This window comes from Equus asinus, chromosome 1 (genome assembly GCF_041296235.1).
Source record: "Equus asinus isolate D_3611 breed Donkey chromosome 1, EquAss-T2T_v2, whole genome shotgun sequence".
Lineage (NCBI taxonomy): Eukaryota > Metazoa > Chordata > Mammalia > Perissodactyla > Equidae > Equus > Equus asinus.
In genome coordinates, this window is record NC_091790.1 from 164,030,962 (window position 1) to 164,313,848 (window position 282,887).

General features: G+C 40.9%; 1 protein-coding gene and 1 non-coding gene across 2 annotated transcripts; both read left to right on the top strand.

Moving 5' to 3' along the window:
• The first annotated feature begins 79,912 nt into the window (after window positions 1-79,912).
• NPSR1 (neuropeptide S receptor 1) lies at window positions 79,913-230,128 on the top strand. Its single transcript, XM_014838764.3, has 9 exons — window positions 79,913-80,438; window positions 107,510-107,642; window positions 178,980-179,083; window positions 194,433-194,526; window positions 199,509-199,710; window positions 209,020-209,096; window positions 221,346-221,432; window positions 226,399-226,579; window positions 227,428-230,128. Exons 1-9 carry the CDS (start codon window positions 80,292-80,294, stop codon window positions 227,516-227,518), a joined length of 1,116 nt encoding a protein of 371 aa, XP_014694250.2. The 5' UTR covers window positions 79,913-80,291; the 3' UTR covers window positions 227,519-230,128.
• On the top strand, window positions 206,184-206,290 carry LOC123288347 (U6 spliceosomal RNA). The gene has a single exon (XR_006532015.1). It is a non-coding gene; the product is annotated as a U6 spliceosomal RNA (small nuclear RNA).
• Window positions 230,129-282,887: the final 52,759 nt, after the last annotated feature.

Genomic DNA, 282,887 nt, shown 5'->3' on the forward strand with positions numbered 1-282,887 from the left:
TCCACTGAGAACCAAGAACAATCAATTCTAACACCAGCCAAAGTATCGTTCAAATAAATAAAGCCTCTTTCAGATATTAAATGTCTCAGAAACGTGTTTCTTCCCCAGTCATTACTGGGGAGTTGATTGAAAATACGCTGTAGCAAAATAAGAAAATAATTAAGAAAGAAAAAGACATGGCATTTTAAAAAACAGTGAATCCAAAATGGGAAAGTAATAAAAGAAAGCTCCCAAATTACATTTTACAGATGTGTAGAGAGCAATTTGTACACACTGGAGGATGAGGAGAGAGAATTCCAAGAGTGAGCTCTCAGGGAAAGAGGTGCATTCTTGAGACGTATAATTTAGATCAACTTAAGGAGGTGATAAATGTTAATTGCGGATGAAAAAAGGAAGACTACCGGGGCCAGCTTGGTAGCATAGTGGTTAAGTTCACGCACTCTGCTTCAGCAGCCCAGGGTTCATGGGTTCCGATCCCAGGCGCGGGCATACACACCGCACATCAAGTCGTGCTGCGGCAGCATCCCACATACAAAATAGAGGAAGACTGGCACAGATGTTAGCTCAGGGCCAACCTTCCTCATTGAAAAAAAAAAAGGAAGAAGAAAAAGGAGAAAAATAAATTAAGACTGCCAATCTTATAAGACTTTAAGGAATACAGCACCTATACACCTAGATAAAGAAATTCAGACTGGAGACATTCCGGTAGGAAGTTTGGGTTCTTTTAAATATGGATTGAACACTAAACAACTATGGTCATTCTTAATGTCATTTTAAATATTTCCCCCTTAATTCTAGAAGGATGCTCTAGAATCTAATATTTCTTTTGTTATAAAAAACAACTGAAACTCAGCAAATACTTCAGTTTCAAATCAACTTATTTTCCTCCTGTTTAGCTTATGTAAAAATAAATTTCATGTCTTTTTACCCAAAGTATTATATTATGTAAAGTACCATGCCTTTGCTATGAAATTATTTCTCAGACTATTTACCCAACCTTACATCCTTCCTCATGTTTATATGCATAGAGAGCAGCCTGGAATCATGCCCATCTAATGTTCATTATACTTCTCAGTAGTGGAGTTTGGGTGACTTGTTTTTTGACTCTCCTCCTTATACATTTTTATAATGATGAAATTTTTGCAGTGAGAATGTATCATTTCTATAAAGACATTAAAAAAGAAAGCTTTAAGAAAGGAATCTTCACCAAAACGTGAAAAATGTATTATAGCCCTAGGCTACTAGAGGGCTGTCATTTTCTCAGGGTAAATTCAGAAGCCAGTCTGTACAAGGTGGACGTATGGGAGCTGGCTGCCCGCTCATCCTTCTTTACTGCTGTATCGCAAGAGCTTGGCGATCGCCCTTGTAGCCATGGCATCTTCTGCCCATTATTCCCAACACCCTCCATTGGAGGAAATTGTCACAACCACAAAACACTACAGCCAATGTGCTTGGTGCAACAGAAACAACTGCTTAGTTGTTGTGCTGTCAATTCCAATAGAATTCAGAGAGATATATGCATAAACTATTTCGAGGAGCAGAAGCACCAGGGCCTCCATCAGTTATTATCCTAACAAGGATTAGATAAGAATAAGAATAAAGTTTCGGATAATCACTTGAGAAAGTTAAGTCCAGAAAAGGATGAAAGGGGTGCAAACAAGGAGAAATGATATCACAATTATATGCTCATTCATTCAATGCATTCCATCCTGATTTATCAACTGTTAGTTTTGGAGAACCTGAAAGTGTGCCTGGTGTTGGGTGTGTAGAGGAAATAAGGTAGACTCATTTCTTGCCCATTTGTCACTTCAATTTAGAGGAAAAGAGAGAAAACAATCAACTAAGTAATTGACAACTGTTACAGCACATTAAGGAAACAAATAGCCGTTGTGATAAAAACTAATAACAGAGTGGTCAGAGATTTGTCCGGGAAGAGGTAATCATTAGTGATGAGAACTGTAGAGTGAGAAAGAGTAAGCCATGTGAAAAGGGTGCAGCTGAGGGATGTCGTCGCAGAAAGTACAAAGATTCCAAGGTGGGAAGGGGTTTGGTGAATTCAAGGACCTGACATAGGGTCAGTGTGGCTGGATGGCTGTGAGGAAGGGGGCCAGTGACAACCCAGACCAGCAGTAGCACTCAGAGTCAACTTGCGAGCTGCGCTGTCCTGAGACGCATGCCTCGGGTTCTATGTTCAATGCCACCTTACGGGACATTTCTTCAAAGGCTGCTATAGTGTGTTGAATGATGACCCTCCAAAAGATGTATCCATCAGAACCTGTGAATGTGACCTTATGTGGGAAAAAAAGAGACGAGGATGTTTGCTGACAAAATCAACTCAAGGATCTCAAGATAAAGTCATCCTGGGTTAGCGGAGACCCGAAACCCAACAACAAGCATCCTCAGAAGAGAATAAAAGAAAACACAGAAAAGACCATGCAAAGATGGAAGATATTATGAGAGCTATGCTACTACAAGCCAAGGTTGGCCTGGAGCCCCCAAAAGCTGGAAGAAGGGAAGGATTCTCCCTCACAGCTTTCAGAGGGAGCTTGACTCCGCTGATACCTTGACTTTGGATTTCTGGCATCAAAAACCATGAGGAAACTGCTGTTTTAAGCCACCCAGTTTTGGTAATTTGTTATGGCAGCCCTAAGAAACTCATACAGTTGCCAATGTTTCCATCTGTTTTCCTTTCTCAGAATGATCTGGAAACAGCAGGTGATAAGATGGAAAGGGAGGGACAATAAGACTCCTCAGAAAGAGGTTTGGCTTAACCCACCCATCCGTCATGGGAACACTAGCATTGTCCCAAGGGCACAGCCCAAGACCACCTAGCCCTGGTTTATCAAACCCTGTGCCTGGTGTATTTCAAAGTGATACAGTGATCTCTGGCTCTTGTAGATGCTTGTCTCTTCAGAGATCTTCTTTGAACACTCTGGAATCCTGGTATTCCCTTTTGGCCATCATTTAAACAATCCATATTAAAGCCCTCAGGAAAATGGGTTTTGTTTTTGTGTTGTTATATACATCCTCATCCCCTTCAGGATGCTGCCCTTCTCTGACTTCAGACATATCCAGGCCAGACTCACCTCAGGAAGAAGGATTTCAGCTTCAGGATCTTAGAGCAGAGTTTTCAACTTCAATTCTCTGAAGTAGCATCTGCTTCCCCAAAGGAACAGAAATCCCTTTTAATGCAGCCATGGACCATTCTACGTGAAATCTTCTTGTTCTTGCTGGCTGACTTGTGAGAGCTCTGTGCAATTCTGGGAACCCATCAACAAGTGCTTGCCTCAACAGAGACATGAAAGAAGACATCTCCTCAGCTCCCAAGGGAGATCGGGAGTCACTGACTTCTCTGGAACACAGTGAAGCTCAGCTGGGTAGAAAGTGCTCTCCTCTGAGTGGTGGGAGTGGGTTTAGTCTTCCTAGTAGGACTCTGTATACCTGGCTGGAAGGAGGGGTTTCTCACTGAGAATGGGGCTGCACACAGAGCAATAAACCAGGTAAAGAAGGGTCGGAACATCAGAGGATGTGGCCTGGGCTGTGAAGCCAGGACTCCAAAAAAGAGGGAGTGAGAGCAAGAGAAATGAGGTGCACGTAGAACTCCACAGACAGAATAGAGAGAAAGGCTGCTGTCCACAGCCCAGCCCTCTGTGCCAACCTCTGTGTCATGACGGTAAGTCAAATACCAGAGCAGAAGCCCAGAGAAGCCTAAGGTCTTCATGTCCTTGTCACCTGCGCTATTGGCATGTAAGTCCAATGACAGGGGCTTGCTCATCTAACTTCTCTGCATGTTAAACCTTAACCAGGGGAGTCCCTACAATCAGGTAGGCTGGTTGTAGGAGGCATGCAATCTGCCTTTCTTTGACCTCTCCAAATCTTAGTTTTCTCCAGTGCCAAATGACACTTTCTAACCTTGGAAAATCTCTCTCTCTCTCTTTTTTTTTTTTTTTGGCCTTCTGGCCCCATCGCCCTCACTTGTTGCCTGTCCTTTGCCCTGTTCTCTGACTTTTCTCTCCTTCCCTTGTGGTGCCTGAAGTCAGTCTCCTCTCCATCTGGATCTCCATGGTCCTTTCTTGTAAATCTCAGCTCTGCCATAGAAGGGAAGGGAGGAGAGGGTAGAGAAGAGTAAAAAAGCAAGGAAAGGAGGGAGGGAGGGAAAGAGAGGACAGAGGGGAGGAATCAACCTTTAGTGGGCATCTATTCTGGGCAAAGTGCTTTCCTGTAGGGTATCTTGTTTAATCCTCACGACAAGCTTGTGAAAGTGCTATTACCAGCACCACTTTATACATGTGCAAATGAAAGTAAGTAACTTGTCCAACAGCACACAAGAATTGCTTTTTCTGTGTAGATAACTGCTAAAATGCTTTGCCCCAGGTAGACACAATTTCAGTGACCAGCCATGATTTTGTGGTAAGAGGTAGGTTTGTACTTTCTTGTTACCAGCAGTAATTATCAAATGCTAACACTGCATCATCTTAGAATGCAAGATTGCAAAAGAAATATTTTCAGGGCCAGTTACTTGTTGACAAACATATCCAAGGAAAATTTTGAAGGATTTTCTCTACTCAGAAGCAATTACTGTAAAGGAGAGAAAATCCCCAGCAGAGTTTTGACTCATTTCCTGGTTTGAGAGCTTCGCTCTGGCAGGAGTGAGAGTTCCAATGACATTCTTCAGAGAGCGGAGTATACAAGGCTCCTACAATCTCAATCAACTATATTTAATGGACTCTTTTAGAGAATGACGTGTTTAAAGAAAAATTCATTCTTCTAATTGCCTAATAAAAAATAAGGGCAGGAGGATCAGCCAAAATAATGTATGATGTTGAATATGGAAGGGCCAGATAGGCCAAATATCTTCTCTCCTGAGAGAATGAAAATGATAAAGAATAAGTTCACACATCTTGTCCCTCACCGTCATTGCACCCACCACGCCCACCCTCTGTGTTCCATAGTATCCCTCCCAAACCTCCAAGGGTGAGCATCACATCCAATCACAAGCACTGGTTTACCTGCCTGTCTGACACACCAAGTTCTCAATAATTCTTTTCAATCTTTTTTCTTTTATATCAATAATGGAACTACATTTCCTAACCCATTTCATCCAGGTATGACTGTGAATGGTTATTGTGAAGAGAAGGAAAGTGGAAATTATGTTCTTCAATTTCTGGTGCCTTCCTCGTGCTCTCTTTACCTTTCTGTCAGCTGGATACATATAATGAGGAGCCACTAGAGGGTCCCTGAATCCCAAATAGGGAGAACTGCCTTTCATACAGAAAGACTCGCCTCAGACAGAATATAAAGAAGAAACATACGTTTTTTGTATTTGATGTCTGTTTGTTAAGGTAACCCAGCTACTCAAACTTATAACAGTAGAAACATGGGTTATAGGTTAAATCTGTAACAAATAGTCTTCTTTCATACACCAAGGGGTCATCTCTACGTGGCCCTGCCACTCTGCTGTAGTTCTAACCCATCACTCTGTGAGTCAACATTAATTTGTCCCAGCTCAAAATTTAAACCATGAGAAGTAGTTTGAATTTCACCTAAGTTCACAAATAAACCATTAAAGTGTCTTAAGTAGGGAAGTGACATGATTAGATTTGGATTTAGGAATGACCAATAATGCAAGACCAAAAGCAGAGAGACTAGGTTGAATGCTGTTGCTAGAATCTAGGTTCCTGGCAGTGTAGACAGAAAATGACAGATGTATTCAAAACACATCTAGAAGGGAGAAGGAGAAAGGGCACTAAAGAATGAGTAGTGTGAACACTCAAGAGATGGGTAGAGACAAAAGAGCCTTTGAAGGAGACTCACAGGGCACATCTGAAGAAACAGGAAGAAAACACAAGGATGTTTTGCACAAGGAAGGGAGCCAAGGAGAAAGACTTCCCAGGAGTAGGTTGTACACAGAGCCAGATAATACTGAAGTGCAAATGAACTAAGTATGAAGGATGCCCATCTGACTGGATATAAATGAGAACCAAGCCAGGGGGCAGAGTGAGGAGAGCTAACCCACATTACTGCTTGGAGCTTGAGAAATGGATATAGCCTGAGGATATGGAGACAGAAAATTCATTCAGAAGAGCTGGTTGTGACACGAGAAGTAGGGAAGTAAGCAGTCAGAGAAAAACTTGGGTTGAAGGAGGTTTTTTGTTTTAAATGTGAGAGGATTATTCAAATGACATTGGGAAGGAACATGCAGGGAGGAGAGAGAATAATCGATGGAGCAAATCGCTGATGAGAGAGCTGTAGGGAGTATGGGATACAGAGTAGGCAGAAAAATTAGCTGTTGGTAGGATGAGGAACCTTTTTTATTATAAAAGTGAAAAAGAAGAAGTACAAATGGGAGTAATTTATGTTTGGCAGATTAAGTGTATATGGATAAGGAAAGCAAGGAAATTTACACTGCCTGCAGAAAAGGAAAGAGAAAACATCTGTTAAGCCTATTAGAGTTTCCATTGGTTGAAGGGAAAGCAAAATGGCCCTAGTAAGAGTGATTTGGAGGAGAAATACACATGAAAATGATCTAGGCAAGATCTAGAGTAAAATTTCAAGAAACTGCATGACCATACAATCTAGTGATTAAAAACATGGGCTCTGGAATCAGAGAAACAAGGTTTTACATTTCAGTTTCATCATTTAATAACTGTAGGGTCTTGAACAGTTTGCGTGACCTTCTTAAGACTCCAATTCCTGTTACCTGCAATGAGATTATATACACAAAGTAATGAGGTAGCACATTATTAGTTATCAAATACCTTTGGCATCATCCTTATTATCTGTCAAAAGTGTTCAAGAAAATATAATCATGAAACAAGCACAGAAATTCAGGGATTATGGGTAATAATGGAGAAACAAATGGGATAGCTTCCCGAATACTCTGGAAATGAACAGAGATTTAGATAACAAGAAAGTTGATGAATATGGAGGACTGATGTGAGTAACTGATGTTCCAGAATAAAAGATCAGACAAAGAGTAACGGAAGCTATAAGCAAAGATACACATCCTTTCTTTCACTATCTTTATGAGTTTTCACACAGTACACCCACATATTTATAAACTACCCACTTTCGCTCTACAAAGCAGGAGGTTTTTCACTTCTACAGTGCTGAAGCTCATTGTAGTCAGCTCAGAGGTACATGACATAAAATTTTGCTCATGTATTTTTCAATTTTTAGGGTTAAAATAGAGTTTTATCTTTAAAAATACTTTAATATTTTACAAAATTGTGCCCCATATACATTTCAACCATCACTTGTTATTTGCACAGACGAAAAATACTTAACAAAAAAAAAAAAGCTGGCAAAATGACAAACACTGCTGTTACTATTATTACCAAATCCCTACTACTTTAGGAGTTTTTAAATTTAATTGCATAATGATAGAAATTATAATTATCTGCAGTATGTAATTACCAACACTCATTATTGGTATTAACAGCTTAAAGCTTGAACTTTCTTTTCCATTAATAGAAGCAGAGCAGTTTTCACACTAATGTTAAGGATAAGCTGTATGTGTGGTTTTGCCCACTAGCTGAAACTTTGGAGCTGATGACACTCGTATGGCAGGAGCTAATTGTATCACAATACTCTGATGACCTGGAGATACCTAATTGAAACGGCTCTTTGCAATGCAAACAAAATCAATGACAAAGGATCCACGCTAGAATCCATTCTGGCAATTTTTCTAATTACGAAGATAAAGGAAAATCCTCAAGTGTTGAGAGGTTTGAAGGGATAATAATAAATCAAACCTCTTGCCTAATCCCCACTTGAGAAATCAGACAATGTGGTCAGATAGATGGAGAATGCAAAAGCCCTGTCACTGATACAGCTGACTGGGGAATGTAGCTGACAGCTGGTACCCAAAGGACATCCTGAACCATCTATCCCTCTCAGTGCCACTCTGAAAACAGAAATTAAACTTGCCAACCTGGTCACTGGCAGAACTGGATGACCTCATGGTTCCCCAACAGAGGCGGATGCCTTTCACACGGCAGAGGAAGAGATATGGAATGTTCTAGTGGAAGAAAGTTACACGTTGGGCAGCTCAGTGCTCCTGCACATGACCTCTCTTTCCAGAAGACTAGCTTGAATTTCTTACATGCAGCTCAGAGCTTCAACAGGGGGCAAGAAGAAACTGCCAGTCCTCCTAAAGGCTAGCCCCAAAGCTGGCACAACATCACTTCTACCGTATTTTATTGGTCAAAGCATTCAGGCCAGCCTAGAATCAAGCGAGCAGAGGAATAGATTCCTCCATTGCATGAAGGACTGGCATGAATACACAGAGAGGGAAGGAATGGACGGCAGTCAAGCCGTCACACGCTCTGAAGGATCTGAGGGTGCCCCACAGTTGCCTCTGTGGACCAGCTTCAAGCCCATCTACACGGTCTCCCTGTTTCCATGGAACGATGTTGTTCTGGACTCTGAGTGTGGAATGAAGAGAGCCCTGGATGCACAGGATTAATAAAATTCTCCCCTACTATGGATTCTTACCGCTCTTCGACTTAGAGAATGACAGACGAAGCTCGTTATCCTCTGCCTATTCAAGGAAAAATGAATCTCATGAAAGAGGAATCAGTAGAGCCTGAGATTTTATTTGTAATAAGAGTTTCACATTCTTAATGCTTAAAATAATCTCGAGTTTGAAAAGCTGCAGGGAAACTACCTTAATATATGCTATAATTTCTTCATTCTACATTTTTAAAAAGTGTTTTCTATATGTTTAAAACTCACGTTAGTCCTCTGAGATAAGCATAGATACAAAAAGCGTTGGGCCTGGAATAGCAACTTAGACATTCGCTTTAAAATAAAATGTTTTGTTTGTTTGTAAAAAACAATAGATGTTCTTGTAAAAACTCTGGACATACAACAATCTTTAAGAATTAAAAAAAAAAACAAATTCCCCATAAAAGCACATCTCAGAGATAAGCATTATTACTCTTGTAATTTAACTTCTAATATACTCTTATCTGTGTCCCTTTAGTTACCAGCAATAAAAAGCTCTTAAAACCTTCAAAGTCACATATGCAGTTTTTCCGTTGCAATCAGATTTAAAACAACAACTAGGTATAGCTGTATTCCCCCTCATCATTAAACACTTTTCAAAACACAATTTGTAAATAATATGTTTTTAAATCTGACTATACAAACTAATACATTGTAGAATATCTGGAAGTTACAGAGAAATAATAAATAATTCTAAAATTCTCTATATGATCACTATCCACAGATAACAATTACTATCTTTTTGCTGTTTTTCCTTCCAAAAATATTTTAATACAGGTAAAGGTATTGAAAGTGGCATATCTATCTATAGGTCTCTCTCTATATATATGTGTGCATGTGTGTACATATGTATACTCGACATACATATATATGCATCTTCTATTTATAGAATTATAATCACAGTGCAGACTGTTTTATAACTTTCACTTCACTTTTGCTGAACAACATGTGGTCAATATTTTCCCATGTTTTGTCTTCTACAATACCATTGCATCCAATAGTATTATGAAAATTTTCAAAAGTTCAGAAAAGTATAATGAATCATACTTTGTACACCCATATACCCACCACCTAGATTCAACAACTGATGACACCAGTTCTCATTACTCTCTGGTTGAGAGACGTTCCTGGGACTCCCTCTGGTACTTCCAGCCTGCCGTGCAGTGGAAAGGGGTGGGGACAGGCACACTCCAGCAGACAGCAAATACCTTCAGGCAGCACAGGACCTCTGTTTGAGTGACATTGGGGTAGGCAAGGGTCTATGGGTGGGGCACTGATGGGGCTGGATACAGAAAGATATTACTATGGTTAAATGGCCCACAGTCAATGCTCTATTCATCACAGTTCTTTGAAGCCTCTCTCTGAAGCATGTGGCCCTCTCTGACTTTTTCAAGGCAGTTTCAGGGAAGAGGTTTTCTAGTTCCAACACCAGTTGGTGGGAGCGGTCATTCCTCCATCTGCCAGCATTCCCTGTGCTACAAAGAAACTTTATTTTTGTTCTTGAAAATTGTTGAGATTGTTCTTTTAGCCTTTAAGCACGTAGTATAGAACCCCCAAATACCCTTGCTATTTGAGAATGTATGATACACAGACATTTATACCAAAAATATATATTGACCATAAAAAAATCAATAGTTTGGGGAAAAAACACTGTACTCAAATTCTATATGAAATTGACTAAGTGGTACCCAAGAATCTGCAAAGAGATGGAAATAGAAAGCTAGGCTCGCTCCCCTGGAGTTCACTTTCCACCTAGCGGAACTAGGGGACTTCAGAAAGACTCCACTGTTCATGAGGCAGTGAGATTCCACCCTCTCACTGAGCAGTAAAATGACCTTAATCTTGACCTCTTCATCTCAACTCCTCTTTCCAAGGGTGAGGTGAAGCAGAGAAGAGCCTTGAGTTTCTCCTCGAGAAAAACAAATAATAATTGTGAACATTTTAGAATCAGTTTCAACAGGGATGTCCCTGTCATTGTTTCATTTGTGTCTCATCACCACTGAGTGAGGTAATGGAAAATGTAATGACTCACTCCCCCTGTTGGAGAGCAGGATTCAGAGGCTCAGACAAGCATTCAAACCTAGGTCTCTGGAAGCTAACTTACTGCTCCTGCCACTCCACCACCTGCACCTCTCCTCACAAGCAAAGAGAAAATGGGTCTAGATAAAATGCTGAACAAAGTACAAAATAGCAGGCAAAGTATCTTTGCTAGGAAACCACTTACTTGACAGCTTTCCTCATTCCACAATATGCTGTCTATAAAATGTGCATTGCCTTCAAGGAATTTAAGTTCAATCTTCCTCGTTTTCCTTGTGCAGCTCCCTGCAAACTGAGAGCTATTCTGACGAAGTGAGTGAAGGCAGTAGGCACTTGCATCAAGGTCCCTTAACTCCCATTCTGCTAAAATGAAATTATGAGGTAATTGTTCACTTGAGAAACTTTTGACAAAGTAATGGAACAGAGCCGGTTAATCAGGAGGGCATTTGTTTACCCCAGTCTGGGTCTGGTTCTCTGAGGACCACCTCTTCCACCTTTGGGCCACAGAAGAACCTCAATAATTTGCAGTCATAAAAATGAAAAATCACTGCATGGAAGTGAAGTAAATGAGTTTTGTGCAACCAATATGAAGTGATTTTTTTTTCCTCCCACAAAGCACTTATCTCAAAGGAAAGAACTAAATCACAGAATTTCCAGAGCTGTCTCTTCTCTTACACATATTGGTTAGCTTGAGTTCTTGACTTGCACTCAGAGGAAACTGTCATTTGGCCAGTATCTTCCCCTCACGTGAGGTCTATGGAATTCTATGGAAATGTTTTTCTGGAAGAAGCAGGGATGTTGCTATATTTGGCCAGATACATTTTGAATCATTTTCCTTTAACTATTAATGTACGTATTAACTCCATAGTGTCGCACCATCTTGTTTGGGATATTATTTGGCTTTTGAAAGATTAAAGCTCACACCTGAACCTCTGGCTCTCAGCAATTATTCCTCCAAGTGAATGAAAAAATACAGAGGCAAACAAGTAGAAATTCTGAAATTCTCCCTCCGAATGAAGCAAATACAGAAATTCAGATCTCAGCAGATTTTTTGAAATCCTACCCTAACACATTTAAATTCCACTATTTATTTCCCCTGATCTTAATTAAACAAGCCCTTCGGACTCTCAGGCCTGTCTAATCATCCAAGGACAAAATGCCTGGAATTCAGGAGTCTCGCCCATAGAAAGTCTGCAGCAAATCAAGGTAAGCAATTATGATTTCTTTCAGAGACCAAACATAAACACCTACCAAACTTCCTACTTTATTGAGTTCTAGAATCCTATTCTGAAACTACAGCATCAAGCTCTTGATCTGTTTGAATTCCTAGTCAATCCAAGCAGATTGAATTTCCTGAGAGACAAGAAAATTGAGACAAAATCTAGTAATATTTTATGGGTGATTTGACCACCCTGGCCACACTCTTCGTTTTCACCACACTTAATTTGGCCCCACATGTGGTCACACAGCCTTGTTTTCCCATCTGTAGAATGGGCCCGTTGTGTTACTGTACTGTAATTCATATATTGTGCTTCCCTTTCCCTCTCTCCCTTCCTGACTTCCACCACTTCTTGTCTCATGTTGCCGTCTACATCTTTATTTTAATAACAGCTTGTGCTACTGACATTAAGTGATTTTCAACTTGTCCCAGTGAATCGCGCAGAGTGGGAGAAAAAAATTGGAGATAACCTAGTCAAACTCTTCCTTTTTATAAATCAAAAACTAAGCCTCAGAAAGTTAAGTCAGTCTCCCAAGGTGTCACCACTATTTGATAGAAGCTCTATCCTGATCTTCTGACTCAACACTGCACTCTTCACTCACACACCACTCGTTCAAAATGTTTTTAGCCACTGGACTGTTCCTGCAGATAAAATATTATGAGGAAGACAATATAAAAAGAGGATAAATTCAAAGCAGTAGAGCCTAGAGACCCACCTGCTGGACCTTTCCTTTCTCCACTGGCCTGAGGCACAGCCATGAGACCTCTGGGGAAGAATATTTCACCACAAGTAGGGCATGGGCAAAGAGCAGTTAAAAGAGATGCGTCTGTCACCACTGTTGGGCCAAGCAAATGCATACTGATGGATCACGATGCTGGCTTCAGGAGTCCACTTAGCACAGTTTGGAAACCACAGCAGCTACCAGGTTAGCAAAGCTGCAGGTGGAAAAACATAGCCATCTAACATTTCACCGTCCAGAAAGTTCTAGAAATTGGAATATACAACATTGCCTGAGAAAGCACTCATGTCTAGTCACTGATTAATCACAGTGACAATTTTCTTTGAAAGAAACTACATAAAGATTACAGTTAAAATTAGTGCAGATTACTTCAGCTCAGCAGAATAAACTCAATGTGGAGAAAAACAACCTTGCCAAAATTCCACACAGTGGGAAAGAAGAAACTGTCACTAATCCATAGGAAATGGCAGGTATTTGAAAAAAATTAAAGTTTGAAATATATATATGTGTGTGTCTGTGTGCGTGTGTTTGTGTGTGTGTGTAGGTGTACGTGGTTCTAAAAGGTAATGTGACAACTGAAAAATATTTGTTATGAGTCATGCTTTAAAAAGCAGTTAAAACACACACAAAATCCCAAGACACCACTCCATCACTTGGCAGATGGAAAGAAGCAAGAAGCTGAATCAATGTTATTTTCACTCACATCAAACGGTACTTTCTCTGAGTTGGAAAGGTAAATATAGGAAGAAACAGTTCAGAACTTCTGAAAAATGACAAGTAAACAGGTTTGAAAGTCTAAAGCTTTCCACTTATGCATTTCCTGTTTCCTGTCCTGGGGTCTCCATTCCATCGCCTCTACCTGAAGGCAATGTCTACCTTTTCTCTTCCACCTCAGTTTATGATGCAGAGGATAAATCATGAGACCAAGAGGCAGAAGGTCAGAGATCCATACCCAGTTGGATCACATTACTTTCCTGGCTCTAGGAAATCATTAATCTCTAGGAGCCTCAGTTTCCCCATCTGTTAAACGTCATGAGGGATTTTATTGACTTTGTTGCTAAATGTAACAGCTGAGGATTGTAAGTTTACTGCTATTATTCATATCTAATTTTTTAAATATGTTTTCTTTAACAAACACTTATACAGCCCTTACTATATGTAAGGACTATACTTTTTGTTTTTTTGAGGAAAATTAGCCCTGAGCTAACATCTGCTGTCAATCCTCCTCTTTTTGCTGAGGACCATTGGCCCCGAGCTAACAGCGTGCCCATCTTCCTCTACTTTGTATGTGAGACGCATGCTACAGTATGGCTTGATGCATAGGTCCATGCCCAGGATCCAAACCAGCAAACCCCGGGCCAAGCAGAGTCCATGAACTTAACCACTGCGCCACTGGGCCAGCCCAATATAAGGACTATTTTTAAAAGATATATCAAAATTAACTTATTTAATGCTAAACCCTATGAGGCAAAATATCCCCTTTTACAGACGAGAAAATAGAGACACATAGAGATTAAGTAATTTTCTCAAGATCACACAGTTGGTCAGTAACAGGATCGAAATTCAAACATAGGTAACTGGCTCCAAAGTTCCTGTTCTTACCTATTATATTATGCTGCATTATTGTAAGCTAAATATTATCTGTAAAAAGTTTCTTGACATTGCATAAATCAAAAAGTAAATCGCCAGCCTCAGACAAAGTACTGGAGGTAGTTGGAGCCAAAAATCAAAAAGTAGAACAATTTCCCTAATCTCCTCTTGACTGCTATAATTGTGTAAATGTTTAATCCTCTTCATGCTGAGTATTAATCTTCAGCAAGTGGTTGCCTCCTAAAAATTCTGGGGGATAAACTAAACTGGGCTTTACAGGCAAAGCTGTATTTTAATTGCGTTCTCTGGATTAGCAGAATGGTGAATGAATAGGCTCAGAGCTACGGTAGAGTCCCCTTCCGGTAGGCGTCCTCCAGCTTTAGAGGCTGTTGGAGCAGAAGCTACACTCGATGCTATAAACATAAGGTTTCATAGGAGCGATCCCTTTCATAAGGCTAAAGAGGGCACTTACCTTAAGTAACTGAGTCCAAGCTCTGGAACCTGCAACATCTGTTTTTCTTTGCTAACGTTAAAGAGAACTGCCCCCTCCCTACCACACTTGTCTGAGAGCCCCAAATTGTAAGAGTAAAACACAATGAAGCATCAAGACAACAAATGTCTGAACGGAAGCATATAAAGGACATCTCTTTGATGATGCGGGCCTCCATCTTTGATGACTCAGCTAACATGGGCCTTTGTAACAAGGATGGGTCCAGGAAGGATGATATTGCATCTTCAGCAGAAGATCAAGGTAGAGTCAGTGTCTTTGCTAATATGTGAATTTGAGCACCTTAAGTGGGCCAACTCTAGTTTCTCTTTGGAAGAAGATACATAATCATAGTAACTGGGTGTTTTCCTTTAGGTGATTCAGGAGAAAATAAGCTATAGCCCCACTGATGCAGAAAGCTGACATGCAGTTCAAGCCGACCCCTCCTCTTCCCTTGTGCTCCTGTAACAAACAAGTCATCCTATCCTCCTCAGAACAAAAGGAAAGCCACATAGAGAAAAAACTTCATTAACTTAGAGCTGCAGACTGGGACCAGAGATTGTCAGGCATGGGGAGAGAGACAAGGGAGAGTGAAGGGGGCTACTGTTATCATATAGGAAGAAGAGGAATATCCTGAGAAAAAGAGGTGAGAATGGAGAGATGAAGTACAGAGGACTGCATAGATGAAGAGAGTTGATTGAAAAAGGGAATGTCCCACGTAGGACACTCTCCAAAGGCCTAAGGAGCAGATCTTGTCTCTGACTTCTCCTGCAGCCCTGCACTCTCCTTCAGCATTCAAGGGTATGGACTAACTAGATAAAGTCACAACTCCCAGTCCTCAGATGCCATACCAGTTTGGGATACTTGCTTGAACCCCTTAATAAGAAAAGTGGTATGGAGATTTTGAGATAAAGAAAGTGGGTTCTGGTAAGATAGATCTCAAAAAAATTTTTTAAAGCAGTGATTTGTAGCATTTGCCACTCTCCTTGGTGTAAATATGACCATCATTGCTGATTTCAAGCTACCAAGTTGATGTCACTGAGTGCAGAGTTTGTAAGCAATTCCCCCAGTCCCTCTGTCCTGAGTCAGTACAGTCTGGGTCCAGCATACCACTCCACTGGTATCATCAGCCCATGTCTTGTGGATATCTTATTAAAAGCTTGTAAACCAGCAGATGATCATACACTGTTATGTTATGTTGAGAGACTGTTAGACTAGTTTTCTTGACTTTTCCCTTCCCCCAGAGAGTTTGAAAGGGATGAGTCCAGTTCAGGTAATGTCCATGAAAATATATGGTGATTGTAAGTCTCTGTTCAGTGGAACAGCACCATGACCCACTGTGTTCACATAGGCCAAGTAAGTAGTCTTCCACAACACTCAAGTGCTGAGATCCACACAACCTGAAAAATAACTCAAAGAGTCAGCAGGATATCTTAGTACTGGAAATGACTACTAAAGGCAGGGCTGGAGAACAGAGTTTAAATCTGTGGTCAAGTCAGCTTCCAAATAGGGAATTCACTGGAAGTAAGGAGTTTGGAGAAGTAGACACCTTAAAACAGGAAGCTTGGAGGAGAGCAACAGAATTCATGTTCTCTGCAGGAAGACTGTCTCCCAAGGGAGTTTAGAGGAAGGAAGTGATGGGAGATTATGACTCACACTAAACACGTATCTCTCCTGACACAAGCAATACTGGACCAGAGCAGGGCTCCTGAAACTTCCTATGGATTCCTGGTCTTGCTAAGGGGTGAGAATCACAATGTGAAGGAGCAGAGGGCAGAATTGCTCCTGAGAGAAGCTTCTCCCAAAAGGGAGGGTCGAGGGAGAGACTCGGCATGTTTCCCCTGCATAACTCACCAATCAGATAAATTACTCTAGAGGCCAGGAGTATCATGCTAATTGATGTCCCCCACATGAAGGGAGAGAAAGGTACCAGCCACAGCCCCTGACATTGCCTCCGTTATTTTTGTCTTTGTCCATTGAGCTTAAGCTTTTTGTCTACTAGGGGTGTAGATCCTTCCTCCAGGAAGAAGGTAACCACAGAGCTATAGGGAAGACCTGCTCCCCATTAAGCCCCTCGCCAAGCACTGACATCTGCTTCTTTGTGTGTGTGCATGAGGTTGCAGACGGGCAATATGTAATTTGTCTCCATAAGGCTCAGAAATTGGTCAGAACAGTTCATTAATTAGGACCACCCCAAGGCCATTCAGTTCCTAAGGCTGAAAATTTGCTCTATATTTTATTTCGCATGCCAAATTATGTCCAGCCAGCATATCAGAGGTTCTGCAATAAAAACAGATGAATAAAATGCTAATAAGATAGACACACTATGAATTTGATTACTAAAACTCCCTTAATCAAATTCCAGAGAGAAATTAAAGTTCAAAGATTAACAACACCTTTGCTTGTTAAAGTCCAAAATTTATTCTGTCTACTTTCATGTTTTGCTCAGCTCAGCTAAAGAAGTTATTCTGGAGCCTTTAACTTCACTTGCAATGGCTTCCTGTAGAACTCTCCAGAACAAGGTAGTGGGAGAAGCCACTCACATAGCTGACTCACCTCCCTGAAGTCTCACAGACCCCACAGGGCAGTGCTAAGGCCCGGGGTTCCTCGGCTGGTATTCCCACCACAAAATGTCCATATGCTTTCTCATTTTTGTGTCTCCCTGCCCCTTCCCAACTCCCAGGTCCCTCCTTTATTATCCCAGACCAAAGAGTTAGGATTGAAATGCACAGACGTGAAAATGTCTCACCTCCTGCTCCTATGTAGTCATAGACTTCAACGGATACACTCACTTGTTCAGAAAGAACTGGCAAGCTGGACATTTGATGCACTCCTATTTTTGTTATTAACTAAGAACAAAATCCAGACGTTTCTCCCTCACTTTTGGAGAAGCACAGATCTCTGCAGTCCATCCCTCTGCCAAGATTTGCTGATGTCTCCCAGCAAGAATCTACTCCTCCTGCCTTCCTGGAATTTCTGAGCATTAAATATGTTAGGACAAAAAAAATGACCATTTTTGTTCCATGCTTCATTAAGAGAAGCTTGGTAACACTGTCCTCAAGGACCACGCCACAGAACGAGACTCATTTGGTTTTGGAGCATTGCTTCATAAATAAGGAAAGTAATTTTACTTACTTAAAACTATAATATCAATTTTTCTATTTCTCTAATCTTTGCAACCAATTTTGATAAATAACTTCTGACATTTAAACTGCAGCTCAGTAATCTTCCTTCTCATTAAAAGGGGAAAAAAAGAAGTTTTGGAAATAGCCATCCCTCCTGGCCCTATTACTGGATGGTTCACTTTTTAAATAAATGCTTTCACTATAAAAGTAGAACATGCATTTTAAAGTACATTTGTAAAACCCAGAAAAGTAGAAAGAAGGAAAAAACACACTTAGCCTCATTACTCCAGAAAAACCATTGTTAGCATTTCAGTGTTTTCATCTCTGACTTCTTCTTAATTTTTATGGTTATAAAGTATTTCCTTGGATTGAAAATAGGTCAATTACCCATAAATTAAGCTATTCATTTAATGTAACTCTAAATTGTGACTCTTTATGAGAATGCAATTCTAATAAAATCCAGATTGGCTTCTTTTAGAAGAATACTCTAAATTCAACCTAAAGTATAAATGGAAGAGACTATGTAAGAAAAGTTTTTGAAATGGCAAAGAAATAAGGCAATATATATTAAAATTGAAAATGCGTATTCTCTCTGACTTAACCCAATTTAAGGAAACTTTCTTTAAAAAGTATAATCCTAGCATGCAAAGACACACGTCAAAAGTATTTTGGAGCACTTTGCTTGCTTTGTTTTGGAACTGCAGGTACAGAGCGCTGAATTCATCACACTTCTCAATTCATGGAACATTAATTGACACCATCCATACACGAAAGGATCATCTCTCGGTTTTGTTTTTCTTATTAGTTGTTTCCTTTAGATCTCCAGTCCTCATTCCCTTGTCCTCCTTCCCCAGGAATCACACACCACACCACATTATGATAATCCATTCTTTTAGGAATGGCACCTAAATTGCTTCCAGGACATTTTTATCACCAGCAATGCAGAAATGAACATCCCCATGTACTTTACTTTATGGATCCATTTTAGCTGGGACACAGGAGACGTATATATATACACATATATATATATACACTTACTTACTTTTGCAAAGTACTTTTGAATTGCTTTCCATGTTGCTTATATCTTTTTTGCTCTCACCAGCTGTCCATGAGGTTAATTCAACTCTCATTCTTACCAATACTTGTTATCCACTTTTTTCAATGTAATGGGTATAATATAGTGGTTTACAATTGTTTTATTTCACATGTACCCCATTAACTAGTAACCTTGACTATCACTATTATTTTTTTTATGAATATTAACCTTGAGCTAATATCTGCTGCCAATCTTCCTCTTTCTGCTGAGGAAGACTGGCCGTGAGCTAACATCCATGCCCATCTTCCTCTATTTTATATGTGGGACACCTGCCACAGCATGGCTTGTCAAGCAGTGCATAGGTCCACACCCGGGATCTGAACCAGTGAACCCCAGGCCGCCAAAGCAGAGTGTGAGAGCTTAACCGCTGCGCCACTGGGCCAGCCTCTTGACTATCACTTTATATATTTAACAGCCATTTGATTTTTCACTTCTAAGATTTGAGTGTACACGTTCTTTTTCCACTTCTTCTGTTTGGTGTCCTGAATTTTCCTAATGATTTAGAAGGAATTCCTTAAATATTCTATATTTTAATCTCTTCTCAATCTTATATTTGGCAAATATCTTCCTCTAGTCCATTGCCTATCTATTAATATTGTCTATGGTGGTTTTCATTTAACAGAAATATCAGCTTTGATGTAATCCAATCGTAATATTTCATATTGTGGGTAATATTTTTTAAGGTCTTCTTTAGGAATATCCTTCTGACCTGAAGTCAGAAAGATAAGCTTCTATGTTTTTTTTTTCCTATTATCTTTATATTTGACCTTTAACACTTACAATCCACTTGAATCCATCCTTGTATTTGCTTGATGTACAGTTCTTCACACAGTGAGCTGGTTTCCCAGCCCCTTCTGTTAATAATTGATCTTCTCCTCCGTTAATGTGGTACTATCTTCTATTAAATTCCCCCAAATACAAGGCTCTGCATCTGACTTTCCGTTGAGTTCCATTCATCTGCTTGTAGCTGAACCAGCAGCTCCTCTTTTTTATCCTGTAGGTTCAGTCTTCTCTGTTTGCTTTACTTTTAAAAAAAGATGTGAGGAATTTGAAAATAGGTAAAGCAAAAACTGATGGAAATAAAAGAGAAAATATTTAAATCTATAATCTTAGTGTGAGACTCTTATATACCTCTGTAAGAAGAAAATAAAATAAGAAAATAAAACATTATTAAGAATGTGCAACATCTGAGAAACAAAATTTTTAAAAATTGACCTAACTGGTGTGTGTAGAACCTTGCACCCAACAATCACAGACTTCTCATTCTTTTCAAGTTCACGTAGTACATTGAACAAAAATGACCATATGCTGGGCATAAATAAAATGTCAATACACTTTAAAAGGTTGATATCACTCATCATTTGTCCTCTGATTATAATGGAACCAAGCTAAAAATTTTAAACATAAAAATATAAAAAGAATTAAACAGTACACTTCTAAGAAGTCTATAGGTTAAAGAAGAAGTCATAGTGGAAATTAGGAAATACAAAACTGAATGATAATACAGAAATGATGTAGCAAAATGTGGGGGATACAGATAAAAGAGAGGTTAAAGGGAAATTCATAGCTACATATATATACATAGAAGAAAGGCTGGAACACGTAAACTTCCATCTCAACAAGCTAAAACAAACAAATCAGAAAAAAAAGCAGCAAATCAACCCCAATGAGAATAGAAGAAATAACAAAGAGCAGAAATCAGTGAAATACAAGAAAGTACATTATGGAAAATCAGCAAAGTCAAATGCTAGCTATTTAAAATGGACAATAAAATTTGAAAACTCTTAGAAAGACTAATAAGGAAAAAATAAAGAAGACACAAATCACGATTATTAGGAATGAAAAAGAGGACGTTTCTACAGATTCTATAGACCATGAAGCAGAAAACAACTCTGTACCAATAAATATGACATTTCATATAAAATGAACAGTTCTTTGAAAATAGACACAAGTAGAAAATCTAAATAGCTTCCTGTACCTTTTAGAGAAATTGAATCTGTTATTAAACATATTTTCACAAAAAACCACATGGTTTTACATGGTAAATGCTTCCAAATATTTTGAAGAGAGATAACATAAATTTACAGATTCTTCCAGAGAGCAGAGAGACAGAACAATTGTAAATGCCTTTTATTAGACCTCTTATAATCCTGATTTCAAAACTTTTTCAAAATATATTATTAGAAAAGAAAATTATGGAACAATCTTTCTAATGACTATACATGCAAAAATTCTAAACAAAATTGGGGGCTGGCCCCGTGGCCGAGTGGTTAAGTCTGTGCGCTCTGCTGCTGGCGGCCCAGTGTTTTGTTGGTTCGAATCCTGGGCACGGACACGGCACTGCTCATCAAACCACGCTGAGGCAGTGTCCCACATGCTACAACTAGAAGGACCCACAACGAAGAATATACAACTATGTACTGGGGGGCTTTGGGGAGAAAAAGGAAAAAATAAAATCTTTAAAAAAAATTCTAAACAAAATAATAACATTGGATCCAGTTGCATTTACACAGGATAATACATTATGACAAAATGGGGTTTATTCCAGAAGTGGCATGTTGGTTTAACATTTGAAAATCAGTGTAATTCAACACATTAATAGCAAAATGAAAAAATTATATGATCATTTCAATAAATGTAGAAAAAGCATTTGATGGCGCTTAACAACAAATTATAATAAAATCTCTTAGAAAACTGCGTATAGAAGAGAACTTTCCTTGGTTACCAGAGGTGAAGGGGGCTGGGGGTTGGGCAAAAGGCACAAAGGGGTGCATACGTATGGTGACGGATAAAAATTAAACTACTGGGAGTGAGCACGATGAAGTGTATTCAGGAATTGATAAACAATAGTGTACACCCAAAATTACACAATGTTGTAAACCATTATAACTCCAATAAAATTACCTAAAAAATTCACCGTAGCTATTTTTTCATAAGTAAACAAAGGTTTGAAGCATCACCTTCCGTTAGGCTTGTTACAAATTAGGGGAAACTGAATGTGCTTAATTGATAATTTTATAATTAATAAGGCTAAAACCATGCCTTTGTACCACAATTTGAATTTTTATAAAGACCTTTCAGATCTATTATCTTGAATTCTGAACTGTAAAAAGAATCCTCTTAATTTAAGTAAACACACAGAGTCAAAAAAAGAAAGAGAACTTTCTTAATTTGATAAGAAACATCTACACAAAAACTCACAGAAAATATTACACTTACTCACAAAATGTTTATAGATTTTGCCCTAAAATTTGGAGAGAGACAAGGATATCATTCTTAAAAAAAAAAAAAAAAAAGAGCCTGATGCCTAGTGGTTAAGTTAGGCATGCTCTGCTTAGGTGGCCCAGGTTTGGTTCCCGGGTGTGGACCTACACCATTCGTCTGTCAGTGGCCATGCTCTGGTGGCAGCTCACATACAAAAAGAGGAAGATTGGCAGTAGTTGTTAGCCCAGGTTGAATCTTCCTCAAAAAAACAGGACTTTTTTTTTAGAGCAGTTTTAGGTTCACAGCAAAACTGAGAGGAAGACACTTGGATTTTCCATATACCCTCTGCCCCACACATACATACCCGCCCCCATTATCAACTTAGTCACCAGAGTGGTACAGTTACCTTGATGAGCCTAAATTGACACATCATAATCACCCAAAATCCGTAGTTTACATTACTGTTTACTCTTGGTGTTGTACATTTGATGGATTTGGACAAAGGTATAATGACACGTGTATCCACCATTATAGCATCAGAGTATTTCACTGCCCTAAAAAGTCTCTGTGCTCTGCCTATTCACCTCTCCCTCAACCCCAACTCCTGGAAACCACTGATCTTTTTATTGTCTCTGTAGATTTCTCTTTTCCAGAATGTCATATGGTTAGAATTATACAGTATGAAGCCTTTTCAGATTGGCTTCTTTCACTTGGCATATGCGTTTAAGATTCTTCCATGTCTTTTCATGGCTTGAGAGAGGGTTTCTTTTTTGCCCTGAATAATATCTCATTGTTTTGGGGTACCCCAGCTTATTGATCCATTTACCTACTGATGGACATCTCGATTGCTTCCAAGTTTTAGCAATTATGAATAAAGCTACTATAAAAATGTGTGTGCAGGTTTTTGTGTGGATGTAAGTTTCCAACTCCTCTGGGCAAATACCAAGGAGAATGATTGCTGCATTGTGTGGTAGGAGTATGTTTTTTCTGGTAAGAAATTTCCAAACTGTCTTCTGAAGTGGCTGTATCATTTTGCATTACCACCAGCAATTAATGAGTTCCTATTGTTGCACATTCTCACCAGCATTTGGTGTTATCGGTCTTCTAGATTTTGGCAATTCTAATAGGGGTGTAGTGATATCTCATTGTAGTTTTAATTTACATTTCCTTAGTAACACATGATGTGGAGCATCTTTTCATATGCTTGTTTGCCATCTGTGTATTGTCTTTGGTGAGGTGTCTAGTAAGGTCTTAGACCCATTTTTTAAGGGAGTCGTTTGTTTTCTAATTGTTGAGTTTTAAGCATTTTTTTTTGTAAATTTTGGATGAGTCTTTTATCAGATTTCTTTTTGCAAATATATTCTCCAAGTCTGTGGCTTATGTTGTAATCATCTTAACATTGTCTTTCACGGAGTGGAAGTTTTTAATTTTAATGAAATCAAGTTTATCAATTCTTTCTCTTATGGATCATGTCAATGGTGGTGTATTTAAAAAGACATCACCATACCCAAGGTCATCTAAATTTTCTCCTATGTTATCCGCTAGGGGTTTTATAATTTTACCTTCTACATTTAGGTCTATGATCCATTTTGAGTTAACTTTTGTGAAGGGAGATATCATTCTTGTATTCAACCTTGTACAGGAGTTCCTACTCAGGAAATAAGACAAGAGAAAACGAAGAAATATATGTAAGGATTGGAATTTAAAAACATAAGACTTTCATTATTTACAGGTGCTAAGACTGTGTACACAGAAAATCCAAAAGAATCTGAAAACATTGTTTTTAGATTTGATATGCGAATTTATCAAAGTTGCTGAAACCAAAGTCAATATGCAAACAATGATTATATTTGTATATGCCAGCAACAAACAATATAAAATGAAATTTAAAAAAGATTCCATTTAGAATAGCATCACAAAACATCAAATAGTCAAGAGAAAGTCTAACAGAGGTATGGAAGACCTCTAGATTCAAAGCTACAAAACATTATTGAGTGAAATCAAAAAAGACTAAAATAAAGGGAAGCATATATCATATTATTCATCTGCTAGGGCTACCATAACAAAACACTCTATACAGCAGAAATTATTTTCTCACAATTCTGGAGGAAGGAAAGTCCAAGATTAAGGTTCCAGTTAATTTGGTTTCTGGTGAGAGCTCTCTTCCTGGCTTGCAGATTCTATGTTCTCTCGTGGGAGAAAGAGGGAGAAAGAGAGCAAGCTCTCTGGTTTCTCTTCTTATAAAGGTACTATCCTATCAGATCTCACCCCACCCTTGTGACCTCATTTAACCTACTTACATCCTTAGATGCCCCATCTCCAAATGCAGTCACATTTAGGACTTAGGGCTTCAACAAATGAATGTGGGGGTCAGGGGAGGGTAAACACTCAGTCCATTAACAGCGTTCATGAGTAAAATCTTCTATTACCTAAGTATAGGGAAAGGCAGTCTAAGACTCAAAATGAAAGAAACATTCATAAGTTCTTTAAAAGTTTTAATCAATTTTTAGTCTCTGCATGACATAGATATATATATAAAGCAAAGTCAAAAGACAAATTGCAAACTTGTAGAAAATAGTTGCAACATATATTATCAGTAAAGATTTAATATCCATAAGATACAAAGATCTCTTTAAAAATGAAAGAAAAATACTAACATCTTGATAGAAAAATGGATGAAACATATGAACAAAAAATTCATAAATAAAAGATATAAAACTGGCTCTTAAACATAGGAAAAGATATTCAGTTTTACTTATACATAATAAGAGAAATGCACACAGAGATGTCCTCTCTCACCCATCAATTTGGCAAACATTAAAAAGCTTGACAACAAATTCTCTTGGCAAGACTATGGGAAAGCAAGCACTCTCCTACTTTGACAGTGAGAATGTAAACTGGTACAATCCTGAGGGAAGGGAATTTGGCAATTTCTAAGAAAATTACACATGCATCTGTATTGTGACCCAGTCTTCCCACTTCTAGGAGTTGACCATGAAATTACACCTCCCACAGTATGAAAATACATATGCACAAAGTTACTCCTTGCAGCTTTGCTTGTAATTGCAAAAATATTGTAAAAATTTAATTCCCCACAAATGTAAAAGTATCCAAATAAACTATAGTACAGCCATGCAATGACTATTATGCACCTATAAAAAATAATGAGGAAGATTTTAAAAAACTGATACCCTGTTCCAACTTAGAGAAGGATTAGGAAGAGTGGCCTATCTGGCTACTTTTGGGCCAAATTGTGCACCCATCTCAGAGACTGCAGAGCTACAAACTTACCAGTGGGGCAGATTCCTTGCCCTTCTTCATTGATAGATCTCAGTTCTCTCGTAACTCCAGGCAGGACAGTTCAGCACACACTATAGAGAGCCTAGCACTTCATCTGTGAGAGGGTCACCTCCTGGGCACTGAGTCCAGGGTGTTCCCGAGCCTTCTTGCCCTGAGAGTGATGCTACCAAACCAAGGTAGGTGAGCACCATCCTCAGAGGTGGAAATGACAACAGGGTTACCTTCCTACTGGAAACCAGCGGATGACTGTGCCTTGCATGGTGGGGTTTTCATCAGACACTTCTTCCCATTTTCCCAAGGTTTATACCCTTTGGAAGACTTAGTGGGAGGAGTGGGGACGTTTTCCAAGATTGGTGATAGAGAAAAGGGGCAGGATTTTGTGACCTGGAAAGTTGACTACATATAGTAACTGGCTTTAACCTTTCTGAAACCTCTTGACCAGGAAGGAGGATTTGGGTAGTCCTTTCCTAGAAAAGTTCTGGAGAAAGGTAAATGGAGACCTCTAGCATTCCCTGCAGTGGGAAGGAGAAGGACGGAAAGAAGCCCCTTCAGTAGAGAAGCTCTCCCCCTGGAAAATAAGCCTTCAGGATACTCAAGAAGCCCTGGGATGGACGGAACTGATCCAATCTGGAGAACAGAGCAGAGGACGATGAGCTACCAAACTGGCAGGTGTTCTCCTTGCTTTCTCCTGTTTACCCTTCTTCTTTCAACTTCAGGTTAAAAACATGTAAAGAAGCCTGATGTACTTGAGACAGAGATGCAGAAGGATTCCTAAGCAATTGAACATCATTTCTTTTGAAATAGTTCTTGAGTCAGCTAGAGCCCGAGATCTCACTGGATTTAGAAATGTGCACCAGACTACACTGTTCCCTTTCCTTCAGGTACTTGAATCATCTAGGAAATCAGCTCTTCACCCACAGTGAAAAAATAAATATTTCACTACCTAAGTTTATGGGAAATTTTAGTTTGGTAAAACAATTCTATTCACATACTTCCTTAAGAGAGGAAAGAAACACGTTTTCGATGAAACTTTAAAAAATCCTTCTCTACTTTTATTAGGAAACAAAATGCAAAGCTCCATTAACAATTTATATTTCCTCTTTGTATAAAAGTTTACTTTAGAAAATGCTGTAATAAGAAAGCTCCGAATGAAAGACAGCTGGAGATTATCCCAATAAATATTCAGTAAGCAAAATACCCCAATTACCGTATCCCTATCTCCTTTATTTTCCTGCAATAAAAACTTAAACAGTACCTGAATGAAAGTGTAGATCAAAATGAATTGTTTTGAAAGATTGCACAGACACTATCTATCATAAAGGTCAAAATTCATAAGAATGACATGTTCAAAATAAGCTTTCTGTACTCCAACAATTTGTCTTATGTCCTTATCTTTGAGAATAGAGTTTTAAAGAAAACAAGGTCTTTAATGGTTTGCTCTGTCCTCATCTTTGTTCTGGTCAATATTTTTGTTAATGACTGAGACATGGACAGCAATGGTATGCTGACCTAATAACCTTGACCAGAGACTATGTGAAGGAATCAGCCTGGATCCCCCAGCATGAGAAGCAGATGTTGTTAATAAATCAGAGGGTAGAGCCAGGATCCACTACAGACCACCATATTGCCTAGAAGTCATTTTCTATCAGCCAGTCATGTGCTTATTTGGTTGCAGATTCAATGGATATCAACAACTCTTTGTGGCTTCCAAAACAGTTGATAGAAATCTTAGGCTCTCATGAAATCTGGAAAAAAACAGATTATAGCCCCAATGTGTGCTGAGCCCATCATAGAGTTTAGCTCCATGACAGGGTCCGTTCTGGACCCTACTCATGAACTGGCTACTTAGACGAACTGGAGCCAGCTCAGAAGAAGACAACCAAGATGGTGAAGGCATAAAAGTATTGTCACGTGGGGAGCTGTTGAACAAGCAAACAGAAGAGAAGATTTATGGAAGACGTGATATGTGCCCTCAAATGCTTGAAGGGCTGTCATGCAGTAAAAGGACAAGATGGGCTGCTATTGCAGAGAGGCTGGCTCACGCCTGTGTAAGACAGAGCTGTGAAAGAATGAGTAGGCTGCCTAAGTAGGAAGCAAGTGCCCCGCCACTGAGGAGTTCAAACAGACAAGGATTTGTTAGGGATGTCTGGAGAACTATTGGGTTGGAAACAGTGGTGGCTGGAGGTGGCTGAAGATTGGAAGATTGGCCTAGGTGGCCTCTGTAATGCACTCCACACCCAAATTATATGAGGCTTTATATGTAAACCAGGTTTCCTTTGGTGTCTTCTTCCTTCCTCTCATTATTGCATGAAAGTCCCTTTTTCTTTGTGCTGCCTTCCTCAGTGACCCCAGACAAAACGTTCTTTTGCCTCTTGTTTTCAAGACCCATAATAATACTCACCACATTCTGCCCGCACTACACTGTCTCATCTACATGCCTTTCTTCCCCATCTAACTGTGAGCTCTGACACATCAGGAGCAGACTCTCACTCGTTGTCAAGTGTACGTCCTGTGCCTGAAAGCTTCTTCTCAGAAGTGAGTACGTGCATCTTTGTAAATACTATATGAGCAATTTGGAGAAAATAGAAGAATCTGCTTTAAGAAAAGAGGGGTTGGTGAGAAACCTCAAATACTTGTTATGTAGAATGCAAAAATTAAGAGAATAAGCCAAACCTTAAATGCTCCATTATATAATCAAATGGCATTGTACTTACGCAAAAAGTTTCTTCTGAACTGGAAAATATCCTTTACACGTTGAAGAAACCAGTGACCAGTGTTTTCTGAGGTCAACCACACCCCTGCACAGGGATGAAAAGAATAGGAATCAGGAATTCAGAAACACAGAGAAGGGCGTCATTAGAGCGTTTCTGAACCCGGCATTCTCATTCCATTGAGTCTGACATGCTGGACAACCAAGCCCACAGCGAACAATTGTCACTTTTCCAGAATCATCGTGTGTAAAAATTCTATCTAGCCATTTCCTGGATATGCAGCCTCTTCATGGGGTTTGACTTAGGTGTACCTGAGGCCCGGAGTTAACTTGCAAATTTGTGGACTTCACTCTGCAGAGCAAAGTAATGGGATGGTTCTTTCAGACTCTTCGGGCACGGCAGTTAAGGGTGCAGCCCTGGGGAGCTGTCACCCGCGCCCCCCACAGTTACAATGGCTGGGAGCAAAGCAAAAGTGCACATTTTAAGTAAGAAAGATATATTTGAGACCAATATATTTGGGACTGTCAGAAGTAAAGTTGTTAGAAATGTTTCTTGTAATGGCAGAGTTAGAATGTGCTTTGATGTCATTGTTTAGAATTAACTTTACTTTTTAAATAATTTGTGTGAACATCTGTCCATGTATTTACTACTCATCAACATCACATTCACAGTGTGAGGGTTCAGAACAGGCAGAATAAGGAGGCCCTGGCTTCAGGGAGATTACGGCCCTTTTGGGGCATAGGTCTGGGGTTTAACACAGGCTGATGTCAAGAAATAAGGGACAGAGGCGAAGCCAAGAGAATTGGAACAGTGAGCTCTCCTCTATCGAAGCACCTGTGCTGGGAAGACCAGGAGCTACAGAAGCAGGCTGCTGTAAGGTGCCTGGGCACGACTGGGCTGTGGGGTTAGGCAAGCACTAGAGAAAAGGTGTCAACTACGAATAAGGGTGTCGCAGCGGAAGAATCCAGGCTCTCGGATCCAGCACACCTGAGTTGTCCCACACTTCTCGCTGATCTGACTGTTCATGGCAAGAGCCAGCCAGGATCAAGGGATACCTAAACAGAAACTCTGCCTGGAAGGAGAATGGTAAGAGCTGGCCACCACCAGGCAGGACCCAGGGAGGCCAACGGAGCACCAAAGACATCATTATGTAGGTTCTTGTGTAGCAGTTCTCAACATTTCTCTACTGGACCACATGTGATGGATGGTGCTCACTTGTGCAACACAAACCTGCCTTTGCCTGAGAATTATTTGGCATGGCATTTTTAAGCATTTCATAATCATAAAAACAACAAAATCGGGCACTTACCTCAAAAAGTTGCCATTTGAAAGAAAAGAATAATAAATGTAACTAGCGTCATTTTTTTCAAACTTTGAATTTAAAATATAAGTAGTGTTGGCTGCCTGCAGGCTCAGCCGAGACAGGATAGATGGAGGATTGTTGCGATCCAACTGAATTAGCTTTCAGACCCCTCTTTCTCTCATTCAGAGTTCAAGTACTAATGATAGACTGATCTTTCATCTGTGTTATAAACTCTAATTGCTGATGAAGTTAAAGTATTTGCACACTTTAGTACAGGAGTACCAGCAACCCCCCTCACAGCACATCACAGCACACCACTGTGTCCACACCGGGTGTGGGAAAAATGGGGTTCTGGAACCTGATATGGACTTCTGAAAAATCCCTCAAGGAAAGTTTTCTGTAGTTGTGGAAACATCCTCGCATCCAGGGCTCCTTCCCCTCACTAATGTCCGATGGTCCCTGGACATTCAAAGAAAGGACAAGACCTTAATCCAGGAATAAGTAAGAGCTGGACAGGGACCCAGTGGAGACACACATGCACAGAGAAGGAAAGCTGAGGATCTTTTGTCTTTCCTTTCTTCCTTTCTCCCTTTCTTCCTTTCTTCCTTCCTTCCTTGCTTCCTTTTTCTCTTTCTCCTTCTCTCTCTCTTTCTTTCTTACCACTCTGTCACTTCAGGGAGGAGAGAAAGGCCTTAGTAACTGCCTGAGATTATTACATATAAATCCAATTAATGTGTGACAAAATACAATTTTCTTTTCTTCCCCACAAGATTTGCTGGAAACCAAAGGACCAGGCCATTCTTTACACACAATGTCTAGCCCAAGATAGAACCCAGAAAACTGAGTAATTGCCCCTCTCAATTGGTCCCTTGGTTATTTGTCAAGTAGAGGCAAGAATCGTGCAGTGGTTAAATGCAAAACCTTTGGCACAGGACCGATTCCGCGCACATCATGGCCATGCTGTTCACAAGCTGTGTAATCTTGAGCCTCAGTTTTCTTATCAGTTAAATAGGGGTAATAACATTACTTCATTGGACTTTTAACAAGAGATATTGTACAGAAAGTGATTAGCACAGTTCCTGACATGGAGTAAGCACTTACCTTCGGCCAGTTGATGTATAACTATTAACAAAAGTGGGGATAACGGTGGCAAATTGTGTAGACCCTGAAGTCAAACCGTCTGAGTTCAAATCCTGGCTTTAGCTCATTGTGACATTGAGCAGGTTACTTGGCTTTCTATGCCTCAGTTTCCACATCTATAAAATGGAAAGACAGTACTTACTTTACAGGGTTGCTATGAAAAGTAAATGATATAATCACAAAATGCTGATAACACAGACCTCATAAATATTAGCTGTTATTTGTTACTATTCAGTTGAAGGGAGAATCATTCCTACCATTATTCAGTTGAAGGGAGAATCATTCCTACTCTCCTTCTCCCAGTTATATAAGGGATCAACACCAGTGTTTCCCACTCAGACTGACGTATAGTCGGATGGGAAACCAAAGATGGCAGCTTGCTTGGGCTGATTCTAGGAGGCTGTTTGGGCCTCTCTTGCCAATGGGTAACTCATTGGGCTCTCCACTGGCGAAAACAACCACCCTAAGCCCCAGTAACTGTCAATATCCCAGCACCTCTTAAAAACAATTGAGAAAATTCATGCTTCTGGGACATTGCAAATAAGACTCCGACAAGACATGCTTTCCTGCATTCTTCTCATCCACCTGGAAAATGCTTACCTGAGACCCAGCTTGGAAGGTTGCCTCCTTGATGACTCCCTCAGTTAGAGGTAGACACTCCCTCCTCTAGGGCGCACAGCTCTTGTTCACAACTGGTACAGGATTTATCAAGTGGCATTTTGACTACTTGTTTCTCATGTGTCATCTTTCCAGCTAGACTCTGAGCTTCAAGGTAGTGATTTTTCCATTCATCCCTGTTTCACCAAAGCTGTCCCAAGCCTGGCACAAAGTATGCATTTAACAAATCTGTTAATCTAGAGGCCAGCTCCGTGGCGCAGTGGTTAAGTGCGCACGTTCCACCTTGGCGGCTCAGGGTTCCCCAGTTCGGATCCCGGGTGCGGACATGGCTGTGCTTGGCAAGCCATGCTGTGATAGGTGTCCCACGTATAAAGTAGGGGAAGATGGGCATGGATGTTAGCTCAGGGCCAGTCTTCCTCAGCAAAAAGAGGAGGATTGGCAGCCATTAGCTCGGGACTAATCTTCCTCAAAAGAAAAAAAAGAAAGAAATCTGTTAATCTAAACTAAAGAAAGTAAACTCATTCAAGGTTTCAGTGTATCATATTCTCAGCTTCTTTCAAGTGCCCCCCACTAGCCTGAAAGGTCCTTCAGAGCAAGGATAGTGGTGGTTTTTTTTTTAATCTCTACAGCCCCAGAATAGCCAAGTAAAAAGCAGGTGCTTAATAATCATCTATGGAATAAAAGAAGGATGAATTTCAAACTAGTTTCTTTTGAACATAAGTTTTTTATTAACATATAGAGTAAATCAATAATTCTTGGGTCAGATAAACAGCTCAAGTAATCAAGAGTAAAAGGAAATTAAAGAGAAATAATATAATTTAATCAAAATTAAGGTAGCGTCTTGTAAGTAGAGTGTTTAGCTGATACAACAAGTCAACAGTTGTCTAGAGATTCTAATTCTTGCTCCCCTGGCAAACTATGGCAGTGAATCATTCACTGAGTTTTCAAATCCACGTTCTGAGGTTCCACCCCAATTTATTGAATAAAAAGTCCCTAAAAATGAGCTTCGATAGATGTTTTGTTTTTCCAAATATCTCCAAGATTAACGTGAAACCAAGATTGAGAACCATCCTGGCCTTCTAATTTGCGAGCCCTGTGATACTGAGCAAATTTTTAATTTCTCTAAACCCCAATGCCCTCATTCGTAAAATGAAGATAATTATCATGCCTCCCTTCTAAGGTTGAGTAATGTTTAAATAAAACAATCCGATAAGAAGTGTTGAACACAGTACCTAAAATGCTGAAAGCATGGAATAAACATTACTATCATTTAATTAGCGATATAATTTTTATTATTGTAGTATGTGCCACACTGCCACCCATGAGCCATCACTGGCACATCCTGGCCAAATATCCTAACTGCAGATTCCTGTCCTTTTTATTTACATGATTAAGACTGGGCCAATCTGCCAGTTCTAACTCAAGTTGTTAAGTAAGAGAGAGGCTAGCTTATAAGCCTTCCAATCATCCTCCCTCTTATCAATCTCTGCTATCAAGGCCAAAAATTTCCCTAGTTATTTCTAAAAATTAAATTATGCAAGTCTCATTCAAGTTTGAGCTTACTTCCAGGGGCAGAAGAAAAGGCAACAGAGAAAATACCCTGGGATGAAACTTCCTAAATATTATTTACCCCAAAGTGTGAAAAGAAGGCTGGAAGAAACCTGCTATGTGGGAAATTGTTTTGAAGGTAATTTGTATTTATTCATAAACTTCCTTTCTGTCAAATCTCTAATGTCCTTATAACTCTAGCACGTCTCTGCTGTTCGTTTCCATTGCATTAAAAAGGAGACTGATGACTCCATTCCATGCAAATCGTAGCACATGCAAACTCTTTAAGATTAATTCAGAAACCAATTTATATATTCATATTAGAAAAAACAAGGTTAATATTTATAAGGAAGATAAATGCTTTAAGGTAGAAAAAAGTATCCTTGAAGAAAACAGCCCAGAAATTCCTATATTCTACTAAGAGGCTGGAGGTGACAGGCATGTAGAAACAAAGTGCCAGAGTTGAGAAAACATCAATAGAATGTCCACAGTTAGAGACGAAGTCCACACAGTGTCTCTACATACCACATCTTCACGTTGATTGTCAAAGGTAGTCTTCCCAGTGACGATGAAAGGGAATGCTGTTTTCCCGGTATTCCAGATGAGGAAACGGGCGCAAATCTCCGAGGGAAGCGTTTGCCGTGTGGGATGCGATGGGATGATGCGATGCTACCCTGGACCACACGAAGAGATGAGCACTCGTGTCAGAATGATTTTTATACATTTGGGAGATGTGAATAAAACAGTTTAGATCTTTGGAGCAGAAGGAAATTGATCAGGGGGTAGGGGACAATATTTTCTCCCTCAGTTCTTCCTGTTTTAATTTGTATAAGTTTTTCTTTTTTAATTTATTTTACTTATTGTGAAAAGGAAAAGTGGCCCTCAGGACTGCACTGTGACATTGTTTTCTATTTCGTCAGATAAGGATGCCTCTGTTTTTTTTTTTTATTCTCTCTTTCTTTATATCAACAGAAAAAGAAAGCTTTTTGATCAAAGTATTTGACATTTTCCCATTAATTCATCAGAATCTTACTGTGTTGACAGGAAATATCTCCCCCTAAAGCTCCATTCTTCTCCCTTACAAAGGCTTCAGCGAGGAGGGGGACAAAGAGATGATATACTCAGGGAGATCGCTACCTATGGGAGTAGGTTTAGAGCAATTAACCACAGGCTTACTGCAATGTCCTCTGAATTAGCTCGGGGCTTTGGTTTCTTAAAACTGACTTCTGTCTCACAAAGTTCTTATGGCAAAAAGAAAGAAAAAAAAGAGCATGATGGATAAATGAACCCCTCAGATTCTGTCTCCATGAGCTATGTGGCCTTGGGCATGTTTCTTAACCCCTCTGCTCCTCAATGTCTTCATCTCCAAAATGGGGGAATAGCGTTAGAGACAGTAAATCACAGGTCATGAGGATTCAATGAGTTAATACATTTAAATGCAGACCTTAGATCTGCAATTCCTATTCAGTGTGCTGAGGTGCCCCAGGCATCTGCTGTGAACTCACAGAGGGTTGTTGGGACATTCAAAATTTTCAAGGGAAGTGTGGTGAGACCAGACATCTGTCAGAATTGCGTGAACTACTAGCTCAAATCAGTTCACAGTTTCAACACTAGATCACACTGCATTCATTTTGACGATGGTTTATCTTTGCAAAGCTGGGTTTCCAGTTAATGTTGTAAAAAAGAAAAAGAAGCAAGTACTGCCTAAAAATCACTGTGGAGCAGGACATGAAGATGGCAGTAGCCAATCTAATTCCTAGACTTCAGAAGTTGGGCAGCACCCACAAGGTTCACACAGCCCATTAGTAAGTAATTGTGTTATTTAAGAATGAAATGAAAGTATTATCTTTTCTTTCAATTTATGTATGTCATTTTTTTTCAAATCACTTACTTATCAAGACATAAATCTCTTTTAAGTCATCAAGACCTAACTACTTAGTAAGTGGACGTGATCAGTATTTCTTTTGGCCCAGATGTGCCATGAAAAACATTATGAAGTCACTATGAATGCCATGAAATGAGAACGTTTGGGACTTCTGGCTCGAACAATTCCTGGCACGTAGTCACGCTGTACACGTCAGCTGCGATGATGAACCCCCACGCTGTTCTGAGTCTTATATCAAGCTCTCCCGGTTCCATATGATTAATATAGCTGACATCTGTGTCTGCAAACTGCCTAAACAGGTTGGGAGAAAAAGGACTGATTTCTACAGATAAAGATATGAGGCTAAGGCTGGCCTATGGCTTGTCCTGGATCACTCAGCTCAGCTCACCCACATGGCGCTGGAACTTCCACAGAGAGCACTTGTTTCTCTGAACTAGGCTAGTTCCTCAGAAAAAAATGACACAGAACAAAAAAAAATGTGTTAGGACAGTCAAGATTCTTCTTTTTGGCCCCTCTTCGCCCCAGGGGGTTGAGTCTCTTCCTTCCTTCAATTGTCATTTCATTGGAAAAGATGTTATTTAACCATTTTAATGGCAGAGTTGTTTGCTGACTAGGAAGACACGCAGCCAGAATTAATTTTCCTCTCTAATTGGGAAGGCTTAAAGTAAGACTCTGACACGGAATTCTAGGATTCAAATTCTCACCTGCTACCTTTATCTCTGGGAGATTCATGTCTCTTCGACATGGAAGCCTTCTGCTGCCTTTTGGGAACCGTGGCTGGCTTCCTCTGAGACCCAGTCTGAGGTACCAGAAAAGAGGCAGCAGCTAGTGTGTTTTAGTCAAAAGACCCAGTTCTGTTATTTCTAAGAAGCAAAGGAAAATATCCTGGAGGAAAGATTCCACTTGACTCAGATAATCGTGCTACTGGAGATAGACCCTTTCCCTGATTGTTTCAAGAAACTACCTTGAAGTGTTTGTGTTTTCATGTTTATGTTATTTTTTATGTTTCCCCTTATGTATTTATGGGGTTGGTTTATCTTTAATGTTTTCAGAGCATCCCCCAGGGTCATCCCAAGGGAATGCTTCATAGCAGCTGCAAGCTGCATATCATCTATTCCAAGCAATAGGTAAGGGATTCCACAGAAGGTGCACTGAGAAGACAAGGCTCTCAGCAACTTTCAAAGGTCCAGCTTTGAAGCCTTAAGCCTCTGTACCCATCCACCCTGCCTCTTACTACGCATCTGTAAAGGGCACACTCTGACCCACAGTTTCTGCCCAGAGACTCAGTGCTGAAGTGTTTTCACCTATTACTCAAACCCTCCTTTCTTGCCCTCAACTCGCCTCCTTTTGATCTCGTTGCCCAGTCCCTTCATTCTGGCTTTGTTGCACTGACTGATGCTGCTGCCGTCCTAGCTATGAATGGGTTTCCTCTCATTAGTCAAAGATAGTACTGGACTTTTCATCACAGCAACACTCTGACAAACCATTTTAGATCAAGCCACTCTTAGAGTTTGAGCCAACCCCAAAAACTTTCCTTGCATGGCACCCACAATATTATCTATTATCATCATTATTATTATTATCATTATGAACATAACCTATTTGTTTATTAGTCCCATCATTGGAGCCCTATGTTCTGGTTTGTGATCAGGGGATAAGTATACCTAACTTGCAGAATTGTTGTAGGAATTAAATGACACGCTGAATATGCAGTGCTTCGCTCAGCCTTGAGCAGGCTCACAACAAATGTAGCCTTTATTATTATGAGAAGTGCCACCACCTCTTCACCCAATGAGGACAAGGGGAAACTTAGAGCATATGGTGGTCAGAAAGGCCCCCCAAAATATCTATACTCTCATCTCTGGACTTGGAAATATGTTACATTAGATGGCAAAAGGGATTTTGCAAGTGTAATTAAGGTTACAGACCTTCAAACGGGGAGATTAACCTGGATTATTCAGGTGGGCCCAATCTAGTCACACAAACCCTTAAAAGCAGAGAGAATTCTCCAGCTAGAGTCAGAAAGAGGTGGCAGAAGGGGAAGTTGGAGATATTTGAAGTGTGAGAAGGACTTAAGATGCCATTACTGTAGGAGCCACATGGCAAATATGAGAAGGACCCCAAGTAGCCTCTAGGAGCAACGATTTGCCCCCCCAGCTAACAGACAGAAAGGAAATGGCGACTGTAGTCCTACAACCTCAAGGAAGCAGATTCTTCCAGCAGCCTGAATGAGCTCAGATGCAGATTCATCCCAGAGTCTCCAGACAGGAGGGCAGTTCTTCCACACCCTGATTCCAGCCTTGAGACACAAAGCTGAGGGCCCGGCTGAGCCCCTCTGTGCCAGAACTACTGACTTCACAACTATGAGATAATACATTGTGTTGTTTTAAGCCACTAAATTTGTAGTCATTTGTTACAGCAGCAATAGAAAACTCATACAGAACCTGCATGATCAGGCTGGGGTCAGAAAATGGCTTCCGAGGTAGTACAGAATCCAAGTCACCACTCAGGATTGCCACTCAGAGGCTGTGGCAGGTGAGGCAGCACTCAGCAGCAGCTGCCACAGGAAAGCATCAGTCACCATGAGACAAGACTCAAGGGGCTGAGGGACTCAGACAGTGATCCTGCTTTAACAGTGTGGATGGCTACAGCCAGGAAAATTGTGAGACCTCTGGCACTGGGGATGAAAAATAAAGAAACTGGGGGAGGTGGCGTGCCAGCTGGTAGGACTCAGCCAAAGGTCAGTACTTTGTGCAGTAGTTGCCAGGGAAGTGCACGTTGCTGCTAAGAATAACAAGGTTGATTTAGCAAGGATTGATATGGCGAGCCCATGGTGTCACTAACAAACAGTTTTAGTTGGTTTTCTGTATTTCTTGCTCCTGCACTGATTTGGTGAACCTCTCGTTTAGCACTTTGCTGGGCTGACCCTCCAGTCTTTGATACTTACTTAAAGGGATAAAACACACATGTCCCGAAGCTCAGAGAAGTTAACCTTAGAGCTAGCTGGGACCTCAGCACATTCAGGTCTCGTTTCAATATCACGTGTCTCCCATAAAGTTCACTATTTGCCTTCACCCTGATATGTAATTTATGGCAAAGTTGTCTCCTGCTCTCTCTATACCTACCCCTGAATGAGCTCTTATTATTGGCAAATGGGAATCTTGAACTGCAGTATTTGTTCTTTAGAAAATAAGAGAGATGTCGGGGACTGGCTGAGTGGTTAAGTTCGTGTACTCCGCTTCAGTGGCCCAGAGTTTAGCCGGTTCAGATCCCAGGCGCAGACATGGCACCACTCATCAAGCCATGCTGAGGTGGCATCCCACATAGCAGAGCCAGATGGACCTACAACTAGAAGATACGACTATGTACTAGGGGACTTTGGGGAGAAGAAGAAGGAAAAAAAAAAAAAGAAGATTGGAAACAGATGTTAGCTCAGGCGCCTATCTTCAAAAAAAAAAAGAAAGAAAAGAAGGGAGCTGTGATTTTTTTTACACTCTGGGTGAAGTAGAGCAATTCATCTCTGTTAGATATACAGGAAAAGCTCATGCTGCGCTCAGAAAGTAAGAGTAGAACTTAATGCAGATTAGGTGTAAGCAAGGGTCTCCTTGAGCAGTGACAAGTACATGGAGATATGAGGGATGAGGAGGAGGCAGCCACATAAGTGAGGGAAGAAATGCACTCCAGATGGAGAGAACAGCATATACAAGTGCCTTGAGATGGAAAAGAGGTTTATATGCTCCATAGGCTGCAAGAAACCCAATGAACATAAGGAAGAGGGAAAGCAGTTCAAGACGAACTGGAGTGTTGGAAAGGACTCAAATCATATATGTATATGGGATGTGTTAAAGGTTTGGGACTTTATTCAAAGTGCATGGGGGAAGATGTGAGCATTTGGAGGATCAAATTGGTGTGATCTGATTTAAGTGGAAGATGTTCACTGTAGCTACTGTGAATGAGCGAGGTTTGGGAATGAGCAAAAGCAAGGAGACTGATAGTCTAGGCATGATCAGAACAAGGACAATGGAAAAGGAAATGTAATGGACCTAGTGTCTGTGTGTTCCTCCACCCCAATTCATGTGTTGAAACCCTAACCCCTAATGGGATGGTGTAAGGAGGTAGAACGTTTGAATGGTAATTAGGTTATGAGAGTGGAGCCCTCGTGGATGGGATTCATGACCCTTTAAGAAGCGACATGAGAGAGCTTATCCCTCTCTCTCTACTTTCCAGTAGGTGAAGATACAATAAGAGGGCCATCTGCAAACTGGGAAGAGAGCTCTCACCAGACATTGGATCTGCCCGCACCTTGATCTTGGACTTTCCAGCCTTCAGAACTGTGAGCAACAAATGTCATTTAAGCTACCCAGTCTATGGTAATTTGATAGCAGCCTGAACTGACTAAGACAGGAAAATTTTGAGATCTTTTTTGAAGGTGTAATCAGCAGGAGTTGGTGATGTATTGCACGTGGGGGTTGGGAAAGAGAAAGTGCCAAGAATAACACCCAGATTTGTGGCTTAAACCACTTTACCACTTGAAAATGGAGAATCCAAGAAGAGGAGCAGGTATAGGGCAGATAAAGAGTTTCTTGTCTTGTTTTTGCGCTTCCGTGGTATCCTGTGCATGCTAACAATGGTTTATTTGTCTCAAAAACATCTATGGGCTTCTTGACTTCATAGCTTTTCATCTTTGACTTTGTATCTTCAGCAACTCCACAGCATGGTATCTATCATATAGTTGACACATATCTGTTTAAACATTAATTATATTCCATAGTGTTCTTGCTTTGTGAGATGAAAATCTAAATCCTCATGTGGCATACAACATCTTTCTTGATCTGGCCCCCAGCTACTTGTCCAGCCTCATTTCTTGCCACATCTCACACACATCTGATGCTTTAGCCTCATTAATCTTCTCTCCCACCCCTCAATACACCAGATTCCATCACAATGTCCTGACTTATAAATTCTCTTCATCTGTTTGCCCTTTCTCTCTTCCTACATGAACCATCACAAAGATTACTCCTCTTCAAAGACTTCTATGACAACCCCAGGCTGGATCCTCCACAGATTCAACTATACTTTATGCTTCGATCAACACATCACTCATTATGCTTTCATATCAGTTTTCAGCTTACTCTCTGCATTCAACTGTGAAATTAGAGACTGACTTGTTCATATCTCAAATATTTATACTTTGCATTAAACTCAATATATGTTTACTGAATGAATGGATGAAGGATATAACTGGAAGGAAAAATTATTCCTGGTGAACAATAAAAAAAGTCAGAGAGTCAGGAGAAGAAAACTAGAAACAGCAGTGTCCCGGTAGCCAAATGGAGAGTGTCAATAAGTCAATGTTGGCTGTGAAAAAGAATTTGGAAACATTTAACAGATCTACCTATACATTTACCTTTTGATTCAGCAATCCCACATCTAGGAATCTACCCTGAAAATAAACCTCCAAAAATGTGAAAAAGTACATGATTTGGCTATTAATTGTAGCATGGTCTAAATAACAAAAGTCCATCCATGAAGGACTATACCGTCCATCAGCGAAAGATTATAGAGTCCATCCATGAAGGACCATAAAGACCATCAATGAAGGACAATAGAGTCTATCAATGAAGGACCATAAAGCCACCATATACGGTGGGGATAGAAGTCGGCGTGGAAGGAGTTTGGAAAGGGGCGAGGTAGACTGAGAAGCTCACACACTCCAGAGAGTAGGAAGCAGAAAATAAAAGGAGTTGAGGAGCTAAATCAAGAACCAGATTGTTGATTTTTAATAGAAAAGACAATATCACAGTAACATTAAAGGACCTTTGAGTGAGATTATGATAACAAATCACCAATCATTCCCCCTCTCGTGTTTATTAATATGGCCATACTTACTATTTTATAGTCAAGTTTAACTATATATTATGTGAAATATTATCCATAATAGTAAAAACATACTCAAAATAACTTCATGTTTCCTTCTGCTTACGTACCCTGATTCATCACACTATCACTCTATTAAACATTTAAGTCCCTCCTCGCCTCCTTTTATTTTTGCTAAAATTAATGGTACTACTATTGGGGCCGGCCCAGTGGTGCAGCAGTTAATTTCACACATTCCACTTCAGTGGCCCAAGGTTCACCAGTTTGGATCCTGGGTGCAGACCTACGCACTGCTTGTCAAGCCATGCTGTGGTAGGCGTCCCACATATAAAATAGAGGAAGATGGGCATGGATGTTAGCTCAGGGCCAGTCTTCCTCAGCAAAAAGAGGAGGCTTGGCAGCAGATGTTAGCTCAGGACGTATCTTCCCCCCAAAATAATAAAATTTAAAAAATAAAATAAAATAATGGCAGTATGATATATATATTTGTGTATATTCTTAATCCGGGAGATCATTTCTTTGGTACTAATTCACAGGAATAAAATAACAGGAAGAGAATGTGTGAGGGGTTTTATGCCTCACAATGCTGCCTCCCAAAGAGTTGTGCCTATATACAATGCCACCAACAATGAACAAGTGTATCCGTTTCACTGCCACCTCATCTGACATCACTACATATTAGCTGTCAGTTTGAGTCTCTGTTTTCTCCTTGACATCCTTGTAAAAGGAGGGCACAGAGATACCGGATCTAGTAAGATACTGGCCTAGTAATATCCACCATGTAGGGAATTATGAAAAGTAGAGACGATATCCCAATGCCCCATTGAAATTACCAGAGAAAACTGTATATGAATGAGGGAGAAACAGAGAAGGACCATATTCTCAGGGCTGAACCGTCCATGAACTTTAGAGTAGACCGGAGTGCATTGAGATAAAGCCCAACCAACTCATAGAATAAGCATAGAAGAGAGTAAAGTATGCCCCACAAGCAAGGGGAGTGTATCCTCAGCAAAACCCATCAAACTGTCTCTAACTCAAAGAAATAGAGGCTGAAGGCCAGATTAAACTATAGCAGTTGGGAGAATAAGAGGGAAGTTTTAACCTCATTAGTAACTTTGGGAAATGCACTGGCTGCCATGGAGCACTGCGCTCTGGGACCTGGGTCACTCCCAGGCTGCATTTGCCCAGGCAGTGTGCTAACTAAACAGCACAGAGGCACAACCACACAGGGTGCTGATCAAGGGCAGTGTCTCATTTAGAGAAGACAGGCAGGGCCACAGCGAATACATACAGGTGGACACCTCAGAGATTATACTGGCAAGGTAGTTCTTCCACCTCTGGTGAGACTGGTGACAGAAAATTACCTGAGAATTCTCTTTTTAATATTTTTTTTTTTTTTTTTGAGGAAGATTAGCCCTGGAGCTAACTGCTGCCAATACTCCTTTTTTTGTTGAGGAAGACTAGCCCTGAGCTAACATCCATGCCCATCTTCCTCTACTTTATACATAGGACACCTACCACAGCATGGCATGCCAAGCTGTGCCATGTCTGCACCCAGGATCCAAACCAGCAAAGCCCGGGCAGCCGAGAAGCCGAACGTGTGAACTTAACCACTGCGCCACTGGACCAGCCCCTACCCAACAATTCTTAAAGGTGGCCAGCCTGCGAGGGTAGAAGAGGATACTCTGGAGACCCTTAGGGGATTTTCCCCCAGAACTGGGGGAACACAAGGGGAACCCCCTGGAAACGTTTGAGATGGTTTCACTCAGGGAGTTGAGGAGTAATCCCACTGTCAGCTTAATGTGAGTCTATTTGCACCTTTTGTGTAAGTTTAGAATGTAGCTTGAATGTAGAACAATAATGACAGAAAGGGGGGCATTAGTTCTACATCCAATAGAGGAAGGACATCACAAGAAGTCCTGTTCCAGTCAGAGTTCCCAGTCTTGCACAGGGACCTGGGAGGAGGCTGAGTGAGGAAACCGAAGGAGCTTAGCTCTGAGCATCCAGTACAAGGCCCACTTGGTCCGTCTTGACTCTTAAGGGATGTGAAAGTCCCCCCTTCACTCAGGTCTCTGCACATGGAGCATATCACAGGGTAGGACCACTCTGTAACATGTACCACATAGCAGTAAAAAGTAGAGGTGGACTTTCCCTTGGGTTTGGAAACCAAACTGATCCCTTAGTAGACCTCAAAATACCTAGGTGTTCTCAGACAGTATGAAAGAAACCTCCCAAAAGAGATATTGAATTTTGTGGTATAAGGCAATGGAGGCTTGCATATTAATTGGAAAGAAATGTGAACCCGAATAGTGAAACTCACTGGAATCAGATAGCAGCTCCTCCCTGACACACCATAGACTCTGGTACCAACAGAGTTGTAGAAGCTAAAGGTGAGCCAGGCCTCCAGGGAGCAAGAATTAGGGAGAAGTCAATGCACGAGTGACCTTAGCACATAGACTGGTGGGCCTGAATGCTGACTCCAGCGTGCTCCCAACGCCACTTAGAGCAGCGGAAAACAGCCCCAGATAACTGCCATCTGCACCTCCACAGGAGGGAAAGAAGCCCAGCAAGGATGTGCTTTGTAGCCTGAAAACGCCTCCTACTGAAATACCTTCCTGCACCTCACAGCAACCCGACCTCTTTCCTCACAGAACGAAACAAACATCAGGAATATTGCCTTTTCCCTTTGTCTGGAACAACATATTTGAATAGTTATCTAAAAATCTCTGACTGAATCCTTCTCAGCCCCTAACATAGAAACAAAATAGATATGCATCTCTCCATAAGAATGAGTAAATAGAGAAAAACCTGCAAACCTATGAAAACACTCAATCATTCCAAACAAAGAGACGATTCTGAGAAATCAGAATAAATGCTTTCTATTAAAAAGAAAGTCAAAGAAAAATATATGTTGACAATTTTGGTTTATATTTTCAAAAAGATTCAAGAGAAATTTCTATCTATGAGAAGTTACAAATCTGGGATAAGGAATAATTGTCTTCAGATGATCAACATAATTACACTGAAAATATAATGGAGGCTATAACTGATAAAATATGTATTTTTTTAAAACCTGAAATTAGTTAATTGGATGGAAGTCTTAAGAAATTTTCTAAGAACTAGGAAAAAAAGAATCATGATGAATGTGGTGAATATATTCAAAATAGACACTGTTGAAAGAGATTTTATTTACCTGTAATAGGAATTGAAGAAGGGACATATAATGGAGACAGAAGTAGAGCCATAATCAAAAAAATTATAGAAGAAAGTTGCCTGAGATGTGGAGAAGTTTTCATCTTCAGGTGAAAAAGTCTTACTGAGCACTTGGCAAAATGAATGAAAGACCCAGGAGCCAAATTTAACTGAAATCTGTTTGCAAGGGAGCCTGAGAAATGCAGTTTGCAAGGTCACCTCCAGAGTTAACAAGTAGAGTAAGGTAAGGGCAGGGTGTAGATTTTAGAACGAACGGGCCAACTGGCACAATGATTGTGGAAGATTTATTCCATAAACAAAAATATAATTTAATATTAGGAACTCTCTGAAGGCAATTCATCATATAAATAATCAAAGAAAGAAAACCATGAAAAGATACTGAAATGGCACTTGAAAAATAGCAATAAAAGAATAAGACATCAATACTCGAGTTAAATACTAAAGACAGTGCCACTAAAGTCAAGAATAATAAAAGACTTTGCTATAATTGAATTATTCAATATTGTTCTGGATATTTTGGTCAATGTAATAAGATCTTTATCCCTACCAAAAAGCAAAAGAAGAAAGGAAAGAAAACATTGAGAGCTATAAACAATAGAAAAGAGGAGAGAAAATTACCATTATTTTTATATGCTGTCATTTCATACTTATAAAACTTACAAAACTCAATTAAGTTACTATTAGAACTGATAAATGAATTCAGTAAGTTGGTAATTAAAAAGCAGTATAGAAAATCAACATACTAGCAATAAATAAACAAAACCCAACTTACATTAGTGCCTAAATATATTAAATACCAGTGAATAAATTTAACAGAAACATAATGTAAACAATACTAGAAAGACCTTCCTGAAATAGCTAACAAAAAGACATGCAAATATGGCAGAAATAAGATGTTCTTAGAAGTCTCCTTGTCTCATGGATTGAATGTTTGTGTCCCCCCAAAATTCATGTCTTAAAGCCCTAACCCCCAGTGTGGCAGTATGTGGACTAAGGAAGTAACTGAGGTTAAATAAGGCCATAAGAACAGAGCCCTGACCCCAAAGGAATAGTGTCCTTAGAAAAGAGACACCACAGAGCTTGCTCTCTCTCTGTCTCTCTGTGGGCACACACCGACAAAAAGCTGTGTGAAGACACAGCAAGAAGGCAGCCATCTACAAGCTAGGAAGAGGGCCCTCATCAAAAACCCTGTTTGTCTTCACCTTGAAAATGGACATCCAGCCTCCAGAACTATGAGAAAATAAATGTCTGTTGGTTAAGCCACCCAGCCTGCAGAATTCTGTTACAGCGGCCTACGCAGAAGAACACATCATGTCATAAAGGTGTCAGTTCTCACATTGAATCATTTCAATCAAAATATTGATGAATTATTTTTGAAAACTTAACCTGGGTGTCCCCTACAAGCCCCTTAAAATTTAATTTAAAAAACAAATTTTCCTCAAATAAATCAGAAAGAAAAAAAAATATGCTACACTAACATGCACTAACACATGCAAATCCCACCGCTATATTGGAAGAAAGCTGGCACAGAGTACATACTCATAAAATGTTAGCTATTACTGTCATCTTCCCCTTCGTTATTATTACTCACTTTTGGTAAGTATTTTAAATGTTTTAACCTGTACTGAGGGAAACTGAGCAAAAAAAAGTGCCATGTATATGCTCTGTGGCAGGGAAATTTCATCTTTAGGAAAAACCATAAAGATATGGTTAGACTAATGGGCAAAGATATTTACTGCAGCTTTTTTTATGGTGGCATGAAATTGAAACATTCTAAGTGTTGAATAATGAGGCAGTGGTAAATAAATTATGGCATATCCATAAAATGGAGAAGATTTCATCAGTAGAGTCATGGTCAGTCACAGCCCAGTCAGGGAATTGTTTTTATAGGTGACAGAAGAATTGAGAAGGCAAATAGGGGATGATGAGGCAATGCAGAGTTTAGCAACAACAGGAAGCTGCTCACACCCCTGCACCTGGACTGATGATGGGGAGGAAGTGGTATTACTGGGACTGGAAGTTGAGACCTTCCTGTGGGAGCTGGGGTCCCAGTGGGAACTGGAGCAAGGTTGCAGGGAAATCTGAGACCGTAGAGGAAAGGGCTATTCTGCTCTTGCTGGAGTCAAAGAAGGGACTAGTTCCTGGCAGAAGTAACACTAAACACAAAGAGGAAGGCGGAGAAACATCCTAGCTTTTCCTTTCTAATCTTCCACCAGTTCCTCCCATTGGAGAATCTACCTGTAAATTAAAGACACTGGAGTCTGAGATACACAATTCCTTGCAATTCAGAGCAGAGTAGTAAAAGACGGGGAACAAATCCGAGAGGAAACAGGCAGTGAGCCATTATTTGATACTTACTGATGAGGAAAGCATATTCATGATATATTTTAAGAAAGAAAGATTACAAACATTTATACTGCCCAAATAGGCATATAAATATGTACATAAATACAAAAGCACACAGAAACACATCTAGAGAACACATACCAGGATGTTAATGTTAGCATTACCTGGATGATACTATTTTTGGCTTAACTATATCTTCCAGTGATTTTAGAGTAAATATATGACACTAGTGACTTAAAATAATAAGAGGATAATTGTGTTTCCAGGTTTAAGAAAAGAGCAATTCGATTGTTGGCTCCTTGAATATTGGATATAAAGATGAGCTATATTTATCATGTTTAGAGCCTTTATTTTAGACAAAAAGCAAGCTTGGATTTGTCTCCCAACATGAAATACACAGCTGCATCTGTTGATGTTGGCCATCAGACAAAATGCTCAATATATTTTCACTTCTGCTTGCCCTTTTCTACTCCCACAGATAATTGAAGTAATAAGGTATATCGCATCTAATTCCTTTCTATCTCTTTCAATAATACACTATGAATCATCTCCTTTATGAATTCCTTTCACATTTGTTTCTTTTATTACCATGTTAACCTCTATAATTCAGACAGTTCTATTCTATGGTTCTTATAGTTTAATATCATTTATTTTGTAACATGTATTCTCTATCCTTTAGATTTTAATTTTGTTTCTTTTCCTCCTCAGAACACTATCTATATTATTTGAATGGTATTAGAATGTAGATCTTGTTTGGGAAGGTAATTCTGATGCCAACCTGAAATGGTAAAATGCCAATGCCTTACTTCTCCATCAAAAACCACTTATCCTTCCTCTACGTTTGCCTCAGTCAGTATCCGGTCAGGAGGTAGTGATCACACCTATTGCTTTTAAAAGAAGAATTTAATACCAAGTATAGTTAAGTAGGTATTGGAGAACTAAAAATGCAAATAAGGGACACTGAAGTATTGTAGAGGTTGTAACTACAAGAACTGGCAACTCTCCCCAGGGTTGGGAAGACAAAGAGAAGGGACTGATTACTAAAATTTAGATGCTTAGAGGAGGGGCCCTGAGGAACTGGGATGGAGACCTCTGAGGAGAGGTCACTGCCTGAGTGGTACCAGAGCGACACCTCAGGGGCTTGTAGGAGGCATCTTCTGGTACTGGAACTCAAACCTCTGAGCAGCGGGCCCTGGCTGGCCAGTGGTACTATCCTGAAGGAGCACCATGAGGCTGGTTCTAACAATAAACTGGGTAACTCCTTGAACTTCCTGCCCCTGTGAGGGTGAAAAACTATTTCCATGATGTTGCTGAGATGAACAGGAAACAGACAGGAAGGAGCATGCCCCTTCTCCCTCTTCCAGTGGGCCATCCTCCCTCTGGACCCCCATTGGCAGAGGTAACAAGGAGCCAGCTGACAAAGCAAAGAAAGTTTGCAGGGTCCCACCTAAAAGGCTGAGGATAGAAGGGTGGTTTGAAGCTGAGAGATATTACCAAAATTCTCCTGCCACACAGCTCTTGTCGAGGTGCCTGCAAATAATAGGACTCTGTGCCTATTTATGAGAGTGCAAAGGAGGATTGGGGACCAAAGAAGAGTAGAATAGGCCTGGAATAAAAATTGTGGGAGTTGTTTACCCAAAAGAGTAAAATAGCAAGACAGAAACACCTTCCTCTGACTCAGCTGGTGCTCAAGAGGAGCAAGCTTTGGGTTTCCTGATGGTGAGAGGCCCTCATACCTCGCTACTATATTCATTTGGCTCTCTGACTGTGCAGCTCCTGGTGTTTTTTAATCTCGTTTCCTGTTAGTGGTGCCCACTGAACCAGATGATGAGTTCACATTTCTGAATTTTGACCCTGAGAGCCCTCCGTCAGGTACAAAGCATATTCACCCTCTGGCTTTCTAAGCGGTCTCCCTCCAACAATATAGTGGCTCATAGTATCCCACCCTTGGGTCATGCATTCCTACAGACCTGTGGTGGCCTTAGAGAAGGCCTATCCGTCCATCTATTCATTCATTCACTAACTCATTCAACAAATGTTTATTTAGAACCTTCTGTGTTGGACATTGTTCTAGGCACTGGAGATACAGCAGTGAGCAAAGCAGACCAAAGTCTCTGATGGAACTTATATTCTAGTGGGACGTGGGAGGGAAAGGCAGGAATGAGGCAGATAATGCACAAATACATCATAGAAGGTCATGGATAATAAGCCCTGTGAAGAATAATACAGCAGTATGAGAAGATAGAGAGTGGGAGGGATGGAGAGAATGATCAGGAAGGACTCTGCAAAAGTAACAGTTGGACAGATATCAGAACAATAGGAGTCTTGGGAACATCTATGTAAAAAGCAATTCTGGGTCAAGGGAAGAAAAAGATCAAAGGTGCTGAAGCAAAAGCATATCTGGCATTTTGGCAGAGAAAAGTAGCAAGGCCAGTGATGCCAGAAAGAAGCTGGCTTGGACTCTGGTGGGGGATGAGGTCAAAGAGGGAGGAGATCACACAGGCTGCATAAGCTGCGGTAAGGACTTTGCAATGCACTCTACATGAAATGAGAAGCTACTTAGAGGAGGTGAACAAGACAGAGAAAACCACTGATTCAAATTTTTAAAAAAAAAATCATCCTGGAGGCCAGCCCAGGGGCATAGTGGTTAAGTCCGTGCACTCTGCTTTGGTGGTCCAGGGATCTCAGGTTCAGACCCCAGGTGTGGCCCTATGCACCGCTCACCAAGCCATGCTGTGGCAGCATCCCACATACAAAGCAGAGGAGATGGGCACAAATGTTAGCTCAGGGACACTCTTTCTCAAGAAAAAGAGGAAGATTGGCAATGGATGTTAGCCCATGGCCAATATTCCTAACCAAAAAAAAAAAAAATCACGCTGGCAACTGTGTGAATAATGTCATTGACTACAAGAACCAATCAATTAGAAGAGACACCATTGTTGTATGTAACACTAAGAAATAAAAAAAAAAAATGCATAAAGTTCTCCTATGTCTCAGAAAATTTTTACAGTTGTTAAAAAGCTGTTTTAAATCTATTCAGATGTAGATTTTTATCATATATCACTATTCTGCATATATTAAAGGAAAACAGATATGAAACTAATTAAAGAACTCCTGTCTTCTTCACATTCAGAGTTAAACCTTTCTGAAATACTTGTCAAGTCAAAATCATTAAGGGAGCTCAGATATTCATTCATTCATTCATTCAACAAATACAACCAAGCACCTGCTCTGTGCTGAGCACTGTTCTCGGTGCTGGCATGCGGTTGAAACGATGACAGATGTAATCCTGGCCTCACCAAGCTTACAGTCTAGCAGATCGCAAAAAGCAAGGAAAGTGAAGGACAAGAAACAGAGAGAAAAAGGCAACATTTCTTCCAATGCTCCATCATCATACCACATTGTTCACAACAGGAACTTTAGTGTTGGACACAGCTGGGTTTGAAACCTGACTCTCCACTTACTATTTATGCATCCTTGAACAAATTATTTAATCTCGCTGGTCATCAGTTTCCTTCCAATATCTACCTCATAGAGTTGTTATTCGGGTAAAATAAAATAGCATATGTAAAGTCCTTAGAGTATGGGCTCTAATTACGGAGCATATATATTTTTATATTTAAATATGTTTTAAATGGTTCTCAGCTTAATTCAATGCCCATGATACCCCAGATTCTTCTTACGTTCAGCCATATTGCCTAATTCCTTCTTTCTGTAAACTTTTAAGGATCTTTTAAATAAACTATACATACAAAATTGTAAAATCATGACTATTTCTTCTTCTTATAATTGTACATTGAGTTAACATCTTGTTTCTCCTTCTCCTAACTCATAAAATCCAAGAAAAAAACATATCTTGCTTCCAATTGTATAAAGGATATTGTTAATATTTGTTATTCCCTTTGTTCGTGGAGGTAAATATTAGAAGACTAAAAGGAAAGTGATGGGAGCAGAGACTCAAAGACACTGAAGGACGGTGCCAGAATTACTGTAAACATCTAAGCAGGTGGAAGGAAGTTAAAGGAAGTACTGAGTTAGCTCCATCTAGGAGCCCCCGTTGTTTACTCATCTCTCATGTGAGTCACTATAATAAACAGTTCTCCATCAATCCATAGGGTTCCATGTGAAAGACCTCTTAGACCTGAAACAAAATGGCTGATGATGTCATAATAACAAACTTCTTGATGCTGTTACTGCAATCATTTTTCTAACAGAACTTGAAGTATCTGTGGTCTGGGCATTTGCCTGGTGATATATTTAAAGTTTTGATTCCATTTCAAAAAGCCTTATGTAGACAAAGAAAACACAAATATAACTCCTCCTTCCCTTTAAATCTTAAATGACGTAAATCGTTTCTTTTTTGAAATTTTTCTTGGCTTCTTAGAAGCAAAGTGGATAACCTATCTCCAAAATATAGTTCCATCCTCTTTCTCTTTTAAATTCTAGACCTGAGTAGAGACCTCATTCGCCATCTGGCTCAGTTGTGAGAATCCCAAAACACTGGAGATATGAACTGGAAAAAAATATCTTTTCATTTGCATCCTCTATTAATATGTTAGCATAGTGAATGTATGATCAGTAATATTTCCATGTGAGTGAAATATCCACTCAGCTCCCTGCCAACCCTCTCTGTTCCAGAGTAGGAAGGATCCTAGAGATCAGACAGCACAGCTTCAAAATTAAGAGGACCCCATGGTTCCAATACAATTATGAGAGCATAAGGTGCCCTTTCAATTCCTAAATATTTTTAAATAGATGCTAAATATATATTTACTATTTGACTTACTCTCTTCCAAAAGATATTTTAATTGTAATGAGCAACTTGAGGCAATATGGATCTAGAGAATGATCACAAATGGTTAATGATTAAAGTCTCATTTCAAGCAAATAACTGAAACACAATGAGGAGATTAATGACTTCTTATCCAGGTAACATATGGTCTTTAACTACAACAGATATTTGAATATGTTCTATGTTTATAAATTTGCATTTTTGCAGAATGCTCCAAGCAGCTCAAATTAATTTTCGGCATGTGTTACTTCTTAAAACACATTCCATCTTTTGATTCACAAAACAAAATTAATTTTTTCACTTGAAGTTTTAACTGATGTGGATAATCAGTTGTCAACTGTGTGGAGAAATTAATTTCATCCAAATTATGGATAGATGGCATTCTAAGGCAATGATGTTTATTTCTTTAGAAACTCTTGCCTGTCTTACTTTTCACACAATTCCTTTTGTGTCCTGATCTATGTTATACATTAATTCTTCCTTCTTTTAACTTCCCAAAAGCATACTGTGGCATCGAGGTGGGAAACTCCCATACAAGGCTCACACGTGGATCCCACTTTCCCCTGAAATTGCTCAATTTACTCCCTATATTTATCATGATGAGGATGATGGTGATATCCTCTGTTTCATTCATTCAAATGCCGTTCAAATGTCTTGCACTAGAATACTTTTACAGCACTTTCACGTTTATACCTTATTTAATTCTCACATCAGCTGTGGAACAGGCAGGCTGGTAATATTATATCCATTTTTATAAACAGTAAAAGAGAGATTCAATAATTTCACAAAATTACAGTTATTAAGAACTGACGCATGGAATAGTACCCAGACTTCATAGCACCCAGAACATAATGTTGTCTATGATGTCCTAAGTGGAAATAATTTGAGTATTGATATTGAACATACCTCAGTTGGAACATTATCTTTCAACTAGCTAGGTGAATGTAACTTTAGATAAACTTAAAACTCTCCTAAAGCTTCAGTTTCCTCATCAGCAAAGTGGAGATAATAAGTAACACATATAAACCAGCTGGCACAGTTCCCAGTACATCCTAAGTTTTCAATAAGTAGCTGTAGTAAGGATGCTACTTAGTGCATAGCAGATGCTCCATAAATGCAGGTTGTTTTCTTTCTAGCCAGATCACATCAAGGTTTATTGCAAGTGAGATTGTCACTAAATGAGGACTGAAGGAGAAAAAATATACAAATTAAGTTGAACAATTACTACTAATAATTAACATGTATTGAGCACCTACTGTGACACACGCTGTTCTAAAATGCTTTATATGTAAAGGTAGGTACTACTATGATGATCTTTTTACATATTGAGAAACTGAATCAGGGGCCAGCCCCATGGGCGAGTGGTTAAGTTCGCATACTTGGCTTTGGTGGTCCAGGGTTTCACCAGTTTGGATCCTGGGCATGGACCTGGCACCGCTCATCAAACCATGCTGAAGCGGCATCCCATGTAACACAACCAGAAGGACCTACAACTAGAATATACGACTATGTACTGGCGGGCTTTGGGGAGAAGAAGAACAAAAAAACAGATATTGGCAACAGATGTGAGCACAGGTGCCAATCTTAATAAAAAATAAAAAAATAAAAGTCAGGTTTATTTATGTAAAATAAAAAAGAAACTGAGTCACAAATCAGTTAAGTAAATTCTCAAGATCACATGACATAGAATGACAATGCTGTGATTTGAACGAGTTAACCTGGTTCCAGAGTCCTCCCAGTATAGGTCAATTCCAACATCAATACGATATCCAAATTATTTCACACAAAAAAAATATAGCAACCCTACATAGGAGGAAGCCCTGATTTGTTTTATATTCTCTCAATAATTAGTTTCCATCCTTGCATCATTCAACTATCTAAACAGAATAAACCAACATTACCAATATCTTGACAAGGCAAGAAGTTGCTCCTGAGAGCAAGCCAATCAACATCTATTTTTTAACCAACTGTCAATTGAAATCCTGTCTTTAAACATTACGTAAAAGAAAGAAAAGTTTCCCTCAGGTAAATCAAGATGGTATCATACCTTTTCCTTGCTCAAAAATCGCCAGTGCCTCTCTTTTTCCTGCAGAATCCAGCTCAGATTCCTCAGCCTGTCACTGAGGACCCTCCAAAATCCACCACCATTTAGTTTTTAAGTCTTCTCATCTCCCCCTGCTCATAGCTTGAAGTCTCCACTCTTCTCCCGATATTTCTTTCAAATTCTTATTGCCACAACTCTTGCTAGTTATCCTTAAATCCAGAATGCCATCTTGCCTGTCTCTATCGTCCCTTCCCGTTCTCCACGGTGCATTCATAATTGGCAGCATTTCTATGAGTCATCCTTCACTTCCACTGTCTTTGAGAGCTTGTTTCCTATCAACTCTAGGAGCACACTGACTTCTCAAATCATTTGATTTTAGTCCTCTCTTTGATTGAGTCCCTATGATGTTCCAGGTGTTCTAAATGCACATTTGTAACGATATTCTGGGGCACAGCAGGACTAAGTGCCATGACCCATGAGAGGTGCCCTCAGTGGGAGTGCGAAAGGTAGCAGGCATGGAGAGTGTGCCTAGGTCTGACATAAGCAAGGAGAACATGTTGATGCAGTGTTAAGAGGTTTCTTCTCCCTGGGTTTCATTGTAGTCATTGCCCAACTCAGCCACTCTACAGTCATTTCCAGCACTCTTTTTCCTTGCTGCCTCCCATTATCAAGTCTTTTAAAACCAGGCACTCATTTTCCAGACTCCCTTATAGCTAGGGATTACTGTATGCTCTTGTTCTTGCCAACAAGATATAAAGAGGTAAATGCCAGTACCTTCATGAACACCATGAAAATATTTTCCTCTCAGAAGAGAGGCAGATAAGAAGAACACCCTTCTCCACCACCAACCTCCCCCTTTTTTTTTCCAATACCATCCTTGCATTTTGCTTTGGACACTGACATGTGAAGATATGATGATTAGGCATGGCAGCCACGTTGTGATCATGAAAAAAGACATTGACAACGTGATAAAAATAGCAAAGAGGAGCCTGGGTCCCCTATGGCTTTGTTGAGCTACCACATCCACTCTGATACTGCCCACCTCCAGCCTCTGTGGTATAAACAGTACATCTTCATGGTTTAATCTACTGCAAGTTGAGTCCTCTGCTCTTTGTGGTCCATAGCATCCTAAAACTGATACATCATCAAATGGGCGGCAGCAATAACTTTCTACATGCCCTTCCATCTTTGGTAACATAGATACAGCCTAGAACAAAGAAGTCGTCAAATTTCTGAGCGATATTTTTATAAAGCTAAAGAAGCAAAACACCCACAAATCTTGGATGCCTTAGCTTTTCATCGTAGATTCAAATTCTTGAGAAAATTCCTGATGGATTCAGAGCCTACAGTTTATACAGTGAGGCAGGAGGAGGAGCATTCTACCCAACAGTTGTTTCCTCACTGCACACAGAGAAGACAAGAACATTTTCTACGGAGAACTGGGAACAGAGAGCAAGACAATAGATACTAATGTTGGGGTCTGACTCCTGGCTGCCCTTTCCTGCAGGTTTGACCCATTGATGGCAGTTGCATCAAGTAGGCTTGGGGATCTGAATGCAGAAAGAGCTTGCACCACACTTCCAGTCTAGGACTCAGAGGAGATAGCCATGCAGACTGCCTCTCACCAACATTGGTAGACTGCTGTGGATTAGTATTAGGGGTGTGGCATAGCGAGACCAACCCATCTCAGGTCTTGGAAGAGATTCGAAAAGTTCCCAAGCCTCCCCAACAAGGGGCCAAGAGGATGGCTGAGAATTAAGAGCTGGTGTACAGTCAGGGATTCACAACCCCATAGCAGAGACTCAGAAAATGATATCATCAGAGAAACAGAAGGAAAAAGAAGAAGAAAGAGAATAATTCAGAGAGACTGAGTTTAAAACAAATTACCCTGAAATGGAAAGACTGGAAAAACAAAAGTGATTTGTGTTTTTTTCTACTGCAGAACAGAAATGGCGTTTCACGAACTAAGTTGATTTCTATAGTAAAGAAAGTTTCATTTTCCCATCTGAGTTGGTATTATACAATTTAAAGTTGTACTAGACAATCTGGCATCTCTGGAATGCAATATGTTAGGATTCATCCATCTGAACTAACAGTAATTTCTCACAAGAGTCACCAGCGGCAGGCTGCCCTGTTACCTTCACATCTGACTCTGATTTGTGTGAGCCAAAGGAGTGTTGACTTGTACTTTCATCTGGCCCAAGGGAAAAGACCCAAGTTGATAATCCCCAGGTGCATAAACCCCACAGGCTAAGAAGTTTTCAGCATGGATTATATTTCTCAACCACAAAGAGGAGACACAAGCTCATCAGAGGAAGATGGCTTGGCCAGCCATGCCGGTTCTCACCACATAGCACTTCCATGCTCAAGAATGGACCTTGTTCACAAGAAGCCACATCACTCACACTGGATTTTCCTTTGATACCAGGTTCCTTGGGGTACCTACCTGTCATAAGTAGTGCTTCATTGTTGGCAGATAGGCTTCTTGGCTCACTGTGAATGATTTTTTATGCCATTTAAAGTTCTGAAGCACGCAGAAGGAGAATGCTCAAATTAGGAACCAAGTCAGATATAATGAAAGAGACTTTAGAGCAGCCAACTAGGCCACTGCAGAATATAGACTGATGTGGACATGGAATCAGACCACCTGGGTCAAATCTCAGTTCCATACCCTACCGGGTATACTACTTTTTCCTCAATTTCCTCATATGTGAAATGCGAAGGCTAACATCTACCTCAGCTTATTTTTCTGAAGATTAAAAGAGAAAACACATATAAAACATTCAATTCTGCTGGTCCATAGAAGAAATCAACAAATATCAGTTTCTTTTTCTCCCTTCTTTTGTTACTTTATGCTATAAATTTTACCATATTCTGACTTTAAGAACAATGTGTTTATGCAAAGGTTTAACAACCATGGTGACTTCATTCTTTATTCAATCTCATTAATTTCAGCATGAGCTGGGCCCAATAATAACAAGACCACTAACCATTAAACTCTCAGGTACCCACCTGTAATCCACTTAAACAGTTAGAGACGGCTCCTTTGATGTTCATTCAACAGATGTTTATTCTGTATCAAAAGTGTGCCAATCTCATCCTCAAGCCCAGAAAACAGAAAAGCAGTTAATAGAGCCTCTGTGATACAATGGCTGGGTGACATGGGGCAAAGATGAAGGCTATCAAACTCAAACCCAAGAATGAGAAGCAAGGAATATATATCAGACTGTTGCAATAATTCAGGCGGGAGATGATGGTGGCCTGAAGTAGGATTGTCATGGTGGACATGGGGAGAAATAGACAGTTTCAAAAGGCATTAAAAAGGAGCACTGGCAGATCTCTATAATTGAACAGGTGTACATGGCAGATGGGGTAGAGGAGGCAAACGTGACAATATGACATAGTCCATTAATACTAATTGAGGCCTGGGTCAGAGAGACACTTATCAAGATGACATGGAAGATACAGAGAAGCGAAGCCACATTCTTGACTTCCAGAAAATTTATAATACATCAAAGGAAATAAAACATAACTTTTTCCCCCATCTCCCCTAGTTTATTTTTTTTAAGGACCCTATTCAGTTCTCAGCAAAGTGGATATCTGGGAAGAGGTTTTGGGAAAACGCAGAAAAATCGCCTTGAAACTTCCACGTAATTATTTTAGTCTTATAGAGAGAGTGGATGGAAAGAATAGGCTGTGCCATTTGCTTTAGAACCAGGTACCCCAAAGCCTAGATGCCCCTTCTAAGAATTAGTTTTATTTCTATGAAGAAAAAGGACATCGTAGTAACTGAAAGCACTTTTTTGAAGGTTACTCTTTGAGAATTGTGCTGAGTCAAATATTTTCATTTAACGCCCATATTGCTTAAAATTATATATCTTCATTTGATATTTATGTACATATGCGTGTATGTCTGTTGTTGGGTGTCAGTATGAACTCTCAATTTCTGCCCCAGGTAAAATAAAAAATGTGAAGATGCTTCCCTCCAACCCCAGTCACATCCTACAGTCTCCTTGTCATATCTGTACGTGCCCTACCTCACTTGTGGGCAACCTCTTCCTTTATTCCTCCTCATCACCAGGTATGCTTTTTCTATACCATCTCTGGGGTCCTGAGTCTGTCCAGATGGCTGAAGGCCACCTCTTGCAGGCGAAGAGGCCAGATCCATGTTAGAACATATTGGGCACTATATTTAAGAGAGTAAAGGAAAAAGACAACTAGAAAGCCCCAGTCCTCTTGCCCCAGCTTCTGTTTCACTGTGAATTCATCACCAATCATGGTCTTACTCAGAGAGGTTGCTCCAGAGAGCATTCCAAGAAGGAGGGTATAGGCAGAGTCCCCAAACCTAGGCAGATTCCCAAAACCTATCTGAAATATCCAAAGCCAAGACAGACATAGAATAAGATCAGGAAACGAATAGGCAGTTGGAGGAACCAGGCCAAGCAGGAGTAAGAATGAGAGCATAGGTTACAGGTCTGAGGTTTAAGGCTGTAGATTTGAGACCAAGTTAGAAAAGACCACTGAAGAGGCACAGCAGGTAAGCTAAGAAGCAGTAAGGAATCCTTAGGACTATTTCAGATGCTTTTCCACCATTCCCATCCCAATCAAATACACATGGGCATTTGTATCTTGCCTTCTGAATTACTGGAATGGTATGCCCGTTCATGTCATTTGCCTTGGGGAGAGGGTCTTTGAAACTAGGACAATAGCTCTGGTTTCCAGCCAAACAGACACCACAAGAGGTGTCCAAGAACATAAAGAACAGGAATCTGTTGTTATTCTAGACTCCCTATTCCTTGGGCAAGATATAATTTTAACTCAGTATTACCATCCTTTTCTGATTTTATACTAACCAGGGTCACAACAGCCATCCAAGACTTCCTCGGACACCCCACATCCAGCCAATAGCTGACTTCATCACCATGCTTGCTGAGCAGTGGGGCAGCAGTTGGAGCCCCTTCTCATATGATCTAGTGATGACATATTTGTGCAGAAAATCTAAAACTAGTTGGAGTTGGCAAGGTCAGGGACTGTAGACCCCCTTGTCACTCTACCTTCAGAGTGCTAACCTCTTTTCTCCCTCTCAGATTCATTCCATAGATCAAATGGCAGATGCATTCTCTGCAATAGTGAAAAAGAAGACATTCTCAGGGAAGCCTAGGTGCCTTCCTGAATCAGACAGAACCTCTTATTCAGCTGACATATGCAGGATATCCGATATATTCAGCACACATTACGTTTAGAGTAATGAATCTTCTCCTACTTAAGTGACAAGAGATTGGGCTTATTAATTTTTTTTCAGCAAATGCATCTTAACATTGGTATTTCTAAGATTCTTTATAACATTAAAACAGAGTTTAGTGTAGCTATATGCAGTATGATGTTTTGATTCTGATACAAATTTGTCATATATGAGAGAAGGGAGAAGAAAAGCTGGCAGTTCAGATAAGAGTAAATAATTGACTGAGAAGCTCTTTTATTTGAGAAAGATGTAAAAGTAGAAATTGAAATCATTGACATGAACTAGAGACTTTGAAAAACCTTTATTCTGGAACTGAAATTACCCAGATAATTCCTGGCATTATTCCATCCAAGGTCAGGGGTAGTGATATAGACATACAGCCCTTATAGTCCGCATTCAATCTTTATATTTTCTCTTTAAAGGGAATTTCAGCTTCCCTGGGGAGTAGGGATGCTATATCTTGGGATGGGAAAGTAAAACGGGCCTGGGACAATTCGTGGTTGGAGAGTGATGGTCTATCTAGACCCACTGGAGATAGTTTAGACGCAAGTAAGTAAGTGGACTTGAGAAGAGAGCTTACACAACAAAGCATTCAAACAGCAGAAAGGTGACCAAAGAATAATAATTATGGTCCATCAGAATAAGATTAACCTATAAGCCTTGAGTCCATGACAACACTTAAAAAGAAAAATTAACTGAAGAATGCTAATAGTATTATATAAGTTGGAATATAATTACACTTGTGAGGTGTTAGTGTTGTTTATAGTAAGAGGGTTATTTGTCAAACAATTAAGAGAGTCCGGCACTGAAGTTTAGCCAATCCAGGTTACCCATGACAAGCTGCTTCTGCTCTTGTGGAGGTTTTAAAGCACAAAGCAGTCCATACAGAGATGGGGGCCTATGTTCATCTCTGAATCTAACTGGGTTCATGATTGCTTTAACCAGTAGACGATGGTACGGTAGAGGTGATGCTATGTTATTTCAAAGGTTAGGTCATAAAAGGCCGTCCAGTTGTGCCTTATTTACAGGAATACTCACTTTTGAATCTCTGAGCCACCATACAATGTTCAATTACCCTGGGGTTGCCATGCTGTGAGGAAGACCGAACCACATAGACAGACTAGGTGTAGACATTCTGGTCAACAGTCCCAACTGAGCTAAGCATTAGAGTCATCCCAGCTCCAGTGCCAAGCATGTCAGTGTAAAGCCCTCTGAAATATTCCAGCCTGATGTCATTTAAGTTACCCAAAGTTTTCAAATCTCCCCATGATGTCTAGCCTTCCCTAGACAACATGGAGTAGTGACAAACCATTCCTGCTATGCCCTGTCCAAATTCCTGATTTGCGGAATCTATCAGCACAATAAAATGGTTGCTGATTTGTGCCACTAAGTTTTGCAGTAGTTTATTACAGAACCATACCTAATAAGAACATCTCTAGACTTTTAGGTAAGAACAAATTATGTGATTAAATTCTCAGGTATTTATGAAATGTTGTTCCATATTATTATGCTTTCGATTGTGCTTAGAGATTCAGATGTATAATACATTCCAAAGACAAAAAATCAAGTAAAGTAGAAAGATAACAGATCAAGAAATTTCTACTAATATAGTAGATTTTGAACTACAGCAAAATGTGCATCAAAACAGCATACAGATCTCCTCCCTAAGACTCTTATTAATTGAAGTTCCCAAGAAACTATCTTAGTACAGTGATTCTTAAATTTTAATACATATCAATATCACCAGAAATACTTGGTAAAAAAACAGAGGCCCAGGCCTTTACCTACTTAATGTGCCTGAGCCTCTCTTCTTTATTAACTCTCTAGATGATTCTCAAAGTACATTAATGTTTGACAACCACTGATACAGTGTTATGGAAAGTAAGTAGAGAAAAGGGTGGAATGTAGATAAGATGGCAGTACTTCCTGCCTCTCTACCCACTGCATGCAGGAAAACTTTGAGGAGAGGTTCAGTGAAGGCAAAGCACGTGTCCTTTTCCAGCATTTCTCAGACAGTTTCAGAGCAGACGGTTTTTAATTGCAGAGCCTTTTCCCCTGACTCGAGTGAACACATCTTGCTCCCACACACATTACCAATCTGAGGTTATGTGGCGATACGCTCACACTACAGAGAGGAAAGGACCAACTCACTTGCCAGCTAAGTGTGTAGGGGTGGATGTGATCTAGCTTCATCATACAGAAAAACCGCAGGTACAATTGCTTTGTTTAACTCAATGGTTCTCAAACTTGACTGCACATTGGAATCCCCAGAGAACTTTCAAAATTCCCCATTGCCCAAGCTGTACCACAGACTATTTACAACAAAATCTGGAAGTGGACCACAGGCAATGGTTATGCATAAGGCTCCCCAGGTGATTTGAAGTCTATCTAAGGTTGAAAATCACTGTCTCTAACTCAAATTCTCACAAATGAAGCTGATTCATCCTGGATTAAGAGAGAAATCTGGAACTTTAAGGGTACTCTTTCTATTAGGATCTTCTCATAATTTGGTATCAGCTAAAGTAGTTTAAGATATGAGAAAATGTGGGCCAGCCCCAGTGGTTTAGTGGTTAAGGTCAGAGTGCTCCGCTTTGGCAGCCCAGGTTTGGTTCCTGGGCACAGACCTACATCACTTGTCTGTCATTGGCCATGCTGTGGCGGCAGCTCACATACAAAAAGAGGAAGACTGGCAACAGATGTTAGCTCAGGGTGAATCTTCCTCAGCAAAATAATAATAATAATAGTAATAAAATAAAATACGAGAAAATGTGCAGAAAGAGAAGTTCCAGAGACCTAACCGTCCATATTCCTGCCCCCTCCTTACACTCTTCAGTCTAAATGACACAATCCTAAGATAAATTTTCTGTTGTCTGGAAGAAAGCATCTACCATGTCAGTATATGCAAATAGCAAGCTGTGTAGACCTCATCCCTTTCTAAGACGATAAAGCAAAAAATGACAGCAATACATATGGAATCCAGAATATAAAAGAAGTCTTAGAACTCAATAAGAAGATAAATAACCCAATTTTTCATATAGGCAAAAGATTTGAATAGACATTGAACCACAGAAGATATACAAATGACTAATAAGAACACAAAAAGATGCTCAACACCATTAGGCACTAGAGAAATACAAATCACCCGCAACTAGGATATACAACTATGTACCGGGAGGGGGGTGGGGGTGGGAAATAAAGCAGAAAAAAAAAAAAAACAGATTGGCAACAGTTGCAGCACAGGTGCCAATCCTTAAAAAAAAAGGAAGATTGGCGACAGTTTTTAGCCCAGGTGCCAATCTTTAAAAAAAAAAATTTAAAAAAAAAAGAAATACAAATCAAAACCACATAAGATACCAGTTTATACCCATTAGAATGGCTGTAATGAGTAAGACAGACAATAACAAGCGATGGTGAGGATATGGAGAAACTGGAACCCTCATACATTGTTGATGGGAATATGAAATGGTGCAGCCACCTTGGAAAATAGTTTGGCAGTTTCTTAAAAATTAAACACAGCACAACCAAGTAGAATTTATCACAGGTACATGAGGCTGGTTTAACATTCAAAAGTCAATTAATGTAATTCATCACATCAACACACGACAAAAAATCATATCAATAGATACACAAAAGACGTTTGACAAAATCCAACTCTCAGTGTAAAACTCTCAGTAAATTAAGATAGAGAGGAATTTTCTCAACTTGATAGAGAAAATCCACAAAAAACTTACTTCTAACATCATGCTAAATGGCAAGAAATTCAAAACTTTCTGGCTAAAATCAGGAAAAAAGCAAAGATATCTCTGTTCACCATTCTTTGCAACATCATTCTGGAAGTCCTAGCTAGTACAACAAAAAAAGAAAATAAAAGCTAATAAATTTGGAAGGAAGAAATAAAATTATCTTTGTTCATAGATGACATATTGTCTATGTATATAGAAAATCCAAAAGAATTAGCAAAAAAATCTCCTGGAACTAATAAGCAATTATAGCAAGATTAAAAGATAGGTTAATATACAAAAGTCAATTGCTTTCCTATATACCAGTAATGAAAAGTAGAATTTGAAAATTTAAAACATAATATCATTTATATTAGCCTCCCCAAATTAAATACTCAGGTATAAATCTAAGAAAATAGGTACAAGATATATATGAAGAAAACTACAAAACTCTGATGAATTAAGTCAAAGGAGAACTAAATAAAGGGAGAGATATTCCATGTTCATGGATAGAAACTCAATATGGTCAAGATGTCAGTTCTTCTCAACTTAATCTATAGATTCAGTGCAATTTCAATCAAAATCCAGGAAGTTATTTTGTGGATATCGACAAAATGACTGTAAAGTTTATATAGAGAGGCAAATGACCCAGAATAGCCAAAACAATACTGAAGGAGAAGAACAAGTTGGAGGATTGACACTGTCTGACTTCAAGACTTACTATAAAGCTATAGTAATCAAGATAGTGTGGTACTGGCAAAAGAATAGACAGACAAATGAATAGAATAGAATAGAGAACTCAGAAACATAACCACACAAATGTAGTCAACTGATCTTTGACAAAGGAAAAAAGGCAATACAATGGAGCAAAGATAGTTGTCTCAATAAATGGTGCTGGGAAAACTGGACATCCACATGCCAAATAAATAAATAAATAATAAATCTAGACACAGAACTTACACCCTTCACTAAACTTAACTCAAAATGGATCATAGATCTAAGTAAAATAGAAAATTATAAAACTCCTAGAAGATAACATAGGAGAAAACCCAGAAGACCTTGGGTATGGTGACAACTTTTTAGATAAAACATCAAAGGCACAATCCAGGAAAAAATTATGTATAAGCTAGACTAAAATTACAACTCTGCTTTGCAAAATACACTATCAAGAGAATGAAAACACAATCCACAGACCAGGAAAAAATTAAATAAATAAAATTAAAATTAAAATTTTGCTTTGCAAAATACACCATCAAGAGAATGAAACCACACGCCACAGACTGGGAAAAAATATTTGCAAATGACGCATCTGATAAAGGACCAGTATCCGATATTTATAAAGAACTCTTAAAACTCAACAATAAGAAAACGTATAACCCACTTAAAAAATAGGCCTGAGACCTTAACAGACACATCAACTAAAGATACACAAATGGCAAATAAGCAAATGAAAAGATGCTCCACATCACATGTCATCAGGGAAATGCAAATTAAAACAACATTTTAATACCACTATACACCTATTAGAATGGCTAAAATCTGGAACACTGAGAACACCATATGCTGGTGAGAATGTGGAGCAATAGGACTCTCACTCACTCCTAGTGGGAATGCAAAATGGTACAGCCACTTTGGAAGACAGTTTGGAGGTGTCTTACGAAACTAAGCATTACATACAAACTCTTCCCATATGCTCCAGCAATCACATTCCTTGGTATTTACCCAAAGGAGTTGAAAACCTGTCCACACAAAAACCTGCACACAGATGTTTATAGCAGCTTTATTCACAATTGCCAAAACTTGGAAGCAATCAAGATGTCCTTCAGTAGGTGAATGGATAAACTGTGGTATATTCAGATAATGGAATATTATTCAGTGCTAAAAAGAAATGAGTTACCAAGCTATGAAAAGACATGGAGGAATCTTAAATGCACCTTACTAAGTGAAAGAACCCAATCTGGAAAGGCTACATGTATGCTTTCAATTATATGCCATTCTGGAAAAGACAAAACTATTCTAAAACGATTTTGTTCCAAAACTAAAACTGGAGACAGTAAAAAGATCAGCAATTGACAGGGTTAGGGGACAGAAAGATGAATAGGCAGAGCACAGAGGATTTTTAAGGCAGTGAAAATACTCTGTACGATATTATAATGGTGGATCCATGTCACTATGTATATGTCCAAAACCACAGAACGTACAACAGCAAGAGTGAACTATAAAGTATGGACTTGGGGTGACTATGATGTGTCAACAACATAGTAAGTTCATCAGTGGTAACAAATGTACCACTCTGGTCAGTGATATTGCTAACGCAAGAGGCTATGCATGTGTCGGGGAAGGGGGTATTTGGGAAATCTCTGTACCTTCCTCTTAATTTTGCTGTGAACCTAAAATGATTCTCAAAGAGTAAGTCTTAAAAAAAAGAATAAAGGGAAAGAATAAATTGACATATTAATGCCTTTTGTTTTCACTTTTAAAATTTATTTTAACTGGTTTAAAAATTAAACTAAATAAAAAGTAAAAAGAAAGATTCAAACATAAATTTATCATACAACTCAGATATTCCACTACTAGGAATCTATTCAAGAGAGATGAAAATATTTGTCCTCAAAGATTTGTACATGAATGTTTATAGCAACATTATTCACAATCGCCAAAAGTGGAAATGACCCCAAAAGTCAATCAACTGGTAAATGGATATGTAAAATGTGTCATATGCATACAATGGAACACTTTCAAAGTTAAAAAGAAAAGAAGTACTGATCCATGCTACAATATGGATGAACCTCAAAGACATGAAATATGAAAGAAGCCAACCCAAAAGTCAACATATTTTATGATTCTATTTACATAAAATGTTCAGAAAAGGCAAATCAATAGAGATAGAAAGTTAATTAATGGTTTTCCAAGGCTGGGGTGCATATCAGGAAGGACTGAAAATCAATGTAAGAGGTCTTTTTTGGATAACAGAACTGTTCTAAAATTTGATTATGGTCATGATGGTTCCAGAACTCTGTAAATTTACTTAGTCAATTGAATTATATACATCAAATTGGCAAATTTTATGGTATTTAAATTATATCACAATAAAACTGATTTTAGAAAGACACAATATGGAATTGGCTTTAAAGTTCTGAAAAAATAGGGGAAAAATAAAAATAAACATACAAAAATAAAGAAGATTAATTTGAAAAAAATCACTTTAAGGAATAGAAGAAAAATTTAAGCTGCAGGAAGTTTTTGAAAAAGTCATGAACTCTATAATTAGCTAAATATATTGAGTATTTACTATATATCAGGTACTATTCTAAGTGTTTTATAGGATTTTATCATATAAAAAATCCTATAAGGTTGATATTGCATCCCCTTTTATGGACGTAGAAACTGAGCCTAACTGGAGATAAAAGATGAGATGATAGAATTCAAAGACAGACTTAGATTAAAAGGAAGATGATAGTGCTAATTCAGGGAATTAATAATGCCATCCAACAATTGTAAGTGGTATTAGAGAGAATAAAGACCCAAAACTAGTTTAGTGATGATCAGAATGGGACTGAAGACATCACAGACAATGCAGAGGAAACGGAGAGAGATTAGCGTGATCAGAGAATACATGATAGATAGATATGGATGACATAAAATGAGGACCAAAGAAAGAATAATAGTGTTCTGGGGGATACAAGAAAGAACCAACATAAAACAAATATTAAAGATATTATTTAAAGTTTACTCTTAGCTGAGGAGAATTCTAAATATAAATGACACTACGATTAACAAGAATAAATACCAGATAACAGTGTACCAAAAACTGCACTGAGCACTTCACGCACAGCAACTCGTTTGACCATAACAACAACCCCAGGAAGCACACACTATAATTATTCCCATTTTACAGATGATCCTTAGAGTGAGATGATTGTATACCTCCAGTTTGTCTAGGACGATGCTAGTTTACTCCTGTTGTAATATAATCAATGAAATAGGAGCAGAAGTTACTGGAAGAGGTTTCTGGAAAAGCTCCTTTAAAAAGAGCTGAGGAACCATTTGCTTTTCCTCCTTCCACCTTCCATTGGCTGGAATGCAAACATGATGGGACTGGAGTGTCCATCTTACAACCATATGCTGACCGTGAGGATGGAAATCATTCACCAAGGATGTCAGAGCAGGAAGATACAAGGTGACTAGGACACTGATGACATCATGGAACCACTTCACCATCCCTGGCCTGCCACTGCTTCTTGTCTCTTTGTTACTTGAGAGGAAGGAAAAAAACTCTCCTGCTTAAACCACACTTTTTCAGGTCTCTATTTCTGGCACCCAAAAGCGATTCTTAACTAACGCAGGATCATAAAATTAACATAGAACAAACCAAAATCCAATGTGAAAACAATAATGTGTGACAGAGAGTCACTTTGTCAATTGATATCATCCAACATGAGTATGCATCATAAATTTTTCTTTGACAAGAAATACAATAATACAACATCATTTGACAATAATACAACATAAAAATACATGGAGGAAAGCCTGTGGCAAATATAAAGAGAAACTTACAGGATTTCAATTATATTGGGAAACATAAGCAAACTTCTCCAGGTCTTGGAAAAATCAAGTAGACAAACTCTAATAGGGAAGAAAATAGAGGTCTGAAGAATACAGTAGAATTAATGAATGCCTTGATACATATTCATATGTAAGTGTGTGTGAATTTAATTGTCTTGTAAATAGAATTCCATAGAGTTTTTCAAAAATCAATTATGTGAAAATTTAAAAATATTTCAAAATATGGATCTTGTCTCCAAAACATAATTCAAGAAATAAATAAAAATATAAAATTACATTGGATTGAATAAAAATATTTGAACAAAAAAACAAAAAACATTTGAAGTCACTCACAAGTAATTCTTAGGTCCAAGAAAAAATCAAAACACATATTATATGTATTGTATGAAATAATGAAATTAAGAATAACACATGTCAGAATCTATATGACATAGCTAAAAGCATATTCACAGGAAAATTCATTGCCTTAAATATGAAAGAATGAAAATAAATGTTAAGCATTTAATCCAAGAGTTCAGATAAAGTACAGCAAAATTAAGACAAAAGAAGAAGGAATAGATAAAGAAGAAGCAATTATTAATCAAGAAAATATTTTGAGGAAATTATCAGACAGGTGCTCAAAGGTGATTGTTCAGTGCACAGTGCCTGAAAAATCAGAAACAACTTAAATCTCAGTTAATATAGGGATGATTGAATAAATAATTGGAATGTCATATATTAGCATTACAGAGAGATACTAAAAATAAACACTATATTCATTGATATAAAAGCCTATAATACGTGAAATTAAAAAGCAGAATGCAAACAGGGTGTGAAACTGAATAAAGGAAACCACATTTGGAATGGAGAGGACGGAAGGTGGGCCTCTCTGGCACTACCACTTTGTGTCACTTATGCACCCCAACAGGAGGAAGCCTCAATTATAGACCCCAACAGAAAGAAACATGCCTTGCATTCCCAGCAGGATGATGACTCTACTTTACTACCCCAGCAGGAGGAAGGAGGATTTCTCCTTGCCCAGCAGCAAGCCCTGCCAATGAAACTGTTGTAACTCAGCCAATGAGAAGCCATCACCATCCAGAACTCTCATTTTCCTCAATGGACTTTTGTTCAAAGCACCCCCTCTCAACTTCCTCCTTTTTCTCTATGAAGTGACTTTCCTCTCCTTTGTTTGCCTGTACAGTTATATAACATCTACATAATATCTTTTATGTCAACAAGGGACCACATTTACAACAGTGGTCCAATAAGATTAGTGCCATATTGCCTTGGTGCGTAGTAGGCTATCCCATCTAGGTTTGTGTAAGTCACTCTATGATGTTCACACAACAAAAAAAATCACCTAACAATACATTTCTCAGAACGTATCCCCATTGTTCAGTGACATATGGCTATAGTTTTTGCTATAGCATGCTTGTCCCAAATTGTGTTTCTTTGCAATTCCCAAGTAAATTCATTTTTCTGGTAAAATAGCTGGCTGTTTTGTTTTTAAGGTCAACAAGAGTGTATGGTACGATCTCACTTGGGGACTGAGGAATACATAAGCAGTTAATATAACTATAGTCTCTGCATGTCCAGGTATTTATTTAGAGTAGGGAAGTTTTACTGCTATAATTAGAAAAATACAACCCTAAAAGCATGGACTGCTAATTCATATTTCTTCCCATGTCCTCTTTAAAGTAGAACGTTGTGTTCTAGTTCTTTAGGGAATATATCTCTTAATCACTGTAACATGTGTAACCTCTCATACCTATTAAAGCCAGCAATTACCAGATGTATTACTGCACTTATCTTTGCTCCGGGAGCCCAAGGGTTTTTCTCTCTGCTTTCAAAGCAATTTTCTCTCAGAGGATACTATTATTTCACACTAACAATTTAGAGCCCTCACCACCACATGAGAATGCAAGGCAAAGAGAACGGGACTATGGCGAGTTAACCTGCGTGAAGAGTCAATGATTGCCTGCAATTCCGTTTTTCTACTTGAAAAGCTCTCCTTTCCCCAGAGCTCTCTGCCCCTTTAAAATGGGGAAACTTGCACCCACTTTAAAGCAATATTCTGGGAATGAAATGCTGAGAAACACCGCAAGCACCCAGCACTGGGGTTAGGAGGAACTCCCCCTTTCCCTGCCCCATATTCTTTCCTACTCCTGCCTCTGTAATTAAAACTCCTCCAACCAATCCATATTTACATAGATTCTACAAGAGGCATTTACAAAGTCAAGGCCTAGGTGCAGCAGCTGTGATATATCTTACTAAAAAATGTGCGGCATCATGATTATGGTGAGCTTCGACTGTCGGCTCATTCCTTTGAGAGAAAAGTCATGGGGAGTAGAAGGTCTATTCGCACCTTAACCCTGAGAAATTCAGTCTCTGCAGGCGGTGCGCATTCTGGGATGAGAGGATCAAAATCCTGCCAGAGGATGTTAATTTCCATTGTCCTAAATACACACTTACCATTCTGCACGCTGGTGGAAAAACAAAAGTTGCCTGCTTCATTCAAAGTAATTACAAACACCAAACCCAAATGTAAACCTCAAAACTATGATGTTTGTTTCCTCTGAACTCAGAATATGAATTCCCTTTACTACTCACTTGGAGATTAGTCACACTCTGCCCGTGTCACCTACTGCTTTTGTGTTATTTTACTCTCCTCTCTGTGATTTAACCTGGAGCGTTTTATGTCTGTTCTCCCCCATGAAACCACGAACCTCCCCACAGCACCTGACACAATGTCCTCCTCAATTAGCAATTGCTTCAGAGATTCTTTTGTGACCAACATTTTCGATTCAACACGACACACATTTTCGAACAGTTTGGAGGTGTCAAAAAACAACTTGGCACATTGGTAAGAAGAAACTTTATTTGAAAGGATTGTTGCAAGAGGGAGAAAGGCGTCATTGCAATGACAGGAGAAGGGGGACCGTTGCAATAGGGCTAATGTTCCCACCAGGAGATCTGAAAGAGCCTTAAGGGTTCAGCAAAGGAGGTTCATGAGGCTGAAAGAGGCAGGTGTGGAGAAGAGGAATGGATGGAGCGGCATGATCTCACGTTAGAGGGGAGAACGTTTGCCCAAGCAGTCAGACTATTCATGTGAAGGGCTGCTAAGGAGGGGTTGTAAGCCGGCTCAGGCTGAGGGCAGAGTTCAGCTTAGGGGAAGGACAGAATCTTAACCAAAGTTTGTTTAACCAGCATTTTGTTCTGATTGATCAGTGGGTATAAACCAGTTTAGCTAACTGTTTATGAGGCAAAGAAAGGGAACTGGAAGGTCTGTGTCCGGCCTTGTTATAGGTGTCAATGACCCACAGGGGGCATCCATGAGTATGATCTACATGAGAAGAGGAATGATGGTTACTTGCAGAAGCGTTTCTGGAACATAAAGAAATGATTAATGTCTCTGTTTCCCAGGATCACCGGGCTCAGGTAAAGTTTAGATTGTTAGAGGATACAAAAAGATGATGGGGCAGCTTCAGGAATTTGGAGACTAAATAAAGAGACAACAAAAATTTACACACATAAAAAAATCAGTCATAATTAAGAAGAAGGCAAGAAGGAAGACGTTAGCACTAATGGACAAGCATTATCTCACCTAATTCTCCGACACCATCATAGGGCAGGCGCTATCGTCAGCCCATTAGCAGACGAGGAAGAGAGGTCTGGGGCTGTCCACGGACTCACCGAAAGAGAGGCAACAGAGCCAACTTTGGATCCAAATAACATTGACAGTCCAGGTCACAGTTAATACACGAAAATGTCAAAATTTCAAAACCCCCTATCTGCAGTTTCACTTTCTGAGGTTTTGGTTATCCATGGTCAGCTGCGGTCCAAAAACATTAAATGGAAATTTCCATAAATAAACAATTCATAGGTTTTAAATTGAGTACGGTTCTGAGTGGCATGATGAAATCTCACACTGTCCAGCTTAGTCCTGCCTGGGACGTGAATCATCCCTTTGTCCAGTGTATCCGTGCTGGATATGCAACCCACACGTTCGTCATTTAGCAGCCCGTCATTTAGCAGCCCTCTCGGTTATCAGATCAACTGTTGAGGTATCGCAGTGCTTGTGTTCAAGCAACCTTTACTTTACTTAATAATGGCCCCAAAGTGCGAGAGTAGTGATGCTGGCAATCCGGATATGCCAGAGAAGCCATAAAGTGTTTCCTTTAAGTGAAAAGGTGAAAGTTCCCAACTTAATAAGCAAAGAAAAAAAATCATATGCTGAGGTTGCTAACATCTACGGTAAGAACAAAGCTTCTATCTGTGAAATTATGAAGAAAGAAAAAGAAATTCACACTAGATTTGCTATCGCACCTCAAACTGCAAAAATTATGGCCACAGTGCACGATAATTGCTTAGTTAAGATGGAAAAGGCATTAAATTTGCACAGTAAGATATTTTGAGAGAGAGAGACCACATTCACATAACTTTTATTACGGTATATTGTTACAATTGTTCTATTGTATTATTAGTGGTTGTTAATCTATTATTGTGCCTAATTTATAAATTAGACTTTATCATAGGTGTGTGTATATATAAGAGAAAACATAGTATATATAGGATTTGATACTATCCACTGTTTCAAGCATCCATTAGGGGTCTTAGAATTTATCCCTCTCAGATAAGGGGTGAACTACCATAACGAATGAGTTCTGGGAAGGTCAGGAAATATCCGGGGGCTCCAGAACTCTCTGTCTCATTTACATAGGACTACCGAGAACCCTGTGGCCTTTCAGACTGCAATTAGGCGGAATGGCAATCCCTATTGATATGGACCCCAAAAACCATTAAAAATACATATATAAGAAACAAGTTGAAATATTTTGCCTATAATTTTTATTATAGCCAAAGTTTATGAACTCTTTCCTTTTAGCTTTATAGGAAAACAATATATTGGTTCCAGAACATAAATATTGTAGCCAAAGCTCTTATAATAAAACTATGACGCAGGACGCTGTGAGGAATTTGTGGAACCTTGAGCATCTCTCTCCCAAACCTCTCCATCATTCTGTTTGCTGAAGCTGAAAGTCCTGTCCCAAGGGCAAAGCTTTTCATACTAGGAAGGTTAAGACTTACAAAATAAATGCCCCTGACAGACAACTCCAAGGGGTAGGTGGCTGATATGAGACTGATTTTGAGCAAAGGTTTTCATAGTAGAGATGAAGAAGGGAGCCAGAAACCTGGGAAGGTGACCTTTGTCTAGAAAGGGAAGAGGTAGAAAGTGGAGGGCAAAGATACAAAAAGATCTAAAAACCAATCCAAGAAAATCCTCCTTCTTCGTAATGATCAAAATATGTGGAGATAATATTTAAAACTAAATTTGTTTATTCCTTTACCTCCTATTTATAAAATCCCATTACTTGTAGCTCAAGGGCATGCCCTGTGAGGCTAAGGAGCTGGGCACTCAACAGGCATATGAAAAGAAGTTCAACATTATTAACTATCAGGGAAATGCAAATCAAAACTACAAGGAGATATCACCTCACTCCCATCAGAATGGCTATAATTAACAAGACAGGAAACAATAAGCGTTGGAGAGGATGTGGAGAGAAGAAAACCCTCATACACTGCTGTTTGGAGTGCAAACTGGTGCAGCTACTCCGGAAAGCAGTCAAAAAATTAAGAATAGATCTACCACATGATCTAGCTATTCCACTGCTGGGTATTTATCCAAAGAACATGAAAACACAAATACATAAAGACACATGCACCCCTACGTTGATTGGAGCATTATTCGCAATAGCCAAGACTTGGAAGCAACCTAGGTGCCCATCAGGGGACGAATAGGAAAAGATGAAATCCGTCCATTTGTGATAACATGGGTGGACCTTGAGGGTATTATGCTAAGTGAAATAAGTCAGAGGGAGAAAGTCAAATACCATATGATCTCACTCATAAGGAGAAGATAAAAACAACGACAAACAAACACATAGAAACAGAGATCGGATTGGTGGTTACCAGAGAGGAAGAGGGGAGGGAGCAGGGCGAAAGGGGTGATTAGGCTCATGTGTGTGGTGATGGATTGTAACTAGTCTTTGGGTGGTGAACCTGGTGTAATCTACACAGAAATCGAAATATAAAATGATGTACACCTGAAATTTATATAATGTTATAAACCAATGTTATTTCAATTAAAAAAAAAGAGCTGGGCATTCGTCACTGCTTTGGAGGAAAAGAGTAACTGTAGGCTGGGTCATTTGTGAGCCAATGGCAGAGGGTCTTGTGGAAGCCAAGTCAGCTCCCAGCTGTCCTTTCATTGACATCAGGGAATAGCCCATAGTCAGCAATGGCCAGCATGTCCCCATAGACTGCCCAATAGGTGTAATGGTTATCTATGCCCTGGGATTTGGGGAAACTCCCCACATTCTGGCAATGGAAGGCCGGCTGGGAATCAGCCAGCCTGATTCAATGTGGTCCCTGACATTGGCCACAGAGGGTGTTTGTTTCAGCTGAGGCTTTCAGGTTCTCCATCATGGCAGGAACACTGTCCATGTCTCAATAGCTACTAGAGATTGGAGAGTGACCAAGGCAGTGAGAGAGGAGGGGTGGTTTCACTCACAGTCTTGGGCAATGTGCAGTACCTTCCTCCAAACTAAACGCTTAACTGATAATCAGGAATGGGTGGGGGAGTCTGAGGAGAGGAGAACTGGACCATAGCAGGGAAACAGGTGCACCAAAAAAATAAAAGTTGAGGGGCCAGCCTGGTGGCATAGTGGTTGAGTTCACCTGCTCCACTTTGGTAGCCTGGGGTTTGTAAGTTTGGATCATGGGCACAGACATACACACCACTCGTCAAGCCATGCTGTGGCAGCATCCCACATATGAAATAGAGGAAGATTGGCACAGATGTTAGCTCAGCAACAATCTTCCTCAAGCAAAAAGAGCAAGATTGGAAGCAGATGTTAGCTCAGGGCCAATCTTCATCACCAAAAAATAAAATAAAATAAAATAAAAAATAAAAAGGTGAAACTTCCAGACACCACTTCTTTTCCAAAGCCCCACAGCCTAAATGTGCCTCAGAAGCATGAAGAATAAGTGATACCTCGTAGTGCAGTTTCATAGCAGTTCGTGTGAATTTCTGTTTTGATGTCTCCAAGCCTTGGTGATGTCTTCTTGAGATGCCCAGTCCAGGACCTATTGCCTTCTCAGGACAGAACTAAACTGCTACCTCCCTGGGATCAGAAAGGCAGAACGCATTACTGAACCACCCCAAGGGCAGAGAAAATCTAAGGCCGGAGCTGGGGTTTTATAACCCATACTCCCTTCCCTACCTGAAAATTCTTCTTTCAGGCTCTAATTGATATTTTTTAAGGAAGGCAATACTTAGTCCTAGAAAGGTGTTCCAAATTGCATGCCTCAGTGTCTCCAAAATGGAGGTTAGCTATGACTTCCTGGTGCTGAGAAAGAGAGAACAAAACCAGGTGGCCCAATGACAAAGAAATGGAAAAATTCCCTGTGTCTCTGCTCCTCTGAGACTACAGGTACCCAGTGGCTCAAACTGGGTCTTGAGAAAGTAGAGCCCAAAAATGAGGTCTGCTCACTGCGGGTCCCAGGAGCACCAGAAGCACCAGAAGCAGCCCTCGGGGCTGAAGACCTGGCAGGAGCAGACAATTAGGACAGCTGCCCCAGAATGAATGTCGCAGGCAGCCAGCAAAAACCACAGACCGGGAGCCAGGTGCTAGAGATTGCTGTCCTCCTAGGACAGTGTTTCTCTTCCTTGGAGGCACATTAGAATCACCTGGGGAGCTTTTAAAAATCCCAGTGCCCAGGTTGCACCCCAGAACAATCTAATCAGAACCTTTGGGGTGGCACCCAGCATTCGTATTTTTTAAAGCACCCCATCTTATTCCAGGGTGCAGCCAAGACTGAGAACCCTGCCCTGGTGTGCAGTGAACGTGAAAATACAGGGCTTGGAGAGGACGCCCAGCTTTTACAGGGACTGTAGAGATTTGAGGCTCACTTGATTGCAATCTGTTGGGAAGCCATTTACCAATGCTTGGGTTAGGGGGGGTGGCAAGGTGAGGGAATGGTGGGCTGCCTCTACTGATATACTTAGCAGAGACCAGAGCTCTCAAAACAAGATAGGGCCACTGTGAACATCACCAGCAGGCCCTGCCTGGAGCTAGGCCCCCAGCACCATTGGACACTCAGGGCAGAGATTGCCACTGCACCTTGACAACATGCTGGGTTTGCGATTGTTGGTGTTATTGGTTAACAGCTAACTGATACAAAGCATTGAATTTTCAAATAATTTATGGGTTTTTTGTTAAATCAGAAAAGTTTCAAGGTCACCCTTATAACAACATTACACTCATGCACTCACGTTCTGATGGTTTCCTTCATTCAACAAATATCTATTTAATACCTACTATACTCATGCCAATCACTGTGCTAGACACTGAAGATACAGTGGGCAACATAACAGCTGTGGTTCCTGCTACTGAGGAGCTTATCATCGATCAAAGGGCAGAGATACTTAAACAAAGTATTAAATTGAGATAAGCATAATGATGGGTTAAGTAAAGGCTACCAGGAGGACACAAAGCAACAGCCTCTTGGTAAAGGTTCAAGGAAGCTCTTTCCTGCCATGACGCCTGACTGGTAAGTAAGTGTTAAAGAGCAGAGGATGATGTTACAACTAACAAGGAGGAATTGCCCCAAACTAGGAGCCCTTTCCCAAAGTTATGCAGAGCCACCATCCATGAAGGAAATTAATAGTTGTGGCAATTATTAACTATCATAATACTGTAATATAGTTTAGTTCCCTACAGGTTTGGGGGAATTTATCAGAATCTCAGTAATGTGGGAGGGAATGTTCCAGGTATGTGAACAGCATTTTTCATATGCATCATATTAAAGGACCACAGAGTTAATGCAGGAAACATGTCTAAAGGTAATCACACTCATCTTATGCCTAAATGTCAATGGATTGATGCATTTCAGTCCCTCCTTAACTCCACTTATGCCCCCCTACTCAACATCACTCAGTTCATCCTTCTGACGACCCCATGAGCTTTGGTGTGCTTCTCTGGCATGGTGCTTCTCAAACACTAGCAGTCCTCAGAATCAACTAGAGGGTTTGTTAAAACATGAATTCCCTAGCCCCACCTCTAGAGATTTTGATTCAGTAGGTCTGGGGTGGGGCCTCATAATCTCCATTTCTAGCAAGCTCCCAGGCGATGATGTCGATGCTTCTAGGCCGAGGGCCACATCTTGAGTATCTCTAGTCCTTGAGAGAAAATTCCAACTAAATTTGCAGCCAGCTGAGACTCTGCTCCATTCTTTATCTCTGACTACAATATCCAGAGAAGCTTACAAAGCAGGAAGCAGGCTTGGAAACTGCTATCCAATTTTTGCTTTGTACCCATGGAAATGAACTTCCATAGCCCCTTGACTTCAGCCTGATATGGATGGGCAAGAAGAAACACCCAGAGGCCATGCTGCAGTAGATCTCTGCACGTGTTGAGATCTTCTCCTTTCGCCCCAGACCAGACTCTAGAATTGCTGCTGCCATTCTTCTGTTCTGTTGCAGCCATAGGCCAAGCAATGATGCACCTGGGCAAAGTATGCAGAAAAAAGGGCACAACTAGAAAGCTCCGTCTCAGCCTATCTCCTGTCCATGGCACCCGGCACTTCCCTGCTCTAGGTTGCCATTTCCCCTCCCACCTCCCACCTTTTTCATGCTGTGATCTGACCAGCCTCTGACCCACATCTAGAATGTTCTCAAAGAAAAGTGCAGAAACTGTAAATGTATGTAGCTTGTACACATTTCACAAGTGGAACACCCTCATGTAACTATCACTCTGATCAAGAAACAGAGTATTACCAGCATCTCAGAAGCCTCTTCCTAGCCCATTCCAGCCACTACGCACTCAAGGGTTTCTTAGCTTTTATTTTATATAAGTGAAATTAAACAGCATGCATTCATTTGTGTCTAACTTCTCTATAACTTAAAATTATGATGTGAGACTTATGCGTGTTATTCCCAGTAGTGATAGATCATTCATTCTCATTGTCTTATGCTTTGCATGGTATGAATATCCTACAATTTATTTGTCCACTTTGCTGTTGATGATCACTTAGGTAGTTTCCAATGAGGGGTAATTACAAACAGAGCTGCTCTATTCATCTTTACATTTTTTTGGTTAACATAAGTGCCCATTTGTGTTGGGAAACTACTGGGTCATAGAATATGCATAGTTCAGCTTTAGATAATACTGCCAGGAAGTTTTCCAAAGGGCTTACACCAGTCACATCGCTACAGTAGTGTATGATCGTTCTTCATCCTGCTCATCCTTACCGACACATGGTGTTTCCCAGCTTTATCATTTAAGCCTTTCTAGCAGATAGCTGATAGCTTTACTCTTAGTCCTGTGATCCATCAATGCCCCTCTCATTTTATGCAATCTCTAGGGACGGATTCAGGTGAGGAACAAGAAGCCATGTGTATTAGTTGCAGTTCTCGAGAGAAACAGAACCAAAAGGATATATATTTATATAGATATTGTGGAGGCCTGGAATTGGCCACCCCAAGATATGTCTCTTTGGTATGAGGATTGTTTGGGGCTGGTTACTTTTAAACTGCAGACAGGAAAGCAACTCTGAAAAGCAGAGTTTACTTACCCTTTGTTAAGAAACATTTACATTCTAAAGGAAATCTGCATCTGTAAAAGTGTCTCCCTCTCTGTACCAGGAAGAGGGGGGGATGACCTTATCTCTAGAAACTCTTTATCAATGCAGAAGACAAGGACTTAAATCTGCATCTTGTTTACTGTACTTGTGTGGTAATCTCCCATGATCAACTCCCCTTCCACCTCCCCTCCGCCCCCCCCCCACATCCTCCTTTGTCTTTAGCTGAAGATGATATTTAAGGTGGTGCCTTCAGCCATTTTGGCGAGTTGGTCAGGTTGCCTGACCCTCTCCCATGTATACATGTTATAAAGCTGTGTTTAATTTTCTACTGCTATTCTGTCTCATGTGAATTTAATTCGTTCTCCAGCCAGAAGAACCCAGAGAGTGTAGAGGAAATGTCTTCCTCCCCTATGATATATTTATTTATATTATATTTCTATGTATTTATATTTTATATTTAAATATGTATTTATATTTATATTTAATAAATATTTATATTTAAATGTATGTCTATCCAATAGGATATACATAGAGAGAGAGGGAAAGAGAGAGAGAGATTATAAAGAATTGGCTCCTGTGAGTATAGAGGCTGAGAAGTCCCAAGATCTGTAATTAGCAAGCCAGAGAACCAGGATGCTGGTGTGTGGTCTAGTCTAAAAACTGTCAAGCTTGAGACCCAGGAAGAGCTGATGTTTCAGTTCAAGTCCAAAGGCCTGAAAAGACCAATGTCCCAGCTCAAAGCAGTCAGGCAGGGGGAGCTCCCTCGTATTTGCAGGAGGATCAGCCTTTTTGTTCTATTCAATTGATTGGATGAAAGCCACCCACATCAGGGAGGGCCATCTGCTTTACTCAGTCTCCTGTTTCAAAAATTAATCTCATCCAGAAACATCCTCAGACACATCAAGAATAATGTTTGACCAAATATCTAGGCACCTGGCTCCTTAGTGAAGTTGACACATGAAATTAACCATCACACCATGTTAGTTTTCCATCTGCAAACATTCCTTTAAACTGCTGTACTGTGTTCCATGTGCATACACATACACATATACATATATCTACATCTACATCTACATATGTGTATGTATATATGCACATATATAGTAATACATTTTATAAATAAAAAATGTACTGTTTCATTTAATATTATGTTTGTGAGTTTCATCTATAATGTTATATTTCCTAAGATTATTTATTCTCATTGATGTATAGCATTTCCTTGTGTGACTACATGGAAATTTATTTATCCATCCACTGTTGATGGGCATGTGGGTAGTTTCCAGTTTGGAGCTTCTCACTGACTTTGTCATCATGAATATTTAGGTTGCTTCTGATTTGTCTCTAAACAATGTTGCAAAGGCATCTTGTCGCATGTCTCCTTGAGCATGTACATAAATGTTTCTCTTGAGTAGCCACAGGTTAAGAAACCATCCATCCGGACCATGAGTGGAGGAAAAAAAAAAACACAACCAGAAAGTTCCCTCTTAACCTATTCCCTGCTTATGGCATCTACAATTTTCTCTCTCTCCACCCTCCCCACACTATGACTTAACCAGCTTTTGCCCTTTCTCAGAATGTCTCAGAGATTTTGTTTTATGAGTTTTTATTGAAGTAAAACATACCTACCAAAAGTGCATACATTTTATGTGTGCAGTGCAATGAAGTTCCCTAAATTAAATACACATAACCCAGGTATATAAGAAACCAAGATAAAGAGATGGAAAATTTCTAGCATCAAGAAACGGAAGGATGCATTATAGGCTACATAATTTCAGCTTTGCTGGAAACTGCCAAATTGCTCTTCAAAGTAACCATGTCATCTAACTCTTTCACCAGAAGAGAAAAAGTATACCCATTTCATCTCATTGTTGTCAACACTTGGGGTTGTCACACCCTAGTTTTCATTATGCCAATAGATTAAAATTCTGTCATTGCTTCAAGTTGCTTTTCCTTAATTTTTAATGTGATTGAGCATCTTTTCATATCTGTTTGTCAGTCAGAATATTCTTTGCTCATTTTGCTATTGGGTTGTCATCCTGTTTTGACCTTTTCCCTAGGAGCCCACAGCTCATCCAGTTTTCTGGAAAGCTCACTCCTATTTGCTATCCCTTCCTATAGACAATATCTTCTCATCTCTAGTACACTGTACTCTTCCTGGGCTGGACGGATTATACTAAATCTTTCCCAGGAAATTTCCCGGGCACTCCAGTCTTTTGTGATCATCGCTAAACCTGCTACTTCTTATGCCAGGCGTTATTAGGTAGTGGCTGCACATATTTGGCTCACAGAGCGTTTCAATTTAAGTCATCAAGTATTTATGCTTGGTTGCAAAACAAGCAGCTTAGTCCTTTTGTTTTACACCTGGCCTGCTACTCTTACTCATGTTAACTTCACTCCTCGATAGGCATTTGAGGTTCCACGCACATCAGTGTATGCTACAGTGAAAGCACCCCTCTCTGGGAACTTCTGAAGAGGTCAGTCATCAACTCATTTCCATCACCAGCTGGGGGATCTTGGGCAAGTCATTTCACATCTGAGAGCTAGTCTCTTCTAGTGAAAATGAGGACATAAGGATACGTTCCCTGGCTATGGCACAGAGTGATTTTGGACATCCAATGAAAGAACATCGAAGTGCTAAGAGTATTTACCAGGCATCACTCCCAGTCACATCATGAGGGGTCGTGGCTTACTGACTAATACAGCCCCCCCAGGTTTTCTGAGAGCTGCCCTGTGAAAACCTAGAGAAGAAATGCAGGTGTGAATACCGGTGTGCTATTTGCTCACATTTACTGAAATAACGTGCAGGCTACTAAGTAAATGGCTGGGTAAGGATTTTAAGTCAAAAGCCAACCTCAACTGAAACAAATGTGTAATTATGATTTGATTTCAGAAGTGCAAACATGATCTGAATTAATTGACCTGCTGCGTAGTCCAAATTCCTGTATTATCGAAGCTGGAGCAGAAGTGGAGTGCACTCTGGAAGTTAGGAAAAGCACAACTCACCAGGGAGGCCTATCCAAGGAGCCATGTGGGTCGCTATGGGGGGGTTCCCACCTGTTCTCAGGGTGAGGCCCCCGCCCTGGGCGGGACTGCTGGTGATGAGGCTGTGCTGGCTACTGGATCGGAGCTGCCGAGGAGAGAGCAGCACGTGGATTCTCCCTGTCGTCAGGCAGAGCTCTTCATTGAGGTGGGCTCCAGGAGGGCTCTGAGCCTCTGCTCAGCCAAGCTCCAGCCAGAAGCCTTGGGAGGCACAGGAGGCGCTGAGCTGCAGCTGCTGCCCAGCTCTCAGGCGGGAGCTGGACTCTCTTCCTCTGCTGCAGGCACGGGGACAGCCAGGCTCAACTCCGCCTGAGCCATGCCAGCCAACCTCACAGAGGGCAGCCCCAATTCCAACGGGACCACGCAGACACTGGATTCCTCCCCAGTCCTTTGCACCGGCACAGTGATTTTCACTGAAGTGGTGGAAGGAGAGGAATGGGGCTCCTTCTACTACTCCTTCAGGGTAAGTTTCCTGCCTTCCACTCTGAACACTGATTTTAAATAATGAGACAAGTGAATTTAAGAGACTCAGTTAAAGAATTCTAGCCAATATATGTGGATGGGTGTAGTTTTTTCTCTTTACTGAAAAGAGTAAAAGAAAAATGATGAGCTAAAACAACGAGTTTTTCATACTATGCAAGGACGTATATTATAGTTTATTATGAATACTGCTGGAGCTTTTCTGCTGCTGCTGAAAATGTGTGAATAATGAGTAGCGTTTATGAGTGGATGATTTTTTTATTTTCCCCCTTTCCTTAGATGTAAGCACTTTTAATTAATCCTAGAGTAGTGCTTGAAATGTCTGTTTCTTGTGGGGGTTATTTCTGTGACTTTTTGCTAGGAATATCAGAGATGTGAAAAGCCCACATGCCCCAGGACAGTGCCTGGTGCAACGAGAGACACAGCACTGAATAAGGAAGGAAAGACCACGCTTTCTTTGTTGAGCCTTCCACTGAATATCAGTGAGAAATAGATTGTTTGGCTGTAGTTGGCGGTGCCACCGTTTACAACAAGTTGCCGCGTAGAACAAACGAGGAACTTGGAGTTTGGTGAGTTTCACCTTCAAAGTATCCAACGGCAACATTGAGGAAATGATCCTTATTAAGCTTATACTGTTCCATCTTCTGCAACAAGATCATAGTCAGGAACAAACCGGCATCTAGAAAACAACAGTTTCCTGCTTCTTGCATCAGCTGGGGCAACAGGTTATTTCACGCGCTGCCTGATGGTGCATTCAGTCATTGCAATAATTCCCAGGTCAGGATCAAACGGGTCTCTTATACCAATAGGGAAAATACTTCAAGAAAAATTCTAGCAGCTTTTTTTTTTTTAATCCTCTGAGTGTTCTTGAAATTATTTGATTTTTACTCGCCAAGGTAGAAATACTGTAATATCCACCTCTCGACTGGAGCTTTGCTTCTTTGTGAACACTCGGAATAAAACTTTCAGCAGGGAGCTGTCCCGGGAGGCAGCCTAGCGCTGCTCAAGGACCAAGAGACAACGTAGCAAAGCAGAGCCCGGACAAGTTACTTAGGCTGGCTGCAGGGGACTCAGTCCCTTAGAGCCACCTCCTAATGCGTGCGCACGCACAGCCCAGCTGCCCAACTCCACGATAGAAAATAGAAACTGAAATTGGAGTTCGTTGCCGTTTACCGCTGACTGAATAATCCCCCTCTATGAAGTCAGCCTGCAGACCCAGAGATTCTGTCTCAGAGAAGCAGGCTTTGTGCACCCAGGAAGCACACGGCTCCTTTCAGTGACACTGCCTCCGTAGCCTCTTTGATATTTATGGAACAGGACAGCAAACAGAATGAAGACAGACTGGCCATTGCAAAAGGGATAATAATCAGCGATAAGGCAGTTGGTCTGAGACTCAGGTAATAATCATTCTCAGCTAAAATCTCATTTGCCATTTTTTGAATACAGCTCCTGAGGGGATGTTTTGAATATTTGGACAAACAAATCCTGGCTCACTCTCTAGTAATGTCTGCTCTCCGTCCTGGCAATATCAGCTCTAGGCACTAAAGAAATCACATCATTTTTATCTCGTCCCTAGTGATATGCTTGCTGTCAAACAACTGGGACCACTGGAGGAGGAAAGGAGCAGAAAGAGAGGAATTATGTCTGGCCAGGAGCTTAGAATGTTCCATTTCTTTTTTTGAGAGATGCAATCATTGACTACAACACAGTGATTTTTAGTTACACAGCAGTCAGCGGTGGTGTTTGTGGGACCCTAGCTTAAATGTCCTAGTGTGACTTTTTTTCATGGTCCCCTTTGAGCCCAAGCCATTTTGATGCACTGTTGATACAGAAATAGTTCTGGTGCAAAACTCGTGTTCACTGTGATCCTTTTACCCCACATTCTTCTCAAGAAGAAAGTCAGAGCTTTGCTTCTTGACCATCTCACAAATGTGTCCTTTTAATCTCCAATGACTTTACCAAAAGCAGTAAAAATATCATAAAAGTTAAAATGGTAACAGCAGTAAAAGTAGCAGAAATAATAACAACACAATAGCCGTATATCTCATTTGCTGTGGGTTTTCTTGGTGCCAGGAACCTTTCTAAAGGACTTCTGTGAAGTATTTCGTTTAATTATTGCAACCTATCATGTATCTTTCCATCTGGAATTGCCTTCCATCTTCATCTAAATTTCACCCATTCTTTAAGGCTCCCTTGGGTTGCTTCCTCCATCATGCCCCTTGACTCATCCCTCCTCTGAGTCCCAGTAGTGTCATGGAGTGTACCTCTCTCCTTGCCACTTAATCCAGCTCTGTCCTCAACTGCTATGTCAATATGTGTCAGGTAAATGTGTAACAGTCATTAAGTTCCTTGAGTGAAAGGAATACCTAACGTTTGTTTCATATTCTCTCCAGAAACCAGCACCATGCTAGGCATACTCAATAAATATTTACTGCATAAATGAAGTGCAGTGTTCTGTTTTCTGTCACCTGCCTATGTTTTATGCGGCTGGGCAACAGAAAGCTTGCTTTCTCAGTGACAGAGGTGGGGGTCTTGTTCACCATGGCTCCACATGTCTGCCTCTGCCCTGCCTGGTTTCTACCAGCTGTAGAGATCCTTCTCTGCAGGCACATTCTGCTCATCCTTATCCCATTTCTAAGCCCACATGACCAAGGTAAGTTACAGATTCCAGTGAGTGGGGTATGGAATTAGTTTTGGCACCAAAGACTGGTAACAAGTACCTGGTGTAGCCCTAAGGAACCCGTTCCCACCATGTTACAACCTTACCTAGTCTCAGCTGTCTTGCTCAGTCTACATGCCTGGGCTTCTAACCTGGTTTCCTACCCAGCACTCTAGTTCTCCTTGGAACCCCAAAGCTTTCTTGGCGGGAGGCAAGACATCCCTGACTAGATCTTACTAGCCCTTTCTTTACGGGCTTAGAGCCTTTTCCTCCTTCTCACCTCTACTCCTAAATTCTTGCCCTTGCTTCCCGCTGCTCTAACCTACTCTGCATCCTAAGGATGTCCTTGGATATCACCAGGAAGGTTGGAGGTGAGTGCACCACCCCTTCCTCCATCACGGGCTTCATGTGACTAACCCTTTGTGGTCCTGGGTTCAAGATTCTCAGCTCATGCCCTGGTTTCCTACATGGTTTCCAATTTCTCAGACTTTCAAGGTCCATCCAGTTCACCTCCTCAAGTCCCGGCCCCCAGCACTATATGGGCTTCAAGAATCTACCAGAAGTTTTCAAGGAGGCTGGGACCTAGTTCATCAGCAAGCGGATAGGGGACCTGAATATAAACCTGTCCAAGTGGAAGACAAAGATGAAATTCTTCATAATAGCCCTTAATTTCGTGGGTGAATTCTCTAGCAATGTTTCCTAAATCTCTGATTCTTAATGATGAGAAAATTAATTCAAAGTAACTGGGAGGGAAATCTGTCTGAATTAGTAAATTGCCTAAATTATAAAATAATGCAAATGAACTCAGTTCTATTACTCTCAGGTGAGGGGAGAAACATGAACCAAGACTGCCAAATATTACCTAATGACGATCTTTTATTGAATCTCCTTCACTGGGTAGTTACAAATGATATGCAATTAGCCTAATTATTCTTTACAGGTAAATGGTTGCTTCTAAGTGCTTGGGGGTGATTGGACACAGTTGCTTCCCTTGGTTTGCACACACTCCTGCAAGCTGTCTTACTGTTAATTTTCTTGACACACCCATCCTCCATTAAGATAACAATAGCAAATTCCAGTTCAACTCATGTCCCAATTATCTCACATTGGGCTTTAGCAAGAGCTCAGTTTAAGAAGTTTAGGTATACCCTGCTTGTTTTCATTATATTTAGGTTGACAATTTGTTTCTAAGAACTCATCCTACTTACTAAGTACTATCATTTTCACCTCCAGTGACTGTCATTTCAACTCCTCTCTGCAAACTTGTCTGCTTCCTTGAACCCTCCTCTTGTCCTATAATACCCCTTTGGGACTTCTTGTCTCCTTTCCTGCCTTGGACCGCAGAACAAGATCAGTTATGCCCTTTCTGCAATCCAGGAGCCCTGGGTCTCTGACCTTCCAATGTATCTCCTGCAAGTCATAACAGGAGGTCCTGCATTTACATCATGCATTTTTTTGTCCTCTTCTAATTAGTTTTACTCAATGTGTTCATTTTGAGTTTCTACAGTTGAATTCTGCAGCTGTTCATAGGAAATTACTACTAGTTTTGCTCAGTGAAATCATTATTAAAGATCTGCTATTTACTGCCTGTTTCTACTACCCAGACTTAGCACTCCACTTTCCAATCTCCTACCCTGGGGAAGCTCTACCATGTCCAATTTCACTCCACATCACTGAGAAAGGCACAAATGTCACTGGTTGGCTCCACAACGGCGTCATGCCATTCCCAAGCAATGTACTCTAGTGTGTGAAAAAGGAAAACTTCAACTAAATTTCTCTTTGCATTACTAATACATCTGATGGCAGGAAACACAATCCTAGTTAGTTCAGATAAACTCAGTCATTGCAGAGTTTTCAGCCAAAGAAGGGCTTTCCTATTTTCTGACTCAGGGAAGGCATCTAAGCTCTAGGGATGGTGCTTCTAGAGTGTGTTTACGCGTGTCTGGTGGGAGTGAGGGAGGGGAGCTGACCTAGGGAGGAATATGGGCAAGTAGACATCAGAAGAGTCCTGTTTTGCCTTCAGAAGTGGTCATCCTGGTTCCAGACCCTTGTCCAGATCCCCATCTGGCCCAAGGCAGGCCCTCACTGTTTTCTGCTGTAGGATCCCTGTGTCACATTTCCTTCAAGTACACAAGTGCTCACATCTCCCTCTCTCCCTCTCTCAATCCTGGCTAAATTTCTGTGTCCTTACTGGAATGAAAAGTTTGGGTGCTTCCCTCCCAACTCTGGGCTATAGAAAACACGTGGTGTTGTCTGTGGTCCTCTCTCTTTACCCATGTGGCCATAAGAACTGTACAACTCCTCCTCATGACGGCTGGGAAAATCCCTAAGGGCTGCATTCCCTGGGTCTTATACAGTAAGTGGACCTCAGCACCCTTCTACTCCTGTGCTCCCAAACTGAGTGGGCGTTGTTTCTTCCTCTCTCTTGTTGTGCTAACCTTTGGAGGGGGCGATACAATGTTTTCTCATCTGTGTCTAAATTTCCTCCCATTCTGTACCACTGTTGTATCCTCTAACACTCCCATCTTCTTTCTCTGTCATGGGGAAACTGACTCCACTGCTTTCTTCCAAACTTATTATTCCAAGCTCTCAGCTCTGAATACTCAAAAGACACATCCTCTTGCAAGGTAGAAAATAATTTCTCGTCAAGCTATTTATGAAATCCTCCACGAAGGTATTTTGAAAGCCGGACGCTGACTTGTTTCACTGTCTGTATTGATAGAATAAAAATTGCATCCTGAGGGCAGATGGAGTAAAGCTCTCTGACTGCCTGAGCTGGGGGAGATTTTGTCAAGGAACTAGGAAGGAACGCATCCATTAATGCTTCAAAATGTCATCCTGTCATCTTTGAAATAATTTCCTGTTGATGTAGTGGGTAAGAATGTTTCGATCCATGTACTCAAGTGGACAAGAAAATGTAACTTTACTTTTCTGTAACTGAACTTAGCTTCTCTCTAGACTTCTCAGTCCACCTGATTGCAGAAGAAGTAGCCTAGTCATCCTCAGGTAAACTGAGGCTCTGAAGCCTTCCCCATCATTTTAGGGACGGACCAGCTCTAAAGCCAGACTGCTGGTGTCAGGTCCCAGCGCCACCAGTATCTAGTCGTGTGACTTTAGGCAGTTCACTTCTGCCTGTGCCTTAGTTTCTTCATCTGACAAATGAGGCTGTAAGAAAAACAAAATTCAACTAAGTTTTATAGATCCTATTGGCTTTATTCAATGACTCATGAATCGGGCAGCATCCCATCTAGCAAATAGAAAGGAGCTCTGAGAGACCTTGTAGGACAACAGGGGAGAGACAAGGAAGTTACTAGCAGAGTGGACTGTTTGTGGCGAGGTCACTTTCCTTTAGAGGATGGCAGGGATCTATCAGGCAGCATGCCTCACTAGTGTGGACCAGATAACTCCAGGTTGACTGGCTTGAGATTCCACTCCCAGGAGAGGTTGAAACTGTAATTAAGTTAGGTATTAAATCTTGGTTTGGTGATGTGAGCTTAACCCCTATTTTGGCCCTGTTGTCTCTCTTTTTCTTTAAACAATGCTAATCATTGAATGTGCTTCAGAGGGTTGCTGTAACGAGCTAAGTAACTGGACGCCTGTGAAGCCGTTAAGAATGGAGAGTGGCCTAGACTACAGTGTTCAATAAATGTTAATTATTATATCCCCAGGAATTGGTTGTTTCACTCATTTCAAAAGCTATTTACTGAGAGATGAGGAGCCCACAGTCTCTATATGGAAGAAGCTTCTAAAGATTCTGGGAGAGATCACTGTGGATGAAGCTCTTCAGGACAACTTTAACACGCGTTAGGTCCCTAAACAGTGGTGGTGAATTGAGCTGTTTCTTTCCATTAGACCATGAAAAATGTAGAACAACATATCTAGAGAAGATTCCATTTCTTAGATCATCCTGACATGATGTCTAATTTTTATCTATGCAAGCTTAATGACCCATTACAAGAAGGGCTATTGACAGAGCTGGGAAATGATGTCCCAACCAGAGAAAGGAAGGATGGGCTTCTACTGTGGCAAAGAAGATTTTCTATACAACAAGATGGCAAAACCACTCAAGGTCAAGGTCACGAAGAAGTCATTAAGGAGTAATCAGGGTGTTTTTTTTTTCCCTCAGGCAATATTGATGGCTGCCTAAAATGCCTATACTTGTTAGCGCTTTACAATTAACAACATGATTTCACAGTATTTCATTTGATCTTCCATCAGCTCTAGGAGGGTTAAAATATGTGAACATTAAGTCTGAGAGAAGTTAAAGGTAGGAACTGCCTAAAAAATGAAATAAGAAAGAAAACTAGAAAAAAAGAAAGATTTTAGTCAGGATAGGTTAGGGTCTGCAACAATAAAACTAAACCCTGAATCTCAGTGGTTTAACACAGTGAAAGTATTTTTCTCTCCTGTCCCAGTTTTAGGCAGGTCAACTTGTAACTCTGCATTCTAGAACAAGTGGTTTCCAAGGGAGATGACAAACCTTCTCTTATCTACTTTGGCTTAAAATGACACATGACTTTGACTCTGATTCCATTGGCAAGAATTAATTAGCTGATGGGCGTGAGAAATGTAGCTTAACTGAATGCCCCCAGTGTGGGGAACACAGTGTACTGCTCTAAAGCTTGGTTTGATCTTCACCGTCTGCATGATAAAACCCAAAGTCTTCAGCCTCGCTGCCTGTCACAGTCTGACCTGACCGCGCTCCCTGCTCCTCTCCTCACATCCTGGACCACGCTGGGCTGAATGTCTCACCACATTCTAAGGAAATGAGGTTCTGTTTACCTTTGGCAGAAATGCCTTTCTCACACCTTTTCCTTCTGATGTCACACCTAAGCTTGATTGCCCCCTTTTCTGTGAAGGCTTCAGATTCGTGTAATAGTCCAGCACCATCGCACTCCTTGTGCTCTCAAAGCACATCAAATCTCTGTGCAACATGACTCATCTCTTGACATGTATGTCCACCTACACACACAAACACAGACACACACACACACAGACATGAACACGGACACACAGACACACAGAGACACAAATGTACACAGACATGTGCAGTGTGCACGTGAACACAGACACATACATACACAGATACACACGTACACACACACACCCCAGATATCAGTCATTTAGGGGCACCTCTAGATTTCACTACCACTAGTATAGTGTCTGACATATAGCAGATAAATGGCCAATAAGTATTTTGTTGAATGAAACAGCACATCAAGAAACAAACTACATAACAAGTTTATTCCTAAGGTCTCAATAAATTCACGTGAACAGTTAGAGTGGAGTCTCTATTCTACAAGCCATTGGGTTTGAATTTTAAAAGTGCTATGATTTGGAGGAGTCCTGGTGCCACAGCAGGCCATATTGGTGGGGGGTGGTGTGGAGACAGAACTTTAGACTTGAAGCGAACACCACCAAGGTCTGTCTGTTGTCCTTCACAAGCTGCCAGCACTGGTTCCACACCTGGAGACCGTTGACCTCTGAGCTCGAGACAGCAGGCAGGTATTGGGAAAGGCACATGTTAACATTCGCATGCCTGTTCTCCATTTATGTGTTCTCATGCCTGATTATAGAAGCTAAGCCACAGAGCTCCTCTGCAAGGTACAGCGGGCAGAGGGCAACATCTGTAGCCAATAGGAGCTGCTCCAATAGGGTGTATGGATCCAGCCTCATCTACTAGAATCTCAGTCAGTCACACATGATTCCTGTCTGCTGCCTCTGGACACTTCAAGCAGAAAATGTATCTGTCTTGTGAACAGTGAGACTCCAGCTGCTTTCTTTGGGTAAGATCTTGTACTGGGTACAAGGGAGCCAAAGAGGATTTATCACTATCCTAAGGGGCTGGTAAACTAATGTTTTAATTCAGCAAATATTACTAAAATGACTTCAGCCTTGTAAATTCTTAACACCTATAGATAAACATAAATATGTCTCACTCAATTTAATTTAAATTTTAAAATAAATTAAATATCATGTCTAAAAATAAATCAAAGTATAATAATGTAGAATACAATCTTTTAAACTATGTTCTTTCCCTCCCCATATGTTGTATACCCCTTCACCCTACCAAGTTGAGAATTGCAGATTGGCTTGACTGAGTGGTACCTTAGGCACTGGGGGTTCAGAGATGGACAAAACAGGTACTTGCCCTCAGGCAGCTCTGCCTAATTGAGAAAACAGACATATAGTCAATAATTATGATATAAGTATAAGAGAAGAGGATGTAGGCACTTAGATAAGGGAAGAAAAGGAGGGGGCTGGGCAGGGGCGGTATAAATAAATTGAAAAGAAGGATTTCTGCATAAAAAATCAAATGGAGCTGCATAGAACACAAGTAGATTGAAGCTCTGGATTTAGGTGGATGAGTTAGAGAGGCAAAAAGACCCAATGGACCATTAGACTTAACAATATGTATTTTTTTTCCTTATAGGCAAAAAGAAATCTTTGAAATTTTATTAGCAAAAATGTTGACAGTGAAATCTGTGACTTTAGAGAGATTAATCAGGCTGCAGAGTGTTGGACGGATTGGAGGGAAGGGTCACTGGGAACAGAGAGTCCGTTATGATGACCCAGTGAGAGGTATGGGTGCTCAGTCTGACAAGGATTGTCTGGGAGCTGAAAGGAAGAAGCAATGGGACGTCATGTCGGATCACATGCAGGTCCTTGGGCAATCAGAAAAGGTTGGCAGAGGCAGAGAAGAAAGACGATATGGGGGTTAAAATTGATAAGCTGATTCTAAAATATACATGGAAAGGCAAAGGAAGTTGAATAGCCACAATAATTCTGAAAAAGAATAAAGTTGGAGAACTCACACTAGCTGGTTTACAGACCTACTGTAAAGCTACGTGTGGTTCTGAGGAAAAGATAGACATCCAGAAATGGAACAGAGTAGAGAGTGCAGAAATAGACCCACACATATATAGCCAATTAATTTTTGACAAAGGTAAAAAGGCAATCCAACGGAGAAAAGCACAAATGGTGCTGGAACAAAAGGATAACCGTATGTAAAAAGTGAACTCCTGCCAAAATCTTACACACTATAAAAATTACCCCCAAATGGATCATACCCCTAAGTATAAAACCTCAAACAAAGCATCTAAAAGAAAATATAGGAGAAAAGCTCTGTGACCTTGGATTAGGCAAAGATTTCTCACATACAACATTAAAGGCATATCCATAAAGGAAAAATTTGATAAATTGGACTTCATTAAATTGAGTTTCTATAACTTGAAAGATGCTAGTAAGAGATTAAAAAGGCTAATTACATAGTAGAAGAAAATATCTATATTTTACATATTTAATAAGTAATTTTTATTTAGAACGTATCAAAAATTTTCAAAGCTCAATAAGCAGGAAAAAAAATCCCAATTAAAAAAATAACAAAACTTTTGAACTGACATCTCTTATCAACAGAGTGATTAAGAATTGCCTTTCAGGAAATCTGCAAAGTTGTGAAGCCAGAGCATGCATGAAAGAAGAAATCAGGACCTGAAAGGACCTCAGGACCAATGATCCTCCTCACAGAACCCAAGGATGGGGACATGCTAGAACTTGAAAGTTGGACTCTTATCAGAAGCATAGGATCCCTCATTCAGGAAAATCCGGTGTTAAAATTCATTTCCCACCTCATCACAAGTGTTTGGAACCCCATCATAAATGTCTAGAACGCCATTGTAAATGTTTAAAACCTTAACATAAATGCTTGAAGCCCACCAATCAAGAACTGTCTCGCTAGCGTTTCTGGGTGCCAGCCTGTTCTCCTTAACCTCTTAAATTTCCCCCAAATCCTGAATTGGGGAGACAGATCTGAGGGCACACGCCCCCCCCCCCCCCCCCCGTCTCCCTGCAGGTGGATCTCGAAGAATAAAGCACATTTCTCCCCCAAAGGCTGATGCCATAATTAATTGGCTTGTTTACGAGCATTGGGCAGAGAACCCCTATTTTGTTCAGTGAAAGGACCACAGACAGTCAAATAGGCATTCCATTTATTCCACATTTTGGGCAGTTCAGGGCTAGCTCTGCTCATATTTCTCTTCCTATTATTATCTAGATTAGAAACAGATTGAATAGACTTTTATGAACGTTGATTCAGACTGGACTGTATTTTTCTGAGTAACCAACAAGTATCTCACTCTTCCCAAAGAAAAAGGCCTTAAATTTTTCAGAATGTTTCTTTACTTTCCAGATAATGACAACGCTATTCATGTGTAATTTTATGGAAAAATACTAAAAGCACTTTAAAAACATTAGCTCAAAAACTACCCAAAACATCAGCTCATTTTTTTGAGACTGCTCAATAGGAGGACTTTTTATTCTCCCCTCATAGCGTATAGAATCACATCCTTTTCTGATGTGGACTCTGGACCCTGAAGCCAGTTCTATATCGTGCCACCCTGACCACATTACAGGGCTCTCTGGCCCCAGGCAGCTCTGCTGAGGGAGCAGAACTGAGATGGCTTCTCTGCAGGATGGTGAAGTCGGGGAGGATACAACTGTTACCTTTTGGGGAGAGAAGGAGGCAGGTAGTGGTGGAGGAGTTATACTCGCTAATTACCTGTGAGAACCACCCCCCACACCCAGCCCCAGAGGAGTGGACAGTGAAGGAGGACTGATGCCCTTGCCCTTAAAGACCAGCCTCTTAGACTCTCCACCCACCCAGACACTTCATCCTCCCACACTCTCCAGCCACCCAGAACATTCCCCTATTGCCAAAGTTAAATAAAGCAGAAACTTCCTGGGACTCCCCCTTTTTGAGTTCCATTTTTGGAAGGAAAGAGACTTCTGCAGATAACAGTAGGTAATTGGAGAGGAATAAGAAGCAAGCAGAACCTTGACAGGATTCACAAGAACCCAGATTAAGCTTTCCTGGCCTCTCACAAGCCACTCCTTTCCCTTCCCAGCCTCCTCTGTCTGCTCTCCTCCCTATCAGGGCATTCAACATGGACTTTGCACGCTCTGCTTTAAAAAATTTTTTTTCTCCCACCTCTTTTCCCTAGTTCTCCTTTCATCTCAAAATTTTTTTCCTCAAGGAGCAGTGTTGCAAGTCTTAACATAAAAGCAGTTCTGAGTAAATGAATTCCTTCCCTCAGGTGTCTCTCCCCGCAGCTCCCTTAACCATCTATGGCTATTTGCATTTTAAAGAGGACTTTGCTTAATGTAAATAAACCCCTACTCTCCTGAGCTCCTGGGGCCTGAGACTGCAAGGAAGGTCATCCTGGGTCTAGAGGATTGTTGGAGTATCTTGAAGAAGCAACAGCAACAGGGAAGAAGGTGCCCTTTCCTTCTTCTTCCCTCTCCTCAAGTCTCTTTGTGTTGCTCCTCTGCCGGGCTGGAGCCATGACTCACCCAGGCCTGCTGTATTCCAGGCTCTGCATGGGACCAGAGAGCTCTCACAGCACTCAGAATTCCACTCGCATATTGAACAGAAGTCAAGGACCATTATTCACAACTCATAATTTAATAAAAAAAGGAAAGGGAATATTGTTAGTGCCCAAATGCAAGTTTCCTTTCTTTCATCTAGTATTGTGGACTATTGCCCTTGGCATCACATAGCAATCTATGCAAATAGAAAATATTCTTTTGATTAAGAATAAATTTGATTCCCTTTCCAATCCATTTAGTTCCTTTTGAGGGTCTTTTTTTTTTTTTTTTTTTGCCTAGGTTGGGATAAATTCAAAAGGTATGCAAGAATACAGAAACTATTAGCCAAAAATAAAACTTAGAATAATTTATTGAATGCTATTTCTGCCAAGCACTTAGTCTTTTCCATTGATTGTTTTATTTATTCCTTCATTATGCAGGTTAAGCTAGATTATGCTGTGGCAACAAAAAAGCAGATATCATCAGAGAGTTAAAACCATGATGTTTATATCCTGCTGTTGCCACATGCTCATTATTGGTTAACAAGGGGCCTCTGTTTATTGTAGTCACTCAGGGACCCAGGCTGATGGAAACTCTATCTCAACACAGGCTTCCATAATATAAGACTCAGAAGACAGACAGACAAACAGAATAGTGAACCCCGCACTGACTTTTATAGCTGCTGCCCAGAAATGACACATATCACTTCTGCTCACAATTCACTGGCCAAAGTAGGCTCGTGGTCAGATCTGGTCTCAATGGAACAGAGAAATATAATCTTCCCTCTGAGAAAGGCAGGGGATATTGGCAATCCTAACAGTAACTCCTCTAACTCTAAAACAGGCATTATTATGCTGATTTACAGAGCAGCAAAGTGAGGCTCAGAGAAGATAAATTCACACAGTAGTTAATAGTCCAAAGATTAGAACCCAGATCTGGTACCAAAGCACATGATGTTTCCATCCTATCAGAACTTCCCAAAGGATATTCCACAGAACTCTAATTAAGAGAGTTGCTGAGCAGATAAAAGGGGACTATGGCCAAAAAGGTTTGGGAAACAGCACACATTATATATCGTCATATGCTTAGAGGATGTATTAGCCTATTTAAGTCTCTGAGAAGTCTTACAGAAAAGAAACCTGTTTAGTTCTGCCTAACCTGCGTTTCCCAAATTTGTTTGACTGCAGACATTACTTCGGTACCTCTAATGATGCTCCATGGAGAATGGTCCCTGAAAGCTCAGAAAACGCTCTGCCATGTCATGTTCTCTCCCTGAGGAACCTGCAGAATAACCTAACAGAACCACATCTTTAGGCAGATGAAGCCCAGAGAGATAGTGATCTTCCTAAGGTCGCACAGCCAGTAAATAGCAGAGTCAGGACAAGAACAGTGGTCTCTAGGTTTCTGAGTCAGATCTCCTGGGCAGCTTGTTGGGAGGATCATGAAAATATGAGGGTACTTTAGAAACTAGAAAACACTAGTCAAAGTAAGATAGCATTAATTCTCAATGCTAAGCATGAGTGAAATATATAAAATATTTGAATAAATGAAAAAACATGTGGTGCTCCAGGACAGGAAGATTTAATTTTGTGAAGATATTGATGAGGATTATTTTGGACTGGTTACTTTTGAAAGCTGCAGGCAGGAAGGAAACTCTGAAGGGTGGAATTTGCTTGCCCTTTGATGAGAGACATTTGCATTTGTGAAGGAAGTTTCCATCTGTAGGGGTGTCTTCCTCTCTGTACCAGGAGGAAGGGGGGATGACCTTATCTCTAGAAACTCTTAATGGGGAAGGCAAGGACTTAAGTCTGCATAATAATCTTGCTCGTGTTTACTGTGCTTGTCTGGTAACCTCATGTAACTGACTCCTCCCCCCACCCCACCCCCCCCCACCACCAACATCCTCCTTTGTCTTTAGCTGAAGATGGTATTTAAGGTGGTGGCTTCAGCCATTTACTTAATCCAATGTGATTCTTATCTAAAGTTGTAGGACTACCCAATAACCAGACCCCACCTGCAGTGATACCATTTTAATGACATTTTTTTTTACATATTCTTTCCTTTGTCTTGTAAAGAGATAACTCACATACCTATGCCTTAAATTTAGCCCTACCCTCAACCCATGTTTGCAGCTCTCACTCCCCATGGGTCCTGTCCCCATGCTTGCAGCTCTTATTCCCCATGGGTCCTGTCCCCATGCCTGCAGCTCTTACTGCCCATGGGTCCTGTCCCCATGCCTGCAGCTCTTACTGCCCATGGGTTCTGTCCCCATGCTATTTCATACTATTCTCTGAATAAAAGAGCATTAATGCCAGACCTTGAGAGTCCAAGAAATCTTTCTTTCAACTCCTTGGCTCACCAAGCCTGCATCAGATATCAATTCTTCCCAAGTTATCTTATAATGTTTAAAACAATTTTAGTCAAAATTTCAATGTGACTGTATTAATTTGACAAAATCATTCAAAAAGTCATTGAAAAAAAAACCAGGCGAGAAAAGCTAAGAGATTTAAATATAAAGGCTAATGAGGAAGAGGGATTTTTTTTCCCTATTGGTTATTAATAAAGATAAATCTGCATTAAGCAAAACATTTTATAATTAGTACAATAATTAACAGACCAATAATAACAAATAGTTAGCCCTGAAAATAAAATCCTAGTACATATATGAACTTAATACTACAAAGAAGCTATAAAAATTTGTAAGAAAGGATGATTGTTTTGGCAATGATGGGGTGCAGGGCAGGCCTCCCCAAGATGCGCCACTAGGGTATGCAGATTATTTCAAGCTGAAGACAATAAAGGCTCAGACTCAGCAAGAACATTCGACCTTTCCCCCCAACTGCCTAAAACAAATTTAAAATAAAGGCCTGTCTCCAGGACAGGCCATCACCATAGATAACTTTGGGTTCAGTAAACTGGGAGGATCCTTGCTAAGCCCACTCTTATCAAAGTTCTATTTACCAAACACTTGCTTTTCCATTTCCATGTGGGTTGCCTTCTTTCCCTTTGAAGCCCCAAATCACTACCCCAAATGTCCTCCTTCTCTGTAGCTGAAGATACGTTAAACAGGTAGCCTCAACCAGTTGGCTGAGTTGCTCAGTCTGCCTGAGCCTCTTCCATGTATACTTGTTATAAAGCTTTGTTTCATTTTCTCCTGTTATTCTGTCTCATGTCAATTTAATTCATTCTCCGGCCAGAACAACCCAGAGCAGGTAGAGGAAATGTCTTCCTCCCCTGTGGCAACAAAAAGGGTGGATGTATGATGATTCTTATCCCATGTAAAGATATGAGACCAATTTCAGTTGGATTTGGAACTCAGTTTTTTAAAAATAACTAGAAAAAAAGTATAATTATCAGACTGATTTTGGGATGAGCAAGGACTTTCTGAGCCTAAAAATAAAAATTTAAAGGGAAACAACTGAGAAAATTATTTGCAATAAAAATAAATATGTATAATATTATAGTCAATAATATATATAATAATTATGTGACAAGTATAACGTGATTAAAGTCCTTAATACATAAAGACCAGAGCCTTTAGAAGAAAAGAAGATATTTCTAATAGGGAAGATGAGCAAAGAAAATAAAAAGAATTTTAGATACAGTGTAGAGTTAAAAGAACATATAAAAATATTTTCTAGTGGTCTGAACAATACAAACAACAATAAAATATAATATGAGATATCAGATTGGGTAATATTAAAGAAAAATGTTACATAAAGCATGTGACAGTTCTATAAAACTGTTGGTGGGGAAGTAAATCGGGACAACAAACCCAACTTTTCCTGAGAGAATTTTGGTAATATACAGCAAGCCTAAACAATGTATTTGCACTTTGACTTAGTAATTCTGCTTGCAGGATTGAACCATAAGAATTCTAAAGAAAGGGTCAAAGAAACTTTAGACACAATCTTAGATTTAAGCTGTTTTATTCAGTACGTATCCGAGAATAGAAGAGTAAAATTGTTACATAACCATAGGATGGAGTATTAAGGAATATTATCAACCTAAAACAACCACTGCTCTGTGTTCAATATCAAAGGTTCTTCTAAAGCACAATAAAATGTAAATATAGTATGTAATGTAAATATAGTCCAAGTTTTATAAGCTAAATAGATATTCAAGCAGAAAATATGGAAAAGAATATAACAAAATGGGAAAGTGAGAAATTCTCTTTGGATGGTAAGTTTTTATCTTTGTACTTTTTTTTTATCTTACTAAATTTTTGATGGTGAGCACATATTACTTTTATTATCAGAAACATGTAATGATAATCATGTAAAATGCACCATGCAGCCTCTCAAATAGATTTTGCACATTGTATTTCCATGAGAACAAATGAAAGGATCAATTTCCTCTGCAGTGAAACCTTAAAGGAGGCTCTGAAAGTGTGCCAATGGAGGGAGAGCAGGGTCCAGACAAGTACTGGCCCCTGAGGATCACATGCGGAAGGGTCTGGGAGCTGCCAATGTCTCTGTAGTAATGAACTATGTGGGTGGGAGAGGGATGTGATCTTTACATAATTAAGGTTACACATTTCCAGAGCCACAGCAGAATTCAGGAATTTGCTGGGGGCAATGCGATGATTCTCCCATTTCATTTCTTTTCCCCCTCTCTTGTATAGCTCCCCATATAACTGTTTTCCCACTCCAACCCCCAGTTGAGATTGATAGTGATTTCTGGTTAGGCATGCAACCTGTGAAAATCCATTTTTCCAATCTTGCATCATTTTTCTGTTTTCATTGGGATGGGCTGAACCACAAAGTGTGCTTGGACATCATGTCAAACAGAGAACAGTAGGAAGGTGGATTAGACAGAGGTAAGCTTCAGGCTAGAGGACCAACCTGGCCTGGTGATCTGGCCCCTGCTAGGGAACCAGGGCTTCTGAGCATAGATCCAAAGTGCTGTGGCCAACTCCATCAAAGTCCAAGAAGCTCAGGTGGGAGTGATGCTTGGAGGCAGGCAGGTGGCTGCATCTGTAGACCTCAGATAGGCTCCCATGGAGTGACTGATGAGAAGTGGAGGGACTCGCACCTGACCCTGAACAGGGGTGGCTTGCAAGACTCAGATAGCATATAAGGGACCAGAACATGCAGGCAAGGAAATGAAGGGACAAATGGAAACCAAGGCAGATGACCAGCTGTATGAATTGGGTGCACACTAACTCATTAGCATTTTAAACTCTGCTGACCAACCACCCAACTTAGATGCACAGAAAATGAAGCCCCCAAGAGAAGCAATTTAGGACATCTCCCTGGAATCCTTGTACTGAGCCCCTCTCATGTTCTTATCTACCAGATGATCAGCTCCATACCCTGGCCTCCCATCTGCTTCTGCTCTTCCATTTGCTAGCTCTCCCAGGTTTCTTTTAGCTCTTGATTCTGAGCGTCCTAGACAGACTGGAAACTACAGACTGAAGGATCAGTGTCTGAGTTGAGATGGGCTCTCAGGGGCAATGTTCCTCAGACGCTTTCCCATTTATTAGTGCCTCCAAAACAGAAAAAAAATTCCCAGAGGCTTATATTTTTTAATTATGTGGATCATCAGGAAGAATAGCTCCTTGATATTTTTATTACATAGTGATTACTTTGGTTTCTACTACACTGTAGAGATTTGGACCTAATTTATCCAAATGTTAGTTTTCTATATTTCAGTGGTCCAAAGCTCAAATAGCAATTTTAGTGTTAATCTCCATTCTTGGTACATAGTAGATGCCTCTTTTGCTTGTTCAACAAATATTAATTACTACCTGCACTTGGAGCCCGGTGGGTTTTCAGATGATTTCTAACATCTGTGTTCTGGCATGTTATGGGAATTCAGATGGAATCCCAAAATTTAATCGCCTCAAATCTTCCAATACACCCTATTTGTGATTAATCTGGAGATCCTCATGTGACCCAAGAATGGGTCACAAGAAGGGACTCACGTTAAAATGAATGTGGGACTCCGACATTTCTGTTTCTGGTGAAATCTGAGAATTTACTAGTAACCAGAAAGCTAAATCAGACAGTCATGCAAATACAGTCCCATGCACCAAACTTTGATTGGAATGAGAAAAACTAGGCAGTGGGAAATTAACATTGTTAATTAGATACTAAACATGACCTGCAGCAATAATGATAAAATACTCCAGACCAATAGCTAACCCTTTCTGGTCAGAGTAGAAAGAGCCAATGCAGTTGTTCAATATGTCCTGGAGGCTAAGAAATAATCATTAGGCAGTGAATCACTTTCCTGTTCAGCTCCAGTTTGAAGGAACTAAATTTATATTCTGTCCCCTATGATAACGGTGTTGAGGGGTAAGGCAAAGGCAGTTCAGGCCATGGAGACAATTAGAGATGATTCCAGATGGAGAAGAGTCTTCTCTTTTGATACCAGGTTCTTCTAACTCAAGACAAAGACCCAGGGTGGTCCTTGCCCCATTTTTTAAATAGTTGCTTTTCAGGACAAAGGATCACTTTCTCATTAGAAGCCCTTCTCTGCTCTGTGACAACACCTAATGTTCGCGGATGGCCCCTCTCTGTCCTCTTTAACCTGAAAGTTTTCGCCCCTCACTTAGACTGTTGCCAGGCATGCTACTTCTTTGCTTGGCTACTTCTACTCATTTTTTCAGACTCAACTCACATATTAATTTCTCCAAGTTCCATGTTTTGACAGGCATGACCAGCCCCTCCTCAAGTTCTACAACACGTCCCTTACTTGGGATTCTACAACATCTCTATTATGGTAGCTCACATTGAAAATTACTGTTTGTATATGTGCCTCCACCATCAGACTCTGAGCTCCTTGACTTAGCCTGCCTTCTCTCCCCAAAGCATATTGAACTTTGCTACTAGATTCTCAATAAATATTTGTTGAACTTGATTATACAGAATGCAACCCAGCATAATCATGTTCACAGCAACATGATTTGAAGGACAGTTTCCCACTTCAGGACTGAGTATCATTTCTACACCAATATACCTGTTCCAAGGCTCTCCCCTTGGGGTAAATGCCTTCCCCTCTGATATACTACACGGGAATTCACAGAATAACTCTTAGCCCACAACTATTTGGGACCATCTTGGGCCACAGCCCTGCTGTCAATCTCAGCAGACCAGGCTGCTACACCACCTCCTAATCCTTTCACATCTCTGTTCTTCATGCGGGAGGCCCACCAGCCCTTAGTCGGAGGGTGCAATCTACATCCATGCTCTGGACCCCTGTTAAAGCGAAGTGAAAAGCCTTACAAAAATATGAAACTGGAATTAACATCCACACTTAGATATAGCTTTATGGAATTTTCCTATTTTTTAATAAGAGTAATTAATTTGAAAATCTACTTACATATTTTTCATAATTGAGTATTAGAAACGAAGGCTACCCTCAGTAATCAAAGATAGAGTTCCCATAGTTCCAAGTAAAACAGTTAGAAAAGGCGAGTGCAGATAGAGAGTTGTGATGACAATAATTCACTTGCATTTGCGAGGGTGTCTCCCAGCTGAGTTCCTGGGAGGGTGGTGAAAGTGCAGATTTTCCAAAGGGGCATCATCGGGAGGTGATGGCTATGGGGAAGAAGCCCAGGTGGGCACTCCTGAGCAAGCCCAGTCCTACCTGCACGCCTCCTGGTTGGCCGTCACTGGTTGTCAACCCCCTGGCAGTGCTTCTGAAGCAGCAGGGAGGACAAGACACAGGGAGAAGTTGGGACAAACTCCTGAATGAGAGGTTCCCAACTTTTCAGAAATGGCTCCTGTCCAGGGGTTTCCAGAGCCTCCTAATGTATCTCATTCCCGCAGTCTAATTAAGCAGCTCCAGCAATCCAAAGCTTTGCAGTCTGTTCCTCCCGGTCTCACTTGAAATTGTGCACTCCCTGGTTACAGAGTGACTCATCCTCGATGGAATTAGACATTTTCAGATATCAGCTTTTGATATTGCCAACCCACCTAAGCAAACTAATGAGGCCTGGAGCAGCCTCAGAGCCCAGGTGCCGTGAATGATGGGTGGCATACGGGTCTCAGTGACAGGACAGCACAGCTTCTTTTCCTGCTCGCTGAGAACTGAGGCTGAATCATAACCTTTCTGAGACTTCATTTCCTCTCTTGGCATGTAAGATATTTTTGCTCCTTCCGGTGTTTGTGATATTCATCTGCAACATCGCAGAAATAACAATAACCATAAAATGAACAATGAAAATGTAAGGAGTACAGAAAGTTCTGTGATGCAGCCGTATCTTGTGTGATGTTCTTGACTACTGTTGTGTGGAAGCCACACATGGCTCCAGTGTCCACCTATTCAAACACATATTGAGCATTGACCTTACTCTCAGTCCTGGACAACACAGTTTGACACCAACCCAGCTCCGGACACCCAGGTTCAGACAAGTTTTGGGTCAGAAGGAAAATGAAGATGTTTCCTACTTGAAAATCGAACGTAAATGAGGCAAGTTCACCACCAACTGGTCCCAGATTGGAGCAGAAAACTGCTACAGTAAGCAAGGCATGGACTTTTCAGTCAAGCAAAATGGTGTTCGAATCTCAGCTGCATCACTTATGAGCCAGGTAGCCCAGGTTAGAAGTTCTCTGAGTCCCATTTCCCTACCTGTAAGATTGAAGACGGTGACAGCTCATCAGTCAGGTTGTGATGATTAAGTGAGCAGTATGTAAAGCTTCTCAAATGGTGAGTGGCACGTGAAGATCAACCAATAACAAACATTTATTAACACCTACTATACATTACAAACTCAGTCAGTCAGGTGCTAGGCAACACATTCAAACAATATTAATTCCCATTCACCCTATGATTGTTAAAGGTACTTCAGACTGTTTTTTTTTCCAGATTCCAGTACTCCACTGGAAAAGAAGATTATTATTCCTTGAATTTGGATAAATCGTGTCTTCCTCTCCAGACAAATCTGACATGTCTAATTTCAGCTAGAGTACCCAAGTAAATGTCATGCATTTCCTGATGTAATTCCCATTTCAGGTAACCTTTTCTGTGATACTTATAAGTACCCTTGCACTTGTCATCCGACAACTATTTCTTAAGCACTTTCTGTGGGGATGACAGAATGCCAGCCTGGAATGGAGACCCAGACCTAATGCCTGCCTTCATGGGCATCCATTTGTCTCTAGAGGCATATCCCATGGTGCTCTTGGGATATTATGGGATATCCCAAGATATCCCACAGATATCAGCCCTGTGACATCACCAGCATCTTCAAGGGAATCCAGCAATTCATCCCTCGAAATCCCAGGTTGTAATTTTCTGATCTGCAGAGGGCTGATGTCACCGCTTGGTCTCATAAACTTGAGGTTGAAAACCAATTAGTTGTGAGCCCACAACCATGTAACTGAGTTGAAAGCACTGTAGTCTTTAGCCATTTAAAAATTCCAAATTCGCCTATTACTTCTACTCAGTGCAAACTTCTGTCTGGAATTTTTCCTCAGACGACCACTAGGGGGCATTTAATCCCCAACTATACTCGGCAATAATTCTGAGAATGGTGTTGGGACACCATCAGTCCCTTGGCGGGTACCAGGGTGCAGAGGTGGAGTGCCTGTTAGGCTCAGGTGAAATTCCGATAGACTGGAACTGAAAATATGACAAAAAGCATGAATTCAAGCATCATGTTGAAATGGTAGTGAGTTATTTATAAATCACTCCTCAAATCTATATGTAGTCAATGAAACTAAGGAAAGAGAGAAACCAATTTTTATTGTGTGTATACTATGCATCAAGCACTGAGCTAGAAATCTCCATTTTCATTATCATATCTATTCATCACAAGTATCCTGGGGCAGATTCTATTTTTATCTTCATTTTATCAATGAGAAAACAGGCTCAGAGAGGTTATCACTTATTGATGTATCACACATCTAGAAAGTAGCAAAGAATCTGACTCCACATCAGCTTGATTTTAAAGCCCACCCACTTTTCTACCAAATCGCTCACCTGATTGTGATGCTCAAATGCCTTTGAACTTGTTTCCTCAATTCCCATTGTCATAATTTTCCAAATCCTCATATTACCTTGGGATTTGTGTGTATGTGCATGTGAATGCATGGGTAAGAATGCTATGAATAAATGATCTTACAACTAAGTGTTTTCATACTTAATGATCCTTGTACTACTTGGTGAAACAGGATTTAAATTTGGCTGAGTATAATTTATACACTACATTTTTTTCTTTTTTTTTTTTAACTTGAGGAAGATTTGCCCTGAACTAACATCTGTGCCAATCTTACTCTATTTTGTATGTGGGTTGCCACCACAGCGTGGCCACTGATGGTGGTGTAGGTTGGCCCCCAGGAACCAGGCCTAGGCAGCCAAAGCAGAGCACAATGAACTTAACCACTAGGCCATGGGGCCGGCCCCTACACTCTACATGTTTTATCTTCCCTTGTGATGCCAAGACGTTACACTGTAGACAATTAATTGATGCTGAATGAATTAACAAACAAATAAACAAACATGGCTCTTAGGAAGACTCCAGAATGCAACAGTGGGGGATTTCCTCCATCTGGAAATTTCCTGAAGCTTGTGAGATAAGGTTAGATTGTCTTCAAATAGAAAACCCCCAAGCAGGATGAGGGGGCCTGAAGTCATGGGATTTGCTCAGCCTACCTCATAGCCATCATCTAATCCCAAAGAGAATAGACCCTGACCTATTTACAGAGCGCCTTGTGTCTATCAGCCCAAGGCACAGTTTGGGCAAGCTCCTAACATAAAGGTTCAGCCAAGCCAGCACCAGCTATGCCAGCCCTCCTGAGGCCTGACTTTGAACTCACTGATACATCTAGCCAGGATGTTTGATTTGCAGTGTTTGTCACTCTGTGCTCCCAGCAGAGCAGATCTGAGCCCCAAGCTTACTTGGAAGAGATTGGACGCCTGGGTCAGGATTGTGCAGTACAAAGACAAAGAAAACAGCCCATCCATGCCCACTGGGAGGCCAGAGATCTCCTCCCCTGGAGAGAAACGTGATTTCTGGAAATCTGACCTTTGATGCCAGCAGCATAATCACCAGCTCGCCATGAAAAAAGCAGACCATTTACCCACTTCCAGGTTGTTTTTCTGGAAACATGACCTAATCATACTAACCACAGGCAGTTGGTTAAGTGAAGAAAGGGGAGCATGCAGAGAGAGATATTCTGGAAAAAACGTGGACCCACGTTAGTTCAAAATTACCCAGAATTCACTTGATTAATTTTTGTCCTCTTTCTAATTCTCATCCAAAAGGCCTTCAGAGTGTAATTTTAGTTGGAAAAAATCTTGTGTCAGAAGTAGAAAATAGGGAAGGTTGATGGAAAATTGGAGGAATCTCTATCAGGTTTAGACGTTCTGAGGGCAGGGCAGACTGACTCATTTACTCTCTCACATGAAGTAAGAGTCTCCCCAGAGAATCAGTGCAGGGGAGGCTGGCCCCGGGGGAATTACACTACAGGAAGTGATCAAAAGCTCAGACTGTGGCACATTTCTGTGGGAAGTTCACTGAATGTTGCTGACCTGATGGCCGAGATGGGCGACGAACTGCTTTCTCCCAGTAGAAGGGATGTGGGCAACTGGGCAGGGCCTTAGATGGTGCTGGTAAGGACAGACTCTCAGGAAGGAGGCTGTATCCACTAGCCCTGTATCCACTACCTTCCTGACACCCTACCATCACTGGCAGAGTAGCATGCTTCCATTATCTGCTTCCAGAATTTTCTCTCTCCCCACTCCCCACGGAGATCTGTATTTCTGGTCTGGCAAAGAAATATTAGAAGCATTCTTTTTCCTTCTTTCTTCATCTGAGGCTGAAAGAGTTCAACAGAGGTCAACTTGGTACAGTACAGGTGTGGAAATGAACCACCCCTACCATCACCCAGGCTGAGAAAATTTGCTGGACACAATACAGTGTTCTGTAATTCGAAGAAAAGAAATTACTTAAAAGCATCGAAATGCTTCTTCCTATGAAACAGATTTCCTGAAAGAAACAGGAGAAAATCTTAGAAAATCTCTCATTTGCATTCTCAGCAGGGCTTGAAAGGACTTTGCACGCACACACCTGTCACACCACCTGCTCTAGGCTCTCCTTCATCTTTTCCTGAACCATAAACACCTTCCAGGACACCATCATCTTCTCTGAGGGCAGACTATATTAGGACTATGTTGGGGACATGGATGGCTCATCCCGCACCCCAGTCCTCAACTGCATGATCTATCAGCATCATAGTGTCAGCAAGACCTCCTGCTGACAGAGAATTCCAAGCCATCTAGTTTCTAACATCGGTCCCCAAATTGCTCTACAAGTTTAAAAGGTAGGCCCTGCAAGTTCAAACCACTCATTTATGTCCAACCACCTACACACCAGCTGCTGAATGAGAAACCACAATCTAGTCCATCAAAGGCCTCCCCTGCTGGATCTGCTCCTGATGGCGTAACTGTCCATCAATCTCAAAGGAGAGAATTCTCTTACAAAAACTCATTCCCTCAGTCCACCCACAATAGCTCTTTTTATAATAATTAGTTTCCATTCCTGATGCTTTCTCAATGCCACCCATATCTAGACCTCTAGAGAAATGAATCATCCAGAAGAATACGCTCCTCCTGCTCAGAAAAGCACTTGAGAAAAAGTACATGGCCTGGTCTTGGGCAAAGACCCCACTCTCCAAAGGGGAGATAACATAAGCATGCTGGAGTTGAGGTATCTGCCACCTGTGCCCTTCAAAGTAGCAGAGATTGTCAACTCTGTGGTCCTCCCACTCCACTTGTGTACCCACCCTCCCCCCAGCACCGCCACAATGCCCATCCTTCTCAACTTCCACCACTAGGCAGTTCCAAGGCCCTGACCTCCACCCAGGGCCTCAGGAACCCATCTGTAAATCTGAGAGGGAGAACCTAAATATCAGCTTGATAAAGTGCAGGACTCATGGAGATGCTAGCTCCAGCTGGACTTCTGGAAGGATACGGGCTGGAGGAGCAACTGTGAGACACTGCCCCTAGCTCTGGAACCCAAGAGAGCAGGTTCAGGCTTCCACCTGGCAATGCAAGGGAGTCCCAGTCATGTTATGCTCAGGGAGAATTAGATGCTAAGAAAATCTGGGCTGACTCAGTACGCTTATCAGCTCCCTCTTCTCCGTCAGTCCATATGCTTCCCTACGTCTTCAACATATTTCCAGTACGTTTAATCCATTTCTTTTAATTGAAATATTGTATTCCATTGAAAGTATGAAAGTACCATCTTTTATTTAGTCATTCCTCCAACTGACTTAAAAAGCAAGTTCCACAATGTGTAGAGTATAGTAAATATCAAACTAATATCCACACAAAAACTACTATATCTTTGCTATGGATATGTATGTGTGTGTGTGTATGTCAGTGTGTGTGTGTGGGGGGGTGTTTATAAAGTATTTTTCAAAGGATTGGAAGGATATACAATGTACTCAAAATGATGTTTACCTTCTGGGAGAGGGGAGTTGATCAAGATGGAGAGTGATGAAGGGAATTGAGATTTATCTGAATTGTTAGACTTTCTAAAGAAGAATTATTCATCTGTTATCGTATAATATAAAATTAATTTACTTTAAGAAAAAATGCTGCCCCGATGCCTCAGACACTCAGGGAGTGTATTAGTCAGGGTTCTGCACAGAAAACAGAACCAACAGGTGTATATAGGAACGCAGAGAGAGAAGGACTTATTTTGAGGAAATTGCTTACATGCTTGTGGCGGCTGGCAAGTCTGACATCCATAAAGGGGGCAGCAGACTGGAAATTCAGCCACGATTCTTATGTTACTCAAGGAATTCTTGAGGAAGAATTCCTTCTTCTCTAGGAAATCTCAGTTTTTGCTCTGAAGGCTCACAACTCGTTGGATGAGACCCACCCATATTATGGAGGGTAATCTGCTTTACTCAAAGTCAAGTGATTGTAGATGTTGCTCACATCCACAGAATATTTTCACAGCAATGTCTTGCACTAGCATTGGTCAAACAGCTGCGCTCTCTAGCCTGGCCAAGCTGAGACATACAATTTTACCACCACAGGGGTTTCTTCAGGCTCTTCTGATCTTCTCCTCGAAACAGAAGCAGCTCTCAGATTTCTGTCTTAGACTTCTGCATTCTGACCAGAATTCTTCCCAGACCTTTTGGGTTGATGCCTCTTGGCTTTTGATTTCAGGCTCACTTCTGGATCGCCTTGGCCCCACACTCTTCACTCAGGGCCCAGCCCTACCCCGCTCCTCTGTCCAGTCTATCCCAGAGCCCTGGCCCTCTGCTTATTCTGGGCGATGGACTTTAAACAGATGAAAAGCTCTGTTTGAAGGAATCACGAAAAAATTTTTAGGAAGGACTTGGAATATTAAATGAGTAGCATTCCTGATTTTTTTGTTTGTTTGTTTTTACTAACTATACATTATTCAGTGGAACTTTAATATTGCTATATTATAAAATTCTGCCAAAGGAAAAAGAGTAAGATAACCCATAATCACATTACCCTAAAATAACCACTCTTAACATTTCAGTCTACTGCAGTCTTTTACCTACGTGTATAATTTTGCAGAGTTGTAATCATACCCAATATGCAATTTTATCATGTTTCTCCACCTACCATTATAAGCATTTTTAATGTTACTACATAATCTTCACGGCTGTCATCGTTAATAGCTACACAATAGTTCACTGAATTGAAGTGCCTTATTTACTTAACTATCCTGTTATCTTTAAACAATTTCCAATTTCTTCTTACAATAAATATGCACATCTTTCTGATTGTAGTGTTCTTTATTCATACATTGAATTCTTTCACATGGACTTAAAATTGCTTGGTCAAGGCATATATACATATATATTTTTGTCTCGACATATATTCCAAATAGATTGTTTTTTAAGTTAGCGTCAATTTATACTGCTATCTGTGCAAATAAGGACCACTGTGTCTTTGTTCTCTTGAGAGAGAGCTTTCACGGATGGGGATAGGAGAACAGGAGGAAGACATTCCAGCAACAACCCCGAGCCTTGCATTCTATAAAGCACCCTGGCCCTCACTGGGGCACCGGTTTTGTGTTGCTTTGTTTCTTACAGACTGAGCAGCTGATAACTCTGTGGGTCCTCTTTGTTTTCACCATTGTTGGAAACTCCATCGTGCTGTTCTCCATATGGAGGAGGAAGAGGAAGTCGAGAATGACCTTCTTTGTGACCCAGCTGGCCATCACAGGTAAGTAACTACGCAGGTGGGAGAGGAGGAGGTTGTGTGTAAAATTTCTATGGCTCCTCACTTCCAATTATTTTACCACTAGAAATGGTATCTTATCAGTCCAAAGGCATCAGCAAATGTGGGAGTAAATTCTATAGGGATATAAATCCCATGTTTGAATTTTTCTTCCAGGAAATTTAACACATTTAAATATCCATAAGATTCCATTATTAAAATAACTCAGCATACACAGACTTGAAAGTACCATCATCAGTGCCACGAAAGGGTTCTATAAGGTTTCACGCTTTCTATACACAGAAGCCTCCCTAGTTCACTAAGGTAGTATTAGTATATCATACTATGTTATGAGCTTAAGGAATATATCCCAGAAAATGGACCAGAATTATCTTTATTCAATACTAAATGTCAAGTCTCAAGTGTTTTGCAGATTTGAGTCTGTGGGCATTGCTTTTTAAATGTAAGTGATGTGTGACACCACTACTGGGCATAGTAGAAGGACATGAGATAATATCTAGGATCAAGATGCCAAAATGTGGATTTTGGGAATGGCCAGTACAGTCAAAGTGTGAATGCATCACACCTAGAGGGGGAATGGTGATACATTCTTAAGCTAAAAAAATGGTCTGTGAACAAAAGAAACCCACAGAGATGGGTAGAGTCCAAATAGATAGGGCCCACATTCAAAAGGATAACATAACCAGGGAAAGTCATGTTGCACAGGCCAGAGAAGAGAGTGGGCATATGGGATTCCCAGAGAGTCCAGCCTGAGACAGGCTTGGTGTCCTGAGTTCTGGGAACAAGATGGCAATCATATGAGTTCAATTTGGGTCAGACTGTAAGGCAAATGCAAAAAATTGTTTTAAAGTGTTAAGTGCTAACAAGAATCAATGGTAGATGACTGTCAGAAAGGGTTGTTTGGTACATTCCAACCTATGCTGTACTCTCAGTTGCGGTAATGGCAGTGGAGAGTTCTTGGGAATTTAGTCTTGGGTCACAATATGACACTGTAACTTACAAGAGAACATTAGCCATACATTGTTGATAGCCTGAAATTCCCCTACTTCTTTCTCAAACGAAGTGTAGAAATCCCATCTGCCTGAGTTACAGTGACCAGGATGAAAAATAAAGGCACCCTTGAGAAACATAGAGATGGTAAGAGGAACCTGAGCTAAAAAGTGCAACTTATGATGGGTAAAACTCTAGGCTATCCTGTAAGCAGGAGCCCCATTTCTCACTGCTATGATTGTAGGAGTAAAGAGTAATTAGGATTATCCAGCTAACGCTAAGATGCGAAATCCCTCGATGAGGGTGTAATAACTTACTTTCGTTATACTTCCTCAATTGCAGCCCACATTTTATGGAACTATGTGTTCCATTAGAGTGTAAGAATTTAGAGATGGCAAGGAGATCAGCATGAAATTTAAAGTATTGTCAAAAATAATCATTAAATGAATAACTGAAATTTTACCATCTATTATCAAAGAGAAAAGTTGTGTGTTCTATTCAAATCCATAGTCTGCCATATTGACCTGGGCTTAACTTCTGATGATTGTTGTACCTAGTCTGTTTTTTATTTGTTAATTTCCTCTGGAAAAACTCAAGAGGTCAGACCAGGAGCATTTCAAGATAAGAATTCTTGGAGAGGAAAGTTTTGCCGAGAAAGCTAAGTTATTATTTAAGATATGAAAATTTCCTCCATATACCTTTCACGATGGTCTCAGATCCTTTGGTAAGAAAGCTGAGAATATTTGTCTGAGTCTTCAGTATGTATATTAAGGTTATTCAGCTATCAACTGAAGGATCCTATTCTTTGAGATTTATATAAATTTGATTCGAGACCCCTATGCCATGTTAATGAGCTCCCCAAGATTTGTTCCGATTTTCTGGACTTTATATTCTTACTCATCACTTCTGCTTCTTACTCCCTAACTCTACTCAACTACTCTCTTTCACGGGCATCTCACTTTCCCTAGTTAGTCTTTGTTTTTTTTTTTAAATCCATACTGACCCTAAGAAGGCATTCAGCTCCCTTTTATTTTCTTTAAAATGATCCACAGAAACATGACTTTCTATGTTTAAAAGACTTTACTAAATGTTTCAGGCAACAGAGGGAGATTGCATTACAGCAAAGCAAATATATTAAAATGAAATATTATATAGTTTCAGAACTTTCAGCTGCCATCAGAAATTTCTTGATTTACCTTGCTTTAGGTTTGTGTCTTATTTTCATTTTTCTACTTTCTCTCTCCTAGAAATACCTATTTATTATATGCCAAGGAGTTTTTTCTCCTATTCTTTTCAAACCACGACCTCGGGGATATTACATCTTCCAAAAGAACAAAAAAATCAGGCATTTTTTTAACAAAGGAAGTTCCTCCCTAAAAAAGAACCCTGGAGCCAGCTCCAAAGTAGAGAAACAAACATACACATTCATGTTTATACTTACATATGTACTTACATATGTCATGGATAAAAATAAACTAGTCTGAATTGTATATAACTGTAAGATACATAATGATAGCTCAAGAATATATTATGTGATCTTCAGCTTTCAAAAATTTTGAACTTGTTCGTTTAAGAATAATACTCCTACCTACAACAATTAGAAAATCTGGACAAGTGTAAACATTTATTAGAATGTATCACAGAGCTACCAAGACAGCAAAGACTTTAGAAGCCAAGATGCCATAGAGCAGGGAACCCTGAGATGTAAGTCCAATATTTGGCACCACTATTCCTCTTAAGACGTTAGCTGATTTAAAAGCAGAGGGTGGGAGCTTAAGAGCTGACTAGAACTTTTGTCAGCCTTACTGGACTGATTGGGCAAAACTTGCTCTGCCAAAGTGTAGGGGCTTTCATAAATACCCCATGGTTTCTATTAGGACTGCTGAAAAGCTACAACTTAAAAGTAAGAGTAAACTGAAAATAGGGCTGGCCCCGTGGCCGAGTGGTTAAGTTCGCGCGCTCTGCTGCAGGCGGCCCAGTGTTTCGTTGGTTTGAATCCTGGGTGCAGACATGGCACTGCTCATCAGACCACGCTGAGGCAGCATCCCACATGCCACAACTAGAAGGACCCACAATGAAGAATATACAACTATATACTGGGGGGCTTTGGGGAGAAAAAGGAAAAAAATAAAATCTTTAAAAAAAAAAAGAGTGAACTGAAAATAGATCAGCCCTCACAAAGACTGAAATACAGCTCAAACCCTGAACTGGAGTAACATGACCTACCTCTGCACTTACTGAAACTTCTGCCAAGAACAAAAGTAAATCCTCTATGGATGAAGATAACATCATCAATAACATCAAATTAGCCATAATATTTCATGCATAATGTTCATCACTTTTAATAAATAACTGAGGATGCAAAAAGACTATAATTGACTAAAAACAAGGAGAAAATAGACAATAAAAAGAGTTGCTCAAGAGGTTCAGCTATTGGAGTTATCAGACACGTAGTTTACTACTATTACTAATCTGTTTAAGAAGTTGAGAGATAGGATGAAGGATTAAATGTCATAGAAAATAAGCAAACAGAAAATTTAAGAATAAAATACGTAAAATAACCAAAGCTATTAATATAAAATACAATAGATGGGTTTAGTAACAAATTAAACATAGCTAAAGAGAAATTATTAAACTGGAAGATAGGTCATAAAGAAATAATCAAATTGAAGCATGGAGAATGTAAATACAGAAAGAAAATAAGAAACATATGGGCACAGTGAAAAGGATTCCCTTTGAAAAGGATTTCCCAGTGAAAAGAACAAGATAAGATAGAGTGGGAAGAAACAATATTTGAAAATATTGTGACCATCAATTTTCCCAAACTTCTTGAAAGACATCAAACCATAGAGTCACAAAGTACCATAAAGGTAAGCAGGACTAAAAAGCAAACAATCAAACAAATACAAAGTGAATTAAAACACATGAAAATTATGAGACTAAGTAAACTCTACGTAATCTTGAATTTGAATTGGAAGTTATGTTAACTCATGGTGTATTTTATGTTTAAAAAGAATCCTTATCTTTTAGGGATACATACAACATGTTTACAGGTAAAGTAAAAACATGTCTTGGATTTGCTTCCAAATAATTTGAGTGCAGAGTTGGGTATACATAGATACCCAAAAAAATTGATAACTAGTGGAGTTTCTTTATTCTTCTTATACTATTCTCTCTACTCTTACATATATTTGCAATTTTTCATAATATAAAATTTAAAACAGAAAGAAAAAATATACGTGATAGCAATGGAACAAAAAAAGGGACTTGGGGAGTTAAAGAGTTTGAAGTCCTTGGATTGTCTTGGATATAGTAAAAGCACTAATTTATATTAGATACTAATAAGTCAAGGACCCAACAAAATCTATAAAATTCAGGTGCCATCTAGTAAGTAACCAAAGAGAAAATCTATCTGATTTCAATATATTTGATTATTTAAAACTTCTCCATATGATTAAAAGAACATTTTATAATTTTCACAGATTTCTTGTTTTCTTCCCAATAGTTCTAAAAAGCTATTATTGAAGTAATGAGTCAACATAAGAGTAGTTTACTCCTATCCTTTCCTCTTTCTCCAAACCACACCAAACAGTCTCTATTGATTAGCTTTTTTGTTCTACTCTCAGTCCCTTTCACTTCAGATAACAGACCCTATTTCATGATTTTTATTTAAGTGCTCTGAATGCATTCACTTGCGTTTTCCCCTATACTAAATGATTTGGGGTATACGTGCATTTCTAAAGTACGTATTGCAATAACACTTCAGGACCTAAAAAAAAAAGTCAGGGAAGTATGTTGAAATCTTTAGGATAACCCTTCAAATTATAAAAAAGTATATTACCAGCACTCTAAGGGAGATGTAAAATGAAATATTTAAAATACACAAACATATATAAATTTATGTATAGTATACATGGGTTATGTATAATCTAAAAGAAGTTAAGAAAGGAGAGAGAAAAATACTACAATTATTAGAACAGGTAACACAAATAAGCTTGTACATTTATCTTCAAATATATCAGTAATTGCAATAATTGTAAAGGGACTAAATACTGCAAATAAAATAACAAGATTGTCAGACTAGATTTAAAAATGTCTACTTTAATCTCTTACAAAAGATATATACCTTAAATATAAGGATAAAGAAACATTAAAATAAAAGGAAAGTAAAAGGATAGTAAAGTAAAAGGATGAAAAAATAATAAACTGAGAAACACAAACTAAAAGAAAGCTGATGCAGTTGTATACATATATCAAAAATTTAAATTTTCACTGTGCTTCTTGGAATCACTGTAGCCATGTGTGTCAGCATTTGCTTTGGTGGGAGCACAAATGAAGACAGGAGGACTTCTAGCCCTAGTAATGTTCTATTTATTCACCTTGATCATAGTTACATGGATATGTTCCCTTTGTGATAATTCATCAAATTATATACTTATTATTTGTGCACTTTATACAGTTTATTTCAATAAAAAGTTATTTATAAAGCACATCATTTCAATATAGAGCAGGGGTCGCAATCTCAATTGCCTTCAGGAGTCGAGCAGTTAATGTAAATGTATGAAAGAGCCTGGGGAAGAGACGAGCAGAGATGGAGACTGAAGTGAACCGGAGAATGAATGCTGCACCTAAGCGCATTCAAACTCAATTCTTGTCAAACACTGTGCTGATGAAAAAAACCACACCTACAGGCCAAATCTGGCCTAAGGGCCACTGGTTTACAACTGCTGATATATAAAATGTTTAAATCAGAATTTGAAAAGCTTGTGCCCTCATAAAATTCTAGCCCACCCCTAAAAGTATGAATCCAACCTTCAGTTTGTGAGTAGAACATTAAGCTTTTTGGGTGGGGTTGGGGAGAGTGAGAGCAACGTGAGGAGCTCGACATTTATAATGGTTTAGACAAATCACATGTTTGACAAAGTTTTAAAATTCATTCATTTGTCTCAAAGTTTTAAAATCCATCTCAAAGAAGATGCTATGTTGGGGCCAGTCCTTTGGCTGAGTGGTTAAGTCCATGTGCTCTGCTTCGGCAGCCCAGGGTTTCGCTGGTCTGGATCCTGGATGTGGACATGGCACCACTCATCAAGCCGTGCTGAGGCAGCGTCCCACATAACACAGCCAGAGGAACCTGCAACTAGAATATACAACTATGTACTGTGGGACTTTGGGGAAAAGAGGAAAAAAAGGGAAGAAGAAGAAGATTGGCAACAGATGTTAGCTCAGGTGCCAGTCTTTAAAGAAAAAGACAAAAAAGAAGATGCTATGTTAGGGCTTTCTTCTCCAGTTTCTTTTGTTATAATGTTTTTTAAAAAATTGAACCATTATGTGCTGCAGGAACACTAACAATGTGAGTGAAAACATAAAAGAAATTTCCTAATGATATCAAGTGCAACCTATATAACCTGAGGTCTTCATGATTATCAGATGACCACTTAGATTAAGAAGAAAAGTCAAGATCAACACATACTCATACCTGCTTATCACTAAAACTCTTCTATCAGAGAACCATGTATTGGTTCTCTATATGAGGAAAAAACGGTGACGAAACACTGGCCCTATAAAACACTGATGTTATAACAGAGGCTGATGGCTTAAACTCAGCATGAATGAGTTGCTCTCACATAAAGATGCTGCTATGATTAGTGTGTCCCTGCAATGCCAATACATTTGCATAAATATAGCTATAATAGTATAGGTTTTCCTCTTGGCATTAAGAAGAGGATGTCTTAGTCTGCACAAACTGTCATAACAAATACTGTAGACAAAGTGGCTTAAACACCAGAAATTTATTCTCCCACAGTTCTGGAGGCTGGAAGTCTGAGATCAGAGGAGTGCCAGCCTGGTTGGGTTCTGGTGAGAGCTCTCTTCCTGGCTTTCAGAGGGCTGCCTTCTCGCTATGTCCTCACATGGCCTATCCTCGTGCCTGCACATGGAGAGAGAAGCTCTATGCTGTCTCTTCTGACATGCGCACTAATCCTACCAGATCAAAACCCTACCCTTATGACCTCATAACATTAATTGCTTTGGTAAAGGCCCTATATTCAAATACAGTCACTGGGGATTAGGGCTTCAACATATGAATTTTGGTGGGACACAACTATTCAGTCCATAACAGAGGGAAAAAGCTAGGTGCAACAGAGAATTACAAATGGCTCAGAATGGGTGGAACACAGCATGGGGGGATGGAGACCCTGGATGAAGAAAGATAGTAGTAAGAAATAAGAGGAAGTGGTAAATGGGAGCTTCATAGGCCTTGCAAAGATGTTCAGGCTTTACTTGAGCACATCCTCTGTCCTGCTAGCTTTGTTCAGTCCACCACCACCTTTTATGTGGATTACTGCAAAAGCATTAAGGTATAAGAAGTGACAAAACAAATACTTAAATTAATCCATGGCCAGGTTTTGCCTGTAAGAGAGGAACACAAGAAAGCAAGGAAGTTAAACTTGTTGTCAAGAGGATGATAGAAGTGTTGGACCAAAAAGACTATGTCTGTAGAAAGAAATGAAAGTAGGGCAGGTCAGAAAGATATAAACACAGTGGAGGGTTAAGGATGAGAGGTCTCAACAAAGTCTTAAGGTGACTTTAGTCAGAGCACCTGAGCAAAGAGGTGGAAGGAAGTGAAGATGCACTCAAGAAGCAAGATATTCTCAGGTGAGTATTGCAGAGATGGTATAGTTTGTTGTATCCATTGTACTGAGGAGCTAAAGTGAAGTGGCAGGAAAGTCATTAGCAAATGGGGCCACAATAATGGAAGCTAAATTTTGTTAAATGCTTATTATGTATCAACCTCCATGTTAAACGCTTTATGTAGATTATCTCATTTAATCCTCTCCATAGTTCTATGACCTAGCCCTGCCATAATCCCCTTTTTACAGACTTGGAAATTAAGACTCAAAGAGATTCAGACCTTGCAGTGCATGGTGGACCAGAAATTAAAACCCAGGCAGTCTTTCTCCCAGTCTTGAGATTTTAATCATGATTGGGTGCACCTTCCCAAGGGGCCAATGTGTAGGGTGGGTGATCCATGGGTACACTGAACCACCTCAGGATAATGGAAACCTGGTTAGAGGAAGCAAAATTGAGAGTTTGGCGCCAACATATTTAATAAATGAGTGGTACTGACCAAGCTAGAGCATAAGAGTAACTAGGATACGAGGATGTGAGAGCTGAATATAAACCTCAAAGGATGTTTGAAAGTGCTATGATTCAGTATAAAAATATCTGTAGCTGACCAGTTGGCTGAATTTGTAGCCTGCACAGTGGGTGCCGGGATTGCCTTACTAATGGACAACTCCACATGCAGGACAGGACAACAGGAAGTCCTTCTGCCCCATCCCAATGCCTCTCAAACCTGTTGACATTAGCTGAAATGTCTGTCACTGGAGAACCACTTCTTTGAAGGCTGTTAAAGTGAAAGTACTCCAAAAACAGACCTCGTGCTTCGCTTTGTTCGTTGCTTCCCACTGAATGAAATTCTGAGAGCTCTTAGAAAGGGAGGGTCCCAGAGGGAACGGACAGCAAGGGGTCGGGAGGCGGCAACGCCATTGAAGACAAATTGCGCCCATTTCAGACTTTTCCACTTCAAATCCTTTGGGGAGGCATTGGGAGTTACATAAAGGCAAACAAAATTTAATAGTTCCAAATTTGGGAAAGAGCCAGATCTGGCAACATTTTTAGTTTTCTAATTTAGTCAACACTCTGAATGAAGACAGAATATTTTCAAAGTATCTATTCTTCTATCAACTAGTGTACAAAATCACTCTTTAAAATACACAAAAATTTCCACAAACATCACTTTGAATGAATATTTTGCTTCGCCAGTGTTTTAGGTTATTCAAACTTGGGTTTGAATCTCACAATTCTACTCCCTAGGTCTGTGGCTTTGGAAAAGTGAGTTAATTTCTCTGAATATCAGTTTCCTAATCCAAAAAGTGGGATACCTCCCAGAGATGTGGAGAGGATTAAATGAGATCCTATCTATGAAGTGCCCAATACAGTGTGAGGCACAGAGTAATTGTTCAATAAACGCTAGTTGTTAATGTTACCACTGTAGTTGTTTCATTCATCGAATTGAAATGAATGAAATGACTAATTTAAAATCCTTCAGTCACTTGCTGAAGTAAGTTCTCCAAAAGGCCTGAAGTTCATTGCTGCTCTCAGCTCATTTGCTCTTTTATTCAGGACAATGTACTTTGCTCAGGTGTGTCTTTGTCTCTCAAGTGTTGCTTTGAGGGATGACTAAACCTTTTTCATATAAACATATTCTTAAATCATCGGATTTAACTGACATCATCAGTGACACAAATATTTGGAACACTACAGAGACATTATAACTGACTCTTCTGAGGGAGAAAAATAAGCACTAACAGTTGTTATTGGGTAAAGCAACACTAATGCCCTTCATTAAACAATATTTCCCGTCAAGTTCCACCTCTTGAGAACAGCCTCCTACTTTTAGACCAGGAGACATGAGTGATTCACCGAGGAACATTTTGACTTCTATTTGGTCTTTTATTTATTTACTTGGTGAAATCAGTTGGAATTCTATTCAGCCACACATCCGTGAGATCTAGATAATGGTGGCTTACGTTTATAAGGATTTATTTTGAACTAATGTAAAGAATTTTACAGATAGGCAGTCCAGGGCTCATATCCTGCTTCCTTATTGTTGGGGACCCAGGCTGCTCTGTATTGCTGCTCTATTAAAGGACTTTCATCCCCAAGGTCAGCTCCTGGTACAGATGGCCCTTTGTTCCAGATGGCTGCAAGAACTCCTGCCATCATTCACAAATTCTAGTGAACAGGAAGGAAGAGGAAAGGATAGACAAGAGGGGCCCGTGCCAGCTATCTGTCCTCTTTTTAAGTGGAATTCCCAGAACTCCCACCCATTAACTTTTGCTTGCGTTTCATCTGCCATCTCTTACTGAAGAAAAAGCTATTTGTTTGCTTGTTTGTTTTTAACATGGGCCCATTGGCCAGAAAATGTCAGATTTCTTTTCCTAAGGAAGAATGAGAGAATAGAGGTAGGTAGCAGTCTCTGGCATAGCTTGTCTTCCATACTCTAATCTCCATTCAGAACTGAGAAGTTTAGACAATGAATCTCTGTTTGACCACCCATTCCCCTGCTTTGAGAATGCTTCCTCCAGAGTGCCATGCTCTCTTCTGACCTCTTATCTTAGCAGCCAGCACTTGGCATGCCCTCCATACACTGCAGTGACCCACTGAGTGATTGCCCTTTAAGTGGATAATCTCCCATTGTTGACTATTTACATTTCCCACACCTCCCCCAATTTTGGCTATTATCAGCAATTCTGCCTTGAGTATTCTCACAGTTAAATCTCGTAAGAATTTATTATTTATCTAGGAAAGTTTATAGAAGCTGACTTACTGCATTAAAGAAAGACACTTTGGTGACTTTCAAATTGACCGATATCTTTGGGGTCACTCAGTGGTAAAAGACGATGGAAAATGTCATAAGACAATTCTCTAGAAGCCATCAACATAGATCCACAAGGAGTCTTGTTTAAAAAAGTCCCTGGAAACAAAAACCTTATTGGTTTGCAATAGTTCTAGAATCATCCCCAGTTCCTTGAGGGCAGAGATTCTGTCTTCATCTGCTAATGATACTTACACACCTACTCAAGTATAATTGGCTTATTTTTTTTTTATTTTTTTATTTTCTTTTTAAAGATTTTATTTTTTCCTTTTTCTCCCCAAAGCCCCTCGGTACATAGTTGTATATTCTTCGTTGTGGGTCCTTCTAGTTGTGTTATGTGGGATGCTGCCTCAGCGTGGTTTGACGAGCAGCGCCATGTCCGCGCCCAGGATTCGAACGAACGAAACACTGGGCTGCCTGCAGCGGAGCGCGCGAACTTAACCACTCGGCCACGGGGCCAGCCCCGTTATAATTGGCTTATTTTAAAAAGAAGCATTTTCTTCCACCCTAGCCAGTGTGTCAGAGAAGAATCCACACCTGATTTGTCTTTTTTTTTTTCCCACAGTAACTATAGCAGCATTCATGTATTTGTGAAAACAAAGAACACATCACTTACCAGAATATTTGAATGGAGAAGTGTTTTAATTTTGCATCTGTATGTTTTAACTCACTTTCCCCTTCTCCACATTTCTGATTCCTTCAAAACAATCTTAACTAATTCTTCTTTATATATTCCATTAGGAATTTTGGCTGTAGGATTAGTCTTGAGAATGGAAGGCAACCAGAAAATCTTGAAGCTGCACATTCTGCAATTTTTAGCACTTCCATTCTAACAATTTTCTGTATGAATTTAATGACTGTTTATATTCTATGAGCTAAAGTGCCAATTAAAATTTATTAGTCATTTGTCATCTTCAAGACTGATTTGTCTGTTTTATTCAAATGCAATAAAGAACGGGAGCTAATGAGAGCAACTCCTGTTGTGTGTTCCACAAAGGAAAGATAGAAAACATATTTTTTGGCACACATTCAAATAACTTCCTTCTTCTGATAGGCCCAAATCTTCTCATTTTGCTAAAGGAAATTAGCTTTGCCTCAAAGCACTTTCTGGAGAACAATTTGCTAATGAACTCAGGAATTCTCCACCCTCAAAACCCTCCTGCTAATTATCTGACAGAAGAGAAAATTGAGAGGTTCAGCAAGGAGGTGAGACCAGGAGTGCTGAGGTGTCCAAAGCCACATGTGGAGTTCACTACCACTTTCCTACGCTGATTTCATTCATTTTTTTTCCTTAATTCTTGAGTCTCATACTCAATTCATTTACTTATTTTAATTCTGCTCACTCATTTTTTTTCAGCTTTGTTGAGATAAAATTGACAGATAACATGTGTAAGTTCAAGGTGTACAAAGGAATAATTTGATACATGTATATTTTGTGAAATGATTACCGTAATAAGTTTAGTTGGCACGCATCATCTCTCATTGTTAAAATTTGTGTGTTAAGAACGTTTAAAAATCTACTCTCTTAGCAACTTTCAAACATACAATACAGTATTGTTGACTATCAATATAGTCTATCAATATAGTTGACTATCAATATAGTTGATTATTGTCACCGTGTCATACGTTACATCCCCGGAATGCGTCCATCTTATACCTGGAAGTTTGTACCCCTTGACCACCTTCACTCATTCCCCCCATCCCCCAACCCCCACCTCTGGCAACCACCAACCTGTTCTCTGTATCTACGAGTTTGGTTTTTTTAGATTCCACATGCAAGTGAGATCATACAGTATTTGTCTTTCTCTGTTTGACTAATCTCACTTAGTGTAATGCCCTCAAGATTCATCTACGTTGTCACAAATGGCGGGATCTCCTTCTTTGTTATGGCTGAATAATATTCCATTGTGTGTGTGTGTGTGTGTGTATACATTCTTTATCCATTCATCCACTGATGGACACTTAGGTTGTTTCCACGTCTTGGCTATTGTATATAATGCTGCACTGAACATGGGTGCAGGTATCTCTTAAAGATTGAGATTTCAATTCCTTCAGCTATATACCCAGGAGTGGAATTACTGGATGATACGGTAGTTCTATTTTTAATTTTTTTAATTGAAGTAAAATTGGTATAAAACATCATATAAATTTCAGGTATTTTTAGTTTTTTGAGGAAACTCTATACTGTTTTCTATAGCAGCTCTACCAATTTGTACTTTTACCAACAATGTACAAGAATAAGGATTCCCTTTTCTCCATACCTTACTAACACTTGCTGTTTCTTGTCTTTTTGATGATAGCCATTCTAGCATGTGTGAGGTTGTATCTTATTTTGATTTTGATTTGCATTTCTCTGATGATTAGTGATGCTGACCACCTTTCCTGTACCTGTTGGCCATTTGAATATTTTCTTTGGAAAACGTCTATTCGGGTCCTATGCCCATAATTTAAATGGATTATTTCTTTTTCGGCTATTGAGTTGTATGAGTTCCTTATATATTTTGGATATTAACCCTTACCAGATAGACGGTTTACAAATATTTTCTCCCATTCCGGAGGTTGCCTTTTCATTTTGTTGATCATTTCTTTTGTTGTTCAGAAGGTTTTTGGTTTGATGTAGTCCCACTGCTTTATTTTTGCTTTTGCAGCTTTGTGCTTTGGGTGTCGTATCCATGAAATTATTGCCAAGACCAGTATCAAGGAGCTTTTTCCCTGTATATTCTTTAGGAGTTTTAGGATTTCAAGCTTTACATTTGTCTTTAATCCATTTCAAGTTTTTTGTGAGAGGTGTAAGATATCAGTTTCATCTTTCTGCATGTGATTATCCAGTTTTCCCAGCACGATTTATTGAAAAGACTATCTTGTCTCCATTGAATATTCTTAGCTCCCTTGTCAAATATTAGTTGACTATATATGCATGGGTTTATTTCTGGGATCTTGATTCTGTTCCATTCATCCATGTGTTTGTATTTAAGCCAGTATCATGCTGTTTTGATTACTATAGCTTTTTATTATATTTCAAATCGGAAAGTTTGAAAAAGAAAAGATGCCTCCAGCTTTGTTCTTTCTCAGGATTGCTTTGGCTATTTGAGGTCTTTTGTGTTTCCGCGTGAATTTTAGGAATTTTTCTATTTCTGTGAAAAATGCTATTGGAATCTTGATAGGGATTGCATTGAATCTGTTGATTGTTTTGGGTACTGTGGACATTTTAACAATATTAGTTCTTCCTATCCATGAACAAGGGGTATCTTTCCATCTATTTGTGTCTTCAGTTTCTTTCATCAATGTCTTATCGTTTTCCATGTACAGAGCTTTCATTTCCTTGGTTAAATTTATTCCCAAGTATTCTACTGCTTTTGATGCTATTATAAATGAGATTGCTTTCTTTATTTATCTTTTAGATATGTTAGTGTATAGAAATGCAACTTATCTTTGTGTGTTGATTTTGTATCCTGCAACTCAAATCAGGTAGAAAGGCCCACTGAGCTCCATAGCCAGATGGTACCCCACACTGGGCTCTTCAGATGGGTAGAGCCACTGGTTTGGATCTCTGCTCAGGTACAGCTGTGAGGAGGAATGCTCATATCTGACAAGATATGAGCACTGGTTACTAAAAGTCCCACCCTTCATATCCATTTGTATCTCCTCCTCAGCCGTCAAGCCTCGCAGATTTTTCTGGTGGTCCTTGCGAGGTGAGACCCTAGCAGGCCTCCTAGGGTGCATCCTGCAACACTGGGGAGCTGGATGTCCACCTTGCAATCTTTGTTTCCCACTGGAGAAAGTGTAGGCCCAGGTGGCCCCTCTTGGTGTGGCATTGCTCCTGCCTGGGGAAAGGCAACGTAGTCAGAGTGTAGCCACTCCTCTCCCCCTTCTAATGTGGTCCTTCCTGGTCTCTGTGGTCCATGAGGGTGCTTCAGCCTCACTCCTGGAGTCTGGGATTTTCACAAGCATGTCTTGTCTATGGACAGTTGCCAGTTGGTCTTCTTGTGAAGGGGACTGAAGTCAGGAATGACCTGTTGCCATCTAGATGACATTACTTGTAATTCTTCTCATTCATGATGAAAACCTTTAAGACTATGAATTTTTTCTGCTTCATAAATTTTTATATGAGATAATGTTATTGTTTGTATTTTCTAAATATTTCATTTATGAAGTTTTTATTTCTTCTTTCATACAATAACCACCTAGTAGTTTTTGGTTATTGTTACTTTTATTTTTAATTTCTAAGGGACTTTATTTTCCTTTAACATTTCATAATTCACATTTACTTTTATTGGCTTGCAGTCAAAGAATATTTTTGGAAGAATTCCTGCTCTTTGGAATTTACTAAAAGTAACTTTGAGGTGTAACATGTAATCATTTATTTTGAAACATATTTAATGTATACTAAAAAATAGGATAATTAATGTTGTGAGAATAATTAAATACCACTCAGATGAGAACAAGAAATGGTTGTTTATTCAGAGTTTGCTAGAGCAAGGGAGTCAGCCACCCTCATTTGTGTTGGCAGAGACTCAAAGCTGGGCAGAAGAGTAGGAAAACTTTATAACAGAAAAAAAGGGAAGGCATAGGGTATGCCCTGATTGGAGGCTGTCAGCCCCAATTGGAAGCTGTAGCCAGGGTAACTAGAAGCACGGCATCCTACATGATTGGTTAGCAGTGCATATTTGGCTTTCTCTGGTTGGTCCTAAGTTGGAAGCAGGTCAAAAATTAGGGAAGCTGTCAGTCATTAATCAAGTCCTGGCAATTTGGGGTGGATTACTACAACGCTCATCATTTGGCTTTCTGGATAGGTTGATACAGAGGCTAGGTTGGCTTCTTTGACTGGTTCTTGCAGGTTGTGGGTCAAAGTTCTATTTTTATATACAGTCTGGGCATTTAACAATGCATATTTAGTCCCTCAATATATTCTTTGTACTTACCTTTTTGAATTTGCCCTTATTAATTATATTCTTCAAATTTTCTCTATTTTCATATATTTCTGACCTATCTGATATGTCATGGATGACTAACAGTGCTGTTAAGAACTTTCACACTTTCTTTCATTTTCTCCTAATAGTTTTTATCAATATTTATTTCATAAATTTTAACATTTTATTTGGTTCCTAAAGGCTCCTGACTAGTTTATCTTTAATATAGATTTGTGTGCTTTATACTACACACACACAATCCTTTCAGTTTCGTTTATTAACTTTGCTTTGAATTTTATGTGATATTAATATTAAGTGCATCTATTTCCTTTTTATTGCATTTATTTGCCAAACACTGGACTAAACATTTTAATAACCTCTCATTTAAAAAATATATTTATGGCATTTGTCTTCTGCTTTGTGGCTATGCTTGCAATAATTATCAACAGATCTTTCTATGTCTGAATGTTTCAATGTTCCCCAACAGTTGGCTTCCCCATTCTTTGTTCCTCTATTTTGATACAGCTCTCAATTTTCTGGAGTACTTGAGTGATCATTTTTTTCCCCTTTCAGGGTGGGTACCTGGATAGCAGTCTCAAGCACCCAGCATTTATGTAAAAGTCTTTCTCTTGCCTCCACAACGATGACAATATACATGGGTATAGAAATCTTGACTTCACAACTCAGATCTCCATAGATGTTGCTCCATTAACTCCTGGCCTTTTGTGTTACAAGGGAGAAGTTTAAAGTTAGCCTGGGATTTCTTCCTTTGTAAGTTATCAAATTTTGTCTTTTGTTTCTAGGTTTTTTTCTTTGAGGATTCACGCTTTTACCTGGTTATTTCTATTTATTGGTCAGTTAGATCAGTTCTGCTCCTTGCCAAGTGAGCTCTCTTGATCTGCAGATTAAAGTGATTTCTTAGCTCATTTTATTTTTGTCTGAATATTGAATACTGAATTCTGAATAGTAATTCAATATTCAGACAAAAATAAATATTAGTAAATTTGTCTGAATAGTGAATACTGAATATTGTCTGAATTATCTTCCGTTCGTTCTGATCTGATGTTTAGGAGAACTATCCACACATCAGTAACTATGGTCTTTCTCTCTCATCAACTAAATATCTTGGTCGTATTCCTCTATGTTTGGAAGAATTATTTAAACTTTTCCTATCATTGATATGATTTTGATTCCATTATTAGCTGTATTAACTCTACTTTTTATTGTTTCTGAAGTATCTTAAAAGTTGCCTTTCCTATGATCAGTTTCAAACATTGGTTATATTATCTAGTGTCTTTTTATTTCTGTCAACGTCTCAGTATTTCCTTTTTCACAACTATCTAATGTCTTATTATCTCATCTTTCACCTTTTATTCCATAATGTCAAAGTGTTCCTAAAATGTAAAAAGAACACAAAACACACTGCTTAAAATTTCGGTATGTTTCCTGAACTAGAGTTTTTTTGAATGTATATTCTTTTCCTGACATTTGTGTGTTCTTTTCTACTTCCTTAATGCCACAAAATCTCTCTACCTTATGACTCACTCATTCCTCCAAAAGTTGTTTAATTGGCCTCATCTGAATAAATGCGTGTGCCTTTCCTTTAGATTATCCCAACAGTGGCTGCGCAATACCTTCATTGTTTCCTACTCTGAGAAGAGCTGGTCTGTGTTTATAAAGAAAATCAGTTCCACTTGAGCAGGAAAAGAAGGTATTATCCCATCACTATGGGAATAATTTAACTAAAAGGAGCGAACTCTTCTCCCAGGAAAGCCTTTTCTTCTGCAGAGAAATTGGGTTTCTTTTTGTTCCCTGCCTTTGCTCCACCGCTAGCACACAGCGTGACCCAGGAAGGCACTTACCCTCACTAAGCCTTCATTTTCTCATCTCTAAGATGACGAGGTTATCTGGATGTCTTAAGAGGCCAAAGTGAACTGGTTTTTGTAGTCTTGTGCTTCTAATTAGAAATTTCCAGTTATAAAAGTTAAGGAGAATTTTTACATCTTCAGATAACTGCTAATTAAACAACTTTTGCTATAATGAGTGCTGGTCACCTTTATGAACTAGCTCTGTCACTTAATGGGAGTATCTGGCTCTGGCCCACACAGGAGAAATGTGGCCAACGGAATGTAGTCATGAGGTTGACTCACTCCCCTGTTTCTTGCTACCTCACTGGGCTTCCCAAGTCAACATGCTACAATGCCACACTTGGCTTATTTATTCACTCCCGCCTTTAGTCATTCAGCAAATAGTATTAAGCATTTACTATGATGAGGCACTGTTCTAGGTACTAAGGGCAAGCTGGTGTACTTGGTTATAAGGGACAGTTCAAACAATACAGCAATAAAGGGGACAATTTTGCTTTTGTCACGCAAAGCTCAGCGGCAGACTAAGCCTTGGGTTTGATTTGCTCTAGCAATTCAGCAATGCCCTTAAGGACTCTGTCTCTGACATGGTATAAGGCTTTACCGGAAGCCGAAGCCGTGTTCCCCATCCCTGTTATAGGATGCTATATTACTTTCCTAGGGCTGCCATAATAAAGACCACAGACTGTGGGGCTTAAACAACAGAAACTTATTTTCTCACAGTTCTGGAAGCTAGAAGTCCAAGATGAAGATGTTTGGCAAGTTTGGTTTCCTCTGAGGCCTCTCGCCTTGCCTTGAAGATGGTCATCTTCTGCCTTTGTCTTCATTTGGTCTTTACTCTGCATGTGTGAATGTCTGTGTCCCAATCTCTTTCTTCCTATAAGGACACTAATCGTATAGATTAGGGCCCACCCCTATGACCATATGCTTACCAATAACTCCTAAGGAATTCTTATCCACATGATGGAGAAAGACTGACTTCTAGAAGCTTTCTTAGAAGTGTAGGAAGGCATCCTTCCCAGCAGTGCTTGGCAAGCCTCTATGTGCCCCTCACTGACCTAACCTGAGTTTTAGGCTCATATTTGAACTAATTGGTATGAACAAGTTATGCAGTTACACTGATGAGGACAGGCTGAAGTCAGTGCCCCACTCCTAGAGGTTCGGCTTTCTCCAAAATACATGGGCTGAGCAGGTGGGGTGGCTACTTGAATTGAAAGCCATGCTGCTTAGCAAAAGAAGGAGAAGTAGTTGTTGGAGAGGTAACCTTAATGACTACTACGAATGGTAAGGGGAAAAAAGACAGGGTCCCTCATGAGCTTCTAGGTAGGAGCAGGAAAATGAGATTTTTCTCAGGGCTTCAGGACAAGGGTCGCTGGGCAGTTAGTGCCTGGATTCCAGAGCAAGGCAAAATATGCCTTTGCATAAGAGTTAGAGATTAAAAACATTATAACGCTGCCTGAAAAAAGTAATATTTATGAAATTATAAATTTAACTTATTCCATTCAACTCAGGGGAACTTACACAGATCAGATAAACTGCAATTGTGTTTCTCTTCCTGATATTCCTATAGAAAGGTGAGTGGTGAGCACTAACCTTGAGGATGTCTACAGATCTCATCCCTTTCAAGCTTATAGTAAGCTTGTGAGATAAATAGCCCCATTTTCAGATGAGGATCGTGAGGTTCAGAGGGGATAAGAGGCCTGCCAAAAGTCTTCGAGTGCCTTTTGCACTTCACCATTGTGCCTCTTCAGTGTGAGGGGCGCAGGAATGAGAACCTGGAGTTGCAGGTGGTCATTTTTCCCTAAAGGGGCTTGAGAGCCACTAAGCACCTGTTTAAGACACCTTTGAGAATTCGGCAGCCTCCTACCCTTTCCAGGAGTCCTTGGGGTCACACGCTGAGGATTCCCAGGAGTAGAGAGACTTTATTAGTAGCCCCCCTTATCCACGGGGAATACGTTCCAAGATCTAAAACCACGGATAGTGCCAAACCCTGTATATACCATGTTTTTTCCTATATATACATATCTATGGTAAAGTTTAATTTATAAATTAGACACAGTAAAAGATTAACAACAATAACTAATAGTAAAATAGAACAATTATAACAACATACTATAATAAAAGTTACCATAGATCTTGATAACCTCAGCATACGATTTTTTTCTTCCCTTATTAAGTAGAGAACTTTCACCTTTTGACTTAAAGGAAGCACTTTATGGCTTCTCTTTGGCATGTCCGGGTTGCCAGCGTCACTGCTCTTGCGCTTTGAGGCCATTATTAAGAAAAATAAGGGTGACTCGAAAACGAGCACTGTGATAGCTGACAGTGGGTCTGATAACAGAGCCGGCTACTAAGTGAGTAATGGGCGGGTAGCGTGTACAGCTGCAGATATGCAGAAAAAGGGGCGATTCACGTCCTGGGCAGGAGGGAGTGGGAGGGCACAAGATTTCATCACAATTGTGTGCAATTAAAAATCTATGAATTGTTTATTTCTTGAATTTCTCACTGAATATTTTTGGACCACAATTGACCACTGGTAACCGAAACCATGGGAAGTGAAACCTCGGCTAAGGGGGCACTGCTATATACAGGCAGGTATGCAGCTCTGTCCTGTGCAACTGTGCCCTTGGCTTAGCTATGACTGCCTCTGTTCTGGATGAACTCTGCCAAAAACTCCATGTCAAGAATTGCTGCCTGTCCCTAGTTTTAATAATTAAAGGAAGTTTTACAACTTCCAGTGACTCTTAACTCAGTTTTCTTTGGCTTACTATTTCTTGGGCATTAACAATGCTGTTATTGTTACACAGACAAAGGCTGGACATGATCTATGATCAATTTCTTCCTCCATAATAATCTCATTGCATCCGCCTGAATTCCCAAGGTTTTTTGTACCATTTGGTCATTGTCTCAAAATTCAAGGAATCAACACTCATGTTAAAATATGTTCTTGTAGCATGATTTTTAGGCCAGTCCACTTTACAATGCTGCAGATTTATATATCCCACTGCTTTCTCAACGTGTCTAAAAATGCCCTTCTTCCTGCACAGCTTTCCCATTCTCCACCGATGCCAACACATCTTTGCAGTTGCTTAGAACAAGCATGAAGTCATCCTAGATTCCTCTTTTTCTGTCACACCACACATCTGATCATCAGGAAATTATCTGACTTAAAAAAAAGTACATCTGAAATACAACCACTTCTTGCCATTTCTGTTGCTTCCAGTCTGTTTGAGCTATCATCGTCTCTTGCACAGATTACTTCAGTAACTTCCTAATAAGTTTTCCTGCTTCTATATGTGCTTCTTATAGTCTACGCCAAGAGTGGCAAACAATGGTCCACAAGCCAAATCCGGTCAGCTACCTGTTTTTGTAAATGAAGTTTTATTCTAACACACCCAGGCCCATTTGTTTACATGTTGTCTATGGCTACTTTCGTGTTAAAACAACAGAGTTGAATAGATGAGACAGAGATTGTATGGCCTACAAAGCCCAAAATATTTACTATCTATCACTTTAAAGAAAAAACTTCTGGCCTCTGGAATATTCTTAACTTGGCAGTCTGAAAGATCCTTTTGAAACAAAAATCAGATCAGGTCATGCCTCTGCTCACATCCCTTCTATGACTCCCCATTCTACTAGGTGTAAAATCCAAAAGGATTTACAAAGGCCTACAATGTTACATGATCTGGCTTTTCCATTACCTCTCTGACTTCCTTCCTACTGCTCTCCCCCTCATTCACTCTAATCCAGCCCAAAGGCTCTTTACTGTTCTTCCAAAATGCCAGGCACAATACCACCTCAGGGCCTTTGCTCATGCTGTATTCTGCCTGGAGAACTCTTTCTCCAGATGTCTACATGGTTCACTTTCTCATATTCTTCAAATCTTTGCTCCAATATCATTTTTTATGGGGCTTTCCCTGAACAACCTAATGAATACAGCCCACCAGTCCCAGATCCCAGAATTCCTGAGACTTCATTCACTCTATTCTACTTTTCCTTTTATTTCACAGCAGTTGTTACATTCTACTATGCTATAATTTACGTATGTTTTGAGTTTATTGTTGATTGCTTGCCTACCCTCCCTAAAATATAGTGTGGGGATCTTTGTTCCATAGAAAAGGACCTGACACAGAGTAGTCATTCAATAAATATTTATTGATGGTGTGAATGAATGGGAAACAAATATAAAATATTTATAGGCCGTAACACTCTACTAAGCATAATGGGAGAACAAACACACACACACACACAAATGTGACATATTTCTTTACATCAAGAATTTACTACCACATACACAGTTGAAGAAATTCAGGGAAAGTACAATGGAATGTAATTAGCACTGAAATGACTAGTATAGCCAAATGAACAAAGTAGGTTGAAGTCAAAGAGCAAAGAAGGACAGGGTTGTTTGGGAAGGATTTGTGGAATGCCATGAACCACTCCCAGAATAATGGAGAGAAGTAAATGGATTGCATTAAACAGTGGGCGGCAGGAGGATTCCGTAGTATTCCATATGAAGGGCCCAGAACAAACAAAGCCAGGTAAGCAAGAAGATGAATCTTTACCATGCCTGCTGCTCAGTAATTATCAGTCAGCCCTAACTTAATCCAATGCTGAAGTTTTGATCTTCCTCCATCAATCAGTCAGTCAATGAATCAATCAATGAGACATTGAGGAGCTTGGTTTAATCCTTCTGGAGGGTCTGTGCAGAGAAGGCAAGCTATGGAAGGGAACGTGGTGCCTCCTGGAGGACACCTGGCAAGGTAGTGCGGGAAGAGTGCAGGTGAGGGGCAAGGCTTTAGTCGAGCGTCTTTGCATCTGCATGTAGGAAGTCCTGGTGGGCATTCACGGAGCCCCTTCCCAGGACATGGAAGTGAGGGGAAGAAGTTCTCTTTTAATGATTAAATTTACTAAACCAATCCATGATGTGAAAAGGCAGAATCTTCTAGACCCACTGAAATAATTTTACTATAGTTTAATCAGTGATATTAAATTCTCTATATAAGTAATATAATTTATAATGATACATGTATAGATATATAGTATATATAGATATCTATCTATATATTAGATATATACATTACATATCTATATGTAACTATATATAATATATGCAGACATTATATTATATATAATATACAGGATATATATTTTATAATGTATACAGATATAATATATAGATACATATTGTATCTGTATTTCTATACATATGATGTAGATATATAGATATAGGTATATAGATTCAAAGGAACTAACAATCTGAAATTTTTTAATAAAAAGAAAGATACTTTGGAATTAGGTATGTACTACTGGCCACAAAAGAGATGCACAAAATCAGGTCAGTAGAGTGGTGTTCTGTCCTTTGAATCAAGGACATGTCGTCAGGCCTCACCATGATTATATATCTATTCAATCAGCCAAAACCCATTAGGCATCTGCTACGTTCCCGGCTTATGCGAAGTGTCAGGAATTGAGTGGAGAGAAAAACAGACAGTGTGCCTGGCCCTGTGGAGCGGAAGTCTAGCACAGATGCAGATACTAAACATATGCTAGTAGAGAAGGGTGGGAGGGGTCTCCAAGACCAGCCACCAATTCTTGCTCTGATTCATGATCGTGAAACCCCTTTCAGATGACTACCTCGGTTTCTCAAGCAGACTGTCATCAGAAAACTGTGAGTTTTTGGGGGGTGGCTATAGATCGGAAGCCCACTTTCTGGCCCTGCTGTGCTGAGGACTAATGCACAGACCCTGGCCAATTCCCCCATAGGAATGCCCTTTGTAAGCACACTGCCCTCCTCAGAGAGACCTTCCCACTCGCTACAAAGTGCCCTATCAGGAGAAATGTTTTCTTGGGCTTCCTTTACTTTTCCATTTATATTTTTCTCATCTATTCCCCTTTTTTGGCCCCTCTCTGTCTTCCCCAAAATAAGCTTGTCTTGATTTACCTTGAGTTCATTTTGCCAGATTGCCTGTTGTTAATTCAACGTCATCATTGCCCCTCTCGGGATTTTCCTTTGCATCACGGCAGAGAAATCAGCATGTCCCAGAATGGTTTTTCCCATTTGCTTCCAAGTCAGATTCTGCCTCGGAGAATCTACGCCTTGAGGGGTACAGACGTGAGACTGGGAAGACAGAAGAGAAGGAGAGAGCATTATTCTCTAGCGGCAGGTCTGACAGAGCATGAGCAGATGCTAAACATGAGATTACCATCAGCACCTTCTAAGCAAGTGCTTGGAAATTACCTGATTTCCAGGTGCTTCCAAAGATTCTTAAGGTTTGCGGAGACTCCAGGTGAGCTCCCACAAACCACCTGTTTTGATGCTGCAGGCGGCTAAGGCCATCTGCAGTAGCTCTCTAGCCATTCAGGTGCTTTTCAATTTCATGAACTGAAGCCAAAACTTCCCTTCCCTCTTAGGTCTCCAATTCCCCATATCCAAAAACTCTCCTCCTTGGAATACCTGGAAAGGCCGCTTTCTAACCAAACCCGACAAGTTCGAGTTTGGCAGGTTTGTGGGGGAAGGAGTAATCCTAGTTCTTTTGGCTCTCCCCTCCAGATCCTTAGATTAAATATGCAATGGTCTCCCCTCAGAGAGAAGAGAGAAGCAGAGGACAGGAGGGAAGAAATCCACTGTCTGTGAGTCTAGATTCCACTATTAGTGACTAAGCTGTCCTTTGTGCTTCCTACATTGAAGTCACAAAAGCCATGAATAATTAGAAGCTTGAAAAGAAGTTCTTCAGCCAATAAGAGATAGACCTTTCGGGGCCGGCCCCATGGCCGAGTGGTTAAGTTCCCGCGCTCTGCTTCAGCGGCCCAGGGTTTCACCAGTTCGGATCCTGGGCGTGGACATGGCACCGCTCATCAAGCCATTCTGAGGCAGCATCCCACATGCCACAACTAGAAGGACCCACAACTAAAAATATACAACTATGTACCAGGGGGCTTTGGTGAGAAAAAGGGGGAAAAATCTTAAAAAAAAAAAAAGAGATAGACCTTTCTATTTAGCCTGATATTTGATAACTGAGAAGCTCTCCTGGGTCTGTGGCCTGATTCGATGGGGAAATACTGGTTTGGGATCTACTATACGCAAAGCCTTCTGCGAGGCCCTCTGGAGAAGAGTGACGTTAGTAAGAAAAGTCTTTCATTGGGGGACTGCCATAGAGCAGGGAGAAATCAAAGTTGTTAATTGAAATGATGAAAGACAAAGGAAAATGTCATGAAAAAAATCCATAAAAGCAAGAGCTAAGAGAGTTTCAAAGAAGGTGAAATTATATTTTCATGAGAGAAATCAGGAAGGCCTTTCTGGAAGACGTAGATCTTAAATGCTGGATAGATTTCCCAAAGAGATAGACAGGGAGCTGTCCTGGCCTAGAAAATAAGATGCCAAAAGGTATGTGGTATTCTCAGAATATGGCCAACAGGCTTGCTTCGCTAGAGAATGGGGACTCCATAAAATTAAAAGCACTGGAAGCAGCTCATAGAGCCCACAGGGCTAGTGGTTCCCAGTCATCCTGCAGATAAGAATCAACTGCAATAGCCGTTAAAAAAGATAATACACTAATGTCCAGGCCCCACACTGAAGATTCTGATTTAATTGGTCTGGAGCCAAGCCAAGACATTAGTATTTTTTCACAGTTCCCCAGATGATTTTAATATGCGGCTAGCATTGAGAAACACTAAGACGATGCCCATGAAATGCCTAGCACACATCTTGCTCTAGAAATGTTAACTTTTGTTCTCGGCTGTCATTTTTGGGAGATCTGAGAGTTGGGTGCAAGCTTCTTGGAGGAGCATCCTTTCCATGGCCCCACAGCTGCCTGGAAGCTCTGGATAAAACCAGACAGCACACTTCTCAGCACTGGCTGCACATTCCCATCAACCGGGAGTTTGCAAAAGTACCAGTGCCCAGTCCTGCCCTGACCAATTAAATCAGCATCTCTGTGGTGGAACCCAGATATCAATTTTTCCCTGTTAATTATTCCACAATCTTCAGCCATATGAACTGTTCTCTATTTCCCTGTTATAATGGACTAACAGCTCTCTATGCCATTTCACTTTTCACAATATGCCTAGTGTTGTAGCTGCTTGTTTATATTCTCTCTCCCACTGTACTGTCATCCACTGAGATTAAGGATTATGTTTTGTTTCATTTTGTTTTTAGACAATCTCTTTCCCCTTGCACTCAGCCCCCAGTAGAGTCCTAACATACGACATATTTTCAAGTAATATTAATGTAATTAATTGCATAAGGCCACAGATACCCATCTGGAACTCTCCAACTTCTCCAATCTTCTTCTCCATTTACAATACTTTCCATGTTTTCTTTTTGTTGTTTTGTTTTAATGTTCTTCACACTGTAGCCAAAGTGATCTTTCAAAATTCAAATCCATTATTGATGCTGAGCGGTGGGTGTAATAGTATATACATAATGACATAATTAACATGCATGTTAGTTATAACGTTCAATTGATTTCTGTGTGTGCAAGAAGGCATCCACAATTTATAAAGGTCCCAGTGATTCAAAAGTGCACCCAAAGTTAAGAACCAGCTCTAGGGGTAGGCTGAGGCCAGATTGTGGAAGTCTTCAGGGACCAGGAGTTGGAGTGCAATAAATTAGGGCATGGGGTCATCACTGAAGTCTTTGAGCAGAGACACAGCTTAAACAGAGACGTGTTTAAGCATGTAAAACAAAACACAGCAAGTGAATATAAGAAGGAGACTTGATTACTTCTGTAGAGTCCTTTATTCATTTCTCAGAGGAATTATGTAATCATCTCCGTTCTGTTTCCAGTTCCCTTCCTTCCTTAATTATTTCTTTCTCTGTTCACTTGCCCTGATAGCCTTATATTCATTTGAGTATCTGTCAAAGGGTCACATTTCAGTATATTAATTCTCTTGCTGAAGGTTACAGCTTGAATTCCCATCTGCTAGTTTTATTAAAATCTAAATGGAAAAAAAAACCCTCTCCATTATCTGAGAGATCCGTGTGAGCAGCCTAGCCCCATTAGCTGTTGTCTGCAGTGGAGATGGATTATGAGCAGGCATGATCTTAAGGACTCGGCTCTCCGGTGGTTGTTAAGAAGAAGCACAGCCTGGGCAGGGAGGCTGCCTGCCTGAGCGGTAGCTACCATCGCTGGTCCCCAAAGCAAACCGAATTTCAATTGTCAGATCCATCTTGCTGGAACAAAAGAACACAACTGTGAATTTAATAATCTAGAACATCATTTCATGTTTCTGAATGAATTTGCATCTTTTAAAAGAGCTAGCACATTCAGGGTTTTGCTAGCACAGTCTTTGTGGTTTGCGCAGTCTTTGCTAGCACAGTAGGGAACAAATGCTCAAAAATATTCTAGAAAGAAGGAAAGGAAATCAGCTTAAAATGTTAGATGGAGCAGCCTCTGGAATTCCTCCTTTGTAGCCCACCTTCACTCCCCGCTCCAAATTAGAACTTCTTGAAGAAACATATATTACAATTTAATAATTTAGTTCAAAGGCAGAAAGTAAAATCTCCAGATTTCAGAAATGAAAAGGAAATCCTTAGGCAGGAAGGCTATGGGAGCAGAAGCCCTGGAGAACGTAGCAGAGATAAAGATGCGATACTTAGCTGCTGTGTTTTCACGTCTCTGCAGGGAGGTCAAGCCTCCAGGACTAGAGCATAGAACGGGGCTCACTGAATAAAGCCTGGAGCTGGGGAGACCCTGCATTGTCTGTGATTAGGAAATGGAAACTCTCCCCACTGGCTGGGAAGCCAGCCATCTGTCTCAGGCCTTGTCCCAGGTCCCTCCAGATGTAGGAACTTCAAGAAACAGGATCTCGAACCAACTGTGCACCGTACACCAGGCACCATGTCTACTGGACACCTCCAGAGAACATCGTTCACATAAACAAGGGTCCCCTGTGCTGATCAGGAAATCAAGCAGGGCACAATGAGGCAGCTCGTGCTTTATCAGATGCCTAAAAATCCCCGCTGCCAGTAACATTGTACCACCCACTCACTTTCTAATGTCCAAAATTCTGTGAGACAGGACACATTCATTTTGCTAAAATATAAAAGTTCCAGGGAGAAGATGCATAGCAAGACTTACGGGTCACATAGACCTCAGTGTAAATTAATTTCCCAGATTCCTTTTCTGAAAGCAGCTTAGGTGGAAAATATACTTGAGATGAAAAGTGTGCTCTAAATTCTGTTAATGAAGAGTCTTGCTGCTTGAACCCTGAGATGATTATAACAAAAGCACAGCCATCCAGCCATAGGAGGAAACGAGCAGATGAATGACATTTGCAAACATATAAAATGATGACAAACATCACAACTTTCTAGGCACTTTACCTGGTACCTTAGAAAATTTGAGCAGGAGAGAATATGTATAGGTAGCGGCTTCCAGAAACAGGGTTTCTGGTTCAAATCCTGGCTCTCCTGCTTTCTACTGGAAATCTTCTTCTTTTTCTTTTTTTTTTTTTTTTGGTGAGGAAGATTGGCCCTGAACTAACATCTGTTGCCAATCTTCTTTTTTTTCTTTTTTCTCACCAAAGCCCTCCAGTACATAGTTGTATATCCTAGTTGTAGGTTCTTCTAGTTCTTGTGTATGGGACGCCACCTCAGCATGGCTTGATGAGCAGTGCTAGGTCTGCACCCAGGATCTGAACTGGTGAACCCTGGGCCACTGAAGCAGAGCGTGGGAACTTAACCGCTTGGCCATGGGGCTGACCCCTCTATTGGAAATCTTGCAATGTAATTACTTGACTTCTTTTGCTCCAATTTTGTCATCTGTCCAATGGAGATGAAAGTAGTTTCTTTTTCATGAGGTTAATACAATAATTACATGGGATCATGAAGAAAAGTGCTTACTACCATGTCTGACACGAGTCCTAAATAAATGTTAGGTATCAGGATTTCACCAAGATCCTTTAAAGTACTAGACAGGCATCTCTACTGCCTCTTTACTCTCTTTCCCATCTAAATGCCTAAGACAGGCCACTTCTCACCTTTCCACAGGTGCCGTGCAATTCCTAGAACACAGAACTGCGCTGTGGGGTCTCACTCCAGGATGAGGGCATCACAGCTTAAGGGTCCTAATTCCTTTCTCTGGCTCTGTGTATCCCAAGTCTCTAACTTGCCTCTGTCCTTGTCTGCTTCACACAACACTGAGCAGATTACATGGAGCCCTCTAGCTGCTCTTCTGCGGATGAGAGCTTCTCTTAGAGGAAGAGAGGCCAGACAATTCCCTCCTTGGTGTGCTTTATCGGGTGCCTAAAAATCCCCACTGCCAATAACATTGTACCACCCACTCACTTTCTAATGTCCAAAGTTCTGTGAGACAGGACACATTCATTTTGCTAAAATATAAAAGTTCCAGGGAGAAGATGCATAGCAAGACTTACGGGTCACATAGACCTCAGTGTAAATTAATTTCCCAGATTCCTTTTCTGAAAGCAGCTTAGGTGATGGGGAGATGTATGAGAGAATGAAAAGCCTGAGGATGTGAGATGCCGCTGAGAAGGGAAAGGACCCAAATTAGAACCCCAGAGACAGTCACTGTGCAGGTGCTGTTAGATGCGGAGCTGTTTCCACTCCTGCTCCGAAATGTCCGTGCCCCAAAATGAGACCAACGCCCCAAAGGCCCAGTAGGGCTCTCAAGGTCTCCCCCTCAGAAGAGACTACTTTCAGATCCTGGGATTGTGGAGCATGTAATGGTAACCCGAGGAGCTATCCATCAGAGAACAGGAAGTAATCAGTGTGCACATCCCGCAGGCGTGGGCCCTGGAACCAAAGGCATTTTCATTAGGACGCATCCTACAGGGGAACTTGTGAGTGCCACCAAACATGTCAAGTGGCTTCCCTCCCTTCCACTTAAACGATTTGGGATCCCCAGGCCCTATCAAAGTGCCACTGTGGCCCTTTGGGGGAGGATAAGCACAGGAATAAACATAACAGATGGTCAAACGCAGCCAGGAGTTGCCCTGGCATCCTACTTTAGAGCAGCAGTTTAAAACATTGTAGTTTACCCGTTTAAAACTAACCTTGAGGTCCCCAAAGAACTTTTGTTTGTGTGGGTTAACTTATCTTTACAGATGTTCACCATTTTAGAAATTAAAATTGAGAAATTTTTTAAATAATTATTGTCATTTTAAGTAACAATAATAAAAAGTTAACACAAACAACATACATTATGAAAAGTAACTGTATTTCTGAAACAAAACCCAAAAATGGTTGCATTGTTTCTTCATCAGTCAGCTGTGATATTATGCGTTCTAGGGAATTATCAAGCAGGAGGTGGGGAGGGTTATGGGAACTCCCAAATTTGTAGTCAGTTGGGCAGGAGGGTGTGTCACCTGGGCACCCCATTTGAGGCTGGCATCTGAAGTGGAGGCAGTATTCTGGGACTGAGCCCTTAACCTATGGTGTCTATGCTAACTCTGAGAGTTAGTGTCAGAATTGTGTTGAATTGTTGGACACCCAATTGGTGTCAGAGAATTAGAGACATGTCACGTAGCCTCCGGAAAAGTCCACTGTGCGCACATGAAAGAATGAGAGTGAAAAAAGCCAATAACATCTTAGCATTGTTGTAAAAATAGTCTTGACTTTGCAGACCTCCCTAAAAGGCTCTATGGACCCCCAGGAGCCCTTAAACCTCACTTGAAGACTGCTGTTTTATAGAACTGTCTTCTGTGATTGGGCTGTTCTGAAACTATCTGTTCCTTGGCTCCTGAATACCTCAGGCATATCTCAAAGGTCCAAGGAAAGGTTAGAAACAGCTTTTTCATGGTTAAGAGCACGTCTAGATACAAGTTCAACAGCACAAGGAGTCCTGGAGTTTGCAAAATACTTATGGATTAGGATAGAATAGAATGTTTGCAGGTTTCCTTGCTGACCCTCTATGTTGGTGAGTCTGGAGGCCAGAGAGAAAGCAGCCCTGGCCTAAAGAATGCAGACTGAAAGGACCTGAGTCTGCCATGTCATCACTGCACAGGCTGGGGGAAAGTCAGCACAGCCTTCCGAGATTTCCTCATTTGCAAAGTAAAGATAATAGGCCAGGACTCTGCAGATATGACCTTATTTCACTCACATGCACATTTTGCATGCAGAGACATGCAAATTCCGGGAGATACTGTTACCCCTTTTTACAGGGGAGACATCACATGCTCAATCAAGTTCCCAGTAGACACAAGGTGACCCTGTCCTCTTGGAACCCAGGTTCATTTGGCCTCAAAGCCCATGCGTTTCCTAGTCCTGCTGGCTGGGTGAGAAGGCGTCCAGAGTGGCAGGAAGCAGAGAGAGGTGAAGAACAAACTTTGTTCTGTAAGTTTATCCAGAGCCTGTGGCACATGGTAACCGTGCCAGGAGTGTGTGAGCACTCAGTATCTAATAGCTGCCCGGGGAGGATTATACAATGAGTGGAAATAGCATAGTACCTGATTGCTTGTCAGAAGGCCGGAGTGAGGGTAAAGGCCCTCAGAGCATGCAAATCCCTTTCCCCCAACCCTGACCTCTAGGGGAGAGATGAAAGGGAAGCTTTTTCCTGTCCTTCCATTTAGATGCTGTTGCCAGGCATAATTTGCTGCAAGTGTTTCCTGTCTCACGACTTAGTTAGAAGAATGGAGTCAGATGGTTAGCATGTTAGATTGTTCAGAGCTATACTGAAGCAGCAGGCGACCTAGAAAAGATCTACTCTAAGAAAAAATTGGTAACACGCTGTCCCTCAATACTGATGACATTCTGTCTCCATATGCCCTGTTAAGAAGTTTCAGAAATATTATTGGAAACAAGAAAAGGATTTTTCATACAACTGGCACTTTACTAAATAAATGTATATTTCATACCTGATTCTTTAATGAGGATTTAAAATGTATTCTCATACTGCTGCCAGAGTACGTTCTTAAATCACAGACAGATTGTTTTCATTCTCTTATGCAAAAAATCTAGATGGACTTCCAGTTCAAGATTGTGCCTGGCTCCCAGCCCTCAATGCAATCTATCCCATTTTCTCACTTTAAAAATATAAGAAAAAACGAAAACTCCCATTACATTGAAAACCACCCTTTACAGACTATCTAATGTGAGAACCAGAGAGGAACTGACACTACTTACTTACAAGGCAGATGGCATTGCATTGAGAAACTCCAAGTCAAGGAGCTGTCTATGCCACATCTAGACTAATTTCACAGAATACAGACTGTGAACAAAGGCAAGACAGAGGCACTCTCCGCAGCCTGCTCTGACCCACTGCATAAGGAGAAGCCCATCCCTAAATGCTGCTGAGCCACAAGGCAAGCAGAGGGTAAACTCTTTACCCCTTAACTACTTTCTGGAAAAGAATAAAAGTCCCAGGCAAAACAAAAGGCATGGCATGGGAGCAGACTCAGGATATAACGCCACATGCAGTCCCACAAGTAAAGAGCTGAGTGCAAGAATTGAGGGCAGTCCTCTAGTAACAGACCCAGGTTAGGAGTTACGTGTGGTTTGTTTGAGGGGTGTGTGCATGTGTGTGTGGTGTGTGCAGGTAGTGCATATGTGTGCGTGTGGTGTGTGTGGTATACATACATGCATACATACGCATGCAATATGTGTGGGGGGTGTGCATATGTGTGTGTGTATATCTAACTATAATAATTAAGAGTCCTAAAGAGTCAAGCAATTGAAGGAGAGGGAAGACTTCCTTTGGCTAAATACCCATCAAAAACTTGGAATTGGCCCTAAACAGTGCACATTGACCTGGCCTCTTGATGCATCTCGGGAAAAGGTATACTTGGTTCACCATACGCTAAACAAAGAGCAGGAACGAGAGTAATTCATTTGTCATATCTGTTTCTAGTCATCAAATCTGAAAAGAAATCTGCTTATTTTTTGAAGAAAATAAGGAAGCCATCAAATAATTTGAAACTATAGAAGCATACTTTATACCAAGGAAAAGGAAACAACATCTGGAAGGCTCAGAAGAAAAGCATATCTCTGAAAAAAAGGTACCTCAATGACTAGAAAAAGACATTTCCGGGAAATGTTTTAGTGTCATACAAAGATGTAAGAAGGCATCAATAGGAACAGTATCATAAGCAGAAAGGCAGGATGAAGAAAGAAATGAGAGAATATGAAAGGAGCCGTTGTGGGGAAAAGAGCAATCAAAACAGCACATGAAGCAACAACCGAAAAAGGCCCAATCCATGGTGTGGAAAACCCCAACCATTACTGGAAGGACAAATTTGAGAAGCCTTTCCAGAATGCCAAGAGAAAGGCTAAGGAAGAAATACGAATGGAAGACAGCGAAGAGGGTTCCTGGATGAGAAACACGAAGAAAAGGAAGAAAAGCAGAATCGAACCTGTACCAGAAGAAATTCTGCCTGACCTTAAAAACAAGTGGGGGAAGGGGAGCTGGTATAAGCAGATTCCAAGGGCTCACTATGTTTAGGTACAGTAATTAAAAATACACCCCCGCCCCACTTGTACCACCATCTAGTCACACCTGAGCAAAGTATTTTTATTCATTCACTCAACAAATACTTACTTTATTCCAGCTAAGTGCCAGACACTGCAATTACAAGAGTTAAAGAAAAAGTCCCCAAAGTTTTAGGTAGAAGAAAATTGTTTACTTACAATACACACAATGACTTTAGATTTCTTTGCCAAACCAAACATCAGAACATTGTGGAAAGGTAGCTATAGTTTTAAGGGGATAGTTTGTGGCTCAGAGATTTCATATGCTGCCAAGTTGCCATTTGTGTGTGAAGGTAACAAAATGACGTGCCAATGCACAGTGGTTTAAAACCATGGCATTAATGTTGAACGTTAAAAAATATACTTAAAGTTGTTCCACAACCAGTAGAGAGTTGGAGCACAATTAAAAGCCTAAGATTGAGGAAGTCATAATACAGAAGTCCTGAAATTATTAAAATACAGAGAAGCATAAATAATTGGTACATGAGGCTATAAACTGAAAATACATATCAAATGTTATACTAACTAAAGAAGATATATAAATGTACATACTCTTAACTCAACAATTTCATTAGTTAAAAAAATTTCCCAAGGAAATATTTAAGGATGGGTATAATGCTTTCTAAACAAAGATATAATTTACAATGTTACTTATAAAGTGAAAAAAATTAGAATAAGATAAAACAATGGTGGCATATGTTATATAAACAATAATTTATATGTATAATGAAATACAATAGAACAATGTAGAGAAAATCCATTGATAGGATAATGAGCTGTGATATGTTGTCATGTAAAAAAAAACAAGTAAAACCCCAATATTTACAGTGTAATTCTACTTTGAAAAAATATTTATGCATGTAAGTAGAAAATTAGGTTTAGGAATCTCTGCAGTTAAATGTTAATAGTTGTTATGTCTGGGTGGTAAGATTTTGTATGCTTGTTATTTTTTGTTTCATGTTGGTTTGGTTTTGGCTCATCTGGATTTTCTAGTTTTTCTGCCAATTACATGTGCAAGACTTAAACAAGGCTGTGGCACAATATGATTTTCAAGGGTAGAGACAGGATAGCAGGACCAGTATGAGAGACACTGTGATTGAAGCAAACCAAGTGAGCGATGATGGCAGCCTGAAGTCAGACAGGGGCAGTAGGAATGGGTGGGCAGACTTGGGTGATTCCAGAGACAAGGAACTGACAAGGCTGGAGATTGGTTGGATATGGGAGTGAGGCTCCAGATAATTACAGTGTGGTAAGAAATCATGCCTCCTCTGAGTGTTAAAGGATAAGGAAGAGTCGGCTAGATGGAGAGAGGGGAAGGCCGTTTCAAACAGAAGTGTGTGTCCCACTATTTGACCTGTCTCACAGCCACCTTTCCCAACCAAATTACAAACACACTCACCAAATTTGAATTAACATTTTCAAAGGGAGCAGAAAGCACGGTCCCTCTGGAACCTCTGAGCATGTTAAGTCAGAGCAAATCCATCCATCCTGGCTGTAACAGTCCCCAGACACTGCAGCCCAAGGCTGCTTTGCAGAAAGAGGTTATTCTCCGCTGAGCACCTCATTTACTCCTGACTTGAGAACTCCTGGGAATCCTGGATCAGCCAAGCACAGTGCACCTAGTATTTCTACGAAATCTTCATTTGACCCCAATGACTGGCAATAGCTGAACGATGTCCCATTGTCTAGTAATAATCACTGTGACCTTCATGGAGACTGAAGTGTCCTTTCCCCAGGGACTTGCTCCAAAATACCGCCCAGCAGATCTGAGCTCCTGTCAGAACATGAAGATTCATCATGCTGACAGCCTCTCCCGGAGGACTCCAAGTGCCTGAGAATTTGAACAAAGCATCCTTTTATATGCAGGAGGAAGGGGACACAAATTTCCAAATGGCACAAAATAAGGTGGACTGTAATTATCTAGCCTCTGTAGACATTTGAAGTAGGAATAGGTCATTGAGATTTCCATTTCAAATCTTCATCGAAATTCTTTATCAAAAGACTTCTTCTTCACTTGATCTATTCAACATTTCTTACCAGGTATAGTTTACAACAATAATAATCATCATCATAATAAAATAATATGAACTTTAGTTCGCCTTACCCTTTTAAAGATAAAAGATAAAGAGTTTAACTTTAAAACAATCACAGGACGAAGGTAACCCAATTTCTACAGATGTCAGAAAGAAAACTTCTACATTTGGCTGAACCAAAACCCATCTACCTCCCACATTAAGGAGTTGGACTTTGGTTTTAAATAAAATGCTATTATCAAGACAGATAATCACTCATTATACTTTCACTTCGACCTTTGCCCTCAAGCTCGCCCAAACCTGAATTACCAGCTGGTTTCTCCAACAGCATAATTAATGTTGACTTTCTTTTCATCACCTCCTATACTAGGACTGGAAAAATGGTATAGTATGAAGGAAGATCTCTAAACAGTATACCATATTGCCACAGAAACAGATGCAGAAAAAAACCCTTAGGACTCTAGAGAAAGAAAGCATATTATATAAGTTTTCCCCTAGAGTTTGGCAGCCTTTGTTTATAGTTGGATATAAACTCATTCAGTTCTACAAATAAGCCCACACAGATTTACTTCCTGACATCTGTTCTCTCCTCCCAGGATCTGGAAGGTTTGTTTCTTCTGATAAAGTATAAAATGTTTGTGGAGATAAGGTGTATCCAGAAAGAGAGAGAAAGCAGACATCCTGGCACCCAGGAAGCGGGATTTTTTTAACCACTCCCTCAAAGTTATCTTACTCAGGTGGTTTTGGAACAATGTTTTGAAACTCTCTGGAGTGGGTTATTTGCTGGTATGCACATAGGGGTTAGGAGGATGACGTCACAGAGTCTAGAGTCAAATCCCAGCTCTATGTCTCACCAACTGGATGAACATGGCACGTCAATTAACTATCTAAGTCAGAATTTTCCCATTTATTAAGTGGAGATGATAATATATGAAAATTAATGAGATTATATATGCAAAGTGCTTAGCACAGTGTCTAGATTACAGCAGGAAATCAATAAACAGGAGGAATTATTATTATATTATATGAAAAGCACAAAACAGATAGTACTACATTATGCACGATGCCCTCTTTTTATTGGACAGAAATAATTCAACACAAATCCCAAAATATCTGCTGCCTGTGAGGTTAAATCAGAGAAATGTCTAATGGTAATAGACAACAAATTTTACCAAGCTACCAAAATAGATGATCCATTTAAATTCCACTTTAAAAAGCAACAAAAAAGGAAGGGGACCTCTAAAACCCTTCTCAGCACAAAGAACAGACTCTCAGAACAGTAGACTGCCAACTGCAAGGTGACTGCAGATACAACTTGCATTACCACTCCTGAAATCACTCATATTCCAAGAAGAGAAAATACTTGCAAGACTGGAATTTAATACAGCAAAGCCAAAAAAAGACATCACAATGAATAACATTCATAGTAACACTTATGGAGAATTTACTATGTCCTATCAACTAGACCAAACCCTCTACTCAGATTAGCTCTTTCTAGCCCAACAGCCACCCTAGGGTAAGTGTTAGTTTCATCTCCAGCTGCAATTCAGGGTACTGAGGACAGAGGGATTAAGTAATTTAGCCAGGCTGCACACGTCATAGACAGTGGAGCATCAGATCATGCGTCCTCCTAATCTATACTGGGTAAAGGAGGCGTACTGGAGGTGGGCTGGGCTAGGCTGGGCTGGGGGGTGTGGGAGTGGGGTGCATGCCACCAGAGCCAGTTTTTATCTGGGATGGTGATGTGAAATAGAGAGATGAGCCAGTGCCTCAGCCCTGACAAAGTTCAAAATCTCCAGGTGGAGCTAATGCTCATGCCTTAGTCTTTAAAATAATTAGACTTTGATCTGGCAAAATGAAAGTGGAGAAATTCTCCCTCAACTCTTGTCTGCTCACCTAAGGTTTTTCAGGAAACATCCAAGCATTTGAACAACAGTGACATGGTCTCCAAAGAAATCATCTCAGCTCCAAAGTCTGGTCTTATGAAAGGTCCTCAGAAAAAACTCCTCTTCTGGGCTTGAGACCTCTGACAACCACATGCAATGGTTTTCTTCTCACAGGAAGCCAACAGTCATTGTACTGGAGTAGAATTTGCTACCCCAAAATGTGTCTCTTTGGCTTGATTATTTTTAACAACAAAAGACTCAGGAAGAAACTTTGACCTTCCCTCTAACTGCCTAAAAGAATTTAAGATAGAAGGCCTTTTCCAGGAAGGAGCTATCACCGTAGATAACCATAGTATAACATGAGTTAAGTGTGGTAGGCATGAAGGAACCCAGCAAGGCTCATTTGATCAAAATCCTCTCCATGTCCCACTGTATCTGCATGACATGGTGCACATTTGTTTACCAAACATTTGCTTTTCCATCTGCATGTGAATTGCTTCCCTCCCCTTTGAAGTCCCAAACCACTACTCCCAGCATCCTCTTTTGTCTTTAGCTGAAGATGGTATTTAAGGTGGTGACTTTGGTCATTTTGGTGAGTTACTCAGTTTCCTGAGTTTCTCCCATGTATACATGTTACTAAACTTGTTTGACTTTCTCTTATTATTCTGTCTCATGTCAATTTAATTCCTAGACCAGACAGAAGAACCTAAAAGGGTAGAGGAAAATTTCTCCCTTCTTTGTAGCATGAAGACTGCGGCAATTGACCATGGTTTCTGTGGGCCTCTTCTTAGATAAGCTGCAAATAGGAGCAAAGAGAGAGTATAAAATGTCTGTAAATTCTTCATTATAGTCCCTTTTTGCTGAGAAAGCATTTTTGCTTGCTTTTTATATTTCTATTGAAGAAAAGAGAGAAATTTTTTTTCCTGTGTCCTAAGAGAAAAATGAAAGATTCAATTTCACAGTGTGCCCACAATTTCTGACCTAAGGAAAGTAATTAAGGGATCCAAACTCTTTCCACCTACCCTTTGCAAGAACCATCACCCATTTTCCCCCTCAGAGGTTCAGCTCTGAGTCAAACCATTCTGAGCACATCATCCTCTCCCAGAGAGCCTTGTCAGCCCCAGGGTCCAGGCTATGCAGAATCCCCCACTGGCTGGGGGCTGTGGCAGTGCTGGCAATCACTGGAGACTGCTTAACCTTACACTTGAGAGAGAATACAGGAGGAGTAAAACGCCTTGACTGATTCCTGTTTGCCTCTGACTCCTGAAATTTCCATCTCCTTGGGAATAAAGGAATCAAAGTATGCTCAATCCCAGAGAAGAGTGGCATCCGTGAGCTTTGCAAGCTTTAAACATCTTGAAAAAATAGACCAACTTCTGATAGAAAAATCAATGAACACACACAGAGTTTCTGAAGTTCAAAAGGAAATTCCCTAAGGAATTTAACTAATGCAATTTAGTAAGAAGACAACATAATAAAAGATGTAAGTAAAGAAATGAGTGAAATTATCAGTTTGCAAATGATATGACTATCTAAGAAGAAAGCACAAGATTGTTTTGAAAACCCATTGGGCCTAAGAAGAGATTTAATTAAAGTAGCTGATTACATAACCAACAAATATAAAAAGCAATTTGCTTTTCTATATACTAGCAATAACCTATTAGAAAATATAATAAAAAACTGAAGATTGAATTTTCCATAGCAACCAATATACAAAATGCATATGAACACACTTTAAAATAAATGGAGTGACTTAGGCAAAGAAAATTACAGGTGTTTACTGAGCAACATTTTAAAAATTTAATAATTGAAAATCCATTCAATGTTTCTGGTCAGAAGACACCATATTGTGAAGATTCAATTCTCCTCAGATCAAAATTTTAGTTTCATGCAATTCAGATGAAAGCTCCAACCAGATTTTTAATTTTAAAACCAGCAGATATTATTTTAAGCACATCTGGAGACAGATGCTCTTGATATTTTCCAAGAAATGTGAGAAAAGGAAAAGTGTGTGTAAAATGTAGTCACTCATCTGAAGACAAAGCTGTGTTGGCTTAAGATTGGAAAGTGAAGGAACAGATGAAAAGCCAGAAACAAATCAAATATACATAAGTCTTTAGGAGATAAGAAAAGTGCTTTTGAAATGAAAAGGGGAAAAAAAGGTAGTTGAACAAACAGCGACGGGACGCGTGCTCCGGCAGATTGATGCCCCTGCCTGCCCGAACACGCTCAACTCTGCCGCCGGCTGCCCTCCCTACCTGCCCTTCCCTCTGACTTGCACAGTCCTCCCCCAAAGCTATTCCTGCTAGATACTCAATGTTCCCTCCTCAGTGAGGCCTTCCTTGACCTCCCTAACTAAAATAGCACCCTGCAGAGGGTTTGAGGAATTTCGGGGCTGATCAATAAAAAAGATATGACCATGAGGTGGCAGTAACGCACACAAGCTTTGTTTAGGCACCTTGACAAGTTTGCGTGTGAGGGAGTCCCTCACAGCAACCTATGGCCCAGAGGCTAAGGCGCAGGGGTCACTGCTCAGAAGGGGAGGAGGACAAGGGGAGGAGGGACGAGATCGATCCGAGAGGGGTTTCCGCGTCTAGGTGATGTCACTCAGCTGCACAGTAGGCAGTCTAGGGGCAGGGAGCTCCAAAGTTGACAGCATTTGCTTGGCGTCTTTATAGCGCAGGAGTTTATCTTATTAGGGCTAGCAGATGTTGGGCACAGGGTATACAAAGCAGAGTAGGCTCTGGATGGCTAAAAATCTGTTTTGGGGCGCCCGGCCTGGTGGCCCAGGGGTTAAGTTTGCACTTTCTGTGTCGGCCTGGTTAGAGTTGGATCCCAGTTGCGGACCCTATGCACCACTTGTCTACCCACTGTGGCAGGCATTCCACATAAAATAGAGGAAGATGGGCACGGATGTTAGCTCAGAGCCAGTCTTCCTCAGCAAAAAGAGGAGGATTGGCAGCAGATGCTGGCTCAGGGCTAATCTTCCTCAAAAAATAAACATAAAAATAAATAATTTTAAAAAATCTGTTTTGGGGGGGCTATATTTAAAACAATGGGATGTAAAAGTTTGAGTTTGGTGCCAGCCTGCTGAGAAGTAAGCAAGCAAGGAGCCAATATACAGAAGCTGACTTTAGCTTATTCATCTAACACACCACCACCCCATTCTGTGGCTCCTTACCCTACTTCATACTTTGTTATGGCACTTACCACTCTGTGATATTATAATCTATATTTATTTGGGCTTTATGTTTATTATCTGTTTTTCTCATTACAATGTTAACTCTGTGAACACAGAAACTGTGTCATCCTTGTTTGCTGTTTCTCCAGTGCCAAAAAATCAAGTGACTGAACAGAATGGGAGCTCAAAGAACATTTGTCATAGGAAGGAAGAGAGGAAAGAAGGGAGGAGGGAGCTATACTAAAATAAGCATCAAAATCGGTGAAGGATTCCAATAGAAGCATAAAATTGTTTTTAGGAAAAAATTTCAATAATTAGGGTGGAGAGACTTTTTCCAAGTGGGACATCAAAGTAAAAATTGTTGAGAAAGACTAACAAATTTGACTAAAAAATGCCACACATAAAACTTAAATCATAAAATTAATTTTTAAAAAATGAAATTATAAACTAATTAAAGTATAAGTATTATTTACATAGCCGATGAAGAGTTAATTTACTCACCAAATATGGACTTCTGAAAAGTCAATAAGAAGATAAATAAGTAATAAAAAAATAAACACAAATATGTGAACAGGAAGATAAAAGGAAATGCAATTCACCATGAGCCAATTTTAAATGTGTAATGTTGTCATCAATTAAATAAATGCAAATTAAAAACAGTGAGCTGCCCTATTTGCCTGTTAAGAAAAGGAAGTAGGTTTCAAGAAATTGGTAGTGCATCAGGCCATTTTTATCAGATCAAATCTGAAGTGGTGTAAACAAAACATTAGAAAGTGTTTATCCCTGGGTCATATTTTGCTTGTTGGTACTTTCTCATTTTCAACCAATATGTACCACTTATGTAGTAAAAAGCAATTATACATAAAAAATAAATAGTTGTAATAAACCTCTGGCTCCCAGGATGGACCAATTCTGAAAATAATTTTCCGGTACCAAGACCTGCCTGGGTCTGTTGCACCTTTCAGCATCAGAGAGAAGAGGGTGATTTTTCTCTGCTTTGGACGAGGGCCAGAGGATGAGGGTTAATACCACACAGATGGATCTTGAAGGCCCAGTAGAGGTTTTCCAGGTGGTCAATGGAGGAAGGAATTATAGGCAGAAGAATAGAATGTGCAAAGGGGCAGGGGCGCAAAACAACATGGGGCACAGTAGCGTCTTAATAAAAACAGGTGGCAATCTGAATCCTCAGTTTCCAGAATTCACAACTGGTGCTAAAAGTCTATCGTGTAACAGGCCTCAGTTTGAAGTTCATCTTGCTGGTAATGGGTAAAAGACAGAGTTTTTGATGGAACTTGCAAAGTAAAGGTCAGCAAGAAGAGTGCCTGCCTCTAATCTCTCCGAGGGGAGTGCTGGGACAGGTCATGAGTGTAGTTCCTGGGGAGGGACCAGCTGCTCAGCTTTCTTATTCATCAAGGGATTGGGCAGGTTTATCAATGAGGAGAAGGGAGTGGTGGGGGCAGGAAAAGGGCTGCTTGGGCACTAGGCAGTGTGGTTTAGATGTCAGTTGTTTAGGAAAGCCAGCTGCCAGCTTGAGCCCCAAGGGAAGTTGAGTTCAGATGCAGCCCCGTCACCTTCCATGGGAAAAATCCATTGTCCCGACTGGCTCATCATCCAGGCAACCCAACAAGAGTTATCAGGGTTGCTTTTGGACTATTCCATTTATCCATATCAGAATCTCAAGGTCGCTTTTGTACAATTCTGGTGTCGATACCAGAGGTCCATGACACTTTATTAATTCTACTGAGGCTGGATTTGACTTACCCATGCTTTAAGGGTAGTGTGCAGAACACATCACTAAACCAGCGAGTGGGGCTAGCTGACCATCCAGGGTCACATCTCTACTAGGCTTATTTTTCTGTATTTATCAGCACATACACATGAACACTTTTACGATGAGGCTGTTATTTTGTGAAAAGTAGGCACAGCAAGGGTGCTAAATGCCAATGCTAGTGGTGGCCATAAAGAGCAAGAAACAGATAGTTTTAAACAGAAAAGAGACGTTCTGGATAAATGCCAAAGAAGAGATATGTATCTATTTGTTAAAGCTTGAATGTTAAGTCCACTGTTTAGAAATCAGTAAAAGTGATTCATGAATCTGTTTTAATGACTGCCTGAACCAATTCAAAAATTGCTCTTCCACTTAGAGATAAAATAAATGAATGATGAAATGGTGGTTAACTTGGAGCGTTAGCAGGTGTTTGACTTTACAGGAACCCAAGCACAGCGAAAGTACCATTAAGGCTTTGATAGCATATGCTGAAAAATAAAAGTTGGTTGTAAATTTTAGGGAATATTTTTTTCTTTTCAGAATTTAGATAATAGGCCTTTGTGAGGAGGAGGCTTCTTAATCATACCTCTGTACAAATGTGGACTCTATAGAAATGATTAACATCATTCATGGTTCTTGGTCCATGCTACTGTAGACATGTAATGCAATATTGTGTGGAGGTTATTTTCACGAAAAATTTACTGTAATTGCTATTTAAATTACCTTAGTTCTGCATTTATAGAGTCATGGAATTCACAATTTTTTTAGTTATAATATACTGCATTATACGGAAAGAAATTATGACATTCAAAAATACGGAGTTTACAACTGTCTTGAGATATTTCCCTTACGAATACCAAAGACTACTTTGGCACTGCTATGGGGCAAACTGGGAAGGAAAAGGCTTGGGGGTGATATTGAGGAGATGGGAGGGTGGAAGCCCCCCGTGAGGTTGTATCTCAAGGCATGCATAGGCATCAGGGTCAGGGAAGGGTCACAATCATAGGAGTGACAGAATCAGATAGGTTTCCCTGGAAATCAGTTCCCCTGAAAGATTCCCCTGGAAGGGCTGTGGAGGACAGATTGGTAAGGAGCCAGATGGGAGGAGAGTTGGCAATCTAGAAGACTATTTTAGTAGTCCTAAAAAGATGATGAGGATCTCCGGTGAGCCTCAAATCCAGTGGTGCTCAACCCTGGCTGGATACTAGAGTCACTTGGGGAGATTTTGAAACGACAGATTCCTAAACACCATTCCAGATCAATTACATTAGAATCTCTGGGGGTGACGCCTGGCATCAGTATCTTTTAAAGTTCCTCAGATGATTCTGATGCAAGATGAGAGTTGAGAACGCTGCACTAAACCAAGCAATGGCAATAGATGTGGGTATATTCAAAAAACATTTAGGAGATGGAACTTGGTGACGACTGACTGATAGAAACGGAGAAACAAGAAGAATCTAACTTCAAGATGTAGGTCTTTGACAGCTTGGAGGATAAAGTGACACTTATTAAGGTGGACAACATGGAGGACCTTCTCAAACTGAACACATTTCAAGCTTTGAATACACCGGAACGTGAAGTCTCTTCAAATCCTAACCTGCCCTCCAAACCTACAACCTTGGAGTGGCAATCAGCAAGGAAAGCCTCTGTTATTAGAAAAATAATTCTTTGCTAATGTTGGGGAAATTATATCCTCTCAAAAGTCACAAGAAAAAATGGCTTGACTATGGATGCCTGTTCTCAAGGGCAATCGATATCAAAACAGCAACATCTCATTTTGAGGATCTTGCTCCTATCTGAGATTAAATTTATCATTTCTTTTCTTTAAGATTGAGGTGGATCATCTGCTTAGAGGACGGTGTTTCTCAGCAAATTGATCTAAATGGCCATGAAGTTCCATAGAAATTATTAGATTTTAGTCTTCTCGAAAACCCATGGCCACTTGCAAGTGTACTCTCAGTAATCTCCTGCTGGCCTTACCTATTCTTCTCTTGCTTGCTCTCTCTTCATTTAATGGTTGTACTTTTCTCTGAGACAGTGTTTCTCTCAGGCAGGATCTCTTCACAAGGGACCCCAGCAGCAGAAGGCTTATATTATCCTTAGAGCTAGTAACCAATAACCATGGCCATGGGATGGACTACTCCGATTGGCCAAGCCTGAGTCATGAATCCACTCTAGGTGGAAGAAAGGGAGTCAACACCACCTAAATCATGTGGATTAGGACCTAGTCGAGGGAAAGATAAATGAGATACTCTCGTCAGGAGAAGAAATATGCACATGGTAAGCAAAAACAACAGGTAATCATTAAAACTTCAGTAAGTCTCCAATTTTCCATTCCCGAGCCTCACTAGGGTGGTGTGAATCCCAGGCATGATCCAGGGATTACTGTGTTCCCTTACCCATCTCCATGCATAGCCACATGCGGAGGCCGAGAAGGCCACGCTTCATGGGGAGGCCCTGGAGGTTTTAGAGAAAAGATCACCCTGGAGACAGAAGCTAAAATGAAGGCCAACTTGTTGCACTGTTCATAGCAGGGCCATCCCTCTTGTTTCCTGTCCCAGAGCCCTGTGCCTCTCCTCTGTTTTGCTGACTTTGATAAATGAATAAACAAATAAATGAATAAACGAACATATATTTGGGTCCTACAAAAACATTCCCCATAAGGCCCATGCCAGCCTTCCTTCTTTCCTCCAAAAAATAAATTGAGTGATTATTGGAATATAAGAGCTGAAAAAGTGAGAGCTCTCAAATCAGGATTCAGAGAAAACAAAATGGGACTTGTAAAGGTAACACTTAATGAGTTAACTTCCAAAAGCCTGAAACAGAGCTTTAAAAATGTTCATTTCTTTAAAATAGTAGTTAAGGTTTTGATCATTTCCCTTGAGGAAGTCATCTAAAACTGCTGAGAAAGCTTTTTGCAAGAGATTTTCATCACAGGGCTATTTATAACAGCAGAAAATTATCAACAACTTAAATGTCCAACATTGAAAGCACAGTTAAATAACATATTCTATATCTCCTCAAAAGATATAATATGCTATTTAAAATGGTGTTAATAACAAATTTGTAATAATATAGGAAACATCTCATAAAGTAAATGAAAAGCAACAGGGAAAATTATATATGCATAATGAACTCCAGCTATACAAAAAACTAAAGCTTATGTAGAAAAAAGAATGTAAATAACTGCTGTTTTGGTGATGATAAAACATATGATCCTCCTTCTCTCTCAACTTTCTACTTTTCTCTAGTTTCCGTATTTTTGGTAAGCATAGCCAGTGTTCGGTTTTAGTCATTTGATTAGCCTGTCAGCAGAATTTGACACAGCTGATCAGTCTAGAAACTTTCTAGACTTGCCTTCCAGAAAACCATACTCTCCAGGTTTTGCTCTCGCCCCACTGGTTCCCCCTTCCCTGTCTCTTTTCCTTGTTCCTTGTTTTCTCCCTGATCTCTTAGTGTTGGGTCCCAGAACTTGGTCCACCCACCTTTACTCTTCTCTAGCCACAACCACCTTCTTAGTGATCTCATACAGCAGCATGACTTTGCATATTATCTACATGCTAATAACTCTCCTGTTTATATCTCCAGACTAGACCTCACTCCTGAACTCTAGATTTGAATATACAACCCAGTACTAGACATCGCCTCAAACAATTCACATCCAAAGGTTAATTCTTGATCTTTTTCCCCCAAACCTACTCTACTTGGACCCTTTCCCATCTGTATTAGTCCAGATTTGGTCAAGAAATCAGTATCATTCTAATTATTATAGCAATAAATGGATATAGTAGATAAATTGGTGTTTTCCCAAGTGTGAGCAAAGCTGGAAGAGTAACGATCAAGAAGATTGAAGCCAGAAAGTCAAGGAAAGACCCCCAAAAGCTGGTGGTTCTCAAATGTCCTCTGGGCAACTACAGCAATTCTCAAGGTCTATAGCAAAGCTCCCACGAATTGTCTCAACTGCAGAAGTAAAGCAGGCTCTTCCAGAAGCCTGAGAAGCCACTGTGAACCTCACAGCCACCCACACATCTGCTACTGACAGTAATGGCCACTCCTCACTTTTACTTTTCAAATCTGTCATTGGAAAACTCTAGGGCCGTCCTGTGGCCGAGTGGTTAAGTTCGTGCGCTCCGCTTCCACGGCCCAGGGTTTCTCTGGTTTGGACCCTGGGCACGGACATGGCATGGCTCGTCAGGCCACATTGAGGCAGCGTCCCACATGCCACAACTAGGAGGACCCACAACTAAAAATACACAACTATGTGCTGGGGGGATTTGGGGAGGAAAAAAAAGAAGATTGGCAACAGCTGTTAGCTCAGGTGCCAATCTTTAAAAAAAAAGAAAGAAAGAAAAACTCTAACCTGGAACCATATAGAGAAGGAAAATGTAGAAAATGCAGTTCCTAGATTCTCCTCTGCCATGTGGACGAGTCCCCTAGAAGTAGATGGAAAGATATAAGGTAGGTAACGGACAATCCAGCACAGCATTCCAATTGACAGCAATGCCATTCTTCTGTTTCTCAGGACAAAATCCTTGGAGTTTGACTCTTCTTTCTCACTCCAATGTGCCAGGAAATCCAGCTGTTCCAACCTTCAAATATATCCAATACTGACTACTTCTACTGATATTACCTTGGTCCCAGCCATGTCTGTCTGAATTCTTGCAGTGGCCTCTTAACTGATATCCCTGCTTCTACCCTTGCCATCCCCACCCCTAGACACTTGTCGCAGCAGCCAAAGGGATTCTTCTGAAACATGTCAGATAATGTCATGCTCCTGCTCAAAACCCTCCAGTGGCTCCCCATTTCATTCAGTGAAAATCCTATAATGTCCTATGAGACTTTACATGATCTCCCCTCCCACCATGCCCCTCTGATCTCATCATCTACTATCTCCCTTTTTGCACGTTATCCATTCCACAATAGAGCTATGTAATAAACTAACCTGAAACTCAGTTGCCTAAAATGACAATCATTTATCTTTGTCATGATTTGCAGGTCAGCTGAAGGTAGGCTGGTCTAATCTGGGCTTGGCTCCAGCCTTTAGGTTGTGATTCCAGTGTGCTCCGTATGTCTCGCATTTCACTTGCAGGGGGAAAACTGGGGCTATATCCTTCACATGGTAAGAGAAGAGGCACAAGAGAACAATTTGACCAAAAAGTATGCTTTGTCTTTAAAGAACCTTGTTTTTCAAATATCTCCTTTCTTTAGAACCTTCAAATCCTCTCTCTATACAGGTGTGTTCCCATCAACCCAGAAAAGGTGGAAGCATTCACCTTCTGAAGAAACAAAATGTTACCTTTATCACGAGTCCCCCTCAAGCTTCCAAGTCTCTGTCTTCCCATCTAAACTTCTCAAAAGAATCCAACCCTCTCTGTCTTCAATGCCCTCGCTGCCCATCGTGGTTCTGGTTTTGCTCTCATGTGAGTTATGAACGATCTTTTTCTAGTTGCATAATGCAGTCCTTATCTGCTGGACTGTTGTGCCACACCTGTCACTGATCATCACTCCCTCCTCTGTGAAACTCTCTTGAACTTGGTTTCTGTAACTAGACCCTTGTTATTCCCCCTCATTCTTCTCTGACTTCTGTCTTCATCTCCTTTTTTCCACTTGCCTCTAAATTGTCAGCGTTTTCAGGTGGCCCTTAGAGCCTCTCATCTTCTCCCTCTACTCTCCCTGGGTGATTCTCTACGTTTTGCCTATATCCTACATCATAATGAAATTGTCCTCTGCATCTCTGCTCCTCTGCCTAGCTTATCCTCTATCACCTACCTCCCTTCTCCTTCTCTCCCTAAACTCCAGTGTAACCCATCTAATATATAATTGGAACGTACCATTTCCTACTCAGAAATCTCCAAAGCTCTGGACTGCTTGTAAGCCTCTCTCTATGCTGTTTCCCCTGCCTGGAATTTCCTGTCCTGATCCTTCCTAAACAAACCCTACTCATTCTTTATGCTACAAGCCAGTGTCATCTTCTCCAAGAAACTTCTCTCTTTGGTTAACATAATACTAGATAATAAAAGTGTCTGTTTGTGTGTTTGTTTTACACACAAAGCTGAATTCCTTGACTGCGGGTACGGTGTTGTACTCCTTCATTTTTTGTCCTTTTCCCCCGCTTCTTACCCAGATTAAATGCTTAGTCATTTTTAATTAATCTTTCTTACATACTCAATTCCCTCTGCTCTGCCTCTTTTCATCATGTTGCTTGGCAAAACCACAACCCTGGTAAAATCTCATTTTCCATCTCTTTGCACTTAGGTAAAACAGGCTGATAAAATGACAGCACACTATGCTGCTGACTACCCTTACTTTAATAACTTGGACTCAAATAAGTCATTAATTCTGCCCAGCAACCATATGCCTATTCCCCTACGGTTAGTTGAATTCTCTGAATAAATACGTCATATATTTACCAAAGACTGTAGATGTTTTTAAATGTTTGCACTTTTTCATATGACCTTGTGATGAGAACGCAGTATTTCGTACTACATCTCTCACTTTCCTAAACTATTTCTTACCTTCTCTCTCCTCCAACTTCCAACATCTTCTCTTTCATTCTCCTTCCCTCCAGATGACTTTGCTTCTATTCCACTAAGAAAACCAAAGTAGCAGAAGGGAACTTCCTCATTGTCCTGCAATCCTATACCTTTCTGCCAACATCAACATCCATATTCCCTGCCTTCCCATCTGGTGACGGGGTAAATTCTCCGTGCTCCCAAGGCCAATCAATTTTCTCATGCTTTAGATATCAGTACCTGTTACCTACTCTGGTTCATTGCTCCAGGAATTTCCTCCCACGCCAATTAAGTTTTCCCCTTTCTGCTAGATACTAACTATCAACATTTAGCGTGCTGTTGTTTCTCAACCACTTGAAAAACAAAAAATCAAAAAAGAGTTTATTCATCCAACTTATCCCTCCAGCTACCACTCTATTTCTTTACCACCCTTTAGAGGAATACTTCCTGAAGGAGTTGTCTATATTCGTTGCAACCAATTCCTCTCCACCCATTCCCATTCAAATCAATCAGTCAGGCTTTTGTCCTACCATATCAGTAAAGCTGCTTTGGTTTAAATGTCCTCAATTACCTTCATACTCTAAACCTACGAGCCAATTATCAAGCTTCAATTTATTTGAATTTACAGCAGTATTTTACATAACTGATCATTCTCTTTTCCTGAAAACACTTTTCTACTTGGCTTCAAGGCACCAAAATCTCCTGGTTCTGCGTCTATTCTGCAGACTGCTCCTCCTCAGTCTCTTTTATTTGTTCTTTCTCTTATTTCTGATCTCATATCAATAGAACGTTTTCAATTCTGAGATCAATGATTTGATCTGCACTTGATGGCATTATCCTGTCTCATGACTTTCAAAACATTTATATGCTGATGATCCCCAAAGTTGTATCTCCATCCTGGAGTTCTCTCTTGAACTCAAGTTTCCTAAGTCCAACACATGCGATGTTTGTTGTCTACAGCCCCCCACCAGAGTGTAAGCTCCATCAGAGAAAGATTTTTATCTGTTTTATTCACTATGCCTTGAACAGTGCCTGGCACACTGTGGGCATTTAATAACTATTTGTTGAATGAGTGAATTGGTAATGCCATACCAGCTCTCTTTTGCTTACTGTTTGCATGGAGTATCTTTTTCATTCTGTTTGTGCCTTTGAGTCTAAAGTGAATCTCTTTTAAACAGCGTATAGTTGGATAATGATTTTTATCCTTTATGCCAATCTCTGCCTTTTAGTTGGAGAGTTTAGACCATTGACATTTAAAGTAATTACTGACAAGAAAAGACTTACTTCTGCCATTGTGCTATTTGTTTTCAGCTTATAGATTTTTGTTCCTGAATTCCTTTATTACCGCCACCTTTTGTGAATGATTGTTTTCTTGTAGTGTTTAGTTCTTCTCATTTTTTCTGTATTTTTTTAGTTAAGATTTTTTTTCTTAGTGTTACCCTGGGGATTAAAATTAACATCTTAACTTTATAACTGCTATAATCTGTATAATCGTTTGAATTAATACCAACTTAGTTTTACCAGGATACAAAAACCCTCCTCCTTTACAGCTCCACCCCCTTTTCTGTTGTAATTGTCACAAATTACATCTTTATACATTATGTGTCCATTAACGTATATTTATAATTATTCCTTTATGCATTTGTCTTTTAAGTCATATAGAACAAAAAAGAAAAGTTACAAACCAAAAATGCAATAGCACTGGCTTTTATGTTTACCTATGTAGCTAACTTTACTGTTGTTCTTTAATTTTTCCCGATGGATTCTAGTTGCTCTCTAGAGGCCTTTCATTTCAGCTTGAAGGATTCCCTTTAGTATTTCTTCTAGGGCATGTCTACTTGTCAGGTACTCCATTTTTCATCTAGGAATATCTTAATTTCTCTTTTATTTTTAAAAGACAATTTTGCTGGATAGAGAATTTTTGATTGAAAGTTTTTTCTTTCAGTACTTCAAATATGTCATCCCACTGCCTTCTGGCCTCCACGGTTTCTGAAGAGAAACCTACTGTTAATCTCATGGAGAATCCCTTGTGGCAAGTCACTTCTCTTTTACTGCTTTCAGGGTTCTCCCTGTCTTTGGCTTTCAACAGTTTAGCTGTAAAGTGTCTTTAGTGTAGATCTCTATGTTTATCCTGCTTGGAGTTCATTGGGCTTTTTACATCTATAGAGTCATGTCTTCAAATTTGGGAAGGTTTTGGCTATTATTTCTTCAAATATTCTTTCTATCCCTTTCTCTTTCTGTCTCCTCTCCCAATGAGACTCCCTGAAGTGAAAGCTTAGGATCTTCTAAGGACTTTCCTGAGAATTCGTCCAGCCCTGAGTACATACATGAACTTCTTGATTCACCTGTATACATAGGTACTTTTAAAAGCCCTTATTCCACCACATATCTTCTTTCCCAACCTCATCCTTATCAAGACTTTCTGATCTGTCTCTTGTTTGTCCCTACCATTTTCCCTTGCTCCGTGCTACTGTGTTCAACACCTTTGCCTTTAAATGGTTTCAGCAAGTGCCACATGGGAGACTCTTCGGTGCTGGGAATGCACTGAATCAGGTGAAATAAAGGCACGCTTTGTACCAGTCCTTGAGGTGGCTGCCAGACAGGTCAAAACAAACCACCACAGCTCTTTGAAAATAAGGGTTGTATTGTTCACTGTGGCACAAGCAACCTGCATCAGGGGTGCAGTGTTTTCACGACCACTGCTGATCTGGAGAGTAGGGGGTGGCAAGCAGGCAATTTAAAAGGCCATAGCACTCTTACCACAATGCAGCAACTTCTTTCTGTGTTATCTTTCCCCTAGTTGTCGTAAGTATTTTACTATATTCCAGACTTCTGTCAAAGTCGATCCTGGCAGTTTTTGCTGGCTTATTAGTTGCTGGAGGCTGGAACCCTGGAGTACCCTCCTCTGACATTTTTGGTAACATCACCTCACCTTTTTCTTAAGGTAGACGCTTGGATAATTTATTTTCACACTTTCTTCTTTTCTAATATAAACATTTAGAAAGCATTAGTATTTCTCAAAGACACTTTAATTACATCTCGCAAGTTCAGGTAAGTATTATTTTCATTAGCATCTCATTATGATTAATTAATCTATAATTTCTGCTATGATTTCTTTTTTGACAGATTGTTATGTGTGTTTTTTAATTTTCAAAAGTACCAGGCTTGTCTAGTTATAGCTTTCTCATTGTTTTCTAGCTTAATTTCTTGTATGTTTTAGATATTTTAAAATTGGCTAAAACTTGACAGAAGGCCTAAAACATAATAATTTTATAACATGCCATGTGCCTTTGAAAATATGAGTTCTCTAGATTTAAGAAGTATTAGTTATATATTTACATCAGGTCAAGGTTGCTCACTGTGTCATTCAAATCTCCTCTATCCTTAGTGAATTTTTTATCTACTTGATCTATAAATAACTAAAAGAGATTGCTAAACTCTGCAGTCATGGTGGTGGATTTGTCTATTTCTCCCTGTAGTTCTATCAATTTTTTACTTAATTTATTCTAACAGGTTTAAAATTGCTGCAGTTTCCTGGTGAATTAGACTTTTAATCAATATTCAGTAACTTTCTTTACCTCTAGCAGTGCTTTTAGCTTTAAAGAAGGTTTTATCTTATATTGATGTAGCTATAGCATCTTTCTTTTAGTTAATATTTGCCTGATATGTCCTTTTTTTATTCTAACATTTTCTGTTTCTATGTTTTAGGTGCTTCCTTTTTTTCTTTCTTAGAGCCAGTATTTGTGTGTCTAGCCCCGCGTCCGGTTTGACCACCTGCTACAAGGAGGGCAGTAGACCTCAGGATAAGAGGAACAGGGAGAGCAGAGGACTTGGAAAGAAGCCCTGATCCTGGCACCTGACAGGGGTCCAACAAATGTTTGTTGAACTGTCAAAGCGAATTAGATGGCCAGGTCTTCTTCCTAGCATTGGCCTTGAACTCAGATAAAGTCTCCCCATGACATCTTTGTGTTGGAACTCTAGGTGTCACATTAAGAAGCCCTGATCCCCAAGACCTTCTGTTCATGATGAACACTCCATTTGGTTTGTGATTCAAAACAGCCATTATCTCCGTGAAGCTATTTCCTCATCCTAAAGCTGTGGCATTGTCTGAAACTAGTATGGGATATTTAAAACCAGGGCTTTGTCAGGTTTCCTGTATCTGAGGACTGGCATCCTTCATTGATTATAGGAAATTCCTAGCCACTATGTCTTTGAGTAATGCCTCTTTTCCATGCTTTTTATCTTCTCCTTCGGGAACTCCAATGAGATTTTTGTTGGACTTTCTCATTCGATTCTCTTTGTCTCTTAACTTCTCTTTGATCTCCTTCTTTGTCTCTCTCTATTGCCTTCAATGTAATTTCTTCAGACCCATCTCCAAGCTTCCTAATTCTCTTTTCTTCTGGCTCCAGTCTACTGTTTAACATGTTTATTGAGATACTAATTTTAATTCTCACATAATTTTCCTTCATTTCTAAAAGCTCTATTTTGTTCTTGTTTTAATGTATCTGGTCAATTAGAGAGGAATTTTCTAATCCTATCAAACTTATAATGCCCTGCTTTATTTCTTTCAATATATTTTTAGATGTTATATAATATTGTTTAGCTGATAATTCCAATACGTAAAATCTTTGCATATCTGATTCCTGTGTATACATAGATGTTTCTGTTTGCACAGAGGAGTTTTCCAAAGGCCATAGTACACTCATGAGAGAATGGAAGTAAAAAAGGCAAATAAAATCTTAGTATTATTATGAAAGTAATTTTGACCTGGTAGAATGAAGGTCTCAGGGACTCTTAGGGGTCCTCAGACCCCACTTTGAGAATCACTTCCCTAAAGCATCCATTGATTTAATGAATTATTTATCTCCTACGCATCCAGAATTACCCTTGGAAATTGCCCTTGGGACCTTTGGGAAAGTGCCAACCTTGGGAACATTGAGAAAATTAAAACACCAATTATTTTCCATAGGGCTTAATTTTCTCTGAAACTCTGGTTGAGAAAGACTGCAAGCAATAAAAACAGCATGTCTAATGTAACGAAATAAGGTTTTTGCTTCTTAAACAATGTGTTTTTCTCCCTCCCCTCTTTAGAATTTCTGTCACTACATAATCCGCTATTTGGAAGACTGTATCATGAGGTTTTTACCGCCACAATGAAGGTTTATTGAAAGAACATGAAAACAAAATAGTCTACTTCTTAGCTTTTCAGTTCAAGTGCTTTGGAAGAAAAGATGAAAAACCAGGGCCCAGTCCCCTGGCTAAGTGGTTCAAGTTCCACGGGTTCTGCTTTGGCAGCCCAGGTTCGCAGGTTCAGATCCCAGGCACGGACCTACTCCACTCACTAACCACACTGTGGAGATGTCCCACATACTAAAAAAAAAATATGGGAATATTGGCACAGATGTTAGCTCAGGGCTAATCTTCCTCAAGCATACAAAAGAAAAAGAAAAAGAAAGAGAGAGAGAGAGATGAAAAGCCAGGCTACCTGGATTCAGGAACGGCCAAGGGTGAGGAAAGCACGCAACAGGAGACAGCTCAGCTGTCAGGGCTTTGCTGAGAAGGAGATCTTGAGCCTGAGCTGCTCCAGGGCAAACATTGAGGGGGATATGGGAGGGAAGATACAAGTTAGAGAAATTCGAGAGCAGGGGATCTGTGACCCAGTTTCTCAAGAGATAGTCCACAGAGTGGAAGGCACTGGGTTCCCCCTCCACCCAGTACTGAAAGTGAGATGAAATGTCTACATGGGTGTCTAGGCAGAGAACTGAAACAGCCACATACAGTCTGTGCACCCTGCGTCCTGGTGCAGGAGCAGAGAATGTATTCTGAGCAACTAAGAACAAGAGCTGGTGGCCTTAATGGGGACCTGCAATTAGAACAAGGGCGGCACCACTTTGATCCGCTGACAACCAAAGGCAAGACAGGGTGCAGGACATCTCAGTAGATGCCAATGAGGATAAGAGATGACACCAAGGACCAGAAACCCCACACACACGCACGCACACATACACACACAAGTACACGCACGTGCACATGCACCCACATAGACAACTTGATACTATGTAAACTTTCTAGAACTTTAAGAGGAATACAGAGACGGGGAAGAGTAAACACTTAATTGACTGCAATTAAGCTTTTGACATCCAGCAGAGTAGGAGTTCATACTAGCAATTAATTTCTGTTTAGAAGATGAAGAATGTTATTTTTCTTCTACAACTACAAACAAAAATGTAATGAATGCTCACATTCTAGGGTCCCTCAGCTGCGGTGACAGGTGGGAGGAGGTGAAGAGGGGATGGAGGGAAGGGATCTGGGCACGGCTGCCTTGCTGCTTTCTTACTATGGGGACCCCATCACAAATGAGGCTCGTCGTGGCTCTAGGCATGTTTACTGCCTGGTTCTGCTCAGCAAGGCTCTCAGCCAGAGAACATAATTGATGTGCACCCAGCCGGGGCTCTTGCCAGCTCATGGAGCAAGGGCCTCTAATTCAGAGAAAAAGGAATTGGGCCTCTGTCAGTCATGTACCTTTTATACTTTCATATGAGCATCAGTCAGACCCTGATTTCAGTCTGACAAACAGGGAAAAATAAAACTGTCAGAATCCGGCATGCTCTCTACTGGTACTTTTAGCTTGGTAATGGAAGGGAATGTTATTGCTCTAGGTATTTGCATAATATCTATTGATCAAGGCTCCTTGATGCCACTATTCTTCATGCTAGGTGCTGGCAGCGAGGGAGGACTGTTTAGATCTCACATCACAGCCTCTTCATACTCAGACGGGGTCACGGTTCTGACACTGCTCAAGAATGGGGCGAGAAGTCCCCATTGTGATGGAACAAGAGGCAGCCTCAGGCTGGGGCAACAGGGTGAGATGTGGAATGGGGCAGTTGGGTTTTATTCACAGCTTTGCCACAGCTTTGCTGTGTGACCTTGGGCAAGCTGCCAGCCCATTCTGTTTCTCTCTGCATTCCACACTGCCTGGAACCCCTCCATTAGAGAGTCCCTTCTGGGCCAAGGTTTAATGCCCCCATTAAAATGAAAATGCTGTTGAGAGAATAAGTGGCTTTAGCCATCAGCCCTGGAGAATTAGTCTGTCAATTGTTTACAACTGAGAGCTCTTTGGTTTTGGTGGCTGAAGTGGGGCGAGAACACATAGGAGGAAGTGAACTGGAGTATTGGGAATCTCCTGCTGGGGAGGGGGTGGGTGACACAAGGAAGGATCCCAGTGAGTCACTATAGAATCCTAGACACAGGTCTGGGAGACACGGCTTGGGTTATTGCATCCATCTCCCCACAGTGCCTGAATCCCTGACAAACGGACTGAGGATCTTCCCATAATCTCCTCCAGTAAAGGAGATAATCAACTCCCCCTAGCACTTAGTTCGAACTTCCCTGCTGACAAGTAGGCAGAAATGAACAATAATAGCAACTATTTGCTGAATGCTCACTGAGCCAACTCTTTGCAAAATGAACAACAAAAATATCTTTACATATATTTCTCATTTAATCCTCCAAATTACCTGAACTAGAGGTACTCTCATTACTCCCATTTTAGACCTGTGGAAGCCGAGACTGAGAGAGGTTCATAACCGGCCCAAAGTCATACAGTTAGCAAGTGGAGAACTACAATACAAACACAGGGCCCTGATTCTAAAGCTCTTGCTTCAACCTCCAACTGCAGAGCCTCCATGAGGCAGGGCTGGGCCTTCAGGGAGCCCGTCAGCGTGCGGAGGAGGAGCTGGAACTACAGCACCTCGGACTGCCAGCTCAGCGCAACCCAACAGCGTGAATTGTTCTTTTCCCCCTTCATGTCCTAATTAATCAAATCCTTTTGAACATGAAACAGAGCGAGATTGGATTTTTGCAAAGATGAAAGAGAGGAATCTGTTCCCATCTGGTATCTTCAAAACTCTCCTGTGTAAGCCAGCAGGGAGCCCTTGAATGCAACCTGCGTGGCAATTTAATAATTCTCCAAGAATGCCAGAAGATTTGGCAAAGTCACAAGCAATCTGGATCCACCAGCACTTGGGCATAATGGGAAGATCAGGGTTTAAGGTCTAGAGGTAGGATCAGACAGATTTTTCTGTAAAGAGCCAGATAGCAAACATTTTAAGCTTTTTGGGCCCTATGATCTCTGTCGCAGCCACACAACTCTGCCGTTGTAGCAAGAAAGCAGCTGTGGGCAATATGGGAGTGAAGGGGCATGGCTGTGTTCCCGTAAGACTTGATTCTTGGATACTGAAATTTGAATTTCACATAATTTTCATGAGCCACAAAATATTTTTCTTTTGATTTTTTTCAACCATTAAAACATTTAAAAAGCCATTCTTAATTTGAAAACTACAAAAACAGGTGATGGAGTATGGAGATCTGGATTTAAATCTTGGCTTATCATTGATGATTTCTGAGCCTTTCAACGCATTACTTAAATTCTCCTAGCTTCATGTCTCCCTTGAGGAAATGAGCAGAGCAGGTCCCATGCATCCAGGGTCTCCTTTGTGGCTGGCACTGAGGCACATGCTTTATATGCTGTACTTAATTTAATCCTCATAATGACCACAAGATGCAGAAATTATATTATCGCCTTTCTTGGGACAGTCATGGTGATAGAAAGAGATTCTGTATGTAATTATACCTGACCTGGACTTCCTTGTTTGCTGCGGTTGACCCTTCTTCTCATATGCAGAAGTCTCTATGGTGGTTCAATAACAGTGTTCCTGCTTCTTCTAAGCTTCTGTGATTTTTCTGAGTATCTGTAGGTGTACTGTACCTTAGAGTGAGTCGTTTCATCTAATTAGAATTACTCTATTCAATTAGAATTACATAAAAGTCCAATTTACACTCCAAATTTCACTGAACCAAAAGTCGAGTGCATGCTCTGAATGGTCACTAATTCCATTTATGTGCACAGTAGAGAGTTCAGCTCAGATACACTCATACAGAACACTACATTAAATAAGATAATGTATGTTAAATGCCTAGCACAATGCCTGGGACAAATGTAGTCAGTCAATATTTGTCCTCACCCTGCTTAGTGACAAGGATCAGACTCAGAGAGCTATTTCTTGGGAAATGTGACTGTTGCCTGGAAAGATGGAGCCAGACCTTATAAGACACACCGAAACAAGCAAACCTTTCCGAGGAAATAAATGCAGTGTCGTGTAAGTGCGTACTAGCTCTGAAGCCCGGCCAACTTTCTTGTTCCCAGGCTGATCCTTCAGTTTCTGCCTTAATCAGTCACCCACTTGGTTGGGCATTGCTTCCTCTCGCTCTGCTCTTCTAGCGAACTGACCTTGACCAAAACCCTCCAGCTTTCTTCTGACCCTGCCATTTGGTTCTGCTTCTCTCTTTTGCCTGTTTGTTCCTACCTTCTGACATCTCCTCTGAGCTTTTGCTCCCTTCCCCACTCAACACAGACAACTCACTTCTGTCCCAATGCATTATACTGCAGCTCAGACTCTTCTAGATAACTCTGAACTTGGACACCTCAGCTTGCTTTACAAGAACATTTGGAAAGAATCATTTCATTGCTCAGAGGCCCTCAAGAGGCAGAATGGTAGGGTGGTGAAGAGAGAGCCTAGACTCTGGAACTACCCTGCCTGGTTTTGAATTCTGGCTCCTCTACACACTAACAGTTGAGTGAGTTACTGACCCTGTCTGTGCCTCAGTTTCGTCACCTATAAAATGAGGGTTATAATAGTAACCACTTCATAGGATTGTGGTGAGGATTAAGTTAGTTCTTATATACAAAGTGCTTAAAGCGATGCCCAACACATGGTAAGCACTGTATCTGTTAGCTCGTGTGATTGCTTGTTTGTTTTTTAATAACATCTATATGTCTGGGCCCTAGACCACCCTACCACCAAAGAGGGTACAGATGTAGAGTCTCGCAGGCCCTAAGGGACAGATAGCCTGCCTACAAGTCTTTCTCTGTGCAAATAAGGAACACACACATTGCACAAGATCTTGCCAGGAGGGCCTATACTGGTCTGAATGAGAAGAAACTTACCAAACAATTATAAAACTCACTTCCTAATATAACAGCACCCTTTGCCCAGCATGTTGCCCACATCCTCAGTGCTGTGCAAGTTCACAGATGCTGCAACCTGTAGGCTGTGCCCCTATGGGCTGAGCAACTATATCACGTATCCTTCCAACCAGCACATTTTGCATTTCTAGCTTCTTATTTTGATGTAATTTCAGGATTATAGAAAATCTTCAAAAATAGTACAAAATATTTCCATGTACCCTGTATTCATAGTCCTCAAATGTTAACATTTTTCCGCATTTGCTTTATCAATTCCTTCTGTCTATCTATCTGTCCAGCTATGTCTCTCTGTCTATCCATCTGTCCATCCATCTAAATATGTACTACTATGTAATCTACAAACTTGACTTCAATTTCACCAATTGTCCTAAGAACATCCTTTATGGCAAAAGAAAATCCTGGGTCTTGTATCCCAGTCAGTTGTCATGTATCTTTAGTCTTCTTTAATCTGGAATAGTTCCTGAGTCTTTGTGATTTATGCCGTCAACACAAATAGTACAGGTTAGTTAAATAGTACAGGTTAGGTATTTTGTGAATGTCCCTCAATTTGGATTTGAGTGGTGTTTCCTCCTGATTAGATTTAGGTTATACACTTTTGAGAGGTATGCCACAGGAACGACGCTGTGTTCCTCTTAGTATATAATATCAGAAGGCACAGAATATCAGTTTGTCTCATAAGCGGTGATGTTGTTGTATTATTTCTCCAATGTAAAGATACTACTTTTCCCTTGGCAATTAACAAGTACCTTAAGACTGTATAACTATCCTGTTATTCCTCAAACTTTCACTTAGCATCCAGGGCAGATTTTTGCCTGAATCATCTGTGAAGTTTTCTACATGATGATTTTCTATTTCAATCATCGCTTCTGCGTTCATTAGTTGGCTTTCTGCTATAAGGAGGAGCTTTCCCTTCTCCCCCTGACTTATTGACTTATATCAGTATGGACTCATGAATTCGCATTTTTATTCAATGAGTTATAATTTGATGATTCTCATCGTTTATTTTGATGCTTAGATTGCCAATTGGCCAGGGACAGCCCTACAACTTGGCTCTTGTTGCTTTTGAAGTGTTTCTCAACAATTGTTCTCTCAAGTATTGGCTTGGTTCTATTTACCTTGTCAGTCAATCCGTTAATTTAATCACCACTGTCTTCTTAGTGGATGTCCAATGTATTAAATTAATTACCATGCCTTAGAGCAAATAAAATTACCAGTCTTTATGGTAGATCTATTTTAAAAAAATCCTCAACCTCTTATTTATCCATTTTTTTTGGAAAGCTATCTTCCAGCAAACTGGCTGGGAGCTCAAGATTTATGGCGAAACACTCCCTCTCATTCCTAATCCATGCAGCTCTCTGTAGAGTCGTTCAATTCTATTCATTGCCTCTTCACCAATAAGATGCACCGAGGTTTTATTTGCCAAGCATTTTACTAAGCACTTTACATGCATTATCTCATTTAACCTTCACAATAGTCTTATAAGTCAGTTACTCTTATTATAAGATTTTTAGAAGAACCTGATTTTCAGGGTGCTTAGTGACATGCCCCAGATTGCACAGCTATCATATGGCAGAGCCAGCACTCAAAACCCTGCAGTGAGGCTCCAAGACTCATGCTGCATTCACTGCTTATACATGTAAGAGCATAAATGAAAAATACACAGTAAAATATGAGGATCATGGAACATGTCAAATCGTAACTACAGAGACAAAGAAAAATTAGGTTTTGAGGTACTACACAGTTACTGCAGCTGAGCATATTCCATTGTGTGCTTGCTGGGGGCCAAAACTAAGGGCGAAACTCATCAGATATGATTCTTTTGAGCCTTGAGGGAAACGTACGGCAAGATGTTTCCTGATCAGGAACAGTGATTCTGTGGAGCTTTATATACAGGACTTTGATAATACATCAGGAAAATGTCCTCAACAACGTCCTTATGACGAGTGAATAAGAGATTCTCACAGACCTTCAATAGGAGCCAAAAGCATGATGCCTAAGCTCAGGCGTGTAGACCGCACGGCAGATGGCTCTGAGCATAGCAGTCATCAGCGATAGTAGTTTCTAGATCCAGATGGCTTTTTCAGTGGCTTTAGTTTTGAACAAGCTGAATTTTTGCTACGATCTTAGATTATGTGAAGAGGTGGCCTTTAAGACCATCCCTAGACAGTGCATGATCTTGCGTCCCTTCCTGCCTTATCTCTTGTTGCACATGGGGTTCTCTGGGAAACAGATGCTGAAACAGAATAAGGCATGCAAAGGTTTTGGGGGAAGTAACACGTATGAAAAGAAAGAGGAAGAAGTAGGACAGGAGGACCCATCAGAAGATGGTGGCGACCTTACAGTCTCTGCCAGCTCATTAAAGGATTCCCATGTTGAATAAAAGTGACTGGACACTTCTACCTGCACCTCTCTCAGTCACTGGCAGAGCTTGTACAAATAATAGCATAATCTCAACCAGAAAGCTGAGGCAAACCCTAGCCTAACAACTGGAGGATGCCAGTGAACCACACACCTCATCTGGACAATGAATTCTTTCTTGAAGAGGGGTCTGAGCAGCGTATTTCCATGTCTACCTCACCACCCTATGAATAAACCTGTACTTGGTTGCCACAGGGTAAAATAAGAACCAAATATTTATTACAATCTACCACTTCCATCCCAACTTGCTACAATTCAGCTGTTCTCCAGCAAGAACTGCAAAGAAAAAAAGACATTCAAGGGACTCGTTCCTTGGCTATCTACAAATGGAACTCTGCTCTCCTTCACTTGGATTTCTAAACAACCCAGACCACTGATGTCAATTCTTCTTACTAACAAAATCTCATTAAAAGAGGAAACAAGTTGTCAATTTCTTATATTTACACTCAGAGTCAGTTTGAGCCCCATATTACACAATGTTGATTGTTTACTACCAGGTCTCAAGAAATTTCCCCTTAAAGTGAAGAGAAGAAACAGTAATGACTCAGTACCTTATTTTCCCTCATTTCAAGAAACTGTATGAGCTTGCTGAAACTGATGTTTGCACATGTGTAAGAGTTCTTCACCACTCAGCAATGAACAATGATGCAGGCCAGCCAGTTGGCCTCACTCAACGAGATTCTTGGCTTTTGCACACATCAGAAGCAAAGAGAATAGATTTTAGGACGACTTGGGTTTCTTTAATTAGACACATGATTTTTATTTGTTTGGTAGACCAATGGAGAAAAGGAGAGGCTGGTGGTATTTATGACTTGTTAAGACTAATTGAAAATCTCAGGAACAAAGCTTTCTGTGAAGACAGTGCTCTAATGAGAATGAATGTGATGATTATTTACCTAATTGAGCAGTAATGATTGAGGTGCAGGCCACTTTCCTGGGATTAATAAAGAGCTGGGGAGTTGACAGTTTGGGCCATTAAGCTCGGCTAGTACTTGATCTTGGAGAAGGGCACAGTGCCAAGATCATATTAGTATTGTAAAATGTGTCCAAAACTTAGAAACACAAGAACTTATTTTTTTGAGAAATAATTTTAATTGTCAATTAAGTACTTGACATCAGTTTGGGCAATGCAAGTTCTATTATTAAACAAACTTCCACATAAAGTCTTCAAATCGTATTCCATTTAGAGCATACTCAAGCATTTGGTTGTTAGAGAAAAGTGGGAGAGGGAGAGACCCTTAGCAATACCAAAAGTAGCTTCTTGTGCACCCACGAGCAAACAACCTATTATCCTCTCCCTTGCTTTTAAAAACAAAACAAACAACAACACTAAAGACATTGAGTTGAGCTGGAAGCATTGCACACCCTGGAGAGTCAGAGTTGACATTGTTACCACAGTGTCCCTCCAGGAAAACCAGACCACCTTTCATCTAGTGCAACAAATGTTCTTGTGCTCCTCACTTGCCAAAAAAAGCGTTAGTTAGCTTACTAGGTGTTCAGGATTCCTATAGTTCTGCTCTGCATGGAAAAGTTCAAACATCAGCTGAAAGCAAGGAGGAATGGTGCTTCAACTTGCTCTCTATGCAGGCTGAATCCTACAGGGGCGGACTTGCATTTTCAAGAAGTTTGCAAATCCATTTAATAGCCATTTCCTCCTTATCTAGCAAGCACTGAATATCTTGTAAGACAATATAAAAGGGGATGAGACTATAAGCATGAGTAAGTCACAGCCCCCACCAATCAGGAGCAGAGATCTTACAATCCAGACAGCTCTTTTACTTTTTTGGGGAGGGAAGGATAGCCCTGAGCTAACTACTGCCGATCGTCCCCTTTTTGCTGAGGAAGACTGGCCCTAAGCTAACATCCGTGCTCATCTTCCTCTACTTTATACATGGGACGCCTACCACAGCATGGCTTTTGCCATGTCCACACCTGGGATCCAAACCGGCGATCCTGGGGCCGCCAAGAAGCAGAGCATGCGCACTTAACTGCTGCGCCACTGGGCCACCCCAGACAGCTCTTTTAGAAGTCTACTTGAGGATAAAAATTTCCAATCATGTTCCTCTGTCTAGCATCTTGATTCCATAATCATTATCTTAATCCACAGTGAAGGAGATGGTTAATGTGTCTCAGTCTGCTCTGTGAAACCACCCTTGCTGCAGCCAGCCAATCAAGCAAGAGCAGTAATAATGTAGTTGTTTATTTAATGGAAAGTTACTAAGATCTTAAAATATAACAAGACAAAATTAGGGGCTGGAGATATGAGGATGAATAAGAAATAATCTCTATTCTCACATATTATAGTGGAATTAGAGAGAAATACAAAAAATATATGTATTCATGTGTTATAGGTACTTTGAGGGAAGGGCAGAGAGAGGCCCAGAGGAGAGAATCAGCCAATCTCAGTAGTCAGGAAAGGCTTCATAAGGAAGTAAACTCGAATTAACCTAGAGGAGTTAGGAGATGTCCTTCCTGTAGAGGTGCATAACGAACCTCCCAAGTCAAGGGAGCAACATAAACAAAGGAGCTGGCAGAGGGAACAGCTGGGGAAGCTCACGGAACAGTAAGGAGTTCCCCATAGAAGCTCTCACAGCTACATCTTCTTAAGCACCTCACTGAATTAACCAACCCTCTCCATTCTTTGTGCAAAACAGCCTTATTAACTGAATACCCATGACTCGCAGGGCAGCCCCCAGTGAGCCTGTCCATTTCTTCTCCCATCTCTTGGGTTTTAGGAGTCAGAGGTGTTTGTTCCCCAACCAGTTTATGCTGGTCGAACTCATTATTGAAATTGTATAATTTAACTAATATTAAAGAATTGTTGTTTCTGTGAAAATTAAATTGGATACTTTGGAAAGGCTCAATATTTTTTTTTACTGAGTAATTAAAAAAAGCTGCAATAGAATTAAGCTCAAGGAATGCAACTATAAAAGAATGAAGGAGGATTATAAAAATCCCTACAATGAGATTCTGCCCCAAATTGCTTTGCTAGTATCTCAAGTTCTCACTCCAATTTAAAGAAACCAAAACTGGAAATCATGAAAGATGCATTATGGATGTGTTTTACGCACAAAAAAAAGATGATGAATAAAATCAAATAAAAATCTTGGCCCTACATCAAAGAAATGAAAACTAAATGCATATTAGTGTTTTATATTAAAATGTTTAAAGGTAGGTTTGTGTGTGTGTGTGTGTGTTTGTGTGCTTCCTTTCTTTAACCAACATTTTGGTCAGTTAGCCAACTGTCAGTATTGATGTGTCAACATTGATGTTGAGAGAGTTTCTCTTATAGAATGAATTTAAGATGGGATGAAAAAAGATCAGACTGAAGAGGGAAGCGGGAGAGCTCCAAAAGTCACAATAGGGCATTTGGAGTTTATTTTGTAGACCAGGGCTTGGCAAACTACAGCCTGCAGCCTGAAGTTTATTTTTATAAACAAAGTTTTATTGGGAGACAGCCATGCCCATTCAGTTAAGGATTGTCTACGGCTCCTTCCACACTACAATGGCAGAGTTGAGCAGTTGTTACAGAGACTACGTTTGGATACGCAAGGAAGCTTTAGGCCATGCCTGCAGGAAAGGCATGAAACCCTGCCCTCCTACCCAGTCACATCTCTCAACAAAAACCTTAGGCCACTGTGAGACCAAATAGTGTTCCCCAGAGCACAGGGAAAGGCACAGAAACAAACAGTAAAAACCTCTCAACTCTTGGGGATGGAGGCATAAAGTGGCTGGCCCAGGATACCATACTGATACCATTAGAAGTCTCCTACCACTGGGGAAGGGCATGAAACTCTCTCACACACGAGACCCACAACAGATACAGACAGGTGTTCCATTGCCATGAAGAGGTATGGGAACCCTGAGAATGTCCCACCCCCAAGGGCCAAGCACACAGGTCTATGTAAGACAGAGGCTGAGCCAGGACAGAACAGAGCCGTACAACCATCAGCTTAGCAAGCACTGAGCAACAGGCAGTAGCAGTGTGATAGGAATACAGATGCAATTCAAGGCAGAGGGTGGGGCATTAAAACCCTCCAGCACCCAGCTCCCACCCTAATAAAGCATCCAAAGAGGACTCTGAAGGCTGTAGGGGGCTGAGGATAACTAACATCATTAACCATTAGGGAAATGCAAGTTGAAGCCATGATGAGAGACCAGTACACACCTAGTCAAATGACTAAGAAAAAACATACTGACCATACCAAGTGCTGACAAGGACACAGCAGCACTGTATCTCTCGCACATTTTTGGTGGGAATCGTAGTGGTGCATCAACTCTGGAAAACTGTTGGGCAGTTTCTAACGAAGTTAAACGTATACTTACCCTGTGGCCTGACAATCCTCCTCCTGGGTTTTTACTCTAGGGGGATGAAAGCTGATGTTCACACAAAATCTTATACATGAATGTTTATGTCGGCTTTATTTGGAACAGCCAAAAACTGGAAACAACTCCAATATAATAAGCTTAACCTCCTGTATTCTCAGGAGGCACCACCATCTACCAGGAACCCCAGCCAGGAAGCCATAATACATTGTAGACTTCTCCCTCTGTTTCACACTTAAAGTACGAATACTCAGTCACCAAATCCTCCCTGTTTTACCTTAGAAAGTATATCTCAAATCTGCGTCCGTCTCTATATCCCTACTCCTATTTGACATGCACTCGGTCCTAATCATCTCCTTCTTGAACTTCTGCACAGTTCCCTAACAGATATAGTGGTAATTCCAGTATCGGACCTACCAAATTGGTCCCCTCAACAGTGGCTAAAGAAATCTATTTAAAACACATTTGAATATATAAACATTCAATAGCTTCCACAGTATATAGGAAAACGCGCAAGCTCCTTTTTGGCATGAGAGACCCTGAAAGGTCTAGATTCTTGTCTCTCTAGCCCTGTTTCTTGCCACTTTCAAGCTCCTGTTCTAGGCGGCTGCAACAGCAAACTGGTGTTGTTTCATGTACACAAGCCGTTTTGTTTCTCATCTCACTTTTGCTCAACTTCATAACTTGTTCATGCTGTCTTCTGTCCCTTGAATCAATGTCTTTCTCTTGCTTTCCACCTGACCTATCCTTACTGACGCTTTAGGGTTCAGCTCAGGCGTCACCTCATTCTTGATTTCTCCCCACTCCACCCATATTCATGCTTCAACTGGGAACCCACGTTCATGGTTGCAAGAAACTGTTGACGGAACGATAAAGCCTGCTGTGAGCCTGTTTTGGCTTTTCTGAGTATAACAGTTTCCTAGGATCTTTCATCGGACAAATTTTAAAAAGCAGGAGTAATGCATGGACGTGATTAAGCCTTTAAAGTATACCCTTTGTTCCCAAGCTTCTGTTAATTACCATTTAGGAAAGGCTTATTTGCAATGTACTCAATTACTTAGGTAACTAAATGGCTTTTTACTTATCAGATACTGCATCGTTTGCTTAATAGTAAATAACAAATGCGGTGGCACAGTTCCATTAATAGTCTACTGCAAGATATGGGCTTATTTAAGATTGAGCTCCAGGGGAAAAAAGAAATCTTGCAGGAGTGCATTCTAATTGTTCATATAGCCACTTAGATCTGAAGAAACATAAGTTTAGTTTTTTCCCATTATTTTTAATGAGATATTTTACTTGAATACCCAAGTAGCTCCAATGTCCATTCCACTCATTCATCCAGTTCATTCCCGCTGTGAAAAGCTTCAGGAAATCCCTATTTGATCAGGTCACTACCCACAAATCTCAAGGCCCTGCTCATGTCTGACGTTTCAGTTAGAACTTCTCCAACTGTCCAGAACTGTCACGAGATTTCTCTTCTTCAGTCTTTTGAAACTTTTCTTGTAGTTCCCATGCACTTACCAACACTTCTCATTGTTGTTACCTATAGAGAAACAAAAAGGAAGGGACAGACAGACATAAAACTGGGAGGGCCACCTACTGTTTTGGGGTGGACCATAATGTGTGAATGGTCAAGGAAAGCTTCTGGAGAAGGGGGCATGTCACCTAGATATTGAAAGTAAATAATTCAATAGGCTAATACACGGAGGGAGGCCATTCCAAGCAGAGGAAACGTATATCTGACAATACAAATGTGTGATGAATATGATGTTCAAAATAAAAATGCCAGATGGGGCCTCGGCAAGAGGGAGGCAAGGCCAGATCATGGAAGGCCTTTCTGCTAAACCAGGAGGCTAAGGCCTTATCCTGCTAACAGTAAAGATTTAGAAAGGGAAGCTTTGCCTCCCCAGTTTCTCTAGAGGAATAAAAGAAACTTCTGTGGGTGAGCAGCCCTATAAATAGAAGGGAGCCAGGTCAGGAATAAGCTCAAGGGAAGAAGACAGGGACTCTTTCCTGCACACTAGTCTGGGGAGTAAAAGAGAACAGATATAACAAGAATTAGAAAGAAAAGTAAGAAGACATGAAGGAAGGAAAGAAGGAAGTAGGGAATGAACGAAGGAAGAAAGGGAAAAAGAAAAGAAGGAAGGAAGGGAAGATACAGACACTGGCATCGAAGAGTCTGGGTTACAAGCCCGGGTTCACCTCTAACTTGCTACAAAATCTTAGGAAAATGTTCTAACTTCACTTATTTTACTCATCCATAAAACGGGGAACTTATCTTGTAGTTTTTTGCAAGATTAAAAAATCTTTAGATACTTTAAATACTTAGAATCTTGCCAAGGATATAATAACTGCTTAATAACATCCCTTAAGTTCATGCCCAATGTTGTACAGAAGCCTGAATTAAGAGTAGCAATTCTCCTTTAAAGCACAGAACCAGCTCTAGTTACATAAGATATTAACATTGAGGGGAGTTGGGTGACGGGTACATGAAACTTCTCTATTTTTGCAACTTCTTGTGAGTCTTTAATTATTCCAAAATTAAAAAAAAAAGCCATGGTGACTTTTTCAAATTACAGTGACAATTCTTTTGACAAATATGTGGTGAGGACCTGCTACATTCCATACTCTGCTCAAGAAGCTGGGCTCCTTCTGTTCCAATATTAACAAACCTCATTTTCCAGTGTTCACAAAAGGAATTAACCAAACGACAGCATGATTTTCAGTTTTTGCTATTTCTCTTTAGCAGAAACCCAGCAATAAAAACCAATCATTGGAAATGGAATTGTGAATGTCCTAGCTTCATCCCCAAAGTTGGAGTTTCTTTTTTTTTCAGCTGTTCAGTTTTCTGAGAGCCTACATCTAGCTGAGTGCATATTCTTAATTTCTGAGTAAGGTTCTGCCCAATCCTCTGTCTGAGTAGAATTGCACAAAACCACAAACTCTCTCCCATAAAGCCTAGCAGTGTTTCTCAACAAAGCCAGGATTGAAATTTTGATCTGAACAATTTATTAAAGGGTACAGTCCATGTGTCATCCAGGATGTAGCTGACATTCGCGTGTCTTTGCACAACCCAAAGCCAGGGTGCATATCTTCATGACAATAATGACAACTCAAATTCAGCCCCCACTCACCCTCCTACCACAACAAGGCATGGCACCCTAGAGCATGAATAATCTGCACAACTCCATTGAGAGCCTGCTGCAGAATGCTTAGCATCCCCGGCCGCATCCACTGATTGTCTGCAGTCAATCTTAACTTCAGAGTTTCAAGTAGCTTACCTGTGTTCCACCCATACCTTCCTTTCCCTCATTGCGTAGACACAGTTCTCCCTCCATCTGCTGATCACAGCCATTTACTCTTGCAAAACTGGTGACTCTCCTTGCCTGCTGGTTCCCAGACACAAGGAGTCCAAAGTGACCTTATGACAGCCATAGCTTTTAGTTCCAAGGGATCCTTGCTATGTCCCCTGGCATGATCGCACTTCCTTTTGAGACTAAGATCGCCAGCCTGAAGAGCACAGAGGTACACAAAACTCCCCGGGGGGGGGGGGGGGGTGACTGGGAGTGATGTTAAGTGAGGCTATTCCTGCTTCTACCCCTTGATTCTCAAACCTATGTATACCTCCTGTGAATGACATGTTACTATAAAGAGGCCTCTGATTTAATGCATATGCAACATTTGAAAGGATAGCACTCCATCCTTTCAAGTATTGCCATTAAGCTAGCACTTCGTCTGTGCCTTCAATAGTCCAGTCCAGTGCTCTAGGACGACAGCTACTTATGGGTGGTGCACTATGTGATGTAAACAGTGGATTTCACGATCATGGGTTCAATCCTATGCCCCCTTCACTATGCAGTGAGTCCCCTGATCAGATACTATGTTGTATGGGATTCCATTCCTAGTGGGCAATCTGAAATTGTCTAGAGGGTGGTGAGTGGTGTTGACTACAGCTCAGAGGTCAGGGAAGGCAAGTTCATAACCAGAATAGGTAAATCTCTGAGAGGAAGGACACCTATCCCTTGCAGGATGGAAGGGGCCCAATGTAATCGACTTGTCACAAAGTAATCAGGTCTTCTCGAGAAATAGTACCACACTGGGGCTCAGTGTTGGTCTCCATTGTTGGCAAGTTGGAAATTCAAAGACAGCAGTAGCTGGATTGGCCACAATAAATAGTAGTCCCTCATGTTGACCAATAAATGGTCTTCCCGCATGTGTTTCAGAGCCTCCTCCCCTGCTCCAGGCCCACTCAAGGCCATCAAACTTCCATGTCATTCAGTATATGAGCCAGAGCAATATTCCTAGATTTGGAATGTGGGGCCTCTAAAACTCAAAGAGGCCCACCAGGTATTGTGCTTCCTTTCTTGAGATAGGGGCCTGAAATGCAGCAATTTATCTTTTGCTTTGGGGAGAAGAGTATTCTAGCTGTTCCTCACTACTGGACCACTGAAACTTTACTGATGTGGCACATCCCATAATTTTCACAGGGTTTATCCCCCACCCTCCAGTGTACATGTGTCTTATCAGGGCCTCTAACATACTAGACAACTCTTGTCCTTCCCAATAACATGATGTTATCAATGTGAATGGATCAATGGGATATTCTGAAGAATGTCCAGATAGTCCAGGTCTCCTCAGTCCTTATTATGACAGAGGATGGGAGAGTTAACACAGACCTGAGCAAAACAGTAAAGGAATATTGTTGTCTTTTTCATGTAAATGCAAACTCTTTCTAATCTTTTCTGGTCAGATTAAAAAAAAAAAAAACACTTTTGCCAAATCAATATCTGCATGTCATGTACCTGAGGCCATATTAATCTACTCTAGCAAAGATACCACACCTGGTACAGCTGCTACAATTAAGGCTACTACTTCTTTGAGCTTCTGGCAGTCTACAGTCATTTTCCAAGATCCAGCCAGTTTCTGCAGGGACAAAACTGGTAAATTGAGGACTTCCACTTGGCCTTCCTTACTGTAATGAGGAAACCAGTATGGAGTTATTACAACTGCCAAAGATATTAATCCCAATCAAACATTCACAGACTAGAGAAACGACCAGCGGAAGGCCTACAGATCTAGCGGACCATTCCATTGCAGCCAGGATTCTAATTATCACCTGGTCCTATAAGATTCCACTCTTATAGTGCAGCCGTAATGACGCTTCAGCATCTAGGTATCATATCAAGGTAGACTTTGTGCCTCATAGTCCTCAAAATGTTTAGATATTCTTTCTTCCCCGGTGTACAGTCTCCTAAATAAATGGCCATAGGTCTCTTTGGGAAAAGAATAGGAGAATCTGTACAGTACATACTAACAATAGTGCTACAAGAGCTGGCTCCATGACCACCTCTCCTACCATTCACCCTGGCCTGCAGATAGGAGTCACCACTGAGCTTCTGCCTAATGCTGGTGCCCCTCTCACCAGTGCATTCCTGGTGTCCTTGATGAATAATGTGTCTTCTGAGCCTTTCCATGGAAGATAATTCTCTAATTGTTCTTCTGGCTTCACATAATATATCCAATACAACATGACCACTTCCCTCGGACTTTTTATTCTTTTCTCTACTGCTTGCTAGGGCAACTCAGGCATTTCCATTTTGTCTGTGAAGGACCATCACTCTCTCCAGCCTTCTAACAGCTACCCTAGCAATGAGTTTTCCCTGCCTCTCAGGTCCTTGACAGAGCGCTATATCCCATGTCCCAAGAAAGTGACCCAAATCAATGAATTCTTGCTATCCAGCCTTAAGGTTCAGTCCTATCCATCAATCAGCAGAGAACCCCTACAACACTGTTTTGAGAAAGATTCTGGATCACATGATCAATTGTAATATTTGCATTGGAAGGGTGAGAGGAAGCTTCTAGACATATAACATATTTTACCATTTCTGCTATAGACCTCTGTACAACTTATATAGTCTGTAACTATAGAATTAAGTAAAGAGGATCATAGGAGCTCGCAGTCTCTGATCTTGGTCTCAGATCTTGACCTCAGTTCCTCTGTAGTTTAACCAACTAAGTTAATTAAAATGATAGCTCATGCAGTTGACTTTTTCCAAGGGCAGATGTTGAAAGGGGAAAGGAGAAGAAAGCAGAGGATCCTGGGGGCGGGAGGATTGGAATTCGGTGGTAGAGAGGTAACTAGAGATTCAAGTTGTAAAACAATGCGTGCAGAAAGTGGAATTTGAGGAATTATTCTCAAAGACAAATATTTTCTTTTTCTCTATTTTGTCCTTTATTGAAATTCACACAGTCCTTGTTTTAGTACAGGTCTAAATCCCCTTAAAACTCCTCTTCTGTGACTTGATTTTCCTTTAGTCGTTAGCAAAATCCTTCCTAGGTGGCTACATCTGAGTGGTAATGAGGCTCCAGTCATAAAAGTCAAACAAGTCCTGCCTTGCCTTACTTTTCCTCAATGGCCAGCTGATAAATCTGAAAAAACATTTCCCCAGAAATTCATTTCTGCTATGGCAAAGCTGCAAATCTGGAAAAGACTGAAATTAACCACTTGCGTGTTTTTGTTAGACTCTTTCACAGGACTGGTCAACATCTTGACCGATATCATCTGGCGATTCACTGGAGACTTCATGGCCCCTGATCTGGTTTGCCGAGTGGTCCGCTATTTGCAGGTATGTAGCACCTTCCAAAGGTGATGAGACAAACTGACACCAAAATTAACTCATGGATTCTTCCTAAGAAAAATGATATAACGTCTATGCAGCAAACTGCTCACTTCATCCTAGTAGAAAGGACAAACAAAATTTGTAAGATTTTTTAATGTCTTTTGCTAAAAGTAATACATATATAAAGAAAACACAAATAAGCAATAATAACATAAATGTTCATATTGAAGGATTAAGTAAAATTTCTGGGTTAACATTAAGACATTTGACATATTGTGGCTGCCTTAATCCATTCAGGCTGCTATAACAAAAATATCACAGAATATTATACAATCACTGATAACTCATCAAATTTGAGCAGCAAAGGCTAAAATAGTGCTCTCAGACTATGAGCTGAGGACTCCCACATGACAATTCTCTGAATTCTTATTAAAAAATGCTAATTCCTGGACTTACTTCAGATCTCCTGAGATAGGTCCTGAGAATCAAGACGTTTTGCTTGCTGATTCTGCATGTTGACTCTTCACACAGGAAATTTTGAGAGCTCCTGGGCTTTAAGTTGTAGTGGGGGCCAGGAAGTAGGTAGGGAAGAGAAAGAAAAGAATTGAGAGAAATTTTCCTATTACTAGGCAAAGGAAAAATTAGATGAAGTCGTGTGAAAGACACTTTTACACAGGGAGATGCTATCCTAAGCCCATTTTAAAAGGGCTCTCAAGCTGGCTTCAAAAAATGCTCCAGAGCCTGCTGAAAAGCACAGCTCTCAAACATGATGCTGTTGGATTACTGTCTCTGCCCAGTGGGTGGATGGTGCTTAATATCCTGCAGAAGCAGGATGTCCGAAAGAGCAGTGTCTCGTCCTGGGGAGGATGAGCAGCCTCACAGGGCAACCCCAGGGTACCTTTGTGTTCAGAGCTCCCTGAATGGGAAGAAGTGGGTGGAGGTGGAAACAGTCTTATTAGGAATGAACGTGAAGCTGTGCAAGGATTAGTCTGGATAGAGAACTGCTAGAAAAGAGCTTAGTCAATAGGATAGCCGGATTCCCGTACCCTAGGCTTGCCCTATTCAGCTGAGTCTGAACCACTTCTTCTTACTCATTTTTGGTCAATACTTTGTTCATATCTACAAATGCCACTGTAAGTGACTGTGCATGAGAAAAGGACAGATAAACACGAAGATAAGAAGGTCCCCACTAGAGCCCGTTTATTGCCAACTAACAAATGTTTACTCAGATCTTCAGAATTTAAATGAGCTTTCCTGCTATTCTCCTTGTGCCTCCTACCCTGCCCCAGGCCACTGCAGGCAGAGGCCTCGCTCCCTGGATACCCTGTATTTTTTTTTAGGAAGATTAGCCTTGATCTAACATCCACCACCAACCCTCTTATTGCTAAGGAAGATTGGCCCTGAGCTAACATCTGCACCCATCTTCTTCATTTTTGTGGGATGCCACCCCAGCGTGGCTTGATAAGCAGTGCTACGTCTGCGTCCAGGATCCGAACGCACAAGCCCCAGACCGCTGAAGAGGAGAGTAAAACTTAACCGCTCCGACTCCAGGCTGGCCCCACCTTCCCTCTTGATGAACAGTCTGGAAAGGCTGGAGCAGCAGCCCCCACGGACAGTGGTTACCAGAGACTGATAAACACAAATTCCCTTGTAACTCATTTCTTTTCTTCCTGCTTGAGAGAATGAAGATATAAAGCAGAGAAAGAAAATACCAGAGAGTAAGTGGCTTATAAACAGCAAACACTTATTTCTCACAGCTCTGGAGGCTGGTAGTCCAAGATCAGGATGCCAGCGTGGTCAGAGGAAGGCCCTCTTCTGGGTCTCAGACTTCTCTTTGCATCCTCAGATGACAGAATGGTCTAGGGAGCTCTGTCAGGCCTCCTTTGCTCTTTTATATGGGCACTAATCCCATTCACGAGGACTCCACTCTCATGACATAACCATCTACCAAAGACCCCACTCATCATCATGCTGGGTATTAAGATTCCAACTTATAAATATGGGGGAAACAAACATTTAGACCATACATAGCAGTGCCTAAATAATGTCCAGAAAACATGTCAAATTGGTTTTTTTTTTTTTTTGCCTTTTTCCCCCTCAAACTAACCCAACACTGGCTACTATTCTTTTTGAAAAACTTTGGCAGTTTGTTAAAAATAAGTATTGTCTCTGGTTGTTTAAACTTGCATTTCATGTATTACCACCTAAATTGGGTCTTTAAAAATATCTATTGGCATTTGAATTTCTTCTCCTCTAAATTGCCTGTTATCTGTTTTCAATTATTTTACAGCTAGGATACTTGTTATTTTCTGAGTTATTGCTAAGATTTATTTTTGGATTAAACATAGTTATGCTTTGCTTCAATATAAGAATATGCTTCAATATAAGATATATATATATATAGTGTAAAGTATTACACATACAACATATGCATATATTATATGATTAATATAGTATATACATATATAATATAGATTAAAACATTTCAACTAAGTATGGAAAGAATAGACTATTTCATAACTGCTATTAGGAGTAATGTGTTCTGTTTCTGAGTTCTTAAAATTATTTTCCATTAATATATTTCTATTTTGATGCCAGTACATTAGGTCTAAATTATTGTAGCTTTATGGACACATAATGCATTTCTGGAAAACTTTATCCTGCTATATTCCATTTCTTTGTAGGATTTTTTAGAATCTTTGCATCCATATTCATAAGCGAGATTATGATTTTCATTTGTTCGATCATTTTCAGATCTTGATAATGGAGTTAATCTTCAGAAAATGAGCAGAGAGTTGTTACAACTGCAATCTTCTTTTGCGCTCTGAACATAACCTTGAAAGTTTGGTAGACGTAAAAGAGCCCCTATTACTCTCGGGGGTGCTATTTTCTCAGGGGTAATTTTTGAAAACATATTTTAATTTCTTCCTGAGGATTTTTGCTTCTTTGTAGATAAATGTTTTCAATTGCTTATTGTATCAATTGCTGAGAAACAAATCATACCAAAATCTAGTGGCTTGAAACAATAAACTTTTATTATCTCACAGTTTCTATTAGCCAAGCATTTGGCAACAGTTGGGTCTGGCAGATCTAGCTAAAGGCTTATTATAAGCTTAGTTAGGAGTTGCCTAGGACTACAGTCATTAGAAATTCTGACCAGGGCTGGACAATCACTTTCAAGGTGGTTCACTCACATAGCTGGCAAATTAGTGCTGGCTTTTGGCAGAGCACTCATTCTTCCTCACAGGGACTTTTCCACAGCTCCTCACAACATAGCAACCAGATTTCCCAAGAACAAGCTATCCAAGAGACCAAGGTGGAAGTAGGAACATATTTTATGAACTAGCCTGAGAAGTCAGACACCATCACCTACACATTATTCTATTGGTCACACAAATCAGTGCTGTCTCAGTATAGGGAGAAGGGAACCACAAAAGAGAGTAAAACCAGGAGACAAGGACCGCTGGGGATATCTCAAAGGCTGACTGCCACACTGATGTTTATCGAGAATATGTTATAATCTGTTTTTTTTTCTAATTGTTAACTTTAAAAGGTCTTCTTGATCCAGAATTATTCATATCAGTAATATTTCTTCCAATAGTATTTACAATGAATATCAAGATAATACTATATTAAAATATATCTTGGTGACATAGCAAAAATGGCAGAATAAGAAACTCTTATAATTTTATCCTTCATAAAGGCAACAAGAAAGCAAAAATTGTCAGAATCAAATTTTTAACCACTCTAGAAATTCACCAAAATTTTGCAACAATCAGGGGAGCATTTTTTTCAATAAAATATCTGAATTTCAGTAAGAAAAATGGTATTTGGAGTCTTTTAGCTTCCACTAGTCTAATTCTCCAGTTTTCAGCTTTGCAGTAGCCTTAAAAATTAACATCTTGGGGGCCAGACCCGTGGCTGAGTGCTTAAGTTCACGTCCTCCACTTCAGTGGGCCAAGGTTTCACTGGTTCAGATCCTGAGCGTGGACATGGCACTGTTCATCAGGCCATGCTGAGGTGGCATCCCACATGCCACAACTAGCAGGACCCACAGCTGAAAATATACAAGTATGTACCGGGGGGCTTTGGGGAGAAGAAGAAAAAGAAAAAAAAATTAACAGCTCACATTCACAGTGAAAACAAATAGTCTGGCAGCCATTAGAGAAAGAAGAAGAGGACTTGAACTCTTTAAAAGCTTCATTCTTGGGAAATTGTCATCATTTGACTTGTCTGGTAATTCTCTGTAAGACCCCACTTGCAAGACTGTCTATATTTTGCTGATTCAGGACTTGCCCACTGTGAAAAGCCTTTTCCCTACTGGCATTTGTCAAAAACAATTACAGACAACTGATAAACTTCACACATGCTTGAGGTATTGGATAACAATTTAAGAAAACAGTAGATAGATTTAAAACTAAGCTTAAAAATATAAGCTTGGAAATGAGCTATTCATAGGGACTTTGAAAATCTCTGATGTAGTCCTGAGAATCTGGAAGACCAAGTCCATACTGAGGACTGTACCTCTGCTCAACAAAAAAAAACAGAAAAGGCCCTAAACTGTCAACTTTGACTGACTTGAGGCTTTGTGCAAGAACGAAGTGAAGGTAAAGACCGAGTTTTCAGCTGCCTGGCTGAATGTCAAAACTATGCCCCAAAATTCACACTGACCCTCTCTGCAATGACTGGGAAACATATTGGTTCCAGGCATTTAAGAAAATCTCTTTTCCATTATTAGCTAACCACTAAGCTGAGGAGTTTAGCGACCGCACAGAACAAATAATGCACACTTTACAGAATTTTTTCAGAAAAGTCACTAAGCAAACAACAACTATAAAAATCAGCAACAAGCACAAATCCTAGAGAGGAATACAAATTCAATTTCCAGAGTCATCAGTTTTCAACAACAACGATAAAAATAGAGGACACATAAAGAAACAAAAAAGTGTGGCCCAATCACATGGGAAAGAAAATCAAAAGAAACTGTTCCTGAGGAAGCCCAGACATTAGATTTACTTGACAAAGACTCTAAATCTGATATTTTAAATATGTTCAAAAAGCTAAAGGAACCATGTGTAAAGAACTAAGGGAAAATATGAAAACAATGTCTCAGCAAATAGAGAATAACAAGAAGATGTAGAAAGCATAAAACAAAACCAAATAGAAATTCTAGAGTTGAAAAGTACAGTAAGTGAAATGAAAATTTCACTAGAGGGGATCAACAGAAAGTTTAAGCAGGTGGAAAAGACAATGAGCAAACTTAAAAATGAGCTGATTTAAATTATCCGACCAGAGGAATAGAAAGAAAAAATATGAAGAAAAATTAACACAGCCTCAGAGACCTATAAGGCACCATCAAGTATACCAGCACAGTCATATTGGGAGTCCAGGAAGAGAAGAAAGAGAGAAGGGGGCAGAGATAATACTTGAAGAAATGATGGCTGAAAACTTACCAAATTCAATCAATAACATTAATCTACACACCCGAGAAGTTCAGTAAATTCCAAATAGGGTAAACTTAAAGAAATCCACACATAAATACATCACAATCAAACTCTGAAGACAAAGACAAGGAAAGAATCTTGAAAGACGCAGGAGGAAAGCAACTCATCATGTACAAGCTTTCCTCAACAACATCGGCTAGTTTCTCATGAGAAAGCACAGAAGCCCATAGAGAATTAGATAACGTATTTAAAGTGGTGAAAGAAAAAGAAAAACATGAGAATTCTATGTCCAGTAAAACTTCTTCAAAATGAAAGAAGAACTTAAGACATTGCCAGATTAAAAAAAACTGAGAGAATTTGTTACTGGCACATCTCGCCATAAGAAATTTTAAGGGGAGTCCTTCAAGCTGAAATAAAAGGATGCTAGACAACATCCATTCATGATTTTTTAAAAACTCTTAGCAAACTAAGAATAGATGGAAACTTCTTCAACTTCACCTTCAATGAAGATCATCTACAAACCACATACAGCTAACAACTTATTTAATGTTGAGAACATAGAAGCTTTCCCAGTGAGATCAGGAACAAGGCAGGAATGTGCCTTCTCACCACTACTTTTCAACATTGTACCGGAAGTCCTAGCTAATGCAATGAGACAAGAAAAGAAAAGAAAAGTTACATGGATTGGGAAAGAATAAATAAAAGTGTCTTTGTTCACAGAATATATGATAGTTTATGTAGAAAGTCCAAAAGAATCTGACAAAAATAAATTTCTGGAACTACTAAGTGATTATAGCAAGGTTGCAGGATATAAAGTTATTATACAAAAGTCAATCACTTTCCTATATACTAACAACGAACATGTGGAATTTGAAATTAAAAATATAATACCATTTACATTAGCCCCTCCCATAAAATTAAATACTGATGTATAAATCTTATAAAATATGTATAAGGTCTCTATGAGAAAAATTACAAAATTCTGATCAAAGAAATCCAAGAGAACTAAACAAATGGAGACTATTCCATGATGAAGCATAGGAAGACTCAATATTGTCAAAATGTCAGTTCTTCTCAACTTGATCTATAGATTCAACACAATCTCAATCAAATCCCAGCAAGTTATTTTGTGAATAATTGACAAACTAGTTTTAAAATTTATATGGAAAGGCAAAAGACACAGAATATCCAACAAAACATTGAAGGAGAAGAACAAAGTTAGAGGACTGACACTACCTGACTTCAAGACTTACTATAAAGCTGTAGTAATCAAGACAGAGTTGTACAGGCCAAAGAATAGATGAATAGACCGATGAATAGCAAGATCAAAGAATAGCCAGCCCCAAAACAAACATACATAAATATAGCCAACTGATCTTGGACAAAAGAATAAAGAGAATACAGTGGAGCAAATATAGACTTTTCAGCAAATAGTACCAGAACAGCTGTACATCCACCTGCAAAAAAAAAAAAAAAGGAATTCAGACACAGACCTTATATCCATTAAAAAATTAACTCAAAAATGGATCACAGACTTAAGTATAAAATGCAAAACTATAAAATTCCTGTAAGTTAAATGAGAGAAAATCTGGATGACCTTGGGTATGGCAATGACTTTTTAGATACAACACCAAAGGCATAATCCATGAAAGAAAGAATTAATAAGCCATACTTCACTGAAATTAAAACCTTCAGCTCAGCAAAATACACTGTCAAGAGAATGAAAAGACCAGCCACAGACTGGGATAAAATATTTGCAAAAGACATATCTGATAAAGGACTGTTATCAAAAATATACAAAAAACTCTTAAAACTCAACAAGATAACAAGCAAACTGATGGAAAAAAGTGCCAAAGGCCTGAACAGGTGCTTCACCAGAGAAGATGTATATGGCTAAAAGCATATGAAAAGATGTTCAACATCACATATCATTAGGCAATTGCAAATTGAAACAACGATATACCAATACACAACTATTAGAATGGACAAAATCCAGAGCCCTAACAACACCAAATGTTGCTGAGGACGTGGAGCAACAGGAACTCTCATTTATTGCTGGCAGGAATGTAGACTAGTACAGCTGCTTTGGAACACACTTTGGCAATTTTGTACAAAACTGAACATATGGTCCAGCAATTGTGCTTCTTGGTATTTACCCAAATTAGTTGAAAACTTATGTCCACACAAAAGCCTGTACACAAATGTTTATAACAGTTTTATGCATACTTGCCAAAACTTGGAAGCAACCAAGATGTCCTTCTGTAGGTGAATAGATAAATAAACTGTAGTCCATCCAGATGATGGAATATTATTCAGCACTAAAAAGAAATGAGTCAGCAAGCCATGAAAAGACATGGAGGAATCTTAATGCATATTATTAAATGAAAGAAACCAGTCTGAAAAAGCTAGATACTGTATGATTCCAACTATATGGAATTCTGGAAAAGGCAAAATAAGGAGACTGTAAAAGGATCAGTGGTTGCCAGGGGTTAAGGGAGACAGAGGATTTTTAGGAGAGTGATACTGCTCGGTGTGATACTCTAATGATGGATACATGCAATTATACATTTGTCAAAACCCATAGACTGTACAACATCATGAGTGAACCCTAATGCAAAGTGTAGACTTTGAGTGATAATGATGTGTCAATGAAGGTTTAGTGATTGTAACAAATGTATCACACTTGTGTGGGATTTGGGTAATAAGAGAGACTATGTATATGTAAGGATTGTGGGCTTGCAGGAAATCTCTGAACCTTTCACTCAGTTTTCCTTTAAACTTAAAATTGCTCTAAAAAGTAATGCCTATTAAAAAATGGAATGAAATATCCAAGAACTGCGGGAAAATTACAAAACACATAATAAATATGTAGTGGAAACACCAGAAGGAGATGAAAGAAAGAAGCAGAAAAAGTATTTGAAGCAATAATGGATGAAAATTTTCCAAAATTAATGATAGACACCAAGCAACAGATCCAGGAATCTCAGAGAGCTCCAAAGCAAGATAAATATCAGAAAAATCTACCCCTAGACACATCATATTCAAACAGAAAACCAAAGACAAACAGAAAATTGTGAGAGAAGTTAGAGGAGGGGAAAAAACCTCACCTATAAAAAAAATAATAATTACCTCTGACTTCCTATCAGAAACCATGCAAGCATGTAGAGAGTGGAGTACAAAATTACACAAGTCTTAAACTGATATCCATGTAAAGAAGGGAAGAGCATCAGAGAAAAATAAGCAAAGGTAAAACAAAATCTTGTATTTTTCTTATTCTTAAGTGATCTGTAGATAACTGTTAAATGTAACAATAGCAACAAAGTATTGGATGATTATAGAGTACGGATCAGGGAATTGAACGACAGTAATGTTAGCAGGGGGAACACAGTTGAACTAAACAGCTATCCGCTGAAGTAAACTGAACTGCTAACCAAATTGATCTAATTTACACAATACTTTATCCAACAAAGCAGAATAAATATTCTTATCAAACTCACATGAAACATTCACCAGGAGAAATTACATACTGGGCCAAAAGCACACCTTAACAGTGTAAAGGAATAGAAATCACACAAATTTCTATTTGAGTCTGTGGCTGTCAGACCACAATGAAATTAAACTAAATATCTGTAACAGAAGGATAGCTCGAAAATCTCAAAATATTTAGAGATTAAATAACACATTTTTAAGTAACATATGAGTCAAAGAAATAATGAAAACATAATTTGTAGGATGCAGTAAGAGCAGTGTTGAGAGAAATTTATAACATTGAATCCTTGTATTAGAAAAGAAAAAAGATCTAAAATCAATAGTCTAATCTTCCACCTTAGGAAACTAGAGAAAGAAGATCCATGGAAACCTAAAGCAAGTAGAATTTTTTAAAAAATTAAAGCAGAACCTTCTCTTGCTTTGGGGTCCTCTGAGATTCTCTTCTTCCACACTGTTAAGTCATAAGCTCATGTCTATTTAAAGAAAGGAAGAACATCAGAGAAGGAGTAAATGAAGATTCGTATACCATAGTCAATTGCTTTTTTAATATTCCGGCAATAAACAATTTGAATTTAAAATTAAAAACACAATACCATTCACCTTAGCATTAAAAAAATGAAATACTTAGGTATAAATCTAACAAAATATGTACAAGATCAATACAAAGAAAACTACAACGCTCTGATGAAAGAAATCAAAGAATATTTAAATAAACGGACAGATATTCCAGGTTCATAGACAGGAAGACTCGCTATTGTTAAGATGTCCATTCTGCCCAAGGTGATTTATAAATTCAACGAAATCCCAATCAAAATCCCACTAAGTTACTTTATGGAGTAGACCATCTCTAAAGTATATATGGACAGGCAAAAGACACAGAATAGCCAACACAATACCAAAGAAGAAGTTTAAAGGACTGACGCTATCTGATTCAAGACTTACTATAAAGCTACAAGAATCAAGACAGCATAATATTAGCAAAAGAATCGACACATTGATCAATGGAAGAGAACAGAGAGCCCAGAAACACATGCACACCAATACAGTCAACCGATCTTTGACAAAGGAGCAAAGGCAATGCAATGGAGAAAAGATAGTCTATTCCAGAAATGGCATAGACTACTGGAGTCATTGGACATTCACATGCCAAAAAAATAGCAATTCTAACCACAGACCTAACACCTTCCACAAAAACTAACTCAATATGGATCATAGACTGAATGAACTGTGCAATACTATTAAACTACTAGAAGATGACATAGGATAAAATCTAAGGAACTTCGGATTCCTCAGTGACTGTTTTGATACAACACCAAAAGCACAATCCGTGAAAGAAAAAATTTAAAAGGTGGACTTTATGAAAATTAAAAACATCTTCTCTGTGAAAGATACTATTAAGAGAAGGAAAAGACAAGGCACAGAATGGGAAAAATGTTTGAGTAATACATATTTGATAAAGGTTTTGTATCCAAAATATACAAAGAATGGTTTAAACTCAGCAACAAGAAAACAGCCCACTTAAAAATGGGCAAAAAAAATCTGAGTGGACACTTCACCAAAGAAAATACACAGATGGCAAACAAACATATGGAAAGAAGCTCAACTAATGTTATATGGCATTAGGGAATTGCAAATTAAAACAACAGTGAGACACCACTACACACCTATTAGAATGGCTAAAGTTCAGAGGCTGGCCCCATGGCCGAGTGGTGAAGTTTGCACGCTCCGCTGCAGGCTGCCCAGTGTTTCGTCAGTTTGAATCCTGGGCACGGACATGGCACTGCTCATCAAGCCATGCTGAGGCGGCGTCCCACATGCCACAACTAGAAGGACCCACAACTAAGAATATACAACTATGTACTGGGGGGCTTTGGGGAGAAAAAGGAAAAAAGTAAAAACATCTTAAAAAAGAAAGAGTAGCTAAAGTTCAAAAAACCGACAGTGCAAAATTAGTATTTCATCCTCAGTTACTAAGGATGTGTAGCAATAGAGACTCTCATTCTTTCCTTGTGAGAATGCAAAATGGTACAGCCACTTTGGAAGAAAGTTTGACAGTTTCTTATAAAACTGAACATACAGTTGAGCGCCTAGGCATTTACCCAATTGAGTTGACAACTTATGTTCCCACAAAAGCTTGCGCAAGAATGTTTATAGCAGTTTTATTTATAACTGCCAAAAACTAGAAGCAAGATGTTCCTCAAAAGCTAAATGGGAAGATAAACTATGGTATATCCATACAATGAAATATTATTCAGCAATTAAAAAAAAATGAGCTAGCAAGCCACAAAAAGATACATAGAATAAATAAACTGTTACATTCAATAATGGAATATTGTTCAGCAATAAAACAAAATGAGCTATCAAGCCATGAAAAGTCATGGAGGAATCTTAAATGCACATGCTAAGTGTGAAGAAGCCAGTCTGAAAGACTGCATACTGTGCGATTCCAACTATGTGACATTCTGGAAAAGGTAAAACTGTGGAAACAGTAAAAATCAGTGGTTGCTAGGAATTGAGAGAGATTTGAATAGGTAAAGGACAGGAGATTTTTAGGGCAGTGAAACTTTTCTGTATGATATTGTAATGGTGGCTACATGACATTATGCAATTATCAAAATCCATAGAAGTGTACCACACAAAGAGTGAAACGGTACAAACCATGGACTTTAGTTAATAAATGTATCAATATTGATTCATCAGTTTTAACAAAGGAACCGCACTGATGTAAGATGTCAATAATAAGGGAAAATGTGTATGTGTGTATGTGTGGGGGCAGTAATATGGGAACTCTGTACTATCTGTTCAATTTTTTCTATAAATCTAAAATTTTTCTAAAAATAAATTTTATTAATTTTTTTAAAGTCAGTCCAAGAATCCTCCTTTAAATGAATATGAATCCAATCTGGCATTTTTCTAAGTGAAAATTCTCTAAGCTTCCTGTGTTTAAGTTTCACTTCTCTGCAAGATTTTCTTTGGTTTCATAGTTCCTGGGTCATTTTTGTCAGAATTGAGGAGTGGGGTAGTGAGAATTCAGACATATGTCCTTAAGCTGCCGTCTGTTCTCCAAAAGGCATCCCATATGTTGTTGATGTGTAGAATTTTCATTGTTGACATTTATGAATTGACTATAATTGTACTTTGATTTCCTTCTTGACTCAAGCTAATTATAAGGGTGTTTAAATTTCCAAGTGGTATTTAAAAAAAAACATGATACTAATTTCAGCTTTTATTGCTTGTTTTAAATATGTGAATTGCATAAGTTCCACTTTTTGGAATCTATTGAGGGTTATTTTTTTTCTTGGTAGTTTAATATGTGACCAATTTTTGAAATTTCATTTAGATTTTTCAATAATGTGTGTTATTCCTAAAGTTTGTTTAATTTTTTCTATCTAGGCATTATTGTGTTTTTTCATCTGTAAAACTTTGAACATTTTAGTTATATATATTTAGTGTTCTGTTACTTGTTACTTGTAAGTTTATGAATATTCTACTGCCACTTACATTGTATCTTTTATCAATATAAATAATTGCTTTATCCCAACTAGTGCTATTTGTTTTTAATTTAATTTGTCTAATAGTACTATTGTAATGAACGTTGCCTTTTAGTTTTTAGTTGCTTGATACGCCTTTGATCATCACTCTATTTTTAAACTTTAATAATCATTTGGTTTTAGAGGTTTCTTTTCTAAACAGTACACAGTGGGATTTGGGGAAAGGTTTTGTAAACAGTTTTTGGTTTAGTGAGGGAGCTTAAGCCATTTACATTTATTGTGACAAATAGTGTTTGGTGTCATTTCAGTCACCTCATTTTAATCTTTCTGTGTTGAATTGTTTTCCTATCTGTTCTTCCTTTTTTATTTGCTTACGAATTATAGTAGGCTGAAAAATGGCCCCCTAAAGATATCTGAATCCTAACCCCTGAAACCTAGGTATGTTACCTTACATGGCAAAAAAGGATTTTGTAGACGTGATTAAGTTAAGGATTTTGAAATGGGAAGATTGTTCTGGTGGGTCCAAATGCAATCATACATCTCCTTGTAAGAGAGAGGCAGAGGGAGATTTGACACCCAGAAGAAGAGAAGGCAGTGTAACCACAAACTCAGAGATGGGGTTGATGTGGCCACAAGTCAAGGAACGTGGGCAGCCACCTGACGCTGGAAAAGACAAGGGATGGAGTCTCCTTTAGAGGCTGTGGAGGGAAGTGGCCCAGCCAACACCTTAATTTGGACTCGTTACAATGCTTTCAGACTTCTGGTCTCTCCAGGACTGTGAGAGAATAAGTTTATGTTGTTTTAAACCACAAAGTTTGTGGTAATTTGTTACAGTAGCCATGGGAAACCAATACCTTCTTTTATCTCTATTTTTATTTCATTCTATCATAGCTGACCTTTAATTTTTAAATTTAATGTCTCTATTAAAATAAAAAACAAAAGAGATGTCTAAATGGAAATTTAACATGATTTCTCTCTCCCCTCACTCAACTCCCCAGATTTTTCTCCTGAAATGTTTCCTAACTATATTCAAAGTAATTTTGTAAACATTTTGTGTTTTTCTGACTCATTGGTTACCATAGCTGTTACCATTCTATCCCCTTCCCTCTGCTTGAGTTCTTAATTCTGAAACAATTCTGAATCCACAGAAATATTTCCTCAAGGAAGATTTTTTCAGGAAGGGTATGTGATATTTTCTTCCTTTTTGTGTATCTAAGAAAATTATTCTGTGCCTTGGCACAGAAATGATATTTACAAACTTCTTGGATCATAATTTTCTTTTCAAACCTCTGAACATGTTTTGATACTGTTTTCTGACATTTGTTTTTGTGGACGAGAGGTGTGACAATTTGGGGTGCATTTGTTTTAGGTAACCTTTAAGGTATATATTTTTTACCCTGCCTAGATATTTGAAGACCCTTGAAATTAGATGCTCTTGTTGACCATGTCTTAAAGTAGATCTCTTTTTATTACTGTCACCTGCTCCTCCAGGCACTCTTTATTGTGCCTTTCCTCCTGCTCCAAAGTCTGAACTTGTGTCGGCCACTTCTCTCAACACAGCCACAGGTGGTTGAGATTCTTAAGGCCTTCTCCCCGCGACATCCCACTCTACAGGGTTCTGCCCTAGGAAGCTCTCTTTCCCATCCTTCTCTGATGCCACCTCTTCAACTGGGTGTGGCCAGCCTTACCAATTCTGAGTTCATGGATCACACATGCAAATCCCAGTTTTGTCTAGGCAGTTATCTGATTTTTTTGGGGGGTTAATTTGGCCATCATTTTTCACTCTGTCATATATCACCTTTTTAGCAAGAGGAGAATTTCTTCTTATATCCTTTAGGGCAGCCTTCAGTCTCTCATCAGTCCTCAGAATCCCCTCCCTGTGACACCTTCCACAACATTAGCGCTGAGGTGCATTTGTAGTAGTGTTAGAGAAGTAAAAATAATAAAGAACAATAATGTAGTCGATTGCTATTTGCCTAGGCCAGGGAAAGAAAAAAAAGGCACAAATTCAGGACAAAGTTGTTATCAAAGTGATGTTTTTTCTATTTTGCTTTAGAAGAAATTCAGATACTCACCCCAAGACTTCAGTCTTCAAGTTACTTTTCTACTGGCTCTGGATTTGACCCAAAGGTTACAAAGCAGGATATGGCTGGAATCTTGGTAGAAATGAGGCTCAAAGTCACATTTTCCACCTTGACTATCCTTTCAGAGATATTTCATTTAACTACATTTTTGAGTATGCTCTTCATATGCAATATACTAACCTATTATATTCCAATTTTTTTCTCTGCAAAGTATGCAAATTACACTGTAATTAACACAAGATAATTTAAGGGCACGAGTCAGGTTAATAAAAGAAGATGGGAAGGAGGAAGAGGAGACCCAAGGACTGACTAGTGACCAGCTCTGCTAGAGAAGTGCTGGAGGAGGGAGAGCTCTGAGGGTGTCAGCACAGACGATGACAAATGCTTCAACACACCACGTAGTCTCCCTGAAGCCAGATCCTTTCTATCTGTCAACAACTCACACTGATAAAAGGCAAATGAACTTTTGTTTCTAATTATTCTGGAATGTCAATTGTGGCAGAGAAAATTAATTTAGCTTTAAAAGTCAATTACAAACAAATGTACCATGCAAATGTCAAGAGGGACTGATCCTGAAATACGGAGTCTCCAAGAAGCCAAATGAATGAGTGAGCAAGTGAAAGCTGGAAACCTTCTCACCTGCCACGGCTGGTAACGCAAATTCCAGTGCCAAGAACCACAATCCGCTTCCTGACGTGGGCAGGCAGTCATTCCTCTCCCTAACCCAGACCTCACCCCTCCATTGGTTCAGTGCTCAGGTTTCCAAATAGCACAAAATGTTCTTCTTTCTTGATGTACATTCCTCACTTCTATGAAGTCATCCACCTCCTCTCATTTCTGCCTTCAGGTTGTGCTGCTCTACGCCTCTACCTATGTCCTGGTGTCTCTCAGCATAGACAGATACCACGCCATCGTCTACCCCATGAAGTTCCTGCAAGGAGGTGAGCTGGCTTGACCAAGTGCTATTCTGTAAGGAGTCATCTTTGAGGGAAGGTGGGATTGTTATCGCTAATATTATACCCTTAACAATGGTTCTCTTCCTCCCCCTTTCTTCTCCTCCTCCCCCACATCATGGATCTGACGGTCCAAAAAAATATAGGAAAGAAAGTTTGGGTGCCTGAGAAAATGCTGATGGTCCACGGGTGGCTAAGAACCACTAGAGAAGGTGGTTTGCTGACCATTCACCTTGGTGCTAATGCCTCCAGCTTTGTCCTTTAGAGCAGTGTTGACACACAAACCTGTCCAAAAAATGAACACCCCCGCTTCAACTTGTTCATTTTCCAGAAACAAACCCCTTGCCATCCTTGCCCCAAAACCATAGAAATAATTGGAAAGATATTTTTAGTTGATAATCATCCTGGAAACAAGGAAAATCCTTCTCAATCCATAGAGAGTGAGGAATTCCTAAAAGAAAGAAGAAGCTGGGTCAGAGGGAAGACTGAAACCACATAGCCCAAAATACCCACAGATGATGCCGCAGCACTGTGGGAGGAGTATTGGGAGCACGTCCTGAAGGGACCATGTAAACTCTCAGAGCAAGAAGGACTCAAGGTAACTGGCAGGGTGATTCCTGGGACACAATGAGGAGGGTTAATCACGGCACGTCTCCCTTCCTGCCATCCTCCCCCTTCCCAGACGGATAGCTAGGATGAAGGTCCCGGGATGGTGGGTACCTAGTCACAGGTCTAATTGTCCATTACTCTGTCTACAGGCAGAGCCCACTCTCCTCCATGACCCCTTAAAGCAAGTAAGCACTCAACGTTTGTGGACCTGCCCTATGCTCTCCCGAGCAGGCTGTGCAAACTGATAAAATGAGGAACCTAGTATGAAACCTTGACTACAAAGATGAGGTACAATCAAATATCATAAAAAATGTGACGAAGCCGAACTGGAAAATAGATAATACATTTAAAATACCATTCTGCAGAATTTACACCTAAGGAAGCAAAATTAGTAGAGCAAGCAGAATTTTAGAATTAAGTTGAATTAATGTCATCAGTTACTCTTCAGTACATTAGACAGTCTTGGCACAGATACTTTGAATGGCAAATTAACAATATCTAATTAAAATATAAAATGTGCTGCCCTTTGACATAGAAATTCTACTTCTCGATATCGTCTCTGGAGAAACACCCACATGGGTGTGTGTATACGCATGTGTCGTGTATTGTAGCCTTACTTAGACTAGCAGGAACTCAGTGCGAACCTTGATGTCCCTCAATGGAGGAATGTCTATCCCACATAGGTTTCAGTTGCTTAGGTTTCTTGATTGCATACTATGTGCCATTCATGATTCTACGTTCTTTAGGTATGTTAAACACTTCAATTCTCACAACAGCTCTGTGAGGTAGGTTTTATTATTATCTGCACCCTACAGTCTGGGCAATTGCAATTCAGAGAGTTAAAGTAACTCATCCAAGGTCACACAGCTAGTAGGTACAAGGGGCAGGATTTGAACCCAGACGTGGTCTGTCTGGGTCTAGCTTGGATGCCCTTAACTACTACACATCCTGCTTCTCAATGAGGAGATAATAGAGCCGTGGGCAGTAGTACACACTCACGTGAAAAGATCTACATCACAATTTGAGTGATAAAAACAATGAATACAATAATCCATACAATATAACATTAACGTAAAGAAGGAAACTCAAAACAATGCTAGACATTGTGTACAAAGAATGAGAAAGTTAAGAGCAGAAGGAGAGAAGGCAAGAAAAAGGGAGGTCCCACAAAAATAAGAATCGCCTACAAGGACACACACTAACCTGTCCTCATTTCTGGGGAGTTGGACTAGCCATAGTGACCACAGGGACTTACATGCAAGAAGGTAATTTCACACCAGAAACATATTGTTGTGTTGGGTGCAATTAAAAGTAATTCAAATTAGAATTTACACCCTTTTTAGGCATTTTCTAGGTTTCGTGTGTGTTTCTATGGAAGCTGTGCAACCAGCACCAAGCCTCCTGGACACTGTCAGGCCCTAGTGGTTATCGTAGAGAAGGAGGCAGAGAATGGGATGAGGGGAAACTAGAGAGACAGTTTATGATGTGTGTATGCAAGAATGTAATACACTGATTCATCCATCTACTTATTTACGCCCAGCAGGCTCCAGCAAGAGTTGAATGTAGTGTATACAAAAAGACACCTACATTAGAGTGTTTCAAGGGGAAGAAATAGGAGCGAAGGGAAAATAAGTATAAGAAAATGTGTAAAGGGTGTCCCAGGATACTTGCTGGAGCTGAAGACTTCAGGATCCATAGCCAAGAGGGAAACATGGTCAGTTCCATATCTCATCATATTCATCAGGCCAAAAATAAAATCAACTGTTTAGCTCAGGGGAAATATGACTAGTTCTAGGAGACACTGTGCAATATCACAAACAGAGTCCTAAATTACCAGAAAGGCAGCAATGAATATTATAGCGTTCTTTTAAAGATGTGAAGCAATTTATTTCATCACTACAAAATTAACAGAGGCTCGATGTAGGGCGCTTGGAAAATAATCATCTCCAATAGCTTCGGGGAAAGATGAAAGCTTGGAAACAGACATTAGCCATTTTCCCTTCTTCTGCCCCACTCCAACTGAAGTCATGGAAGAAACATACAAATGGGGGAGACCTGTAGCTGGGATGGGAGCCAAGGAGAGATGCCATCCAAATATCAGAAATTTCAAGGAATTCCCAGTACACAGCGAGCAGGTTTAACATGGGGATCAAGCTCCCTCAGAAAGCTGCATGGCCTTGTAGGAAGTCGGAAAGGTCCTCATAGTTATAGGGTGAGGTGGTAGGCGAGAAGAGGGCGTGAGAGGGTCCAGGGAACCTACGCTGGAGTCGTCTTGGGGCTACAGCTCATGGGAATTCAAGGGCAGCTGTAAGGGGCAACGTTAGGAGTTTATGCGTCTTATCTGAGAAGCCAGGAGAAGGAGATTTCTCATGGAGCAGCAGAGCTCTCCCACGAAGAATGGAGCAGGTGGAAGCCAGGAGGGAGTCCCACGTGGCTGAGCAGACACAAGGCAGTGACAACCAAACCAGAGGAAGGAGAGGACACTGGGAGGCCACATTTTACTGATTTTTTTTACTGCTTTTCACTGAAGTGGTAGTTTCCTTAGCCAGCAACTCCAGAGAAGTTGACGATTTTCAGGCTCTTCAGGAAAAAGTAAATATGAGAACAATTGGGAAAACATCAACTAATAATGAAGCTGGATCTGCAGTGCCAGAAATTAAAACATAATATAAAACTTGATAATTAAAACAAGATGACACTGGAACCAGAATAACCTAATGTAAAGCATGTGGAATACCAAATCAGTTAGAAAAGAATGAATTAGTCAGTACGTGGTGCTAGAATAGCTCTCGAGCCATTTAAAAATACGTTAAATCACCACCTGTCACAGCTAATTACAGAGAAATTCCAGTTGGACTGAAAAAGTAAAAATTTTAAACATGAAAGGATATGGGTGTGGGTAAAACTTTTACAGTTTTGGTGTGGAAAAGATCTTTCTAGGAATAATACCAAAAGCAGAGACAATAAGCAAAATATAGTTTTTACTATATAAAAATTTAAAATTATTTATATAAATAATAAACATTGTAAACATGTTTAAAAAACAAAATGACAAATAGAAAACGTTTACATATAACAGGCAAAGAGCTAAGATCCTTATAAAGAACTCTGGCAAAGCGATTAGAACATACCAATTGAAAAAGTAGGCAAAGGACATGCACAAAGTGTTAAGAAACAGGGAAACACAAATGAATAAAAGATATACAGAAATGCTCTTTTCACTACTAATTATGGAACTGCAAGATTAGACATTTGCATAGAAAATCTTACCAACCAAATAACAAGATTAAGAGGAAGAATCTTCTGGGGGTGAGAGAATGTAAGTAAATGGGAACTTCTGTACACTTCCTATGGGAGCCTAAAAATTGTAGACACTTTTGGGGGAAATTTAACAATATTTTCCCAAATCTTCTGATTATAAGAGTTCATCCTAAGGAAACAACCAGAGCAGTGCCAAGAGATACCTATGAATTATTTATAATAAAAAATAATTGGAAACCATTTAAATACTTAATAATAGGCTACTGATAAAATCGGAGTTTGACGTAACCATGGAAAAATGTTATTTTATCAGTACTCTTCAAATGGCACTTCACACACTGGCCCACTGAGGGCTCAATTTGTGGAACTACTCCAGGGCAGGTCTGGAAGTTTCTGGTTCTCACCCAGCTTCAACCTGAGCTACCTGGGCTTCCTGCACTGGGCTGAAGATAAAATTATATTTGAGAAAAGCTCTTACTACCTGAAAAATTCTGAATGCCACTTGTATAGACGCAGAATTCTTGACACAAAAAGATGGTCAAATTGTTTTTAGAGAAAATAATTAGGTTAAAGCATGTATATTATTATTTCATCTTTATATATATGTAATCTATACATTATGTATGAATGTATTATCAAAATTTAAACTGGATGTTTCTGGGGGGGCCACTATGGTACAACAGAAGGACGCCAGACGGACCAAGGCTGCGTCCCTGCCTTTGAAGATCAGCAAGGTAACCAGAGGCACGCATTCGCACAGCAAACCGTTAAATGTATATGGGACAAACGGAGCTCCCTGATACTATGGGAATGGATGCCTCGACATTTCAAGTCAGGAGAGGAGAAGTAGCAATTAGGGGGCACCGCCCTTATGCCAGGCAGGGTGTCAGCTTCTGTGCAGGGGTTCTCCCTAATCTCTCTCATCCTTGCATCAGCCCCAGATGCGGGTCCTGTGATCCCCATTTACACATGAGGAAACTGAGGCCCTGGGAGGTCCAGAGTTCCTCTCACATAGAGATCTTTTTCTACACTCGACTCCAATTGTGCTCCCCAAAGGATGTTTCCAGATGCCCAGGCATCCCTCTCTTTTCTTTGAGCAGAAAAGCAAGCCAAGGTCCTCATTGTGATTGCCTGGGGCCTCTCTTTCCTGTTCTCCATTCCCACCCTGATCATATTTGGGAAAAGGAAGCTCCCCAATGGTGAAGTACAGTGCTGGGCCCTGTGGCCTGATGACTCCTACTGGACCCCGTACATGACCATCGTGGCCTTCCTGGTGTACTTCATCCCTCTGACCATCATCAGGTAAGAGGCCAGCAGGCCAGACCCACAGGGGGCTTTCCTGGGTTGCCAACTGCTGCTCTCTCCCCTGTAGGCCACTCATTATTCCTAGTGTCCTTGGGAGAACAGGCCAGACCACAGGATTTTACCTAAAGCTACTATGTGCTAAGTCCAACTGCTCCAAAGCGGAAGAAGGAGGAGGGAACTAACCTTTTCTGAGTAACATGGAACAGGCTTTGTACTAAACGACTACCAATTATCCCATTAACCACACTACAACTCTATGAAATAACTATTGCTGTCCCCATCTTATGAATGATAAAATTCAAGCTCAGAGAGGTTAAGTAACTTACCCAACATCACACAGGATTTAAACCCAGGTTTGTCGCGTGTCAAACCTGTTCTTTCTCCTATATCATGCAGCCTTTCAAATATAAGACCTGGTACCACTTTCAGAAATCTTGTAATTGAAAAAGTAGACATACTTGAAACAAAACTGAATAAAAAGCACAGTACGCACAAAAAACATGCTAGAGAGTGTGTGCAGTGAGGTCAGGTAACGGCAGGGAACACTTTTTGGAAGCCACCATTGAAGGAGGGAAGGATTCAGACAGGAGAAGGGGAAGGTGGAAAGAAAGCAGGTTTCCTGGCCACCAGAGGTCAGAGTGTGTGGCGACAAGGAAGGACAGGCAGACAGTGCCTGTGGGGGAGAAGTTGGCAATAAGCTCTTTCTGGGTGGGGTGAGGCTCCATGGTGAAGGGCCTTAGCAACCAAGCCATAGGAGGTTCTTTTTGTCCTGCAACCAATGGTGAGCCAAAGATGGTCTTTCAGCTGTGAAGACCATGACCACCTGGACAGGGCAGGGTCTCACTAGGTCACATGGCAGGATCGCCTCTGAGAGGGTGGCCCTGCAAGGGTGGATGGGATGGGGGACTGCAGGGAGTCATCTGGCGTGTTGAGTGTGTACGTGGGCCATGCTCCTCCTGCACCTCTCATGCATCCCCAAGCCCGCCATGATGTGTCCCATAACTTGTCCTGGGGGATGGAAGACCAGCCTTGGATATTTGACAGTATAAACAATGCTGTGATAAAAATCTTTGTACTTAAAATTATTCATGAGTCTCTGATGATTTCCTCGGAACTCAGTTTAGTGGAATTGCTAGAGCAAAGATGATGCCCATTTTAAGACTTTTGACAGATATTCATAAACCACCGTCCAGAAAAGGCATATTCCTGCCAACAGCAAACAGGAGCTCTGACTGTTCTTCCACTGACCCAACAGAAGTGGTACCATGTCTTCCTTACATCTTTGCCAAACATAGAAGTTAAAAAATGTATCTCATTGTTTCAATATGCTATTCTTTGATTATTAAGGGGTTAGGTATTTTTCAAGTGTTTTCTGACTTTACGGGTTATCGTTTGTTCTTGCTTTTGGCTCATCTTTATTCTCGTAAAATACTAAAGCTGGAGAAATGCTGTCCATCATATAGTCCAGCCCCTGAATTTTCACAAGAGTAGACTTAGGGCTAAAAGAAGCGAAATGACTTGCTCTCCATCAGAGGTCAAGCTGGGCAGGAGCACGGTGACCTCCATGACCAGCCCAGCAGCCTTGCTGAGATTGGAGATTGTCCCGTGATCTCTGTGAATTCACAAATTAACATCTACATTTTTATCTCAACTCACTGCCTTCCTCTCCGCCAACTTGAACTTGGGAGGAAAGTTGAAGGAAAGGTGAAGGTTATTTAGACAGTCAGTCGTAGGTAAGTCATAGCTGCGTTCAAGGGGCACAGGGAAGAGGAGAGAGGCTAGTCATAGTGGTAAGAAAGCAGCTCAGGCTGTCACCAGCAACTGACGCATTGATTTCAGTAACAGTGCATGTCCTCGCTTCTCTCCTGATTGACTTCCCATCAGCTGGTGAAATCAGTCAAAACTCCTGCTCAGCGGGGCGGATACAGTGCGCGAGCCACGTGGCTCATGATGCGCTGTCTGAACAGATCTATCATTTGGCTCTTTTACTGTCCTAAATTCCCCCCATTAATTCGAGCTGCTTCTTCCCACCGGGACCTCTCCCGAAACTTGCCTACAGCCCAAGTTGTGCATTATTTAGTGTCATTGGGAAAAGCAAAGTATGATTTGGTGATTAGAAGGGATGTCTTCAAAAGCAAGTTTCACTCAGCGCTCATCAGACTAAGGCCTCCTTAAATCCTCTTCACACTCCTTGCTTCCAGCCACGGCAGAACTAAGGAAGTCCCAAATGAGCTCCCTCAGTCCTTGCGCTTCTCTGAAGCATTTCCTACCTGCCCAGTCGTTACGTTCACTCTTCCGTGGTCAGGCTCCTGCCGAAGAAAGAGCTTCTCTCTGGGCACACAGCATCCTCTACCTCCGTCAGCTCCTCCTCTCTTCTTGAACCAAAACCAGGCCCTGGTGGAATTTTGTGAGGAATTTGTTTTCCAACTAGTTCCTAGGATAAGTTGCTTCAATTTCGTCTCTCAGAGCTAAGGTTTAACTTCTTTTTTTTTTTCTTTCTTTCCTTTTTAACCACACTTTGCCCTCTGAGTTTGATTCTGTTGCTTTTGGCTCTTTTAGATAAAGTTAAACTCTTAATTCCAAGCTTAACTAGACAAAAGATACCACTCGAAGAAGGCGTTCACTCACTTTGTTAACCGTTCCTCATCTTCATTATTACTCATGCATGCCATATACATGTATATATCTTTACCAAATTGATATGTGCTATATATATATATATATACACACATATATATACGTAATAGGAGTTGTATGATCTGTTGCAAACTCTCCTGAGAGCTGTGTATGAGTAAAGAGTTAGCTGTTCTGTCATCAACTAAATCAGGCTCCTGAGACTTGAAAGCGTAGTGACTGACAGTAAAGGCAATATATTGTTTTCTGGGTCAACACAACTCCTGTTGTTTCAAAATTCACTTGACGTAACTATCTAACTCTTGCTGAGGAGGTTATTAGCCTTGGTGTAATTGCTGTACTTTGGCTATGGTTATTTTCTTACCATCTAATTGATTTCTCATTCTCCTATCATTTTTATTTCTAAGAGATAAAGATAAAGACATAAAAGATCCATGGCTGACAATTGCAAAGGAATAAGTAGAAAAAAGCATATTTGTCATAGAGCATTGATTTGTGTTATATGAAAATACCAATTTGTTTTGCTTGAGGAATGGGCACCAGACTGTGGGAAATCCCCATGCTGAGGGTGGTAGCCTTGTGGAATACAAGGCCATGATGAGCCAAAGGACCCCAGGGGCCTGCCCAGCACTGTCCATGGGCGTGAGGTCCAAGGCCAAAGAAGATGACCCCTCACATCGGTGAAGGAAGTGACATCCTATACTGTTACCCAAGGGGTGATAAGAGTTATGTCTTTTGAAAAAGCCATTCTTACTAGTTTGCTAGGTTATGGTAGATGTTTGTGATTAAATTTCCAATATCCATTCCACTCTAAGCTACACATGGCAACCCCTCCTCTCGGGCATGTGAATGGTTCAGGAATGGCCATGTGATCCAATTCTAACCAATGAAATGTGAGGGAGTATCTCCTAAGAGATTTTGGAAAAGATGGTTTCTCATCTTCTTCTGGACATTGCTGTCTCTGGATTGCACCTGGAGCTGTTGCAGCCTAACTTACGAAGACACCTACACTGAAAAAGAAAAGAGGAAGGGATGGAAGGAACCCAGATTTCTAAAGGTCAGCTTTGAGGGGCCAGCCTGGCAGGGGTTAAGTTCTCATGTTCTGCTTCAGCGGCCCAGGGTTCGCGGGTTCGGATCCCTGGTGTGGACATGGCACCGCTTGGCAAGTGATGCTCTGGTAGGCGTCCCACATATAAAGCAGAGGAAGATGGTCATGGATGTTAGCTCAGGGCCAGTCTTCCTCAGAAAAGAGAGGAGGATTGGTGGCGAATGTTAGCTCAGGGCTAATCTTCCTCAAAGAAAGAAAGAAAGTTCAGCTTTGACCCTTTGAAGTCCCAAATATGGGAAAAAAGAAATATTCTAATTGTTTAGACCAATTTGAGTTGGGAGTTTCCTGTACCTTGCTACAAAAAACATCCTCACTGATACCCAACTGTCCATACTTACTGGTTCCAGACATCAGTGAATTTATCTGAACTTCTGAAGTCATCAGAGTAAACTCTGACCTTTAGGAAATGTCAGTTAATTCAGTGGTACCAAGTGAATCACTAGGGGCATCCCTTTGATTGGCTTTCTGTGTCCTGAGAGCCCACTGAACCTGATACCAATAGACTGTATATATAAGTTTTTCTGAGCTTCTTAAGTATCAAGCTATTACTACATTTTCCCCAAAAGTTGTGTCTGCCTTCACATCTCCCTGAGCCCAACTACACACAGATATGCTTCTGAGACCCTGACCCTTTATGCCTCTTTCCACTCATTCATCATTCCCAGAAATACCTGTAGGGCACATATTCTCTGCCAGACACTGGTCCAGGCTAGGGAGATAGAGAAATGGCAAGACATACATAGTGTCTGGGTTCAGGGATCTTCCTGTATAACAGAGAAGGCAACCAATTAAGAGAGAAGTTACAACACAATGTAATGAGCGTTATGGCAGAGTATAGAGAGTCCTATGGGATCCATAGCAGGGGGGGATCTAGGAATCAAAGAGGGCATTCAGGAAGTAAATAGAAACATATAAACCACATGTAGCCCAAATACATGCCCCAGAGGAAATTGTGCACCCTCCTTGCTGTGAGACAGCATCATATGCTGGTTAACAAGCCTTTGAAGTCAGAGGATCCAGGCTATGGTACACCTCTGCCATCCTCCAGCTTTTTAAACTCAGACAAGTTACTGAACCTCTCAAAGTTGAAGTCTTCCCATCTAGCAAATGGAAATAATACTAGCATCGACCCTATAAAGTAGTTGTAGAGAGTAAATGAGATAATTTCCACTAAGGGCTTGGAATAATTCTTGGTTGACTGTTATAGTGAGCAAGACGCTACCACTGTCACTATCAACATCACATCAGAGCTTTGGTGGCCAACAGACCTTGATTTGAATCTCATCTCTGACACTCTCTAGTCATGGACCTCACCCTTGTTATCCATAAAATGGGGGCAATAAACTCCTCTGCCCATAGTTCATATATGAAATCATAAAGTAAGAACTTGTGTGAAATAAAACTGACAATCAATATGTATTAAGCATTTACCACACAGTGCCCAGTACCATGTTAACTGATGAAGTTAATGAGACAAGGATGTAAAGTGCTTTAGAGCGAGACTGGCATACTGCAGGGCTCAATACTGCCCGCTTCCCTCCTGACCATGCCCTCATGGATACTGGGGTGAGAAGTGGGGCACACGACTCTTGTTTCTCTTTCAGGATTCCTAAACCAAATGGCTCAGATTGCTTCCAGAGCATATTCTCTCTTCCCTATCTTCAGGCCACGCTACCATAGTCATTTCACAAAGAGATGGAATAAAATGCAAAGACAATTGAGTCGGTAGACACTCCCATGACTATCACCATCTTTCACTCAGTCTAATTAAATGGCTTCCTATCCACTCTTTAGCCTTTTCAATCTCTGCTCCACACCACAGCCAGGGCCATCATTTTTATTTGGGAAATTGCTAATCATACAAAAGAGTACGAAATAAAAAGTAAAAATCTTCCTCCCACTTCCCTCCCTGTCCCACTCCTCAGAAGTGGCACTGTTAAGAATTTCTTGTATACCCTTCCAGGACTGTTCAATTCCTATCCCAGCATATACCTATGCATAGAAACAGATTAAATATACTGAAGAATGTCTGATCTTTGAAAGAAAATGTTTCATTTCACTTTCCTGCTTAGAGCCCTTCAGTGGATTTCCATTGTTTCAGGATAAAGTTCAAAACCTTTAACCCCACACACAAGGCCATGCATGATCTGGTCCTTGCCTCACTCTCCATCCTCCTCTTAGGCCACACAAACTGTCTATGCACATGCTTCAGCCACACTGTCTTTCTCTAAGTTCTTCACATGTGCCATGCTCCATCCTGCCTCTGTGCCTTTGCACATGCTGCTCCCCCTGCCTGAATGATCACCCCCATCTGCATTTAAAAAACTATTTTATCTTTCAGATCTTAGCTGAAATTTCACCTCCTCTGGGAAGGCTTCCCTGACCCCCGGAACCAGTCAGGGTCCCTATTACATACTCTTGCATCACCCCACATTTTATCTTCACAGCATTCTACTCCATTGTAATCATACATTACTTGCATAATAAATGATTATAAGCAGGGTGATGATGTTCAAGGTGAAGAAGGCCAGGAAGGTTGTGGGAGGCTTCGGATGTCCTGCTTAGGAGACTGGATATTATCTTACAGGAAAGTGGAGACACTGGTGGGGTTTTAAGTCAGGGAATGGCTTTCTGTCCTAGACCTCCAGTTGAGATGGCAGCCTGGGTATTCGAGATGGTAGCAGAGTGCTAGAAGATTATGGAATAATCAGGCAAGAGATTATAAGGGGTGCTCCCTTCATCAGCGCACATGTTAAAACTGGAACAATACAGAGAAGATTAGCATGGCTCCTGCATAAGGATGACACACAAGTTCATGAAGCTTTCCATATTTTTGCATTTAATGGGTACAGAGTTTCCGTTGGGGAAGATGAGAAAGTTCTGGAGAGGGATGATGGTGATGTGCACAACATTGTAAATGTGCTTAATGCCCCTGAACTGGACACTTAAAAATGATTGGAATGGGAAATTTTATGTTATGTTTATGTTACCACAATAAAAAAAATCATCAAAATATACAAAAGAGATTATAAGGGTCCGAACTGATGCTGAAGAGCAGGAATGGAGAGGAAGGTACAAATTATGGAGATATCAAGGGGGCAATCCACAGAACTTGCTGATTAACTGGATGAAAGAAATGAGAGGGAGGAGAAAGGAGGCCAATATAATTCAGAGGTCTCTCTGATGCATGATGTTACACTCTGAGAAGCCCTTGATTTGGATAATAAATGAAAGGTGTACCTGGGTTTTCCCAGCTACCAGTGAAGCTGGAACTGGCTTTCCACTTGCCTGGTGGTCCTAAGCACATGAGGTGGGGGCCACATAGGCCCAAACCCCTAACACATTAGACCTTTCTTCATTTTCCATTATGTATATGGTTGATGGTCAATAAATATTTGAATTATTGATCAATTAAGCACTGGGAGTGCATTGATAATACACAATTAATGCTTCAAGGTGGTTGTAACATTGCTTCGTATTTCATTTCCCTGGAAGAAAAGTTTCCTGCTATAACAGATACTCAGAGTAAAGAACAGGCGCCTAGTAATATTTTTCTCATTTTTTTCCTTAACATAGACATACAAATTCCAGAAAAGTCCCCGGGCAGGTATATGAGAAGGAGCAGGGATACCACAAAAAGGCCCCAAGTTTTCCTGGAGCCCTTGGAGGGGTTCACTGAGCAAGAAAGGGAAAAGCAACAGGAGTAGAGGGTTTACCACAGTCATTCATTGTTATATTCTAAACATTATTAAAAGCAATTAGTGCTTTGTCAGCTACTGCAGACTAGAGCCCTGTTTTCTTTTAAACAAGTGACTCTCAAGAGAGAAGTCTATGCAGTTTTAAAACAAAGCGGTGCTTTCTCCCAAAGTTTTTAGTCGAAGTACTTAAAATATTCAAAATGTCAAATAACATTTTTAAAGGATATAAATTTTTATGTTTATCAAAGGGGACATAAGATACAAAATTTGCTGATGCTTTTGAATCATTAATGCATTTTCCTGTTAGACAGAGATTATATCAAGAGTAGATGTGATATGATGTGAAAAATGGAGAAAGAAGAAGGTAAGGAAAATGACATTTATTGAGTCTCTGCTAATTTTCAAGCACTGTGCTTGGCACATTAAATGTCACGTTTGATCTCTAAAAGACTCTTAAGAGGTTTGTATGATTAACTCCATTTTACGGTCTCAACTGAGGCCCAATGTCTTAGTCCATTCAGGCTATTATGACGAAATACTACAGAATAGGTGCCTTGTAAATAACAGAAATTGATTTCTCACAGTTCTGGAGGCTGGAAGTCTGAGATCACGGCTGGGTGAGGGCCCTTGTTGAGGTTGCAGACTTCTTGTTGAATCCTTACATAGTGGAAGGGGCTTGGGAGCTCTGCCGGGTCTCTTCTTATGAGGACACTAATCCCATTTGTGAGGGGTCTACCCTCATGACCTAATCATCTCCCAAAGGCCCCACTTCCAAACATCATCATATTGGGCATTAGGATTTCAAGATATGAATTTTGGAACGACACAAACATTCAGCTCAAATTACTAAGTGTATTAGTTATCTATTGCTGGATAACAAATTTCATGAACCTGGTGACTTAAACCATTATACCTTAATTATCTCATAGTTTCTGAGAGTCAGGAGTCTGGAAATGGCTTACCCGACTCATTTGCTCAGACAAGGCAGCCATCAATGTGTCTGGGGTGCCATCAGAGGCTCAACTGGAGAAAGATCTTCTCAGCTCCCACTGGTTCTTGAGAATTAATCTCCTGGGACTGTAGGACTCATGGCAGCTTGCTTCTTCCAAGCCAACAATGGAGAGAGACACTAGTGAGACAGGAGCTACACTCTTATGTAACCACAGGCATCCATCCCCTCACCTTCACCCAATGCATTGATTACAAGCAAGTCACAGGTCCCGCCACACTCAAGGGGAGAGGATCACATGAAGGTATGAACACCAGAGGCAGGAATCATGGGGCCACAATAAAAACAGTCTAAAGTCAAGGTCACACAACCAGCAAGTAGAAGAACTGGTTACAAATCTAAATCTTTCTGACTCCAAATCCTGTATTTGGATTCTGATCTCAGCTATACCTCTCACCACTTGAATTATCTTACAGAAATCCTTTAACTTCACCAGTCTTAGCCTCCTCATGTGAAAAACAAGTAGCTGGGTCCAGCTCTGTGGCCTAGTAGTTAAATTCAGTGCACTCTGCTTTGGCAGCCCAGGTTCATGGGTTCCGTTGCCTGGCATGGACCTACACTGTTTGTCAGCCATGCTGTGGTGGCGACCCACATATAAAGTAGAGAAAGATTGGCACAGATGTTAGCTCAGGATGAACCTTCCTCAACAACAACAAGTAGCTGCATCCGCTGATCTTTATGGTGGCTCTTGGTTTTGACCAGCTGTGATTCTATAATCAGCAAGTGTAGGGGGCAGGTGAGGTTGAGAGACGCTCATCCATACCTCACAATCAGGGAGGCGGGAGCCATCCTCTCCCTGTGTCCTCACAGTAGGGATCCATCAGCCATTTTAATATCACCTTTGGTCCTTTCCACAGCGTCATCTATGCCATTGTGATCCGAACTATTTGGACTAAAAGCAAAGCCAGTGAGACGGTGATTTCCAACTGCTCAGGTAAGCCTCCACTCTGCATTGCCCCACTCAACTCTTGGCTGATTTTGTTTCTGCAGAGGTTTTTCCTTGAAAATATGAGCTTAGGTTTTCTGGATCTAACAAGCCCGCTCTGTTACGTCAGGGCCCAGCTCTCAGATCAGACCCATCAAAGGCTGTCCTGGGCAGGCTCTGCCTTCTCCAGGCGGCCTCCCTGAAAACTGGAAGAAGGAAGAGGGACTTTGGGCCTGGCTAAGCCGTCTCAGCACAGAGTCCCCTGAAGCAGGCCTTGAGCCAAGATCCAAGTCTCTCAGGCCTGGCCAAGAAGCACCCTGGAGGACATTGCGATGAAAAGAGAGGACTGACCGAGGAGGACACCACACATGCAGCAAAACACGAGGATAGCCACTTCTATTGGACTTGAATTTACAGATGGAGAAAACTGCCATCTATCCAGAGAGCAATGCTGGACTCTAAGTCAGTCAAGGCACGGTCCATGCTTTCCCCACTGTCCCAACACACCAACTCGCACCAGACCCAGTCAGAGATCGCTGCTATAGCTGGTCCCCGAATTCCATTTCAGTAAACCTGAGCGCAGAGCACCTCCTGCACGGCTGGTGCTGACACTTGGAGGCCTACCCTGCTTCCCAGGCAAACACTGCTGAACCGGACTGAGGTCAACACGGAGATAACACAGCAAACCAACTGCCGGAAAGAGAGGAGAAAAGTCTCCTGATTTTCTATTTATTATAATGTGACTACTTCTGTAGGAGGGATCTAGCTCTGCTCAGGTTCCATGCTTCCTGCTATTCCTTGTACACACATACACAAACACAGGCCCACATGCACAAATGCACGCATTCACACACCCAGTCACACATCCACCTTCTTATGTGCTCATAGGCACACATGTATACATACTCACCCACACGGACTCACACAGGGCAGCAAGGTACAACACAGATATCTGGGATGAGAAGAGAGGGTTCCAGTTCCAGACGTGCCACGAAGAGCTATGCCACCTTGCAAAGTCATTTAAGCTCTCTGAGCTCCGAGTGGTTAAAATGAGAGGACAGACCAGAGTTTCTCCAAGTCCTCTTAATTTCAGACTTTGAACTGAGATCTTTACTGGGCCAAGAGGGAGATTGTTCTCCTCCCTCTTAGAGCTACTTCTTCCAGTGTGGCTGTGAGAAAGTCAAGAGGACTCACAAGTACTGTTGGGCACTAATAATCTATGTCCCTTTCCCTCGGAGAACTAGTAGAGATGTATGAATCTTAGTGGCTTCATCTGAGTTCGGTTCAGTTCTGCTGTGTTCCTCCACACATCAGGAGTGGGACAAAGGACTGGGAATCCCAAGTGGAGAAATAGCACAGGTCTTGAGTACAGGAAGTGTACAGTCTTGTGCATTGGATCTCAGCCCTGGCTGCACAATAGCATTGCCTGGGGAGCTTTGCAAATGCACCAGTACCTTGACACCACTGCCTGAGAGATTTTGATTCACTCAGTCTGGAATGGGGTCTGGGCATCATTACTTGAAAAGCTCTTTGGATGATTTTAATGTGTGATGAGGTCTGACAGCCCCTAGTCTAGTAGGAGACAGTCACAGGCGGCTGACTTTCACGTTGAGTGATGAGAGTAACCCAGAAGTGTGCGCTGGCTGCTTGGAAATTTTTCACCTGTGAAGAACCTATCACTCAGCTTGTGACTCATTCTGGCCTCCACACAGATCCTTGTGCCTGCTTCGTGCTCGTGTAATCTCCTCACCCTGCTTTTTTTCTAGAAAAGAAAGAGCGATCAGAGAGGATAAACACAAATGTATTCATTTTATTCATTGTGAGTGTCTCTGGTCAAAGTCAGAATATTTGTCTGAAAAAAAAATAGATGAGAGCTTCCTTCCTCTATCAGATATCAAATAAATACATTAAATACTATAATTGTTGAAGAGGGTATCCCTATCATACAGTTATACAAACAGGAGAATAGAACACAACAGAAACTCTAAAGGAAACTTTGGGAATTTAGGGTGTGATGAAGTATTGCAAACTGATAGGGAAATAGAGATAGTTCAATAACTAATATTGAGAGAACTGCCCAGCAATTTGGAAATAAATACGCTTAGATTCCTATCTCTTATGCTATAAGGAAATAAACTTCTGATTAGAGGTTTATATGAAAGAGAGAGACAGAAAATAAAGAAAATATAAGAACATTGTTTATAATCAGGAAAAAATGAAAAAGTTCTGAATACCCTATAATAATGGATTGAGCATAATAATTGCATAGCCATATAATGAGATATTACAGCTATAAGAATTATTGTATAGCATACTTATTGCAGTAGAAAGATGTCTACAAAGTATTATATTAAGAAGGAGAAAAAAGTATGATATCGTTTTTATAAATATGTGAATATATAATATACATTAGAATATATATGTGTATGTACAGATAGATGATAGCTGAATGGATGGATGGATAGAAAGACAACGAGCGAGAGAGAATGTCAGGACAAATACCAAATGTTATAGTGATTATCTTTGAGTGGTAGAATTATAGTTGATTTTTCTTTTCTTTTTTTTTCTTTCCACCTCTCTGTGTGTTAAAATTTTCTACAATTACATAAGTTGTATAATATGAAATAGTAGCCTAGTGGCCCTTTAGCCTGGGTAAATAGCCATTATTATGCTAGTTGTATAAACGAGATATTCATTTTTTTTTTAAATCATCACTCAGTCCCCACAAAAAGTACACTTTCAATGCACTTCCCTGTGTAAACTTCATGCTTGGACCCCAAGAGACCCAAGACTGAGACTCTCTCTCTTATATATATATACACATAGTTCTTGAATCTATGAATCTTTAAACTTTCAAAACTTACATGCTCAGTGAATGGGTATTGACCAAGATCAGATATATCCTGATATATAGATAGGCTCTACATGCCGAGCCTTCCATGAGGCGTGAAATTCCCACCAATGGAGTCAGTCCTTCTTTGTCAAGGTACTATCTCTAGGAGAGCCCAGGAGAAGTACATTTGTCACCTAGGCTGAGTAATGTGCACTATACAAGCAACATATTGATCAAGTTATCCCTTAACAGAGTGTACGCCTCGTTTGGTGATGAACAGACCAAGTGTGATGGGACCAGAGGGTTTTGGAAGGTCCAGAGCTTTGGGTTGGAAGGGCATCAAAGAGAAAAGGGGAATGTCTTTGCCTGTTCAGGCTTCCATAACCAAGTACCATAGACTGAGTGAATTAAACAACAGAAACTTATTCTATCACAGTTCTAGAGGCTGGGAAGTCCAAGATTAAGGTGCTGGTCAATTCTGTTCCCGGTGAGAGCTCTCTTCCTGGTTTAAAGACGTCTGCCTCCACCCTCTTGCTGGGTCTTCATACGGCAGAGAGAGAGAAAGCTCTCTGGTGTCTCTTCTTATAAGGGAACTAGTCCCATCATAAGGTCCCCACCCTCATGACCTCATCTAACTCTAATTACCTTCCAAAGGCCCCATCTCTGAATACCATCATATTGGGAATTAGGGCTTTAACATAAATTTTGAGAGAACACAAAAATTCAGTCCATAGCAGGAGGAGAATCAGAAAAAATAAGACACTGTGGAAATAAACAAAGACCAACCAAATTAGAATAGAAAAAGCATATTTATTTAGAGCTTGCTACAGCAAGAGAGTCAGCCACCATCACTTGCATTTTGGCAGAGATTCAAATGCAGGCACAGGAGTGGAAATCTTTATAGTGGAAACAGGGGAAGGCTGCAGATGTGCCCTGGTTAGTGGCTGTGGCATGAGAAGCTGTAGGCCGGCTAAGTAGAACCACGGCATTCTATGTGACTGTTAGGGGTGTGAATTTGGCTTTTTCTCTTGTTGGTTTTAAGTTGAAAGCAGGGACAAAAATTAAAGTCGCTGTCAGTTACTAATCAGGTCTTGAGCATTTGGGATAGATTGTTACAGGACTGTGTGATAGAGATAGAGGTCTGACTTCCTACAAGTCTGACTTGTACATAGTTGCTTGGCTTCCTGGTCTGGCTGTTGATAATGTGTTGTGTTCCTGGACTGGTTGTTGCAGAGTGTGGGTCAGAGTTCTATTTTTATGTCTGGTCTGGCCATCATCCTTTTGTTTGTTCAGTCTGTCAACACAGACTGACAGACAGAGGGACAGACAAAGCATCTCCTGTCAGCCACTTCACTAGATCCCTCCCACACTTTATCTCCCTGAATCCTCACACAGCCCTGCAAGCTGGTATTATCATCTATCTTTTACAAATGCAAGACAAGCTCGAAGGTTAAGCAATTTGCTTGCTTTCATAGGTAGCACATGACACAGCCAGAATTCAAAGGCACAGATGATTGACCAGGAAGCCTATGATTTCTCCCCTGCATCAGGCTGCCTCTCAGAAGGAAGGACATTACAGAAAGGGACATGGTGAATGACTGAAAAAAAGAGTTCAAAGTGAAAAAAAAAATTTTTTTAATTAAAAAACCCAAACTTGAGATTTGGGACATGGCTTTTTTTTCTACCTCATTCCTTCTAGAGTTTGCCTTCAGAGCACTATCCCAGTCTCATCTCCTGAAGTGCTTTGTTTTAATGTATTTAAAATCTTAAAGGAGACCACTACTGGTAGGTGCAGGGCCCAATTTTGTTTAGGTAGGTTGAGGTCTTCCTGTACTTTGACTTTTGAATCAGATTGCTTTAAACCCCTGTCCTCAGGTTTTCACCAGTTCCAGGAAGTTGGTGTGTCTCTCCCTGCCTGCCCCTCTGAGCTCTCGCCCTCACTATCTCACCTCCCACAGCTCTCTCTGTTCCCTGTGCTCCTGGTCCAACGAACGATGGAATCCTCCTCATTTTCCTTGAGTTCACCACTCACAAGAGTGAATAGAGCAAATGTTGCCAGAGGTGATAGAAGGTTTCCACATTCTGTCAGCTACCCCACCACCGAGGGTATCTCCCACTCCCTCTTCTCAGCAGGCCTTTCACCACTGTGATTGGGCCCCTGTCTCTCTCCAGAGTCCCCCATACCTCTCTGCTATTGGATTTTCCAGTCCCTGCACTCTTGGTTTTCCCCATTCTCCCGTCTCTAAAATAGAACAAAGCCACATAGAGATGTGTCTTCCCTCCGATACACAGTATACCATAATCCCTCCCCAAAGGTGGAAATGGCCTCAGTCAGTTTTTATTCTTTAGTGCAAGTTTATATCTCCATTACACCTATTTTTTAGTTATCTGTATCTTTATGTCACCATCAGTGACCCCCTTCTGGAACGCGGGGCAATGGTAGTCTCCAAAGCCCATATGCTCTCTGTATCTTATTCATTAATGGAACTCGTTTGATTTCCTATCTGTCGTTACAGCCAGGCAGCTCTGGAGTTGGCTGGTAAACAGATCTCCAATGGTGTGAGCACGCCAGGATTATTGCTCATCAACAAGGGGACATCAGCAATGATTAGTGTGAACAGAAGCTCACTTTGTAAACACAGGCTGCAAAATTCAAGCCATAATTAGTTTAAGAACCACTCTTCTTACTGGCAAATATGTCTATTTTCTCCCCCTCAAAGGCTGACAGAAAGAAAAAAAAGAGAACTATTTAAAAAATGATCAAAAGACTTTTCCACAAATAAGTGTGGAGAGCAAGAGATAGAGGAGATGAGGTTTCCATTTCATAAATGAGCATGCCCTTGATGCCCAGGGGTATCCACTTGTAAAAGAGAGCACCCCCTGCATGGCAGCAGGAGACTGCGAGGTGCACCCTGGAATAGACTAAGTGTAACACATCTGGACGCAACTGCATCTGGCCACGATGACTTGGAAGATGTGATAAGATCCATGCTATACCCAAACTACATGTTTCAAATTAAATGAGGCAGAATGAGGAGGAGAAAAAAGCTTTGGATTAAGATCTGAGTTAGAGTCCTATTCACGTCTAGCAAAATGAATTTAAGATAAGCCCATTAACTGCTCTCAGTACCTGTCTTCATCAGTAAATGTGGGTAAAATGGCTTCTCTACAGATAAGTGCATTTAGCAAAAGACGTAAAGAACTTTATGGGAAAAACTATAAAGACACAAATAAACGAAGCTTGTAGCATGTTCGTGGACAGTAAGATTCAATACTATGCAGATGTCAGTTCTCCCCAGCGGATCTACAGATGAATGCAGTTCCAATCAAAATTGAAATGGGACATTTTATTCAGCTTGAAAAGCCAATTTTAAAATATACACGAAAATTTTAAGAGCCAGGAATAGCCAGGAAGGCACTCCTGGAGAAGTGGAACAAGGTAGTGGAAGTCTACTGTACTAAATATTAATATTTATCATGAAGTCAGAGTGATTAATAAAGTCTGATATTGACACAATACAATAGATTAATAGAAAATAAACAGCCCCAAAGCAGAGCTACATATGGATGAGACCTTGATATATGTCAGAAGATCTTAGGGAAAGAAATGAAATTGAATCTTTACCTCAGTCCATAGACAAAACCAAATAAATTTGACTCTGTAATATTTAAAAAAATCAAGTCACAAAGTGGCAGAAGCTATTTGCAACACATATACCTAGAATAGATGAAGAGATCCTAAAAATCAATTTTAAAAAAAGATTTTTGAAAGAAGATAAATAGAAAAGAAATGGGCAAGATACAAACAGGCTTTTCACAGAAGGGAAAATAGGAATAACCAAAAGTAAATCCTCAACCTCATTTTATAGTCAGGAAAGTGCATATTTAAGTTCAATTAGATACAATTCTCCACCCACAGGATTGGTAAAAATTTTAAAGTCTGATATGTCTAAGAGTTGACAAAGATATAAAACTCATGGTTTATTTGGCAATATCCTTCCTCAAAAACTTAGTAGGTTTCCGATCCATTCACTTCCAATCAGTTTCATGCGCCAGCACCATATCCAAAAAGCCTTTCTTAATATAATTCTCAGGTCTAACTTGTTTCTTTGCTTCCTCACCCAATCCCTGTCTCTCAACTTAATGGAAGCTAGCTTGAGACCATCTGAAACAACAGGTGGGAGGCCACATCCTTATCTGATCTTTGCCTCAGGAATGATTCTCAATGGATCTTTGCTGGTTAAAACTTCTCAACGTTATGACTTAATCTGGGGACTAGGGCCAGCAGTTTCATTGACACACGACTGTACACTTATAAAGGGTACATGTTTCCTTTAATGCTCTGCCTGCGTTCTCGTTTTGCACTGGGCCGCGCAAAGTATGTAGCTAGTACTATTAGAAGCTAGAAGCAATTGACACTTGCAACTCTACAGGATCTCAAAGTTTAGGAGTTTAATTTCCTTTCTTTTTTTTCACAAGCCAACCAAATCTTGTCTGAGTTCATCTCTTTTGTCTAATACCTTGCTAAATAAACACAGCTGGTAGCAATCAGCACACATTATTAACATTCTGTTTACCAAGTGTGATGGTTAATTTTACGTGTCAACTTGACTGGGCTAAGGGATGCCTAGAGAGCTGGTAAAACATTATTTCTGGGTGTGTCTGGAGGGCATTTCCGGAAGCATTTGAATCAGTAGACTAAGTAAAGAAGATCGCCCTCACCAATCTTGGTGGACATCATCCAATTCATTGAGGGCCTGAATAGAACAAAAAGCCAAAGGAAGGACAAATTTACTTGAGCTGGGACACCCTCTCCTCCTGCCCTCAGACATCAGCATTCCTGGTTCTTGGGTCTTTGGACTAGGACCAGGATTTACGCCACTGGCTGCCTGATTCTCCAGCCTTTGGTCTTAGACTTGCTCCATCATCTCCTCTGGTTCTCTCGCATTTGGACTTAGACTGAATTGCACCACAGCTTTCCTGGTTCTCCAGCTTGCAGTGAGCAGACTCTAGGACTTCTCAGCCTCCATAACTGTGTGAGCCAATTCCTATAATAAATTTCCTCTTATATTTATCCATATGTATTCCTATTTGTTCTGTTTCTCTGGAGAGCCCTAACTACTACACCAATCTTGTCTCCTGGGCTCCAGGCTCAGTAGGCACACAATCTGCCTTCCTAGGAATCATATGTGGCACTTCTATCAAATGGATCTCCCGTGTCCCAGCTTCCAATATCAGTTTCATTGCCACCTGCTGCCTGCCCACTAGGTCAATGCCACATGATTTAGAATTTTGTTGTGACAGCACTGTATATGAAGTACCAATTTCTGCTTTAGTTAAGGAAACACTAGCAGCTATAACAGAGTAACCCCAAAATACAGTTGCCTTAAAAATATAGAAATTTGTTTCTTGCTCAAAGTCCAATTGATGGTAAAGTTAAAAGGAAAGAGTACTGCTCCATGCAGTCATTCAGAAATGCAAGCAGATGGAGACTCTGCCATGCTTAACAGATGGCTACTACAGTATCCCTCGGCATCAACATCCAGGAGGAAGGAGCAGGGGGAATAGAGAGTGGAGGATTACTCAGGTGGTTTATCTGAGCCAGGTCTGGCACTGGTATATGTGGATTCTTCCCATGTTCCCATAGGCAGAACTTAGGCACATGACTACACCCTGCTGAAAGGGAGGCTGGGAAATGTAGTCTAGCTGTGTGCCCTGAGGGAAAAGGGAAGGATTTGGTGGACAGCTAACCAGTCTCTGCCACAATTATTTTAGGCCTGTCAGGTTTCACCTGGGCCGAGGAGCTGAGGAACAGAGGAACAGAAAAGGCTGTGTGTCAGGTGTTAGGTCATACCTCCTCGTATCTAGCTGTGACCTCTGGTTTGTTAGAGGCTCAAAGAAAAAACAAAGGGAAAGAAATGGCCAAAGTCCCACAGCTAAGCAGATGAGACCCAATACACTAAAAATATTTAACATTCAGGTTATATTTGTAAATAAAGAGGCCATCAATAATCAATCAAAAATGAATTTCAAATTTAAAAATTTTAGAAATCAGGCATAACTGCTAAAAACGTTTACTTTTTAAAATCAACCAAAACTACACAAAGTTCCCAACACATGGAAAAATATTTATTTTAAAATATTACCATGTAGACTTCCTTGTTAACAAACAAATCATCTGCACTCATTATAGGTCCACAGATGGCTCCTCAGGAATATCCCCCCAGGAATAAATTCCACTTCATTTAAAATCCCAAGATACCAGTTGCTCCCCTTTCAGGTGCTCAGCCCCTGAGAAGAATGGGTTCCCAGTGGCTCTGCAAGGGGCATGGAGGGTGGGGCAGGTAAGGAGCAGGAACTGACCACTTGGAGACTAAATTTCTAGCTTGGACCCCCACTAGGGATGCATCCTTGAACTGAAACAGCCTAAAGCAGCGCGCTGCTTCCAGCCCTGAAGCTAAAGGACCTGCCGCCCCTACGCTATCCCGGCTATTAATGCACAGTGACGGCTGAATTTAACTGCTTTTCACTCCAGCTCAGCGCCAAGCCTGAGTAGAAATAATCCTTTTATCTCCCAATAAAGGAGAATTACCAGCATTTTGTAGCTCAGCTCTCTTTGAAGAGCCATCTTTAGAAGCGGGAGGCTGTGCATTTCCTAGAGTGGTCAGATTAAGGATGCTTTTGACTGATCTCATTGGGAGATCGAAGGGCAGGTAGTTAATTATATTGTCACCCAGTTGCCCTGTGGAAAGTACTGCAAGTTTCCATTTTAAACAGATTCCAGAGCACAAATGTCATTCTTGAGAACTTTTCTGAAAAACCAACAAAGTCTTCAGGGCCATACTGTTTAGGAGCCAGCTGTGACTCCAGCAAATGGGGATACTTTGAAAGGACGCAATTCGGTCCGCTGCCTTTTTTACTTGCCTCCCATGGGTATAATCTCACTCTGATCATTTTTTGATGTATATAAGTCCTATATATAGATAACATTGTATAGTAGACTATCTAAATGTAGTAATACCTTCTGTTCACTTCCATAAAGGCAGCTCATGTTCCCCCTGAAATAATGTTAAAACCTCATTCATCCCAACTAATATTGGAATTGACATTCTCAGCATGGGACTTGGCATCTTGAATACATCCTCAAAATACAATAATCCTCAAAATAACTCTGTGAATTTGATGTTTTATGCCTCATTTTTGAATTGGGAAACTGAGGCTGGGAATGGTAGGCAATTTGCCTAAGGTACACAGCTGGTAATCGGTAGAGCAGAGGGTGTGTTCAGGTGGGACCCTGAAGCCTGTATCCTTGACAAGATTCCACCCTGGAAATCAGAGCTTTTCCAACCTTGCACTACCAATGTTTTGCACTGAATAATTCTTTTTTATGGGGACTGTCCTGTGCTTTGAAGGATGTTTAGCGGTATTTCTGGTCTCTACACACTAGAGGCCAGTAGCACCCCCTCCCTCCTGCCGTGACAACCAAAAATGTGTCCTGACACTGCCAAATGTAACCCCAGGGAGCAATATTGCCCCCAGTTGAGAACCAGTGCTATAAATGCTTCTGAAGCATTTGCTTCCTTACACCACTAAAGTTTTGTGGTTCTGTGAAATGCGTGGAATAATTTGAAGGTCCTAACATATACATAGTGACTAAGAGTGGCCTTACAGCGTAACCATTAAGAAATAAAAAATCAATTATAATTAGCATTTCAGTTCACTGCACATAAAAAGCCCCTATTCCTATTATTCCTGGTAACAGTTTGTCCTCTCCAGTGAGTAAATGTTCACACTGTGAAAACATTCAGAAGCTTCAGTGGCTCGTGGCTGCCTCAGAAATTCAGCCCCAACTCCTCACAAAGACATTCAAGGTCTTCCCACTTTGGCTTCAGTTCTTCTCCTCCCCTTCCAACCCAAATCCCTTTCAGGCTCCAGCCAAATGAGATGACTCACCATGGTCCAAACACATCCTACATTTTCTTGTTTCCATGTCTTGGCTGAAGACATTCCCTCTGCTTCACACATCTTTCCCAATCCCATACCCACACCCTCGGCTCCATCTTTGGAATCTCTGCATCTCCCCAGCATAGTAGTAGGCGGTCGGCTGTCTTCTCTGTTCGTAATTGGTTTGCGTCTCTCTCATCTGAACCAGACTTGGGGAGAGTGTGTGATCTTTCCTTGTAGACTGAAAGTTCCTAGAGAACAGGAACTCTGTGTTAGCCTATTTAGTTTGGTCCTTGTCTCTTAGCAGATGGCTATGCTTGTGGGATTGTGCTGGATCGGATTGGAGAGAAGATAGAATAAATAGTGCAAAGGTAAACTACAGACCACTTTCCATGGGGATTAAAGTAAATTTCAAATGTAAATTTCAAACAATGTAGCAAGGACAAGTGAGGACAGCATTTGGCCTCTAGTGTACAATCTCTCTTCCCCGTATGACTTGGATGCCCTGAGCGGCCCTCTGACCTGAGCCACCACTAGGATTGTGCCCACTAAGCCCTAATCAATGCCACCTGGCTGAGGGTACGTGGGACTGGCATCCCATCCATGCTTCCCTCACTGAGGATGCACTCTGGGGCAAGGCTGCACGCATCCGGAGGGAGGGCAACTTTTCCCAATCTTCACAGAGGCACCACATTGCCTGGCAGAAGTCCTGACAGTAAAGACTCTTCCATGGTGTCCAATAACTCCATCCCCAAATTTGCTATCTATCCACTCCTTTTAATAAGAGCTGTTGCACTGAATTCTGCCCACTTTAATCAACTTTTATTTTACCACTACTTCCTTACTAGAGAGAGGTTTATATTAATTCATTCAACAAATATTTATTAATCACACACTAAGTTTAAAGGATACAGTATTGAAGAAAACAAAGTCCTTGACTCCATCAAGGTTATATTCTCATGGATTCTTATATTTACCCCTCATGTGTTTACCATCAAACAACAGCCCACATAGAATTAAAGTTATATCCAGGCTCCTGTTTGGGACAGGATGTTTTTGAATATCCCTGGCTTGAGGTTTTATTGAGAGTGGAGTTTCTGAGTTAGATGAATGAGTAGTCTGGGGTAACCATTCTAAGAAAATGGCTTTGCCCTAGGCTGCTCAAGTGACCAGATGGGTATCTCAGCATCCTCCTCTGTGGTCACATGGCTAATTCGAGCTTCAGCTGATTCAGGGCATTCAACCAAGCCTCTTGAGAGAGACTGGATGTCCCAATGCATTGCATTTTATATTAAGCTGCAAACTGAGCATTTTCCAGTATCCAGCCCAGAGCCATCTTTACTCTGAAAATGTCCAAGGGGTCCTCCTGGGCGTAGGTGAGCAAGATATAAGTGATCTCCTGACAGCCACGAGTCTAACCTGAGACATTCCTATTGACAGAAAGAGCTCTCCATTTTACCATTCCCTTTTTGTATCTACAGATGGAAAGCTGTGCACCAGCTACAACCGAGGGCTCATCTCGAAGGCAAAAATCAAGGCCATCAAGTATAGCATCGTCATCATTCTTGGTAAGTAATGTCCCTCCTTCTGTCACAGAACTGTGTGAAAATTCCAAAAGCAAACCTGTACCTAGGACCTGGTGGCAGAGAGCCCACATAAAAAGGAATTTGTCTACGCACACTTCTACCTTTGTCTGATTGGAGTGGAATGTGTGGAACTTGGTCCAACTGTGGCTCCTTCAAGGGCCCACAATTGATTCCTAATCTCTCTCTTTATGAACATAGTTGCCCACCAAGGCCATGGGGTGGATAATTTGGAGAAAATCTGATTAGGACATGACTAGCTAAAGCTGATGCTCATCATCACCTAGTTGAACCAGTTACTTTCTTTAAGGCATACTCTCCTCCAGGGCTAAAGTTCATGAGACAGAAGTGGCATTTCATTTCTTCTGGATATTTAATTTCAGGGTCACTGTAGATCCCTCCCTGTGGCCGCTTTATCTTCTCCCCTACCCTCCTGTCTTCTTTCCTTTCCTTTTCCTTCCTCTCTGCTCTTAAGACCCATAAAGTCACCTCATCTTAGGGGGGAAAAAAGGCATTTCTAGAACACCTAATATGTGTCAGATTGGTGTGTGTTTGTTATTCTCAACCTTTCAAAACTTTCTCTCTTTTATACCCTCTTAGCTAATGACCTTCCTTTGTATTTCACTAAGAAAATACTATATCAGAATAGAACTTCCCATTCTCCCACTTTCACCTCCATCAACCTATCTGCATCTCCACCATGTGCTCAGTCTTTTCTCCAATTACTGTGGATAAACTAACACTGCTTCTTTCTAAGTCCAAAATGCTTGCTGGAGCCCTGAATCCCATTCTTTCTGCTTATTCAAGAATTTTGCTCCTTCAGATATCTCCTCTCCCCCGCAAATGTGCCCCTTGACTGGATCATACGCACGTAAACATATTATTACAGCTCCCTTGATGAAATCTCCTGGTAACAGACCCAGTTCACCACCCTTTTTTCTAGCATATCTCCTCCACTCTTCAACTCCCATTCTTTGGAGGCTCTTTCTATTAGCTATCTTTCCTGTTACTCCAGTAAAACCACCCTTATTAAGGTCACCACAACCTCCAAAATACCAAATGTCAATTCTCAGTCTTTGTCTTGACTTTCATCAGTCACTCCTTCTTAGAACACTTCCTTTGCTTAGAAATTGTATCTATTCCTACTTGAGATCAGTATTTGTATTTCTAGGAAGCTTCTCATACTCAGCATGTTAAACCAGAAGTCTTAGCATGTTCTCCCACCCACTGCAAAGGAACACTTCTTCCTGTTGCTGTCTCCATTTCAGCAAATGATACCATCTTTCACCCAGCATCCACACCAAAAACCTGAGGATCATCTGTCAGTCATTATTCTATTCCTCTCACATCCCACGTGTCTAGTTCATCAGCAAAGCCTGGAGGCTTTACCTGCAAAACAGATCTCAAATCTAACCATTTCTCAGCATCTCTACAACTACTACTGTCTTGGTCAAAGTTTCCACCAGCTTCTGCCTGGAACATTACAACTGGTATACTCTTATTCCTTTTCTGCAAAACAGCCAATGTGATCTTTTAAAAATGTAAATCAGATGCTATCACTACCTCGCAAACCTATCTATATCTTCCTATTATGTGGGAATAAAATCCTACCTTTTTAGCATGCCTTACGAGGCTGGTGTCATCTGTCAACCAGCCAAGTCTCCAGCCCATTCCCATTGCTCTCCTCCTTGATTATTCCATACCAGTCACACTGGTCTTCTTGCTATTTCTTCAAAATGTCAACTTGTTCACACCTCAAGAAGGTTACACTATTCCCCCCAACCTGGAATGCTCTGACTTCAGGTGCTAGCATGGCTTACATGGCTTACTCTTTCCAACACTTTTTTTTTTTTTTTCCAAAGATTGGCACCTGGGCTAACAACTGTTGCCAATCTTTTTTTTTTTCTGTTTTATCTCCCTAAACCTCCCCTGTACACGGTTGTATATCTGAGTTGCATGTCCTTCTACTTGTGGGATGTGGGATGCTGCCTCAACGTGGCCTGATGAGCGGTGCCATGTCAGTACCCAGGATCCGAACCCTGGGCCGCCGCAGCGGAGCGGGCAAACTTAACCACTTGGCCACGGAGCCGGCCCCTCCTTCCATCATTTTGTTTTCCAACAATGCCACCTCCTCAGAAAGGCCTCCTTGACAAGTCTTAAATAGCCTTCTTCTAGTCTTTACCCTACCTTATTTTTCTTCATATTCTTACTTCTACCTGACATTATTGGATATCTATTGATTTGCTTATATCTGTCTCCACTGCTGGAGTAATAAATCCATGAGAGCAATGAGTTTTGCTTTTGTGTCCCTTACAGTATTATCACCAAGCCCTTAAATAGGGTCCCACACCCACTAAGTGCTTAATTAATATTTGTTAAATGAATGAATGAATGAGGATATGCAGAAAGGAAAGGGATTTGTGCTATTCCTTTTTCCTTAGCTCAAATGCTGCCCCTCCCTATTCCTCTTGCAGCTCTTTGGAGCTCTGAGAAAGCAGAGCTCTCATGTAAGCTGCGTGTCAAATCACAAAAGCAGTCAATTTCACCTTTCTAAAATGCAACTGAAAAATGCCAAACACACCGCATGCAGTGTGACTCAGCCGGCAGAATATAGGCACAAAACAACACTGCGGGCAGACCTGGGGATAAAGCAGATGCCACCCACCAGGGCTCACAATCCTTTCCTAGAGGCTTCTGAAGTAGATCAAAGACTCCCTAGCCTTCCCAGACAATCAGAAGCACAGATACACATCCCCTGGAGGTTGAGTCAGGAAATGTATCTTATACGTGTGTTCCTGAGCCAGCATAGCCCTTTGTAATCAGGAACCATATGCACAGGCCCTGGGGGTCCTTTTAGTCAGAAAGCAGGGATGCCCACGAGAGGGTCAGCCAGTGTCAACAGCCCAATCAGACCAAATCGGCCCTCTCTATAACAAATATTTTGTAATGCCCTTTTATCATCCTGAAATGAAATGCGTACATAATACTATCTACTTAACATAATTCTTAAAAGACGAATATACTGCCTAAAAGGAGGACTGTATAAAGGAGGAATGGAAAAAAAATAGTTTAGACTAAGACAATACAGATTCCAATGTGCAAATCATTGGACACAGCTATCTCAGAAGAATAATGAAATAGTCAGATACTTACACCCAGACTGTAGTTATAGCTACAGATAAAAACCAATACGGTGTGTTCTCATGAACACATAAAAAACAAGCATTCTTGCTGTCAGTGATTGATTTTCTGAGCAAGTGAAAAAACCCTGGTAAAGTCCCACATTAAACAAAGTACTCTTTCCTCCATTTGCAAGGGAATTGCATTTCTGGAAGATTCAGTATTTATTAAAAATATTTGTGTTCACATCTATAATAGAGTTCGGTTTCTAGCGTGGAGTGGTTATAAATAGGCATCTCTTCTATGTAAATATCCAGTTGGGCATTCAAAGATGCATGGGACATGGCTGGGACTGCCTGCATTATGCAGGACGCCTGGTATCCCTGGAAAAACCAGAACCCCTCTCACACACACACACACACAAACACAGACACATTTTCCAAATGCTTCCAAAAGGCAATTTTGCCCCTCCATGCCCCAGAACCACTATTCTGGGCCAATGCCAGGGTTAACCACCAGAGCCCAGAATGTTCAGTGGTCTTTGTGTTTTAATCACTCCCCTTTAATACATTACCAAAATCTTGGGGGAAAAAACCTGTGTCAGTCAAACACTTATGGAGGAAAGTTGGTGCCTGCAAGCAGATAGTCAAGGAGGCCTGACTTCTCTGAGGAAAAGTCCTATGGGTGAGAAAGAGAGAAAAGTAGGGTGGAGAGAATGTGGCAAGAAAGTAGGAGAGCAGATGTGCATGTCTAGTCAACCCTAGAAAGGTTTACCTGTGTATGTGGGTGTTAGTCTGGGTTCTCCAGAGAAATAGGAGATAGATATATATGTAAAGAGATTTATTATAAGGAATGGGCTCATATGATTATGAAACTGAGAAGTCCTAAGATCTGCAGACCTAGGAGAACCGACAGTGTAATTGCAGTCCATGTCTGAGTCTGAAGGCAGGAGAAGACAGTCAAGCAGAGACAGTGAATTCTCTCTCACTCAGCCTCTTTGTTCTATTCAGGCCTTCAGTGGATTGAATAGGTCCACCTACATTGGGGAGAACAATTAGCTTTTCTTAGTCTATCAATTCAAATGTTAATCTCATCCGGAAGTGCTCTTAGAGAAACACCCAGAAATAATGTTTAACCAAATATCCCTGCACCCCATGACACAGTTAAGGTGACACATAAAATCAACCATCACACTCTCGATCTCCATTTTCCATCCATTTTCTTTGAGGGTTTGGAGCTAAACAGAATCAGGGTCTCACACACATCAATTGATTTGGAGAGAAGTATAGGATGGGTGTTTTCTGAAGTGGCTGACTTGGAAAAAAAAAATTGAGAACACTGTGATTAGCCAGTCTGTGCTCTGAAAATATTAGGTACAATGCTTTCCCCTTGCCATACCCTAAAACCAGGGGTCACTATCTGATTGAAATGTTATCTGTTCTGTCTTTTCCCATAGAGTTTCCAAAGGGTTTTGCTGGTTTGCTTCTGCACTGTGTGGGACGAGAAGCTAAGGCCACACCAAGCAGTTCCCAGGCTTTCAATAGAGTCATGACAGTCAAATCAGACCCTCCCTTCACAGATAGAGAGCTCCAGGAAATTTAGTCAATTTTAGAAATGTGTTTGTGGGATGTGGACACTTGTATGTGTATATGTGTGCGTGTGTGTGTTTAAACAAACATGACATTAATGTCAACACATGATATTAATGGTCTAAATATCCCTGAGATCCCAGGTGCAAAGGAATCTCCTAGTTGAAGCTCCCATCAGGGTCAACTCAGAAAGCCCCCTGGGCTGTGGCCCACTGTGGTGCTAATGACTCTCCTCTCCTCAGCCTTCATCTGCTGTTGGAGTCCGTACTTCCTCTTTGACATTTTGGACAACTTCAGCCTCCTTCCAGACACCAAGGAACGATTCTATGCCTCTGTGATCATTCAGAACCTGCCAGCCTTGAACAGCGCCATCAACCCCCTCATCTACTGTGTCTTCAGCAGCTCCATTTGTTTCCCTTGCGGGTAAGGGGCACTTCTGCCTGGGCCAGACATGCTGATGGCCACTACACTCCCACTCCTACATTCATCTTCCTCATTCCAGAGCCCTTGGCAGGTTATAGGTGAGACACTTGAGGGTCAGAAAGATCCCGCTAGTGTGACAAATTCAAACCCAGGCCCGTGCTCTTTCTCCAATACTACATCACCTCCTATAGCAACCGTCTTAATCAGGTCACCTATAAAAGACCTCTCTTTTGTTCAAAGCTTCTCCTTATGAGTTGCCTCAATACAAGGCTGTGGTGATGGCAGGACACAGAGCGTTATTACCATTTTACACATAAACAAATTGAGGCTCATAAAGTTAAGTGATATTATTGAGGTTATTTAAAAAATTAGTAGCAGAGCTGAAATTAGATCCCTCCCACTACTCAGTCATTTGGCTGTTTTTCAGCTGTCTCCCTACACAAGCTACAGGGAGTAAGGGGAGAAATCCATAGAAGATAGAATAGCAGAATGGTTTAAGTCTTGGGTTTGATGCCAGTCGCCGAAGTCCTGCCACTGCTGATTCGTAGTTCCGTGTGACCTTGGGCAAATTATTTAACTTCCATAAACCTCAGTTTCCTCACTTGTAAAATGCGGCTAATAGCAGTGCCTACCTCTTGGGCAGTGATGTCTCTGTCATTGGGCTCTGGTGCTGACCAGTGGGAAGGAGGACTGTGAGTACTGGGGAAGAAGATGGGGCATATTACATGTCAAGTGCTTAAAACAGTGTCTGATCCTTAATATATTCTCCGTAACTATTATCTCTTAACATCTCTATTTCCCTTTTCATCATCAAATGATTTTCCCTTCCTGTTTTATTCTTTCTTTAGGGACCAAAGATCACAGGATTCCAGAATGACATACCGGGAGAGAACCGAGAGGCACGAGATGCAGGTTCTATCCAAGCCAGAATTCATTTAGACCCTGGGGGAGTGGTAGTGCTGGCTTGCTGGCTGAACCCCATCAGCTCTCCTGGGTCCTTGTCACCACCTTGGGCATGTGCATGAAGCCTGAGCCGACTTCTCCACCCTACTCCTTTCATCACCTGGGGGATGTACAAGGCAAACATCCTAATGAGTGTGTGTCACCTTCATTAGCAAGTATCAGCCAATATGACATCACCAACTACTCATGCCAGCCAGGAAAGATGCCCCCTCCTTCCCCACCACTCCCAGCTCTCTTTTCCAGTGGTCAGCACCAGAGCCTAATGGACAGAGGCATCACTGGCCCACGTGGTCCAGTCTTGGGCAAGCAGAGGGGACTGAAAAAGCATGGTTGTATATGAGTCTTCTACTTACAATTTAAGAAGTAAATGAAAGACTTACCGAGACCTAAATTTCCCCCCCCATTTCTGGATTGGAGGTTCAGTAGTTGTAGCCAAGAAGATGTTTGTCCTTGAAATGCCAACAAATTCATTTCCAGGCATTGGCGCTTTCCATCTCCTCTGCAGATGGCCTTGGTTTGCAGATGGGTATGTTGGCAGCAGTCAACCTCACAGTTCCTTTGTATCAACAAATGATTTGTGGAACAAGCACAACTGCTGGCCCTCCAGAGCAAGGTAAAAATTGAGAGGAACTTTCTCTGATAGGAAAAGAAATAGTGCTAAGAAGTCATGGGCCCCAGACCTCTAGTCTCTGAGAGTTGGGACCTGGGTCTCATATGTCTTTAAGGCTCTCCAAAGGCTCCTCCCTTTGCATTCAACATTTGGGCCACTCTGGGCTCCATTCCTCACACCTCAGGGACACTTCTTCCCCTTTGAACTCTTTGAGCCTTATCTTAGTTAGAAGCTGAATTCCTGTGGCTTTTCCAGGCATGAGGTTTCTCTAAGCTCTTTATCGTTTTTGCACGTCGCAGCCCTTGTCTATCTCACACCTCGCCCGGGAAGCACAAGTGGGCTTATTTTGACAAGTCTGGAGTTTGGTATTTATAAGCATAATCCAAGTGAAATATGACTAAATGTTTTCTAGTCAATTTTTACCGTTGGATTTTTCCATAAGTGGAAGTGTAATAATTTAATTTGATTATATATACATCCCCACCCACGGCTCTGGGATGCGCCTGAGCTCCTTATTTTTAGCCTCACATACGTTCTTGACATTAAAATCTCCTTGGCAAAATCCTCCTTCCCAGAATTATTCTGAGCTTAAACCCTTTTTTTTTTTTGGCCTACTGCTAGCAGAGTCATTAAAATGTGCAGTGTATTTTAATAGCACTCCATTCCTCATTATGGTGTCAACCCAGAGACTACATGTTTAAGGTCACGGTGGCAATTTTTCCATAAACTCTCTTTTCAATTCCATCTGACCTTAGGGAAAGTCTCTCCTTAGGCAGAGATTAGACTCCTCAGTCACCATTTCTCTGAGAATTATTCTCTGAATTTGAGCAGCCTGAATAATCTAGTTTGATGTCTACATAACAGTTTTGAAGGCTGCTTCACTCTCTGTCCCATTAGAGCCACCCTGGAAGCTTTGAGTGGCTGAGAAGTACTTTAAATCAAGATGTGCCACAAAAGACCTACAGAATCATTGCTAAAATAGCTGCCTGCATGGGAGCCAATTAACAGCAAAATCTGGCGGGTGTCCTAGATGGCAAAACAGGAGGCCTGGGTTCCCTTGACAGATGCTTTCAACTTCTGTCAAGTTCTGGTCTGCAGAAGACATTACATGCCTACCTCATCCATCAATAGATTCCGAAAGTTAAAGAGAGACTCGAGTGAGGGGCTTTATGCTCTTTAGGAGCTGTGAATGTGGTTTTGTATTTGTTGGAATGCTGTATCCCTTATTCCCTGAGAAGACTGGAGATCAGTAAAAGAATGGTACAGGTTGCTGCAGGATAAGCTGCCATTAAAATGAAACTTGCTGTATATATTGGTGTGGATTCTGGAATCCCCATTTCCATGTATTTGCTGAGCTTGAAGAAACATGGTTTAAAAATTGTGAGAACACTGGAAATTACTTGTCTTATGGCCTTGGACAAATCATTTAATGTCTCTGGGCATCAACTGGCTCACCTGTAAGATGGGAACAAAATAAGACACCAGAGCAGAGGGTCTTGTGAGTTCTTTACAGATACAGGTTCTGAGATTGAATTGGCCTAAATTGCATGCAGAGAGTCAGAGCTTTTGGACTTCTTTCCCCAGGGGACCTGTGACTCAGTGACTCAGTGCTGAGTCATTTGCCCTTTAGAAGGTGTAACTTCCCCAACTATCACTTTGAAGTCAGAGAAACATCATTTCCCAATTGAGAAATACAGTTGGAGCTCTTGGGAACAATGAGAAGCGTAGTGTTGTGATGTCACTGTTTGTAGCCTTGGAAGCCCAAGTGGGGTCAGAGAAGTCAACAGGTTGCTATACAAAGTACAGATACTTACTTCCCACACCAAGATGTCAGAGAGGTCTACGGTTACGTTGTCACAGAGCTTCAGGTATAGGTGAAGATTTAGCATAACCAGAGTAGGTGTGCTTGATATATTCAGCTGCGCTATAGAAAAAAAGTATTTCCACTTTACTGAACTAAAATAAATGTGAATGGTAAAAATTTCTCTGATTTCATGGCTTGTGTGAAGCATAATGTAATTGAAGTTTAATTTCACCAAGCAACATTTCCCACCTTTTTTCCCCAGAAAGTGGTAACACCTTTTTAATGGCTTTAATTTGTGATTAATCGTGAGAAAACAAAGTATCCCTTTTAAAGGAAACAAACATGCAGCTTGAACTTGTTCCTTACTTCATCTGGACCACTCTATCTACACATATACAGAAAGGACTTTGCTCTTCCTCCCGCATCCACAGTGTGGAAAGGGACCAAATCCTGGCTCTGCTGAGGAAACAGGAAAACAAAACTATTTTAGCAGGAAATAAAGTGATTCCGCTCTTCTAGAATCATCTTAAGTAAGCTATAGACATGCAGGCAACTACAGTTCTTTTACGATCTTTTGAATATGCCTCATTTTTATGCAGATTTACCAATATTCCCTGCAGCTTTTCAATTGCGTTTGATTGAAAGGAGATGGTTGTAACTGTGTAAGTGCCAACCTCCTTGCTTTTGGAAACATGAAAAACCCATGTCTCATTTCTCTGCCATTGCATTTTAAGGATGCATTATCCACAACAAGGCTGGTGCAATTAACATTTGAAAAGTGCAATTCCATGCTTCTAGAATGTTAAAGTGGTTGGAGGCTTGGATCTTCTAGACTCATGGTTTTCAGACTGCTCAGGGACCCCCTAAGGAGTTCCAAGGAGGTGATTCAGTACTGATATTCATACACACAACAATAGCATGTAAGTCTAGAGGAAGACAGATGTAGTTAAGTTGTTTAAAAGTTTTTGAATTACCTGGGATGATGATAGAATATAGGTTACCATTAGACATTGATACACCAAAAAATTGTTAGTGCGGTTGAGTCAATTTCAACTCCTAGCGACCCTGTGGAGCAGAACCCTGTCTTGTCTTTTTGTGCCCTTCTCTCACCTTCTGGCACTATATCAGACAACGCTCTGCTGCTATCCATAGGACTTCCATGGCCAATTTTTTTGGAAGTGGGGATCAGGCCCTTCTTCCCAGTCTGTCTTAGTTTGGAAGCTCTGCTGAAACCTGTCCACCATGGATGACCCTGCTGGAATTTGAAATACAAGTGGCATAGCTTTCAATATCATAGCAACATGCAGCCACTACAGTCTGACAACCAACAGACAGGTGGTGTGGTTCCCTGACCAGGAATTAGCCCAGCCCAAGGCAGTGAAAGCACCGAATCTTAACCACTAGACCACCAGGGCTGGCTACACCAAGAACGCGTGTTGTAATTTCAAGAATGCATGTTGTAATCACTAAAATAATGGAAATGAAGAAGTACATAACTTCCAACTAAAAGACAAAGGAAACTGAATAATAAAATCACTCGCACAGTCCAAAAGAAGGCAAAAAAAAGAGAGAAACAGGAACATGAATGGCTGGGCAGATAGAAAGCACACAGGAAGATGATGGGTTCTTTATCCAACTATCTCAGTAACTGTAATAAATGTTAGCAGATTAAATGCTCCAGTTAATAATCAAAGATTGTCACACTGGATTTTTTAAAAAAGCCAACTGTCTGTTGTTTAGAAAAGACATGCCTAAAACACAAAGATACAGAAAGTTTGAAAGTAAAAGAATGGGCCAAGGCATTCCATGGAAACAATACCAAAAGAAAGCCAGTGAGACTGTATTAATAAAGACTAAATAAACTTTAGGGCAAAATCATCAGTTAGAGTTAAATAGGGATACTTCAAATGATAAATGTTTTAGTTCAATAGCATGATATAATAATTCTAAATTTCTGTGCAATTAACAACATGGCCTCAAAATATGTGTTTTAAAAGTCGTCAAAACTACAAACCAATAGACAAATCCACAGCCATAGCAGGAAATTTTATCATACTTAATTCTAGTCATTGAGGCAGACAAAAAATTAGGAATGATCTGGATAATTTGAACAACACAAATAACACAGGCAGAACACTTACACGACCATCCCAAAATAAACAGTCTCTTCCAGCGCACGTGACACAGTTACAAAAGCCTACTACATGCCAGGCCAAAACACAAGCTTCAAAACTTTCGGAAGACTGGGCTCATATGGTCTAGTTTCTCCAACCTCAGTGCAATTATGCTAGAATTCAAGAGCAGGAATATAACTAGAAAATTCCCATGTGTTTGGAAATTAGGAAATATACTTCTTAATAACTTACAGTCAAATAAGAAAGCATATAGAAATTAGAAAACAGTTGTATTGAATGACAATGGAATTATATATCAAATGTGTGGGATACACATAAAATAATGCTTAAAGGAAAAGAAGAAGAATTTAAAGTCAATGAACAAATCACCTGTCATGAAGTTCTAAAGATTCACCAAAGTAAATCCAAAGGATATATAAGGAAGAAAATAATAAGTAAGAGGAAAATTAATGAAATGGAAAACAAACATATAATTTAAAAGGCTCAATAAGATAAAATTCTGCTCTTGGAAAAAATAATAAAATTAATAAACCTCTGGTGAGACTGGTCAAGGAAAAAAAAAAGGATACAAATAAGCAGTATCTTTTCTTTTTTTTTGAGGGAGATTAGCCCTGAGCTAACATCTGCTTCCAATCCTCCTCCTTTTGCTGAGGAAGACTGGCCCTGAGCTAACATTCGTGCCCATCTTCCTCTACTTTATATGTGGGACGCCTGCCACAGCATGCTTGCCAAGCCGCGCCATCATGCACACACCCAGGATCCAAACCAGCGAACCCCAGGCCGCTGAAACGGAACCCGCAAACTTAACAACTGCGCCACTGGGCTGGCCCCAGCAGTATCTTTTTTTTCCCCTAAGGCTATCACTGTAGGTCCTGGAGTCAATAAAGAGATAATAAGAGGATATTATGACCCAGTTTATCACAAAACAAACTGAAAATATAGATAAATGGGGCAACTTCCTATTATTAACATAAGAAGAAATAGAAAATCTGAGTATTACCATTACTACTAAGGAAATAATACACCTTCATTGGTCAGTTCTACCCAATTTATGTACAAAGCAACACCAATTTTATACACTCCTTGGGAGACTAGAAAAAGGATGACTTTTAAAATTATTTATGAGACCAAAAAACCTTAACACCAAAACCCTACAAAGACATTACAAAAAGGAAAATTACAAGTCAACATTTGTCATGAAAATAAATACAAAAATTCCAAATGAAATATTCACAGGGGCTGGCCCCGTGGCCTAGTGGTTAAGTTCAGTGTGCTCTGCTTTGCCAGCCCAGGTTTGGTTCCCGGGCATGGAGCTACACCACTTGTCAGCAGCCATGCTGTGGCAGCAACCCATACATAAAATAGAGGAAGATTGGTACAGATGTTAGCTCAGAAGGAATCTTCCTCAGGAAAAAAAAAGTATACATATATATTAGCAAACCAAATTCAGCAAAATATAAAAAGACAAAAACATGTGACCAAGTTGCATTTATTCCAAGACTGCAAAGTTGGCTTAATGTTAGAAAGCCACTCAAATAATTCGTTACACTAATAGATTACAGGATTTTAAAAAACCCAATGTATTATCAACTTAATAGATATAGGAAAAATGTTTGATAGAATTATTTGACATCCAGACATGATAAAAGATTTTCACAAACTTGAGATAGAAAGAAATTCCTAACTCTAAAGTTTATGTACCAAAAGACCTAATGATGAAACTTTGAAGGTGTCCCCTTTGAAATAAAGAATGAGTGAAGAATGGCAGCATCATCACTTTTCTTCAACTCTGTACTGAGATCCCAGGCAATGCAGCAAAGCAAGCAAAACAAATAAGATAAAAGGTATAAGGATTGGTAATAAATAATATAAACCAACAGTACTGGTATAAATGCACAGTGGAATATCCAAAATAATATACAGATAAATAATTAGAATGAATCATAAAGTTTAGGAAGATTGCAAGATACAAAATCAACATGCAAAAATCTATTTCATTTCCACATAGCAGCAACAAATAGAAAATTAAATTTTTTAAATTATTATTTGCAATAGCCTTAAAAGATGGTGTTCTTAGAAATAAACTCATAAAAGGTGTGAATCAACACAGAGAAACCGTAATACTATTGAGAGATATTAAAGAAGGACTAATTAAATGTAGAAATAAATATATCATGATTATTGTTTGAAGATTGAATATCATAAAATTATCAGTTCTTCTCCAATTGATCTCTAAGATTAATACAATGACACTCAAAGCTCCAACAGAAATTTTGTAGGACTTGACTAGGTGCCTCTAAAAATTTATGTGAAAATGCAAAGGGCTAAGAATAGCCAAGACGCTCTTGACTAAGAAGAAAAAGATGGGAAAGCTTGATCAACCAGATGCCAAACCTTATCATAAAGCCATAATAATAAAGCTTGTGGTATTGTCTCCAGAGTAGACAAATTAGCAAATAAAACAGGAAAAGAATCCAGAAAATAATGCCCGCATATAAGAAAACTTGATTTATTTCAGCGGTAGCATTGTGGAGGAATGGAGAAAAGGTGTTCTTTTCAATACATGATGCTAGGACAATTGGGTGTTTACATGGGAAGAAATTAAAATGACAGCCTAGTGGATTGTATGCAAAATCAGTTCCAGGTAGATTATGGATCTAACTGCATAAGACAAAACAAGCTTGAAGAAATAATATAGGAGAATATCTTTAAGATCTCTGAACAGGGAAAGAGTTCTCAAACAAAACACAAAAACCACTGCTCACAAAGGAAAAGATTGATAAATTTGATCACTTAAAATTAGAAACTCTGCTCATCAAAAGACATCATAAAAAGGGTGAAAAGGCAAGCTGTAGAGTGGGAAATGATATTCGCACCTCATACAACTGACTAAGATCTAGTATTTAGAATATATAAAAATGTATGCAAATCAGTAAGAAAAGAGAATAAAAGACAGAAAAACGGGCAAGACTTGACATCAGAAAAGAGGTTATCCAAATGGCCAATAAACATATGAAAAGGTGTTTAATCTCATTAAAAGTCAGAGAAAAGTAAATTAAACCACTGTGAGATACCATTATGCACCCACTAGATTGGCATAAATATCACAATAGCATGTGGTGGTGAGGATATGGAGAATCAGAAGTTCTCATTCTGTTCTGGTGAGTGAATAATTAGTACAAACTTTCTGGAAAATTATGTGCCTTTAACTAGTAAAATTAAGGATTCCTATACCCTATGACCTTGACATTTCATTCCTGAGTACACATACTACAGAAGAGTGTAATTCTGTGCACCATGATATATGTGAAAGAATATTCATAATCGTATTGATTGTAAGAACCCAACTGAGGCCAAAAAAAATGCCCCTCAACGGTAGAATAGATAAAAATAGATTATGGTATATTTCACACAATGGAATACTTGACATCAACAAAAATGGGGAAAAAACCACACAGCTGCTTGCCACAACGTGAAAAGATCTTTAAAAACGTGGTGTGAAAGTAGACAAGATAGATACCAAAGGCCACTATATGATTCATTTATTTACAATTCAAAGCCAGCCAAAACTAAACTATTGTGTTTAGGATGCACATCTAGGTGATAAAACGCCAAAGCAAAGCAAAGCAAAGCAATTACTTTCTAGAAAGGCCAAGACCTGGGGCACTTTGTGGGGAGGGAGAGAGCTGCGTTTGGGAGTGGGCACACAGAAGAGTGACTGGCAAGTTTCTATTTCCTGATCTGGGTGGCAGTTACAAGGGTGTTCACTATCTAATTACTCATTAAGCTACATATTTACGTTTTGTGCACTATTATGAATGTGTGTTATATTTCACAATAAAAAGAGTTTCTAAAACTATATTTTTAAAAAGGCTTTTAGAACGATTATTCTGGAAGCAGCGCCAGAGAAGGGAGCCAGACTGGAAACAGGGAGGTGATCAATTAGGTCTCAGTTACATACAAGAAACAGCAGAGTCGGCTGAAAGATCCTTCTGGGTTCCTTTTCTGCATTTGGAGCCAACACGTATCAGTAGCATCCAGTAATAGGAATATTGATGCCAACATTTTTCAAAATCCGCAGAAACATCTTGGCTCTTCCACAAAACTATGGGAGCCAGTTCAGCAGAAATGGATATCCATCTTCTGTTCTCTTCTTCCCTGTTGAGGGGGCCTGGAGTCCTTAGGCTTTTCTCTTGGCCTCCCACCTCCAAGTCCTTCCAGAGAGTCTCCTCTCCCTTGTCTCCATCCTTTCTGCCCTTCCTCAGCCCTCATGGTACAGCAAGTTTGTAATGCACCTGCAAAGATGTCACTCCCAGCGGGCAGCTGAATGCCGCATTTCTCAGGAGAGGATTTGCATGTAAACAGGGGCCACTGGAGGGGGTGCTGCCCTAACCCCCAAAGAACTAATCACCAAAGATAGGTATTTGGGCCCACAGTAGGCAACTGGGAGAACTATTTGGAGCCAGCAGCATGTAACTCACACATAACTACCTGACAGACTTTAAGGAGGCTGATCAAATGGCCCCAAACCTGGCTGCACCACAGAATCACCCAAGAAGTTAAAAAAGGAAGTACAGATTTCTAGATCCCCAGATCCAGAGATTCCAGTTCATTGGGTTCTGGGTAGAGTCTGGAAATCTGTATGTATAGCAAGCAACTCAGGTGATTCTGGTGCAAAGGGTCCTGGTGCATCTCTTCAGTGGGCTGGTATTTAGGAGCCCAAGTTCCGCAGGGCCAGCAAGTGTGCAGGCTCTCTTCGCTTACCTCCGTCCAGCTGCCCTGGATCCAACCTGAGGACCAATGTGTTCTTCTAAGAGTCCAACTTTATCATCTTGCAACTCTCCAGATATCTGTTAGGTAAACCCAGGACATCTCTAATCTCTTCTTCTTTCCACTCTGGATTAAATGCATTTTTCCCCCACGAGGATAGATCTTAATCTAAAGAAGTTCTGCGGGTGTGTAGACACGTATAAGAGAGTCAAGTTGGGAGGTGTGACCATGTGTTTACGTGATGTCTGGGAAGAAGGAAGGATGCCTCTGAAGAGGTGTTTTGGGGGCTGTAACAACCTGCAGAGGTGAGACCACACGAAAGCCCTCGAGAGCAGCCTTTCTTACCCCTCATTGGTCTCAGGACCCCTTTATGCTTGTTTACGTGGATGTACCCATTACTGCATTGATGATTAAAACTGAGAAAATGTTTAACAGTTATATATGGATTCATTTACAAATAACAATAATAAACTCATTAGATATTAACTTAAATATTTATTATATGTAAATCAAGTATGTTTCCCTCCAAAAAAAATTTCAAGAGAAAAGTGACATTGTTTTAACTTTTTGCAAATCTGTCTAAGTTTGGTTTAATAGAAGACAGCTGGATTTTCATATCTTCTGCCTTCAATCTGCTACAATATGCTGTTTTGATGGAAATATATAAAGAAAATCAGGCTTCACACAAATATGTAGTTAGAAAAAAAGGATTATTTTAATCTGCTTCTGCACTCAATCTGCTGTGCTATTACATGCCATGTAACCTCTGGAAAATTCCGCTGCACACAAGAGGGAATGAAAATAAAAAAGGCAAATAACATCCTGGTACTGCTGTGAAAATAGTTTTGACCTCACAGACCCCCCACTGAAGGGTCTCAAAGACATGGCCCTCCACCCACCTGGCCCACTCTTTGAGGCCCACTGCCTTAAAGAAAAACAGTGTGTTCATTTGTTTGCCAACAGCATTAGCCATTGCTGTAACGCTGCTGTCTTGGATGCTAAGCTGAGGAGGGGGAGGTGGGCAGGCTGAAGGACCACATGCATCTGTTTGCAAAGCTGGTTAAAGCACTAATTATAGGCAAACTTGATCGAGGCTTTGCTCCAGACAACACCTCAGCAGGGGAACCTGGTGATTAAACCCGCCTCTGCTAGGGGCCGGAGCCTGTGGTGCTACTCCTACCAGCCACTTAGGGTGTGTCCAGGACCGGGGATCAGTGATTACTTGGACTGAGGAACAAAATGGTCCATATTCAGCTCAAAAGCTACGGTGTTTGTTAGGATTGTGAGTGTGGGTGAGAAATAACACCCCTCATTTGCTCAAATGCACTTGCTAAGTGAGGCCTTGTATAATTTATTACAACCCAGACCATGGTGCTTAGTAGAGCAACTGCCAACCCAGCAATCCTGATCCCCCTCATGGCTCTCTGTTTTTCTTTGCACTAGCACTTTCCCTTTCCAATGTCCTTTGTAACGTACTTACTGGTTAGGTTTATTGTTCATTGCGTGTATGTCCCACGAGACAGGGATCTTTGTTTTGTTCACTGTTGTATCTCCAGGACCAGAACAGTGTCTGGAATAAAGTAGGCATCAATAAATATTAGTTTTATGAGTGAACTAGTAAGATTGACAGATGGAGGGGCAGAGAGAATACCAGCTTCCTGCAAGCAGCCTGCACCCAAGAGAAGAGGAAGGCTGAGCTGAGCATGCCCAGTTTATTCTCCCCAAACTCATGATGCAGATTAGGCCATTCCTCTTTCCTTGGGTGATTGAAGGGCAAATAGAAGTTTGGAATGTGACATCTCCACAGGAAAGGAAACATCAGGAACGGATAAGAAGCACCCATTGACTTTCCCCTACTGTGTTCTCAATCTGTTTGTGCTTAACTATGAAGCCTGTAGGCAGCCAGGGGCATGGCGATCCTCAGAGGAGGAGATCAGAAGTTCTATCAAGACCTTTCTGCTCCTCCCACATCAGGCACTCTCCCACTGCCGTCCACTTCATCCAGGCCCTTTATGTCCCTCCCCTTTCTCAGTTCCAACCCACTCTTTGACTCCATTCTTGATGCCGGGGCTGGGACTCTACAGACCACATTTCCCAGACTCCTTGGCAGATGTTTCCGATTAGGCAGGGTTTGCCAAAGGGGATTGGGCAAGATATTAGAAGGAAGAACACAATTTGGGGAATATATGGGGCTTCTTTCCTGTCTGCCAAGCACCCCCCTCACCATCTCCTCCGAGTTACTAGCAGCATCCAGGCCACACCTCTCCTTCTTGCGTGGAGATTGCCCCAGGAATCCCAGCATCTGCCTTGGGGGCCCTCCTCTGAACTTGGATAATTTCACCTCTTTACTTTTGTTCCCCAGTCTTGGGACTGGTAGCAGCTTCCTGCAGTTATTAATCACTATGTTACTCTTCCTTTTACTTCTTTCAGTCCTCCAACACCTGTGCACCCAGTTCCCTTCATTGAGTCCCCTCTACCGGAAATACCTTCTATGGTTCCTCTTTCCCTGACTGGATGGCCCCTGACTGGTGGCTCCTTTGTGGATCCTCCAGGGACCACTGGTGGACAAGTGAGAATTGATCCCCAGAGAGCTTTCATGTGGATTAGAAAATCTTCCTTAATTAAATCTACTACATTGCTGGAAATTCATTTTCTATTCCATTTCTCTTTCGTAATTATGTCCTTCCACATTGTCTAACATAACTAGAGTGACCATACATACCAGTTCACCTGGAACAATCCAGGTTTAAGCCTGTTGTCCCAGCATAATTATTAATAGTCTCCTTTCTCTCTCAAAACTATCCTAGTCTGGATGGCAAATTATGTGATCACTCTAAATATAGACCATTATATGTTCTACAATGAAATTAAATGACATTAAGATACTCCAGCAATAAAATACCAATTACAAGAGGTTCCAAATTTGAATATCTACCCCTGCTCATCATAAATTTTCTAAGAAGAAATTAAAGTTCAATGATTAAATTCAACAATTAAGTTAAAATCCAAAGATATTAAAGTCCAAAGGATTTAAAGTCCAAAATCATATTCTCTTCCCCTTGTGATTTAAGGAAATTAGAGTCCAAAACTCATCTCAATTTGTTATTCAACTCCTATGTTTTATTTCTCAATGTTCCACATCCATGCACCAAATGTTGGAGTTGAGAGCTCCAGAAATAGCCTCTCTCTTCCCCATGAGGGTTTTGAACAGATTATAAAATAAAGGATGACAGAAGCGAGATTAAAACAACACCCTTATTACTAATAAATGTGGCTTGTACCTACAGGCAAGAGAGCCGACTAATAATGAACTCTAGGATGAGCCTTCCCCACTGTGGCATATACAGCAACTGCTCACCAACATCTGTATTCACCCCTTCTCCCAGGCACAACTGCCTATATATTTCCCAGCCTCTCTTATAGTTAACTCTGGTCATGTAAGTTTCAGCCAATGGACTGTAAGAAAAGTTATGCTCACCCTACTAGCCTGATCCATAGAAACTTGCCACGAGTGTTTCTCATGCTTCCCCTCCTCCCCGCTCCCAGCTGCCAGCTGAATGGAGAAGACTGTGAAGGCTTAGAAAAGGGTGAAGCTACTAAATTTCTAGAAGCTGTTTCTTGCAGTGCTTAGCCTACCCTGCCTGACCTACCTACTGACTTCCTGGGAGCACTGACCCAGGACAGGTTTTCCTAGAGCAGGCAGTTAGCTGCTCAGGGAGACAGAGGAGCAGAAGAAAGCTTCTGACCCTGCAGACAGCCCACGCCCGAGAGAAAGAGGGTGGGGCTGAGCTGAGAGTGCTCAACATAGTCTCCCCACATTCAAACTACTCAGATTAAGCCCCACCTGGTAGCAGTGAGGGAGCCTCTTTCCAGAGACTAAGAAAATTACACCTCGTTGTGAAAAGAAATATCTGCCACACAAAAATGTGTTTTCTTTTTGTGCATCTCTTGTTTTGATGTCTAACAATCTTTCCCTTGCTCCCAATACAGATTCTGTTAGCATTTTCCCAAGAAATTTCCCAAGAAATATATTTTCTATATCCCCTCCTAACTTCCTTAACAGGTAGAAAACAGAGAGGAGCTATCTTTGCTTCTCTCTTGTGCCTAGCCCGTGGAAGGCCAGTCAAATAGTCCTCTTTGGGCAAAGTTGGGTAAAAGCCAAAGAAGAAACAGTGCTTCTTGACCCCCTCTCCATCTGCTCTCCAGATTCCAGAGTCCACAAAGGATCATTCTCAGTAGACATAACAGGAGATCACTGGCATGTTCTTTTTTTTTTTTTTTTTTTTTTTAAGAATGATGGCACCTGCTCATGAATCACCAGGTTGTTTCTGCGGGACGTTTGTGCTCTCAGCAACTTCCAGAGTCCTCCTGCCATGGGGACCACCTTCCTTCTCCTGTCTTTACCTGAAATGGAGAGAGAAAAGCCCAGATCCTCACCATATTAGGAATAATGCTATCATGAGCCTGCTTTGGTGTGCTTGCTATGCCCACAGTCTCAGTCCCTTCTGGGGTACACTTTCCTGCACAGCCCTTAATACTTAGGTCAACATTTGGTCCTATGTGGCCTAGCACTTCCTGGCCAAAGCAGATTAGGCCAAGGTAGACCCCCAACCCATGGGGGCTCATCCATAGACTGGTCAGCAAACAATGGCCAAGAGACTCAGCCAGTTAGTTGGAATTGAAACCCAAAGTTCATGATAGAGGATTCAAATGGGAGGTCACAATGGACCATGTCAAGCCCATAAGACAGCAGGACCCATGAATAAGCAAAGGAAGTTGACAGATAAAGAACAATGGTGCTGCCGTGCAGAGAAATGCAAATGGAGAGAGGAGGGGAAAGAGAGACAGGAGAGGAGAGAAAAAGAGAGAACACAGTTTGGAGAAACTCATCCATGGAGGTATCTTGGATCCTGACAGTTGTCCAGTTCTTTCCACATCTGTCCTTGTAACAAGCCCCTTTTCCTTGAACTGACTTGAGTGCATCACTGTGCCTTGTCTGACTACGACAATTCATTTCCATAATTGTGTTATCAGGCTATGATGAATTATCCCCTAGAAAACCATGATCGTATGAGCTTCTTCCTCTTCCCACCTTCCTGTCAGATGCCTTGAGCTACTAACTTTTGGAAGAAACTGTGAATAAAAAAATAGTTTTTATTTTATTTTATTTTACTTAGGAAGAAAGGAGAATAAAATAGGTGAATCTTTGTGGTGTTCTTTAGTTTACTATGAGGTTCGGAGGTTAGGATAAAGGAAAAGTCACCCACAGCAAAACCCATGCCAAACTGAAGAATTCTCCAGGCTACATGAGGAAACAAGAGAGGTTTCTTCAAGGACATCATGGTGCTGGCAAAAAATAAGTTGACTTTCTCTTCTGCTCAGAAGGGTAGAACTAAATCCTGTCCACCTTGTCATCTTTCCATCAAGGAAGAGACAGATTCCTTCCCACTATAGGTGTTGAGACCCAAGTGAGACCCTTCCAAGTAAACCTAAGGAGGCTTTAAGTACAAGAACCCATAAACATGGGCTGCAGTAAAACAGGAATCCAGAACCCTCATCCATCATCGAGACCAAAAGATGTGCCCGAGAAAGGGGGCAGTGGTCCTGACAGAGCTGCAAGAGCCTAGGGGCTTAGTGAACCCAACCTCCAAAGCAGGGTGAATTGGAGGAGGAACTGGTGAGAGAGCTTGGCCCCAAGCCACCCTCTGGAGGGGATGGCACAGTGGCAGGTGAGAAGATTGGGAGACCCGGATCTCCACATGAGACAAGAGATCCTGGCACTTGATGACACACAGTGTACCTCCTGTCCCCATCTTCAGGAAAGGCTTGAGGCTTTTTGGGGCCCAAAAGCCAGGAGCTGCAGAAGACAGGCAATAGGCCAGATGAGCTCATCAGCCCCAAGAATGCAGGCCTAGGGGCAATGCCCACTTGCCAGTAATGTCTCAGGTCCTATTGGAGAAACACATCCAAGTCCCCATGACCCACACCTGTCATAGCTATGGAGGAGTGTCATCTTTCTTGCTGGAGAGTTCCCTCATCACCCAAGGAGCAACGATGATGATTATTTTGATCTGGAAATGCAAAAAGGGTCATTGGAGATGTTAGTGGAACTTCTCCAAGAAGCAACACCTCTTAAGAAATCATAAAGTAAGTGGCTCCCACTGCTCAACAGCCTCCTTGCGGTAGTGTTCCCAGCCTGGGTTCTAGGATAAGTTCCAAACAGTCTCGCATTTAATGAGAATTCAGTTGTGAAAAGGAGGCATTCCAAAATCTGTGGACTGAATAAACTAACAAGGTACGTCTACCCCAAATGGAGAAAGCCCGGTCAGTTTTATTTAAAACTTTCAATCTCTAAAATTTATAATGGGAAGCTATAATATACTGAATTATCTCAGTCTCTCCCCAAACAAAGAAGTTAGTGAGGAAATCAAATGAGGTGACTCTGAGACTGACAGTTCAACTATCCAAAGAACCAAATAATCTAGTATACATAGTAGAATGTTATTAAATAAACCCTTGTGAAATTCCCACTATTTTAAGAGCAGGGAGCCAGCAGGAGAAAGGGGGGTTCAGAAGCCCAGGAGGTATGTGGAAGTGAAAGTGAGGAGGGGTCTGGAAACCCTTATCCTCTTTCACTAGACAGCTGAGGAGGGACCAGGTGCAGCATCCTGCAGCAACCCCCAGCCAGCACCCCACAGCACTCCCTTACGCCTGCCTGGCCTCTCAGTCTCTGTCTCTGCCTCAGTCTGACTTCAGTAGCTCTGATCCGGATGGGGAGAAAATTGAGACTGGGAATTTCAGCATCCCTGACCAGTGAGAGTTGAGGATCCCTCAACAGAGAGTAATCCCCAAAGTCAAGGGAAGGGAATGAGACAGAATACACAGGTGCACTCGACAACCAACGTAAACCCTAGCAGTGCCTGCCACTGGAACCTAGCAGTATCTCCGCTTGTCCAGCAGATGGGTGGGGTAAGCCTGCTCTTGGCACGAGTGAGAGAGAACCCACAGTAATGAAAAGAGCTAGGTGCAGCACAGCATAACCCAGTCAGGCAAGCTTTGTTCTCACAGGAGAGAGGCAACTTGGGGTACAGTAGTCCCCCCTTATCCATGGTTTCGCTTTCTGCAGTTTCACTTACCATTGGTCAACCATGGTCTGAAACATTAAATGCAAAATTCCGGAAATAAGCAATTCATGAGTTTGAAATTGCTCATCATTCTGAGTAGCATGATGAAGTCTCATGACATCCCACTTTTTCCCGCCCGGGACGTGAATCACCCCTTTACCCAGAGTATCCCGAGTGCATTCAGTATCTGCTGTTAGTCATTGAGTAGCCCTCTCGGTTATCACATTGACTGTTGGGTATCACAGTGCTTGTGTTCAGGTAACCCTTATTTTACTTAATAGTGGCCCCAAAGCTCAAGAGTAGTGATGCTGGCGATTCCGATACCAAAGAGAAGCCATAAAGTACTTCCTTTAAGTGAAAAGATAAAAGTTCTCAACTTAATAAGAAAAAAATTTGTATGCTGAGGTCGCTAAGATCCATGGTAACTTTTATTACAGTATGTTGTCATAACCATTCTATTTTGTTGTTAGTTGTTGGTAATCTCTTACTGTGTCTAATTTATAAATTAAATTTCATCATAGGTGTGTATGTATAGGAAAAAACATAGTATATATATAGGGTCGGTATTATCTGTGATTTCAGGCATCCACTGGGGGTCTTGGAACATGTCTCCAGGCCGATAAGGGGGGATGACTACTATATTGTGGTATCGGTCACTCATGTTTGTCACCTGAGCTGGTCTCTATGGACTTCAGTTTACACATGTCAGAGCTGCTTTGTCGTCCTCTGTCAAAATATAATACAGATGGGGAAGGGGTGCTGCCCAGGCTCAAATCACCAAAGGCCTGCATGGGGGTGGCCCAAACACGGAGGAGCCAGGTCTGCAACACCACGCTTCTGAAAGGAAGCAGGGGCTCTGCAGGGGGTCGAGAGCAACCTCTCCTGAGGAACTCCATTAAGCATTTAGGGGCTGGGTTCAGAGGAAACAAGTCCCATAATGACCATGGGAGGAAGGAAGACTGCCCATCTTGCCACCCTCCAAGACAGGGCTGACACAGTCTGGTAGCAGGCAGAACTGTTCCTGAATGACTCTCCCTCAAACTGCAGGGGAGAAAGTGCCCTTCATTACCAGGTGAAGACAAAAATCAGCGCACAGGGACAGGACAATAAAACAATGCAAGCGACACAATAGAATAATTCAAGGGGAGGAAACACAGGCCAAGTCATTCATAGTGCTTGAAAGTGATTATTCTAAAATGCAGATTTGGTGACATCAGTTCCTGTTTAAAATCGCTGCCTTTTCTCCATTCCCACACCCCCTGCCTTAGCTCAGACCGTAATTAACTACTGCTAGGATAATTGCAGTAGTCTTCCAGCTGCCGCCAGTCCTACCTCCCCCTTCCCCATTATTGCTTTTGGGAATCACGCCTGAACCTTTCTTAGGGATGGAACTGGCAGGGCTGGGGGTGGAGGTGTGTTAGTTGACAGACATCCCAAAGCAATGTCTTCCTGAACTACAAATCATGGTTTTTGTGCCAAGTGATGCACTGGGACTTGCTTATAATTCATTTCATTTAATTTCATTGTCACATCCCCTTGTGAGGCAAATGTCAGTGTCTGCATTTTGCAGATGAAGAAAATGAGACTCAGAGAGGGTACGCCCAATGCCTAGGCCACAGAGCCATAGTGGGGTATGGGTTTTGGACTTGGTGACATTTCCTTGCCCTCACCTACCCTCTTCTCCCTCTCTTCCCCTCAAAGTCTCACTACAATGTTCACTGATTCTGCTACCAACATCTCTTCTCTGATTGCTGCGGTCTATGACTTAACTAACCCTCAGTGTCACCTTCTGTCCCACCTATCCTTTGCCCTATGCTTCATATCTCCCTCCTCGCCAGCCCTCCGGGACCCCATCAGAGTTTGCTATAGCTTCACCCCTTTTTCCATGAGAAGAGATGAGTAGATCTCAGCATGTCCAAGGCCCGTGGTATTTCTGAGGAATGTGGGAGGGCCCAGGCAGGGGCTGTGTGAACAGTGGCTGTTACAATGGGGCTTTCAGGGCTGGGCTAAGCATGGCCCACACACAATGCATTGCATTTTGTCTCTTAGCCATCCCCTGCCCCATCTGGCTGGTTCCTGCCGTTGAAATCCTGTAACATCCGGTGAATAAAGAGCCATTGTGCTTATTTCCCAAACAGAATTGGGCCTGTCATTTCAAATGTGGCTAGGAGCCTCGCCTTTTTAGTAATGATTGCAGTTCTACTGTCCCCACTGGTCTTTATTCTCCCTTAACAATAGCAGCCAGGTGTTGCCAAGAGCTTGAGTTGGCGCACCTAGAGGCCTCCAGGAAGCACTGGGGTTTGAAGCCCTTCTGGAGATGGTTTGACTCCTTACCTTAAACTTGAGGATCTCCAGTTTGCACTTGAAGCCTCTGATCTCATCCCTTCAGTGTCGGGCAGAGGAAGCAGCTATGCTCTTCGCAAGATGTTAGCCCTTAGAATAGGGCTTCTCAAACTTCCACGTGTCTAAGAATCACTCGGGATCTTGCGAAAATACAGGTTTGGATTCAACCTCAGAGTCTGCATTTCTAACAAGCTTCCAGAGGAGACCAGTGCTGCTGGTCCAGGAGCATGTTTGTATTAGCAAGGGCTTAGAGACCTGCTCAGCCACCAGTGGTAGGGCTATAGCTGACCACCCAAGGGGAGTATGAGAGGCTGTGAGGAAGCCACTTAGCTGGAGTTGGCCAGGAAGCCAGTTGCCCCCTCACAGCAACACCTAGACATAACAGTAGGGTCCGGCCCTGGGGAAAAAGTTGAAGAGGATGAAAGAAATAATCAGAGATGCTCAAAGAAAAAAAAGGATGTCTGTGGTAGTATTAGTTAGAAGGTGAAAAGCTGGACTGAGGGATGGACTATATGTCATATGAGGAGTTATGAAAATGAGATCACACTTGGGCAGACCCAGGCCCTTATCCATTTCAATAGATTTTTCTTCTTTCCCGGAGTCCTCTCTTCCATGTCAACTCTGGAAGGCCGACGCTGCAATCACCTCAAGGAGAAGGCTAGAAAGAAACTCGGACAGCCGGACCTCGCTGGGCTCCTCTGCTCTCACTATGTGCTGCAGGTGGCCTGGGCCTGGTGCCACTTCTGACTGCCTATGACAGCACATGGACACCGGTGGCTCTGAAAATGGGTCACAGCAGGCCGGGCTGTGTCCGAATCACCAGGAAGGCTTGTAAAAATGCAAAGTTCTAAACCTAGAACCTCTGACACAATAATGTGTGGGAAAGAGCCCAGGAATATACAAACAATGTTTAAGCTCCCCAGGTGATTATGAAGCCCAGCCAAACTTGGAAAGTCCTGATTTACACAAAATAAAATTGCCGTCCAACCGTTAAAAATGAAGTTAACAAAAGGTATTTAAATGCCAATATTATAAATAGTATAACTCCAATGTCGTGTGTGTGTATATATATTTACTTTGCAGTATATAATAAATAGTATAATTCCAATTATGTAAATACACACACATATATTAAATATATAGATATCTGGGGGGTACGATGACAGAGTTACAGGGTTTTCTTCTATTCCTTTCTCAGTTTTCTAGGTTTTCTACAATAAACACATACTCCTTTTGTAATGAGGGTATATTTTTGTGAATGCTGGGGAGCAGATTATGACATATTTGGAACTATCGTGGGGGTTTCCTAGAAATGCAATGCCTTCCAGCGAGGCATGCTGTTCCTCCCTTTCTTCTGGAGAAAGTTCAAGGTGTCCCCTTTGATACTCTCTCTTCATTCTGACTAGTGGCCTGCATGACTGGCTTTTGTAAACATTCCTTTCACTGGATTAAACAAATACAATGACTTGTTTTTTTTAATGGGAGTTAAGGAGAAGTTCAGGTACCTGGGCATATATTCAGGACAGGGCTTCGGTCAGCAAGAAATGGGAGGGCTGAGCAGGGAAACTGAGGCTAAAATCAACATGGCAGTGAGGAGGGGCAGCTGCGGCTCTGGGGAGGCTCTGAGGCTCCCCCCAGCCCCTCTGATGCCAGAGCCCAGTCATGCCAGGGCTGGGTCTGCTGTTGCTCATCCTGGGACCGGAAGGGAGAGGATCTGTTCTGAGTCCAGCTTGACTACTCACCAGCTGTTTATAGCTTTGAGTGCCCAACTGAAATGCTACAATCTCCATTTTCTCACCTGCGAAAGGGGAATAGCAAAATCCACCTCAGCATCATGGTGGTAACTTAAAGCAGCTCAGTGTAGGGGAGCAGAATTTGCTACCCTAAAATTTGTCTCTTTGGCTTCATTACTTTAAGAATGAAAGACTTAGGAAGAAAATTACCTTCCCCCCAAACACCTAAAAGAATTTAAGATAGAAGGCCTGTTCCAGGAAAGAGCTATCACCGTAGGTAATCATAGTATAATATGAACTAGGTGTGGTAGGCAGGGAGGAACCTAGCAAGGCCCATTTGATCAAAGTCCTCTCCTTGTCCCATTGTCTTTGCAAGGTATGGCAAACATTTGTTTACCAAACACTTGCTTTTCCATCTCCGTGTGGATTGCCTTCCTCCCCTTTGAAGTCCCAAACCACTACCCCCAACATCCTCCTTTGTGTTTACCTAAAAATGGTATTTAAGGTGGTGGCTTCAGTTATTTTTTTCAAGTCACTCAGTTTTCCTGGGTTTCTCCCATGTATACGTGTTATTAAATTGTTAAATTTCCTCCTATTATTCTGTCTCATGGCAATTTACTCCTTAGACCAGACAGAAGAACCTAGAAGGATAGAGGAAATTTCTTCCTCCCCTACATCAGTGTGGTATCTGGTACACAAAAGGCCCTCAGGGAACACCCCTCCCCTGCCTTTAAGAGGGGTTCAAGTGGTGAGTGGATAGGAAACGGCAGGTGGCAGACACCAGAGGCTCCCAGGAGAGACAGCAGGGGCCAACAAAGCACAATGGAAGGAGAAAAGCTGCCATGCCCTGGGTTCTTCACAACCATCCTGGAAGAGGCCCAGGCAGCACAAAGAGCTCTCTGGGAAGTCTGAGCATTGCAGAAGCTCTACCCTCACCACACTCCTGCTCTCCACCCTCACCAACCAGAAGATGGGGGTGACCTTAGGCTCCCTTGTCCCCGTGTGACTGTCTGACAGATCACTCTGGTCTAGAGACAACAGGCAGGTGATGTCAGGGAGGCCTTGGAGCAACACACCTGTGCTCCCATCCTAGCCTCACCATGTACAAGCTGGACAAGGGACTTCATTGTTCTGTAACTGTTTCTCCATTTGTAAAATGAGGCTAAACAGTACTTTCTTTGGGAGGCTGTTTGTGTCCCTGGCATGGAGCACACTGCTCAACAAAATGTTTTCCTTCTTGACCCCTTTACAGGAAATTCCTTCAAATTCGTTTCCAGTTAAGTCTCTAGGGCATGAAATATTATTTCTTCCACTTATCTCTGAGGAGCACAGACACCCTTCTCTGTATCAGCATGAAATTCATGAATCCTTTTCTGGCCAAGTCCTGACCTTGTGTGGAGCCCCCAGCCCAGGTCCCAGGGTCTGATGCCACTGCCGAGGCAGGCTCTGCTACTGGGCATCCTCTCAGAAGATGTATTCTTTTATTATCCTCCTCCAAATACATGCATGCCCTTTCACCCACCCCCACCCAGAGCATTTGGTCCAAGAGTCTGTTTCTGGGTTAAAATGTGCCCAGGGTTTGTTTTAATCAGGTGTGTTAAGACATGTAGACACAGATAGGACTATAATGAAGGAAGAAGTTTACACTCAGAGATCCCTAGAAACAGGAGGCATGCCCCACCATGCAGGGTGAGATGGGAGATGCCTTTATTGGGGTTTTTCCAGGAAGGAATGGGCCAGGCAGAGTGGGTACGCTGAATAACTTGGGATAGGATAGTTTGAATAATTTTGGCAGGCTCTGGGCTCTCTGGGTGGCCCCTAACTGTCCAGGAGCTGGCCCTGGGGTGATTTAGGGCAGGGAGAATACTGGCTTGGAGTGTGAGAGTTTGATAAAGCGGATGGTCAGGGCTGTGGGGTCTGGCTTGGTTGGTTTGTATATCAAAGGCACCCTCTCAGGGGAATCGGTTGCTATCTCTAGCAATTAGCTGGCCCTGGGAGGGGCAGTCTGTCCAGGATCAAGTTCCCAAAGGCCAGAGCATCAAGAATACAGAAAATGTAAAATATTAGTCAATACAGTTTTGCATAATCAACCTTCAAAAGTGCCACCGAGGTCTTTAGACGAGACAGAGCAGAATCGATGGCAGGGTAAGAAGTCTTGCGTGTTCTGGACAAACCTGTGAGGTGGACACAGACTGGAGCTCTTCCACCTTCCTCTTTAAATGATGACCATCGTAATTTCAGCACCAACTTTTACAAAGCACTCTCTTTCACACATTTTATTTTACTTTATTTCTATAACCATTCTATGAGATAGGTTTTTGGTCCCCATTCATTTCATAAAGAAACAGTCTGGTGGGGTTTTGGGGGTTAAGGAACTGAAAACTAAGGGACAAGTTAACATGTGTTCAGCTCTCCTGAAGGGTAGGTGGCATTAGCCTCATTTTACAGATGGGGATTTGGAGGCTCAGAGAATTTAAGTGCCTGGTCGAAGCCAGAAGCTGAAATGTCCCCGGGCTGGGCACTGAACCCACATTGATTTGATCTCAAAACCCTTATTCTTCCCACTATGTTTTTTAACTCAAGCAATAGTGTTGAATTCCCGTATACTCTAGACACTGTTTTATTTTATTTTTTATTCTTTATTTTTATTTTATTTTTCTCCCCAAAGCCCCCCGGTACATAGTTGCATATTCTTAGTTGTGGGTCCTTCTAGTTGTGGCATGTGGGATGCCGCCTCAGCGTGGTTTGATGAGCAGTGCCATTTCCATGCCCAGGATTCGAACCAAGGAAACACTGGGCCGCCTGCAGCGGAGCGTGTAAACTTAACCACTCGGCCACGGGGCCAGCCCCTCTAGACACTTTTTGTTTTGGATGCCGGAAATACAAAGCTGAGCAAAATAGATGACATGTTCCCCGCCCTTGGAGAGCTTACAGAATAGTATGGGGAAAGATATTAATCAATTAATGACCAAAAAAATGTAAAATTGGAACTGCACTAAATGCTTTGAGGGAACACATCATGCACTGTGAGACCACCTCCAAAATCCTGGGCCAAGGTCAGGGTCCATTTTACCAACCATGCAGCCCTGGGCTTGGCGCTGAAGCTATTTCCTTGTCCATAATAATCCACCCAGGGCACCGCAGGCATATAGCCCTCCTTCAGAAAGGGCCCTGCTTGACCCCCTACTGCCCAGCTTCTCCTCCTGCAGGTCAGTGGTCCTGATGGCCACTCCAACCAGATTCCAACTATATCAGAAGACATGGCACAGCAGAGCCAAAAAATAAAGTGTTGAGAGTAGTTAGGAAAATCCCTAGGATGGGAGCCTCACTTGTCCACCTGCCTGAGGGCACGTTCCTTCCTTAGGAAGGAGTGACAGCATTTGTTTTTACCGATACCAAGATACCCAGACTGTTCACTTTTCTTCAATTCTGACTGAGGGGGTGTGAAGCGAAGACTTTTTTGAGAAGGAGGAGCTGCAGGGAAAGCTCCCTTGCCCTTTAGGGAGAGGAACAGGAAGAGACACTGAGTGTTGAAGGGTCTGGATGTGATGTCCGGAACTGCTGCAGCCAGCTCCGAGCCTGAGGACAGAGCCAGCACACAGTGAGGCTGAGCAGACAGGAAGACCTAGGTCCTCAGTGCCATCACTGAGCCACCAAATCAGTTGTCCCTGAAGTCCACTGACCTCAGAACTTCCTGTTACCTGAGATAATAAGGTCCTTGTTTAAACCAGTTTGAAATGGTGTTCCTGTTTCTTAAGGATGAATGTATTTTAACTGATGCATAAGAATAAGTCTTATTTTTAGTATCGTGAAGTTTATTTACAACATCACGGGAGTGAAATTATTGATGTCTTCTACCTAGATCAAAGGTATCTTTTAAAGTAAGTATTTTATTGAAACACAGCATACACTTAAAAATGTGTGAAAATCCTAGTGTACAATTTGACGAACTATGATAATGGGAACACACCCAGGCAACCATCTGGGTTGGACCTAGAAGAATGGGAAAAATTTGGATAAGCAGAAGTTAAAGGGCCAGCCAGACACATTAAATGAAAGGAACAACGTGAGTCAAAGTCCCAAGGTAGGACCTTATGAGTACACTGGTGAGGCTATAAGGATACAGGTTTGACAAACATGGATCATTGGGATAAGGACAGAATGTCCATTCAGACTCATTCATTATGTGAATTTTAATAGACTTTTCCTGCTTATGGACCCAGCATCAGGCGTGCTATGTACCTGTTAGGAATATAAAGAACAGGAACACAAGAAGTGCCAAATCTAAGGTGAACTGCAACTTAGAAAAACACGGGTTAGTATACACACATATATTTCCTTGCTCTGTCAGCTCAGAATGACTAGAAGCAATGACACCCCAGTAGCATCAAAAACACAGTACTTTCTAATACCATTCTCCAATTTTAAAAAAAAGCCAGGACTCCCTAGAGAAATGGCTGATTCTAGCAGTGAGGCAGGAAATACACAAGATGAGCCTGGAGCGTCTTGTAGTGCCAGAAATAAGGAAGTTCTTGGGAAGGAAAAAAGCCCACAATGATGGAGATGTCTCAAAGGGACACAGGAGCCAAGTGCACACAGAACCCCCATGGCCAACCTGGAATAATTTGAGCAAAAAAACAAAGTAGCGTTGGGCCATAATCCACAGCATAAAATAAATATCCATGAGTCCGTACTCACATAAAAATGGTTGAATCAATTAATACATAGGAAAAAAGAGACAAATTTCCCATGCAGAAAATTTCTGAAAAATATGTGTGGATATTTCACCCTCAAGGATGAGGAGTATAACTCTCCATCTCTTAAGTGTGGGCTGCAGAGAGCAACTTCCAAAAAACACAGTAAGAAAAGAAAAAACAGAAGAGTAACTTTGCAGTAGAGAAAGCTGACAAACTACCTCAGTCAGGTGATCAAGATCAGCTTCCACAGTCCCTAAGTCCTATTGATGGTATGTACCCTTATATGACGTGATGGAAATGGCACTTTACCTCTGTGTTCTTCCTCCCAAAAATACAAAACCCCAGTGTAATCATGAGAAAACCATCAGACAAATCCTAACAGAAGGACGTTTGACAAAATACTTCACCTCTTCTCCTCAAAACTATCAAAGTCACCAAAAACAGGGAAGGCCTGAGAAACTGTAACAGCCAAGAGGAGCCCAAGCAGACACTACCGTATTAGTGTCCTAGGGCTGATGTAAAAAGTAACCACAAAATGGTGGCTTAACGCAACAGAAATTTATTATCTCGCAGATCTGGAGGCTAGAGATAAGAAATCAAGTTGTCGGCAGGCCCATACTCCCTTTGAAGCCTCTAGGGGAGGATCCTTCCTTACCCCTGCCAACTTCTGGAAGCCCCAGGGATTCCTTGGGTTGTGGATGCATCACTCCAATCTCTGCCTCTATCATCACATGGCCATCTTCTCCAAGTGTCTTCTCCTCCTCTTGTGAGGACACCAGTCATTGGATTAGGGGCCACCCTACTCCAATGTGACTTCCTCTCAACAAATTACATCAGCACCAACCCCATTCCCAAATAAAGTCACATTCACAGGTACCAAGCGTTAGGACTTCAGTATATCTTTGTGAGGGACACAATTCAACCCACAACAATCCTCACAGCAATTATCATCCCCACTTTACAGATGAGGAGCCAGGACGGTAAAGAGGAAAAGAGCACCCAACTAGCAGAGCGTCAGTTCTAACTCAAGTCTGTCTGGTTCTCCAGCTTGGGCTTTTTCACTACATTATACAGTCCTTTTCACACTGCACATCCCCTCCTGCCTCTGCCTTCATTGTTCATCTGCTTTAAGTTAAAAAGGAGCAAACTGAGGTCCAGAAAGGGGTAGTGATTTACCCAATGTCATACGGGGAAAAAACAGGTGACAAATTTTGAGATTGGGATCTTGAATTAATATATTTCCATTTAAAAATACTTCTTGGGGCCAGCCCCGTGGCTGAGAGGTTTAAGCTCTACACACTCCACTTCCATGGCCTGGGTTCAAGGGTTTGGATCCCATATGCGGACCTATTCCACTCACCAGCCATGCTGAGGAGGCGTCCCACATACAAAGGGGAGAAAGACTGGCACAAATGTTAGCTCAGGGCTAATCTTACACAAGCAAAAAAAAAGAGAGAGAGAAAGATCGGCAATGGATGTTAACTCAGGGCAAATCTTTCTCGCCAAAAAAATAAAATAAAAAATATTTATTAAAAATCTCACCACTCAGCCATGTGCAGGGAGAGGAAGAAAGAGAGAGAAGTAGGGAAAAGCCTTGGGAATTTGTAGGATCTGGATCTGAGGGTCTTGTGTTTACCATGAAAGAGTTGCCCCTGGCATCGAGTCTTCAGCTGCTTCTTCAGTTTTTCCTCCCATGCCACTATCTCTGGAAACAGTGACCTAGAAGAGAAAAGAACAAAAGAAAAGGAATTGTTAGAACAGTCATCTCCTATCATCTATCAAGGAGTTGGAACATCGAGGGTTTCATGGTGCACTTACCAAGAAGCCCATACCATAGATCCATAGACACACCCTCTGTCTTCTTTGCCTGGGAAAGTTCTGTGCATTTTTCTCTAAGAATGCAAGAGCCAAAATCATTGGCACCTACTTCTGTGATTGATTTTACAAAGGTCACAGCTATGATGAGAGGCTGGAAATGTCACTGCCATCACTTATCTCTCTTCCTTGCGGATGGCCACTGACAGGGCTGATGTCAAGATGGTGTTGTGGGTTGAAAAATGGCCACCCAAAAATATCAGGTTCTAATCATTGGAACCCAGAAATGTTATAAGGAAACAAAGGTCTCCATAGATGTGACTAAATTAAGGATTTTTTTTAAAGATTGCCACCTGAGCTAACAACTGTTTCCAGTCTTTTATTTTTCTGCCTTTTCTCCCCAAATGCCCCCAGTACACAGTTTTATATTTTAGTTGTGGGTCCTTCTAGTTGTGGCATATGGGACAGCGCCTCGGCATGGCCTGACAAGTGGCGCCATGTCCATGCCCAGGATCGGAACCGGTGAAACCCTAGGCCACCAAAGAGGGGTGCACAAACTTAACCACTCAGCCACGGAGATGGTCCCTAAATTAAGGATCTTGACGCAGGAAGATAATCCTGCATTATCAGGATGGGCTCTAAATGCCATCACAAGTGCCCTTAGAAGACAGCACAGACAGCGGGAGGTCACACACAGAGAAGAGAAGAAGGCAATGTGACCACAGAGACAGAGGCTGAAGCAGCCACAAGCCAAAGAACTCCGGCTGCCACAAGAAGCCGGAAGAGGCAAGGAAGAGATTCTCCCCAAATCCTCCAGAAGGAGGGCAGTCCTACCGACACCTTGAGTTCAGCCCACTGATACTGATTTCACACTTCTCATCTTCAGAAATGTGAGAATAAACTTCTGTTGTTTCAAGCCACTAAGTTTTGGGGAATTTGTTACAGCAGCCTCAGGAAACTCACACTGATGGTAAAAGATGCATTCCACTAATAAGTGAGACAAACTCTCGAAAGCAAATAGAGGTCTCCTGGTTTATACGATGCATCACTGCAGGAGTGAGGTGCTGTCTGGTGAGGCCCAGGTGCACACTTCTGAAGAAAATACAGTCAGTGGCCATCAGGCACGTGCGTTTTATCTTTTCTGTGGTTTGCCATGGCTGCCACCATCTTCAGCTCTCACCCAAGCTCACCCTCCCAGGTTAGCAATCTTTCTTTGCTGGTTGTTCCAGGTCTTGTCTTGGGTTCATAGCCTGCTGTCCTGGGAGCGGTCCCCTAAGCAGGGAAGAATCTGTTTCCTTATCTTTTTCGGAATCTAGAAGTTGCCTGTATTCCGCTCAACTCCAAACTCTTGCTTCTGTTGTCACATCTCCTACTACTGACTCTGAGCCTCCTGCCTTTCTCTCATAAGGACCCTTGTGATTACGTTGGGCCCACCTGAATAATCTAGAATAATCTCCCCATCCTGAGACCCTTAACTCAACCATATCTGCCAACTTCCTTTTATTATGTAAGGTACAAGGTTCCGCGACTAGGAGGTGGACATCTTTGGGGGGCTATTACTCAGCCTACTGCAGGGGACCAGAGCTGGTGGTGCAGGATGGGGAGACCATCCCCTAAGCCCTGCTGTCCTAAGCAGTGACTGTCTTCTCTGTCCCAGAGACAAACTTCCTACATCCCCGGGGGTTCCTCATTCATTTTCAAATCTTTCCTAGGCAGGTCTCCCCTTGAGGCACCTCCACTTATGACAAATCTCTCTGCTTTTGTCCCCAACTTGCCCCAATGCTATACTTCCTCTCTGCCCTTGCTCATCATGCACGATACTCTGCTCACAACACAGAAGGAAGCATTGTGACCTCTTCCTCGTTCCCACATGCCGCCCTCAAATCCTATCTTTGGCTTTAAGAGGGGGCATACTTCCATCTTTCTGCTATAACATTAATGTGCTCAAATTCACAAAACTTATAGGGCCATGGTGAGCTTTCTGGGGAAAATGTTGAATTGAGGAGGGCCCCAGGGAGGAGAGCAGAACACGGATAAGGGCATCCAAGGCTAGAACCAAGGACTGCACAACTCCATCAGGCTAGTGATGAGGAAAAAGTCAGAAGGGAGAGAAGGAACTGCAAGGTCACTTGCCAGCAGAGGAAGATGAGCAGCTTCAGGTGCAGGAGAGAGGTCATGCAGAGTGGCTAGTGTGGCCCTCCACTAGCTGGTGGGGCCAGAGCTGCCCTCTGACATGGGATCTAGTGCCTCAGCCCTGAAGGAGGCAGTGCCGGTTGGATGGGGCAGGGTTTGCTTGCAGTCTCCCCATCCCGCACCACCAGCTCTGGTCCCCTGCAGTAGGCTGAGTAATAGCCCCCCAAAGATGTCCACCTCCTAGTCGCGGAACCTTGTACCTTACATAATAAAAGGAAGTTGGCAGATATGGTTGAGTTAAGGGTCTCAGGATGGGGAGATTATTCTAGATTATTCAGGTGGGCCCAACGTAATCACTAGGGTCCTTATGAGAGAAAGGCAGGAGGCTCAGAGTCAGTAGTAGGAGATGTGACAACAGAAGCAAGAGTTTGGAGTTGAGCGGAATACAGGCAACTTCTAGATTCCGAAAAAGATAAGGAAACAGATTCTCCCCTGAAGTCTCCAGAAGGATGTCTTTGTTTTAGATTTCTGACGTCCAGAACTGTAAAAGAACAGGTTTGTAGTCATTTGTTACAGCAGCAATGGGAAACGAATATCCTCCCGTGTAGTGCAGGGAGGGCTAATGAGTGCACACTGGGGCTTTAGGCTTTTGCCAAAACTTCAGAGGGCAAGCTATACTGCAATTGGCAACATCAGTACCTTCTGAGGTCCCCAATCCATCTCTGGGTCATTCCTGCACTTAGCAGAATGCTTTCTATATTGGCAACAAGGTCGTCCGTAAAGGTGGTGAGGTTAGTGTCCACCTAGAGACCTTTGAGGCCCTCCTCCAGGTTGATAGCATGGCATTTGTCAGTGCCAGAAGGGCACAGCTATTCCACCTGTCACAAAGCTTGTCACTGAAGCATGACCTGCCTCACCCTGTCACTGGAGGGCTCTAGGAGTCTGCTCTTATTTCCTGACTCAAACCCAAATAGAGCAAAGCGAGCCAGGGAAAGCAAGTTCAGGCAGACCACAGGATGCAAGGAAGGTGCTTCTCCAGCCCCAGACAGCCCATGAGGCCAGCACCAGCTACACCACCCTGCTAACGGCCCCTGCCGGCTGTGGCTGGCATCCCAGACGCTTGCAAATTGAAGGCGAAGAGATAGGAACCTCAGGCTGCCGGCAGCCTCCATTTCTCCATTCTGCGTGTCCCATTCCCTTAACAAAGGCAATTTTCAGGCTATCTCCCTGCAGAGCATTAGCGTAACAGGCTGAGCTCTGGCAGTACCATCCAGATTCTTTCATTTGAAGCACATGCTCATTACAGACTTTCTTTCAGATGAATCATATTGCTGGCTCCAAAGGAGAATATTTCTCTGGGCTCACATGACAACCCAGAAGATAAGAACAACACCCCAGTCTCTGTGGCATGCCAGGTACTAGGGCCTTATTATCACAAGCTGGAGAGTGCCTGGAATCAGAGCTGTGTTCCTAAAATAATAACCAGTGATCCGCAGGTGCATTTTCTATGGGGAATGTCAGTTTGCATGCAACTGCCCTGCCTGAAGGGGCTGGAACACCAGGCTGTAGGACATCAGGGGAGGACCTCCGTCCAGGCCCTGGAAGGCTGTGTAAGGCAGCTGTCCCAGGCAGAGGTGAGCTGGCACCAGAACACAGAGCCTTCTAATTCCAACACCAGTACTCTCTCAACCACCCATTCTGTATCACTGTTGGTAACCCGAATCCTTCTGATGAAGGCCCTCAAATTTCAACACTCCTCCTAAGGGTAAGTGTAGCTCTCCAACAGGCCACCTAAATCATATTAGCCTTTTTTTAACCTAATTTTCTAAGGTGGTCCAAGGGAGCAGAAAATGGTCAGAGCCCAGGGTATTCATGCATGCACCCTCTGCTCCCAGGGGCGGGCAGACCTGGGTGGGGCCTCCTTATCCAGGCAGGTCCAGTCAAGGCTCTTTCTCTTCTACCTCCACTCCGCCTATAATTGGGTAGGAAATTTAGGCTGGTGTCTTACATTTTCAAGGAAGGGGAGTAAAGTCTTTCTTGGATTCTTATCTCTGCACTGGGAGTTGTTGCATCTGGCACTTATTGAAGAGGTACATTGACTTCCATTTGGCTACTAATCCTTGTGTATAAACCACTTACCAGGAAATGACATGAGGAGGCAGGTGTGATTGAGCCCAGAGCCCTTAACAACTCCTACAGCTCAGGAAATAATGCCGTTGGAGGTTATATGGTAGGCCTTGGCAGTAAGTAACAATAATTGAAGGGGAAGGAAATGAATTACATACTTTGAGTAGTCCACACTTAATTCTCATAAAATCATACCATGGTATGTGGGCATTATTAAAATGACTTGAAAATTGGTCTTGATAAAGCCAGTAAATGCATTTGCTTTAGGATTGAGTTGTGACCAACACTTGTAGGACAAGGGCAGATCTCTGTGGGGGGCAGAATGATGGCCCCCAATGATGTCCACATCCTAATTCCCAAACCTATGAATATGGTAGATTACATGGCAAAGGGGAATTAAGGTGACAGATAGAATTAAGGTTGCTAATCAGATGACCTGAAAATAAGGAGATTATCCTGGTTTATCTGGGTCAACTCAACGTAATCACCGAGGTCCTTAAGTGAAAGAAGGAGGCAGAAGAGTGAGAACCGAGGACATGGCACCTGAGAACTTGGCCTGACATTGCTGGCTTTAAAGATAGAGGATGGGAGCAACAAGTGAAGACATGCAAGTGGCCTCGAGGAGCTGGACAAGGCAAGGAAACGGATTCTCCTTTAGAACCTCCAGAAGGAATGCAGCCGTACTGACACTTTGATTTTAGCCCACTGGGAATCATTTCAGATTTCTGACCTCTAGAACTGCAAGATAAAAAAAATTGTGTTGTCCTGAGCTACTACGTTTGAGGAAATTTGTTACAGGAGCAATAGGAAATCCTCTCAACCAGAGTTTCTCAACTTCAGTACTATTTTTTTTTCTTTTTTTTGAATTTTTATTTTTTTCGGATGTACATCATATTTCAAATTCTGGATACATTACATCATGTTCACCACCCGAACACTAATTATAGTGCATCCTCACACGCGAGCCTAATCACCCCTTTTGCCCTCCCCCCTCCCCTCTTCCCCAATGGTAACCAGCAGTCCAATCTCCAATGCTATGTGGGTTTTTTTTTTGTCGTTTTTATCTTCTACTTATGACTGAGATCATATGGTATTTGACTTTCTCCCTCTGACTTATTTCATTCAGCATAATACCCTCAAGGTCCATCCATGTTGTCACAAATGGCTGGATTTCGTCATTTCTTATGGTTGAGTAGTAGTCCATCGTGTATAAATACCACATCTTCTTTATCCATTTGTCCCTTGATGGGCGCCTAGGTTGCTTCCAAGTCTTGGCTATTGTGTATAATGCTGCAATGAACATAGGGGTGCAAGTATCTTTATGCCTTTGTGTTTTCAAGTTCTTTGGATAAATACCCAGCAGTGGAATAGCTGGATCATATGGTAGATCTATCCTTAATTTTCTGAGGATACCCCAAACTGCTTTCCATAGTGGCTGCACCAGTTTGCACTGCCACCAGCAGTGAACAAGGGTTCCCTTCTCTCCACACCCTCTCCGACATTTGTTGTTTCCTGTCTTGTTAATTACAGCCATTCTGACCGGAGTGAGGTGATACCTCATTGTAGTTTTGATTTGCATTTCCGTGATAGCTAATGATGTTGAGCATCTTTTCATATGCCTGTTGGCCATCTGTATATCTTCTTTGTAGAACTCTCTGTTCAGATCTTTGGCTCATTTTCTAATTGGATTGTTGGTTTTTTTGTTGTTGAACTGTATGAGTTCTTTATATATTTTGGATATTAACCCCTTATCTGATATGTGGTTTGCAAATATCTTCTCCCAATTGTTAGGTTGTCTTTTCGTTTTGTTGATGGTTTCCTTTGCTGTGTAGAAGTTTTTTAGTTTGATGTAGTCCCATTTGTTCATTTTTTCTTTTGTTTCCCTTGCCCAGTCAGACATGGGACTGGAAAATATGCTGCTCAGACCAATGTCATAGAGCGTACTGCCTATGTTTTCTTCTAGAAGTCTCATGGTTTCGGGTCTTACATTCAAGTCTTTAAACCATTTTGAGTTGAATTTTGTGCATGGTGTAAGGGAATGGTCTACTTTCATTCTTTTGCATGTGGCTGTCCAGTTTTCCCAACACTATTTATTGAAGAGACTCTACTTTCTCCATCGTATGCTCTTGGCTCCCTTGTCGAATATTAGCTGTCCATAAACGTGTGGGTTTACTTCTGGGCTCTCAATTTTGTTCCATTGATCTGTGTGTCTGTTTTTGTGCCAGTACCATGCTGTCTTGGTTAATATGGCTTGGTAGTATAATTTGAAATTGGGGAGTGTGATACCTCCAGCTTTGTTCTTTTTTCTCAGGAATCCTTTCGCTATTCGGGGTCTTTATTGTTTCATATAAATTTTAGGATTCTTTGTTCTATTTCTGTAAAAAGTGCTGTTGGAACTTTGATAGGGATTGCGTTGAATCTATAGATTGCTTTAGGAAGTGTGGACATTTTAACAATGTTAATTCTTCCAATCCAAGAGCACGGAATATCTTTCCATTTCTTTGTGTCTTCTTCGATTTCTTTCAACAATGTTTTATAGTTTTCGGTGTACAGATCTTTCACCTCTTTGGTTAAGTTTATTCCTAGGTATTTTATTCTTTTTGTTGCAATTGTAAATGGGATTGTATTCTTAATTTCTCTTTCTGCTACTTCGTTGTTAGTGTACAGAAATGCAACAGACTTTTGTACATTGATTTTGTATCCCGCAACTTGACTGTATTCCTTTATTATTTCTAAAAGTTTTTTAGTGGACTCTTTAGGGTTTTCTAGATATAAAATCATGTCATCTGCAAAGAGTGACAGTTTCATTTCTTCTTTTCCAATGTGCATCCCTTTTATTTCTTTTTCTTGCCTGATTGCTCTGGCTAGGACTTCAAATACTATGTTAAATAAGAGTGGTGACAGTGGGCATGCTTGTCTGGTTCCTGTTCTTAGAGGGATAGCTTTCAGTTTTTCTCCACTGAGAATAATATTTTCTGTGGGTTTGCTATATGTGGCCTTTATTATGTTGAGGTATTTTCCTTCTATACCCAATTTATTTAGAGTTTTTATCATAAATGTGTGCTGTATCTTGTCAAATGCTTTCTCTGCATCTATTGAGATGATCATGTGATTTTTATTCTTCATTTTGTTAATGTGGTGTATCACGTTGATAGATTTGTGGATGTTGAACCATCCCTGCATCCCCGGAATGAAAGCCACTTGATCATTTTTAATGTATTGTTGTATTTGATTTGCTAGTATTTTGTTAAGGATTTTTGCATCGATGTTCATCAGTGATATTGGCCTGTAATTTTCTTTTTTTGTGTTGTCCTTGTCTGGTTTTGGTATCAGGATAATGTTTGCTTCGTAGAAGGAGTTAGGAAGCCTCCCCTCCTCTTCAATTTTTTGGAAGAGTTTGAGAAGGATAGGTATTAAGTCTTCTTTGAATGTTTGGTAGAACTCACCAGGGAAGCCATCTGGTCCTGCACTTTTACTTTTTGGGAGGTTTTTAATTGCTGTTTCGATCTCCTTACTGGTGATCGGTCTATTCAAATTTTCTACATCTTCTTGGTCCAGTTTTGGAAGTTTGTATGTTTCTAAGAATTTATCCATTTCTTCTAGATTATCCAATTTGTTGGCGTATAGCTTTTTATAGTATTCTCTTATTATCTTTTGTATTTCTGAGGTGTCCGTTGTAATCTCTCCTCTTTCATTTCTGATTTTATTTTTTTGAGCCTTCTCTCTTTTTTTCTTGGTGAGTCTAGCTAAGGGTTTGTCAATTTTGTTTATCTTTTCGAAGAACCAGCTCTCGGTTTCATTAATTTTTTCTATTGTTTTTTAGTCTCTATTTCGTTTATTTCTGCTCTGATTTTTATTATTTCCTTCCTTCTGCTGATTTTGGGCTTTGTTTGTTGTTCTTTTTCCAGTACCTTTAGGTGCCCTTTTAGATTGTCTATTTGGGATTTTTCTTCTTTTTGAGGTAGGCCAGAATTGCTATAAACTTCCCTCGTAGAACCACTTTTGCTGTATCCCACAGATTTTGGCATGTCGTGTTTTCATTTTCATTTGTCTCCAGGAATTTTTTAATTTCTTCTTTGATTTCTTCATTGACCCAATCATTGTTCAGTAGCATTTTGTTCAATCTCCACATTTTTGTGGCTTTTCTGGTTTTCTTTCTGTAGTTGATTTCCAGTTTCATACCTTTGTGGTCAGAAAAGAGGCATGGTATTATTTCGATCTTCTTAAATTTATTGAGAATTGTTTTGTGGCCTAATATGTGATCAATCCTGGAGAATGTTCCATGGGCATTTGAAAAGAATGTGTATTCTGTGGTTTTTGGATGGAATGTTCTGTATATATCTACTAAGTCCATCTGGTCTAATGTGTCCTTTAAGGCGAGTGTTTCCTTATTGATCTTCTGTTTGGATGATCTATCCATTGGTGTAAGTGGAGTGTTAAAGTCCCCTGCTATTATTGTGTTACTGTCTATTTCTCCTCTTATGTCTGTTAATACTTGCTTTATATATTTAGGTGTTCCTATGTTGGGCGCGTAGATATTTACAAGTGTTGTATTTTCTTGTTGGATTGATCCCTTTATCATTATGTAGTGCCCATCTTTGTCTCTTATTACAGTTTTTGATTTAAAGTCTATTTTGTCTGATATAAGTATTGCTACCCTGCTTTCTTTTCTTTGCCATTTGCATGGAATATCTTTTTCCATCCTTTCACTTTCAGTTTGTGAGTGTCTGTAGGTCTGAAGTGTGTCTCTTGTATGCAGCATATACATGTATCTTGTTTTTTTATCCAGTTGGCCACCCTATGGCATTGGATTGGAGCATTTTAGTCCATTGACATTTAAAGTAGCTATTCATAAATGTGTATTTATTGCCATTTTGTCACTTTTTCTTTTTTTGGGGTGTTTTAGTAGTTCTTCTCTGTTCCTTTCTTTTTCTCTCGCTCTCTTCACTTGTGGTTTGATGACTATCTTTAGTAATATGTTTGATTTCTTTTGTCTTACTTTTTTTCCTGCTTGTTATAGGTTTCTGGTTTGTGGTTACCATGAGGATCCTATTTAATATACTATGCATGTAACAGTCTATATTGAGTAGATAGACTCTTTAGTTTGACCTCTTTCTAAAAGCTCTACTTTTTCACTCCCCTCCGCCCACATTATATGTTTTTCACATCATATATAGTCTTTTGTTTAGTGTGTGTCTATCCATTATCCTCTTATCATTGAAATAGGTGATTTTAGTACATTTGTCTTTTAACCTTCATATTATCTTCACAGGTAGTTGATCTGCTGCCTCTACTATACTTTTACCTTACAAGTGATTTTATTGCCTGTTTTTTCTTGTTGTTGTTTTGGGATTTTTTTGATAATTTTTTTCTTTTATCTCTATTTGTGGTCATTGCTTTCCCACTTAAATAAATCCCTTCAGCATTTCTTGTAGAACTGGTTTCTTGGTGATAAACTCCTTTAATTTTTACTTGTCTGGGAAGCTCTTTATCTCTCCTTCCATTCTGAATGACAGCCTTGATGGAGTGTTCTTGGTTGTAGGTTTTTTCCTTTTAGCACTTCAAATATGTCCTGCCATTCTCTTCTCGCCTGTAGGGTCTCGACTGAGAAGTCTGCTGACAGCCTGATGGGCTTCCCTTTATATGTCACTTGTGGCCTTTCTCTTGCTGCTTTTAGGATTCCCTCTTTGTCTTCAATTTTAGACATATTGATTATAATATGTCTTTTTGTGGGCCTCTTTGGGCTTCTCTTGTTTGGAACTCTCTGTGCTTCCTGAACTTGGATGTCTGTTTCCTTCCTCAGGTGAGGAAAATTTTCCTCTATTATTTCGACAAATAAATTTTCTGCCCCTTTGTCTCTCTCTTCTCCTTCTGGGACCCCTATAATCCAAATGTTAGCATGCTTGATATTGTCCCAGAGTTCCCTTACATTGTTTTCATTCTGTCTAATTCTTTTTTCTCTTTTCTGTTCTGCTTGGGTGATTTCCTCTAGTCTTTTGTCTAGCTCGCTGATCTGTTCTTCTGCTTCCTCTACTCTGCTGTTGAGTCCCTCTAGTGAATTTCTCATTTTGGGTATTGTATTCTTCATTTCTGATTGGTTCTTTTTTATATCTTCCAGTTCTTTGCTGATGTGCTCACTGTGTTCATCCATTCTTCTCTGCATATCTGTGAGCATCCTCATTATATTTTGTTTGAATTCTTTGTCAAGGAGGTTGCTAGTTTCTGTTTCACTTAGTTCTTTTTCTGGTGTTTTGTAGTGTTCCCTTGCTTGGAAAGTATTCCTTTGCCTCCTCATTATGCCTCTTTCTCTGTGCTATTTTCTTTGTACTAGGTGAGTCGGCTATGTCTCCTGATCTTGGAGAAGTGGCCTTATGTATGAGATGCCTTATGAGGCCCAGCAGTGTGCTTCCCTCTCATCACCAGACCATAAGAACCAGGAGTGACCCCTTTGTGGGCTACTTGTGTTCTTCTGCTGTGGCAGGGTTGCTCCCCCTGCAGGTACCCAGGGAGTCTGATCTTTCCTTCCCTGGCCAGCTGTTTGTAAATCCGATTTGGAGGGGCCTCAGCACTGTTGGCTACAAAGTCTATTAGCACACTCTTATTGCAAGTGTCCTCTTAATTGGGTTGGTACCCAGTGTAGCTGGTTGCTAGGCTCAGGGGCGTACAGTTGTGATAGGCCTGAGGCCAACAAGGCTGTTGTCAGTTCTCTTAGGAGTGCAGCTGAGTGGGGCTAGCCCTTGGCATGGGGGCACTCAATTGTTTCAGGCTTTGGAAGGTGGGGCTGATCCTTTTTATGGCTATTTGTAAAGCACAAGTCTTCTCCCGCTGATAAGCCTCACCCCCTACTGGACCACATACACTGTCAACACAGTCCTGGTCCGTGCACACTTCTCAACCCCCTGGAGCGTACCCCAACGCCACACTGCAGAGGCCCCCACCTCTGCCCCAATGTCCCCACAGTTTACCTGGTCCTCACACAAGCCCTGCCCCACAGAGGCAGGCACCCTTGCCTGCCTGTAGAGGATCAAGGCATTCAGTCAATGCAGGCTGAAAAGTAGCAGCAGGCTGAAGGCTTGCTGTTAGGTGGGGCCAGTCCTTAGGGCGGGTTGCCTGCTCTAGCTGAACTGGATTAAATCTGTGCTCTAGTGGGTGTGGCAGACTCCTGGGCTAACAGCCCAAGGGATGCACCTCAATGGCACCCACCGGTGTCCGTACCAGCATGCCTGGACCAGCTCAGAACAACGGCCCCAACCAATGTCTCTGTCTCAGGAGAGGATCCTCCACTCACCATGATGCCCCCAGAGCCGACCAGGTGAGTCTTGTTTCACCAAAGGACAGTTAGCCTTCTCTCTGGTGATTTTAGGTTGGCGCAATGAGTGAGTTTGTGTTTGGGCCCTTTAAGACCCCGATCTTTTTGGCTTTCGGCTGATAGCTTTTCTGGGGTGTCCTCGCTGCAGTTAATAACCAGCAAAGCCAGACAGTGAGACCCCCCCCCCCTCAGTTGGGCTGAGTCCGAAGGATGGTTATAGCAGTATTGCCCCCGCTCTGGACTTCACTCCTCCAGGGAGGGCTGCGTACCTTAGGGTGGCTCCCGCCTGGCCAGCTGAGAAGCTCTGCTGCTCCCAAAGGTGGCTTTTTTCGTCTCCTGCCAGAGTTACTGCCTCTTCTGCTTTCATTAGGACTGTCCCTTGTCATGGGGGTTCTTTTTATCCAGTTTTCAATTTTCAATCCAGGGTGATTCTTCCCAAAATTGTTGTAACCTGGTTGTGTTCATGGGAGGAGGCGAGTTCAACATCTGCCCACAGTGCCATCTTGATGAGCATTTCAACTTCAGTACTATTGACATTTGGGCTTGAAAATTCTTTGTTGTGGGGCTGTCCTGTGAATTGTAGGATATTTAGTAGAATTTCTCACCTCTACCCATAAGATGCCAGTAGAGTCCCCCTCTCCAAGTTGTAACAACCAAATATGTCTCCAGACATTGCCCTGAGGGAGAGGGGAAAATCCACCCCTGGTTCAGAACCACTGCTCTAAACTCACCGTGGTTATCCATTCTAATATGCACTTTCCTTACACACGTGGATTCTGGTCACTGACATTTTCTGTACGGATGCTTCTGGATGAGGCCTTTGATGCCAATCAAAAATTAAGTGCCTAGGGAGATACCACACAAAGCTGTCATCAGTCTCTGATGCCTCAGAGTGTTTCCATCATTTCAACCAAGCTGGTGTGATGGAGAGAGAGAAAAAGGAATCTGAATGTGCTATTAAGTAAAGAGAAGGAGATAGAACTCAGGTCTAGAAAGGTACAAGATGAACCGTGCCTACTGCATGCAATGCTCTTTATCATTTAAGCTGGGCTGGAGCATGCACACGAGTGAGGCATCATTTCTGCTCTTAGGACCTCACTGTCTCATAAGGGAGACTTGCATACAATTTTTTTTAAAACCTCAATAGACATGAAAAGGACTCTAAACACACTGTGGTCATATATTCTGAATCAAGAATCCATGGTCTGGATGCAAGCTGTAAGAAGGTATAACAAGAGGACCAAATATTTGAAATCAAGACTGCCTCAGAAAATGTGGCCATGCAGCCTGTAAGAGGCGTATGCAAATTTCTACTGGAAGCTTCCAGAGCAGGGATGTACATGAGAGAAGAGGAGGAGGAGGGAACCACAACCCATGTAGGAGAAACAGGCTCGCAAAGATGCGGGACAGGAATGCATATGGCACACTGTTTAGAATTAATCAGCAATTCCAGATAGATGTGGCTGTTTGAAGATAATTCCAAATATACATAACTAAAGTTTTGAAAGAATAGATAAAACGGAATGATTTTTATTTAAAAGTATACTATTGATCAAGAAATTCTTCAAGGGTCACGCTGAGGATTTAACTTAGATTCTTCTCTCTTTCTAATCATCCATGGTGTAACCTTGTGCAAAGTACTTCTCTGGCCTATTTCTACATCTATAAAGTAGGAATAGCAATGTCTACCCTCAGGTTCGTTGAAGGAGTTGCGTACTCATGTAAAGCCCTTGGCAGTGTGCCTGGACCATGGTAAGCGCTTTATAATTGTTCCTATTCATATCATTGAAAGTACTATTATTAACAGTGCTTAAATACTGGACAGCCTGTAGTTCGCCTGCAGGATTTCTTGCTACAGGGCAGAGTGTTGGGTTCTATCCCACCAAGACACTGGCACTCGCTGTTTGGGGAGAGACTCAGGAGTAGGGAGAGCAGCCATGGTACGGAGCACTCTGGGGACAGGCACCTGGAGGAGCACTGTGGAGAAAACCCAAGGCTCCCAGATCAGGGAGGGAGGACTGTGTTTACAACCTCACCTGTGTCGTCTGGGCTCCCAGACTGACAAGGCCCTGCACGTATTATACAAGGGCCCTTCTACAGAGCAGTCACTGAGGACTTCTCAATCTGCAGCCCTGATGGATATTAGGGAGTAGTGGGGCCTGAGGGGAAGTGGGGGTGCAGATGCCTTTGGAAGGGGAGAGTCTCCCCTCAGTTCCAGCCAATTGCTGTCATATGAGAGTGTTAGCAGATCTCATTTTTAAAGAGAAGCTGGAAATTGAATTTTTGAGGAGAACTTCCCAGTTTTAAAACACTGTGCAAGATAAATTAGCTCATTGGTCTGTCAGCTAGATTCAGCCCGTAGGCCACCCTTGTGAGACCTCAGGTTAGAAGCTGATGAAATAATCTTTCTTGCCATGTCCTTTGATGTGAGAGCACCACCAGCAAGAAGTCTGGATACTTTTCTTTTAAGACTCTGACAAGCCCCAGAGGAAGAAATTATTTCTGACTTTTCTCTAGAAGAATCTATCTATTGATTAAAGTAGTCTTATTACCTTAACATCACTTTACCACCACTTTCACTGCCTCAGCTGGCAGCTTGCCAACCTCTTCAAGGCCAGGAGGCCAGGAGTCCTTTGCTCTCTCCTTCTCCTTGCCAGTACAGCCAACCCACGACCAAGTCCTCAAGAGTGGATCACTTCAGCGTCTCGTAGCTCTGTTGCTCCCACTGACATTCAGACTATGCCTCCCTGTTGCTGAAGGCCTGTCAATGCTTCCTAACAGGTGGTCCTCATGCCTCCACCTGACCAGGTCTTCCTGTACACTCCACTCTGAAAAGTTGCCATCCAAAGCATACGTCATGTAAGCTGGTGTCACTGCGTCGCTTGGACCCACTCAAGGTCTATCACTAGAGAGTGATGTAGGGAGCTCCTTCGCATTACATACATGTCCAAGGAGTGGTGAATATTTACATGTGCCTGAGTGTTGGGGGCAATGGAAGCCAGGAACATCAGGCAGGGTCCGTGTTGTGAAGAGCCTTGAACGTGGTGCTGATAGGTTGGCTGTCTTGTATAGAGTAGCATGGAGCTAGGGAAGTTTTGAGGCAGAGAAGAACGAAGTCTGGTCTAAATTTTGCAAATCTCAACACTGTTTTCTTCCTTTGTAGCACTTATCACAGTTTGTAATTATTTCATCGGCTTGTTTGTTTTTTTCCATATCTCCCATTAAACTTCAGACCATGAGAGGAAAGGAACCAGGCATGTTTTGTTCACATTTTTTTTCTCTGCTACCTGCAAGTGCCTGGAACATAGTAGGAATTCAGTAAAAAGTTGTTGAATAAATGGGTAAACAAATGATGAATGTGGGAATGAATGAGCAGAATGAACACAAAATTAACTATGGGTTCTAGTCGACCCACACCTCGCCATTCCTGTTTCTATATGAGATCCTGCAGAAAGACGTCAGATAAGATGTGGCTGCACGGGAGCTTTGTAATGCAGGGTGCAGCAGCAGTGACTGGATACCAGTGATGTGCATTTTTATTGAATAAAGCACAAGGCAGAGCAGCAACTGGTAAGTAATCAGAGAAATAAGACCTTCAAAAGTGTACACATGCCATGATTAATTGAAAAATCTACTCACTGTCACTGGGAGTATAAATGCCAAGAATTGGTATTCAACTCGGTCTATAAGCATGAACGATCAAGAGAATTAGCAAGTCTTTATTCAAGTATGCCTTCCTTTAATTCAAATCGATTAAGTTCTTGAACAATTTGGACATACACTGAAATGTGATCAGTAGTCTTCTTCAGGTAGCGAGATTTTCTCAATATTCCAAATTTTCAGTAATAAGCATACGTTATGTAAAAAATCAGAAAAACAATAAAACCTTAAGAAATGATTCCTAAGAAGGGAGTCAACTTATTGTTGTTGTCTGAAGCCCTGTAATTGATATTTTTCAAATCCTTTCAGTACCATTTTGGTCCTTAGAATCATGAATTTTTAGAGCAGGTGGAAATCTTGCAAGATCATCTCATAGCTCCTCATGTTTCGCAGGTAGGTTTTTGACGACTCAGCGTCCCTCCCCTACTGCATGTGATTCTAGTAAAACTATCAGAAATGGGAATCAGTGAGGTGAGGGGGGGGTGTAGAGAGGCTGAAGAACAAGATCCAAACTAAACAATCAGAGTAATTTAAATCATTTCCCTGAAAACAGCAATTAATCTGGCAGTGTTCACATGACTCAAATGGCCATTCAGATTGCTTCTGCTGGGGAAAGAATTATTCTCTTTGTCTTGGCCCTCAAGTGAAGGAAAGACATGGGTTTGGAATGGTCATTCAAACCTTGAGTGACAGACGAGCCTGGCCCAACTCCTTGCACTTCCCAGAAAGCTATTAAGCCAGTAAATTACCCCTTTTTTGCTGAAGGTTTGAATTTATTTTCTGTCACATACATCAAAAAGACTTCTTAATAAATAACCACCCATAACTAATGTCATTTTTCCCCTTTATTTTATTTATTATATTTTTCTAAAGAAAGGCAGACTGCCACATGCAGTGCCTCATTTGGATGTGTCTGGAGTCTTGGAATCTTGACTGCCCTATGTTCTCCTACAAATGGACCTTCAGAGCTTGACTGGAGGTTCCAGAAGGGGAACACAGCTACTTATAAACCTTTGACTGAAGAACGGTTCTCCTCTACCAAGGAAGGGTGCACAGCTCTGGGAGGGGTGCACATGGAGCAGTCAGGGAGGAAGGGGACACCTGCCTAGCCAGCTAGAGCAGCCGAATCAGCCCTGGTGATCAATGGGGTGACAGATGTTGCAGCCAGATCACCTTCACATTCTGTCCTCTTTATTAAGGCCTCCATGTAGAAGGTCTCCTATTTCAATGAGTTTTGGTTTTAGAATAGTGATAGTAAAAATATCATTCCTTATGTTCAACTTAAACTTTCTGCTATAATTTTAAGTTAAAGATTTCTTCTTCCACTTGAGATAGAGTAACAGAAACTGGATTTACCATCCTACTGAAATAACCCCCCAAAACAGACAAAATATATGAAACGAAGATTTTCAAGTCACTAGTTATTAGGCATTGAAGGACAGTGATCCTTAAGATGGCTAACTAATGAGGTGAGCCCTATAATTGCCCCAGATTATGGCCTTGAGAGAGTCTACAGTCTGCAGCATAAGAAAGGAGAAGCCAGATAGAGGCTGATGGGCTCCCTGAATTGAGAGTCTGGGGAGATGAAGGGAGCTGGAGCTTGCAAGACACCGTACCAAAAGGGAGAGAACTGCAGAGAGAGTGATCTGTAGAGGTTCCTTCTCAGGTATTCAGCACAGTACTGATCAGCATATGCATTTAAGGAAACTACTCGATGCTAGGGGAAAACCATCTGGAAGAATTAGAGGACAGTGCCCAGTGCTCACACAGAACTGTGAATAGTGCCTCTTCCTACCAGCCAGAGGGAACAACACATAATTCATGGCACATTGGGTAGGGTACTCAAGAAATTCATGCCTCCATTGTAGGGAATAGATAGTCCTAGACTGAGCACAGCTCTGAACCCCCCCCCAAGAAATCAGAAAAGCAAGAACCTAAAGGATCTCTTTCAAAGTAACTTAATTGTGTCCTAGAACAAAGTTCAAGGATATTTATAGGAATATAAAAATAATCAGCACCAAACAGGATAAAATTCACAATGTTTGGCATCTAATAAAAGATTATCAGATATGCAAAGATGCAAGAAAACATGACCCATAATGAAAAGATTAATCAAGCAATAGAAATTGACCCAAAACTAACACAGATGGTAGAACAAGCAAAGAAAGACATTAAAACATTATAACTGAACTCCAATACATTCAAAAGTTATGTAGAGACATGCAAAATACGTTTTTTTCCCCAAGGAAGATTTGGCCTGAGCTAACATCTATTGCCAATCTTCCTCTTTTTTTTTTTTTTTTGCCTTGAGGAAGATCCTCCCTGAGCTAACATTTGTGTCAATCTTCCTCTATTTTGTATGTGAGTCGCCACCACAGCATGGCTGATGGGTGGTGTAGGTCCATGCCCAGGAGCCAAACCTGCAAACCTGCGGCCACCAAAGGGGAGCATGCAGATCTTAACCACTAGGCCATGGGGCTGGCCCTGGAAAATGTTTTTAAAAGACCCAAATGGAACTTTAGGGGATGAAAACTATAATGTCTAAGATGTAAAGCACACTAGATGACATCCCCAGCACATTTGACATTTCAGAGGAAAAGATTAGTGAACTTAAAGGCATAGCAACAGAAACTGTCTGAAATAAAACAGAGGGTAGGAAGAATCTCTCCATCCTGCCCCGAAACAGGAAAAGAGCATGGGTGAGCTGCAGGACAATTACAACCAGCCTAAAGCTTATGTAGTTGGAGTCTCCAAAAGAGAAAATAGAGACAGGGATGTGGACTGAAAATATATTTGAAGAAATAATGGCTTAAAATTTCCCCAATTTGATGAAAACTATAAACTCATGAGTCAAAAAAACTCAATGAAACCCAAGCACAAGAAACATAAAGAAAACTATACCAAGATGCAGCACAGTCAAATTGCTTAAAACCGGGGATAAAAGCATCCAGAGAATAATGACATGCTACATACAGGGGAACAAAAACAAGAATTACAGCAGATTTCTTCTTGGAAATGGTGAAAGTGGGATGACAGTGGAGCAACATCTTTACTGAAAGAAAAAAACTGTCAACCTAAAATTCTTTCCTCAGTAAAAACATGTTTTAAAACATGGGCAAAATAAAGACTTTGAAAATAGACATTTTCAATTATGCAAAAGCTGAAAGAATTTATCACCAGCAGACCTGCACTACAAGAAACGTGAAAGGAAGTCCTTCACGCAGAAGGAGAAGGATACCAGATGGAAACCTGGAGCTACACGAAGGCAGGAGAGTGCTGCAGCCGTATACACAGGAGCAGACACGCGAGATTTTTCTCTTATTGTTTAAGTGAGTCTCCGTTCACTTGGTCCTCCATGACCTCCAGCTCTTCATTAAAGCCTTCACATAAGCAAAGATCAGTCAAACTGCCTTTTATCCATCTTTCCTTCTAATTTAACATTCTCATTTCTGTTGATTTTCTTTTTCCTCAGGGGACTTATTTTGTGTGCCTTAAGGACTTGTGCTGCTCTTCTTTACACCACCTTGTTGAACTGGCCAGAACAAGTGTCATCAGTACCAACAAAGCCGTAAGCAGCTTGACTGTCCCCTGCTCCATGAAAGGACGTCTGATTCCTTCTGAAGACTTGCACATTATCTTTGTCCTGGAAACTCATGGTATGTATTGGCATATTAAAGTTTCCGAGAATGTCACTACTAAAATATTTTAAATCATTTATCCCCAGCATTGTCCCAACTTCTTGACTACAGGATCCTTGGGACATATTTTGAAAATCATTGATTGCATTCAATGTCCTCACTTTATAGACGAGAAAACTAAAGTCCAGAGAAGTAAAGGTATTTACCCAAGATCACACAAGATGTTAGTGTCAGAGCAGAGACTAATACTTAAGTCTCCTGTAGCAAGGCCAGAGTTCTTTCCTCAGCCTTCACCCAGAAACTTTGGAATTCTTGAAACCTTCCTTAGGAATTTCCCATCCTCCCAAAACCAGTCTCACAGCCTACAACTTTGCCGTTCACTCTCAAGGTTTTATTCTAGCATAAAACGTTACAACTCTAGGAACCAGAGGATACTTGAGCATTTGGACAGGAATCAAATCTTCAAATCATAAGCCTCTGCAGGGAGAGGAGGCTAATTGTGAAAATCCATCGGGGAAGACAATGCTGTGCATTCTCAGAAGTGGCAGTTCTACTTGGAATTGGCAGCCATTTCCCTGTCATCACTTCATCATTTTCCTGTTCAGTTCAGAAAGCAGCCCTGGCTCTGCCGGGAGTGACAGACGCTCTGCCGGGCCGAGCCCCCAGCCCAGCCCACCCAGCCAGGCCCACTTCAAGCAAAGGCTGAGTGAAAGGAGCAGATGTGAAGCCAGACTATTTTGACAGGGGATTGATTTTCTCCCTCCTCTCCAGCAAAAGCTTCTTTCTCTCCTTATGTTTGGGTGAATTATTCCTGTTCTCAATGAAAAGCAAAGAGGAACAGCAAGAAATTGTTCCAGAGGGGATGGGGAGACACCCGGGAGGAAAAGCAGAAAAAGAAAACTTCAGGAGTTTTCAGCATTAAAGATGGTTAGTGATCAGATCCCTCTGATTTGTTCATCAGCGCCGGGCACTCTGAGTAAGGAAAGGGGAAGGGAGAGAGAGGTTATTTTTTTATTTAACTGTCTACTCTCTAAGCTTGATAATCAGAGAATTCATTTCAAAGAGGGTCCTGATTTGCTGGTTGGGAAAAATAACCTAACAGACACATTTGCCTATGAATGTGAAGATGCCTAGGAATAGACTACCTAGATAAGAAAGTTAGATAAAAGAGTCGAAATCAGCATCTCCAGGAGATCTTAGCACTCCCGTGTTCACTGCATTCACAATAGACAAAATGCAGAAACATCCTAAATGTCTACCAACAGATGAATGGATTAAAAAATGTGGTGTGTATATATATATATATATATATATATATAATGGAATATTATTCAGCCTTAAAAAAGAGGGAAATCCTGCAACATGTGATAATATGGATGAAGCACAAAGACACGATGCAATAAGCCAGCCACAGAAGGCCAAATACTACATGATTCCACTTACATGAGGCATCTAAAATATTTAAACTTGGGGGCTGGCCCCACGGCCAAGTGGTTAAGTTTACATGCTCCGCTGCAGGCGGCCCAGTGTTTCATTGGTTCGAATCCTGGGTGCAGACATGGCACTGCTCATCAAACCACACTGAGGCAGCATCCCACATGCCACAACTAGAAGGACCCACAATGAAGAATATACAACTATGTACTGGGGGGCTTTGGGGAGAAAAAGGGAAAAAATAAAAAAAATCTTTAAAAAAAAAATTTAAACTCATAGAAGCAAAGAATAGAATGGTGGTTACCAGGAGCTTATGGGAGGGGGAAATGGGGAATTACCCATCAACGGATATGAATTTAAAAAGGTTAACATGTTGCCTAAGCTCACGTCACCTTTTCCTGGAATGGCAAAGCCAGGCTCATACCCCGCTCTGACCCACCCCAGCACATGTGCTCCTGACCAGTCTGCTTTTGATAAAGTTTCCCTGTCTCAAACTTAGTTCTCGATCTCCCTGACGGTAGGGAGTGTGACTTATTTATTCTATAACGCTGGCCCAGTACCTGGCATACAGCAGGTACTCAATATGTGTATGTTAAATTGCAACCAAAAAATGAAATGAAATCCTACAAGTTCTGTCATGAGGAATACTCTTTAGCTAGCTCAAAAGTTATTTAATTTGCCTGAGATCACAAAGCTAGACTGTGTCTCAGATCTGCCTCGATTAAACATGTACTGAGGACCCTCAGCAGACCTCCCAGTGGCCCTGTGAGCACCACAAAACCCTGCAGCCTCCACACCTCTTCTTCAGGGCAAGGGAAAAGGTCCCGAGGAGAAGCAGAGAGATGGCATCACATAGCATCCCCATGCGCAGGGAAGGTCCTGCCAATTCTTTTCCACTCGGGCTAAGATCCTAAAGTGAGGGCGCAACAGCAGGCAATGGGAGTCTGCGTAAAGGGAGAAATCAATAACGGAGTCAGTCGTTCGCACTAAAAACAAACAAAAAAATGCTTTGCACACAGACCGTGAATGACAAAGCCTCCCAGTTTCAGGAAATTGATTCTGGGCAGAAATCTTTGTTCAGCTTGAGTCTTTTGGTTCCCATGGGGATCTTTTGGTGATAACAAAAGCTCTGTGTGTCTGGAGTAAACAGGGAAGCACAATGACCATTTGCACAGATGCGAAGTGAATGTCTAGTCATCTGGTAGCAGAAATAAATTCAGTGTGAGTATCAGAAACAAGAAGCAACGGGAATCAAGAATACACTGAACTAGAATCCCCGATGTGCCTTCCTGCGTGCAAGCTCTCCGGGGCAAGTCCACGGCTCTTGTTCTCCTGTGAACGTGCTGCTCTCCTGCCTGAGTGTGTGGGGGGCTGACGACGTCACATCATTTCAGGCTCCTCATCTGTTGCCATCATGGGTAGGGAGTATAGGAGGCAACCAGCATTTATTTCACTCTGGCTATAAAACTTTTACATACAATACTTCACGCAATCTTCATACCACTCATACAAGACCGGCATTATTTCTTATCCCCATTTTACCCACGGGGAAATAGGCTTCCCAGGATGTAACCGACTTGTACTGGCTCATAGACCTAAGCCTTACGGTCTGGATTCCAACCCAGATTCAGTGTCTTCCCGAGCCCATGTTCTTCCCATTGTTCCAAGGTGAATGGAATGTGGTGGGCTAGGACCCAGGAGCTACTTTCTAATTTCAGCTCTACTGCTGGGTACTAGTGTGAGCTTGGGCAAATCACTTCCCCTCTCAGAGCCTCAGTTTCTTCATTTGTAAAAGATCTTGACTTCAACCTTGTCAGCAGACACTTTCTCCTAACAGTCTGTGGTCTTATTATCCTAAGTAGTCACTGCTGGCCTTTTAAATAAGACATTGTTTCCTTCATCCCACTAGTCCCCTTCACATTGAACTGAGGGTCCATCACGTGCCAAGCACCAAGGGAAATCTTATTTAGAAACTGCGATTCCTGGAGAAATTGAGGATTTCCTCTCAGCTTCTTGCCACACCTATTGTAGATTGTTTTTTTAATGTATATTAGCATCTGACAGTGTCTACTTGTTTTTTCAATATTGAACATCTGTTGAAGAATATATATAAAATAGAAATAAGTATAGTAAAATTACATCCACGTATCCACTACCCAGTTTCAAAGAACATAACTTTCAACTTTGAAGACCCCTGCGTGCCCCTCCCCCATTCCATCCTCTGAGAGAGGACCACTAATCTAATTTGGTATTTATCATTCACTTGCTTTTCTTCATGTTTTATCATGTTTTAATCCCTTAAAATATATTAACCTTACCTGTTATTGAACATTCTATAAATGAACTCACATCACATGTATTCCTCTGCAAATTAAAATTTTTTGGCTTAATAATATTTCCCTGAGAGTCACCCATGTTGTTGCCTAAAGCTGTTCTACAGTCTTCCATATTCAACAGGACACTACCGGATGACGAAACCCCAGTCTGTGTTCCTTCTGCTATTGACTCCAGACACAGTTCACATGATTTCCCTGTGTTCAGCTGTTATGAACACTTGGCAGTGAACTTCTCAGACATGACTCCTGATGCACACGTGCAGGAATTCTGCAGGGTGTATATCTAAGGAGTGGAGAAGCTGGGTCATAGGATGCACATTCTCAAATTTATCAGGTGATGCCTTTTATTTCCAAAACAGTTACCCTCCACTGGGAGTGAAGGAGACGTCATGCTGTTCCACCCGTTTCCCAGAACTTTAGAATTTTTACCAATGCTGTGTTATAAATGTTGTCATTATGGTTTCACTTTGCATTTCCCTGATTATTAGCAGGTTCGATTTTTAACGATTATGGGCCATTTGCATTTCTTTTTGTGTGAAATGTCATGTCTTTGGCCATTTTTTCTAATGAGTCCTTTGTACTCTTACTGTTTGGAGGAGTTCTTTATTCTGGACACTAACCTTTTGCCAAGTATACCTGTTGTAGATATCTTCCCCACGTCACGGCTGGATTCACTCTTCCTAACGAACGGAAGTAATTAACCATAACATAGTGAACTGATCATTCCTTTCCTTTACAGTTAGTGTTTTTTTGGATTTCAGGAAGTCTCTCTTTGAGGAAATCCTCCTTGAAGACATAAAGCTACTATTGTTTTCTAGGTTTTATAGTATTGTCTCTCATACTTAGGTCTTTCATCTATCTGGAAGTTTATTTTTATGTATAATGTAAGGTACGGAAACAACTGGGTTTCCATATAGATAATCAACTGTCAGCCTCACATATCAGATTTATGCATGTTTCCTCTTGAGTTATCTGTTCTGTTCTACTAATTTCTATACCCTTGTGCCAATATTTCTACAGCTGTTGTGATAAATCTTGCTATCTGGTAGGAAAAAGTGCCCCATGTCATGTTCTACTTCAGACTTGTCTTGATTATTCATCCATAAAAATTTTACATTCAGCTTGTCAAGCTCCATAAAAAGCCCTATTTGTATGTTGATTAAATTATAGGTCAATTTGAGGAGAGCTAGTATCTTTACATCTTATGTTCAGTTTATTCCTAGATTCTTGTTTGCATTCTTTCTTCATGAACATAATAGACCGGCAATTTCCCTTTACTGCATTAACCCTACTCTGTTCTTAGTATTAATGATACAATCACCTAAAAAATGGAGTTCTCTTATTTCCTATTCTCTGGATGTTTGTATAAGACTAGATAATCAGTATCTTGAATGTTTAGTAGAACAAACTTGTAAAACTGTCTAGATACATTGTTTTCTTTGTGGGGAATATTAATTCAATTTCTTTGCTGGGGATAAGATTGTTCTTAATTTCTATTTCTTCTTGGATTAGTTCTGTTAAGTTGCATTTTTCTAGGAATTTAACCATTTATCTAAGTGTTCAAATTTATTGACAAAGTTGTTCACAATATCCTCCTGTTACCTGTTTACTCTTTGCAGCTTTGGCAATTTGCCATTCTTAATTTTTTATGACTTCTCTGTCTTCTCGATAATGAAGATTTCAAATAACCAACTTTGGCTTTGTTAATCTCTTTGTTTTCCATTTCATCACGTTCTGCTTGTTATTTCCTCCAATTTGGGGAAAGGGAAGCTATTCTGCTGCTCTTTGTCTACAGTCTTGACAAAGATACTTGAATTCATTTTTAGTTTAGTGTGTGCATTTTAGACTAAATAGGAAAAACGTCTCTCTCTAGACTTGCTTTAATTAAACCCCACAAGCTGTTTGTAGTATATCATTGCCCTATTTTTTCCTTGATTTTTCATCATAGATTCTTCTTTGTCTCATGTATTATTTTAAACTGTTTATTTTTGTATTGATTTCTAATGTAAGAGTTTTCCATTGTTAATCCTTTTTGAGAATTGCTGTTTAGCCCCATGTATGACCTTTTTTTCCATTCAATAAATATTTACCACCCATATATGCCAGGTACTGTTCTAGCTGCTTGGGTTACATCAGTGAACATAACAGACCAAAAATTCATGCCTCTCCGGGGTTCATGTTCTATTGTCAATTCTTGCAAATGCCCCACATGCTTGAATCAAAACTGTAGTCTTCATTTGTTCGGTGCGGTTGTTCTATACATGACCATTAAATCAAGATTGCTTTTCTTACTACTCAGATCATGTACATCCTTACCGACTTTCTTGCCTGCTTATTATACCAATTTTTAAGAGAGGTATGTTAAAATTTCCTGCTGCATTTGTGGATTTGTCTATTTCTCCTGTTTTTAATAACCACCCTAGGAGGCATATCCTTTTGAAAGACAAGAAAATTGATTCTCAAATTAAGAAACATCTTATTTTACAAAGTTTGTAAAGATGGATCCAGGATTCCAATTTAGTTGTCTCAATTATGACTATTAATTGTATGACTGCTGTCATCTGTTTTGTCTAACATCCTCATCTAGCAACAACACATCGGTCTCTCCCCATCCTCTGAGAATTCCTTCTTCCCAGACTTTAACCAAACTCCTAATCAGAGTTCCCTGCCTCCTGGCCAGCAGTGAATGTGCCCAGGACTGGCCATCAGTGTCCTGGGCCACACAACGCAAGCCATGCCAATGAAAGCCCTTGCTCTGGAGACAGGCACATCTGTCTTTGCCATATTGCTTTCCAATAGTTATTTGGTTACTAGCCATGTCTGAATGTATCAAGGTACCTGGTCAGGATATGTCATGAGGTTAATTTTTGTTTAGCTGTTTATCAAGGACATTCTTCCCCTATATATAGTAATCTCATCTGAAGATGAGCTGCATTTCCTTATTATTTCATCTTCAGAGCTAGAGTACATAATCTTCCATTTCTTTTAGTTAAAAAAAGTGTTTTTTAGTGCCATCTGGAATTTACGCTGTTGTTGCTTAAAGTGTAGTATATTTCAAACATCATTAAGCATTACCACAGGAACTGTGCTAGAAGGTATTGTGGATTCAGAATGGAGTAAGACATAGGTCCAGTCTGTAAGGACAAAAAGTCATGTTAAATTAGGTTATAGGAGCATGGTCAATAGGGCAGTTCACTCAGCCAAGAGGTATGCAGTCAGGGAAGGCTTCACAGAGGAGGTGACATTTGAGTTCCATCTTGAAGTGAAAACTGATCAAGGAAGCATATTCTAGATGAAAGAAAAAAGCATCTGCAAAGAGAAGAAACAGGATTCTCCAAACTAATATTAAACTGTCAAAGGGATTTTTAAAGTAATTTCTTTTTATCTATTTTTTTGCTGCTATATTCCCATTTCTCATTGACACTCTAACCAGGGTTTACAAATATGTGGCCCCTATGCTGCCCCTCTCCAACCCACTCCCCATGGCAGATATCTCTACCTGAGCATGCAGTTCTTTCCTTAAAGAGTCTACTCAACACTGGGATTCATGATTGGTGAAGTAGGAGCTGTCAATCATTATTAATAAAAGAGAGCGTGTCTATGAGAGAAACTTGCCTAATGTTTCTAGTTTGAGCAGAGACGTCAGAAGGGGGTCTATCCAGAAGTGAGGCAGGGAGGCCAGCTTCTAAAACGTCACCCGGAAATTTTTTTAAAGTTCCAAATCTCAGGCTGGCCCCAGGCTGAATAAATTCTAGTCTCCGGGAGTGGGGCAAAGGCTTCAGCATCTTCAAAGCTCCCCAAATAATTTCCAAAGTGCAGGTAAATTTGAGAGTGACTGCCATAAGGGGTCCTTGTTAGAAAAAGCCAATTCCCCACAGATCAAAAGGGCTGGAAGGATTACTGAATTTGCACTTCCTAGGAAGAGGCTGTTCTAGGGCAAGAGGGAGACCTCTGAGTCTGGACGCAGGTTGATAAGCAGTTACCAGGAGTGACGACCTGAGGAGGCTGGCCAAGGAGCAGGCGTAGTCTCCGAAAGGCAGAGCCACAGGCGGGGGCTGTGTCCATAAAGCTGAGCTGAGGAGCTGGCCTTCAGGCACCCTTGTTTTTTTTAAATCAGTTTTCATGGCTTGGTGCCAAATAGATTCAGAAATGGTCATTCCCTATTTTCATTTCTTTCTCTACTTTTAGAAATGGGTAAGTACTGAAGTTTTAAGGGCACTCAGCACAACTGAATGAGCTTCATTTTGCTACATTCAACTTTCTTTTAAAGTATAAAATTTGCATACGGCAAAAAGCAGCCTAGGTACTTAAAAATCAATGAAATGATACCATGCTGAATTAAAAAGAACATGCCTCTGTAAACAGAATACCCGGTGGCACTACCATTTATTTGAAAGCCATTTTGACAACATACTGCTAACAAGGTAATAAGAATTTTGGGTTCGAGATAATTGAGTACAGAAAACATGTTTTGAATCAGAGCCAATATCAATCCTATCCTAATCTCTTTGCAAAAAAAAGAAAAATCCACCTTTTAATGACACTACAATGACTCAAAATCTTACGAGAAGTCTTCAACTCTTATATTCTTTCAGAATTTTAAAATCTCTCTCATGGGAGGAAAGGCAAAAAGAAAGAGTTTTCAAGGGCTCTCGTTTGTTCTTTTCAACTTTGAAGGTACACAGGTGTGTCTGTACTGATGCAGAACTGAGAAGTAAAGATCGACTCAAGAATGTCAAGAGGTTTCAAAGCTGCTCCTCTTTTCCTGCATAGGGGACAGTTTGACTGATTTAAATTAGAAACTTCTAGTTGGGGGGAGGGGGAAGGGAAGGAAGAAGAGAGAAACGGGTGACCCATGACCCAGAGCTGATCCTTAGCCGCTCTCCAATAATGAGAGAAGATTGAGGATTTCTGGGGCCAAACAAAACTAATACAGTGGAAAATGAAGTTTTAAAATCCACACACATCACTGAATTTATCTATTTTCTTCTAGAGAAAGTAATTTTACAAAAGGATGTTCGATTTCAAAGGATTTCACTCTTTTTCCATCTCTGAACTGAAAAGAAACAGGCCCAAGCCCAGCCTAGTTCACAGCTTCAAAATATTTAAATGATTCATAACTCACCTCTTCAGTAAACACGACACAAATAAGCTGTATTAACGTTCTGGTTAAAAATTACCGTATCTGTTCTTCGCTCCTTGCAAGTTCCGTTCAAGTAATGCCCCCTAAGAGACAAAGACGGGACTCCAGTAAAATTCAGTTTGCAAGGTAGACTCTCTACCCTGTCGCACTGGGATAAGCGCTGTCAGGAACGGAGCCCCCCGGAGGCCAGTGTTCCAGAGAGTCTTTTCCCCTCCATTAGAGCAGTGGTTCTCAAATATGGGCCCCAGACTAAGAGCATCAGCATTACCTGAGAACTGGTTAGAAATGCAAATTCTGGGGCCCCACTTGTCTTAGTTCGTTTGGGTACCATAACAAAATATCACAGATCAGGTATCTTATAAACAACAGAAATAAATTTCTCCCAGTTCTGGAGGTCAGAAGTTCAAGATCAAGGTACTGGCTGATTCAGTGTCTAGTGACAGCCTGCTTCCTGGTTCATAGGTGGCACCTTGCGGCTGTAATTTTACACAGTGGAAGGGGCAAGGGAGTTTTCTCATGCTTCTTTAATAAGGG

Excerpts from the sequence above, each read along its gene's own strand:
- NPSR1 (XM_014838764.3), top strand. The coding sequence starts at position 80,292 with ATGCCAGCCAACCTCACAGAGGGCAGCCCCAATTCCAACGGGACCACG. Across the intron at positions 194,527-199,508 it reads CATGAAGTTCCTGCAAGGAG|AAAAGCAAGCCAAGGTCCTC; the intron begins GTGAGCTGGCTT and ends TTCTTTGAGCAG. Across the intron at positions 209,097-221,345 it reads GGTGATTTCCAACTGCTCAG|ATGGAAAGCTGTGCACCAGC; the intron begins GTAAGCCTCCAC and ends TTGTATCTACAG.